Source organism: Botrytis fragariae (assembly GCF_013461495.1).
Source record: "Botrytis fragariae strain BVB16 chromosome Unknown tig00000001, whole genome shotgun sequence".
NCBI classification, from domain to species: domain Eukaryota; kingdom Fungi; phylum Ascomycota; class Leotiomycetes; order Helotiales; family Sclerotiniaceae; genus Botrytis; species Botrytis fragariae.
In genome coordinates this window covers 2963827-3241025 of record NW_023500987.1, presented here as the reverse complement: position 1 = coordinate 3241025, position 277199 = coordinate 2963827, and the positions used below count along the sequence as shown (strand labels likewise).

At 37.5% G+C, this 277199-nt stretch overlaps 65 protein-coding genes across 65 annotated transcripts; 38 read left to right on the top strand and 27 right to left on the bottom strand.

The window, feature by feature from the left end:
- Positions 1 to 72238: 72238 nt before the first annotated feature.
- On the bottom strand, positions 72239 to 72848 carry Bfra_000982 (putative fungal specific transcription protein; the record flags this gene model as incomplete). The annotated part of the gene is made up of 4 exons (XM_037331423.1): positions 72239 to 72259; positions 72329 to 72555; positions 72608 to 72685; positions 72734 to 72848. The coding sequence occupies 4 exons, from the start codon at positions 72846 to 72848 to the stop codon at positions 72239 to 72241; spliced, it is 441 nt and encodes a 146-aa protein (XP_037197756.1).
- A 5533-nt stretch (positions 72849 to 78381) lies between these two features.
- Positions 78382 to 80777, top strand: Bfra_000981 (putative rho gtpase activator protein; the record flags this gene model as incomplete). Its single annotated transcript, XM_037331422.1, has 7 exons — positions 78382 to 78528; positions 78593 to 78646; positions 78702 to 79311; positions 79365 to 79564; positions 79621 to 80245; positions 80300 to 80443; positions 80500 to 80777. 7 exons carry the CDS (start codon positions 78382 to 78384, stop codon positions 80775 to 80777), a joined length of 2058 nt encoding a protein of 685 aa, XP_037197755.1.
- Positions 80778 to 81300: 523 nt separating this feature from the next.
- On the bottom strand, positions 81301 to 85997 carry Bfra_000980 (putative transcription mediator subunit med12 protein; the record flags this gene model as incomplete). Its single annotated transcript, XM_037331421.1, has 4 exons — positions 81301 to 84465; positions 84520 to 84724; positions 84775 to 85372; positions 85436 to 85997. 4 exons carry the CDS (start codon positions 85995 to 85997, stop codon positions 81301 to 81303), a joined length of 4530 nt encoding a protein of 1509 aa, XP_037197754.1.
- Positions 85998 to 86731: 734 nt separating this feature from the next.
- Bfra_000979 (uncharacterized protein) lies at positions 86732 to 87346 on the top strand (the record flags this gene model as incomplete). Its single annotated transcript, XM_037331420.1, has 5 exons — positions 86732 to 86768; positions 86860 to 86971; positions 87052 to 87149; positions 87212 to 87228; positions 87287 to 87346. The coding sequence occupies 5 exons, from the start codon at positions 86732 to 86734 to the stop codon at positions 87344 to 87346; spliced, it is 324 nt and encodes a 107-aa protein (XP_037197753.1).
- A 1030-nt stretch (positions 87347 to 88376) lies between these two features.
- Positions 88377 to 89817, top strand: Bfra_000978 (putative translation initiation factor protein). The gene is made up of 6 exons (XM_037331419.1): positions 88377 to 88549; positions 88711 to 88881; positions 89018 to 89089; positions 89179 to 89271; positions 89332 to 89462; positions 89519 to 89817. Exons 1-6 carry the CDS (start codon positions 88522 to 88524, stop codon positions 89531 to 89533), a joined length of 510 nt encoding a protein of 169 aa, XP_037197752.1. The 5' UTR covers positions 88377 to 88521; the 3' UTR covers positions 89534 to 89817.
- Positions 89818 to 90224: 407 nt separating this feature from the next.
- On the bottom strand, positions 90225 to 90831 carry Bfra_000976 (uncharacterized protein; the record flags this gene model as incomplete). Its single annotated transcript, XM_037331418.1, has 4 exons — positions 90225 to 90343; positions 90396 to 90418; positions 90507 to 90562; positions 90682 to 90831. The coding sequence occupies 4 exons, from the start codon at positions 90829 to 90831 to the stop codon at positions 90225 to 90227; spliced, it is 348 nt and encodes a 115-aa protein (XP_037197751.1).
- Positions 90832 to 91569: 738 nt separating this feature from the next.
- On the top strand, positions 91570 to 92444 carry Bfra_000975 (uncharacterized protein; the record flags this gene model as incomplete). The annotated part of the gene is made up of 2 exons (XM_037331417.1): positions 91570 to 91762; positions 91822 to 92444. The coding sequence occupies 2 exons, from the start codon at positions 91570 to 91572 to the stop codon at positions 92442 to 92444; spliced, it is 816 nt and encodes a 271-aa protein (XP_037197750.1).
- A 1295-nt stretch (positions 92445 to 93739) lies between these two features.
- Positions 93740 to 96488, bottom strand: Bfra_000974 (putative rna recognition domain-containing protein; the record flags this gene model as incomplete). The annotated part of the gene is made up of 9 exons (XM_037331416.1): positions 93740 to 94333; positions 94388 to 94461; positions 94517 to 94766; positions 94822 to 95009; positions 95057 to 95147; positions 95199 to 95328; positions 95407 to 95793; positions 95847 to 95958; positions 96287 to 96488. The coding sequence occupies 9 exons, from the start codon at positions 96486 to 96488 to the stop codon at positions 93740 to 93742; spliced, it is 2028 nt and encodes a 675-aa protein (XP_037197749.1).
- A 2023-nt stretch (positions 96489 to 98511) lies between these two features.
- On the bottom strand, positions 98512 to 99496 carry Bfra_000973 (putative phosphoribosylaminoimidazole-succinocarboxamide synthase protein; the record flags this gene model as incomplete). The annotated part of the gene is made up of 2 exons (XM_037331415.1): positions 98512 to 99297; positions 99347 to 99496. 2 exons carry the CDS (start codon positions 99494 to 99496, stop codon positions 98512 to 98514), a joined length of 936 nt encoding a protein of 311 aa, XP_037197748.1.
- Positions 99497 to 99967: 471 nt separating this feature from the next.
- Bfra_000972 (putative complex i intermediate-associated protein 30 protein) lies at positions 99968 to 100842 on the top strand (the record flags this gene model as incomplete). The annotated part of the gene is given in 3 exon segments (XM_037331414.1): positions 99968 to 100043; positions 100107 to 100243; positions 100258 to 100842. 3 exon segments carry the CDS (start codon positions 99968 to 99970, stop codon positions 100840 to 100842), a joined length of 798 nt encoding a protein of 265 aa, XP_037197747.1.
- A 485-nt stretch (positions 100843 to 101327) lies between these two features.
- Bfra_000971 (putative anaphase-promoting complex protein) lies at positions 101328 to 103747 on the top strand (the record flags this gene model as incomplete). The annotated part of the gene is made up of 3 exons (XM_037331413.1): positions 101328 to 102060; positions 102107 to 102200; positions 102250 to 103747. The coding sequence occupies 3 exons, from the start codon at positions 101328 to 101330 to the stop codon at positions 103745 to 103747; spliced, it is 2325 nt and encodes a 774-aa protein (XP_037197746.1).
- Positions 103748 to 103888: 141 nt separating this feature from the next.
- Positions 103889 to 104681, bottom strand: Bfra_000970 (putative cytochrome c oxidase subunit via protein; the record flags this gene model as incomplete). The annotated part of the gene is made up of 4 exons (XM_037331412.1): positions 103889 to 104008; positions 104163 to 104322; positions 104416 to 104440; positions 104507 to 104681. The coding sequence occupies 4 exons, from the start codon at positions 104679 to 104681 to the stop codon at positions 103889 to 103891; spliced, it is 480 nt and encodes a 159-aa protein (XP_037197745.1).
- Positions 104682 to 105154: 473 nt separating this feature from the next.
- On the top strand, positions 105155 to 107347 carry Bfra_000969 (putative dna lyase apn2 protein; the record flags this gene model as incomplete). The annotated part of the gene is made up of 5 exons (XM_037331411.1): positions 105155 to 105206; positions 105258 to 105270; positions 105355 to 105400; positions 105456 to 105588; positions 105639 to 107347. The coding sequence occupies 5 exons, from the start codon at positions 105155 to 105157 to the stop codon at positions 107345 to 107347; spliced, it is 1953 nt and encodes a 650-aa protein (XP_037197744.1).
- Positions 107348 to 108911: 1564 nt separating this feature from the next.
- Positions 108912 to 111829, top strand: Bfra_000968 (putative mating type protein mat1-1-1 protein; the record flags this gene model as incomplete). Its single annotated transcript, XM_037331410.1, has 7 exons — positions 108912 to 109191; positions 109241 to 109788; positions 109853 to 109879; positions 109939 to 110130; positions 110590 to 110830; positions 110881 to 111679; positions 111733 to 111829. 7 exons carry the CDS (start codon positions 108912 to 108914, stop codon positions 111827 to 111829), a joined length of 2184 nt encoding a protein of 727 aa, XP_037197743.1.
- A 1369-nt stretch (positions 111830 to 113198) lies between these two features.
- On the bottom strand, positions 113199 to 116865 carry Bfra_000967 (putative cytoskeleton assembly control protein sla2 protein; the record flags this gene model as incomplete). Its single annotated transcript, XM_037331409.1, has 5 exons — positions 113199 to 113459; positions 113508 to 115933; positions 115984 to 116465; positions 116593 to 116733; positions 116825 to 116865. 5 exons carry the CDS (start codon positions 116863 to 116865, stop codon positions 113373 to 113375), a joined length of 3177 nt encoding a protein of 1058 aa, XP_037197742.1. The 3' UTR covers positions 113199 to 113372.
- A 612-nt stretch (positions 116866 to 117477) lies between these two features.
- On the bottom strand, positions 117478 to 120514 carry Bfra_000966 (putative uncharacterized ph domain-containing protein; the record flags this gene model as incomplete). The annotated part of the gene is made up of 3 exons (XM_037331408.1): positions 117478 to 118092; positions 118217 to 119978; positions 120042 to 120514. 3 exons carry the CDS (start codon positions 120512 to 120514, stop codon positions 117478 to 117480), a joined length of 2850 nt encoding a protein of 949 aa, XP_037197741.1.
- Positions 120515 to 121484: 970 nt separating this feature from the next.
- Bfra_000965 (putative dna polymerase delta catalytic subunit protein) lies at positions 121485 to 126653 on the bottom strand (the record flags this gene model as incomplete). Its single annotated transcript, XM_037331407.1, has 3 exons — positions 121485 to 123931; positions 123955 to 126366; positions 126419 to 126653. 3 exons carry the CDS (start codon positions 126651 to 126653, stop codon positions 121485 to 121487), a joined length of 5094 nt encoding a protein of 1697 aa, XP_037197740.1.
- Positions 126654 to 127127: 474 nt separating this feature from the next.
- Bfra_000964 (putative pre-mrna-splicing factor slu7 protein) lies at positions 127128 to 128531 on the top strand (the record flags this gene model as incomplete). The annotated part of the gene is made up of 1 exon (XM_037331406.1): positions 127128 to 128531. The coding sequence occupies one exon, from the start codon at positions 127128 to 127130 to the stop codon at positions 128529 to 128531; it is 1404 nt and encodes a 467-aa protein (XP_037197739.1).
- A 157-nt stretch (positions 128532 to 128688) lies between these two features.
- Positions 128689 to 129871, bottom strand: Bfra_000963 (putative 40s ribosomal protein s9 protein). The gene is made up of 5 exons (XM_037331405.1): positions 129822 to 129871; positions 129630 to 129668; positions 129554 to 129571; positions 129399 to 129497; positions 128689 to 129342 (listed from the first exon to the last, which is right to left on the bottom strand). Exons 1-5 carry the CDS (start codon positions 129827 to 129829, stop codon positions 128931 to 128933), a joined length of 576 nt encoding a protein of 191 aa, XP_037197738.1. The 5' UTR covers positions 129830 to 129871; the 3' UTR covers positions 128689 to 128930.
- A 206-nt stretch (positions 129872 to 130077) lies between these two features.
- Positions 130078 to 130997, top strand: Bfra_000962 (putative 60s ribosomal protein l21 protein). Its single transcript, XM_037331404.1, has 4 exons — positions 130078 to 130127; positions 130248 to 130315; positions 130377 to 130424; positions 130537 to 130997. Exons 1-4 carry the CDS (start codon positions 130092 to 130094, stop codon positions 130865 to 130867), a joined length of 483 nt encoding a protein of 160 aa, XP_037197737.1. The 5' UTR covers positions 130078 to 130091; the 3' UTR covers positions 130868 to 130997.
- A 2879-nt stretch (positions 130998 to 133876) lies between these two features.
- Bfra_000961 (putative gdp gtp exchange factor sec2p protein) lies at positions 133877 to 136066 on the top strand (the record flags this gene model as incomplete). Its single annotated transcript, XM_037331403.1, has 2 exons — positions 133877 to 134380; positions 134429 to 136066. 2 exons carry the CDS (start codon positions 133877 to 133879, stop codon positions 136064 to 136066), a joined length of 2142 nt encoding a protein of 713 aa, XP_037197736.1.
- An 893-nt stretch (positions 136067 to 136959) lies between these two features.
- On the top strand, positions 136960 to 138670 carry Bfra_000960 (putative pre-mrna splicing protein; the record flags this gene model as incomplete). Its single annotated transcript, XM_037331402.1, has 4 exons — positions 136960 to 137047; positions 137094 to 137147; positions 137202 to 138305; positions 138360 to 138670. 4 exons carry the CDS (start codon positions 136960 to 136962, stop codon positions 138668 to 138670), a joined length of 1557 nt encoding a protein of 518 aa, XP_037197735.1.
- A 4949-nt stretch (positions 138671 to 143619) lies between these two features.
- On the top strand, positions 143620 to 147940 carry Bfra_000959 (putative set domain-containing protein; the record flags this gene model as incomplete). Its single annotated transcript, XM_037331401.1, has 6 exons — positions 143620 to 144763; positions 144816 to 145216; positions 145275 to 146025; positions 146675 to 146846; positions 146919 to 147669; positions 147722 to 147940. The coding sequence occupies 6 exons, from the start codon at positions 143620 to 143622 to the stop codon at positions 147938 to 147940; spliced, it is 3438 nt and encodes a 1145-aa protein (XP_037197734.1).
- Positions 147941 to 148583: 643 nt separating this feature from the next.
- Positions 148584 to 149363, bottom strand: Bfra_000958 (putative sorting nexin-3 protein; the record flags this gene model as incomplete). Its single annotated transcript, XM_037331400.1, has 3 exons — positions 148584 to 148638; positions 148750 to 149071; positions 149199 to 149363. The coding sequence occupies 3 exons, from the start codon at positions 149361 to 149363 to the stop codon at positions 148610 to 148612; spliced, it is 516 nt and encodes a 171-aa protein (XP_037197733.1). The 3' UTR covers positions 148584 to 148609.
- Positions 149364 to 150153: 790 nt separating this feature from the next.
- Positions 150154 to 151594, top strand: Bfra_000957 (putative tetraspanin tsp3 protein; the record flags this gene model as incomplete). Its single annotated transcript, XM_037331399.1, has 5 exons — positions 150154 to 150365; positions 150420 to 150448; positions 150501 to 150923; positions 150989 to 151073; positions 151331 to 151594. The coding sequence occupies exons 1-5, from the start codon at positions 150324 to 150326 to the stop codon at positions 151592 to 151594; spliced, it is 843 nt and encodes a 280-aa protein (XP_037197732.1). The 5' UTR covers positions 150154 to 150323.
- Positions 151595 to 153444: 1850 nt separating this feature from the next.
- On the top strand, positions 153445 to 156830 carry Bfra_000956 (putative fungal zn binuclear cluster domain containing protein; the record flags this gene model as incomplete). Its single annotated transcript, XM_037331398.1, has 7 exons — positions 153445 to 154225; positions 154351 to 155078; positions 155139 to 155262; positions 155315 to 155739; positions 155893 to 156227; positions 156286 to 156542; positions 156685 to 156830. The coding sequence occupies 7 exons, from the start codon at positions 153445 to 153447 to the stop codon at positions 156828 to 156830; spliced, it is 2796 nt and encodes a 931-aa protein (XP_037197731.1).
- Positions 156831 to 159290: 2460 nt separating this feature from the next.
- On the top strand, positions 159291 to 159925 carry Bfra_000955 (uncharacterized protein; the record flags this gene model as incomplete). Its single annotated transcript, XM_037331397.1, has 2 exons — positions 159291 to 159343; positions 159706 to 159925. The coding sequence occupies 2 exons, from the start codon at positions 159291 to 159293 to the stop codon at positions 159923 to 159925; spliced, it is 273 nt and encodes a 90-aa protein (XP_037197730.1).
- A 4795-nt stretch (positions 159926 to 164720) lies between these two features.
- Positions 164721 to 166783, bottom strand: Bfra_000954 (putative palmitoyltransferase erf2 protein; the record flags this gene model as incomplete). The annotated part of the gene is made up of 2 exons (XM_037331396.1): positions 164721 to 165512; positions 165578 to 166783. The coding sequence occupies 2 exons, from the start codon at positions 166781 to 166783 to the stop codon at positions 164721 to 164723; spliced, it is 1998 nt and encodes a 665-aa protein (XP_037197729.1).
- Positions 166784 to 167744: 961 nt separating this feature from the next.
- Bfra_000953 (uncharacterized protein) lies at positions 167745 to 168576 on the top strand. Its single transcript, XM_037331395.1, has 4 exons — positions 167745 to 167876; positions 167976 to 168027; positions 168083 to 168288; positions 168424 to 168576. The coding sequence occupies exons 1-4, from the start codon at positions 167766 to 167768 to the stop codon at positions 168466 to 168468; spliced, it is 414 nt and encodes a 137-aa protein (XP_037197728.1). The 5' UTR covers positions 167745 to 167765; the 3' UTR covers positions 168469 to 168576.
- A 694-nt stretch (positions 168577 to 169270) lies between these two features.
- On the top strand, positions 169271 to 172368 carry Bfra_000952 (putative dolichyl-phosphate-mannose-protein mannosyltransferase protein; the record flags this gene model as incomplete). Its single annotated transcript, XM_037331394.1, has 5 exons — positions 169271 to 169506; positions 169570 to 169859; positions 169913 to 170196; positions 170245 to 171711; positions 171784 to 172368. The coding sequence occupies 5 exons, from the start codon at positions 169271 to 169273 to the stop codon at positions 172366 to 172368; spliced, it is 2862 nt and encodes a 953-aa protein (XP_037197727.1).
- A 1892-nt stretch (positions 172369 to 174260) lies between these two features.
- On the top strand, positions 174261 to 176179 carry Bfra_000951 (putative lysophospholipase 1 protein; the record flags this gene model as incomplete). The annotated part of the gene is made up of 4 exons (XM_037331393.1): positions 174261 to 174449; positions 174588 to 174635; positions 174686 to 174730; positions 174842 to 176179. The coding sequence occupies 4 exons, from the start codon at positions 174261 to 174263 to the stop codon at positions 176177 to 176179; spliced, it is 1620 nt and encodes a 539-aa protein (XP_037197726.1).
- A 610-nt stretch (positions 176180 to 176789) lies between these two features.
- On the top strand, positions 176790 to 178530 carry Bfra_000950 (putative dienelactone hydrolase family protein; the record flags this gene model as incomplete). Its single annotated transcript, XM_037331392.1, is given in 7 exon segments — positions 176790 to 176898; positions 176955 to 177123; positions 177181 to 177325; positions 177395 to 177714; positions 177863 to 177905; positions 177925 to 178275; positions 178438 to 178530. 7 exon segments carry the CDS (start codon positions 176790 to 176792, stop codon positions 178528 to 178530), a joined length of 1230 nt encoding a protein of 409 aa, XP_037197725.1.
- A 1317-nt stretch (positions 178531 to 179847) lies between these two features.
- Positions 179848 to 180853, top strand: Bfra_000949 (putative gnat family acetyltransferase protein; the record flags this gene model as incomplete). The annotated part of the gene is made up of 3 exons (XM_037331391.1): positions 179848 to 179924; positions 179986 to 180480; positions 180556 to 180853. The coding sequence occupies 3 exons, from the start codon at positions 179848 to 179850 to the stop codon at positions 180851 to 180853; spliced, it is 870 nt and encodes a 289-aa protein (XP_037197724.1).
- A 341-nt stretch (positions 180854 to 181194) lies between these two features.
- Positions 181195 to 181847, bottom strand: Bfra_000948 (putative plac8 family protein; the record flags this gene model as incomplete). Its single annotated transcript, XM_037331390.1, has 3 exons — positions 181195 to 181452; positions 181505 to 181605; positions 181670 to 181847. The coding sequence occupies 3 exons, from the start codon at positions 181845 to 181847 to the stop codon at positions 181195 to 181197; spliced, it is 537 nt and encodes a 178-aa protein (XP_037197723.1).
- Positions 181848 to 183272: 1425 nt separating this feature from the next.
- Positions 183273 to 184641, top strand: Bfra_000947 (putative fad dependent oxidoreductase protein; the record flags this gene model as incomplete). The annotated part of the gene is made up of 3 exons (XM_037331389.1): positions 183273 to 183315; positions 183362 to 183490; positions 183584 to 184641. 3 exons carry the CDS (start codon positions 183273 to 183275, stop codon positions 184639 to 184641), a joined length of 1230 nt encoding a protein of 409 aa, XP_037197722.1.
- A 1064-nt stretch (positions 184642 to 185705) lies between these two features.
- On the top strand, positions 185706 to 187400 carry Bfra_000946 (putative mfs monocarboxylate protein; the record flags this gene model as incomplete). Its single annotated transcript, XM_037331388.1, has 3 exons — positions 185706 to 186639; positions 186752 to 186857; positions 186947 to 187400. 3 exons carry the CDS (start codon positions 185706 to 185708, stop codon positions 187398 to 187400), a joined length of 1494 nt encoding a protein of 497 aa, XP_037197721.1.
- Positions 187401 to 188075: 675 nt separating this feature from the next.
- Positions 188076 to 189825, bottom strand: Bfra_000945 (uncharacterized protein; the record flags this gene model as incomplete). Its single annotated transcript, XM_037331387.1, has 2 exons — positions 188076 to 189546; positions 189602 to 189825. 2 exons carry the CDS (start codon positions 189823 to 189825, stop codon positions 188076 to 188078), a joined length of 1695 nt encoding a protein of 564 aa, XP_037197720.1.
- Positions 189826 to 190657: 832 nt separating this feature from the next.
- Positions 190658 to 192250, top strand: Bfra_000944 (putative abhydrolase domain-containing protein; the record flags this gene model as incomplete). Its single annotated transcript, XM_037331386.1, has 7 exons — positions 190658 to 190767; positions 190823 to 190902; positions 190954 to 191151; positions 191199 to 191206; positions 191260 to 191965; positions 192024 to 192067; positions 192209 to 192250. The coding sequence occupies 7 exons, from the start codon at positions 190658 to 190660 to the stop codon at positions 192248 to 192250; spliced, it is 1188 nt and encodes a 395-aa protein (XP_037197719.1).
- Positions 192251 to 192754: 504 nt separating this feature from the next.
- Positions 192755 to 194546, top strand: Bfra_000943 (putative glycylpeptide n-tetradecanoyltransferase protein; the record flags this gene model as incomplete). Its single annotated transcript, XM_037331385.1, has 3 exons — positions 192755 to 193461; positions 193509 to 194091; positions 194145 to 194546. 3 exons carry the CDS (start codon positions 192755 to 192757, stop codon positions 194544 to 194546), a joined length of 1692 nt encoding a protein of 563 aa, XP_037197718.1.
- Positions 194547 to 196745: 2199 nt separating this feature from the next.
- Bfra_000942 (uncharacterized protein) lies at positions 196746 to 197429 on the bottom strand (the record flags this gene model as incomplete). The annotated part of the gene is made up of 1 exon (XM_037331384.1): positions 196746 to 197429. One exon carries the CDS (start codon positions 197427 to 197429, stop codon positions 196746 to 196748), a length of 684 nt encoding a protein of 227 aa, XP_037197717.1.
- A 70-nt stretch (positions 197430 to 197499) lies between these two features.
- Bfra_000941 (uncharacterized protein) lies at positions 197500 to 198030 on the top strand (the record flags this gene model as incomplete). The annotated part of the gene is made up of 2 exons (XM_037331383.1): positions 197500 to 197827; positions 197981 to 198030. The coding sequence occupies 2 exons, from the start codon at positions 197500 to 197502 to the stop codon at positions 198028 to 198030; spliced, it is 378 nt and encodes a 125-aa protein (XP_037197716.1).
- Positions 198031 to 199690: 1660 nt separating this feature from the next.
- On the top strand, positions 199691 to 201187 carry Bfra_000940 (putative zinc-binding dehydrogenase protein; the record flags this gene model as incomplete). Its single annotated transcript, XM_037331382.1, has 4 exons — positions 199691 to 200040; positions 200101 to 200209; positions 200256 to 200595; positions 200643 to 201187. 4 exons carry the CDS (start codon positions 199691 to 199693, stop codon positions 201185 to 201187), a joined length of 1344 nt encoding a protein of 447 aa, XP_037197715.1.
- A 705-nt stretch (positions 201188 to 201892) lies between these two features.
- On the top strand, positions 201893 to 203346 carry Bfra_000939 (putative methanesulfonate monooxygenase protein; the record flags this gene model as incomplete). The annotated part of the gene is made up of 3 exons (XM_037331381.1): positions 201893 to 202182; positions 202231 to 202330; positions 202384 to 203346. 3 exons carry the CDS (start codon positions 201893 to 201895, stop codon positions 203344 to 203346), a joined length of 1353 nt encoding a protein of 450 aa, XP_037197714.1.
- Positions 203347 to 205571: 2225 nt separating this feature from the next.
- Bfra_000938 (putative extracellular cellulase allergen asp f7- protein) lies at positions 205572 to 206660 on the top strand (the record flags this gene model as incomplete). The annotated part of the gene is made up of 2 exons (XM_037331380.1): positions 205572 to 205835; positions 205908 to 206660. 2 exons carry the CDS (start codon positions 205572 to 205574, stop codon positions 206658 to 206660), a joined length of 1017 nt encoding a protein of 338 aa, XP_037197713.1.
- A 4321-nt stretch (positions 206661 to 210981) lies between these two features.
- Bfra_000937 (uncharacterized protein) lies at positions 210982 to 211535 on the top strand (the record flags this gene model as incomplete). Its single annotated transcript, XM_037331379.1, has 2 exons — positions 210982 to 211169; positions 211229 to 211535. The coding sequence occupies 2 exons, from the start codon at positions 210982 to 210984 to the stop codon at positions 211533 to 211535; spliced, it is 495 nt and encodes a 164-aa protein (XP_037197712.1).
- Positions 211536 to 216890: 5355 nt separating this feature from the next.
- On the top strand, positions 216891 to 218645 carry Bfra_000936 (putative tannase subunit protein; the record flags this gene model as incomplete). The annotated part of the gene is made up of 1 exon (XM_037331378.1): positions 216891 to 218645. The coding sequence occupies one exon, from the start codon at positions 216891 to 216893 to the stop codon at positions 218643 to 218645; it is 1755 nt and encodes a 584-aa protein (XP_037197711.1).
- A 1735-nt stretch (positions 218646 to 220380) lies between these two features.
- Positions 220381 to 220777, bottom strand: Bfra_000935 (uncharacterized protein; the record flags this gene model as incomplete). Its single annotated transcript, XM_037331377.1, has 3 exons — positions 220381 to 220607; positions 220640 to 220679; positions 220706 to 220777. The coding sequence occupies 3 exons, from the start codon at positions 220775 to 220777 to the stop codon at positions 220381 to 220383; spliced, it is 339 nt and encodes a 112-aa protein (XP_037197710.1).
- A 938-nt stretch (positions 220778 to 221715) lies between these two features.
- Positions 221716 to 222643, top strand: Bfra_000934 (uncharacterized protein; the record flags this gene model as incomplete). Its single annotated transcript, XM_037331376.1, has 3 exons — positions 221716 to 221860; positions 221926 to 222501; positions 222537 to 222643. The coding sequence occupies 3 exons, from the start codon at positions 221716 to 221718 to the stop codon at positions 222641 to 222643; spliced, it is 828 nt and encodes a 275-aa protein (XP_037197709.1).
- A 2690-nt stretch (positions 222644 to 225333) lies between these two features.
- On the bottom strand, positions 225334 to 226253 carry Bfra_000933 (putative 2-deoxy-d-gluconate 3-dehydrogenase protein; the record flags this gene model as incomplete). Its single annotated transcript, XM_037331375.1, has 3 exons — positions 225334 to 225780; positions 225842 to 226054; positions 226119 to 226253. The coding sequence occupies 3 exons, from the start codon at positions 226251 to 226253 to the stop codon at positions 225334 to 225336; spliced, it is 795 nt and encodes a 264-aa protein (XP_037197708.1).
- A 271-nt stretch (positions 226254 to 226524) lies between these two features.
- Bfra_000932 (putative sorbitol dehydrogenase protein) lies at positions 226525 to 227955 on the top strand (the record flags this gene model as incomplete). Its single annotated transcript, XM_037331374.1, has 4 exons — positions 226525 to 226713; positions 226782 to 227152; positions 227200 to 227596; positions 227650 to 227955. The coding sequence occupies 4 exons, from the start codon at positions 226525 to 226527 to the stop codon at positions 227953 to 227955; spliced, it is 1263 nt and encodes a 420-aa protein (XP_037197707.1).
- Positions 227956 to 230234: 2279 nt separating this feature from the next.
- On the top strand, positions 230235 to 231373 carry Bfra_000931 (putative myo-inositol oxygenase protein; the record flags this gene model as incomplete). Its single annotated transcript, XM_037331373.1, has 3 exons — positions 230235 to 230476; positions 230538 to 231198; positions 231248 to 231373. The coding sequence occupies 3 exons, from the start codon at positions 230235 to 230237 to the stop codon at positions 231371 to 231373; spliced, it is 1029 nt and encodes a 342-aa protein (XP_037197706.1).
- Positions 231374 to 232023: 650 nt separating this feature from the next.
- On the bottom strand, positions 232024 to 233000 carry Bfra_000930 (putative short-chain oxidoreductase protein; the record flags this gene model as incomplete). The annotated part of the gene is made up of 3 exons (XM_037331372.1): positions 232024 to 232412; positions 232468 to 232649; positions 232717 to 233000. The coding sequence occupies 3 exons, from the start codon at positions 232998 to 233000 to the stop codon at positions 232024 to 232026; spliced, it is 855 nt and encodes a 284-aa protein (XP_037197705.1).
- Positions 233001 to 233841: 841 nt separating this feature from the next.
- Positions 233842 to 236680, bottom strand: Bfra_000929 (putative chitin synthase 1 protein; the record flags this gene model as incomplete). The annotated part of the gene is made up of 3 exons (XM_037331371.1): positions 233842 to 233979; positions 234037 to 236541; positions 236600 to 236680. The coding sequence occupies 3 exons, from the start codon at positions 236678 to 236680 to the stop codon at positions 233842 to 233844; spliced, it is 2724 nt and encodes a 907-aa protein (XP_037197704.1).
- Positions 236681 to 237358: 678 nt separating this feature from the next.
- On the bottom strand, positions 237359 to 238652 carry Bfra_000928 (putative nuclear pore protein; the record flags this gene model as incomplete). Its single annotated transcript, XM_037331370.1, has 3 exons — positions 237359 to 237405; positions 237585 to 238034; positions 238100 to 238652. 3 exons carry the CDS (start codon positions 238650 to 238652, stop codon positions 237359 to 237361), a joined length of 1050 nt encoding a protein of 349 aa, XP_037197703.1.
- A 1758-nt stretch (positions 238653 to 240410) lies between these two features.
- On the bottom strand, positions 240411 to 242220 carry Bfra_000927 (putative c6 zinc finger domain protein; the record flags this gene model as incomplete). The annotated part of the gene is made up of 3 exons (XM_037331369.1): positions 240411 to 241886; positions 241937 to 242044; positions 242143 to 242220. 3 exons carry the CDS (start codon positions 242218 to 242220, stop codon positions 240411 to 240413), a joined length of 1662 nt encoding a protein of 553 aa, XP_037197702.1.
- A 1379-nt stretch (positions 242221 to 243599) lies between these two features.
- Positions 243600 to 246018, top strand: Bfra_000925 (putative ankyrin repeat protein; the record flags this gene model as incomplete). Its single annotated transcript, XM_037331368.1, has 2 exons — positions 243600 to 243904; positions 243960 to 246018. The coding sequence occupies 2 exons, from the start codon at positions 243600 to 243602 to the stop codon at positions 246016 to 246018; spliced, it is 2364 nt and encodes a 787-aa protein (XP_037197701.1).
- A 1002-nt stretch (positions 246019 to 247020) lies between these two features.
- Bfra_000924 (putative methyltransferase-like protein) lies at positions 247021 to 247803 on the bottom strand (the record flags this gene model as incomplete). Its single annotated transcript, XM_037331367.1, has 1 exon — positions 247021 to 247803. The coding sequence occupies one exon, from the start codon at positions 247801 to 247803 to the stop codon at positions 247021 to 247023; it is 783 nt and encodes a 260-aa protein (XP_037197700.1).
- Positions 247804 to 249671: 1868 nt separating this feature from the next.
- Positions 249672 to 251657, bottom strand: Bfra_000923 (putative tyrosine-protein phosphatase cdc14 protein; the record flags this gene model as incomplete). The annotated part of the gene is made up of 2 exons (XM_037331366.1): positions 249672 to 251140; positions 251198 to 251657. The coding sequence occupies 2 exons, from the start codon at positions 251655 to 251657 to the stop codon at positions 249672 to 249674; spliced, it is 1929 nt and encodes a 642-aa protein (XP_037197699.1).
- Positions 251658 to 253092: 1435 nt separating this feature from the next.
- Positions 253093 to 253491, top strand: Bfra_000922 (putative transcription factor pcc1 protein; the record flags this gene model as incomplete). Its single annotated transcript, XM_037331365.1, has 2 exons — positions 253093 to 253124; positions 253191 to 253491. The coding sequence occupies 2 exons, from the start codon at positions 253093 to 253095 to the stop codon at positions 253489 to 253491; spliced, it is 333 nt and encodes a 110-aa protein (XP_037197698.1).
- An 884-nt stretch (positions 253492 to 254375) lies between these two features.
- Positions 254376 to 256460, bottom strand: Bfra_000921 (putative phosphorus acquisition-controlling protein; the record flags this gene model as incomplete). Its single annotated transcript, XM_037331364.1, has 2 exons — positions 254376 to 255827; positions 255918 to 256460. 2 exons carry the CDS (start codon positions 256458 to 256460, stop codon positions 254376 to 254378), a joined length of 1995 nt encoding a protein of 664 aa, XP_037197697.1.
- Positions 256461 to 259661: 3201 nt separating this feature from the next.
- Positions 259662 to 261509, bottom strand: Bfra_000920 (putative 14-3-3 family protein). Its single transcript, XM_037331363.1, has 6 exons — positions 261406 to 261509; positions 260850 to 260927; positions 260488 to 260794; positions 260184 to 260425; positions 260063 to 260133; positions 259662 to 259993 (listed from the first exon to the last, which is right to left on the bottom strand). The coding sequence occupies exons 2-6, from the start codon at positions 260908 to 260910 to the stop codon at positions 259877 to 259879; spliced, it is 798 nt and encodes a 265-aa protein (XP_037197696.1). The 5' UTR covers positions 260911 to 260927; positions 261406 to 261509; the 3' UTR covers positions 259662 to 259876.
- A 1949-nt stretch (positions 261510 to 263458) lies between these two features.
- Bfra_000918 (putative mitochondrial atpase protein) lies at positions 263459 to 264140 on the top strand. Its single transcript, XM_037331362.1, has 3 exons — positions 263459 to 263618; positions 263740 to 263871; positions 263973 to 264140. The coding sequence occupies exons 1-3, from the start codon at positions 263485 to 263487 to the stop codon at positions 264010 to 264012; spliced, it is 306 nt and encodes a 101-aa protein (XP_037197695.1). The 5' UTR covers positions 263459 to 263484; the 3' UTR covers positions 264013 to 264140.
- Positions 264141 to 264833: 693 nt separating this feature from the next.
- Positions 264834 to 266909, bottom strand: Bfra_000917 (putative nucleoporin nsp1 protein; the record flags this gene model as incomplete). Its single annotated transcript, XM_037331361.1, has 2 exons — positions 264834 to 265025; positions 265089 to 266909. 2 exons carry the CDS (start codon positions 266907 to 266909, stop codon positions 264834 to 264836), a joined length of 2013 nt encoding a protein of 670 aa, XP_037197694.1.
- Positions 266910 to 267420: 511 nt separating this feature from the next.
- On the top strand, positions 267421 to 269303 carry Bfra_000916 (uncharacterized protein; the record flags this gene model as incomplete). Its single annotated transcript, XM_037331360.1, has 4 exons — positions 267421 to 267499; positions 267631 to 268221; positions 268274 to 268542; positions 268611 to 269303. The coding sequence occupies 4 exons, from the start codon at positions 267421 to 267423 to the stop codon at positions 269301 to 269303; spliced, it is 1632 nt and encodes a 543-aa protein (XP_037197693.1).
- A 3022-nt stretch (positions 269304 to 272325) lies between these two features.
- Positions 272326 to 274127, bottom strand: Bfra_000915ca (putative mrna binding post-transcriptional regulator protein; the record flags this gene model as incomplete). The annotated part of the gene is made up of 5 exons (XM_037331359.1): positions 272326 to 272355; positions 272408 to 273179; positions 273241 to 273393; positions 273464 to 273568; positions 273904 to 274127. 5 exons carry the CDS (start codon positions 274125 to 274127, stop codon positions 272326 to 272328), a joined length of 1284 nt encoding a protein of 427 aa, XP_037197692.1.
- Between the last annotated feature and the right edge of the window lie 3072 nt (positions 274128 to 277199).

The window sequence follows — 277199 nt, the reverse complement described above, 5'->3', positions numbered from 1 at the left end:
GAATTAACCTATATTATTGGATGGACTTTATAAGGTGTATACACATAATATGTAAGGGGATTAAATAGTATTATTATTCTTGCTTACCCCCTTTATACGAAGGGAGTAGATAGCTATATATATTTAGATATGATTTTATTCCACTTACACTTGAAAGGTAGAGGTAGAGTAAACACATAGTTTGTTATATGGTTTACTTATATATTCCAATATAGGCTTTACTTTTTCTTTTTTGTATAAAGTACATTTGTACAAATCCTATTATCAATTTGAAATTTGTAATAGGCAATTACTATATCAATTAGTTCAAATTTTGTATCTATAGATTTATCAAACGAGTGTAGAGAATCTGATTTAAATCAATTAAAACATTGTATTAAAACCTATCAAAATCTATCAAATCTATTAAGGTTTTATATTATAAATAATCTTTAGTTATTTCGAATAATATGTTAGATTTTAGATCAATACTGATACCTTTAAAACTATAGAAAAGTCGAATTTTACTAATCAATTGAAATGTATGTCTTATTGCTGTCAAGAAAGCAATCGCTTGTATCGAAATTTATTTCACATTTGCTGTAAGATTAGTATTATATATAATATACTAACTTTTGTACGAATAAAACTCTCCAATTATACGATATAGCAAATGTAGTAGTATAGTATAATCAGAATCCTATTCTTTTGATTAATGAAAAGAAGCTAGTTTTTTATTATCCTAATACTCTTTAATTTGTTTTTTTAGTTATACTAAGAAATCCCGTTTCTTTTGTTTATAATCAGATTATATTTGTTTAAGTTAGATTAATATAGGCTTTATATATAAATAGCTTATTAATACAAAATCGGGGGATTCTTGTTGAAAAGTTTTATAAAGAATATTATTGTTATGGATTATTATCTTTTCTGGATTGTTGTTATGTATAAAATCATTTTAATAATAGTTATAAGAATTACAAATGGAAAGATTACGAAATTCAATATGTATAATCTGATTATCTATATACTAATCCTGTTGGTGGTAAATATAATCCTTTGCTTTTTCCTTATTTTTCTTTTGATTAAAATCCTATTTCTCTTTCTTTAATAAAAAAGCCTCTTTTACTTAATTCTAATTTTATAAATAAACCTTTTGTTATTAATTGATTTGTATATATCTTTTGCTTTATATAATATCTAGAATATTTTTGTCTTTTATAGAATAAGAAATAGAAATAGAAGTATTTATTAAAAACTTCTTCAAAATAATATAAAATAATAAGAAAATAAAAAAACGAAATATTATTAATACTATATTCCAATTATTACTTTAGTTTATATATAGATCTAATTAATCTTTATATAAATCTTTTGTTTTACTTATCTCTTTATATATATAACAAGTATATTAATATCAATAAACTTTTCTAATATTTTATTTAGATTTGTCTTTATTATTATATCCATAATATTATTAAGTCTATTAATCCATCTTATTTTTGTTAACTCTCTTCGTTCATATAATTGACGAAATACTATAATATCGATTATTAGCCTTTTCTTTTTTGTAATATTTAATTTAATAAGGTATTTGTATAAAGAATATAAATCTGTATATATAATAACTGGAATATTGGGGATATTAAGTTGTAAGGTAATGATTTATAAAATAGATTGTATTGCAAAACCAATATCTACTTCTATTATTATTTTATATATTTCAGATGTTAATATACTATATATAACTCTTTTGCTTTTTGTATTACTATAATAAATAATATTGCCTTTTAACTCAAAGATATTTTTGTTTAATATATCCTTATTAACAAATACAATAATAAATCCTATTTGACTACTTAAATTCTTATTATTAATAAAAAATTCATTAACAAAAATAAATAGTTTTATATAATCTTTTTCAAAAGAGATAAAGCGAAGTCCTCGATTTAGATTTAACACTTATCAATCTAATCTTTTATTAAATAATTTGATGTTTTTGTCTAATAAATCCTAATGCTATATAGCAATTAATAAATTGTATAATACTTTTGATTAACAAATTATAACAATATATATTTTTCGAACTTTCTATTTACAATATTGTTTTGAATTATTGACTTTTCCGATTTTCTTTCTTTAACCTTTTTATATAAACATAAAGCCTTTATTTGTATATTATATAATACATCCATTAAAAATTAGTAAGGTATCGTTTATAAAATACTTTTTTAATTTAACTTTAATATCTGTATATATCAATTTTTTATTTTCTAAATCTAGGAATTACTAATTTATAAGAATAAGAATATCATTCATTTACATTCTTATAATTCCAAATTATACATTTTTTGAATTCGAGATTAACAAATAGGGGTTATATAATAATATAATTATATTTAGTTTCTCTTAATAATATTTCTAATATATTACCTACTAATGTATTCCTATTTCTATAATACTATATAATAGTTTCTTGATTATTATAATCATACCTTTTATATACTTTTTTTGAAGCTCTTTTAATAAGTTTATTAGTATAATTCGATTTAAGAATATTTTTGATTATATATATACTTATATAATATTTCGTATTATAAACTTAATACTTATTAATTTTAATATTAAAACTAGAACTATAATAATCCTTTAGCTTAATCTTTGAATTATAAATACTTATATCAAAATTGTTTCTTTTCCAAAATTATTGTATACTTAAATAATTAAGCGTAACTTTTCGTACAAGGAATTTGTTATACATCCTTTGATTTCATTTATAAAATATAAATTGAAAAGTTTTCTAATATATATAAAAAATTATATTTAATAAATTCAAAGATATCTCTTACAATCAAACTATCAATTTCTTATATTTATAAAGCTTCAAATAATTAATCTTTTATTTTAATAATACTTTTTATACAAAAATCAATTATAAGATCTAATACCTTTTACTCTTTTTTTATAATAAAAACTTCTAATAAATTTCGATTATCTTATATTATAATAATAAATTAATTATACTTATTATTTATCTCTTAAATATTTTAAAAAAATAATATTCTTAGGATTTCGATTTGAAATAATATATAAAATATAAATATAATTATTTTCTCTTTTTCTATACTAACTTATATATATTTTTTCTTAGATTTCTTATTCTTCTATTATTAATTTAATAAAAATAAAAAATTTATTAAGAATAAATTTAATAATAATATTTTTATTAAAAATAGTTTTTTATATATATCCTTATAAAATAGTTTTATTATTATTATACAAAATTCTATAAAGTTATAGAAAAAATCAACTATACAATTTTAATTTGTAATTGTAATTAATCTATAGGATTCTATTTAATCTTTTTTTTCTTTTTATATTTATATTAACAAATTTAGAAATAAATTTAGAGTTTTATATATATTTGAATTATTTCTAATAATAAATAAATTTTATATTATATATTTTATATAAATCTTTTGAATTTCTTTTATTATATATTAATATATCTTTATTTGTTTCAAAATTAATTAGGATAATAAGTTATATAAGGTTATATAAGAATATACTCTATATATAAAAAGAATTAGGATGAGACTATTTGATTTTATAATATTGTTTATTGTTTTAATTACTATTTACAGAATTACTTTTTTTTTAAGATTTTTATTTTTTAATTCTTCTTTGAATATCTTATATATATATTATATAAATATATAAAATCTTTCAATTTTACTAATTATATTATAAATCTTTATAGAAACTTCATAAATATTAATTTGTAATATTTTTATATTTTATTAAAATTCAATTGATATAAAGTTTATACTAATATTATATAATATATAATCTAGTAAACTAAGATATATATTAATTTAATATTTTCGAATTATATTCCAAATTATTTTTATATTTATATTATATACAAATATTATAATATTATATATAATAATTTTATTAATAATATAAAGAATTAGTTTTTTTTTAATATAAAATATATTTAGAATAATTGAATAATTAAATTTAATATTGTTTTTGATTATAAATTTGAATTATTTAAAGGATTTTATATAAAATTAGTAATATTTATATACTTTATTAAATTTCTTAATTATTTAAAAATCAATATTTATATATCCTATATAATTGAGTATATTAATAAATTTTTGTATAAAGAAATATCTAAATTTTTAATATATTTATTGAAATTCAATTTTTATTAAATGATTATATATAACAGTCTCTTCTATTTGATTAAGTAGTATAAAAGGGTATCTTTATTTATATACAATAGAAATTATTTTATTACCTTGTTTTAATATATTTACTAAATTATTAAGAATAATCTATAAATAATTTATATTCTATAAATATATAAGAAATGAAGTATTTGTTGATATAATAAAAAAGGTAATATTTCTAAATAGTATTTAAATAATAATATTACTTTATAATTATATTAAGCCTTTTTTGAATTTGATATTATATTTAGTCTCTTTTATATATATAATGTCTTTTTTTTTTTTTAATATTTAAACTTGAAATTCTCCTATTATTAATATTCCTAATACTTTTGTATCTAAAATGATTCCTTGAAATATATTTATTAAATATTGATCTTGAAATTGAAATACTTTGTTTATATTATTAATCTTTTTGTATGGTTGATTAAATTGATTGCTTTATAGGTATATATATATTAAGGATTATTTTTCGAAAAGTTTTGTTATGTATATACTATTAATATATCTTATTTTAGTGAAGTATGTTTCGAATTGAGTTAATTAGTTATTTAAAGATTCAATTTATAGATATTTAGAATTTTCATTTTCGTTTAATATTTCATTCTTTTTATATTCAAGATTTAGTTTATTCTTATATTTTAGAAGATATTATTCAAATATTTCTTTATTCATTTCTTATTCTATTATATATTAATTAAATTTCGACTTTTATTTCTTATTTATATAATTTATTAATTAATATTTTAATTGCTTATATATAAAGTATTTTTGTATTAATATATATAATATTATTTAGGAGTATTAGAATCTTCTTATTAAATTTATTAATAAATAGCTATAAGAGGGAATAAATTTTCTTTTTGATTGATTTCAATATTATCTTTAAATCTAATATAAGCTTTGGTTTTTATATATATAATTTATCTAATATATTTCCATACCGAGCAGGTTATTAATTATTGAGTCTATTATATAAGTATTTATTATTTATATTTGTTTAACTTGATTAATAATATTTCGAAGATTAGTATAAAGGTTTTTGTATAATACAATGAGATATAATAATATAATATTATACTCAGGGATATTGCGATAAATATTTATTGTTTAATCTCTTAATATCAATTCTGATTAATATAAATCTATTAGTTTATATTATAATATATAAAGAGTATCAAAAAGCTTTTTTAATTGTTCTGAAAATATTTTATTGGAATATTTTTGTATAATCTATAAAAATGTTATATTATATTATTTAATAAGATATTTTTAATATCTTTCTTCTATTTCGAAATATATTTTTATAAATATAATTATCTCCTCAAATTTTAGATTTTTATTATTGATTTTATTGAAATAAAATAATAATATAAAGTTTTGAAATATTATTAAAAAAGCTAATTTGTATTCGTTTTAATTAATTTCGATTTTTTTATAAAATTTATAAAATATTTAAAGCTTTTTTTTTAAAAAGTTATACTTTTTATTATTATATTTGAATTTATTATTATTATACATTTTTATTAAATCTAAAAAAAGATTTTATTTATATTTTATATTAAATATATTTTGTTTTATTAAACGATTTAATAATATAAAATTAAAAGAAGATTAACTTTGAATTTTTTATTATTATTTATTTTATTTAATTATATTAAAAAAATTTGATATATATAATATTTGAATTTGAATCGATTTCTTTAATATAATAATTTTATATATATTTATATATTCTTTATTAAATTTTTGAATTTCTTTTTCAATATCTTTTATATATTCAAGAAATATTTTCTTTAGAATAATTTTAGAAAGGATTTTTATATAATTTAGATTTTCTTTAATTTATTAAATTTAAAATTTATAAATAATAAATTGAATTCGAATAAATTTAAGAATTTCGTGATGTACAATTTTAAATATAACCTTAATTCATTTTTTATATTATTTCTGAAATTTGTTTTATAATCTTTATTCTTTATATCATTTGAATTATGAATTAATGAGCTATATAATTATATTAATATTTACTTGAAATTCAATAAATTCTATATTTGGATTTAATTGTTTTTTCTAAAATATAGAATTCATTTTATATGAAAATGATTTAGATATTAGAAAAACTATATTAAATAATAATATTTGATATTATATTATATTAAGCATATTTATTATATAATATATATAAAAATATAATAAATATAAATAAAATCAATATAAATTAAATTATTCTAAAGAAAATATAATTATAATTAGGGATCTTTTTTTAATATATAATTCGAAAAAATAATATAAAAAATATAGTATTCTAATTTTTTTATATAAATTGTATATAAACTAAATCTAATATAATTTTATTTATTTTCTCAAAAAAATATCTCTTCTTATTAAATTCAACCTTATTGTTCTATAATTAAGTCTAATTAATTATTAATTAATATTAAATAAACTTTATAAGATATATATATATAATATATAAAGAGATTAAATAGTATTATTATTTTTACTTACCCTCTTTATATAAAGAGGGTAGATAATTATATATATCTAGATATAGTTTTATCCCACTTATATTTGAAAAATGGAGATAGGGTAAACATATAGTTTATTATATGGTTTACTTATATATTCCAATATAAACTTTATTTTTTCTTTTTTGTATAAAGTATATTTATACAAATTCTATTATCAATTTGGAATTTGTGATAGGTAGTCATTATATTGATTAATTCAAATCTTATACTTATAGATTTATCAAATGAGTATAGAGAATCTGATTTAAATTAATTAAAATGCTATATTAAAATCTATCAAAATCTATCAAATCTATTAAGGTTTTATATTATAAATGATCTTCAGCTATTTCGAATAATATACTAGATTTCGAATTAATACTAATATCTTTGAAACTATAAAAAAGTCGAATTTTATTAATTGATTGAAATATATGTTTTATTACTATTAAGAAAGTAATTACTTATATTGAAATTTATTTTACATTTACTATAAGATTAGTATTGTATATAATATACTAACCTTTATATAAATAGGACTCTTCAATTATACGATATAGTAAATACAGTAGTATAATATAATCAGAATCTTGTTTTTCTGATTAATAGGAGGAAACTAACTTCTTATTATCCTAATACTCTTTAATTCGCTTTTTTAGTTATACCAAAAAATTCTGTTTTTTTCATTTGTAATTGGATTACATTTGTTTAAGTTAAATCAATATAGGCTTTATATATAAATAGCCTATTAATACAAAATCAGGGGTTTTTATTAAAAGGTTTTGTAGAGAATATTATTATTACGGATTATTGTCTTTTTCAGATTGTTATTATATACAAAATCATTTTGATAATAATTATAGGAATTGCAAATAAAGAGATTACGAAATTCGGTGTATATAATCCAATTATCCGTATACTGATCCTGTTAGTAGCAAATATAATCCTTTGCTTTCTTCTCGTTTTTCTTTTGATCAAAGTTTTACTTCTTTTTCTTTAACGAAAAAGCCTTTTTTATTTGATTCTGATTTTATAAATAAATCTTTTGTTATTAATTGATTTGTATATATCTTTTGCTTTGTACAATATTTAGAATATTTTTGTTTTTTGTAGAATAGAAAATGAAAATAAAAGTATTTATTGAAAACTTCTTTAAAATAATATAAAATAATAAGAAAATAAAAAAACGAAATATTATTAATATTATATCCCAATTATTATTTTAATTTGTATATAGATTTAATTGATTTTTATATAAATCTTTTATTTCATTTATTCCTTTATATATATAACAAGTGTATTAATATTAATAAACTTTTCTAATACTTTATTTGGATTTGCTTTTGTTATTGTATCCGTAATATTATTAAATCTATTAATTTATTTTATTTCTGTTAATTCTTTTTATTTGTATAATTGACGAAGTGCTATAATATCAATTATTAGTTTTTTCTTTTTATAGTATTTAATTTAATAAGGCATTTATATAAAGAATATAAATCTATATATATAATAATTAGAATATCAGGGATATTAAGTTATAAAATAATAATTTATAAAATAGATTGTATTATAAAACTAATATCTACTTTTATTATTATTTTATATATTTTAGATACTAATATATTATATATAATTCTTTTGCTTTTTATATTATTATAATAAATAATATTATTTTTTAGCTTAAAGGTATTTTTATTTAATATATCCTTATTAATAAATACAATAACAAATCCTATTTAACTACTTAAATTCTTATTATTAATAAAAGATTTATTAACAAAAATAAATAATTTTATATAATCTTTTTTAAAAGGAATAAAGCGAAATTCTTGATTTAGATTTAATATCTATTAATCTAATCTTTTATTAAATAATTTGATATTTTTGTTTAATGAATTCTAATGCTATATAATAATTAATAGATTGTATAATATTTTTAGTTAACAAATTGTAGTAATATATACTTTTCGAACTTTTTGTTTATAATATTACTTTAAATTATTGATTTTTCCGATTTTCTTTTTTTAATCTTTTTGTATAAATATAAGGCCTTTATTTGTATATTATATAATATATTTATTAAAGATTAATAAGATATTATCTATAAAATACTCTTCTAATTTAGTTTTAATATTTATATATATCAATTCTTTATTTTCTAAATCCAGAAATTATTGATTTATAAGAATAAAAGTATTGTTTGTTTATATTCCTATAATTCCAAATCATATATTCTTTGAATTCGAGATTAGCAAGTAAGGATTATATAATAATATAATTATATTCAGTTTCTTTTAATAATATTTTTAGTACATTGTCTATTAATATATTTCTACTTTTATAATACTATATAATAATTTTTTGATTATTATAATTATACCTTTTATATACTTTTCTTAAAGCTTTTTTAATAAGTTTATTAATACAATTCGATTTAGGAATATTTTTAATTATATATATATTTATATAATATTTTGTATTATAAGTTTAATATTTATTGATTCTAATATTAAAATTAGAGCTATAATAATTCTTTAGCTTAATCTTTGAATTATAAATATTTATATTAAAATTATTTCTTTTTCGGAATTATTATATATTTGAATAACTAGGTGTAACTTTTCATATAAGGAATTTATTATATATCCTTTGACTTTATTTATAAAATATAAATTGAAAAGTTTTTTAGTATATATAAAAGAATTATATTTAATGAATTCGAAGATATCTCTTACAATTAAATTATTAATTTCTTATATTTATAAAGCTTCAAATAATTAATCTTTTATTTTAATAATATTTTTTATATAAAAATCAATTATAAAATCTAATACCTTTTGCTTTTTTTTTGTAATAAAAACTTCTAATAGATTTCAATTATTTTATATTACAATAATAAATTGATTATATTTATTACTTATCTTTTGAATATTCTAAAAAAATAATATTCTTAGGATTTTAATTTAAAATAATATATAAAATATAAATATAATTATTTTCTCTTTTTTTATATTAATTTATATATATCTTTTCTTAGATTCCTTATTCTTTTATTATTGATTTAATAGAAATAAAGAATTTATTAAAAGTGAATTTAATAATAATATTTTTATTAAAAATAGTTTTTTGTATATATTCTTATAAAATAGTTTTATTATTATTATACAAAATTCTATAGAGTTATAAGGAAGATCAACTATATAATTTTGATTTATAATTGTAATTAATTTATAGAATTTTATTTAACCTTTTTTTTCTTTTTATATTTATATTAACAAATTTAAAAATAAATTTAGAGTTTTATATATATTTAAACTATTTCTAATAATAAATAAGTTTTATATTACATATTTTATATAAATCTCTTAAATCTTTTTTATTATATATTAATATACTTTTATTTGTTTCAAAATTGATTAGGATAATGGGTTGTATAAGGTTATACAAGGATATACTCTATATATAAGAAGGGTTGGAATGAGACTATTTGATCCTATAATATTGTTTATTGTTTTAATTATTATTTACAGAATTATTTCTTTTTTAAGGTTTTCGTTTTTTAATTCTTTTTTGAATATCTTGTATATGTGTTGTATAAATGTATAAAATCTTTCGATTTTATTAATTATATTATAAATCTTTATAGAAACTTTATAAATATCAATTTATAATGTTTTTATATTTTATTGAAATTCAATTAATATAAAGTTTGTATTAATATTATATAATATATAATCTAATGGATTAAGATATATATTAATCTAATATTTTCGAATTATATTCCAAATTGTTTTTATACTTATATTATATACAAATGCTGTAGTATTGTATATAATAATTTTATTAATAATATAGAGAATTAGTTTTTTTTTAATATAAAATATATTTAGAATAATTAAATAATTGAATTCAATATTGTTTTTGATTATAAATTTGAATTATTTAGAGGATTTTATATAAAATTGGTAATGTTTATATATTTTATTGAGTTTTTCAATTATTTGAAAATCGATATTTATATATTCTATATAATTAAGTATATTAATAAGTTTTTATATAAAGAGGTATTTGAATCTTTAATATATTTATTGAAATTCAATTTTTATCAAATAATTATATATAACAATCTTTTCTATTTAATTAAATAGTATAAAAGAGTATCCTTATTTGTATATAATAAGAATTGTTTTATTATCTTATTTTAATATATTTATTAGATTATCAAAAATAATTTATAAATAATCCATATCCTATAAATATATGAGAAATAAAATATTTATTGATATAATAAAAAAGGTAATATTTCTAAATAATATTTAAATAATAATATCATCTTATAATTATATTAAACCTTTTCTGAATTTAATATTATATTTAATCCTTTTTATATATATAATACCTTTCTCTCTTTCTAATATTTAAACTTGAAATTCTTTTATTATTAATATTTCTAATATTTTTATATTTAGAATAATTCCTTGAAATATATTTACTAAATATTAATCTTGAAATTGAAATACTTCACTTATATTATTAATCTTTTTATATAATTGATTAAATTAATCGTTTTATAAATATATATACATTAAGGATTACCTTCCAAAAAGCTCTACTATATACATATTATTAATATATCCTATTTCAATAAAATATATTTCAAATTAAATTAATTAATTATTTGAAAATTTAGTTTATAAATATTCAGAATTTTTATTTTCATCTAATATTTCATTCTTTTCATATTCAAAATCTAATTCACCCTTATATCTCAAAAAATATTATTCAAATATTTCTTCATCTATTTCTTGTTCTATTATATATTAACTGAATTTCGACTTTTATTTCTCATTTATATAATTTATTAACTAATATTCTAATTATTTATATATAAAGTATTTTTGTATTAATATATATAATATTGTTTGAGAGTATTGGGGTCTCCTTATTGAATTTACTAATAAATAACTATAAAAGAAAGTGAATCTTCTCTTTAATCGATTTCGATATTGTCCTTGAATCTGATATAAGCCTTAGCCTCTATATATACAATCTATCTAATATATTTTCATATCAGGTAGATTATTAGTCATCAAGTCTACTATATAAATATTCATTATTTATATTCGCTCAACTTAACTAATAATATTTCAAAGATTAGTACAAAGGTCTTTATATAATACAACAAAATATAATAGTATAATATTACACTTGGAAACATTGTAATAAATATTTATTATTTAATCTCTTAATATTAATTCTAATTAATATAAATCTATTAATCTATATTATAGTATATAAAGAATATTAAAAAGCTTTTTTAATTATTCCAAAAATATTTTATTAAAATATTTTCATATGATCTATGAAAATATTGTATTATATTATTCAATAAAATATTTCTAATATTTTTTTTTTATTTCAAAATATATTTTTATAAATATAATTATCTTCTCAAATTTCAGATTTTTATTATTAATTTTATTAAAATAAAATAATAATACAAAGTTTTAAAACATTATTAAAAAAACTAATTTATATTTGTTTTAATTAATTTCGATTTTTTTATAAAATTTATAAAATATTTAAAGCTTTTTCTTTAAAAAGTTATATTTTTTATTACTATATTTGAATTTATTATTATTATATATTTTTATCAAATTTGGGAGAAGATTTTGTTTATATCCTATATTAAATATATTTTGTTTTATTAAATAATTTAATAATATAAAATCAAAAGGAGGTTAGCTTTAAATTCTTTATTATTATTTATTTTATTTAATTGTATTAAAAAAATCTGATATATATAATACTTAGATTTAAATTAATTTTTTTAATATAATAATTTTATATATATTTATATATTCTTTACTAAATTCTTAAGCTTCTTTTTTAATATCTTTTATATATTTAAAGAATATTTCTTTTGAAATAATTTTAAAAAAGATTTTTGTATAACTCAAACTTTTTTTAATTTATTAAATTTGAAATCTATAAATAATAAATTAAATTCGAATAAATTTAAAAACTTTGTAATATATAATTTTAAATATAGTTTTAATTCATTCTTTATATTATTCCTAAAATTTGTTCTATAATCTTTATCCTTTATATTATTTGAATTATAAATTAATAAGCTATATAATTATATCAATATTTACTTGAGATTTAATAAGTTCTATATTTGAATTCAATTATTTCCTTCAGAATATAGAATCTATTTTATATAAAAGTAATTTAAATATTGAAAAAACTATATTGAATAATAATATTCAATATTGTATTATATTGAGTATATTTATTGTATAGTATATACGAGGGTATAATGGATACAAATAAAATCAATATAAATTAAATTATTCTAAAGAAAATATAATTATAATTAGAAATCTTTTTTTAATATATAATTCAAAAAGATAATATAGGAAATATAGTATTCTAATTCTTTTATACAAATTATATATAAACTAAATCTAATATAATTTTATTCGTTTTTTCAGAAAAATATCTTTTCTTATTAGATTCAACCTTGTTATTCTATAATTAAATCTAATCAATTATTAATCAATATTGAATAGACTTTATAAGATATATACACATAATATGTAAAAGGATTAAATAATATTATTATTCTTGCTTACCCTCTTCGTACAAAGGGGGTAGATAGCTATATATATCTAGATATGGTTTTATCCCACTTACGCTTGAAAGGTGGAGGTGGGGTAAACACGTGGTTTGTCACGTGGTTTGCTCACGTGTTCCGACATATATAGAGGTTGATTACGTAACTATCTAATGCCATTCACTAGACAGGGGTCTAGGCATGACATTATTTAAAAGATTAGAATTTTATTAGATTTAGAATTATAAGCTTTAATGAAAATAATAGATGTGTATTTTAGATAATATATATAGCTTATATAATAAATCAAAACAATTAGTTATTCAATAATATAACTTATAGTGAACCAGGTTATATAGAGAACCAGGTCACAAAATTCAATTCTTTTTATATAATCTTGTTCTATGAACTATATATTTATTCAATTTCAATTTTAAATCACTTGAATTATTCTTTAACTTTTCTTTTTTAATCTCCTTTTTTAATTCTTTAATTGAATATTTATGTAATTATTCTTATAGCTTTTTCTTCTTAAATTTTTTCTTTATTTCATATATTATTTTTAATATTTTCTTATTATTAAAAACAAATTGATTTTATAATTTAATTCTTTTATTTTTAATTTTTTCTTTTCGAGTTTTAATTACTTTTTGAATATTAACAAGTTATTTCCGAAATAAGATTATTTCAGTATTTTGAGATTCTATAAGTCTAATTATTCTTTTAGTATATTAATAAGTTAATAATATAAAAGAATTATTATTTATTAAAGCTTTATTAAAAATTTGATTTGCTTGTCTTAACTTTATTCTATTTAGAAAAGAGCTTTTAAATATAGATAAATCTAAATCTTGATTAGAGATTTTTATTTATAAAATAGAAGATTATTAGGAAAAATTAAATAATAATAAATCAAATACTTTTTATAGAATGAAAGGTATTAAATCAAATACTTTTTATAGAATAAAAGGTATTAAATTAATTCCTTTCTAATCAACTTTAATATTAAAAGAATTTAATACTTTTTTTCTAATATTTTGAAAGAGTTCTATTTATTTAGCTTTTTGGATTTACTTTATATTAATTTAAGAATATCAATCGATCTTTAAAGTATAATATTGTTTTATTAGTTTATATATTATAATATCAAATAATTAAAGCAAATAAAAGCAATAAAAAGATAATATAAATAAATCAATATTCTTTTTTATATAGAAAATAATAAAACTATCTATAATATAATTTAAATAGCTATTCATAATCAAAAGTCGAGATTAATCATTTAATATTTTTTTGAATTCTAATTTAAAAACCCTTTTTAGTTATTCTAATTTATAATTATTTAAAGTCTATTTATTTATATTTATAGAAAATTATTAGTTTTGAAATATATTCTTTAGAATCTATATAGAATTTATATTCTGAGCCTTGAAAATAACTATAAATAATAAAGTATTTCCAGTTATATTAATATATTCAAATATAATTATTTATTCTTATTTACTAATTATAACTTTTTAATTTGATTTCTAAATAAAATCAATTATAATATATATACTTTGAATACTTTCAATTCCAAATTCGATTTTATTTATATTATATATATTATTTAATTTATATTTTTATTCAATGAGATATATATGAAATACATTAAATCAAGCCTGAATATTCTTTAGTATTACCTTTTTTAGTTTGATTAAACTCTAATTGATATGAATAGTATATTTTAAGTTCTGAATATCGTTTTTGGAATCTATAGATCCATTTGTAGTCTATAAATAGAATTTCTATTGAAATAGGATTTTGAAATAATATAATCTAAATATATCGAAAACAAATTTCATTAGCCATTTCTTTTATTAATATAAATATAATAGGAAATCCAGTAATAATAAATTGTGAAATCTATTATACAAAAGTATTTTCTTCTATATTTAAAAGAATTTAAGTTATTTTATAAAATTGAATATATAATTTCCTTCTAATAACCCTAATTATAAGAATTGACTTAGAAACTTCAAAATATTCTATAGCCTTTCTAATTGATTTAAATTCCTTTAATTGAAATATAATAATAGCATTTTATATTTTCTCTTCAATTTGAAAAGATATAAAAAGTGATTTAATATATATAGTAAAATTTGTTAAGATTTGAAGTTAGTAATAGACTAAATGTAATCTAGTTCCCTATATAATCCGGTTTACCATAAGTTACATTATAAGAATAATTTAATTATTTAAAGAATATTAATTTTAATATATTTATAATGTAATAATATAATTTATAATATATTTAATATCACGCTAAAAGTAATACCACTTATAGCCTTAAGCTAATTAGGTTAATATAGTTTTATTTCTTTTATAATATACTCCTAATATTAGTAACTAATTAGTTATAAACAGTAATCTCTTTATACTAGTCTCATTAAATTATATATACTAATCTCTTTTTATATCTCTCTGAATCTAGTTATAAGTTTACTAATAAATATATCTAATAAATCTTATAAATATAAAAGGCCTTATGAATAATTAATTACTTACTCCTAATAATAAGAAAAAGATTTATTTAAAGTAAATCTAATAAGATATTCTTTTTAAAGTAGATCTTAAAAATCTTATAGAGCATAGTACTAAAGTAAAGAATAATACTATTATATTATAAACATATATTAATATTACGAAGGATAACTACGGCGCTTAATTGCCTTCAATAGATAATAATAAGAATAAAATATAATATACTAGATTGACATGAAATACAATCATAAGAATGATATTTATTTAATATATTTAGATTAGATATTAAAACTATTATATTAAATAATATTAAATAATAAATACTAAATTTTAAAGCTTCTAGTAATCAAATAGAGTAAACTTTTGATGAACAATAATGATTTGATTCTATAACTATAAGAAGCAGGGAATTCCGTAACAATCAAGCTTATAATCACTACGCTAAAAGTAATATTACTTATAGCCTTAAGCTAATTGAATTCATATAGGCCTATTTATTTCATAATACTTAAAAATCATATACTATAATCATAATATATTTAATCTATTTGTTAAAAGGAATAGAAGTTACCGGTACTAATCACGTGCTGTGATTAGTAATACGGTTACCTAAACAGGCTAGATTAGACGAACCATAGACAGGCATATTGGTCCCCTCCGAGGGGAGCAAGAGGGGACCAAGATGTCTACACGCGTAGTAACATAGTCAATATAGAGGCCTCTTCCACTCAATCTTTTAATACTATTTACTATTAGGTTATATAATAAAAGATTAAATAAAAACTATAGAATTACTTTTTATCTTTAATAATAAGTCGAGTTCTTCTAAAAGCTTAAACTCTAAAGTTTTATTCTAAACTATTTTAATTCTATTTAGAATTACTTATTAAATTTTCATATTTATAAAGATAATTAAATTTTATTTTCTAAAAAGTAAGAGGTTCGAGGGCTTATGGGAATGTTATATAATCTTCTATAATATTATAAAATAATTGTTTTACGAATAAGAATATTTAAACATATTTTATATAACGTAACGTATGGGGAACTTAGATATATAAGGAATTCGAATACTTTTTCAATTATTCTATATATAATCTTATTCTATAAACTATATAATCCTTGAATTCCAATTTCAAATTATTTAAACTATTCTTTAGCTTTTTTTCTTTAATCTCTTTTTTTAATTTTTTGATTAAATATTTATATAATTGTTTTTATAACTTTTTTTTTGTTTTTTTTTTGAGTTATATATCATTTTTAATATTTTCTTAATATTAGGAACAAATTGATTTTATAATTTAATTCTTTTATTTTTAAATTTTTTTTTTCAAATTTCAATTATTTTCTGAATATTAAAGAATTATTTCTAAAATGAAACTATTTTAATATTTTGAGATTCTATAAATCTAGTTATTTTTTGATATATTAATAAATTAATAATATAAAAGAATCACTATTTACTAAAATTATATTAAAGATTTAATTATTTACCTTAATTTTGTTTTATTTAAAGAAAAACTTCTGAATATAAATAAATCTAGGTTTTAATTAAGAATTCTTATTTATAAAATAAAAAATTATTGTAAGAAATTAAATAATAATAAATTAAGTATTTTTTGTAGAATAAAAAATATTAAATTAGTTTTTCTTTAGTTAATTTTAATATTAAAAGAATTCAATATTTTTTTTAATATTTTGAAAGAATTTTATTTAGTTCTTTAGATTTGTTTTATATTAATTTAAGAATATTAATTGATTTTTAAAGTATAATATTATTTTATTAGTTTATATATTATAATATTAAATGATTAAAATAAATAAAAATAATAATAAAATAATATAAATAAATTGATATTTTTCTTTATATAAAAAATAATAAAGCTATTTATAATATAATTTGAATAATTATTTATAATCAAAGTTAAAATTGATTATTTAATATCTTCTTAGATTTTAATTTGAAAATCTTTTTTGGTTATTTTAATTTATAGTTATTTAAAGTTTATTTATTTATATTAATAAAGAACTATTAGTTTTAAGATATATTCTTTAAAATCTATATAGAATTTATATTTTGAATCTTCAAAATAATTATAGATAATAAAGTATTTCCAATTATATTGATATATTCAAATATATTTATTTATTTTTATTTATTAATTATAATTTTTCAATTCGATTTCTAAATAGAATCAATTATTATATAAATATTTTAAGTATTTCCAACTTCAAATTCAGTTTTATTTATATTATATATATTATTTAATTTATATTTTCACTTAATAAAACATATACAAAATATATTAAATTAAGCCTAAATATTCTCCAGAATTATTTTTTTAGTTTAATTAGATTCTAATTAATATAAATAATATATTTTAAATTCTGGATATTGTTTTTAAAATTTATAGATTTATTTGTAATCTATAAATAAATTTTTATTAAAATAGGATTTCGAGATAACATAATCCGAATATATTGAAGACGAATTTCATTAGCTATTTTCTTTATTAATATAAGTATAGTAGGGAATCTAATAATAATAAATTATAAAATTTATTATATAAAATATTTTCTTTTGTATTTAAAAGAATTTGAATTATTCTATAGATTTAGGAATATATTTTCTTTTTAATTAGTTTATTAATTGGAATTAACTTAAGGATTTCAAAATACTCTATAGCCTTTCTAATTGATTTAAATTCTTTTAATTAAAATGAAATTATAGTCTTTTGAAGTTTCTTTTCAATTTGAGCAAATATAAAAAGTAATTAAATATATATAATAAAAGTTATTATAGTTTTAAATTGGTAATAGGCTAAAAGTGTTCGAGTTCCTTATATATTTGAGTTCCCTATATGTTACATTATTAAGTTTATTATAAATATATAAAAGACAACTTTTTATGTATTAATACTTGAAACTTTAAATCTAATAATTCTTTTTTGAAAAATAATACTTCAAATGGACTTGAAAAATTAAGTCAGATCAATTTGTATTATATTATATGAGCAAAATGCCGTCATAATCATAGTGTTTTTAGAATATTCGATTACAAAACCCATTCCGGTTAAATATAAATGATATATAAACGCTAGAGCAAAGCTGTTCTAATTAAGTAGGATGGAAATATCTATAAGATTATTTTAATTGAACATATAATTTTAAACTATTAAATGAAATAATCAAAGAAGAGATTATTAAATTAACTCAATTAAAGGTTCTCATGATCGATAATTAGTTTTATAGCAAGCTCTATAATAATAATAAAACCTAGTAATTGAACTGAAAGAATTAATAAAGAAAATATATTTGAATATACATTTATAAACAGATATATAATAGCTAAAGCATATTTGTCTTTTAAAAAATTAATACTAGTCGTCAAGGAAAAAAAAAATCAGACTTCGAATACACAGAGGTTCTTTTTCCTTATTAATAATTATAATAATTTTTAAAATCCTACGAATTCGTAGACTTCGAATTCTTTTTCCTTGATAGCTAGTAATAATATAATATATAAATCTAAATATAAGAATAAGTATGAATTCTAATTCTGATTTTAATATAATATAATATAATATATATAGGGGCCAGCCCCCGATTCTCGCTACGCTCGAGTTTTAACTAATAAAGAATAATAATTATTATTATTTTCATTCTTGTTAGTTTCATTAGATTTATTATAGAATAATAGAATAATAGAATGGTAATTTCTTTAAATATTATTTGGTTTCTTATTTAATTTCTTATTCTTTTTTTAAATCCTTATATATATATTCTAATTTAAATTCTAATTTAGATTCAGATTCTAATATTGAAAAACGTCCAAGGCAAATATACCTCAGGCATTCCTATCTTTGCTTACAAATACACCTCTAGATACATTTCCTTTTAATTTAATTAATTGATTCTATAATTATTATAGAGTTTATTTTACAACTAATTGTAGTATTTGAAAACTTATAATCACTTTAATCTAATCACTTCTTTTCCGATTATTTTATTAATTTATTTAAGATTGTATATTAAGTAGAAATAGTTTTATAAGATATTTATAAGATTTTTCTTTTTATTTAACTAAAACAATTCTGTTTTAGTATTTGCTTATTCTACTCGCCATACTTATCTTTCAAGGTGCCTCAAAACCTACATCTATATTTGTACTATACAACTCCTAGAATATTAAATGTTTGAGAGGTTTTTATAATAAAATTCTTTGTGTATCAAAATTAGAAACTATTAATGGATTTCGAGTTCTCGGGGGAAAATGGTTTATCTATCGATTCCACACAAATGATTGATTCTTGGATGATCAAAGGATTTGAATCTGAATTTAAATATAAATCTAGATTTGAACCTGATTTAAAGTTTATATATGATTATAAGTAAAATATATAAGACGAGATGAGTTATATACTTAAAATATATGCTCTTTTTACGACTTGTTGCTAATCCGAAAGTAGACGCTGAATAATCTATTAAATCTATTAAATCTTTAAGTCTATTGGAAATTCTACTTTCAAAAGATTTATTCATTAAAAGTTCTATCTATCTCGAAGCAACTTTACAAAATGCTTAATTTGAACTTCTTCGAAATAAATTTATTGAGATAAATCTACCGCTGAGTATCACAAATCCTCTGAATCTCTATTAATTCTGAGAACTTATAGATCTACAAACACAAAAACTTATAATACTCTGCAATAATAACATTATTTCTTTCGTTGCATTTTTGAGGATTCAAATCAATTGAAGACGTTTGAGTTTTTTTTTTCTTTCTCATTTTTCAAAAAAGCTTCAAGACTTCAATCTGAATTTTCGATCAATCATCTCTCTCAATGAAAAACAACTCATTAAGATAAAAATTATATCATTGAAAAGACTTCGATATATGAAATGATTTCATTATTTTCAATAATCGACTTTCTAATCTCGACTTCTTGATTAAATTCAATTTCAATACACTTTTATAGATCTGATATTACTATATGGACTTAACGTATTCTCTAAATTAATCAGTTTATATCTATAAGTTGAAAAGCATAGTCTAAGGTGAGATAGTTGTGTAGCTCAAGGTTCTATGGATAGAAAAGCCTTCTATACATATAAAGGCATAATTATATACTATATATATGCTAAAAACGGAACCTGAATAGTTTTCTTTAGGCCTGTCTAATCTATATTTTTCTTATTTGAACCAATAATTAAACCAAATCCTCTAATATATATAAATGTTTCAATAGATCTAATGATCCAATAGAACAAGAGTAGTCAGAGATTATATCATTTGAATAGATTTATTATTCCTCATAACAAATAATTGAAAAAAATCAATTTTATATTGAGATGAAAGTTTAAATTATAGATATGAATTTTCATAGTATTCCGATAAAGAAGCATTGTGAAGATTAGTATAATAGTTGTTCTTTTTTTTTTACTTTAGATTAAGGGATACTTTTGATGCACTAACTTTTCAATCTTTTTAGACTTTTTTCAATATAATAAATTGGGGTTTCTAGGTATTTTTTGTGGTTAGTATTTTGTTATCTTGATTACAATCCCAATTGAACTAGACTGTTTAGTCTCATTTATTATACTACAATACTGAAATATATCAACGTAATTCAGGGCTATGTGTTAAGACACTTATATAATATAATAGTTTATCAAACATTTTGAATATTATTAAAATCTATTTCGATTATTATATCCTATTAAAATATCGCTTTTGATATATACATAGCATATACATAGTATATAATTGTATTCATTTATATTTATCTATATTTATCTTATCTATATTATCTATATTTATATAAAAGGCTTTCTTTATGAGTATACAGAATTTTGAATGATATAATTATTTTCCTTTATAATTGATAAATTAAAATTCTAGAATTTCATTCAAAAAATATTAATTGAAATAATTACCTTTTAATTTTGTAGAAGAAATCGCATTGATACTTTACATTAAAGATAATGGATTATAGTCAATTATTAATATATTACAAAATAAAAACTAAAGCACTTTAGAATATAATCATGAATAATAAAAGATTACAAAATGAAGATTCTTTATTATCAACTGTTTCTTTATATTTTGACCAAATTTAATTATTTAAATTATCAATTAAATTTGAATTATTATTGAACTTTTTACTAAACCCTCTTTGATTGACTAAAATATACTATAAGCTATTCTAAAAACTTGTAGGGTAAAAAGCGTATCTTAATATTCTTCATTGAATATTTCTGTGATATTTGATTGATCATTTTTTATATATAACGTGATTCATATGCATACAGGCCATGTCACCATATGAGCCACTTTCGCCTTAATTTCTATTCACTCAATTTAATATATAATATATCAATTATTTAATATGGAATTTATAAATAAAAAAGTATAACTTTTTTTGATTATTGAGATTATATGAAAAAACAAAAAACTAAGTATTTAAAAGATTATTAAAGTATATAATATACTATATACTACAATTTAATATAAAATAAATAAATCTATCCCTTATATTAAATATCAATATATATCTTATAATCTTTTAGAATTAAAAAAGGATATTATTATTTAATATATAATCAATCTAGATTTAAAAGGTTTTATATCTAAATATAAAGCAATAAAAGATATAACTAATTATATTCTTAATTCCAAAAAGGGAAAAAAAGTTGAAAAGCAATGGGCATATTGATTTATGAAATATAACAAAAAGCTAAGAATATATTTTAATTATATTTATAATTTTCAAAAAGCTTTTTATAAGGATTCTAAGTGTATTATAAATTGATTCTAATTTATTTCGAATATATAAACTAAATTTGATATTCTTGATTATAATTTATGGAATTTCGATAAAATAAGCTTTATAATAAGGATTATAAATGCTGGTATAATTATTACTAATTTAAAGAAATCCAATAGAAATAAGACTATATAATTAAGCAATTGAAAGTGGGCAATAGCGATTATATATAGAAATACTATTGGGAATACTATATTTTTGTTTGTAGTGGTCTAAGGATAGATATATTTTTTTAATTGGTATATAAAAACTAATCTTTTTGTAAATTGAGCTATTAAATCTATAAGTAATAAATAAACGAATAATGAGATAGAATTAGAATGATTGAAATACTTCAATAAATATATAAAAAATCGAATTAAGGGTAAATAAAGAATACTAGTATTAAATAGGTATGAAAGCTATGAATTAATATTATTTGAAAACTATTATAAGGAGAATAATATTAAATATATATATTTATTAGTATATTTAAGTTATTTAATTCAATCTTTTGATATAGATTGTTTTAATATTTTAAAACAAGAATATAATACTCAAATTGAGGGTTTTATAAGGGTTTATATTAATTATATTTCAAAGATTAAATTCTTTATAGTTTTCAAAGTTGTATATAAGAGATCAATTATAAATCAAAATATAAAATCCAGATTTCGAGGAATAGAATTAGTTTTATTTAATTCTGAAGCTATATCTCTAAATTAAATATTTATTTTTATATACTTATTCCTTCTTTTTTTAATATAGATTTATAAATCTCTTAAATCTCTTATAACCCTATAAAAGCTTTTTTTTAATTAATATTAATTAAATCTCGAATAACTTGTTATTAATTAAGTTCTTTTATATTTATATTCGAAATTGTATCAGTTCTAGTTAAAGGTATAGAGAAATTAGCATATAAGAATATACTTTTAAGTATAAAAAACTATATACTTTGAAAAGTAAACGAAATATTAAATAAATATCGATATGCAAAAAAGATTTAATTATATTAAAAAGGAATGTTTATTGAATAAAAAGCTTTTAATATATTATTTTAATAAAAGGTTGATATTCAGATTCAATATGATAAATATTAAAAGAAAGGAAATTCTGATGAAAAAGTATTTTCTAGTTAATGCTATAATAAGTATGGATTAATAAAGTATAATATAAGAATTTATTAAAATAATATAATGGATTCTATATTATTAGATTTTTAAAAGCTTTAATTAATTGAATTAATAGTTATTGAATAATATGAATTTGAATATGGGAATTGAGATGAAAGTGGCCCACATGGTGACATGGCCCGCATGTATATGAATTATGTTATTCGATTTATAATTATGAGTTTCTGTAAGTTATAGAAGAGCTTTTCAGAGAAATTGATAAGGTAGTTTATAGTAATTGATCTTTTCGAAGAGTTCGTCTCGAAGTATCATTTAATCTCCAATTCATATTTTATTCAACTTAGAGAATATTTTATATCTTAATGATCAGGTTTTTTACCAAATAGAACTACAGATTGGATTTTATTAGTTCAATATTCATAAGATTTAGTAAAACAAATCTATACAACGTTTATACCAAAATGTTTCAACTGAATTCAATATCTTTCAATGTATTTGATAATTCTATTTATATATTACAATCTTGATTTTATATCTGAAAAATCTGTTATTTTAAATAGTAGTATTATATATTCTATGGTAAAAACCCCGAATATCATTATTCTATATATTGATATCTCAACTAGTATATAACAGAACTGAATATTATTATTTCGTTATACTATTGCTAAATTTATAGACTAATAAATTTCTAATTTAATATACAATCTTTCAGGAATTGATAAAATAGAAAGAAAAGAGATATAATTATTAATTAAAATTCAAGAAATTCTATAAATTAATTCTTTTTTGATTATCTTGAAAAGCGAAATTAAAATTCAATTTATTAGTATTTCGATAATAAAAGGATTAGCATTAAAGCTTGATTATTATAACAAAATCAATTGGAAAACTATTAAATTGAATTTTAATTTTAATTTTCAGAATAATTCAAAATAAATTATTATATTGAATTCCTTAAGCTTTAGTCAATAATTATATATTTTTTTCTTTTATTTTATTAGTTTCTAAAAGGTTTTATATTAGATTGAAAAATTGATAAGCATTACAAAATACTAGTTGAGATCATTTTAATCATAAATCTAATATTTGAGATATCAATATATGAAATGATGACATTCGGGGTTTTTACCATATATTCTAACATTAGAGATGGCATAATTTGAACAAAGAGTAGATCAACGAACTAACATCAATAGATATTCAGCTATGCTCGAATCGTTTATAGAAATTGATTTAATTGTTTTAGAAGAGATAATCATTTTTTTATAGTAGGTATATTAAGGATCTATGATCAATCCCATTCTGAGAGCGGAAAAGAATTCAAAAGATTATATTTATTGAATTGAACGTCGAAAAAAAGAATTTAGATTCTTCAGAAGCAATATGAAAGATTATTAGATCATTTATGAAAGATTCAAAGTTTTCGAAAACAAGATACAATATTACAAAATAAAATAAAATGAATCTTTTAAATTAAGTCTATTTATTAGTACAATAAGAATTCTTGTTTCTATTACTTCAGAACCATTATGGGAAGATTGATAATTATGAGAATGAAGTAAAGGAATACCTTTCACTTAAATGTAAGGAGCTATAAAGTATTTACGAACCCCGATTTTCATTTCAATCATACCTATCTATAAGAGCATATCATATTTTCAAAAGAAAGAATGCGAATGATATAGATCATGAACTCATATCCAAGTGTAAATTATAAAAATCCAAAAAAAAAGCTGGGAAAACTTTATCGAGAGAATAATGATAATGAAAATCAATATATAAAGGGAAATACTTTTGAATATACATTACATTAATATATAATATCGAGAATGATACTTCAATATTCCTCCCTAGATGTATTTATAGGTTTCTTCAAGTCAATAAAATCTACACTCTTTCTATTTGGTCATATAAGTGAAACAAGTTCCTCTGATAGATATATAACTAAACTTAAAAAGTCTGAAAATATATAAATGGAACTCTCGTTGAAAACAAAGAACAATTAGAGAATCGGTCATGCAAACACATTCGATGTTGTTTATAATGTTTAAAGGTATCTGAATTATTAAATTTATTGGAACAGATTGTTTTAAATTAAGCAAACATTTATGATAACAAGAATGATTATTCATAGTATTAAATACTTCTGGAATAAACAAAAATAAAGATGAATACAAGAATGGTTTCCTTTTAAAGTTTTGAGTCTAGAATTACTTTTAGTATTACAATTTCAGATTTAGTGGGTTCATCTAAATATTTTTCCAATATAATGAATGACATTCTCCAAATATTCTTTTATACACAGTATCTTGTTGTATTGATCATAATCTTCATTAAATCAAAACGGTATGTTTCATCTATTATACAATAACATTAAAAGTTACTAACATGATTCAAAATTTCACATTGATATAAAAACAAACCAATAAATTCGTATTGCAAATGCCTACTGTCTTTATAATTTATAATCCTTATTCGGTTCTTATTATATAAATCTTTGAAATAATAATTTTGAAATGATATATTATTATAATTCCTGAATTAACCTTTGGTCAGAATCACTCAAAAATAAAATAAAATAAAATCTTTTGGAGTACTTCAGCATTAAAATCTAATTTTACTATACTATGTATGTTTTCGATTAGCTTTTTATTTGTCTTATTTTAGTATATAAAAATCTATGACATAAGATGAATTTTAAATTGAACCTTTCAACATTATCTCTAAAATTTAGAAAATCGACCCAAAAACCTAACATACTTATACATTTATAATATGTAAGATAGCATTTGAATTGTTTTGCAAACCTCTTCAACAAAATTGATTCTTTGTATTTAAAATAGTATACATCAATTGAAACTTTTAACAACTTTGAAAATAAATTATTTTATCGCTCTTTTATTCACTTACTGAGATTATATACTATTCTAGAGCTTTCTCTATAAAATCCATTTATTCTTATATACTCAAATCTAATACTCTGGTTTCAAGAGTTTCATATGTTTCAATAAGTTTTAGGAATAAAATATTTTTTAATTAGATACTTGAAGAAAACTAAATAGAATACAGAATTGAAATTGAAAGTATAATGACACTGTCATAGAGCAACAATCTACATATCATTATTTCAACTAGTGTAGGTACTATTTGGAGTTTACTGTCTGCTCATTCAGATTGCTTAGTTTTCTCAGATATTGTTATTTTGATTCTGAAAATCCGTTTTCTCTCCATTATCTTGGTATGCTCTTGCAATTTTTACCAATTTTTTCAGTAATTTAAAATAATTTAAAATGTTTTTGGTAAGGATTTCGAATCTTGTATCATCATTATTTATTTTACTATTCAAAATTCTGAGAATATATTTTCCGTTTAAAAATTTACAGATCTGTTAATAATTCAATCCTTGATTTATAATGAATCGAATATAATATTTATGAAAACTACATTTTTCTTAATAGGAAACTCTTACATGCTTACAAATTTGAATTCAAAATGAAAAATACATTTTCTTATGGATATGTTCAATCATGGTTGTAGTAAGCCTTCTAGATTTACTGTCAACTTCTATATGAAGTAAGAGAACTATTCAACTTTCTTTATTATTTAAATCTGAGTTTTCAGTCAAAGCTTAAATAATAGAACGAATATTATAGATAATCATCTCACTAATTTCTTTAAAGTATTACTCCCAGCATTGAATGTACGACTATCAATCAATTGATAAGTTTGAAAATCTTTTATGTAATCTATGTCAGAATATTTTATTAGTAAGTTCGAGTTTCCTTTCAATCATAGGACACAATATTTTGTATTTCAAAAATACCATAGAATTATCAAGGAGGTAAATGAGAAAAAGGAATGATATCGCCATAATATCTTTTATATTATATAACACTCTGCTGGACTACAACATTTAAATCATATTTTAAATTGAATATAATATATGTATGTTTTTTATATAATGAAAGTATAATTGAAGTATTATTGATGAGTTTCTATAACTATACTCTATCAATCCTAAGGCTATATATACCCTACAAACTCTATACTAGAAACTTAAAATGATTAGTAACCTTTAAATTAAATTTCTTCAAAAAATGTTATATTTTTTTTAAGAATAATGAGAAGTTTCAATAGTTGTTAAATAAGCTTATTCTTGGATTGACTTTTATATACTATTACTACCTATAATATCAAAATTTTAAATAAAATACGATAGATTTTAAATCGTTATATGAATACCAGGAGCCTACAAGCCCTTGGACCTCTTACTCTTCAAGACAATATATTGTTAACACTGTTATTATTATTATTGTGAAGATTTCAAAAGAGGCTTCATTGAGAACTTGCAGGCGAAGTTGATACAAATACTTGAACCAATTTCAAATAAAACAATATTGATAATATTTGTTTTTCAATACAACTCATATTTCTTTTAATATCAATAATACTTTTTCTTTCTTTTTTTAATCACATTATGATGAATCGCCAAGTGGATCATAGTTATATTATGTATCGATTTAACAATTTTGTCATTACACCACAAAAGCTTTAATATTAAGACAATTTTCTTAAACCTAGTTTTATTACATTAAATATAATCTTTTTCAAATTGATTATACATACTCTTATATTGTTTATATTTTATTGGTAAATTGAATCTGATTAGACTTTAACATTTTGTATAAAATTTGACTTTAAAACTAATGTTATAAGCACAATAGTGTTTAAAAGCTTTCAATTTATTTTATATAATTACAATGTTTTATGTTTTCAGTAAATTTGAATTAGATTCAATAGAGTAATTAAATTGATTTAATTAAAAAGGATTACTTTTGTATTATAGTATTACAATATCAAGAATGTTGGAAAGAACTTTCTATTAGTCAAAGAATCATTATTACAGCTTATTTTACATAAATCGATTCTTTTGTATGTTATAGTACTATGATTCTTATAGATAGTTAGATCATCCAGGAGATAAACACCTGAAATAATATTAATAATCGATTTTTAAGGATATCAAATTATCAATGAGAAGAGTATAGAGTTTTTTTTTTTACTTTTTTTTTTTTTAAATATAGTAAAGACCATTGTATTATGATTATAGAAAAGCTTTAATAAAAGTTTTTTATTATACAATGGATCAAATATGAAATTTGAATTTTTCTGCTAAAAGAAATTCTCCAAGGTCTCTCTGATTGAATATGATACTAGTATCGTATGGGGGCTCTGGAATCATTCAAGTATTATTCAAGGGTACTGAAACCTTCAATATTCATATTATTAGAACTACAGAAGTACTATCTTAATAGTGTTAGTACCTTGGTTACACCGTAGTGTACCCCTGCTTTCTCATTGAGATCATTTCTTAAACTAATATAAAGTTTATCTGTAACTATTATTTCAAATTAGAATCTATCGATATAGATATTAATGATATATATAATTCTTCTTCATCTCACATATTTCTTATAAATACATCCATTAATAAACGATTCATATAACTCAGAATGATTTTCTTTAGCTTTAATATTATTTATGTACGTCTAGAAATAAGATTGTACACTTTAAAACTTTTCATGTTAAAATATTTCATATATATCATTTTTTCTCATATTATTTCAGAGAAAAAAAATCATTTTAATTAGAGAGATTTTAGATAATTGAATAGTTTACCGAAGAAGTTTGAAATTTTCTAGTAAAACTATTATTTTTGAATAGATTTTAAAATTGTTTATTGCTGAATGTATGATCTTTTTTTTTTCATTAAAAGATTTGAATTTTGTCTTTTTAAAGTAAAATTGAATTTATCAGGAGCATTTTTGTCAGATCGATCTTTTTGTTTTAGAGAAGACTTTATTTTGTTGAAAATGTGTTTTTTTTAATTACTGAAAGGCCTGAATCATTATAAAAATCCTCCAAAAATATTATTTTCTTTAATTTTATCCGAATGAATGATTCTATATAAATAAAAATACCTATCCAACTTAGATAGATATAGATTCAGCATCAATAAAATGGAAATTAAAATGATTTCTTGATTTGAAGAACACATAAATCAAAGAGTTGGTTGAAGAAAAGTTTTCTTGGGTTTTTCTCTATTCCTTGATGTGTATACGAAAAGCGGAATTTCAAAATATGAAAGGTTCTACTTGATGTGTATTTACAGATCGGCCGTGATTAATATATCACAATCAATTGTCTGGAAGATCAAATATCAATCTGAATGTCAAAGCTTTTGAATCTATTCACTGTTAAACATGCCTTTAATAGGTTTAATCAAATCAAATGCAATTAACATTCTCAATAATATCATTACTACGAAAAGGTATTTGAATTTAATTTCAAAATGACATTCTGCAACAGCCTACAGGAGTATCAACCTCCCAGTAAGAATAAAATCAAACTTTTAGACAGTTCTGTAAAATATCATAAAGTGAATTATGTTTTAATCTTGTTCCAAACCTTATGATATCTTTTATATTCATTATATTCATTATATTATAGATAGGTAGAACAAGCTTCTTACTGGTCTTCAATAAGAAATGACAATGATCTTATTGACAATCTTCATAATTATTTCTGAGAAACCCGAGGTTTGACATCCATAAATATCTATTATTAATTTTGCAAGCCTAAGATTGAAATTGTTTATATTTCTGTATTCATTTAAAGTAGAACTTCTGACGTTATTAAGATATCTTGCATCTTCTGAGGTTTTGATCTATGTATTTACTCGAGTGGAGAAATTTGGTCTCAATATTGAATGAATATATTAAAGTCAACAAATTGGATGAATTTAATGAATCCAATAATTCAGATGATTCTAATAAACTAAACCAACTGCATGTCTGATAATAGATCTATTGAGAAATATATTCACCTCTTTTCATAATTTCACTTGAGTCGATTGATGGATCTACTATATCTTTAACAAGTCCATAGGCTCAAGGGATATGTACCTCAAATATCAAACTTTTTTTATATCCATTTTGATGAATTTTTTACAATTCGTATGTATGCAGTCTTTATGAGACTAGAGAAGCACTATTCATATTTAGAGGAATCAAATGTTCTGAACTAGTATATGACAGACCCGAAATAAATATCATTATCAATTATATGATTATTTGAATACTATTTAGATCTAGAGCTCATATAGTTCTTGATCTGATTATTGATCAAATTAAACAATATTACCAGTTGTATGCGATATTGAACTTAAATACGAATTCTAGTATACATAATTCAGTTGTGCAAAATAATAAACTTCGAAAAGTCTATAAAGTAACATTCCTAACTAGATGCTATCTATCTGAATTGTCAAATGGTATTCATATGTGTAGGACTTATATATCAAAACGAATAGAGTAGGTATATATATTGCAAGGTGATTGTCTATTTTGAATAGAATGATTGAAAACCGGTGGAAAATAATGTTATGGAGTCAGCATTGATTTTCTTTTGAAACAAAAATATCATATGTTGCAATGATCTGAGTAGCTCAAATACTGATTATGGGATATCTATGATTTATATATTTGAATTAATGAACAATAAGATTGAATTCAAACATCAGAAATCGTAGATTTATCCTGAAAGTCAATTTTGAACAGATTAAATATCGAAAATATAAAATCCGTTGTTATAAGATAAAATAATAATCTCATTAAGACAAAAATAGAATTTTTCAGGATAAAAGATAGCTGGTACTTTCAACCGAATTGAATATTTTCAATATTTCAAACTTTTATAATGAAATGAATAGGGTGTTTTTCAAATTCACATGATATAAAATATTTATCCTAAGATAAAACATTGTGAGACTGTACATTTTCAAATCTATAATTTAATATCAAAAGAAATTGAATAATATCGGGAGGCGAAATAAAAAAAATACCAGTTTATTCATTTCAAAGATAAACATATTTATAAGAATCTCTTATTACTAAAGAATGAGCTTATTTTTGTTTAAATGTCTTGATCAGATGATTAGGAATGGGTTACAAAAGAATGATAATCATAGTACTGTATTAACTGGACTAGAAAGAAATATTTGGTGAATAGTCATATGAATTTAAAAGAACATATTCTAGATGAATAAAAGATTTGCTTCTAATTTATGAAAAATTATTAATTGGAATGAATATACAAATACAAGAAATGCTTTATTTTTACTTTTATCCTTATTAGTTTTCTGATCTCTCTTGAAATCATGAAAATGTTGAATTGAAATTAAAGCTATATAATTGTATTCTTATCAGTATTATCCCCAAATTTATTCAAATCGAGAGATTGATTTAAATTCATATTATCTGTTGGATATGTGATGATTTCATCGTTCAAATCAAATCATTCTGGAATATTCTCTTCTTTCTTTTGATCAATATAATATACTGTTATGTATGGAGCTTCATATTGTGGAGTCATTTGAGGAGGTTAAAAATCAGCGAGGATGTATTTATTCTTAATGATAGCATTTCTTAAATTTTTGAGAAAGTTGTTTTATTTAAAAAAAAAGGATTAGTCCAATTAATACGCGTTATACGCTTAATCGGAATGAAATATTAGATTTCGAAATTTGAGAAATATTTTATATTAATCTCAGAATCTTTGTTGTCATTAAAATAAAGAGAAAAGTTCAGTCAATGAATCACTTATTGATTATAGAATATAGAGAGGGTAGAAAAATGAAAATATGCTATTTGTTTGAAGACCTTATGATTATATTCTCATATTTTTTTTAAAAAAGTCTATGGCATGTATTTGCTGTTTAATGAACAAATAGAGTTTAATGTTTTATAATAAAGTAAGCGTTAGTCTGTGATTTCTTAAGATTGTTATTAAAATCCTTCCCCTAATAGTTTTTGATTAGATTACTCACAACTTCATTAATTGAAGTACTAAGAATCTATATCCATTCAATATATAGTACTAGTAAACTCCTATCAGCCTGCCAGATTTTGCTCGAATTTTACTAATAATCACCATAAATTCAATCCTTATTGTTAAATTAATCATTCAATGTTTTAATTCAAAATTCAAGGAATTTCTTGGGGTATATATATGTTTTAATGATAGAATGTTTTTTGATAACATCCTAATTCAATTATCCAATATCTAATATGTTAATTATTTATTATAATAATGTAAGCTTTTATTCTATTCTCTATCTTAACTTCTAATTTTATGAATGAAATATTATTTAATATATCCCAAACTGTTTATAATATATTTTCTGATTTTTATCTGATGTATTCCAATTTGGTTTTATTCTATATAATATTAGAAAATGTTTTGAAAGCTTATACTTTTATGTACTATTAAATAGACTTTATAAAATTGAGATTAGAACTATAAAGAGATTAGAAATCAACTAAAGGAATACTTTTAGTTCTCAAATGATCCAATGTCTTAATAATCTAATATATAGAAATATTATTCTATACAAATTCTTTTTTCATCAACCCCGTTTTAAATAGAAATTAATTCTCCATCAATAATCTTAAAATAAAAATTGGTACTATATCCGAACTTTTTACTCTTAAAATTCCTATTCATAATATAAAGCTTAATTCTTTAAAGTTACAAAAGTATCTTCAAGTCATAATCTTTATATCCTTATTTATGGAATAGGTTTGGATTATTTCCAGTTTTTATTTCTATTTAAAAGATTGAAAAAACTATTCCTGATTTTTCCTGTTTCTGTACTCTATAGAGAACTTGTCCAATCAAAAGACTAGTTCTCATTCTTTTATGGTTTAAATATCAGGCTAGCCATATCATAATATATTCTTCTATAAATTTAAATCTCTTTTTAACTCTCTAATTGGTTACACTATACTTGGAGAAAATATTTTTTAAAATAGTTCTCTCGTAATTAAAAGTATATATTCTAATGATCTCTTTATAAATCGATTTCGGAAAGAGTTATATATATTCTAATATAATATATTAATTTTGATTTATATGTAATTTTCTTCAAGGGTTTTCAACTATAATCTTTTCGTTGATATATGTTAAATCTTTTAAAATAATATATCAAATAGTTTCATAGAGGATTGCAAGATTGATTATAATATTAATAGATTTAGTTTTTTTAAATGCTTTTTCTATAATTTTATCATAATTATATAAATTAAGATTTATTCCAGGAATACCATTATAGCTAATCGATTTCAATAGAATATATTGTAACAATATAATTGATAAATTAAAATAAGAATATTAAAGGAGAACACATATTTTTTTATAAAAAAGCGTGTTTTGGCTAATAGCAGTTGGCATGCCCTGTACTTATCAAACATCATAAAAAAAAGTATAATTTAAATAAAACAAATATTACTTTTCTGTTAAATATTAAATCAAGACAACAATTATGTTTGAAACTTTTTATTATTTTTATTTTTGCAAATTATCAAAAAATTGAGAGCTAAAATAGTAGATTGAAGTTTAATTGAAAATTCGATTATGGAATTTCGTATTCGCTTTTCAATTCTTTTAGAAGCCTTCTAATATTATGATAATTCTTTGATTAAAAGACAATATAAATATAATCATAACATTTCTTATATTACATTGTTCATAAATTCGAATCAGACTCTTTCATGTTTTGAAATATAATAAAAGACTTGAGGTTAAATATATTATTGACAGAAATCATAATTTGAATAATAACCTAACACTTTTCTTATTCTCTTTTACGAATTCTTAAAGACCAAGGTACTATATCATTGTTTATATAATTATAAATACAATCTAAATATCTAGATTTGAAAGTAAAAGATATACAATTTATATTTGTGATATTTGAAAGCAAAAAATGATTGGCAACCATAAAAAACATTAATCTCACAGTTCAAATTGAGAAAAGAGTTAGAAATAAAATAAAAAGAGTAATGATTCCATGAATCCAAGGATTTTAAGTGGAATGATTTTTAGGGGTTTTAATAGTAAAATTGAAATAAAAAGTTATATTTCAACAATTGAAGAAATACTATTCATGAATTATTTTCTTTAGCTCTTTCAAAAATTTTGTACTTATTTAGTTTTATGACATAATAAAATGGAATAAACTAATAATTTCAAAACTCAAGTGGAAGAGCTGAATGAGATCCCTACAATTGCTTTGTATTATACTATATCAATCTGAAATGAAGTATTTAAATTATATTGATAATTTAATACTATATATTTGTGGCTCCAATAAAATAGAAGCAATGCTTATTAATTTTTATAGTCAAATTCTATAAGTCTAATGTAAATTTTGTGCTGTGAGCTTTTACGGCCTTTTGTAGCTGAAAATAACGATAAACTCGCTAATGGCTTTTATAGTTATTTTTGATGGTATTCAGAATCGTTATTAACATTTGCACCGTATAGTTTTTGAAATATCGAATACAAAAAACCTTTTTATAACTTCAATAAATGTCATTTATAGATATTCTTTTAATTAGAGAATAAGTATATTATAAATATATTATAAAATAATATTAATAATAGTATTACTATTGGATATAGAATTGAATTTGATTATAATAACAAATAGTTTTATACTATCATGATATATCTATTTTGAAATTAATATAAATTATAAAACTTGGTTTAAAAATATCATGAATATAACTAAAATAAATAATATAGTTAATTATCTTTAAATAAAGAGATAAAAAAAAATTTATATGGAGAATGAAAAGGGAAAAAGTCTGGAGTTAATAGTAGCAGAAATTGTTTTATAAAATAATTATATTAGTAAGAATGTAATCTTGATTATCAAAAACCATATGAAAGTTAGAAATGTAAAAGCACTAAATATGAATTAAATAAAAATTCGATTGATTATAAAATCTTTAATTGTTTATTAATAAATATAAATATCTAAAAATTACAAACTTTCAAATACGCAAGTAATTTTGTAATGTCTTATGACAATAAATAAAAGTTATCCTCATTTAGATAGGTATATATATCGACTCACATTGATTATAAGCTTACAACTTATTAGAAGAAGAATAGTAATAAGACTATACATAAGAATTTAAATTCCACATCAAAGAATGCATTTTAAAAGTTTTACATCAGATTTCAGATCTCTCTTCCCTGCATGAGGGATATTCATAATAAAATCTGATTTAGAACCTATGTATTAATAAATGTATTTATATTACATTCAAAACACTAATCTCTTTATACAGAAATTCTAAAGTGGTGTGATAATGAGCAAGTATGTTACACAATCTACTCATCAAAAGAATCCTATCATGATAATAAAGAATGAATTTTCGTCTAGATGTTTAGGATACAGATCGCAAAATATCGTTGCCTCTTTATTATAATGTTTATAGAACTTTGATTTAGAGAATATTTTTCTTAAGATAAAGAAAACCCCATTTTCCTTCCAAGACAATTATAAATAACTGATATTCTTTCAAGAGAAAACCCAAATCAATCTAACTACTATATTATATCCTAATCTTGCTATTTTAAATTAGTTAAATGTCGAATGAATAATATTCAAAAGAAAAATACATTGATTTTTTCAAATCTCGGCAGTCTAATTATGTTTTAATAATATTGCAATTTTTCAATCGATCCGAATTATACAACAAGGAATTTGTAGATTGAAGTCATATAGATTTTTAACCAGTTGATAAAAAGATCACTGGTCTGCAAATAAAGTTTTAGGATACGTTTTTTACTAGAAAACCAAGGATGGTTGAAGGAGTTTTCAAAATATTTTTTATTTTTTTATTTCTTAGGTTTTATCACCCAAGAAAGGGACTACTTGATTATCAACTGTGTCTCATTGAAGTTTACTTATGAACGAATATTCTTATTTGTTCGTTTATTCTAGGCTCAGATGGCTCCATAGTATATGCTCAAATAAAAGCAATAGTCATACTAAATGCAAATAAATTTGAGAAGAAGAAAAATAAATATAAGCCAAATTGAAATCATAAGATTTATTTAAAGTGCTATGTTTCAGTGATTAAGAGCTTCAAATTAAACAGAATATCAAATATTAATCTCATGAATAATAAATGAATTTATAGTGATATTTCATTTAACAATATTGAATACGTTTTTCAAGATTATAAAAAAAAGAGTAAAGAACTTCTTCATATCATTATTCACTAAACAAGACTATTTTAACAAGGATTGATTTTTAATAGAATTATAAATATAATGTAAAAGAAATCTATAGGAACGTAGATAGATGAGCTTAAGTCATTAGCCAGCCTACTCTAGTACACTAGGCGAGAGGGCTAGTCTCAAGACATATAAGGATCGCTTTTTCCTATATGTAGCTAGATCTTGAGACACAATATAATATTAAAAAATGGGACCTGCTGGCCCTAGATGGTATGTGATTTACATTCCAATCAATTTTTTTTGTTCGCTTCCCATTTATGAGCGTTGGCCAAAAACACTTTGCTTATTGTTTTCTATAAAATTCAAAATACTTGAACTAAATTCATCTTTCTCTTAAGAGAAAGTCTGATATCGAGTAACCATCTTGTAATATAATATAACTTCATTTGAAATTGTCATTCAGTGCAAAATTCAATGGTATAAATATTGTTCAACTTTCCGAGATTCCTTCAAAACAAAAAAATTATGTAAATATATCATTAGATCTTATTAAATGACTTCTAATAAAATTCTTATATTCCACAATATTATTAGAAATTGATTCTAATTCATAATGTTCCAAACAAATAATCGTCTTTTAAGATTTAAATATTTCCTATTTAAAAACATCAATATATTTGATTCAATTATAATTGACAATACATCTCCTTAATATTCTTACTGTATACAAGAGCGATAATATATCACATACACGAAAAAATCGATGCGGCATTAAACTTTTACATAATAACTCACGATTCTGACGTGTGATATCGACTTTTTACAAATTTGCTTATCTCTGAATTGATAATACAGTCGTATAATACAAATAAACTTCATTAATTTGTTTAATTTTAATTTTAATAAAGATTTCTCCCTTTCTCTAGATAATCTATTATAAAAGCTGATTTATCCTTGGAAATTATTAAGCATACAATATTCTTGAAATTGAAACATTAGATTTAGATGCATAGACATAGATAATTTCATTAATGAAATGTTAAAATATTATATAATTTCCATAAAGAAGTAGGATCATACGAAAATAATATATCCTAAATACACATCATTGATGTAATATAAAAAACGATTATTAATTATAAATACTATTCTAGACGTGAAGAATCAGTTTCACAAAAACACTTATTTAATAATTAAGATTCTATCTTATAAATAATAATTAGGTATACAAATCATTAAATTATTTTAAACAGTTTTTGATATTATGTAGACCACCTAAAAATACAAAGATTTATATGTGGTAAAGCGTATTTTATTTTTATTTTATGAAATTTGCTTCTTGTATGTAAAACAGGGAAATCAGATTAAAATATGCTGTAAATATCATAATAAGATTAGATAATGATGTCATAACACTCAAGAAGTGTTGATTTTATAGTATGATTAAATAATCAAAAATTGTCATGATATATGACTTCAAGATTATCATCTTGAAGATTCATATGATAAAAATATTATTAAAAGATATAGTAAGAGTTCTGGAACCTACTTACTGTACATAAATCGTTTTCCTCACCAAAACTCTCAATTCTTCAGCTTTTAAAACTCCTGTCTAATCATTAAAGTATTATGTTAGATTATAAAAATAAATAAAATTAAACCATATTTATTTGATTACTTATATGTAGTAATGCTTTTAGAACAGAAGCTCCTAAGTCCAAAAAACTATCAGTTTTTTATATACATAGAAAAAGACGATTTTTGTGAAGATTTTGTTACAAAACCATATACTGTAGGGTAAGTAGATTGCAGAATTCTTACAAGATAAGATGACTGTATTATTTAAAATTATATAAGTAGGAGAATTATTCTTTACAAGCATAAGTGAGTATAACTATATTATACATATACAAACTTTATACAAATTGAAATTCAGGTTTGAACTTTCCCTTTCGAATCTCCTCATAAAAAAATTATATTAAAAGAATCTATGTTCTTTCTCTTTATTTATTCAAATGATTGAAGCATGTTTTTTAGTTTCAATAAATCTAACAATTTGTAAAATTAACCCTCGTGAAAGAGGATAATTTAAAAAGAAGTTATTCAGATAAATTTAATATTTTTTCTAATACTTTTGTAATTTCTAGGCTATTAAAAATTTTGAAGAGACAGACTGTACACTGAAATAAATATCTACAAAAATAAACATAAATTTCATGATATTTTAATCAATAATTTGTAGATACATATTATAGAGATTAATGTAAAAACTACTTTCATTTTAGATTCCAAATTTATAAGTGTTTTTAATATAATGAATTAGACTTTTTTAAATATTCATTAAACATTAAAATTCTACTACTTTGATCACAATCTAAACTAAATTAAATTATTGTATATCCTTTATTACATTACAGTATTAAAGGATATTGCTATTATTTAGAATGATTTTTTAATATAAATATTAATCTATACAGTTTTATTAGAACTCTTTTATGTTGTTAAGATTGATTTTATCTACTGTTTTTTCAATATGTAAATCCTCAAAATAAGAATTTATAATGAATGATTCATTAGATCATGATTACTTAATGATGTAAGATAATTCATCTCGACATATCATAATAAATGATAATACTTGTGATTCATCGATTTTTACTTGTTACTATATTACATAAAAAAAAAAGATTCAAAACAAACTTTTTATTGTATAAATATTTGTATCTTCGTATTGTTTACATAATCTTAAAAATTGAGAATATTCTATAGATTTATATAACCATTAGTTATACTAGAAATAAATTTACATTAATGTAAATCAGTTCTTGTAATGAATGGATAATATGTATTTGTAAATTTTTTCCTTTTCTATTTCTATTAAAAATACATCATGATCTATAACTTTACTAACAAAACTGTCTGTTCTTCATACTAAAAGATATAATGTTTGAAATTTTAAAATTACGCACAACATTTTAATGAATCCTAAATCTATAATAGATTTTAATGATAAAGTTCTTAAAAAATATATAACATAATGTATTGGGAACTCGGATACTTATAGCCTATTACTAACTTGAAATTATAATAACTTTTATTATATATATTTAATTATTTTTTATATTTATTTAAATTAAAGAAAAGCTTTGAAAAGCTATAATTTTATTTTAATTGAAAGAATTTAAATTAATTAAAAAGATTACAAAGTATTTTAAAAGATTTAAATTTATTTTAGCTAATAGATTAACTAAAAAGAAAATATATTTCTAAATCTACAAAATAACTTAAATTCTTTCAAATATAGAAGAAAATACTTTTATATAATGGATTTTATAATTTATTATTATTGGATTCCTTATTATATCTATATTAGTAAAGGAAATAACCAATAGAATTCGTTTTCAATATATTTGGATTATATTATTTTGAAATCCTATTTTGATAAAAATTCCATTTATAGACTATAAATGGATTTATAGATTCCAGAAATAATATTTAGAATTTAAAATATGCTATTTATGTTAATTAGAGTCTAATGAGATTAAAAAAGCAATTCCGAATAATATTCAAGCTTAGTTTGATATATTTTGTATATATCTTATTAAGTGAAAGTATAAATCAGATAATATATATAATATGAATAAAACTGGATTTGAAATTAAAAATACTCAAAGTATTTGTATAATAATTGATTTTATTTAGAAATCGAATTGGAAAGTTATAATTAATAAATAAAAATGAATAACTATATTTGAATATATTAATATAATTAGAAATATATTATTATCTATAATTATTTTCAAGGCTTAGAATACAAATTCTATATGGATTCTAAAGGATATACTTCAAAGCTAATAGTCCTTTATTAGTATAAATAAATAGATTTTAAATAATTATAAATTAAAATGATTAAACAGGGTTTTTGAATTAAAATTCAAAAAAGTATTAAATAATTAATCTTGATTTTTGATTATAAATAATTATTTAAACTGTATTATAAATAGTTTTATTGCTTTTTGTATAGATAATAATATTAATTTATTTATATTATCTTTTTATTGTTTTTATTTACTTTAATTATTTGATATTATAATATATAAATTAATAAATCAATATTATACTTTAAAGGTTAATTTATATTACTAATTTATTGATATATTAAGAGAATAATTAGGCTTATAGAATTTCAAAATGTTAAAATAATTTTACTTTAGAAATAATTCTTTAATATTTAGAAGATAATTAAAATTCAAAAGAAAAGAATTAAAAATAAAAGAATCAAATTATAAGATTAATTTATTTTTAATATTAAGGAAATACTAAAAATAGTATATAAGGTAAAGGAAAAATCAAAGAAGAAAAAGCTATAAGAATAATTATATAAATACTCAATTAAAGAATTAGAAGAAAAGATTAAAAAAGAAAAGTTAGAGAATAATTTAAGTGATTCTGAATTGAAATTGAAGGATTGTATGGTTTGTAGAACAAGGTTGTGTATAAAATAATTGAAAAAGTGTTCGAGTTCTCTAAATGTCCGAGTTCCCCATACGTTATGTTATATATATATTATGGGAAATATAATATAGAAAATATAGAATTCAAATGAAAATTCATAAATAGAGTTTGTTTATGTAATACAACTCTTGATACCAATTAAGAAATTGAATTTTTTTATAGAAACTAACATTATATTATCGTTATCCTTAGTATTGTTCTATTAAAATATTTAAATATATTTATTGATGAGATTTTTATGAATTTATTATTATTCTAGTTCTTGATTTACATTTAAACAGATACAACCTTTTTTAAAACTGTTTTATTTACCTAAATAAATCATTAAATATCAATTTATTTGAATTCAAAATCAAATGTTCTATTTTTGTCAATATATTAACTTCTTAAACATCAATATTGAATGAAAGTTGAAATAAACAAGTTTTATCTTATTATTGTTCTTGACGAAAAATCATTAAAACAACTGAACAACATTTGTCATCAGTTATTTTTAAACTTTTAATTTAGATTCATATAGCAAATAGATATCAGGAATGATTATTTTATTTCCTAATCTATAATTTAAAAAATTGAAATTATAAATAAAATTATTAATTAGACAATAAATATCGAGATCTTCTACGCGATTTGTATTGAAATACTCTTTCGACAATTCTAGGATTTTGTTTGAATCATAAAATGTCATTTTAAGCTTCAAAATAATTTGAAATTATCTCATTCACTTTTAAAATTATAAACACTACGTTCAATTGAATTTTTAATGTAATTTATGCTAAAAAGCTGTATCAGAAATTAGAAACATTGTAAAAGTAAACATTTTATATAAATTAATTAATTGAAAAATTAATGGGTTGATAGTTTATATTAATACATTATTTGAGAAATTATCTTTTACTTAAAATCATTTAATTACTTTTCTCATATACACCCTTAAATTTAAATCTTAAATATTAGCTTGGCTATTTCTCAGCCTATAGAATCTTTTTGTTGTTGTGAGTATGGAAAAATACATTATTTATATAAAAATCCAATAAACCTCACTCTACAAATCTAAGCTTGAATTATTTCTTTCTTAAAAAACAATTTTCATCACATAGACATGTCACATATCAAATATAATGTAAAATACTTCTTAGTTTATAACTTTCTCTCCCATTTTTCTGATAGCTTATTAATCAAGATTTAAATTTCTTTTCAATATTTCATATAGAACAGAAACTTTCATTTCTATTTACTCATTCCAACTTGAGATTTCAAATAATAAGAAGTGTAAACATGATTTTATATATTATAGATTTCATGATCAAATTTAATATTTTATTATAACCAACATAGTTTCGTTGACAAAAGTTTAATACGATTGAATTTTTTTAGAAGAAGTAACTAATTTATTAATATTTCTTCTCATCTACGAGTAGAACTACTTTATCACCAGTAGTCTCCTTTCATCTAAACTAATCTATTGAAGCTCTTCCATTTATAAATATCTTGAAATTTCAATGATACATATTTAATATTACTAAAAGAAGGCATTATGTTGATAACAGATAGATTCAGATGAAGAAAAAAACTATAAGATTAAACGAAATGATATGATTTAATTGTGGTATCATTTTCCTATTAATATAGGTTTTAATTAATTCAATAATTAAATATGTAGTTAATAAATTGAAAAGAAACTTATAAATCTATTTAACTCTAGAATATTGACGTATTTTTTCAAGATAATGACAAAAAACTAAATATAAAAAACTTTATATAATGTTCCAAATGATGTTATTGAAAAAGAACACTGTTTCTTTAGTAGAATCATAAATATTCTTTCAAAAAACTTTTTTATTTTTAAACTGCATAAAACAAAACAATCATATTATGTTGTATCATTTCAGTGATTTAACTTATTTGGAATACAGCAATGTCAATGTTTTTTTGATAATGAATCTGGGATTCCTTATTTATTTATTAGAATGATCTACAATTATCAGAAATTATCTTTTTAAGTAACAATTTCATAATCTGAATACTGTTAAAATGTCGTGTATTCTTCATATATAGAAATTTATAAATACATTAATTTTTAAAATATAATCTAAAATTTTATGTGTAAAATTGATAAAGATTTCTAGAACATAATTTTAAATTTTGTTATTTATGTTTAAAAGCGTCAAATTTTCTGATGATTTGTGACAATACAAAGCTTAGATTTAACTTTAATAAAGAATTTCAAATCCCTCGAAAAATCCATCCATTTATTTTAAGGTATTTTATTCTACTTTTTAAGTTTTCCATTTATTTAGATATATTTGATGTAACCAATCTCTGTTGAATATTATTGTTCTATATTATTTAAATAGAGATTGTAAAATGGGAATTTAAACTTAACACTATATTTAGTGACTAGTGTTATCAATATTGATAATTATCCAGATCAATAATTGGGAACCGTAATTAAGGAAAAGTAGTAAATTTCATTTCTTAAAACTGTCAAAATAATTTTGTTATCAATAATAGTATTACAATTTCTGATGCCACATTCGATCTCTCTTTTATTATAAATGTCAAATAAGAATATTAAACAATACTATTCCCTTTCATTTATCATTTGTTAAATGATGTATTTTGACAGTTTTATATTTATACAACAAAGAACGAATCCTATTGACATATTATACATTCAATCAATTATTTAAACATTATATGAATCTAGCATAATGAGTATTATAGAGATACAAAAAAAGATTCATTTAGTTTATTTTATTTTTCTCATGTATTCGATTTATAAACTACTAATATTTCTGATTGTACATTTTGTTTTTTTATATATTCAATCTTCGATCATTACCATTTCGAAGTATTGTAGCAGAGAACTACTTTTATTAAATTATCAAAATTTATTTTGATACATAAACATTACATTCCATTCATTGAAAAGATTTATTATACTTAATTTGAAAAGATTTTTCTTTATATATGAATAACACTATTACATATCAAATATTAGTAAAGTTTACTCTTTACTTATCAATACATCAGCTATATTAGAATTTTATCTTTATTATCATTTCTTTCATCAAAAACCGTGTCAGAATAAACGAAACAATGGATTTCATAATACATCCCAAATGAAAGTTAATTCTTATAGATATTTCAATCTTTTTCGAATTTCAATAATGATAATACTTTCATTCTGTTTTTTAAACTCTTTAAAAGAATTCAAAGCTTTTTTATTCGGTCTAGATTCATTGAGCACAACCTTTTTTATTTTTTATTTTTCAAACGGAATTGTTCTTTTAAATTTGATTAAGAATCAACTATGAATATGAAATACTTTCTGATGGAATCAAATCTTGTTATCATTGATATCTTTTATAATAAACTGCTTCGATTATTGAGAACAAGACTATACCTTAACGTAATTTATCACCGAGTGGGCTATATCACCAAGTGGGCCACTTTCACCCCAATTCACACTCTTTATATTCAATATGCGTTTTATCAATTATTTATCATGCAATCAACAAACAAAAAAGCATATTTACTTTTAGCTATTAAAGTTTTTCAAAAAGATAAAAAACTAAGTATTCGAAAGGCTACTCAACTATATAATATACCCTATAGAACAATTAGTTATAGAATAAATAGTTTAACTTTATATTCAGAAATATAAGCGAATTGCTATAAGATTATAGAATTGAAAGAAAAAGTGATTGTTGAATATATATTTGATATAAATCGAAAAGGTTTTCCATTTAAAATCAAGAATATGAAAAATATAGTAAATCATATTCTTAAGTTATAAAGAACAAAAAAGGTTAGAAAGCTTTAGGATTATTGATTTATAAAGCGTTATATAGAATTAAAGATATATTTTAATTATATTTATAACTTTCAAAAAGCTTTTTATAAAGATTCTGAGTTTTTAAAAAAGTAGTTTTGAATAATAACAGAAATATAAGCAAAATATAGTATTTTTAATTATGATTTTTATAATTTTGATAAAACAGGCTTTATAATAGGAATTATAAATATTGCAATAATTGTAACTAATATAGAACAATATAATAGAAATAAAGTAGTATAACTAAGTAATCGAAAATAAATTATAGTAATTATATATAATAATAAAAAGGAGAAAGCTATACTTTCATTTCTGATAGTTTAAGAATAAGTTTATTTTTCTAATTAATATATCAAAATCGATCTTTTTATAGATTGGGCTATTAAATCTACTTCTAATAAGTGAACAAATAATAAGACAGGGCTAAAATAATTAAAGTATTTCGATAAATATATTATTCATCAAAGAAAGAGCAAATATCGAATACTAGTACTGAATAAATACAAAAGCTATAAATCAATACCTTTTCAATTATATTACAAAGCAAATAATATAGTATATATAAAGCTATTAATATATTCTAATCATTTAACTTAATTATCTGATATTAAATATTTTAATATCCTAAAATGCTTATATGATAATCAAATTGATAGATTTATTAAGATATATATTAATTATATCTTTAAGATCGAATTCTTTATAATTTTCAAAGCTGTATATTAATAATCAATTATTTCTCAGAATATAAAAGCTGGGTTTCAAGGAGTTAGATTAATATTATTTAATCCTGAAGCTATACTTTCGAAAATAGATATTTGAATTTATATATCTATTCCCCTCTTTTTTGATCCAGATCTTTGGATTTCTTAAATCTCTTATAATCCAATTAAAGCCCTTTCTCAATCAATTTTAATAAAATCTCAAATAGATTGATATCAATTAAATTCTTTTATATTTATATTCAAGATTGTATTAACTTTAGCTAAAAATATAAAAAGATTAGTTTATGAGAATATACTTTTGAGTATAGAATATCGTTTATTTCGAAAAGCAAATAAAGTATTAAGCAAATATCGATATACAAAAAAGATTCAATTATATTAAGGAAAAGTATTTATTGAATAAGAAATAATAAATATATTATTTTAATAAAAGATTAATATTCAAATTCAATATAATAAATATCAAAATAGGGGAAATTCTAATAGGGAAGTATCTTTTATTAGATGCTATAGTAAGTATAGAAAATCAGATTATAATTCAAGAACTTATCAAAACAATATAATAGATCCTAGATTATTAGATTCCTAATAGTTTCAATTAATTGATTCAATTGTTGTTGGATAATATGTGTTTGAATGTGTGAATTAGGGTGAAAGTGGCTCACTCGGTGATATGGCCCACTCGGTGATAAATTACGTTATTAAATCTCTATTTGAAAATGACATATTAATATCATGCGTTTTTTCAATATCAAATTCTTATCAATAAACTATAAAAAGCACTCGTTATTATCTACGCTTATTCTTTTATTATATTCATTTAATATAATTAAAGAAGCTACATTTCATTTGAGCATCTTAATGTAAAGTTTATACAGACAATTTCCTTAAGTAGACAAGTAAAAACTTGAAATGATATTCCCATAGTATCTTTATATTATACGGTAATAACCTCACTTGGCAATGTTCCATATATTAATATCTCAGATATTAGATTGATATAGAAAACAATCTCAATTGGTAATTGTAATTTTAAGCAGACTTTTAATCTAGCATATAACTTTTAATGAACTTTTAAAATAAAATCTAAAAGTATAGAAATTCTTATTAGGATTCAAAAAATTATTTTCAAAAGCTCTCGAAAAGTTTTGATAAAAATTAAAGTAGATAATGATTTTATTAAAAACTTGATTTGTTAATTATAATAATCAAGTTCCAGCACTAATAATTCTTTTATCATTAAAATATTATTATATTCAATATCAATTTCAAAGTTAGTGAAAAAAAAACTTCAAGATCTATATTATTCAATTTCTCAAACCTCGATCCATAACCCTTTCTCTTTTCCTTTTATTTTACAAAATACTCTCAGGATAAAGGATTGATTATTTCACAGATTTATTCATGGTATAATGAAACAATTCTAATGAAATAATATTAATTCGCTTTGTTATATGCTAGTGGGAATATTGATATAAAAATATTGCTATATGTGGTTATTATTGTATATTATATAATACTCAATTAGGATATAGAATTTCAACGATGCTACAATTGAATATAAAAGAAATGGAATCAAAATATTATTCATTAGTGTTCATAGCAATATCTTATAGTAGGCCCTATAATCAGATTCTATAATTTCTATAATTATGAAGCATTTCATAAGTATGATATAAATTTTGTTTTTGATAAAAATCGATTAAATTATGTTTAATGTTATTGTACTACCAAGTAGACTAATTATAATAACCAAAAAATACCATTTTTATAGAATTGTGAAAATCTAATGTCAGAAAGCAAAAACTCCATTTCTTTAATAGTCTTTATATAATCTATAAGAATATTATGATATTGAATAAAGAATGCTTTACTAATTCTTTTCTCAAAATTATTATTTATTAGTATGAAAGATTCGAAATATCACATAAGAACAAATTTAAATGTAGTCTGATATATAATATAATACTTTTTCTTTATTATCAATCAAATTTCAAGTCAAAAACATAATTAAAATAGATTTTGAAATTGAATAACATATTTCACTGAAGAAGTACTTTATGCACATTTTGAGGTATAGAATATATAGAAAGCAGAAGAATTATAAATAAATACATTTAGTTTTAATAAAAAAGATCCATTTCGATTTTCAACATTCTATAAGTCTAACAGCCTAAGATATCTTAAGAAAAGCAAGTAGAAAATTTAAATTTTTACCCAGGTATTCTTGTATTATCCCTATATTTATAATACTTAGTTAAAATATAGTATCTAAGTTGTATTTCCGATTAAATATAATATATATATATATATCTTTCTTATAATGAAGGTATAACCTGATTCATATACAAGTGGATTGATTATATCTCCAAATGAATCACTCCAAAATCACACTAAATTTGAGGTTTAATTAAGAATTACATTTAAAAAATAAGTCAATATTGATTTAATAGGAAGGAACTATTGATTATAACGCAATAATAAATATATAAAATTTCAATTTTTATACAAATATTCTTATTACATTTCAAAAAAAAAAAAAATCAAATTGTCACGATTTTTGTTATAAAAAAATATTTCGATAATGAGTTCTTCAGTAATTTGAATAATTTAAAACTAAATAAACTTTCATAGTCTTTATATATTAAAGTATTTTATATCAGATTTTCAAAAAACCCTGTGAATAAATAAATAAGACAACATGGTTTATCAATACGTGCATTATATCAGCTAATGTACTACTTCTTTTTTCATACAAAATTCGCCTATATATAATCATAGATTTCCTTTATCTATTTATAAAATTTAATGAAGTTTTTTTTAACAATATTTAATAAAAAAAAAATCAAGTTAGCATTCAAAAATTTTGTTTATTGTTAGAGTCATTATTAGAATAAGTGTTATATAACGAAAATTATAATTCTTTAGACTTTTTTTAAAATATGATAGAAATATTTATATGAAACTTAGATTTCCTATTATCAAATTTAATTATTATTAAAACTTCTTTTATTTTCCAAGACTATTAATTTGTTAATAAAATACAAGTATTAGGAAATTATTGATTTTAGTGTGATTTTGAAGTAGTGTATTAGCTGATATAGTGCACGTACTGATAAACCACGTTATACGATTATACAAAAACGAATTTTGTATATCAAAGGACGTATCTTCCCGATGATATAATCCACTCGTATATGAATCATATTAGTTGAAGTATTATTTACTAATCTTTATAACTACACTCTACACACGTACTGATAAACCACGTTAATTATATTAAATCAGTTGTGTGATTATAAGACTACAATTAATTTTTGAAAATCTAATAAAGTTTCAGTATGAGGTGAGTAGTAGTATTTTAAGTGAATCTAGACTTTGAAAATGCTATTATTTAAAATAGATTAAGCTTTTGTTTAAAATTTATGATGAAGCTTGTTTTCATATTAAACGTTTTTGTAATATTATTATGTTACGGAAGACAATACGCCTCTGTAAATCATCAGTTAGTCTAAGGCTATTTGTGACGTTACTTTTAGCGTAATATATATATATAAGCCTGGTGGTGTTTACAACACAACAATATCATTTTTCACTTTAATATTATACTCCTATGGCTTTTTTAGTACCCACTATAGAAAATATTCTATTAGAGCCATTTTTAAAAGAACTTTTTTTTAATCATTGGGGACCAGTAATCGGCTGTAAAGCCTCGTGTATCTGCACAGCCTATCAAATATATTTACAGAGAACCTGAATCTAATCGGATTTGATTGGAAAGCCAAAACCTAACGATAAGATATATAAAAGAGATTTGCGTGCATGAAACTCAATGAGACTTGTATAAAGAGATTATTACTCACAATTAGCTACTCAGTAATCTCGAGTGCGTGTCACGGAATAAAACAAGCCTATATAAACCCAATTAGTCTAAGGCTATTTAATGCTTCACTTTTAGCGTGACATAATACTTATTATGTGAAGGTTTAAATAAAATTATAATAATTTTTATGGTAATAACCTCATATAGTATCATTTCATATATTAATATTCTAAATATCAAGAATACTAATTAGAGTTTAATATATACTAGTTTAGATCATTTTGATTTTATAAATATTACTATTCTAATTCTAATATATTTTTTATTTTTTATTTTTTCGATTTTTTGAATTTTTTTATAATATTTAAAGTTTTTTAGTTTTTTTAGTCTTTTCAGTTTTTTTAATTCTTTCAATTCTTTCAATCTTTTCAAAAAATTTAGCTTTTCAATTTTCCAATTTTTCAACTTTTGAACTCTTTTTAACTTTTTCATTTTTTTTTTTAAAAAATACTCAAAAGAGATTCAACTTTTTTAAGTTTATAATCTTTTTAGTTTTTTGATTTTTTAAAATGATATAAAAGAATTAGAAAATTTTATTCAGAAAATATTAAAAAAAAAAGAAAAACTAAAATAGCATTATTTTCAAAAAAAGTAGAGACTAAAATATTAAAAATGTTATTTAGAATTATTTTAATTATATTCCTAATATTTAAGGTATTTATATATAAAATAATACTATATGAGGTTATCACCGTAATTTTTATAAATATGAAATTATTATATAAATAGAGTCTTATAGGCATATAATTTATAAGATTCGAAGGGTTTTATTTACATATATTAACTACTATAATCTTATTATAAGTCGATTTCCAGGGGTATAGAATCATTTTTTTTAGAAATTTCAATAATTTTACTCTTTTCTTCGATATTATAAAGTTCAAAGTCTTATAATTATATTGTAGCTTTAAAATAATTGTTATATTGTGAAAATAATAGAATAATATTTTAAATATATAATAAAAATACTATTTATGGAAATAAATGAAATGATTATAATTAATCTTTTATAAATTGATATTAATAGTTCTATTATTGTTATATTTGGTAATTTTATGTTTAAAGAATTTATTAGAATACTTATTATAATCAGTATAAGGCCTAAAATTATTATAAATTTCTCTAGTTCTTGATAAGTTCTTTAGGGACATAGTTAAAGCAGAACTGTTAGAGAAAAAAACTTAAATATGTGAATTTGTATTTATTATATTTAATCTCTATTGATTAATGTGATTAATATACGAATGAATCATATTATTAAATAAATTACTTTTAATTTAATTTATATATTCGGATTTTTATTATTTAAAAATTATTAAATCAATTAATTGAAATTGTTAAAGATTAAATAATATTGAGTTTATTTTATTATTTTGATAAATTCTTATATTATGTCCTATTGATTCATATTTATGATGATATTAACTAAAAGTTCTTTTTCTATTAAAGTTTAATTTGTTTTGATGTTTATTATATTATATTTGAAGATTGATCTTTTTCTGAGATAATTTATTCATTATATTTTATTTGATAAATACTCGTCTTTATTATAATTTCTTTTATATATAATTTTAGAAACTATAAGGAATTTGATCTTTGAAATATAATTAATATAAGTCTTTATAAAACTCTCAATTTGAATGTTATACTTTTATTTGAAAATACTAAAATAGTTTATATTCAAAAGGTAAATTAAACAACTTGAATATATTAATAAATATATATACTTTGTATTGTTTTTCTGAAAATAAATCTATAATGATATAGATGTATAATTTTTATATTTATTTAATATTAATATCCTTTATTAATCTTTCATTTGATTTTTTATATTTTTACTAAAATATTTCAATTATTCATTTATTACTTGTTAAATTGATCTTTATATATTAATTTAAAAAATATATTCATTTCTATATTATTAGAAATAAATATATAATTTCTTTTATACTAGTTTAACATATAATAATTATTACTTATTTTTTAATTTTTAATTATATAATCTTATTTCTATTATATTTCTCAAAGCTAATAATGATTATATTAATATTTATAATTCCTATTATAAAGCCTATTTTATTAAATTTTTATAATTTATAATCAATAATATCAAATTTGTTTCTATATTTAAAATAAATTGATATCAATCTAGAATAAATTTAGTATTCTTATAAAATGTTTTTTGAAAATTATAAATATATTCAAAAAAGGAAATTTAATTCTTTATTATATTTTATAAATTAATACATTTATTACTTTCTAATTCTCTTTTCATTTATAAAACCAAGAACATTATTAATTATATCCTTTATCTTTTTATATTTAAATATAAAATCTTTCAAATTCATATTAATTATATATTAAATAATAATATCCTTTTTTAATTTCAAAAGATTGTTATTATTAAATAAAGGTTTCATACAGAAAATAGACTAATTCATTTTATAATATAATATCATATAACTTAATAAATCATGGAATACTAAGTTTTTCGTTTTTATAAATAAATTCAATAACCAAGAGTATTTGAATCTCATTATTATTCAATTACATATTAATTGATTGATAGAATATATATTGAATTAAGAAGTGAATATTTAAGGCGAAAGTGATTTATTCGTTGATATATAATCCATTTGTATATGAATTATACTATTATATTGATATTTCATAAATAAATGATTTTATATATAAATTTCCATTAAGAAATAGAGGATTTCCGAATTTATTCTTAAAATAATTTTCAAGAAATGTTTTATTATGATTAACAAAATGTGGAAGCTTCAATATGTCTGTAGTTTTCAATAAATGTTGATTTGAGAAGGATATAGGTAATATAGAGCTTAAAATATAGGTTTTAACTATTAATATATAATTTGGTTGAAAAGCTAGTTAATTATAAGTAGAATAACTTTTATATAAGTAATATTGAAAGGATTAATCTTTGCTTTTGTTTAAGCAAGATTATAAAAAATCTAATTTAAGTTTATGTTTATATGTTAGAAACTTTTTTAAAATAGTTCTCAAGTTGTATAATTTTAATTGACTTTCAACCTTTTAAATAAAGCAAAATTCATAAAACTTTTAATCACCTTCTTCTTTAATATTACTTGAATTTCTGAATATCTGATATGAATTGTGTTCAATTATTATATTGATAGGATTAATATATTTATTGATTTATATAATTTCTGATACTTTTCTACATTTTTTCAATTATCATAATACCATGATACTGGATACAGGGTTTTCTTTTTGAAATTATTTTATTTTATTTTATCAATAATTTATATGACAATTTTGAATTTACGTATAAAATTAATAGAATATTCTTATTTAAAATAACTAAAATTGTCATTGTAATTATTATTCTAATTTAAAATCCTTGAATCAATTTATGAAGTTTGAAGGTAAACAAATACTTTCAATATATATTTTTGTATTTAATGAATAATTTAAAATCATATTAATATTATTATATTTGTTGATCATTGTGATTGCATGATTTATTTTGAAAGAATTATTTTTATTATTGATAAAAGAAATAGTAGCAAGAACCCCAATATTAAATACATTATAATAATATAAAAGACAATTTAATCATTTGAAGAGATTAACTTCTTCTTATTCAATATATTTATTTAATATTATAATATCATTTTTGTTACATTTGACAATTCATAATATTTCAAAGAGATTTAATAAAGTTTTCTGCTAATATATAATAATAATAAATATGTTTCGAGTATCTTATACAATATATAAATTATATATGAAAATATTTTTATAGATTTTTCTACTTATGTTTTAGATATTAACAGATTTTATTAAAACAAACAATAAAAACCCCGAATGTCATTATTCCATATATTGATATCTCAAATATTAGATTTATAACTAAAGTAATCTCAACTAGTATTTTGTGATGCTTATCAATCTAATATAAAACCTTTTAGAAATAAATAAAAAAGTAAAGAGATACAATTATTGATTAAAGCTTAAGAAATCTAACAAAATAACTTATCTTAGATTATCTCGAAAAATGAAATTAAATTTTAATTTAATAATTTTCCAATTAGTTTTGTTATTATGATCAAACTTTAGTACTAACGACCCTTTTATTACTAAAATGTTATTATATTACATTTTAGTTTTAATTTTGAAAATAACTCTAAAAATGTTGTATCATTGGATTTCTTTAATTCCAATTAATGATTATATCTCTCCTTTTTTTCTTAACTTCTAAAAGATTATATATTAAACTCGAAACTTTTTGGTCTATAAATTTAGTAATAATATAAGAAAATAATGATATTTCGTTTTATCACATACTAGTTAAGGTATCAATATATGAAATAATAATATTCGGGGTTTTTATTGTAAAACAAATTAAAGATAAATATATTATTTGTTATTATGGAATAAATAATACTATTTTTGAATATAAAAACTCATTCATAAAATTTTAACAGATCATTTTGCGTTAACTTTATGTATTCCTTATTTATAAAATTGATATTCTAAAGTTACATCGATGGAATTGATTAGAATTCCTTGTTAGTATTATCTCAGGCTTTAATTCAAAATCATAACTATCTTCAAAATTGAAGATATTATAATCAATTAATTGATAAATCTAAAGATTTCTTATATGGACTTTTCCTGAGCTTTTTGTAGTTCAAAAGAAAACAGTTTTGCTAATATTCTTGGAATCAGTTTTAAAATTATATAGGTTACAGAACTCTAAATTACAAAACTAAAGAGTCTCAACTGTTTTAATTCTATTCAAATAATGTATTGAAATTATTTAAGTATTTTTTTTTTGGAAGAGTGATGTGTGTGTTAGCATCAATATATCAACTCCAATTTAAGCTTTTAGTACTAATAACACCAATAAATTGAACAGATTTAATAAATCTAGTAAATATGATAAATCTAATGAATTTAATAAATCTAATAAATTTAACAAATCTAATAAATATAATACATACAATAAATTGAATAGATCAAATAGTAGGAATTATGATCAACTTGATGAAAATGTACTCAATAATAATACAACAATTAATGCATTTTGTTTATCCCTGACTTTTCAATTTCATGATGATATCAAAAATATTCTGAAACCTAAAAATTTCATGAATCCAACAAAAGTAAGATTGATAATTCAAATAAGATAAAGTATCGTTAGTCATCCAAGTAAATCTCTCAATGAATCTTTCAACATACATTCTAATATACTTCTTATTGTATGTCTTTATTTATTTCTCAATATACCTCTTAACACATTTCTAAATATAACACCTGATATATTTCCTATTATATCAGTGAATAAACTTTATCATCGATTTTTTGATAGATTTTTCAACATATCACTTAATTCATTACTTAATACATTCTTCAATATATCTTTTAATAAGCTTCTTAACAAAGTTTCTGAGATTTTTTAAAAGTTAAAAATTAAAAAACTTAATAAATCTATAAACTAATAAATCTATAATAACAAGTGTAATAAGTTTTTGCAAAATTTCAGGAGTATTTTTCGATTTTTCAAAAGTTTTGAACCTTCGATTTAGTCTTTCAATATCTATTCGAGAAATAATTCACAAATAAATTCTATTATCAAAGGACTTTTTTGTTATATAAGAACTTGATATCTTCCCAAAAAAAAATGCTGATTAATTGTTTTCAACTCTTCAATTTCATCGAAATTCTCGAAAGAATATATACGAATATGTTGATTTTATATGTGAAGCTTACATACTCTTTCTAAATTATCGCGGGGGAAGAAAGGAAATGGAATTTATATTAAATTGACTGTAAATATTCCTTTGAACCTAATTTAGGAGAAAAGCTTTATTTACTAAATATCAATTTTAGATATTGAGTTAAATTAAATAATTGAACTTTTTCATTTATTGTTCATTGATATGAGTTATCAAAAATCAAAATGGTGATTAAGTCTTAATTAGAGCTTCAAATTGGAGATATAAATGAAAACAACTATAGTATTGATTATATTATTGTATATTGTAGTTTAATGGTAACATTCTTAATTGTATAATATAGATATAGAAATAAATTCAATGTGTAGTAGTTTAAGATATATCTCCAAATAACAAAGACTTACAGTTATTCATATAATATTTCAAGTTTCAGAGTTTTCAAATTAATCTGATTAAAAAGAAATAGATATATAAAAGGTGAGCTTTTTGCCTTGAAAACCTATTTCACTTTCTTTATTTTTAATTAATCTTCATTTAATATAATTTATCACTAAGAAAACTATATTGCCAAATGGATTATTCGAGAATGCACCAAAATTAGCTGTTTTTAGATATTCCTATTATAATAATCAATTATTATTTTTGAAAAGTGAAAGAATAAAAAATAATAATAATATTTTTGATTTTTTTAAAAAATTATTTTTATATACAAGGAAAAATTGAAAATATCACAGTTTTAATCACAGAAAACTGTTCTTATCACAGCTCTTACATCAATTCAAATTTTCGAAAAAATATTAGATTTTTGAGATATTTCACTGACAAATAAAGAGAGTGAGTATCTGGTGTTATATAAACGAATTTAATATGTAGATTGAGTAATCCATTTGGTGAAATGATTCACTCAATAACAAATCATATTGAATATAATTTTATCATAATCTTCAAATCTGTTAGAAGTGATTGGCTGATTGTGTACCCATTTATTGTAATTTATGATAAATAAAATCAATGAGAGATATCTAGTACTCTAAATCCGGTACTTCAATAATAATTTACCTTTTACAATAATTATATAAATTTAAATTTTCAATAACTTTTGAAGAGTACAAACTATATATTAACTACAGAATAAGCTTAGCTTCCAATTATGAATTATGAAATTTATAGTACTCAGAAGTTTTATAATATATTTAATCTTTGAAAAAATTACAATAATCATTTAATCAAAATGTTAAATTTAAGAAATAAGATTATAGAATATTGTGAAGTTTCTAAGTCTATTTCAATTGATGAATCTTCTGAAAATAAATTATGATTCTACAATTTTTTATTACCAGGTTTCTTATTATATTTATATTAATAAAAAAACAATATCAACCCCGAATAGTGATGTGTTATGAATTTAAACCTTAAGTCACATATAACAAAATAAAAGAACAATTATTTGTTATATTATTATTATAATTTGAAACTAGGAAGCTCTATATTTAGAATATGATTTCAAAGAAGTAAATAATATGAAAGGAAAAGAGATCTTATAATAAATTCAATAGTAATAACCTCATATAGCAATATTCCATATATTGATATTTCAAATATCAAAAGTACTAATTGAGATCTAATATATACTATTTCAGATTGTTTTGATTTTCAAAATATTATTATTCTAATCTCAATTTGAAAAATATTAATCTGATTCAAATTCATAGAGATATTAATATTTTAGTTTTAATTTAGAAATAATATTATCTAAATATAAAGCAGAATTTGGATTTTGATTAAGAATATAAATAAGAATAGAAAGAAAAATAAGAAAAGAAATATTAAAAAGAATAAGAAAAATAAAAAAGATAAGGAAAAAAAATATAAAAAGAAAAAGAGAAAAAAGAGATTTATAGATCTAAAAAATCAAAAAGGAGATTTTAAATTTAAAGTTTAAAATCATTGAATATATTTAATATATTACAATTAGAATATAATTTTTAAGATTAGAATAATATATAATTTCTAAGATTAGAATATTAAATCAAATTGAAATCAAAATATTATACATTTTTGAGATTAGAATATTATACATTTCTAAAACCAGAATATCAATTTTTAATTTAATTCAAATCAAAACTAGAATAGCATTATTATAAAAAAAAGTCAAGACTGAAATATCAAGAATACTACTTAGGATTATTTTAATCAAATTTCTGACATTTAAGGTATTAATACATAGAATATTATTATATGGGGTTATTACTATAAATTCAATCTCAGAAAATGAATTAATATTATTTATATTGAAGTATTTTAAAAATTTAAATTATAAGAGAATAAATATTAAGATCTTACTATTATATTAAACTTAATAAATATAACTTTTAATTCAATTTATATTGATTTCCATTTTCTAAATACCAAAATAAAAATTACATTATTTTGATTTCTTGAATTCTCATTAATGAAAAAAGCTCTTTTCTTTTTATTTTATTAATTTCTTAAAGATTTTATATTAGATTGAAATTTTTTTAGAATTATAAAATATTAGTTAAAATCACTTTAATTTTAAATCTAATATTTGAGATATTAATACATAGTATATTACTATTCAGAGTTATTATATAAACGTTGATCATATAGTAAATAGCTTTAATTCATTAGCTACTGTATTACAAGCCCTAAGCGAAAGCGAAAGAGACTAGCTCTTTCAATAGATCTATATAAGACTTACTACTTCCTGTATATAGCTAGCTTTTTAGATAGAATACAATATAGACATTTAGGACCTACGATTATGTAAGCACTACGTCTTCTGTAACCTTCTCAAACCAACAGTTATCGTTATAAAATCCATTATGATTTTATTAAAACATTTATATGAAAAATATTATTATTATTGAAAACTTACCTTAGTCGGCCGAACAGGGGTATATTACAATTCAATTATAATGCCTAGTCTAGCTTTCCCGTAAACCCACTTCTTATCCTTTCACTCTTTTAATTAGCTGATATGCACAAGGATATCCCAGAGAGTCTAATCAATTATTCCCTAAATTATATTATAGTTACTACTAAAATATTATATATACGTCAATTTTATAATTATTGTAATTGTAAGTAATCTAACATATAATTAAGAATTAATAGATTTAGCTTTTTTGCAGCTTTAAATAATAATAGAATTGATTTGATAGCTCTATTATTACTAATATCAATTTTCGATATCTCTTAATCTTTATTTTAATTTTTTATAAATATTATAGAAGTAAAAGTCGGCTCTTATAAGCGGCCGACTAGTTCCTAGTCGGGGAAAGCAAGTGTCCCTAGCCAAAACCTCAATATTTCAATATTATATACTTTTTATATTGATTCATTATTAGAAACATAATTCAATTAGAATATTATTTTTAATTAAGATTACTAAAACTAAAAGATACATTTCATGAATAATATTCATTAATAAAAACGTAAATTGTTATTATGATTATTATCAAAATCTTCAATAATTAAATTAAATCCTTTATTTGTATACTATACACATAGATTTATTAGAATATTCTAAATAATATCAAATAACTTTATTATATCAAAGTTTTTCTTTTAGAATTATAGAAAATATAATAAAGATAACGTGATTCATTACCGAATGAATCACTCAGTTTATATACAAAATTTGTCTGTGCGTAACCGTGCACTTTCTTTATTTATCGATATAATTTAATTTCTTTTTCTAAATATTATAACTATCTATATAAATAATGAAAACTTCTAATCAATTATTAGAAATTAGATTTGATATAACAGTTATTATAAAAATAGTGTTTTATAACGGACACCGTAACAATTTCAATTATTTTTAAAATATAATCAAAATATTAATAATTTTTGATTATATAAATTTTTCTTATTTTTAAATATTGTTCTTTTTTTCATAAAATATTGATTAATTATTAAAATATGAATATTAAAAAAAGGTTAAAATTGATGTGATTTTGAAGTGATTCATTCGGTGATATGATCCACTTGATGATGAATGACGTTATATTAAAAAGTAATATTCCATAATTTATAATATAATTTTCGATTATGGTAATTGGGATATTCAAATATAATATGGTTTTAATGAGGTTGAGTAGGGATATTTGCTTTCCCTGACCAGGAATTAGTCGGCCGCTAACGAGAGCCGACTAATATATATTATATATAAAATATATGATGAATAGGTTTCATTCTTACTGTGATAAATATCACGTGACATGGTTATGACTCATCACAACCTTAGTTCAAGACTGGCTTGAACTAAGGCGATTGTTAATCATATAAGAGATAAAGAGATCTCTTAAGGACCTCTTTTCTCTTTAGCTTTCTTATTCTAGTTATTTGACCTCTATGATATACTCTAGTATGTGATCGTGACACTTACTCGATTTGAAATAAATAAAGATTTAATTTCGATTATTAAAACTAATTTTAATATTAGAAATAAATTTATAATACAAGTATTCAAGTTAGTCTTAAAAATCGTGAATTGAATAACAATAAATAAATCATTCCAATAGAGAAAAGAAGTAAGATATAGATAATCAATAGGGTTTTATTGATATTAATTTTTATAATAAAATCTATTATAGAAATTGTTATTTGATACAATTGAATATTGAAAAATAATCCAGTTACAAATGTCATTTACTATATTTACGAAACAACCAATCAGACCCTCCTGATAAAGAATTTTTTTGTTGTATAACTAAATATCTTAAGGATTAATGTACAAACTAGACAACTATAGTTCTAGTACCTCTAAATGATATTAGTATCATACTTAATTCGAAATTCGAAAAAAAGCTATTAATAAATCTTTTATATTTGATTTTCAATTTCATATAGCATGATTCATCTACGAGTGGATTATATTACCAAATGAATTACTTTCACTTCAATTGACATATTCCAATTTATATTATTTAAGTATTATTAAATTAATTAATTTAGAGTTTATTGCATTATTTTAATAGATTCTTTTATTATGCCCTATTAATCTATATTTATTATAATATCAACTAAAAGTTCTTTTTCTATTAAAATTATCTTTATTTTAATATTTATTATATTATATTTAAATATCAATCTTTTTTCTAGAATAATATATTTATTATCTACTATTCAATAAACGTTTCTTTATATTATAATTGAGTTTTTTGTATATTGATATTAGTTTAATATTTTATATTTGTTTTTCAAAATAAATAGTTTTTAAAATTTAGAAATATAGTCTTAGTTAAAACCAATATAATATTAAATATTAATATGAGGAAACTTGATTAATGATAAGTTATTCAAAATTAAATCAATATTAATTAAGAAAAAGTTTTCATAAAATTATAAAATATTTGAGAGATCTAGAGATTTAAATCAAAAAAAGAAGTAAATATATAAACCCGAATATTCAATTCAAAAAATATTACTTCAAAATTAAATAGAACTAATTGAATTTTTCTGAATCTAGATTCTTTATTCTGATTTATGATTAATTTATATATATATAGTTTTAAAGGTTACGAAGAATTTAATCTTTAAAATATAATTAATATAAATCGTTATATAACCCTCAATTTGAATATTGTACTTTTATTTTAAAATACTAGAATAGTTTATAATAAAAAGATAAGTTAAATAATCTTAATTTACTAATAGATATATATATTTCATATTTCTTTTTTAATAAATCTATAATAATATAGATTCATAACTTTTATATTTATTCAATATTAGTATTCTTTATTAACCTTAAATTTTTTATATATTTATTGAAATGTTTTAATTATTTTCAATCTGTTTTATTATTTGTTTATATGTTACTTACAGATTCAATAACTTAATCTACAAAAAAATTAATCTTTATATATTAATTTGAAAAATATAATTATTCTTATATTATTAGAAATAAAAATATAATTCCTTTTATACTAGTTCTATATATAATTATTGTCACTTCTTTTTAATTATTTAATTATATAATTTTATTTTTATTAAATCTCTCAAAGCTGATAATAATTATATTAATATTTTTAATTCTTATTACAAAGTTTATTCCATTGGAATTCTATAAATTATAATCAAGACTATCAAATTTGTTTTTTACATTCGAAATAAATTGGAATCAATCTATAATAAATCTAGGATCCTTAAAAAACGTTTTTTGAAAATTATAAATATATTCAAAATATATTCTTAGCTTTTTATTATATTTCATAAATCAACATCTCTATTTTTCTTAATTCTCTTTCCTCTTTTGAAATCAAGAACATAATTAAATATATTTTCTATTTTCTTGTATTTAGATATAAATCTTACGAATCTATATTAATTATATATTAAATAATAATATTTTCTTTCTATTTTAAAAGATTATTATTATTAAATAAAGATTTAATATATTTAATAGTAATATCATCACCTAGACTACCTACTAACTCAAGGAGCCTTCTTTTAACAGGATTTTATTAGCCAATTAGATCGTTAGAATCATTGGAATTTCATCAGATATTCACATTCAATTTCCAAAATGAAACAAAATCAACATTACTTTGATCTTGAAAATTTCATTACAACAAGATATGTTGATTCTGAATCTTAAATATTTTTGGATTTTGATAAACTCAGGTTTTAAAGTCATGATTCTACTTCACAAATAGAGTGACTGAAAAGACATAAAAAAGATTAACCCAGCCAACTAGGCTTTATCATTCTAGGTATATTGTATGGACTATATAGGCACCATAAAATGGTAGTCTAGAGAATAAGAAGCTTTCTTGTATATTTTTTTATTCCCATTATACAATATTTTTGTACTATAGGATTCATCTGAAAAATTACTAATCACTTTTTTCTTCAAGTTCATTGGATTTTCTTGAAAATTATTCATGTACTTATAGTTTAAAACCTATAAAGTATAATTATGGGAATTAATAAGCAATACTTCAATATATTAGGAACAACATACATAATATCCAATCAAAAATATAATTCAAATATTCTAGTTTGATTGAGTGTAATAAATTATAGCAACACTATATTAGTATTGTTTTATCTTTCTATTTGTTTTCTGAAAATTATATTTTCTTTTAAATACCAAATCAAAAGTCTTATTTTCTGTAATTCTTGGATATTTCACATCAATTTGAAAATCCAAATAATCTATCATAATCAGAAGGTATATGTATATCTCAGCACAAAGCTTTGATTGCCTCCATAAATTTATCATTTTTTTTCGAAATATTTCATCATACCTCTTAAATTTTCTATTCTATATAACTACACATTTTATAATACGCTTCTATTGAATATTTTAATTTTTATAAAAGGAAATCATTTCAATAATGATTTCTTAGCCTTTTCTTCATTAAAAAAAACGATTGACAGAGGAAATTATTTGAAATATGAAGTTTTCGAAGTATTTTTAATTAGTTTAAAGATTCCGGAAATGCAATAAGAGAAATGGGAAATATTAGATTCATACGTAGATTTAACAAAGATTGAGGAGATTTGGTAAGAGACTTTGCAGGATTATTAGAATCAGCAGAATTATCAAAATTGCTAAGATTACCAATGTTGTAAGATTTGTTAGATCTATTAGATTTTAAGGCTGAATAGCGCCTCCGGCGACCTTGTTAGAGCCGGAAGCAAGAAGCTAGCGAAGTGTATACACTATTTCATCAATACCAGTCTTATTGTTATTGGGTTTACTATAGTCAAACTCATTTCGATCAGATTTATTGACTATTGAAAGTTCATTGAAAATTTAGATTGAATTTATCACTCCATTTAAGCTAATACATGAACTACTTGTTAAAAATTTTTAGATCTCTAAACAATTTCGCAATTCCTATTCAATGATGGAAATCTTCCCAAGAATGTAATATTTTGAAATTTATATGATACCAGTGCAGGTATACGTTCTGAATGGTATTAAAAATAATAATGAAGAATGCTAACAAACTTATTTTTTTTTTAGTCACCAAGAGTCGAGGAAAAGTTTGTTATCAATACTATAAAAACCCGAATTAAAGATTAATCTAGTCTACTCTACTATTTATGGTGATCTGGTTTATAGATTGTGATTGTTTCTGATTCTATCCCCTGAGATGCCAACTCATATCGCCATCGCTCAACAGGAATCTTATCAACCAATCAAAACATTAGAATATTGAAAATTCTTATAATTTTGATAGGTTTTTTAATACAATCATCAAAAACTTATTATTTTGATTAAAAGAAATGTGGTACATTTTTCAAATTCTTATATAATTTTTTGTATATCTTTATCTTCTTGATAAAAATTTCGTTTTTGATTCAAGAATATTTTTGTTATAAGTCATATTAAAATTGCTCACAATTATTCCTTATTTCAGAATATATAATACAAAAAATGTACAAAAAATTTAAATATTCAATTTTTTTTAAAACAAAATACAGAAATATATTTGATATATATATTTTTCATATTGTTATAGATGTCAATCTTCAAATTTAGTAAAAAAACCTTTATTTACAATATTATTCATAAACTTATCCATGTTCTTGCTCAATGTATGGATTAAATTAGCATCATGAGCTGGCATTTAAGAGGATTTGATTTTCTTCAGTATTCTTAATATTTAATTAGTATCATTTCAAAGATAAATATTTGTTTTAATACCTATCCTATCATAAGTTTGCTGTAGTTTATTCTTTCATAATGTCTGTGATATTCAATTAAAAAGAGTTTCCCTCCACAAATTTAGATTACTGTATTATTTCCAATTCCAGTATATAAATTCCATTGTATTTCCATTATTGATATTATAGCTTTTTCTTCCATCAATCTTTTTTCAAGTTCATAGATTCTTATAAATACACTATAAATAAAATAATATTAATATATATATATATATATATTGAAATTTCTTATATTTATAAGCTTATATTGTTGACAAAGATATTAAAAAAATCAAAACTTTCCTTTCAAAAATTAATTAAAAGATTTGAAAGCTTTATTATTGTAGATTTATGAACTTATGAATTTGAATTTACAGGATTTACAAAGAGATTTTACTCATAGATACATCAAAAAACCTATCAAGAGATTAATTAGAAGATTCAACGAAGAACTTATCAGATTTGTTATTGTTCAAATTTTTGTTATTTCGATGATTAATATTGGATTTATGAAACTGATTGGATTTTTCGAGTTTAGTAGTATCTTTAGTATTTCTATTTGAATCAAAAGTACAAGGTAATTGAAATATATAAACTATCATATTATTATCAAATTGGCTATTGTTATTAATGATAAGGATTGATTTTATTACATTCAAGTGAGTATATGAGTAACAACTTCAAAAAGCTAAATATCTCTTAATTTTATAATCATTAAAATATGAATTATGAGGCTATTAACTATAAGAAGCATAAGTAAACACATGGTTATTTTTATTCATAAAGGGCCAAAAAGAAATCTTGTATTATAGTATCATAACATTAAAAAATCTATTTAAAAGAATCATTTGAATCATTTTATTGAAATCGATTTGAATAAATTGAAGCTAGTAATTATTCAAGTCAACCAAAAGCTTTTCAATACCACATCTTCTATATGATCAGTTTTATAATTTATGCTTATGTAAAAAGTTAAAGTCTAATTAGACCTAAAGTATTTATTTAAATAGAAATGATAAAAGCATTATCAGTGTTTATACAGGTAATCAATTTGAACAGATATTTATCTATTCTAGTAGGCTTTTATTCAAAGAATGATTTTGGTAGTAAAGAAAGTATTTTCAATATAATGACATTACTTTCCATCTAATACATGATATAAAAGCAACCCAGTCAATTTAATAATACAATGCAATCTCTTTATAAAGTAGAAGAAAAAAAGGAATCTAAAACGAATGAATTCACATAAAACAGTATAGGAATTAAATTACAGAAATCAAATGATACAAGAAATTTCTAAAAATAATGACAAGACAAATTGACTTTGCCTGTAAGCTTTCAATAAAATAAAAATTTATAGTTATACTTGTAATTGAATTTTACTTCCTTTCAAAGGAAGAGATCCCGGGGCTCTCAGGCCCCTGTTTCATTAATATAACAATTTCTTTTTCTCCTTGATTTTAAAATTTTATTCAAAAATATGTCGACATTTTATTAGATTATTTTACTATTTCTTTTTTTTAAAAGGTAATTCAGAATAATTCTATTAAATTGAAAGTTAATAAAATTAATTATTTCAATTCTTTTATTTGTGTAACAACGTTACCTTTCTAAAAATAAATATAGAATTAATTTTGAATATTTTAATTACAGGAATATCATGCATTTTTGTTTCAAAAGCTTCAATAATCATATTGATTATCTTATATTGAATGTCCTTATTTTATACATAGCTTTAAGCTTATTTCTAATTAGAAATATAATTTTATTATAATTTTATTATAAAATGAGAGAACATTTGTTATATCCTGTTTTAAATAAATTGTTATATATAATATATTTTGATGATACAATATGATTTACTTTAACTTGATTCTTACATATATTTATTTTAGTAACATAATAATTATAAAATGGAAATTGAATATATTTAATAAAGAAATAAAGAAATAATATTATTAAGCATCTATATTATATTAAAGAAAAACTAATCTTTTCTTTATATATTTAAAAAGGTTAAACATCAATATCAAAAAGTATAAAGAAACAAACCACTTAATAAATAAAATAATTTATATAATTCATATGATTCACTCGTTGATTGTATGATAAAATTATTAATATAAATTAAGTATTCTTAGCTCGTATAAAGACTTTATTGAAAATAAAAGCTTTATTTATTATTATTATTTTATTAATTTAATTCACAAAAATGTTGAGAATTTCTGTTATTATAAAGTTATTCAAATACCGGGCTTTTTGAGGATGTAGTTTTCGATATTTATAAAATCTTTTTTTGATTACATTTACCAAAAAGCAAATTATAGATATTATCCATAGAATTAAAAATTAGATTTGTTACTAGAAAAACCGCATTTAGAATATCAGTTAAAAGAAGATTTCCAACAATCTCTATAAACTTATATTCAAAAATAAAAATAGAAAATTTACTCAATAAAATAACAGTTTTGCAATTGATGAATAATTCATAATTATAATCCGAAATAACTAATAGTTTAGTTTGTATCAAAATGAAACTTTTACTTACTTTAAAATTATGAAAAATCTTTTTCAAAAATATAGTTCTAGATTTGCTTGAGATCACATCATCTTTAGTTTTATTTATATCATCAGATTTAATCAATTTTATGAAAATATTGAGATCAATGATGAATTCAATATAAGTAAAGAATTCAGTTTAGATATTATGTAGTATAAAGATAATAATAATTATAAAATTTATTATTATATTTATTAACACCTATGTAAATCCTTCATTAAAAAAAGTTATATAGAATATTATAAGAAGATTGAATGAGATTACAAAACCCATAATAATCATACATTTATTCTTAGTATTATATTTGAAAATAATAAATCATTTATCAATAATCTTCAATATGCTCAGATTATTGTTTTAATTATTTTAATTACTCTTTAATTTCTTTACAAATCCTACATTAAAAGAATTCAATGAGATAATAGAAAATTTAATAATAATATATTTGTTTTTGATATTATGTATAGACTATTGACTTATCTATAACTTTCAACATATTCGAATTATTATTATGTTATATTCATTATAATGATCAGTTTCGAGATATGAGATTATATAAACATTTATATAGTTTTTATACTTTTTTAATAAAATTCAAGAGTTATTTTCATAAAAAGAAAATCGAAAGTGTAAAGATATCTTGATTTTGGGATACTGTGTTGATCGGAGTAACTGTACTGAGAATAATTAAAAGAGTATTGTATGTATTTTATAACATGATTGATTCGAATCTTTTATAGATTCGATACTAATATTTTATAGAGCTTAATGAATAAATAAGTTTTATTATAACTTTCGATTAAGAGTTCTACACTTTTTACATAATATTCTTTTTTACTAAATTTGTTTTAAAATATTATTAATCTCTCTATATTAGAAATCCATCAGATAATTTTGAAACTTTTTCGTAAGTCTATAATTATAGGGCGTATAAAATTGCATTCCATATGTTTTTGAATATAGTTCTATGGATTAATAAATAATGTTTTTTATAAATATTTCTATTGTATTAAAAGTGTGTATATTATACTCAACTAGCAGTATAACTTGAATATTGTATTCTGATTAGAACACTATATAATATAGAGAGGGATACTATAGAGATATTGTTCCCCTCTCTTATTTATTCCTTCAAGGATTATCAGAAGTATTTATAATATACACTTTATTAGAAATATAACTCAAATACTCTATTATAATAGATTGTTATATAATGTAGAAGTACTGGAGAGTTATTATTCATCTCTCTTATATTTTCAAGAAACAATTTCTTCTTACTTATACAGAGTTTTCATTTTATAATCTTTTGCTACTAATAATTATATTCTAAAATAGTTCAATATTTCTATTTGAAGATACTTGAATAGACTTATCGTTGTTAGATTTCAAACACTGTTTATAACTACAAGCTGATTGGTTTAGAAAGCCTGTAAGGTCTATACAGGAACATCAAAATGTAGAGTTCAATTAAATCGATAAACTAATCAGCGAATCAAGAGAAGGCGATTTGTCAAAATATTATACGAAGAGAAAAAATTGGCTTGCAAAGTAAAAGCTTTCTAATAACAGATTTTCCATGTTAATAGGCTATTATTTGCGATAGAAGTTAGTTGATTGAAAAATTGAATTGGGTTGAATTGAAGTTTTGAAGTTTTAGGTAAGGATTAGGAGACTAAGATGAAAAATTCTAATTAAATTAGAAATGTGGGAGACAGCGATGAGAAACTTCGAAATTTTAGTTGTATGTTTAGTTTAGATAAGTCAATAAATTTAGAAAGAAATTTAGAGAGAGAATTAAAAAGAGGATTCAAAAGAATATTGTTAGAGAGTAGATCTATGATGATCATTGTATTTATTATATTTATCATAATTATAATTTCTAGGGCTTAACGGTACCCTTGGCACCCCTATACGAGCTAGAAGCCAGAGGCAAGCAAATTTTAATAGATCTAATAGATCTATTAATAACACCTTCAAGACTTTTTTTTTCAAGCAAGAAGCAAAGAGACAAGCAATATTCATAGACTATTATACTATTCCCAAATTCATTACTTTAAAAATTATCATTCCAGGATACATTATTTTTCCATTTATTATTATTTAAATGTTACTCTCAAGAGATTCTCGGAAGCTGAGATCAAATTTACTCCATGGGAAAGCTTTAGATTTCTAAACAGTTTCCACAAATTTCTACAAGTAATAGAAATCTTTCTGAAACTTAGCATTCCATAAGCTATTGAAGATAAATGTAAATTCGGATTTCAAATGATGTTAAAAATAATTATAAAGAATATTATTAAGCCTGTTTTTCTTTTTAGTTATAGATAGTTAACGTTCAGCTCATTATTAAGAATCCAATCTCGATTGAAAATAATTAAATTTAATTACAAGTTTGAAATTGTAGAATTATACCTTCATGGTATGAACCTTTCAGTAATCCAAGAAATCGAAAAGTATTATCCTCACATATAGAAACAGATATATTTATTTGCTTTATTACTGTTAGTTTGCAATCTCTTATATATGAATAATAATCTTCATTTGAATTAAAAGATTAAAATACTTTTTAATGTATTCAAATTGATACAACAAATGATATTTTATATTGAAATCGATCAATCAAGAGTCTATATCTATTATATAAGATTCTTATATAAAACCATAGTAGTATAATAACCTTTTTCTTAAAGAAATGTAACACGGAATGGAATGACTTTGAAAAACAAGTATTGCTATAAAAGATCTCTGAATTACTGATCAAATAAGAGTTTACTATATTATGTCCAATAATGAATGATATCTTGAATATCAACATTTATGTAGTTCAAAGTATGTCGTATTATAACAAAAACTATAATAAAACTTTCAACTGCTCGAAAGAAGGTTGGAATTATATCTTAGTTCTCATTATTTTCATATGAACAAGTACTTGTAGTTGAGGAAAGAGAAACAAATATTCCCGAATTTCTAGAGCTTGTAATCTCTCAATTATCTTTTTCTAACACTTGATTCTAATAGTATAATATATGTTAATAATCTTATATAACAATAATCTATGTATTAACATTGTCTACTGACATGAATACTATCTGTGGTTTAATTTACACTAGTTTAAAAATCTATTCTTATAAATATCAGAGGCCTACAAGTCCCCCAGCCACTTGCTTTTGAAGAAAGTGTTATATAATGATATTCAGTTTTACTAAAGAAATTTAAAAAGAGGTTTTATAAAAAGCTTATAGGCTAAATTAGTATATTCTTTTTATGTATTTTTGTAATCTAGTCTATTTTCTATTTTGAATTATTTGAATTTTAATCTTTTTAAAGATAATATTTTATCAAATAATCAAATATACTTCTATATTTTATATCAATTCAATAATTCTAATAGAATTGAAGAAGTAAATATAGTAAATCTGTACTTTATGTATTATATAATCATATATACAATAAGCTTTTTTTATATTCATAGGTTTAAAAAATCTTTTCTAATTGGTTATAAGTAATATATAGAACTTCTTGTTGATTACAGCTTAGTTTTCCTGATTAAATAAGAGAGGAAGTTTATATATATATATAAGAAAAATGTTACAAAACTGTTTCAATTTGATATATAGTTTTAAATAAATCAACGAAGTAAATAAAGTAGATCAATTGAAGTCTTTCAAATAATGTAATCATTTTTAAAGTAAGTTTTATTATATTAATAAGTTTAATTAATTGAATTAAGAGAATTAATTGAGAAGTTTATTTGAAAATTTATTTGTAAATAGAATTATAGTAATCTAAGGTATATTTGTTTGAAATGTTTTTCAATATTCGAAATGAAATATAAATCTGGATTAGAATTTGAATCAAAATCAAAATCAAAATCTGGATTAGAATTAATATACATAGATTTATTAATAAGATAAAAATAAAAGTATAAAAGAAAAACTATTCTTCTATTAAATCTATTAAATCTATTATAGTAATTAAAAAGAATAAAAAAACTTATGGTTTCACAGTCTGAAAAAATCTTTTCCCCAACGGCTAGTACTATATTTTTACGTGCTTTAATATTCAAAATAATTTCATTAAAGCTCCCTATTATAATCGATATTTTCTTATTTATATCAATTATATAAGCTTTAAAGTATCGATATTATTTTCATTAGAATTCATTCTAACTTTTTTATAACCCTCAGCTTTAAAACTCATATTACAATCTTTATAAGTAGTAAGAATATTTAGCAGGTAAATCTTCAATTATCATTCTAGTTCCGATATTAATGACACTAACCTAATTTCAAAATAAAAATTTACAAAAAGCTATTAGGTTTGAATTCTCGAATTTCAGAGTTTTTTCTTATACAAATTTCTAAATCAATGATATTTCTGTCTAGAATCTGTAAAATAATAATATTCTCATTCGAGTTTTTTTATAGTTTTTTTTCCCTTCTTCGAACTTTTCGATTTTTAGGTGGACTTCCTGTAAGAAATCAACATTTTTTGATCTCAGATTCTGAAAAGCTTTCGTTTTTTCAAAAAGGATTAAAATAATGTTATTTGATAAAAAATTCGAAATTAAGATATCAAAAATAATAGTCTAGATTGAAATATAGACTATTCCTTAATCCGCCGATCTTTGCCACGCCCGAGGTTTTACTATGACATCATTGAAATATTTCTCATATTTCTTATATTATTATTGTTAACTACTCACAATCGTTTTAAAATCAAAATTACAATTGAACTATACTTTCTCAAGAACCAAGCTTTCCGATGAGTTATATTCATCTTATTTCTAGTAAAAATTCATGTAAAGAAATTTAGTTAGGTTTTTATATCAAGATCACTTCACTTAATTCCAGTTCCTTTCGAAACATTCAAGAGATCTCACTTCTAGTTGTGTTTCGATTTCCATTATAAGTAAAGACAACAGCTGCCTGTAAGAGATGAACCTTCAATTAAGATTTATACACTAGTTCCCATCACAGCTCTAAGATATTTTCAAGAAATATAACAATCTAGCTGGTGGTCACAGTAGCAACGTTCAAGAAATGAGTAGAAGGTACAGCGAAGAAATAAAGCCCAAAGCATATGAGAGTTCGTTTGCTTGGCCTCGGTTTACCTTTTCGCTATTACGGCTCATCGGTCATGGTTCTTACAGAAGGTTTCCTGTTGTTGGCAGGGCGAGATAAGTGAACGAGACTCAAATGAACTTCACGGGGGTTATTCACCAAGTAGATCCACAGATTTAGCGTTCGTCCTTCCACGCACTGTACGGGGCGGCGAAGATAATGATTATATAACAAAAGTTCTTCCCTCCGTTGAAAGTAGATCTTAATGAGCTGGTAACTTTCACGGTCTTCCAGATTCCTTGATTTCTTTCCGAGAGTCTCAAGAATCTCGGGCGGGGCTCTATGTGAAAACTTGTCAGTCATTGATCGATTTCAGCCTGTAGACGCCGTCATGATTTGAGACACTTACGACTATGATTTGGACATATTTGAACTTCAAGTCACCGGGTTCAGTCTTTACTATCTCGTATCGTGCTGCCCACTCTTGCATATTCACTGTATCATCAGATAATCTATATCCAACGGTCCCATAACACATCAGGTTCATATCATCTGATCCAAAGGTGAAAATCCTCACGACTGGATGCTCACGATGCGGAACACTAGCAAAAAGCTTCTTGCGAAAAGATATGATTGCTACATAACTAAGTTAATCAATGAACAAAATGACTTTGGACAAAGAACATACCGTCGCGCCCCACATTTTGTTCTTCTGCAAATTCATACATGCCATCGTTCGAAAATAGCTCTGCGAATGCTTGTTCATCTTGAAATCTGGTTAGTAAATGATCAACATGTATAAAGAATAACATACTTGCTTCATGATCATTGTGCGAAGATGCTGCATTAGAGAGCTGGAAATACTTTTCTAGGAATGCTTTAACTTCCGAGGAGACATTGTCTGGGAAAGCGCCTGGGAGAATGGCCATTCTTGAAGCTTTGTTACTTTTCAATATTGAGGAGAATAAAATCGAAAGCCGGTTGGGACGACAAGACAGAGAACTGAGAGTTGCCTAGGCAGTATTTATGTAGACCCTTACATGCTCACATTTCGTCAACACCGAGTTTCCGTTGCAACATCTATGCCATATTCTGGCTGAGGAACCCATGCACCATGTTGATAGGTTCCAAAATCTTGTACAAAAGGAGAAGGAGAAGGAGTATCTTGGCATTGGTAACGGTATTGTCGAAGGAATAGCTGAATACTGCATGCATATAATCGTGTGCAACTGTCAGAATTCAGACTATATTTCGGACTGTCTTCCTCCGGACATCTGTATTGGGACAAGAGATCGACAGTGTCTTTTCGATCGACTAGGATAATGTTTATCTATTCGATGAATATCGAGTATTGATCTGTGTTAATCAATGTCAAAATGATAAAAACAATTGTTCCTAATCAGTGATATAGATAATCCTTCATGACTCATGGATAAGCCCATCCAGAGCCTCTTAAAAGGATTAGAATTTATGTTTGAAATCAAATTTCGAACTTTTTGTATATTGGTGAGAATTGTGTGTCTACTTGCAATGCTGAGATGAGTATTTTTTGTAGCAATCGTATCGTGTATATAGAATGCTACAGACCTGTTTGGTATTGAATTCTACTGCTCGAGCTCATATAACCCGTCGAAGCTATGACGAATTTGTTGTCCTTGCCGAGCAGTGAAGGGAGGTCATGCTCCTCAGCAGGTATATGTTAGATGTGATCACCGCTATCTGCCCCCTATCAAATTCAGAAATACCTCCAAAAGTTGAGTTGTTTACTGGATTTCTTGAACCACTCATCTGTATGTATCATTGGGACACCCAATGCGAAATTATCATCATCTAGAAACCCCCCTCCTCCGATCTTTGAGTACACGCAAGCCTTACCCCAACTGACTATTGCCTGTCGTTTGAAATGCGGGTGCTAATCCCAATTTCTTACATACAACCAGCGAGCATACAAGTAGTTTGAAATTACATAATCCACAAAAGTTTGTGATACTCATTGTCTAGTTCATTGCTCGGTGGCTAAGTATAGGAACTTGACCTAAAGCCGAAAAGGGACTTTTGCACTTCTAAGTATCTAGTCAGTTTGGCGAAATCCGCTCACGCCAAATAAGACAACATATTGTCACTAACATAACTAATCCTTTGCTTTTGAGGGATACTCCCATCTATCAAGGAGTGATTTTAATTGTGTGGTATGCCAGTGATATCTCACAGTCAAAGCTACAAATAACAAAATACCCAGAGCGTAGCAGGTCAATAGTCTGATCATCAACAATATATGCCATCGCTCGGCGAGTTTAACCTTGCAGAAATCGGTCGATATTCTTCTGCTATCCTTTCACGACACCAAATTTGTTCTATAGAATGCATCATTTGAAATTATACCAATTGCAATGTATTTAATATATACTTCCTAAACTTTATATTTCATTAAACCCACGAGCTCATCATTAGCATCATCTCACGACATGAAAGAAATCGACCATATTCCGACTATAGCCTTGTGATGTAGTCCAGAGATGCAGCACATCTTCCGCATACGATTGATACTAATTCCATTTTATCTCTCACGAATCCTCGAGAATGACCCACATTGATAAATTGGGACATTTCATCATTCCCTCAAATACCCGATTTCTTCAGATTCACTAGGAGATCCGTCTAAACAACAAATCATCTGTTCTCAATGGTCCAGGTTGCATGAGGATCGGCGAGGGAGAACTATAGCACGCGAACAAGTAAGTCACCTAGAATTCGTATATTGAACTACATCCATTGTGGCCCCATAAAACTCAAAGAAATGATTTATTTCGCAACTCGAATCGCCGAAGTAAGCCTGGCAAAAGTTTTTAGATCATAAGTAGTGAAAAGTTCCTCCCAACGTAGACTCTGCTACCAGCGCCAAACCAATTCAGTCACGAGTATTAGAAATGGCGCTTTGTAATTTGTAGAGGAGATTGAGCTAAACGTAAGTAGAGCCTCATCAATCTTGCCGTGTTGCTCCTCAGTACAATCAATTCATATTTCAGGCCTCCACGCATTGAAATCGTCGCCAAATGTTCCAGTATCTGTATGAATAACCCGGGCGTTGACACCTACTATCGTAACGGCCTGCACGTACTTCCCGCATATTGCAGCCCCCTCTTTTGGAACGAATCGTTCAAGGTGCAAGCCGACCAGGGCATGATTTCTTTGTGCCTCAATGATGCAAGCATCGGGGCAGTGTAAGCTTTGAGTCCCTTTCCACGTTGGAGGCTTTGAGGGGAGACCTGCTCTATGAGCCGCTGCAATTTCTGATTTCAAGGTTTGCACAATGACAGGATTTTTGAGCAAGTATTAAAATGAGAACGAAGAATTGTGACCGTGGTGTCACTGCTTGTAGTGAAGTTTCTAGAAATCCATGCCAAAAGTGCAAATGGAGGGGTCTCTGGGTTTTGAGTTTGAGTTGCGAGAAATCTTGACAAGAGATCTCGACTTTTAACCGCACTCGCGCCTTGTCCTTCTCCGGTCTTTATTTCTTGAATTCGAACCATGGAAAACTTTGCGATTGTGGACACCGAATTTGGGCGGAGTTTGGATAGGAGAGGACTGATACGAAGGAAGGTATCTATCCACGGCATCTGCCCAACAAGAGAAACTCTCTCAAGGTGTGACAAGATGTCTTTCCGATGCCTGAATCGACAGATCTTCGAATGAAATCCAATTACTCATTGAATAAATATTACAAATGGGCCGCTTGAGATTGCGGTGGGGAATTTTCTCCTTGGCAGGTATCAACCCTAGGATAACCTTCCCGTCATTATAAGGTAAAATGACGCTGTAAAAGTAGGACTATAATATGTTCAGAAGGATGATATCCCAATGGTGATATTATTGCAAATGATCACTCTGGAGAAGGTGTCATAAAAGTTGTATATAAGAGATATCTCTGCCGAACCGCCAATAGACACAATATCTGGACGGAATTGTACCAACCATCTGTACTTTTATGTAAGGCGATATTTTTCTCGTGTCCATTCTTAGTCTAAACCCAGTGCATGCGGGGGGCGCTGGAGAAGGAAGCAGGAAAGGGACCAGGACTTTGATACAGTCTGATATTAACCCTTAAAAAGTATGTAGCAACCAAAGAAAAATAAACTCAATAATACTTTTGTTGAACCAAAAACTGGTATATTGTTCATATTGATTGACAGTTTAGAACATATACTTCAACGTATTATTTGGAAGGTAGCCCTGTGCATAGAAGTCCACGATCAGCCACAAGACTCTTGTAGGAAGAGAAAAAAAAAAGGGTAAGGTTTATGAGAAACATACCTAGTCACTGGAGAGTGACTTGTCAGCTTTAGTAACTTCTGCAATTAGGACATTATTATTACCCTGCATCCTACTGAGGCCAGCAATGAGAAAAATGGATATCCGTTGAATCGATACTTGTGAAGGGTTTCATTGCTTTACATGATATTTCATCTACTATCGATGGAAGTGATTCTTCCTTGAATCTATGAGGGGGATTTCTAGTAAGAGGAGCACCTCGGAGAGAATCGTCAGCGGTGGGTATCGTATCGCTGACATGCATGCATATCTAGTAATGACATTAGTACTGCTTATAGCCATTTCGGAGATTGGATATTGGAGATAATTCAAAAGTCGTAAATCTAGAATCTTACATATATGAACAATAAGTGAACAACTGAGATGATCAAGAATTGTCTGCCACGTGTATTCCTTCATGGTATTTGAATATCTGTCCAAGTAGCTAAATGGCACCGCTTACGGAACTCAATGAGTGTCTCCAGACCAGTAGCAACTCTCAACCACCTCTAGATGATGGTTGCTCAGATTCCTGGTATCAACCTTGTGATATTCACGTAGCTCGCGAAGAGCGATCCTCGATGCAACAGCAGAACTACGTCTGTCATGCCTTGGTCCGTGAGAGACATTGCAAAAATTGTGCCTACACTGAAAAATAGCCAGAATCAACAAATTCCCGAGTTGAAGTGTGCACCCATTCCAATACAATTCTAACTTTGAACTGCAATTCTGTGAACTCTATTTTCCGTTATCCGTAGAATTTTGATTGAAGTGCCAGTACATGAGCTGTCTTTGAAACAATGCAGTGGGCCGTATTATTGAACTCGCGAGAAGATTCAGATCTGTTCTCGTCGCCGAAGAGGCAAGATTCTGTCTGTGTCCTCAAGCGACCACGATATCCAGACGGCCCATACTCCCGCAGTCCCACGTTATAGTTGACAACGGAGGTGTCCCTCAAACCAGCTTCAGTGATCTCTGAGTGCAAATTGAAATTTGTTGTTCAAGATAGAAAAAAACTACTCTGCTTGGTGAAGCGAACGGCCAATTCCCCAGAATATGAAATTGAAACATCTGCTGAGATTTATGAAGCACGACTTATTCAAACTACATCCTGCGCTTCCTGTGAAATGTGCTGTTGTGCGTTTATGGACTATAAGAAGTCAGAGTCGGACGTTTGGTATAATTCGCATTCCAGCCTTTCCAGAGAGCAGATCGTAACCCTCATTGATGAATGCGAGCTGACGGTCGTATTTATGTTGAGGTTCTTTAATGCTCAAGTACGCGATCTTGAAAGCAGATCCCAGCTTATCCTTTCGACAGCGCCAAGAGTCCTCTTTGACGTTTATCTTGGCGGGGTTATGCTCTTCTCCTTAGTTCTAAGAGTAGCAGAGTAGCTAGGGCGGAAGGGCAGCTAGTAGGTTGTCGAGGTAGTTGAGCAATCTATTACTGCTAGCGGCAGTTAGGTACCGGTAGTCAATATAAGAATACCTGTACTAAGGAGGTAGTCAATACACTAATAGGCGTACTAATTTCCAAAGATGCACTCCATGAGGTAATAAGGATTATAGACTACTCGAGTGATGAGCATGTAAATGTATGTATAAACAAACATCTACATATATATATATATATAAATAAGCATTTAATATATAAACAAATATTTACCTACTCGAGTTACCTCGATAAAACAACCAGAAATCTCGAACAATAGAAGCCAGAGCTAGAGTGCCTCGACCTTTACCTACCTACCTGGGTATCTCGATCAGAAGAGCGTCAAATTCCTATGATATCAACGAGTATTGAGAACATATTTACAAAAATATGAACAATAAGTTTGTTCTATCAAAAGTAAATTAATTCAATGAATATTCATCTCCCCAATCAGGATTGATTATCTGTACCATTATTGTTATCGTGGTTGCACGGGGAATCCAGTCGCATTTGGCCCCGGTTACTCATAACAACAACCACATGGGTATGGGTATTTCGTAGATTCCCGAGTATTGCCTTTGCATACCCAAGGAACTTTAAATCCCTCCAACAACAGGATTAACAACAGAGTTGTTACAGTTACAAGTGGAAATACCGTATGGTACCCAGATATAACAGCCACACATAGCCATTTGATTGCGACTCGCATTTTTCATCTACAAAATGTCGTTTGGAGGGGACATCGGACTCGATACAACATCGTCGTCCAATGCTGCTGGCAATGGCGGCAACCAGGGCGAGACAATCGGAAGACCTGCCACCCCTCAAGACGCAACCGTAAAAGCAGTTCACGATGTTACAAGCTCAGAGGTGAGTTAATTGTCTAAGGTTCTTCCCTTCGTTAAAGGAAAGCTAAACGTGTCCATGGCGTCAGATTGGAATATCAACTTTGTTAACTCGACTGAAACAAAGTATCGCTTCCGCAAAGGTAATTCCCCAACTTTCAATGCCTGTGTGAATATAAAGCTGACGCTGCGGAACAGGAATTCGCAATTTTTCTCAAGAAGAGGTCCATTATGGAAGAGGAACATTCGAACGGTTTAAAAAAGCTGTGTAAGGCAACTGGAGATAATATTCGCAGACCAGAGCATCGACACGGATCGTTTCTACAGTCATACGAAGAGGTCCTGATTATACACGAGCGAATGGCCGAGAATGGGGCTCAATTTGGCGTGTCTCTACATCAGATGCATGATGATCTTATTGAAATGGCTTCGAATATAGAGAAGGGCAGAAAGCATTGGAAGAATACTGGGTTGGCAGCAGAACAACGTGCTGCCGATACCGAATCTGCCATGAAGAAGTCGAAGGCGAAGTACGACTTTCTGGCAGACGAGTACGACAGAGCCCGCACTGGAGACAGGCAAGCGGGAAAGAAATTTGGCCTCAAAGGCCCCAAATCGGCAGCGCAACATGAAGAAGACCTTCTCCGTAAAGTCCAGGCTGCCGATGCAGATTATGCATCCAAGGTACAGGCTGCGCAAAGCCAACGAACTGAGCTCTGGTCGAAATCAAGACCTGAGGCTGTGAAAGCTCTAGAAGATCTCATTCAGGAATGCGACTCTGCATTGACATTGCAGATGCAGAAATTTGGTAAGGCATGAGGGCTCAGCTACACTACACATAAGACTAATTATATTGAACAGCATCCTTTAACGAAAAGCTACTCTTAAGCAATGGCCTGAACATAAGCCCCATCAAAGCAAAAGAGCAAGGGACGTCAAATCGTAGTCTCCGCGAAGTTGTTCATGCAATCGATAATGTTAAAGACCTGAGCAACTACATCAGTAGCTTCGCTGGTAACATGCAATCCCGGATAACGGAAATCAAATATGAGCGTAATCCGGTTAGCTATGAAGATTCCTAATTACATTGATTTAGGTCCAGCTAATTTTAATACAGGTTTTGCAACCCGCACCGAATATCGCTCAGCGACAATCAGATCCCAACGCTCTTCAAGCTCGACAAGGGCCCGTAATACCACCACAGCCATCTCACCAGGTTCATATGAGCCAGCCTTTCAATCAAAGCAGTCCCCCAGCTCACCAGCGCGAAAGAAGCTTTAGTCATGGCCCATCTCTTTCGCAACACATTGTTGCACCTACTATATCGCCCACTAACCCAGTATCTACCTCTCCCGACTTCACTACCTGGTCACCTCGTGCAGATGGACCCCCCCAGATATCAACCTTGCCATTCCAGCCACAACCTCAAAATGAGACAACAATACAACAGACACCGCAAAATCCTACAACACATGCACCAGTGTCCCACGGCCCACCCTCGGCACCATTATTCGGACCAGGATCGGCTCCAACTCCAGGTAACAACACTCACCTAGCACCTTTGAGACCAGTGTTTGGTCTCAGCCTCGAGGAGCTCTCTGAGAGAGATGGCTCTGCTGTTCCAATGATTGTCTACCAGTGTATCCAAGCAGTTGACCTCTTTGGACTCGAGGTTGAAGGAATATACCGGTTGTCTGGTACCGCGTCTCATATAATGAAGATCAAGGCAATGTTCGATAACGGCAAGTTGGGCTATTCGATTGGTTGTTTGAGGCATTCTTGCTAATAATTCGCAGACGCATCCAAGGTGGACTTCCGTAACCCGGAAAGCTTCTTTCACGATGTGAATAGTGTGGCTGGTCTTCTAAAGCAGTTTTTTCGCGAACTCCCAGACCCTTTATTGACCATCGAGCAATACCCTGCATTTATCGAGGCTGCAAGTAAGTTATCTTTTAAATCTACTCATTTAACTGTTTCCCTACTAATATAGGCACAGAGCATGATGATGAAATAGTCCGTCGCGACTCTCTACATGCCATCATCAATGGCCTTCCTGATCCTAATTACGCTACTCTTCGAGCCTTAACTTTACATTTAAATAGAGTACAGGAGAGTTCGGCATCTAACAGGATGACTGCAAGCAACTTGGCCATAGTCTTTGGCCCTACACTCATGGGTGCTAATTCAGGACCGAACATGCAAGACGCTGGGTGGCAGGTTCGTGTCGTTGACACCATTTTGAAAAATACTTATCAGATATTTGACGACGACTGAGGCGAAGAAGACGATGGTTGATTGATTTAAGGAGTCTTTAACGAGATCCCATAGCCTCACATATTATGAACCTACCTTTGGAACAGAAACAAGATTAGAGAACCCTTAGTATCAAGTCTCTATGTGTCGACAAGACATTCTACAAAGTACATGCCACTGTATTTCAAATGCTATCATTGTATGGCACGGGCCCATCAACGAGTATTTACGGTCTATCAAGCGAGTTTACGTCAGGGGGTGGTCTACATCACGATCATTTTCGTAGCGTCATGTGCTCAGCTCTGATGCGAATATCGGTAAAATGATTGAATCAAAAGGGTATCAAGTTCTCTATGCTCGCTGATTTTGGATTATGAAAAGATAATGCAGAGCGTGATCTTTCAGGTCACTGAAGACATGTCTTGACAGCAGTGTAGGGCAATCCTAATTGAATACATTATTGATATAAAATAAGCTCCTCATGTGTCTACCATGTGCTATAATCGAGGGTGATTTGTTATAAAATTATAAACAGAGCCGACCCTCAGTTGACTCCTTTCCTACTCGCAAACAGTGTCAAACTGAGACTTGTGTCATTCTCTCCCATGTTAGCACTTGGTTCTCCCAGCATCTCCCAGCGTTTCATTGTGAAAGGAAATGACTGGCGGCACGATTCCTTTGCGTGATCTGTGTTTGTATTATTGCTATTTCTTGCAGCAGCTGTAGCTTTTGAGCCGGATTGATAGATGTGCAACCAGTCAGATGGCGGCGCCATAATACTATAAATATAGCTAGTAATTGGGTTCGAGGCCGTGTCTCGGAAGTTTCGACTGCATTGCTGACGAATGTCGTCAGGGAGGACATCTACCATATTTAGAATAAGGTCGAAACACTGCTGTAGTGGGAGATGTTGGGTTTTTGTGTTAGCTTTGAAACGATATAAATCCAAAAAGATTGCTGTCAAAAATAGGATTGCTCTTCCCCGATGTTCATGTCCGACTTTCGATGGTTCTAATGCTACTGTTTGAGAGGTTGCGAAAGATAATAGCAATGGTAGCCACTTCGTAAGGTATGTAACCTTACAACCGTTTGGCTGTGCGCTGGCAAAACATTGTGAAGCGTTGTTCAGTAAAGTCACAATTTCTGGAAAGCAACTTTGCGAACTATGTGACGTGTTGACTTTCTCAGTATATATCTTGTCTATTGTCAAATCGAGTATGGCCATCAAGCTTTCTGCTTTCGACAATTGGTGTTCTTCTTCTAAGATATCATAATAGCCCGATGCTTTGGCAGCATGGAATAGCCGAAGCAATTGGGTTTCAGCACCACGTCGTAAATGATTCACAGCAGTCAAATCCAATGATGGTACAATGCAAGCCCATGTCGTGCTTCCCGCCATTATAGCAGACTCGACTGCACGATCAAGGTCGTCGAGCTGAGGAGAGACCATGTTTCGTGGAGTGGCTTGGGTAACCTTTCCCGAGCGAAAGGTGGAGGCTACCTTTAGTTGGCAAAATGGAAGATTAAGATAATTCGCAGATTTTAATGCATCGCCCACTGAAATATTGGAAGCCTCTATTTGATACCTAGGCACAAGAAGCTTGTTTATCGAGGTACCCAATACTCTTGAAGCTTCTTGGCTGGCAGTTCCTGACGACAAAGGGTGCACTATGATTTTGCCGACCATATCACCACCAACCAAGACTAGAGTCTGAAGTAAGTCATGCATAGCTGAGCTACCCAAGATATCCAAAGTATGAAACTGCATGTCGTGGACAGCTGCTGAGCACGCCTCGATCGCTGATCGGATAACAGTTAATGTTAGTTCAGGGTTGTCAATTGGCATACGACTTTGCACAATTCGGAAGCGATATGCTTCGTCTGGTGTCAAGATCTCCGGTAAGCTGAGTGGGGTCGCAATTAAGGCCAGTAGTTCCATAGATACGATCGTGTTCACATTTTGTGTTGAGTTGGGATCGTCCTTTTCACTCTTTAAGCTGGCATTAACCAGATCTTTCATGGAAAGGCAACCCAGTCCTATGATTGGGCCCCAGATTTTCACCATGCTGGGTCGATGTTCTGACTTCTGAATATAGGACAGCCAGCTAGCCATCAATATACCAAATGACTGAGGATTGAAATCTCTTAAAGTTGTCAACAATGATACACACTTTCGCTGCTGCTCTGGGGACTTATCCAATGAGATCGATAAATGACAAGTCACTCTTTGGAAAAGCCGGTCCATTGTTCCTCGATCGATGCTTGTACCATTAGCAAGAAGCTTCTCGATTTCATCTACGAACTCGGCTTCGTTGTTTTGTGATCCACCTGCCATATGATCTGATACCGGAGAACAAACGTCGGCGACACACTTTCTATCACTCAGAGCAAGTTGGCGAGCGAGTTGCGCGGTAAGTGGTTGATGCTCGGGCATTCTGAATGAAAGGTCTAACAAGGATCCTAGGATAACTCGTGGCATAATGTCGCGATCATCTGCAAACGAGCGTGCGCGATTAATAAGGAGATCAAACAGGTCCTTAATTGCTCCGATCCCAGCAAATACCTCGGCGTGCATATTAAGTGTGTCGGCGCATGACGAGATAGTTTGAGGATCAGCTGAGGTTGTGGCAATCTTTATCACTTCGGCGAGCATAGTGAAATCATCTACAAATTCCAGGAAGTCTCGCACCATGCCAAACGCAGCCGCCGTGAGTCCACAAGTATCATGAGCTGCAGGTGATGGATTTCCCCATTGGTTTAGTGGTTTGCTTGACGGTAGCATCTGTAGTTCAACTTCGCGAAGAAGCCAAGACCCAATGTGGGATTTGCTCGTGCGATTCAGCGATTGGATATCATCTAAGCCCTTGAAGCCCTGGTTTACTTGAGGAAATCGCCGTTCTGAAGCTATTGGCATCATTCGGAAGGCGTCGCTTATATTAGAAATGCTAGCCGCGACCTTGCGGTCCTCAGTGTCTATTGGGTACTCGGCACGATGGAGTAAAGACCTGCGCAACCCAACCATTTCTTCGCTCAAATTTTGGATTGGAAGTTCTGCAAGGAGTCTCGTTCCACAAGGACCGCCTGGTGCCAGGTCGGAATGATCGTGTATCCCACCACGGCTGATCAGCCACTGAAGATATGTCGGGATACAAAAGTCGTTCGATCTCGCTAGCTCGGAAACAAGGTGATAAAACGAAGACTTATTACGCCCAATCTCGCAAGCACTGGAGTCAAGGAAGGATAGAGTGGCCGCAGTCGTGTCGGCGCCCAGTCTTCTCCAGGCTCGTATAATGCGAGCACCGATGAATACTTTTGCATGTCCGGGTCTGTAACATGATGTCGACCAATCCAAAATTGCATGAACAAGAGCTGTCTTGTCATCATCAAGTTGCCAGCAGATATCTATGATCTCGGGTGTGAACAGGGTGAAAAGTGACTTGTCTAGTATATGGAAAAGGCGCTGTTGAGGAGGATGCTGGGCTTCAGGAGCTAGAGTAGTGAGTCGCATATTGCGGCGATTGATCTCATCCCAAATAGACATAGGAAGCTCGTCTGAGTAGCTGAGGTAAGCCTGAAGGACTTCCCTGTGCTTGGACCAAATCTCAGGAGAGACAAAGTTGTCCGGATTTGAAGTCATCAATTTAGTTATAAGTATGCGCAAACGACCAATCAAAGGTCCCAATATATCAGCATCTGGATGTTTGATTGTCTTGGGAGAAATACTGTCAGCTATGTGAGGGAGAAATGAATGATGATGCCATACCTCCGAAAATCGATTCAACAAAACAGCTGTGAATCGTCGCCCAAACCTCCGACACTTCAAAATATCCTCCCAATACATCTGGGCAATCAATAGCCACATTGGTAATTTTGCTTGAGAAGTCGTCTCTAGGGAAGATAATATCCAATCTATGTAATGCTCGCGATCCAGAAGGCATTCGGCATGAAAGTGAGCTGCCAAACGAATCCTGTCATGCTCGTAAGTGAATGCGCAAGGACAGAAGAGAGCTATACTTACGCATAATAGATCTTGCGACGAAAGTCCTTTTCTCCGCACGACCCAATAATATTTTCCAATACTTGCTCAACAGAAACTGTGAAATCTCGCACCCATTTCGCTTCTCCTCCCATAGCGAAGGCACCACCTGCACCTTTTCTCTTGAAAGACCGCAGTTCATTTGCACCAACACATTTGGCTAACCAGACAGCCCGTTCGATGGGAATGTTTTTATTGAGAGCGTGTTCCAAGAGCACTTTACCCCTAATTCCATGAGGAATCGATCGACTAAGGCGACGGAGTGATATGGTCGGGTTAGCTAGATCTTTGAGCCATATCTCTCTCTTTGTATCTGTGACCGTTACACGCGGCGGAGGCTTGAAGGTTGAGTCAGCTGTGATATTTCCATGGGCCCTTCGCTGCGCTAGCACGCTTGCAAATAACGAGGATAATGTTTGCAGGCCACTTTTGTGTTTTAAAGATGGGTATATGGAGGCCTTTGCGGAACCTGTCTCGTTCTGTGACATTTGCGACTTGTCGAAGAAGCCTTGGCGGATGACCGGTTCGGAAAATTGATCTTCTGCATGATTACCATTCCACGGAAAGAAATCTGCATGACCTATTGAGAGGTTAAAAGAGACACCATGGCATTGGGATATTGCCTAATCATGGCTGGACTTACCATTGGGTGAATAAGAAGGTGCGGCCAAAGGAACCTCTAAAACAAAAGGCTTTGGGCGAGCATCTCTCTTTCCAGTCGGCCCAATCGACGGGCTTGGCCTGTCAAGCGAAGGGGGGGGATGTTGCCCGGGCCTAACAGGGAAAGCAAACGGTTTCGCAGGGGTCTGGCTGTGGTTTTGATCGGATGGTAAAATGGATTTTGAAGCTCTCATGCGAAGTACATCGGAATGGAGTTGCGGCCGACCGCGCGGAGGCAAAAACTGTTTATTTGATATTGAATTCGAAGGAACCAAGCTTGATGCATCCGCCTGAACAGAACTCCTCGATTCATTTGAGATTTCCTGCTTCAAGCGCGACCCTCCTGCTCTCGAGGCTTGCCCATAACGGGCCGATGTAGAATCCGGCACATCAAGCGTCAAGTCTATGAGCGCTTCATTGTGTCTTCGAGTTGGGGAAGTAGACGATAAGCTCCTCTGGGGAGAGGGCCTCGAGGTAATATTTGTATTCAATGACCTTTGCGACTGTCGTTGGGCCTGTGACCCAACGAGGGGTTTTGTGGTCATGATTGCGCCATTCCGTGGCCGACAACTGCGACTTTAATGTAATCAGAATCCAATAACAAACAGACTGCGCAAGTGATGTATGAGATGTGCAAAAGGTACAGAGAGATTGTACAGTTATATCTGAGTTCTCGGGACCCAAAAGTGATTGAATTGGATTGGAAATTGCCGCAGGAGATTTGATGATTAGATGATGTGATAGGGTATTGGTACGTCGCACAGGCGCAGTTTCTCTCTTGGTAGAAGCTAAGGCTATTATCGTGTCAAAGCAACGATGGATGTAAAAGTATCTTTTCGTGTTATAATGTATTGTGTGTGATTATGTCGTACACTCCGGAATAGCAAATGTATTGTATGAATGAAGATATACAGTTGAGAAAGGGTGGTCGGAAATAATGTGTTTAGATGAGGCGAGGTGGGTGTGAGCGGAATTTAGAGAGAGACAGACAGATAGATACAGAGACCCAAAAAGTCAAAAAGTGATCGTGTACGGCCCGTGTTCGTAGTTCGGTACCCCAGGTTGGTCGCGCCAATTCGACCCAGGACAGGTAAGATCTTACCCATGTGCATACCTAGCTTCTAGCTTCATATGAAATGACAAACTTAGAGCACAGTCTCTCATACTATCTCGAACTCAAAATCTGCTAGACTTCATCAATTACATTGTGCAAGTAAGCATCCGGATATATTACGCATTGTTAATCATATCAACCATACGATTATCCCGTTCAACAAAGATGGCGGCCAGAAAGGACATGCGAAGAGGTGATCTCAGTATGTATTGATTTATTGCCAGTTCTTGCTATGTATCTGATGTTTCTACATGTTATCTTACATTAAAGTACTGACAGTCTCTCACCTCAAGTTATTCCCTACCAAGTTCCAGCTGCAAAAGAATCTCCCAGCGATTTCGGTGGCACGTTAGGTAGCACTCTGCCAATGGCAGCAATGTTCACTCGCAACAAGCTCATCGGATGGTACGTCAATCCAATGAATGAGATTCAATCCATCTCTATGTCGAAGATGATGTAGGGAGGTATATGCTAATTTATAAAAGGGCTTCTGTTCTTTTCGCTATTCAAAATTGGTTAGGCGAATCTCCAGAGACGAGAAAGACCTCCTCCCAACCGGCATACTTCTCAGTGGGAATGTCACGTAAGACACTTTACTCTCTCACTTTCACATTGTCAACCCATACTAATCTACTTGTGCTGCAGTGATGGCGCTTGTTATTGTAAGTTCATTCACAAACTCATCATGGAGGTAACAATTGGCTAATCTACGCTCCCCAGACTTATCTTCCAATGTTTCTCCCTCCACCTCCCGCTGCTCCAGTAGCCCAATCGGCATAGTGGTCGCAGATTACGAATGAATTACAGAAGCAACTTATGTATGGACGAAAACCGGTTACATGGATAGAAGCGTTCATGGGGTGGAGCTCTTTTCGAGAACTTGTGGCATATAGTGCGCATTCGCAGAACGGAGACAAGAAAGGGAACGGTGATGTCTATAATGAATGGGGACCAGGCGAGGATAGATGAGCATGAATAGGCTTGAGAGGAAGCCTGACATTGTTTGTAGTCAATGGTGACTTCTTCAGGTATTAATTAACATATTGGTATTGGAGCAAAAGTTGAAGCATTGGTGGGTGGTAAATAATCAAAGTGTACCATTTGCTTGTACATATAATCGACATGGGCTAATTCCAATCTAATTTCTTTCCGCAAGTGTAGGAGTAGTTGTAGGAGAGTAATTGCATAAAGCTGCTGTGAAGTTGAATCGTGATGTATATTGTATATTGTATAGGAGGGAGTAGAGGAAACTGTAAGATCTTACAATGTTCAACGGATACGTAGGTAGGTGGTAGTTCAATAGAGACAATACGGTGTCAATTTTGGAATTCGATGAGAGTTATCTGATGGGGAAATACGTAAGAATGTCCAGATGCAATACCTCGCACTATAGAGCTGACATGGTGATACGGCATCAGGTATTCAACCACTGCAGGTGCTTATCTCTCTCTATCTACTGTATCTACTGTCTTTACGATAGCTCGAGGATGTACTCCATCCAACTTGAGAAGACAATACCGAGTACGGCAATGCTGACTAATCACTGGACCCCTGATAAAACTCAAAAGCGGCAGTGGTCACTTACCAATTATTTACCATTTTGGAAAGAGTCATTGGAGAAAAAGTGTCATTTGGATGACTCTTTTTCACACTAAGCTTGCCACTTTAACCGTATTTGTACAACACTTACCCAATTTGATCATTGAGCTTCGCCCCGCCTCTCTTGCCACAAATCACACAACTCCCCCCCGTTTAATTTAAACAACAAAACCGACCGCCTTTCCTACATTACAACACTACATAACCCTTCCAAAACTACCAATATCTAAATCACCCCACCTCGAACTCGAACTCGAAATCAAATCCGTTTACATCCCTTCACAAAGTCTATATCCTTTCCATCAACTTTATCAAATAGTATCTCAGTCCCACAGATACCAGGCACACTCGAGTTTATGTCCATCGAAAATCTCAAGACGATCGGTATGCGCCCTTCCTTTCCCCCCCCCTTTAACTCTCAGCTTTGGGAAGTAGACATCACGAGAAGACTCCCGCGCATATATCTTCATCCACATACCTACAACTGATGATTCCCAAAATCATCTTTGATCGCGCTTAGTGCTTTCACTAACCATCTCTCACAGACTCCTTCGCTGAAGCCGATGCCGCCGGAGATCCAGGACCAGACCAAGGCTCAGGGGAGACAAAGTCGTCGTTGAACGCGAACGGTTCCTCCCCTATCGCAACATCTAAGCCAGCAAAGTCCGCAAAGGCTGCTCCTGGTGGAACTCAAATTGAGAACTTGAAAGTCTTTGGTGAGGAAATCAATCTATATTATCGTGGCACATTCTCATTGTCGAGTGTCGATGGAATCAATCACACCTCAGCTTGGCTTGTTTGCTCGTTACATGACTTCTTTTAGCATAAGTTCTAACAATAGCGCGAATTTAGATCCTTTCGCCGAAGCCGACGAAGAACCCGGAGACCAAAAGGCCGCAGAATATATCCATATTCGTATCCAACGTATGTCAAGTTCATTTCACACCCCTTGAAACCAGGTCAAAAATATCAAGGGAGACTTACATATCAATCACTGACAATAATAATTACAGAGCGTAATGGACGTAAGACTTTGACCACCGTTCAAGGACTTCCAAAGAAATTTGACCAGAAGAAGATTCTTAAGGTTATCAAAAAGAAGTTCGGTAAGTCTCATCACACAAGATGAATGGCGAGGTATCAGGTACTAATGTCGCATGTAACAGCTTGCAATGGCACCATTGTCAACGATGTCATCATGGGTGACGTGATCCAGCTTCAAGGAGACCAGCGCAAAGATGTGCAAGATTTCCTCACTGGTAAAGATGGCTTAGAGCTTGATGCCAAGACCATCAAGGTAAGATAACAACGCATACGGCTTGTCATAACCCTTCTAATAAAATTCTACTTTAGGTCCACGGTTTCTAAAATCGTCAGTCACACGTTACGAGCCATCGCAGCTTTGTAAGCTCCCACCATCATATGTGGTTGCCTGCATGTTCAATCCATACCATCGCTGCGAAAGACTCTACAAACATGTCGGCGAGATATTCCCAATCATCCCCCGCATTCAACACAGAAAGCGCTGGGCGGTAATAAGGGACGGCTTTGCACACGAATGTTCCAACTTTGCTATTTTTATTATAGCGAGGTCTTCATTCTCTTTCTTTTCACGCTATTCAGATCAGAATGCTCAGCGCACCTGACTGTAAATTTTATCCGATATGCCTAACTGGCATAGTAAAGATATCAATTCATAAAGGCATCTGGGCCCATTATATTCTCCGTTCTTCATTTGAGTTGCTTGCTTGTGAATAGTGACTATTATGTCTATTGAATGTCTTATACTACACTATCAAGTTCAACCCTATCTTGACATACCCCAGATCTCTTCCATATGCAGAATCAAGGGTAGTGGCGGAAGGTCCGTCCTTGAAAGGTACAACTGAGATAATAAACTGACCATGCTTATGAAACTTGCAATTGAAAAGACGGAAATTGATAAGGAAGTCTCCTTCCGTATCGCAAGTCGTGGATGAGTCAGGTGGTAGAGGAATGTTAGTGTCTGTATCATGGTCAGAAAACGCGGAAGAGTATCAAGTGACGGCACGTACACTAGCTATACAAATCCAAGCAGGAAGAAGTAAGCGTGGGTCTCCTGAACCCCTGATAGATATAGGATCCACGATGTGGTGTATGCATTTATCAAGTTGATGGTGAGCAGGCGGACGATCGTTGCTGGGTGACAGTTAGTCGAGGCTTCCCATCATGTTCATGAAGATACCCATACCTTGAGGAGTGTAGTTAAGTAACCTGATATGTTACGTATTTAGTTATTTGATGTATTCTAGCTTCAGGTCGTGACTTTACGGAATGAGCTGTGTTGGGGGATTTTACATACCATCTAGACATTAAGCAGTCCGTAAAGAAGAAGGCAAGATAAGCGGATGAGAAACACTTTCGAGCGAATTAGCATTTGTTTTACTTCGGCATACGATATCTTTTGTCACAAAATGGGAGATGTTCGAGTTGTCTTGAGAAATTTGTCCATACCCACTGATATCAAAAGTTAGCACTGAAAGGACAACGGCACCGGATCTTTCTTTCCGTAAGATAGGAGATTTGCTCACCAGAACAGCCAAAAAGACTTCAACAACCCTAAATCTTTTTTCGATAGTCCACTTTGCTTCTACAGCATTCATTTCATCCCACAGCAACTCTCGCATAAAAGTCAACGCACATCGTAACCCCCACCAGATCGCCGGAGCGATACTAAGCAGTCGACAAAAGAGGAGCGGGAAATGCCAAACTCTAGCTACGCCAAGAAGTACGGCAACACGAGGATGTAGGACGGAAGTTTTGCCTTCTGGGTCGGCGGGGTGCAGGTTCGGTTTGTAGGGAGGAGTAGATATGGTGGTGGGTGGGATTTCAGAGGGGGCGCAGGAAAAGGGGCTTGGTGCGAACGACGCCGGGTGGAAGCCAGAAGGAGGAGTGTTTACGGCATATGCTGCCGCTTTGCAATAGCTGGGAATGCAAGATGTACTTGGGTGAGGGGCTTCCTACTGGAATATTATGTCAGTGGATGAGACAAGGTGTGCGCAGTTAGTTTGGGCAAAACAAATCAAAATTTCGTACTCCAAAGACGATTGGGACAAATAGTAGCAATTAGCAGAATAGCCTAAATTCGTTTCCAAATCAATGGTAGTTGGAGGTATATCCAGGTAGATTCTTCCAAGAAAGTATTCCGAGCAAGCAAGGCCATCCAATTTCATGTCTTGTTCAGCCTTGTCGATCTGTCTTCCCAAGACGCACAGCCACATTCAGCCACCAAGGCTATGGGAATATTCTCTTGCTATCAAAAAAGTTACAGCGTTTTGACGGAATGAGGGGTGCAATCTTTACGAGAAACCTCCCACGCCGCTTTCTGCTTTTTGTTTCTCCCCCTTCGAATTGAGACGGCTTCGATGGCTCAAGTTCTCCGCAGACATGTCTTCCCTACCCCTCGGAGTCCATTCTCCCTCTCCAACCCTCGATATTTCTCCGTCATAACCCCCCGACAAGCATCTCCCGCCAATCCTGCACAGCACCCCGATCGTAGAATGCGCATGCAAGCTATGGGTGGAACGCGAATGGCAACCGACGTTGGCCTTCTACCTAGTACGTCCGTCTCAATTGACTCCTGCACCTCGTGAACTCCCGAGCTAATGAAGTTCCAGATACTTTCATAGCAGCTAGCAGCCCCTCTCTGTTCAAACACCCCAAAGGACTTTTGAAATTCCAATGGAAGAGATTCAAGACCCGATTTTGGGATACCGTCGCCACCGTTGCATTTAAGTGGATGTCTCCCAAAACCGGGCGTGTACGAAGAAAGGTGCAACTGAAGCGCGGTTCGATAGTCCCCGCAGCCGAAGCTCTGTACAGGGAGATGTACCAAAATTTTGCTGCTGGTGACATTGGACGCTTGCGCAGAATGTGTGCCGATGGACTTTTTGAGAGTTTTGCGCAGCGCATAGCTTCGAGGCCTCGGGGGCAAAAGATTACATGGAACCTTGTGAAGATGAACCGAAGACCTAAGATCATGTCGACCAAGGCTGTCATGATACCCGGAGGCGATGGCAATGTGATACGACAAGCGGTGGTCCGAATTTCTAGTAGACAAAAGATGACATTAAGGGATAATAGAGGAAAAGAGCTGCCGGGGAGCAGTGAGAAGGATATCGTAGAGTATCTGGTTGTGCAGAAGATTTATAGAAATTGGCAAGATCCAGAATGGCAGGTCTGGGGTACAACGAGGGGGACTACGTTGAAGGATCTAGATGAGTGGGAGAAGATGGCCTAGGAGTGATGGATGGCGATTTGGAGCTGTACAATATGTATCTGTCTCAGTGTAAAATATTGGTGGGGGTTAGCTACTTGTATTGTACATAAATCCCCCCTGTCAGAGTTCTCACAAGCGACTGGAATACTTAAAGCCTCACTCGGGGTGAGTGAGTATGACATATCATGGCTCGCCACAGAGGTCTGTTTGAGGGACGTGAAAGTTACTTGGAGCTAAGCGTATTGCTTTTGGAAAAGAAGCTGTCACGAGGAACTCGAGTACAATCAAGACAGCAGTTCTCTCTGGAAATAAGGCGCAGACAGCCGTGAATGCGAGACGGATGCGAAATTACTTTGGTAATGGCAGAGATTGATCCAGTGGTTCCTATCTCCCAGAATATACGCTTCATCATTTCTCCGCCTCTCTCTCCGCTAGTGACACGCTTCTTTTCTATTTCGCAGCCCAAGATTGCCACATCTCTAGTCTAATACTACAACATGCTAAAAGTGACTGTTCTGTTCGGCACTTGGGTTTGCTGATAGTTCGTCAAACGCTTATGGCCTCGAAAATTGTATAGCTTTCTGTATGATCCTGCCTACATTTGCCCTAATTGCCTTTCGATACGGGGCACAGATGAGGAGTACATAGTCTAGCCGTCTGTCCAGAGATCAACTCGCGCAGACTGTGCTGGAAGTTACACAACAACAAGATGTAATTATACTGCCATCATCTATATTCAAACTCAAGACTTGGTGATGCAATATTAGACAAGCGCTTTAAGCGCGATGCCATGGAATGTAAATTATTGTTCATTTCAATGTATTTATCACTGATCACTATTGCATGCATATCGTCACTACAATATCGAGCTACGTTCACAATGGTAATACTTTTATTTCACTCTACCTAAGCTAAGATGTAGCTGATTGATGGTACATGGTTTGTTCAAATAGAAAAGACTCTATCCTATGTCTATCTTGTCCAAAGGAGCAAGAGAATCAATAGGGAGATGGTCACCATATAAATGGCAGACCAGGAGCCACAATGCTCTTTCATGATTGACTAGTAGACAAGAATCCTGCACAACAGTAGATGAAGCCAAATCCCTGCAAAGGTGAAGAAATACCGTAAAACTCCGTGAAATTAGTAGTCGTAAACATCAAGACACAACCTGGTTGCCACCAGAGATAATGCCATAAAACCGAGAAAGTTAGAAGAAATATGCTGCCCAGATATCATGAAGAAGAACGAGTACCACCGTGGCAGTAATTGCGAATGAGAGTTCTGAAAGAGGGGTTTTGTTAATAGTGGGAAGATTACTCAACAACCGTGGCATGTCCACTTGGAGTGGGAGTTGCTGAACGATCATCGTGAGCCTTGTTTCCAACATTAACAGGTGGATACGGGTAGTATGCTTGTTGAGACGAAGCCAACTGATCAGCTGGTGGGCTTTGCATACCCCAGTATGGAGCTGGTGGATACTGTTGATATGGAGCATAACTGCAGTATGGAGACGGAGCAGCAGGGCTGCCGGTCAAGTCAGTTGCCACTGCTGGGTTTCGCATGCCATATCCAGGACTGGCAGGATAGCCTGGGTAGTATGCTGGTGCTGGCGAGTACGATGTAGCACTACTGTAGTAATGGCCTTGGCCATCAGTGAAGACAGTTGAGGGAGCAGCATAACCATAGTACGGACTATAAGCAGTGTAACCATAAGGTGAAGCATAAGCCATTGGAGACATCTGAGCAGATGGGGAGACTTGTTGCTCTACATGTCGATCAACACGAGGAGACTGGAATGATCGGGTGGAAGACAAAGGCTGCGATCTGGAGGATCTGCCTCTGCTACCACCATTCTCAGAGTCCTTTTGAGCAACTCGTAGAGACTTTCCACCGAAAGTAAATCCGTTCTATGGCAATGTTAGTTGAGAGTCAAAAAAAGGCAAAAGACATGTCTTGCTTACCTTTGCATTAACAGCATTGACAACTGCAATTGGTGACTTGAACTCGACAAAGGCGAAAGCAAACTTCTCTTCTGCTAAAAACGCGGTAGGTCAGTTTGTGGATTTTCAGCAAAGAAGGGGGCAACTCACGTTCAAACTTAGATGCGTTCTCTCGTAGATTGATGTCTTGAATATCACCATAGTGCTCGAAGAGGCCTCGAATTTGTTGCTCCGAAGTACCCAATGGAAGGTTGCCAACGAAAATTGAGCGACGATCAACATCATATCTTGCTAAGTATGCCTTGGTAGCATCAACTTCTGCGGCAGGTGGTGACTGCTGAGCAGGTGCTGCAAGGCCTGCAATGGGTTGAAGCTTGTAAAGATCATGGTTGCGGAAAGCCTAGGACCAAGTTAGCATGAACACCAAGAGTGTGAAGCATAAAACTTGGACTTACAGATTGAGCATCTTGACCTTCATCGTACATTTCGAACTGAACGATGACGCCTTCGTTAAGGTTGAGTGCAGTACGCTCGACGTGAGAAGCGGTGTAACAAAGTTCAATCTTGCCAAAGCGCTGAAGAAGGTCTCTGGCTTCACTCGGAGTGACGACTGGGCCATACTTGCGTTCAATGAAAAAGAGACCTGAGAAGCGTCAGTACAAACAAAGTTGTAGAGAACGACCAACTTACGATGTGCCTTGGCCTTTTCGCAGCGACATGGACGGCCTTTAATCAAACGACCTCTGCCTTCCTTGATGGCTCTCTCAGCATGTTCTTGCTTCTAGTAAAAGTCAGATACAAATAGAAGAAGCACAGCATGATAACGACTTACAGTGTATTGGCAAAATGCGAAAGGCATATGCTTGCCATCACGGCGAATCTTGACGTAGACAGGACCATATTCGCGGAAAACTTGAGTGACAGCCATCTGAAGAGAGTCTTCGTTCTCGGATTGAAGAAGACTGCGAAAGGTTAGTATCAGTCACCTAGGAGAAGTGCGAAGACAAAAGAAAACACCAAAGAGAACGTAGAAAACTTACTTTGCAACGAAAACACAACAAGAAGGAGGGTAGACAGCCTGTGCATCCTCAGCCTTGACAACAGTGTATCCGCTGAGTCTATTGCCTGCAGCATCAGTCTCCTCAGAGACATGCTCTTGGACGTGAAATGAGAGCTTGCGCTTGGTTTCACCGTAGTTGGTGTCAACAGTACCAGCGTGGTTTGACTTGGGCTTTGATGAAGACAACTCGGAACTGTTGCTTGAGCTTCTTGAACGCCAAGGACCATGAATATCTCTCTGAGAATGTCTTGGAGCCTTGGGAGTATGCTGATCATGGTTGCGGTACTTTGAGCCATTCTTGCTTGGTGATTGAAATGGATCATCAGCATTACTCTGAGCGCCATTACGAACAAATGGTGGCGAGTAACTGGAAGTGTTAGTAGATGAAGGATTAGAAGGCATGTGAGTTTGGGGACTTACAGATTGGCGTTTCTGGAACTACTGGTAGAATGGTGACCAGAAGATCCAACATTGTCTCCAACATCACTATGATCATCAATGCTAAGATGAGCAACGTTGGTAAGAAGTGCTCCTTTGAGAAGATGTTAGCAAGAGTATATAAATGATTAAACCAAGAAGAGATGATTTTGACGACGATGAAGAATGATGGCAGGATGGCAGATATAAATGAAAACAGAGTATACAAATATAGCGTATACATGATTCATATAATTCGGCAACCTTTTTGAGCAAAGACATATTGGATGTACACATGATGGTGCGAATTGTGGTATAAAAACATGAAGGGGAGGATGGTGTCTTGCAAAAGTGAAAAAATGCATGGTGCGACATGGAAGGAACATATTTGGTGGAGGGGAAGAGAGCAGGAAAGGAGGCGAGAGGAGAGCAGAGATACATACCTTCATTGTCGGGAGTCAGAGGAATACCAGAATCACTGGCAGCAGAACTACCATATGTGCTAGCAGGCGATGGCTCAATCTGAGTAGAAAGTGCAGAATGCGAACCAGAAGTATCGTAACTTGAACCGGAGGTGGATGAGGCTGAGTGCATACCAAAGGTATGACCACCACCACCAGTCGAGGAGGGAGTAGCAGGCGACATGATTAAATGGAGCTTGAATACCGAGGAGAAGAAAGTGTAGGAATTATGAATTGAATAGTACAAGTATGACAAGCGTTGTGCAGATGTAGCTTAACAATTGTGCTCTGTTACGGTCAACAGGACGGGTAGTAAGTGTACAGGAATCGGCGAAAGAGGAAGGAGAAAAGAGTAAAGGACGAAAGAAGATTGTCGGGAAGAAGAAAAGATGGAGAGATTGTATGGAAAGAGTCGAGATGAAGGAGGAAACAAGAGAAAAGGGGGGAAACAATGGTATACGTGAGAAAGTGTGTTGTTTTTGGGAAGAGGAAAGTATCAACAGATTCACAATTGAAGCTTTATTTATATTGGATTTCCAGAAAGAGCGATGGTGTACAATTAAGCGGATATAAGTACCTGGATAGATCCCTCATGGATATAACGGCCCGAGTTCGTATGGAGGGAAAGAGTGAGGAGGGCGAAAAGAGCGAAACGGGAATGACACGGAAATATAAACCCCGGGGAATCCTTGAAAGGGGAAGGAGCGATCAGCCGGCAATAAATATGAGTGAGGAGTGAGGAGTGAGGAGTGAGGAGTGCGTGAGTGCTTACCTACTCAGTCTTTGCCTACCTACTTACTACTTACTACCTACTACCTACTACCTACTACCTACTACCTACTACCTACTACCTACTACCTACTACCTACTACCTACTACCTACTACCTACTACCTACTACCTACTACCTACTACCTACTACCTACTACCTACTACCTACATTCATATATCTAAGCAGGCACATAAAGAAAGACACAAACACACAAGCACATAAACGCATAGACAGACACCCAGACACCCAGACGCCTAGACTTGATACAAAGTAGTATGTAACAATAGAGAATACTGCTACCCACGAGAAAGCAGCTCGAAGCTCTACGAGGGAGGACAGTCCAATGGCCTCCAACTCAAACTGATCATGAATTAAAGCGAGAGTTTGATGATTGTTGAAGTTGAACTCGTAATAACTTTGATTGATGGCTACCGAGTAGTACCTAGTAGGCAGGGAACATCGAATACCATTCATTAATGGCAATTCAAAACTGCTCATGGGGAAGGAATTCCTAGGCGTGCTTTCCTCTCAGAGACTGGTGGATGAATGAATGAATGAATGAATGAATGAATCAATACCTGTTGACATCTGGACATGTCATTGATCCCCCATGGTGATATGGGTAAAACAGTCGGAAGCTCAATTCCTTACCTACCTAGGTAGATTGAACAATAATTCAACCAATGTATTTTGATATGGAATTCATAAATATCGACTTGCAGGTAGTAAATTCATATATACCATGGAATCTTGAGGCTCTTCATCTTCATGGGGAAGTGGTTCCGTTCCGTCTGAATGCGGGGCTCAATTCCGCGGGAAAAGGGATCAAGATCGAAATCGAGATTGGCATCGATAGCATTGAACTCCTCATTGATTCATTGATCCCCGCCAACAACTCTACGGTTTCGGTTGGATACTAGGTACCTAGTAGTACCTGGCATGTATGAAGCCATTGAATCTCTGACTACAAATTTTATGATCATGCCATGTCAATTATGACCACTCCCTCCAAAAAGCAATTCAACTCAATTGCATCAAAATACTTTGCGTCTCTAGATACCGTGGGAATTGCATTTAATGTAATGAAGGCAAAAAAATAACGCGAGTTTTGACCTTTTCTTCTTCTCAGTAAAAGAATGATGCCTTGAACATTCTTGATTGGTATCTACCTAGCATTATATTGAAGTTGTCATCTACAAAGTACCTAGCACTTACTTGGTAGATATTGATTTCTTCATGTACATGTGCCTTTGGAATACTTGACTACAGTAGACTTCCTACAGTTGTCATTTCCTCTTTCAAGAAATCACAACAAAGTATAGGTAATTCGAGACTTGTATTCCGATCAGCATGGTATTGTTAAAAGAGTCATGGTATCTAAAAGCATCTCCGGGGGGTATACCTCATTGCTGTCTATGTATTCATATGTGGTACGTTCATTTAGACTCGTCTTCCTTGAGAGCATCTGCCCATTTTCTGCCGGTCAATTTCTCAAATGCTTCGCGGTACTTCTCAGCTGTTTGCGACTTGATATCATCTGGCATTGCAACTCCCTGTTTGCCCTTGAGGCCCTCTGCCGTCAACCAATTCCTCAAAAATTGTTTATCATAGCTCTCTTGTTCCTTTCCAACTTCGTATTTGGATGCAGGCCAGAATCTACTCGAGTCGGGTGTCAAAACCTCGTCTACAAGAACGACTTCGTCGGTTTCCTCGTCCAATCCAAACTCAAATTTGGTATCCGCAATAATAATGCCTCGCTCTGCAGCATAATCCCGAGCAGTAGTGTATAGCTTAATTGCCAAATCTTCGATGCGCTGCGCATACTTCTCACCTACAATCTTGGCTGCCTCTGAAGGATGGATGTTCTCATCATTTTGGCCAGCTTCGGCTTTGGTAGAAGGTGTATAAATAGCTCCTTGAGGGAAAGCTTGGGAATTTTGCAAGCCTGCGGGTATTTGGATGCCGTGGACAGTAGATGACTTTTGATATTCTTTCCAGGCGGAACCAGTGATGTAACCGCGTACGATGGCCTCGATAGGAAAGATCTTCAGCTTACGTACTTGCATAGATCGGTTTCGGAGAAGTGAGTGTTGGGATGAGGAGATGGAGGAGGGAAGGGAGAGAGTCAGGAAGTGAGTTTTGAGATTAGGGATTAGACCTGTGAGGACCTCAAACCAATGCGCGGAAAGGAGAGTGAGAAGTGTGCCTTTAGAGGGAATTCCCTACATATATCATTAGCTCTAGTCCTCGAGTACAAGACGGAAGGTATACATTTTCCATAATCACGTCATAAGCGGAAATGCGATCTGATGCAACGAACAGGAGGGTCTTCTCATCAATCTCATAGAGATTTCGAACTTTCCCTTCCGCGATCTTTGCGAGACCATCAAGGGTCAATGTGGTAAGAGCTGAATCTGTCATTGTTGGGTGATCTTGAGTAATATTGTGTATTGTCGGATATTGTTGGATTTGTTATGATGTAGTTGTGTTATGTAAAGTTTAAGTATTTCTAGTGTTCTGACTCGATTCATATTTATAAATTTTATTGAAATGCCCCTCCTACTCCGAGGTTACTCCGAGTGCAGCAGCAGGACAAACAGCCAGCACGTGCACTTGGAAGCAACAACCCAAAATAACCATGAGAGATAATCAAAGGCGGCCGATCATCGGGAGGGGAGCTTGGGAGCAAATATCAAAGCTTTATTATACTACCTTCGAGTAGGTAGTTGCCATATGTAGACCATATTCACAGCAATACAACTACTCAACTACTTACTTCAACTGCAAGCATCCAGTATATCACTACTACTGGGTACACATAGGGTTCTTCAAGCACAATTGTCCATCCTATTCTTCATTGATCATACACAAACAATATCAAAACCCTTCATCATGAGGGTCACTTCTCCTCTTTCCAAGGGCTTCTTTGGCCGAAGTGTAGATGAGTTTAAACGTTTATCAATAAGTGGTAAATCTTCCAGACAGCTCAACTCTCGAATATAGGCAAACTTACTCAACTTACTTTTTCTAGCACTCACCGCAGAAGGCACAAGAAGAGCTACATCTCCATTGCATCTCGCAAATTTCCACAATCCCGAATCCCTAAAGCGCTGTAAAGTCTTCTCTGATGCTGATATGGGAGGCTTTTCAAAGGTGCATTTCGACTGGGTACCCCCTCCGAGAACCCAAACCCTAGCTCTTCCGAAAACAAGAATGGACATGTTAAGTTCCATGGAAATATTTCGATAGACCTACCCCCGAACAGACCCCAAATCCAGCGCAGTGGCTATGCGGCTTGGAGAACTCTCGATCAGCCATCGACGATATTTGGGAAATCACTATGGAACATAGATGCGTATGGATTGCTTGCCCTACGCATAAAAAGTGACGGGAGGAAGTATTTTGTGAACATACAAACGGAATCAATTGTGCCTACGGATATACATCAACATAGACTCTATGCGCGAAGCCCCGGAGAGTGGGAAACAGTTATAATTAAGTGGAATGAGTTTGTACGGACGAACCATGGTGTTGTCGTAGAACCACAAGGTGAAATGTTGAGACAAAAGGTACGGACGGTAGGGATAGGATTAATTGATAGAGTTCCTGGTGATTTCCAGCTTTGTGTGGAAAGGATTTGGGCCACCAATGGATTGAGTGAAGCCGATCTCGAAGAGGATGGCAGAAAGGAAGAAGGTCAACTGAAGAGCAAACATGGCGAGAAAATCAGATGGGGTGAAGACAAACTCGACAAGACTCCTTCATGAAAAATTTCATAATAAATTTAAAGGATTCAATGGATTTCAGATTGATCTGGCTCATCATACCCACCGGAGCTGGAGTTTCTGCTGCATCTACGCAATGACGTCCCTACCAAATCTCTTTGCTTTGCGCGTGTACTACTAGGTCATGAATTGAATATACTCAATTATCCAATAATTAAAACTCTCAATGATCTTCCAAATTATTCACCCATGAACATGATTTTCACATAGTAACGAACCGTACAATAGTTGTGCTATTTGTAAATCATTTAGAGTATTTACTCCAGCCAGCCCACCCAGCAAGATCTTGCGACAACCGCGTTCGACGCGTCTTCCCTCCTTCCTCAAACCGTAACAATAAATATATCCCCAAATTCAGGTTTCCGTTCTCTTGATCTTTACTTAAAACAATTATTTACTTCAAGTGGGATGTAACTATCAAATATTGACCTTTCAATGTGCAAAGAAACCGTCGGATTATTTTGACCATGACACGCTATTTGACACCCTCCAAAATCGGTTTGCTCATACTCATAGAGCTATATACAGATGGCATTGTCTCAACATCTTCCACAGTATCTATACTTTCTTTCGTTCTTGCACAGTTGCTACCATCAAGCTCTGTGAAGCAAGCAGGAAGAGCCTCTACCCCACTATACCCAGTCCTCGATCTAGAAGCCTTCGAGTCTTTACTCAAGCAACACAGCGCAGCTTCCGGGCATCCAGGAAGGTCGTTGTGGGATCACTTTCTTGCAAAGCTTTGGAAAGTCGACAGTCTAGATGCTTTGCATGAATTTTTCGCGAGGCTGAACAATCTCTTGGCCAAATCCCGGGAGGAGATTAAGAAGGATGGTGAAATGGGGATTCCTCCACCTGCAGGGGATATGATATTATTGTCTCGTATATCGCCGTTTGGTAGCTTCTTACGAAAAGCTAAAATTGAGTTTGAACGATTAAAGTTCGGCGATGTGTTACAGTTATGGACGACTTTCATGAGATGGAGGCAGCCGTCAAAGGCATACTGGGCTAGGAGAGGGCGTGTGGTTGGGATCTGGGCTGGCGACAGAGTGCTCACAGAAGGAGAGGAAGATTGGGGGCTTGAGGAGACCGAAACCTTGGCTCACATAGCTTATGGTGGTCTGGAGGAGGAGAACGCCGCTGGGTCGGTCAGTACTGATGATGTGGAAAAGCTTCTCGAATTCCACGTGGAGCAGATGCAGAGTAAGTTTTTTGGATTCATTATCTGAGTATTTCTAATCATTTTCAGAACTGGGTACAAGAATGCCAATAGAAGTAAAATCTAAGCTTAAATCCCTCCTGGATGATAGTATAATCACGCCCAGTTTATCTCACTACCTGACGTTAGTACAACACAACCCCAATTTTTACTGTAAGCTGATGGTCTGTTAGCTTTCTAGATGCATGGAGATCTGGCGACTACCCTTCGTCCTTCGATAGTCTTCATCGCTATTTTGACTACACGATGCAAAATCGAGACCGATTGTTCTACCAATATGCTCTCATGAACCTTGCAGTTCTTCAAGCCGATTTCGAATGTTACGATGAGGCAGTAGCCGCAATGCTGGAGACTGTCTCTACCGCAAGAGAGAACAAGGACATGGCATGTCTGAATTTCGCCTTAAACTGGTTATATCATTTTGGGAAGGCACATCCAAACATCATTCAAAGCTCTGGCTCAACCAGTATGCTAGGTGTTGAGAAAGAGGGGCTTGCGTTCCTACGGATTAAGGCTAAAGAGACTGGTATGTGGACACTCTGGAGCTCCTCGCTTCTCAGTGAGGCAAAGTTGACACTGTCGAATGGCGAGAGTGTGGCGAGCGCTTTTGAGGGTATACTTAAGAGTTCTCATTTGGTAACGGAGAAAGGTATGAAGAGTATGATGGGACCACAAACAGCTATGCAGTCTTCCTTGTGGGGTCGCCTAGGACTGGTTTGTCTGTCCAAGCAGTATAGTGAGATATTTATCCGATGTCATGCCAAGTACGGCCTGTTTGATGATACATTGAGGTTTACCTGCCGGATAGCACATTATCTAATGGAGCGAGGTTCTTATGACCAAGCAGCAGAACGGCTAGAGAGTTTAGATTCCAACTCTTTGCGTTCATGGAAGGCCAATCAGTACTGGCTGAGGTATCGTGGAATTTTGCGTCTTAGGAATGACCTACATACCAACAATCTAGAGGGAGCTGATCACATTCTGTCCCAGCTACTTCAATGCGACGGTCTTGAAGCGGACTCTGATCTCTCCTTTGAGATCAGCACCCTTCACATTGACTACCTTGTCCGTCGAGCAGACTTTGCTGCCGCGTTGTCAAAATTGGAGCAACTAGCCTCTTCGCTAAAGGAACACGGAGATGATATCAATCTGCGAGTTAAGATACTGACAATGAAAGCTCTTTTACAAAGCAGGACAGGTCGCCCAGAAAAAGGATTTTCTGTTGCGGTTCGTGCAGCAAGTATAGCATGGCGAGCACGCTTGATGCCAGCGCTTTGGGCCGCAATGGGAGCTGTGGCCAATATTTTGGTCGCACTTTCTGAGTTTCAAGCCGCCTGTCAAATCGTCATCGCCATCATTCCTCGAGCATTGGAATGCGATAATTGTTCACTTAGCGCGCAGCTCTATTCTTGTCTTGCAGAGTCATTCATGGGATTGGCAGGACAGGCAGCAGCAGGTGATCCAAGAAGAACCGAGAATTTAACAAAATCCTTGGAATTTCTTGATAGAGCTTTCAAGGAATTCTGTGCTATTGGGGATATCAATGGGCAATGTGAGTCACGGGCTAAGAAGGCAATGGTTATGATGGCTATGGGAGACAAAACATTGGCAAATGATTATGCTTCATCGTTTTTGGACCTCGAGCAGCGGAGAACTGCGGTGCATATCTAACGTACATTTGAGTTCATACACCACCAAGTCAGGCGTGGATAGGTGAGGAGCTTGAGGTGGAAAATTCATGATGCAAATGGTAATGGGAAGTATTGTTACGATCAAAAAACAAGACTACATCTAATGAATGCCATTCTATGTTCAACCTCCCGTCTTCCCGAAGACCCCCTCCATTGTCCAGTGAAGTAACAGAGCAAGCACCAATTCCATACTGGTCATTAAATCTACTCCTTCTTGTGGTAGTTGACCTTCTCGTTCCAGCTGTCATGCATTATTAGTATTCATCTCGTACAATTTGATCATGCGGTCCACTAGAGCTCGCCTTCTCGGAACAGATTCAGTAAAAACTTACAAAAGTGTCTACGAATACAATTAGTATTAAATCTCGCAAAAATACGAGGGGGAGTCAACTTACCTTGTCTCCGTCACCCCAGTAGAAGTTCTTAGTTCTCATGTTTTGATATGGGTATTCAGTTCTCTCCTCCAAAGGCTCCATGTGATCCCAATGAGCCCAATGCTCATCCCACAAGATCTTAGCATTGACACTTGCGATGATCAAGCAAGGAATCGTAGCACTGCCCCAAAAATCAGCCTCAATTTCCTTCCTGCCATATCACTCCCAACCAGTCTCCCAACGCCCGCACATGTCCATATGGTGTATAGCTTACTAGATTGACAACTTTCTCCAGAGATCTGCGGTTTTCGTTAGTATTGCCGCCATTGAATTCCGCAAAATCTTGGAAGACAGTGTTTACGTACCACTGGTAGCGGCAGCATGGTCCTTAACAGCCTGACGCTCACGGTTGAAAGCGTTGTTCTCGGCGCCGGTGAAGGTACTCTCGCTGCTGGCAAAGCGTCTTTGGAATGGGGTTCGGATAGATTGAGGGCGGGCAACGCGCTGGGCGGCTGCTCGGGTTGCTCGTGCAGAGAACATGTTTATTGTTTGGTGGTTGCGATTGTGTCTAGGTTGTAGTGTAGTTATGCGCCGCGACGCTGTAGAATTATCGTATGTTGCTGCCAATTTGAGTATCTCCACCTTGGAAACGAGAACTTACCGTGAATGCCTAAGGCATATACTTGGTCATCGGGAATCGCCCGATTCGGTAGATAGCTTTGGGCTACTGTCACGTGGAGACGTGAACGTTGTGCAGGTGCAGGTGCGACTTATTGTTGGGCGAAGTCTTGAATCAGTGAGGATGAAGTAGTTTAAATAAATTGCTAAGTAGTCACTGTGTCTCTCTTTACTGTGCATCGTTCCCAGGGAATCGTCATATTTGTTTCAATTCTTGGGAGATGCATTTGCGAATCCCGTATCGAGATTCTCTATCTGGACCTTGGAGACTGCTTCTTCAGCTCCATCATATCGCCACGGAAACAAACGATTAATGCAAACGACAGATAGCAATTATGGACCAAGTCAATGATAGTAATCATGGGCTGAGAATTACAACTTGGAATGGTAAGCGCGTGTGATAGGATTCACGATTATGCATCACTAACAAACGCACAGTTAATGGTATCAGGTTGGTGATTTGCAGCGTCGAAAGATAGCTGATTTACAAAAACGCTTGACTATGTGTTGTAAACTGACGTTGAAAACTGAGCAGGAATCCTTTTGGTTATCAACCATGGCGCGAGAAGAGAACCTTTTCTGTGAGCAGGCCCAAATGATATCCATTGTGGAAATGCACTCTAATTTATGTGTAAGGCAATGTTCGATATCCTCGAAACTGATATCCTAGTAATGCAAGAAACCAAAATTCAGCGGAAAGATCTCAGAGATGATATGGTATTAGTGCCAGGCTGGGATGTCTACTTTAGTCTTCCAAAGTACAAGAAAGGTATGCTGATTTTTTTACTTTCTGGATTTGTACTCACATTATGACATAAGGATATTCCGGAGTTGCCATCTATACAAGAAATTCAGTGTGCGCTCCAATACGTGCCGAGGAGGGTATCACCGGAGTTTTAACTCCTCCAAATTCTGCAACCAGCTTCCGTGACCTCCCCAAGGATCAGCAGATCGGAGGATATCCCACAGGCGCTCAACTCCAGGACTACTTCCTCGATGCCGCAACTTTGGATTCGGAGGGAAGATGCGTTATCCTAGAATTCCCTGCATTTATTCTCATTGGTGTATATTGTCCCGCAAACCGCGACGAAGCTCGTGATGAGTTCCGCATTGGCTTCTTGAATGCTCTCGATACGCGAGTACGCAATCTTGTGGCTCTAGGAAAGAGTGTGTTTTTGACTGGGGACCTTAACGTTATTAGAGAGGAAATTGATACAGCCAATGCAGAAGAGAAATTGAAGAAAGAAGGGCTAACAGTGGAAGAATACATATCAACACCTGCTCGCCGACTGTTCAATCATCTGCTCATCGGAGGAAAGGTAATCGGAGACAGAGATGAAGGAAAAGAGCCACAAGTCATGTGGGATATATGCCGTGGCTTTCATCCCACACGGAAGGGAATGTTCACCTGCTGGGATCAAAAAATGAACGCCAGACCTGGAAACTTTGGCTCAAGGATTGATTACGTTCTATGTAGCGAGGATAGGAAAGATTGGTTCCAAGATTCAAACATCCAGGAGGGGCTCATGGGCTCGGACCACTGTCCCGTTTTCGCTACCTTGAAGCCTAGAGTGGAATTAGATGGTGTCGAGATTGATGTCCGCGATGTCATGAGTAAGGATATGTTTAAGAACGGAGTGAGAGTGCGGGACTGGTCGATGAAGGATCTACTGCCAACCTCTGCCAAACTAATTCCAGAATTTGATCGACGGCAGAGTATTCGTGATATGTTCACCAGAAAGCCTACCAGCTTGACGACTGCTGCTTTGCCCTCGAATTTGTCCAATGCTGGAAATGGACTAGAGTCAGCACAAACGGATGGGCCATTCAGCATATCGAATGATGGCAACCCACCCAGAGCATCTCCTACTAAAATAACTTCTCCGAAAAAGTCTTTCATATCATCATCCTCGTCTACACCAGTCAAGAGGTCCACCGATGCATTGCAACTAGTGTCACAACCATCAAAGCGCAGTAAGGTGGAAGCCAAAACAAACAAAGGACCTTCTAGTGGGAAGGGGAATAAGGGACAATTGGGAAAAGGCCAAAGTAGTTTGATGGGGTTCTTTAAATCTAAGACGCCGCAAGTAGTACAAACAGCACATAAAGCAGATTCTCCTTCCCTGTCTACGAGTGATTCTTCAACAGCAACACCTGCAGAATCGGTGGCTCAAGAGTGTCTTGCTGGCTGCAGTACAGAAAACGACTCGCCCCTCAAGGCCGAAGGAAACACAAATAACGACGAGGAAATCGAGAAGTCACATCAATCACGACAGGAAAAAGAAGTACACGACCCCATAGTAGCGAAAGAATCCTGGTCCAAGCTATTAACTAAACGCATTCCACCCAAATGCGAACACAAGGAGCCATGTATCAGCCATATAACGAAGAAGCAAGGCATCAACCGTGGTAGATCTTTCTACATGTGTCCTCGACCTCTGGGACCATCAGGTCAGCAAGAAAAGAACACAGAGTGGCGCTGTAGTACATTTATTTGGAGTAGTGAGTGGACTGGGAAGGAAACTTGAGACTGGAAACTTAAGACTAGAACCAGCACAGAAGGCAGGAAGTAAGAATGAACAAGTGGCGGGAAGAAAGATGTGTTTACCTTGCCTGTCATACCAATAGTATAATAACATAATTCCAGAATATCTATGTACACACACATGCCGCTCTACTATGGTATATAAGATTTATAATTAGTCACAAAAGGGAAACAAGAAGCAGACATTGTAAGATGACAGTGATACATATCAAAGAACACCCATTTCACATAAATCTTTGTATATTCTCGTATCAGTTTCAACTCACCATTATCTGCTTTCATAAATTTAATATCTTAGCCTTGTCTAAGAGTGAGGCCTTCAGCATATACCCGAGGTTCCCCAGATGAGTCTTCACTCCTTAAAAGAGAAAGATTCTCGCTTCTCAAATTCACTGAGTCCACAATTCACCATCATGCCAATTTACTTGATACTAATTCACTTTGAGAACAATTCGCTTGGATAAGCATTCACTTTGATATTCATGCTTCACAACTACCAGCCCCCTTAGTTGCGAGAGCTGGGATTAGAGCAAGCGAAGAATATTCACCCCCCCCAAATTCTCACACAATCGCACAAATTGAATACGGAAAAACAAAGTGAATTGTAATTATTAGAATGAAGATGAAGGAGAAAATGTTGAGATTTTCGTAATGATGAATGGTGTCATGGAAGGCACATAGAAAAAAAGCACGATTCATTGTCGCAGAGTAGGAAGTAATCAAAGGGTATCATGAAGTTTGAAAAGTCTTTTCTGTATATATAATATAGACCATGTAAACCGTATGCGAAATCTAAGTACAGCTTTTAGTTCCAACCATTCACCAAATCCGTATTCACAATCCATCCAATGAATTGGATTCCATTTCCTTCCATTCCACAGGCACAATCTCAGATGAACAAACCGATAAAGCAGTTTGTAGACTTGAGAAACTATATAAACATGAAAGAAAAAAAAGAAGAAGAATATATACATGTGATGAGTGCAGTAACGATAGGACATCAAAGTCCAAATTCCAACTCCTTTCCATAAGTCGTAAGTCGTGAAACACAGGTCACGTCATGAAGAGTTGACGAGTACGTGATGTTAGAGAAGAGAATATTTAGTATTGTTGTTGGGGGGAAAAGAAGGTGTAGAGATCCTGTTGCTGAACCGTTTGCCAAGCTTCTGTTGGTGCGAAGTTCATACCCATTGGTTCGTCACCATATAAAAGTCTGCAGTGCTCAGGCTGAAGCTGTTGATCTAGCACGTTGGTGTGATCCATGTGGATATTGAGCCCAAACGTGCCCATTGTACCCATACTAGTATCATCAGTAGAGTCGCGATTTAAGAGTGGATAGTTGATGGAGGATGCAGATTAATTACTCGGCGGTGGAGTTTCCTCGAACTTCTTCTCTTGGACAGTAGATGCTGTTGGACACGTGATAGATCTGGCCGCCTTGCGATCAATAAGGTAATTCGGCGAGAATCTTGTAACAACAATTTCGACTCATTGAAACACAGAAACGCAACATTTAGATACCTCACGATAACTACAGCAGCTCCAATATGAAAGCCAGAACTCGTCTACAAATTCGACAAGGAGCCTACAGGAGAAAACGGAGTTTACGGCGCAATAAACATCGATCTGCTCATGAAGCTCCTCTCAACGCTATCAGAACTTGGAAACGTGATAAGATCAACACGCAGGATCCATCAGCTTTTTCGGACGCAACATTTGTGGAGCTAGCTGCGACACTACGAAAATGCGAACTGCTGGCTGGTATGGAAATGGGTGGTAGTTCTGTATCTCTAACTTATAGTCGTTACAATCCAGGAGTTGAAGCAAGTATGTCAATATGAGAAACCAAATGTATGAAATTTTCTAATCGTGGCAGCTGCTAATGCTCCTGGAACGCCGTGCGACCCTGCATTTCTAGATGCCCTTGTCAAAGACTGTTGCGTTTTGATTTGGGAATTTCGCAGCCTTTACAGACATACAGACTTTAACTCAATGCACGATCCATTACCTACCAAGTATGCCGACATTTTCTATGATCTTAACACCGTATTTGGCCAATGTCGAAGACTGAAAAAGTCGCCCGAACTCTTCTCAACTTTGGCACAAGAGCGTCAATTCATCGCAAAGATGAGTCGTATAGCAGAAATTGTAGATCATCTGCGGGATGTTATCATCTTGAAAAATGACGGTAAACTCGCCCAGAACAAAATGCGAGAGAAGGAGAAAGAACTTGCCAAAGATCTACCATTCTTTTATCCAGGACGGGCAGATGGAAAAAACCCTTGGACTAGATGGCTAGAGAATTCTTCACCTGTGATGCCACCGGGCTGGGTTGGAATTCAGCAGAAAATTCCACACATTGGCGACAATATAATTCGAAGAATCACGACCATGTATGAACTTTACGAAAGGCAATTTAGAGTTGTGAGTATATCAAATATGTCCTGTGTTCATCAAGGAGATGGAAACGCTAATGAACATTTCACAGGAGAAACTGATTGACAGCAAAGTGAACGTAAGTCCAATAGTGAGATGCTCCTCGATGTCCAGGAGTGACACTAAAACTTCATCTAGGACACCTTGCATGATTTTCCTGCCCCTGGAGACGCGTTCGAGCACATGAACTACTCGAGATTCTCAACTCTGGCTGTGAACTACGTGCAGTATAAGACTGGAGACAGGCCGGAGACAGACAAAAATGGGATGTTGAGGATTGAAAAGCTAGCAGAAGCCGTTCAACGAAGTTTTAGATGGCAGGAAAACCCGGTAATTACCGGGAATGCAAATATACCCTACCATCGATTCATGATGGGCTATAAAATAGAAACACTAAGTGAGGAAGCTCCTCAGCTAGTTCGATGAAAATCAATGCTTCCAACATTTCTAAAACAAAACACTTCACTTCCGCATGTCTTGAACTATGCGAACACGTGATACATAATCGGCGTTCGTAATGTGAAAGGAATGAGAGATTCTTTGTTTCTTCACTTTTCACTAACACCAGCTTTTTTTTTGAGACAGATCTGTTAGCCGATTCCAGCCACACGGAGACCACATAAGTAGGATATCTCCTGTAGCAATATCCTAGGAATCTTTCTACAACTTTACAACAAATTTTTATCAATTCTCGAACAAAGTTTCGATGACCCTTTAATTATATTTCTTTGCACATACTGTCCTTCAATTGAGGGCCACCACACACACATCATGACGGCTCCCTTCAAGACCACGATGAAGCTCACCCACAAGCGACAGCAAAGAAAGTTAACGACTACTCAATACCGCGTTTCAAAACCAGCGACTAAATGCAGAAGAGCCAACGATGCCATGCAGTCACTGACATATCATTCAGCTCCGTTCATTTCTGAGACTGAGGGTGGCATACAACATGTTGCAATGAATGAGAGACAAACCGCATGGGTTGAGGCTCCTCGGCGCTCGGTCAATTCATATATATTGTTTCGTAGTAAGTCTCCCGACCAATAACTGATTTACAAAAGTCTAATATCTGCTTAGCTTTCTACATGATTTTGACAGTGCTTGGGAATATTCCGCAGAAGTACAAGTCTGCTATCCTTAGTGTCTTGTGGAGTCGCGATCCTTTTCACGCCAAATGGTCCATCATTGCTCGCGCTTATACTCTTATGAGAGATGCTGGTGTGAAAAGATCCGTATCCGAGTTCCTTGCTCTCGTGTGTCCCCACATTGGTATCCTAACTGTCGATGATTACCTTTCCGACCTCAACTGGACATTCGAAACCAATGAAGAAGGGACTGTCTGTCTTCGCCAAAATTCTCCACCAGAGATCGGCTCATTTCCAGCACACATTGCCAGAACTCTCTTAACAGATTTGGATATTATCACTTTTTGTGGTGCTCAAGGCTACTTGCCAGTTGCGACTGCTGCCAGCATTGTTCAAGGTTGGAACCGTGTGCATCCAATGGCCAACATGGCTATTCAAGGCACCCTCCCTGTTACACAGCACATTGCTTCCACTCAGAATGCATATGGTGCCTGGGAAATGCCTTCAGGTGTCATAGTTGCTCCACCTCCGAAGCCAGCTTTCGATCAGCCTCTTGCTTACAATCCACATGCTCTAATACCAGGTGCAACAGCGTCATTAACTGGTGCAATACCACCACCTCCTCCTTGGTCTACTGGTATGATGGCTGGATACTGGGGTCACGACAGTGGTACTATCGACCTCAGTGCACTGGACACTCAGTTCGACCAATTTAATCCTACCTCTCTCGCTGATGCAGGCGGTCTCTACATGCCTGACGATGCTCCTTCACCACCACGTGAGTTAATTCGGTCAGGCACTTTAACTTACCATACTGACTGTTTTAGTCTTTGCAGACTTCTAGTTCTCTTTATATATCCGTTCGAACTTTCGTGGTGCCGACGTTAATTATCTCGGCTCCACGATCAACACACTCCAGCATGGAGCTACCCAAACATTAAGGAGTTGGATGGATGTTTATACTCGCCGGCACAGCATGTCTTTAGATGAAATACTCGGTGCATTCCCCCCGGGTTCTTCCAATATCAGAAGTTGGAGCTGTCATTACGCTTCAAGCCTCTTCGTTTTCATTCCGAGTATATAGTTTTTATTCTCAGTATATAGTTTTCAGTCTCAGTACATCGTTTTCATTTCAATTTGTTTATAAGTTGGAAATGGTATATACTCCAAAATGACCTGCTAAGCATCAAGCTCGCTGGTCTTGTATATTTCTAAAAGGGTTAAAGGTTTCGGTTGGTCCATTAACATCGCATCAAATTTGGGGTTTCTTTCTCTATAGGCTTGTTTGAACTTTACAAAGAGTTATCTTTTGTTAGAACTTTGAAAGAACTTGGAGAAGGAATAGAATACCTCTTCTGATTAAACACATTCTCTCCTTCTCTATGAAACATATGCAATGAGATATATGATGAGTCTTAATAGTTGGTGATGTCAGGCTGGTGTATTCTCCCTCCCTTTTATTTCTTACCACATCCGAGAATTACATGTCGTAAGAATAAGCATGTGGAGACACAAGCACCAATTACTAATCAGCGTACCACTAATGCGAGTACGTAACCTTGTGCTTACCTTTTGTAGACATTACATTAGTCTCTCTCAAGTTGTGGGGAGTTAACTTGGTAACGACAAGGATAAAATACGAGTACGTGATTTGAGATGAGGTTTGAGATGAACTGAATTGCAATCGCTTGAGTTTTTTGTTAATGATAGGGGTATATATTGGGAACCGAGATGGTCAGAGATGATCAACCACTTCATGTCACGATAGTATTGATTAGTTACTAACGTCTGATGTCGTCCAGATTGACTTCTCAATGCTTGGTAATCTTATAGTGTCGTGGGAATTCTCATCTTAACATGTAGAAGGTCTGTGTGTCAATTCTCATCTAATCTAAGATATTCTAAACTTCACTTGTTATAGACTTAAGTCTGCAATGCCAAACTTTGAACCCGAGCTCGAACACTCCTCTGCTATTATCCCGAAGCCCTGGCGCTGAGTCAGGGGTATTTCAAGCTGAATTGGTGGAGATGGTGTCTAACAAGCAACACACATTATAAGCCAATCAGATCCTTGCAAACTACCTGCTGGTATGATGATATCGTCTTGGAAATTAAAAATATATGCATTTTATTATAATTGCTGAACTTACCATTTCAATATTCTCATTTCAAGATTTCCTGATTATGCACTAGATAATTGATAGTTGATTAAGTCTCTTCAGATTCTGATACCTCTAGAAAAGATAATTAGGTGAAAAGGGTGATGTACAAAACTTAGAGGATTCATTTTGCTTCTGTATCAAGAGTGTTTTCACGAATGTCTTTCTTCCCTACAAGTGCCATATTCCATGAATGGACTGCTACGAAATCTGGATATCACACGCTTATTAAAAGAATAACCGTGCAGCACTTTTGCTTCCTCCCGCCAAAGCGTATATGCTCAGCCGGCCTACAGGGAGCCATCGTCGACCACTGCCATAAGATCTAGTCTTCCAAATAAGATATCTTTCGCATCTCACCCAATCTCTTCCTCGCTGCCGACAAATTGTTTTCGAGTTGTAAGATTTCAACCTGTGAGCAAAAACGTTAGTAATAATCCAAAGAAACTTTTTTTTTTACAAGGGAACTTGCCTGCTGCTCCATTTCTCTGACTTTGAACTCATGCGCCCCAAGCTTGGCGTAATCTTCCCCTTCAATATCTTGATCTCGATCTTTGATCATGCTCTGCACTTGTCTGACAAGAGTCCTGCAGGCTGCGCCAACAGCTTTACTAGCTTGCTCCAAGCTCTCTTGGCTTTTGCTCATAAAACCGGCTTTGACTCTGCTAGCAGCTACCAGCTGAGCTGTGGAGGCTGCAACATCATTGGAAGCAACGATAAGTTGTTCCGGACTGTTGCGCCCAGAAAGAACTCCATCTGCAGTCTCAATCAATGTATTGGTTGATGTTGCCACTGCTTTGGCGGCAGAGATGAGACCCTCAGTCCATCGGTTGTTTTTCTTGTAGAAAGCTGTCTTGGATGACGAGCCACGACCAGCCTGAACGATTTCTTGTTGAGTAACAGTAGCCGCTTTGATCAATCTGGCAATAGCATTTGTAACGGCAATAGCAGCATCGAGTATTGAATCGTGTATCTCAAGTTTGTATGTTGAGTATTGATCCTTGGGTTTGGACTTGAGCTTTGCTAAACGTGCAGCGGCAGCAGCGATTGCATCAGCGGCCTTGGTAAGCTCGTTGTCAACCAAATCTCCCAAGTCGCCTTTATTGTTTGTAAGTTTACCGCTATTAGGCGCAAATGTGTCTGCAAGTTTGTTCAAGCGTTGCAGATGGATCTGTACCTCATTGTTGCTATTGATGACAACCTCAGTTCGCTGCATTGGATCCATGCCATCAAGTCGGAAACTTTGCAGGGCACGGAAAAATGTAACGGTAGACTGCGCTGATTGGCGCGCACCATTGGTAAGCTGGTCGGCTTTCTTGTCGTCTGTCGCAAGCCTTGTGAGACCCTTGGTGTTGCTAAGTACGTCGGAAATGGAGCTGGCAAAGACGTTGATGGTTCGAATGATTTCAGCATGAGTACTGTTTGGACCATCCGCTATGAAATTGTTGAATGCTGTGGCGAATTCAGTAGCACTTGCTGAAGCTTTTTCGATTTGCGAAAGGACATAGGATGGGGTTGCATTCTGATTACCAGCTTGCATAGTGGAATCAAGCTCGTAAAGAGCGTCATCGACACGTTGAACTCCACTCTGAAGGACTGAATCGATGATGTCGTTGATTTTGTCAATATTTGAGAGGAGCATAGCGTCAATCTCTCCGTCTAAAGCCTGATCAGTGTCGCCTTTCGACATCTCGAGCTCATTGAGTCTGATCAGCGCATCGTCCAAACTTTGCTTGTAAACCTCCAATTCGTCCTCCTTATCCTTGAGCAGTCTTTCGGCGTCTGAGCCACCTTCACTGTATTTGGCATGGACATCCTGTAATGCTCGAGTCTTGTTGCGAAGAGCCTCCTCGAGATCTGCCATTTCACGATTGTACTTGGAAAGCATCGTGGACAATTCGTTGCCCTTGCTTCGCTCCAAATTATCCGCACGATCGAGAGCCATACGAAGCTCACGCTTAAGCTTTTCGACTTCCTCCCGATTACCACCGGTTAGACGGTCTTTCTCATGTAAAGCTCTATCTCTTTCTCTGATCATATCAGCAAGCTCAAGATTCTTGGTCTTGATCTCTCGCTCCAACTTTTCCCGCTTGTCGATTGCTTCCTGAGCTGAAGCTGCCTTTAGCTGAACACTCTTAAATCTTTGAAGTAGATCGAGATGTTCGTGTCGCAATTGTGAGTATAGCTTCGCAAGTGCTTCATATTTAGTCCTCCATGTGTTAACTTGCTCTTGTAGTGCTTTGACTTGATCCTCTTTACTTCCAATCTGTTGCCCGTAGCTGTTCTGCAGCTGTAAAAGCTCATTCTCTAGTGCCTTTAGCTTCTGATCATATTGTTGTAGCAGAAGTTGATTGCTTGCGTACTGTGCTCGAGCCTCGAAGTTTTCCCGTTCGAGTTCCGCCATACGACCATAAGTTTGTTGTTGAGATTGTTGCAGCATCAGTTGTTCTTGATCTCGTCTTTGTTGCTCAGCCAGTTGACGCTGCTGTTCCTCATAGATTAGTCTCGCCTGTTCTTGTGCTTGCTGTTGTGCTAAGATTTGTTGTCTCTGCTGCTCTGCTAGCACTCTCTGTTGTTCCTCATACTCCCTGTTTTGTCGATCCTGTTCACTCTTCCAGAACTCGCCGATTTCATCTGGCTCCTCTGTCTTAGGGGGTTTCGGGGGTGTAATCTGCCTCTCAATCTCTTGCTTCGGTCGCTGAGGTAATTTGGGAGCCGAATCGTCTTCGGAAAGGAGATTGGGTGGATCTTGCGGTAGCTTTGGCACAGTAATCAAGCTCGTGAGGTATCGGAGGTTAGAGCATTCGTAATAGAACTTTACAAGGCGGTGATGTTGGGAATCGTACTTTTCTCTCAGGGGCGCAAGAGCATCTTCATCACCGGTTGCTGCAGGTCACGTCAGAATACGGCAGTTAGATGTGAGCTTCCTAACATACTTGTGTGCATAGCCCGTAACATGCTCGTGATGAACTTATAGATTCCATAACTCTCCTGGACTAATGGAACCAAGGCCGATATTCTGCATTCGTTGTGGCCTCCATTTCGAAAATGCGCAAATATTAGTTTCTGGAACCTTTCGATCTTATCCTGCAAAGTCATGAGATCTGAAATGGTTTCGTAACCTTCATTTGGGTCATTGATCCCCTTTAAGCTGATGTACTCCTCATATTCAAATGTTCCATTAAAATCAGGATGCTGTTGGTGGAAGTTCAATTTGGACATCAAAAAGTTGACATATTCTTTTATCAGAGGTCCATAACCCCGCATACCTTCGCCAGACATGCCTCTGTTCAAACTGTCGAGCCAACTTCGATTCGCCATAGCTTCACGCAAAGTCGATGGATGACCCTCTTGCAAAACCTTGTGAACGGTGATCAACGCCTTGAATGTTTGGACCTCATCTGCAAGAATGGGCTGTCTGTGAAAACGGCTTGAAGTTAGTCATTTCCATCTTTTTCTAGTTCTTTATATCATTGGAGTCCCGTGAAGTTCTAATGTCCGGCATGATGTCTTTGGAATACATGTACAAAAGGGTTTAGACTGACACTTTCATACCAGCCCAGAAGGCACCCGAGCTGTTGTGGTCCCATGTATAAACAATACAACTGCGAACATGTTTGCGTTTCGGCGCGGTTTCCTCGATGCTTGTAGCTTTCCGAATGTTAATCGCAAGTTCTGCCTCGGATCTGATCGAATGCAACAATGTCAGTACAGTTCATAGTTTGCCAATAATAGGGGATAGAAAGCTTGAGAAGCCCGAAATTCCCGCGAACTTACTTGGTATGATCCACGTTTCTGGCAGATGTCGCATACGACATGGTTGGGAGCGTCTAGAGCGCAAAATGTTCAAGAGTAGAGAGGGTAAATATGAGGAGAATTATCTAGGTTGAAGTGTCGGAAACACCAAAAGATTAATGAGATGAAGGTGCTGTACCGAGATATTGATAATGTATACTGGTACTGGCCGGTAGCTTGCCTGTACGGGGGTAAGTTTTAGTGGAGATGCGTAATGGGGCGGTCAATTTCATGCCATGGAGCTGTCTGTGGCTGTGCAGTGTTGCATACGAATGAATGATGCACGCCCAGGAAACACCCTAATCTTCTTGCAAAGTCAATGATTTCATATTAATGCAATCTCATCTCATGACAATAAAGGGTATTATTACTAGAATTGAGGCGTCGTAATGTAATATTTTATTTATGCTTGTATTTATGAGATTACTTTGTTATTTGTATTTCATCATTCATTGCATATGTCCGTCCTGTTCCTACCTACCATTGCTATGAACCATACAACGCCCTGCCAAATGTAGGATAACCAAGTCCTCATTTCCTATATGAACCCAACAAATTTGTATTTATACTGCGCCACTTACGCATCAGACTTATTCGAAAGATCAAGCTGAAAGCCAGACACCCAATATCATAACTCAAAGACCTGCGTCTTCATCAACAAAAGTGCTTTTAGTCCGAGCTTCTCGCTCCTGTGCTGCCATCCACGACGGTAACTTATGGCCATCTTCCTCAGGGCTAGTTGAGGCGACTCGACGTGGGTATCGCCTCTTTGGAAGTTGCGGTGGCTCACGAGCAACGGAATTAGTGGGCGAAGGAACATCTGTCTTAGGTTGTTGATGTTCTTCCAGCGTCTCGTCCACATCATCTACCCATGGCTGCATATATTGAGGTGAATCTTCGGTTAGCGGCGTTGTTGGTTCTGATGGTGCCGACACAACTAGGAGACCATCATCTCCAGTATCAACATTTTCCCGAGAATTACGCCTGGGTAAAGGAGGTGGTGGAGCTGTGTGATGCTGCCGTCTGGTAGGTGATTCTGTTTGGTGCCTTTGTTGCAAAACAGGCGGAGGCATTGGCTTCCGCTTAGGCACGGGTATAGGGGCTGTTTTTGTCTTTTTGTCTGGTAAAGGTAAGGGAACTCCAGGAGGAGGTAGCGGTTGTCCACGGCCCATGACGCGCGGCTGGGTTGGTTCCGTTGACTCTGATGAGCTGCCTCCCCTATGCTCATTACGTCGTTGGAGAGCGTTCCACTATAAAGCCAATGTTAGTCTGCATTCAAAGAACATAAGCATACTCAGGATGGACGATTAGTAGTGTCATAAAGTAGATGCACTAGCTAAGCATCGGTCAAAGGGGAATTCATGATAAACTTACACCCCAGGTTTTGGCTGTTGCCGCTGCGTTGGTAACGGCGGCAAGAGACAAACGTTTGGTTTCCGACGTTGACGATTTTGCTGAAGATGTGGTATTCTCACGCTTCGGAGGAGCCAAACCTGTAGGAGTCGAAAATTCTGACTTTATTGATGCAGTACTCAAACTCGCAGGACTGGAGGGGTAAGAATTTATGCTGGATTTATCAGTGAGCAATGATGGCTCCAAAGAAGCTTGTGGTATTGAATTGCTCATAGAAGCTTTCTCCGAATGTGAGGAGCCTCTCGAAGATGATGAGGATTGGCTGCTACTCAGTTTAACAGTTTTTGGTCGACTGGGAGACTCAGTAAGAATTTGTGTAGGGAGTTCTGTCTTTGCGGACAATTTAGCCATAGAGATTGCCGCGTGATCTCCATTGGGAGGGCTCGAAGGCTTGAATGCGTCCGCGTTAGTTATGTCAGTAGTGACCACTGGAGAAGAGGCGTTAGCGAAGGATGCCGAACGAAGGGCTCGTGGTTTGTCGCCCGTCGAAGGTCGCACATCAACCCCTGTGGAAGAGCTACCAGACAATGGGCTGACGAGATTCGAAGTAGATTTTATGCCTTTGCGTGAATGCATCGTAGTCGAAAGGTTGGTATCAAGCACAGGAGCGCTATAGCTCTTTTCTATCTGTGGCGCGGGTGGTGCAGAGTCGTCGTTCTCGGCTTCTAGAATCTCTACCTCTTCTACGTCTCCATCCTCAGCGGCAAGAGTTTCAGCATCATGAGAACGTTCGGCGCGTCGGTCATCTGCCCAGATGCCACCTCTCCATAGCTTATCTACAGTACTGGCAAATGGCGAATCATCCCAATTGGGGAAGACTAAACTTTCAGCGATAACTTCCTTTATCCTATTCTCGATCTGGCGAAGAATCAATGTGTATGTAATCTGCCGCGAGCTCACAATGGGCTCTATTGTCATATCTATCTTTGGCATGGTCTCAAATGTAATCCATAGTCTATTTGAGGGAGGCGGCTTAATTCGGAGAAGAATGTGCCCCTCAATCTTCTTCAAGACAACGGCTAGCAGTAAATCCACTTCTCGAGCTTTAAAGCGGGCGCCAAGCTCAAGGCGAGCTATGGCGGCGACTTCGAGACGAAAGTTACCTGTATAGCGAACATCAGCCTCTACGATAAGCTGCCCATCTACGGTTAAATCCTTCAAACGTGGGTTCGTGATCACTGGTGCTGCCTCTCCCATGTCCACGTTGCGAAGAGTAATTTGCCTTAAAAAGTTGGGAGTTTTGACTCTTGATATCTTCTTGGTGATCTTTGCGCGAACGAAATCCTCAACTTCTGGTGTCTTGTAAAGCGCAAGAAATATCCGGCCAACTAAAGCATTAATCCATCTTGTCTGAAGGTGTTCTTCGGACGAATGCAGCCTCTGGACAAGAGTGATGATATCTTTCACGTCATACTGCAACGGAACCGGTGGTTTTGGGGTCGAGTCCGACTCTTGATTTCGCAGAAGTGCGAAATAGAAATCTTCCTTATCAGAACAATTCTCGGAAAACAAATAGAAGGGTTGAGATGGCTTCCCATCGGCAGTCATCTCTCCAACGCCCTGCTTCCTTGACAAGCAAATGGCATTTCTTTTAATGAACAGTTCTCCTTCTGGTGTAATATCATTCAATCCTGAGTATATGCTAACATCGTGATGTGCCAAAGACACTACGTAGCGAACTTCGAGCTGCTCATCATCATCAAACAGCATTAAATGTCCATGCCTAGCATAATCGTCAGTATACCCTGAATATAACGGAGGAATCGATCTTTTCCGCGGGAATTACCTCAAGACCACGTAAAACACATTGCCGCCCTTTTTCTGTGGTTTCCCCACCGTCTTATTGTCTAATGGGCCATTGTTTGTCTTCCTCTCAAACAAGCTTCTGTACATGCTCTGATAAACGCTGGGACTGGGCGCAGAGACTGTAGTTGATCCAGTGGGGGTCGTTCGTTCTGGAGGCTTTCCATTCACTCCGCCTGGTGAGTATTCCCTGCAAATTGCGAAATATCCAGCAGCTACATCCGCTTCATGGTTGTTGTGAAGTTGAAACTTCTCACCCAGGGATTTCTGTGCGGATTTGATAGCATCGACATCATCACCAGGTCGAGATATTGGATCGTAATCTTTTCGTGAATCGGTGTCGTCGCGAACTGGAAAGGTAAAGTGTGTGTGAAGTAATATGGCTATTACGACGAGGGGAAGAAATGTGAGACCACCTAAGCAATAGATGAAAAGAAACCATATTAAACCTCCCATTATGATATCGCCTTCATGTATAGAGACGAAAAGGTTATAATTAACGGACCATCTCCATGAAATCAAATAGTAAATTCTGGTGAGGTGTGGGAGAAAACAGCATTTGGGAAGTTGTTGATGTTTAACAATTCAATGAAAGCAAGGCATCTAAAACATGTGGCGACGTCAGACCTGTAAACGCCGGGCAATCCTTGGGATACCTTTCCAGAGAATTGTGGACGGTGAATTTGATTGTAAAAAGAAATAATTGGAAAGTTGTGATTTTCCTAGTGTTAATAAAGGCTGTTTCTCTCGTTCATGTAATGTCTCACGTCCGGCATGCAAATTGAAGAATAACTTATTGAGTAGGTTTGAGAGTACTAAATTGGTAGTAAGCTAACAATCATAATTGAAGGAGGGGAATATTGTAGAGCTTGGATAAAAACCTTGATTGAATCCACTACCAGTGCTCACCGGGGATTGTATTTCCATACACCTCACCAGAACGCTAACTATGACTATTGTCTGATAGTCGTAGGATCTAAAAGTGCCTACACGATATGACACTCACTGATGATAGTGAGTTATCTGTGGTGACATTTATATTTGATCGTACGTTATCTAGATACCTGTGGTAGTACCGGTATGTATGGAGTCATTCTTATCCAACAAGATATCACTGTTATACAGGTCGATTAAACTTCCATGATTGCAGTTCACTTACATTCGGTTTTTATACTGTAAAATTTTCATTCTAGATCTTGTCCCATCGTACACTAACTCTTTCTATGTATATCCAAGAGCAAGAAAGGAGATGAGTAAAAGTGGGTCGGTCAACCTTACAAGTTACAGCACCGATATCCATCATTCATAGAATTTCTTTACTTTGGTAGCTTTAAAATATTGTATTTCTAAGATTATGCCTCTGGAATGATATCACAAGATCCTTGAAAGTCTTAAAATTGCAGAAACAAACAAAGAAAACTGCTAACTACCACTCAAGATTTGTAAAATCCACCTCCGTTTCAATAGTTGCTGATAGAGCCTGCATAGCTGGCACCATGAAGGCCCTTTCCGTTTTTAATCTCGCCCTCTGTCTCGTCCTTGTGTAAAATACAGGGCAATCCTTACTATCGCATTTCACTTCCTCTAGTGGAGACAAACCAGAACAGCCCTGGCAAATGCTCTGTATGTCTAGAAACTTCTTTTCCTCAATGTTGAGTCTAGTCTGTAGAGAAAGCATCGACTCAGGAGAATTGGACTGACACTCAGGGCAGAGGAATCCTTCGGTCTCAAGTTTGTCTTTGCAAACAAGACATGATGATGATTTCATGTATGACTCGAGTGTTTTCTTATTTATTGCCAGCTCTCTAAGTTGTCCTTGATCCAAATTAACCTCGAGCCGGCGAACGCGCTGAACTTTGGGCGTCTCATCATACCAACTTCTGACATTGGCACCCATAAGGTTGAAGATTCGTTCTAACGGTGGAATCAAGTTTTTAGAGATGTAGTATTCCGCATCTAGCTCGCTGTGATCGCTGTTGAGAAGTTCTTCAGGCGCGACACAGCGATCGATTAACCGAGCTCCTGGAGCGCCCGTGATAACCACATATGGAACTCGCTCACCATACTGCGGCTCTGTTCGTGCATCTTCCAACATTTTTTTGGTGCTAATAAGAGCTCCTGCAGGTGGTGGTCCTTTGTTACTATACGTTCCAAGCTTGACTTCTTTCGCAAAGCAAAAGTCTTGAATAGATACAGAGCCTTTCATGATTCTGTCGCATTGTTCTTGAAAATAGGATTTCACTTGACTAAGATCAGCTGTGCGAAAGAGTATCTTGAGAGCTTTTTCTTCGATTTTTTGCTCAGCTGGAGTGCCATCACGTCGCACGGTCTCAATGCCTTTCGCATCGAACTCAGGGTCGATTTGTGACTTGCTCTCGTACTTAAAGCCCACATATCGCTTCTTAGCTAGAAGCACGCAGGGATGATAAACCTTCTCGAATTTGAGCTTGACGGGACGTGGATTCATGTTGGTGACCGTTTTCGCAATCTCATTCCCAATATCGAACGCTTCATCTTTGCTGCGACCTTTCAGGTAGACAAATAAGCTGTCGGTGTCTCCATAGACCACCTCTGCGCCCCATCGTTTGACTGAGTGAATAAGTGCAATGGCTTTTTCAAGTGTTTCTCGCCCGGTTTGAACAATACTGTCAGCAATCTCTGAGCACGGCATGCGACCAGAAAATGATGCAGATGTATATCCGTATGTGACGTTGGCAATAAGTTTCAGAGCAAGCTGCCTGTTATTCAATAATCGTTGTAGAGCTTTATCCTCCTTGTCAATCTTCATCCCACTCTTCACCATGACACGAGTTTCAAGGATTTCCCCCAACATTTTAGCTAGGAGACTCTTCCGAATGTTTGGTTTTGCATACATTATTCCATTGGGAGCAACGTTGATATGGTCTTTTAGTAGCTCCAACAACCTGTCTTCCCTTGTATATTCAGTGAAACCCATTTTATTGGTACCTCGCCAGTTTACGACTCGCCCCAGGTACGTCGAATAACAATAGTTATAAGCAATCATAACACTCGGATACAAACTTTGAAAATCAAGAACCAGTAATGGACTACTGTAAAAAGCACTTTGAGGCTCCATGACAAGGGGGAGACACTCCAAAGCATTTTGGCCACCCACTTGTTTTCGGCTAGGGGATATTAAGATGAAATTCTCTGGTTTTGCAATTCGAAACATCAGAGATTCTACCTTAAATTGTGAACCACGGGAGAAAACCGAGAAGAAATCAACACCCAAAAGTCGTGCTTGTTCGCTTGTACGCGAGATCAATTCGTTCTGCTCAAGTATTTCTAGATCGAGTTCTACATGGGACATATAGTACGCGAGTACTTTAGACAAATCCCGGGCCTTCCCGTTGGTATACCAGTTTCTTAAATCGGCCCATGAATAGTGCGGAATCCGCCGGTGAAGTAGATGGAAAACCACATTTTCCAACGTATATTGCAGAAGGCTTAGCTCGGCTCTCATGGCTCTCCAGATATTGATCATATGTCGGCCTGTAACACGAATTGTGGATGTATTATCGAATCCCCATTTGTCGTTATCCTTGCCAAAACGGCCATGGGATTGATTTTTCATACGTGAGAACTCATCACAAAGGTCATAGTCGTATTTAGTTCTTGCCCGTTCAATAAGATACCCCCAAGATCCACCGTGGACCTCGAAGCCAGTCAGGATGTCTGGATCGTACTCCCGCACAATCTCGACCATACGGACGAGCAGATCGAGTTCAGAAGTCTCTACATGCACCTCGAAGGGAACTTGGTTGGATATCCTCTCGGCAATGTTTTCTTCATCAACGGACAAGACCGCGATCCCCGACTTTGATGGGCTAGATTCAGTGCCGTTATTGTCCGCTTGAAAGCAGAAGAAAATACACTGAATCTCATCCTCTTCGGGATTGGGCACAAACCCCCTCGCGTGTTAACATGAACCTCTAGACTCATGACACTCATGTATTGAGCCTCACGTTGAATTTTAATAGTCTTTCCGTTTTGTGTATATTTGAAGCCATACGAGTTCCTTTGGGTTGGGCCATCGATTTGTGAAAGCTTCGCCCCCTTTCGGTGCTTGCTAATCGTGTTGGAAGGTGCGCCCCTCTTCAGCTTTTTAGATTTATCATTCATCTTAGACTCCTCATTGCGAGCCCAAATGTGTACTTTAGCATAGCTAGGCGGTGTTTCTGTAAAAGTCCAAGCCCGAAGACTGCACTCGCGGCGCCGATGATGATAGACTTCTTCGTCTTTAATTCTATCGGGGAGAACAACAGGTCCAAGCCCAAAAGTTGCGTCTGAGGTTGCAGACGGATCAAAATCGGGAAGGAATGGCACACTCGTGCTTCCAAGTTTGAATTCTCTACCCGCCCATTCCCTAGGGCGCTCGGGAACATCTTCTTCCCTGCTGTAAAAGGCATCTTGATGGAGAATTAAGGGTAGATTGAAACTTGACATCGTTGTAGAAACAAAATAGGCTGATAGGGGAGATTGATGATGTGCCAGCAGTAATAAATCGTTACTGGATCCAAAGCTGTCTTTGATTCCTTTGAGGAGTCTATCCTGAACAGAGGAACCTAGCTTTTGAATCGGGCTTGATATCGTTGTGGAGTTTGACATGCTTACAGTCTTAACCAAGTTGTTGGTAGTCGATGCTGGATTGGGAAGAAAAGAAACGTGCCTCTTCGCTTTAGGAGTATCTATATCCCCAAAGCGCTGACTGAGCTTCAGCATTGTGCTCGAATCGTGCGAATCTTTCGTCACAGGGAAATTGAGCGAGTCTTGAGAGGAAAGCTTAGCACCAGGCGGCCTAAGTTCCAAGCTGGTTCGTTGCTCAATGTGTTCATTCCTTGGTCCTAGAAGTGACGTAGGAGATAATTGTAGTGAGGGCTGAGCCATTGTACTGGTCTTCCGCCGTTTCGCGTCCGGATATTCTTGTTCTAATTGTGACCTCTTCCATTCGGGGTTAATGTCTTGGCCCCTGTGGTTGTGAACGCTATCATGATCAGAATCAATCTGACTAGCCAAGTGACTGATTTGTGCAGATTTTGAGGCCAAAGCATCTGCTACGACAGAGGCTGTTTGAGAGTGTACAAAATTGTGATGAACTTTGCCTTCTTTAAGCTGAACTGCTTGCAATTCATCTGATGAAGCAGCATTGGAATAAGCTTCGTCACCAAACATCGTATCTGTTTCAGATTTCGGTAGGGCTTCATCAATATAATCCCCTTTCCGTTTCTGGGAAAGCTCAATCTCTCTCATGATATCCTCATCAGAATCGTAATCGTCTTCATCTTCTTCTTGGCCGTTTGCAAGTTCAACAATAAGGGTTTCGTCTACCTCTCTTTCTCCGCGGTGACCATGCAAATTGTGATGGCCCTGTTCCTCATAGACTGATTGGAAAGCGAGGCGAAGATTATCCGGGTACAAGTCTTCCACCGACTCAAGGCTAGTTTTCACGGAAGTTTCGAAGGGCTTTGGTTTGACGAAAGTGTTGAAAGTTGGTTTTGAAGGATCGCCTCTATTCCGTTCTTCTTGGATGAGCCTTTTGACCATTTCCCTGTGCTCGCCTTCGTGCATCCACCCACCATTCGGGGAATGTCGAGGGTCAGCTGACATAGAAAACATTACCTCAGCTGGGAATGGGCTACTACCAGCCGTTGCATTTGGAATTTTAGACTTTCGACGACGGGTTTCATCTTTCCAAAGACCTGCCATACTTTGTACTAACTTCTCGTCGGGGGCAAAAGGACCAAGGTTTTGAGCGAAGTCATGGTGGAGCAGGCGTGGCTTGACATCCCTTCTATTGAGAATATTTTGGACACAGATATCAACTTCCAATGAACAATGACTAACCCTAGGGAGATACACATCATTCGTAATGAGATGATCAGGTATTGAGCGGTCATGCCAAAGGTGCATTGATGAGGAGATTTCATTATATAGAGGCACTGGACCTCGAAATGTAGCCTTACTAGAATCGACATATCCACACCCATACAGATTGTAGTCCGCCATCCACTGAAGAAGAAATTGAAGATGGGCTTCATATGGTTGAAATACTCGCTTCATAACAGTACCCTGACGCAAAATATCCGCGAGACGCGTCATTACCATGGGATTCAACATGTAAATCTTGAGATAGAAGCGGTATCCAACATGGAAGCCATAGAATGGAACCGCCTTTACCAAGGTAATACGTGCGACAAATTTGGCATTTCCATCATATGCATTGCGACGATAGCTTACAGCCAGGGCATAGTCAATTGAAAGATGAAGTCTGTGGATATAACTTCCAACTACAAATTTATCAGTCATCAAAACAACAATCGAAACTTAGCAAAGACAAACCTTCATCGGGATCGAGGGAGCCTTCATACTCAATATACAAATAAGGAAATGCTCCATGGATATGTGCGCAGACCTTCTGACCTGTCTCCGTCGAGCCAAAAATTCTAATGACAGGTACTTTTGGCCCTTTGTGAATATCGGAAGGTTTGATGTTTCGTTTTAATTGAGGATCAAATTGAGAAGGTGTAGCTTGATAATGATCAATGCAATCGAGACGTACTCGAAAGAGGTCCATGGCAATTGGACGTGTTAGGATGGAGGCACCCAGCGAGAGTCGATGTTGTCAGTTTTCATGACTTCACATTTCTCACCATACCTTCAAATACAAAAGGGAAAAACCGTAGGAAGTGCCGTTCCTGTTTTATCTTCATTCTCTTTCCCACACCACATCTGAGTGGCGCAAACACGAACGCGAACAGTAAGCTACGCCAAGTCACGGGATTAGAGACTTGGATCTAGAAGTGCTGACAGAGCATACCTTATCGCCGCTACCCAATGGAGTTTATCAATCGATCCACATCCTGTCTTTCCTAAATCCACCTCTCTTTCCTACATCCATTTACCTATTCTCTTTAGCCAAATTATTATTTGATACTTGACCGCCTTGATATACAATTTCGACCATATCATCGACTTTTATACGTAGTGTTACTGAAACACCAAGAACTGATGCAATCGTTTTTTGTTTTGATATAGCAAAACCTTTAAAATGCCTCCCGCAGGTACACAACCTCGAAAGCCTGAACAATCTGCAGCAAATAAGGACCAGAACGAGTATATTCCAGCTTTTATTGCAAAGAAGCCATTTTATATCGGCGACGATGATAATAATGATTACCTCGAGCATCAGCGTCTTCAAAAAGCCCAATTAGATCAGTCAAAATGGTATGATCGTGGAAAGAAACTGGGTCCTGCAGCCACCAAGTTTCGAAAAGGCGCATGCGAAAATTGCGGAGCAATGACACACAAGGCGAAGGATTGTTTGAACAGACCCAGAGCGAAAGGTGCCAAATGGACTGGAAAGGATATACAGGCAGATGAAGTTATACAGGACGTTGATTTGGGATGGGATGCGAAGAGAGATCGATGGAATGGATACGATGCGAAAGAGTACAAAAGCGTCACAGATGAATATGCGCAGCTAGAAGAACTGAAGAAGCAACTACAGAGTGGTCATAGCAAAGATGGAGAAGAAGCTGATGAGGATGGCGATGATGATGGCGCAAAATACGCTGAGGAATCAGATATGGGAAGACATCAAAGTACATCGACGAGGCAGCTGAGAATACGCGAGGACACGGCAAAATATCTATTGAATTTGGACCTGGACTCGGCGAAGTACGACCCAAAGACTAGATCTATGGTGGACAGTGGAGCGACTGCTGATACGGCTGCGGCGCTGGTTGCGGAAGAAGGATTTTTGAAAGCTTCTGGGGATGCCGCCGAATTCGAAAAGGCACAGAAGTATGCCTGGGAGTCTCAGGAAAAGGCTGGTGACACAAAACAACATTTACAAGCCAACCCTACTTCTGGCGAGTACTATAGAAGAAAGGAGAAGGAAGAGGCCGAGACCAAACGACAGGCGCATAAAAAAATGCTTTTGGAGAAATATGGTGGAGACAGCAATCCTATGGCTGCAAAGCTTAGGGATGCAGCTGTCATGGAGTCTGAAAAATATGTGGAATATGATGAGACGGGTGGAATCAAAGGAGCACCGAAGGCCTCTGCGAAGTCTAAATATCCTGAAGACATTTTCCCCAACAATCACACATCTGTATGGGGAAGTTGGTGGTCTAACTTCAAATGGGGCTATTCTTGTTGTCATTCGCTGGTCAAGAACAGTTACTGTGTTGGAGAAGCAGGTAAAAGTGCCTTTCAAGATGCAGAGCGTGCTCGAATAGGAGGTATCTTGATGGATGAGGACGCAGAAGAGGCCGAAACAGCAAAGAACGAGGTGGAAAAACCTTCCGTTATCACACAACAGACGAAGAAACGCACTGCGGAAGAGATGCACTCCGGTGTTTCTGAGGAGGATATGGATGCATGGAAGAAGAAGCGTATAGCAGCCGACGATCCCATGAATGCTTTCATAGGGAAAGACGAATTAGTGTGACCTGCAGATTCAATAAATAATTAGACATTTTTTTCGAACATTGAACTCATCACTGAATATTTAATCTCAAGCCGCTTTTAATTTCCCAAAACAGTTCAGAGGGATAATCCCAGAAATCGAAAGACAAGTTTTGGTACTTCGATAAGCTGTGTGTAATGTTGTTGAACGCATACCGATATTGATTCTTCGATCAAGTCACAGATTATTCTTTTAATGACATATTCTGGGAACAACAAAGTCATTAAAAAAGTGATCATTAATAATTCATCATGGAATACGGCTTTTATTTTGTAGCTCGACGCTGAGATGTCTGCTTTACATGCGTAACCGGCCCTAACCCCTGCTAAAGTGTAACCCTCATGATGTAGATAGGAAATATTTTGGTATCAAAATGTTCCTCTATTCCTCATCCTCTTCCTCGGCATCATCGTCCTTCTTCTCGGAAGCCTTGGCCTTCTTTCTGCGGACACGACCTGGGCGTCCACCTCCGAATGGCGAGCTCAATGCGAAGTCGATGTGCTTTTGGGAGTCGAGACGGACAACGAAGGATGGAACGTTGACAATTTGCTTACCAACACGGATGTGTCTTTGACGGATGAGGACACGAGCGTGATGGATGGACTTGGCAAGACCGAGCTTGTAGACACAGGTTTGAAGACGACGCTCCATGAAATCCTCGATCTTCAAGGCCAAAACGTAATCGAGCTTCATGCGGGACTCGTCGAGGACACCGACACGGACAAGACGACGAATGAGGGCGTTACCTTCGAAAAGTCTCTTTGGGTCCTTCTCGTCAAGGGTGAGCAATTGACTAAATCGAATACGTTAGCACATTGAAACCCTCTTGAGTTGAAACACTTTACATACCGGGCAGCACGACGAATCTTGGAGAGAGTCAACTGGACACGCCAGACCTCACGCTTGTTGCGGAGACCATACTCTCCGACAATCTTCAATTCGGAGTCCCTAGGGAATAATCAGTGACTTGAACAGAGCAAGCTCTAGAACAGTGGTCCACTTACAAACGAGCACTCTCGAAGCTATAAAGTTGTCAGCATAAATTACAAAGCGCAAACAGGTAATTGATGAGGTACTTACGGACGACGTGGGACCTTGTAGGTCTTGGAGTATGAACGTCTGTTCAAAAATATTAGCAAACGAACTCAAATTGGCCTTGTTGCGATCGAGGTGATATTCCCAAAGCAATTCGATTCAAAGCCAAAAAAACTCCAGATAATTTCGAGATCAATCGAAGTAAATCTGAAGCTTCAGAATATGGACAATACGTACGGGGCCATTTTTGCTGATACGTCGAGTCGATTGTCGTCGTGAGGTTGTTGATCGCTGGCTGTAAATTTTGTTCCTGTAATTTTTCGATGTTCCGGAATTTCAATTAGGGCATTTGACCCGAGCTACCACCAAAGTGGGAAGGCGCAAAATTAAGCGAAGATTTTTGAAAGTTGGAGTTGCCGATACCAGCGTCAATTTGCAATAGAAAGATTATCGACAATTTCTGAATAACTTCGACCTCCCTCCGAATACCCATCCTACATCGACAAAATGGGTCACCCAGCAGGTCTCCGCGCCGGTACTCGGGTGAGTTCATTATTTTCCATTTAATTGCACCATTTGAAGAGGATTGCTACGGCCACAGCTGTGAACTCGATGCGACGACGGCAATTTTGAAATCGAGAGCAGTAACTAACACATTTCCAGTATGCATTCAGCAGAAACTTCAAGGATCATGGTATGATCAAGTTGTCGACCTACTTGAGACAATACAAGTATGTAGAAGTCCATTTCTACGCAATTTCGAAAAATCGCAAAATGCTAATTAATTTTCAGGGTCGGTGACATTGTTGATATCAAGGCAAACGGTGCCGTTCAAAAGGGGTCAGTCAAAAACATCAATCATATATAAATTTCCCAGGCAGAATCGACATGGAGATTTGCGAGAAGACGGTGGAATTTGGGAGGACGAATTCGTGTACTGACTTCTGTTCAGTATGCCCCACAAGGTTTACCACGGAAAGACTGGTGTCGTCTACAACGTCACCAAGAGCGCCGTTGGTGTTATCATCTACAAGAAGGTTAAGCACAGATACATCGAGAAGCGTGTCAACCTCAGAATCGAGCACGTCTCCCTCTCCCGCTCAAGAGAGGAGTTCGTCCGCAGAGTCAAGAAGAACGCCGAGTTGAAGAAGCAATCGAAGGCCGACGGTACCCACGTTCACTTGAAGAGACAGCCAGCCATGCCAAGAGAGGCCAGAACCATTTCGATGAAGGATAACGTACCAGAGACAATTGTACCAATCGCATACGAGACGACTATCTAAGCTCTGGGCTGGGGTTTGTTTGGGTTTCTTTGCGGGATATGATACAATGAGGGTCAGAGGCTTCTAGCGTTGCATGATAAAAATTAAATATGTGCAATACCTTCAAGAATCTGATAGGTTTCCAACAGCATCCGATGACACGCATGGCCATGTGTTTGCAGCAAATTTCAGTGAACAACGATTTCATTTATTTCTTCTTCTTCCCCATCTCTCTATCCCTTCGGAGCCGTATTTGTCACGCTTAGGTAGAAGATTTTCCACTTCTCCGAAGCCCTCACAAGTGTTCCAAGAACAACCCCAGTCGAGTTTGGCGTTTGATCATCCAGAGTCTCCTATGTTCTGGATGCAGCCTCATTTGAATACATTACAATCCCCCTACCACATTTTTTTTTCCTTCTATGATGCATGCTACCAAGCAGATCTACGATGATTTCCTACACTTGTCTCACAGTGTTGAGTCTAGATCGGTGCTGTTTACATGATGTTTCTTACCCTGGTGTGGGTGTTGAGAGAATGAAAATTATACAACCAACTTCCATGTTCCTTGGACGTCAAATGAATGTGATTTAAGTGAGAAAAGTAATGCCGAAAGCATAGCGGCAGTAGAAATCAACTAACAATATAATTCCTTGGATTTGCGTATGATCTATCAAACCTGTACTCCACACATTGGTGGTGTATGATCTACATCTGGCACCTGTCATGACAATGCACCAGAAAAGATCGGTACTGGCCGAGGAGGCGAGAGATCCAGCCGCGTACAACTTAACCCTCTTGGTGCACGAATTTGCGGGGGGGGTGCAGCATAGCCACGGTCAGAATCTGAAGGGAGGCGCGTATTTGTATGTACTATCACATAATAGATAGGGAAGAGTTACTAGGTAGCTACTCGAGGTTTGGATGGGCTCTAGCAAAGATAGTGGTAATGAGGATCGAGCCGTAAGATTACGTCCTCGAGAATCTCGACTTGCCCATTTCAGTCTTGACTCTTGAATGGAAGGATATCAGAAAGTAAGATGGTGGTGCTATGACTTACGGAGTCGTCTGAGGAAAAGCCGGCAAAAGAAGAAATGCGAGACAAAACTATTCGGGACTTGTGAGTTCAGACCTTCCTCATAAAGCTAATCCCTGAGATGGTAGATACCGGATACTAGGGACCTCGTACCTTCCGAGCGTTCCCTTGTTCATCTGATGAGTGATGAGAGTGATGAGAGTGATGAGAGTGATGAGAGTGATGAGAGTGATGAGAGTGATGAGAGTGATGAGAGTGATGAGAGTGATGAGTGATGAGCTGACACAAGTCAACATATCGAATGGAAATGTGATTCATGAAAGTTAAATCAAAGTCTTGGGAGTGTCAAGGATGTGGTTTATTGATTGGTTGATTGATTGATTGATTGATTGATTGATTGATTGATTATAATTGTTGAGATACTAGGTAGTGAGAGATATTGATATTGACAGGTATCTATTGATATCACCAAATTAACTGTGTTTATTCTATTGATTCATTAGATAGGCTCGAATAGGATAGTAGTATTGTGCCTACTGTACCATCATCTACCTAGTATCAACTTTCCCCCTCTTCCATCACTCAATAACCCCTAATAAGAAGTGCGGAGTACGATGTAAGATGTACGATGTACGATGTACACCAACCACTTGCATGCATGAAGTAAGTCTGAATAAGTCAAATATGCATACAATCCGTTGGAGAACCTAGACAGATAGATAGAATGATAGATAGATGGATGGATGGATGGATGGATACCAAGACAGACCCTTTTAAATCGAATGTGAGGAGATGGATGGTGCTTCTCTTCGTAACCCCCTAACAATACTAGGTAATTAAATGACAGTTCAAACCTCTGCATCTACATCTGCATCTACATATATACTACAACTCGCATAATCGTATACTTGGATCATTACATGGCATTATTATATTTTACAAGATGCTACAAATGGTCTTTTTTTTTTCTTCTAGGGAGTAATTCATTCTCTGTTCCTCTGTTCCTCTGTTCCTCTCTTCTTCTTTTCCCTTTTCCTTGCTTTTCCCTTTTATTTTTTGACTTTTCCCTTTTCTTGTATCCCCCATCCGAGTGGGATTTTGATTGGGTAGTATCATCCAGCGTTTAGACGTATGACGCCGCGTCGTTTTCCGTTTTCCTTTCCTGGCAAATCTTAGAGATTTATTATTATCTGGAGTATCGGAAATTCATACCCCGATCAAACGTACCTCGATAACACTGTACGAGTTACGAGCACTAGCTACACTTTCTCCCAACTTTTGATTTTCTCTCAACTCTCTCTCCCTCTCCCTCTCCCTCTCCCTCTTCCTCCTCTCTCCCTCTCCTAACCCTTCAAAGGAGCAATCATAATTTATTCAAACTAAGTACTTACTTTTTTCCTTTTCTTTTTTCTCTCTCTCTTATTCTTCCGACTGTTCTTCTTTCTTTTTCTCCTTACATCCATTTCTTCCAATTTTTATTCCTCTTGTACTTTATCAAACTTCAATCCCTTCCTTGCTGTGTCTTTCCCACCTTTCACCGATTCAATACGTAAACGCATCAGTAAAGATTCCGAGATCTCAAAGTACCTTCCTGGTTTAGGTCGTTAGGCACATTTACTGCCGCTAATCTACTACGTAATAATCGTCAACTCGCATTTCTTTGGTGGCTTTCTAATCGGGAACGAGGCTCTAAGCCTCTTCAAAGAATCAAATGTCCGAGTAAGTTTGTTATGTTATATTATATTATACTCGACTCGACTTTATCATAATGATGTGATCAATCTCATTCCTTCATGTGGTCAGAAGAAAAAAATAATTAAATCATGTTCAACAACAACAACAACAACAACTAACAATGCAACCAATCATACAGCTTCATCCACATTGCTGGATGGACTCAATATAATCATCGTCGGTCCTTACAACATATCCGCTCTCTCTCGGGTTCTTCTACAAAGACGATAACGAAATCAATATCGACCACTACCCTGCCTACGATGGCTACAGTATCAAACGCCCCTGGAATACCTACGCCAAGGGCTTTCGCTCCCTATATGGATCATGAGGAGAATTTAAGTACTCTTCCGGACCCTCGGAGTAGAGTCTCGTCACCTACAATCGACAGCCCCGTCTCAAACCAAGAACAGTATCAAGAGCTGAGCAATGCACATTTGAGCGAGGAGGTTACAACCCTGAGCAAAAAGCTGATAAACGCCATAAATCAACAGACGACTCTCGACGATAGTTTAAGCGCCACTCGACATGAACTTGAGGCTTCAAGAGAACGAAACAAGCAGCTTGAACGAGAAAACCGAGAGCACAAAGCGCTAGTATCGAATGGAGTACTGATACGGAGCTCAATAGCGGAAGCCGAGAAGGCCAAACTCAATGCGACCTTGACAGAAGAGAGGAATAAAAGAAGGGAAGTTGAGAAAGAAAAGAAGAGTATCGAGCTAGAATTGGAGAATCTTACCACGGCTTTATTCGAGGAGGCGAACAAGGTTGGTCTGAGTACAGTCTTTCAATGTAATAAAAGCTGACATTGACAGATGGTTATCACGGCTCGAGAGCAAGCACAGAAGGAATATGATATCGTAAACAAAAAGAACGATCAACTGAAAGCACAACTTCAGGAGGCAGAGAATTTACTAAAGTCGCAACAAGAACAGTTGGCAGAATTGAAGCAAGTTATGGAACACATGACCGAGGAACAGGATGATCAAACAAACCAAACAAATGGTACCGCACCGTCAACTCCAGCTTTACATCAAACCGATCGCAAAGACGAGAATATGCACAACTCGGACTCAATACAATCTTCGTCAATCCCGGAACCCGTCTCGCCTTCATATCCTACGAGTTTCTTGCACCTGATCCAACCAGTCCTTCGAACTGATCTTGGAGCTTACGATGATTTTATCTCTCTACTACGTATGTCAAGGAATGTTGTTGGGAGTCGCGTTTCCAGTGGATCTTATGGAGGAATCGGTTTAGGGTTAGGACTAGGAGCATACACTGGGTCAACACATGCGCCAAACAACGGGTCAACATCTTCTATCTCCACATTGGGCACATTTGGATCTTCCCCCGCAACGCCGACTACACCAGCCTCCAATGTGAGCTCAAGCTCAAGAGATGGCCCCAACTCTTTGACCCCATTAAAAGAAACGAAATTTTATAAACGAGCTCTCGCCGAGGACATCGAGCCCACGCTGCGTCTCGATAATGCCCCAGGACTTTCTTGGCTCGCTCGAAGGACAGTCCTAAATGCAGTATGTGAAGGGTCGCTTGTTGTTGAACCAATGCCTTCCTCTATAAAGCCATATGCATTCCCCTGCTCTCTTTGTGGCGAAGCCCGAAAGGGTCCAGAACATATCAGAAGCCATAGATTCCGAACGAGCGAGAGCGATAATGCGCAAAGGTACCCCCTATGCCTATATTGTCTAGGACGCGTCCGTTCGACTTGCGGATTTATGAGCTTTTTACGTGTCCTTAAAGAAGGTCACTGGAGAGGTGAAGATGAGGAGTCTGATAAAGCTGCCTGGGAAGAGAGTGTTAGGTTAAGAGAACGGATGTTCTGGTGTCGTGTTGGCGGCGGGGTCATTCCATGCGTACAGTCTTGGAATCAAGAGTCATCTAGGAGTCCTCGCTTAAGTGATGATGAAAGAAGACGCAAGATCAGTGGAGAATCGGATAGGTCTATCGAAATCATACCTAGGGACATTACGCCAACTAGTGAACTCTCACCCGTCAACGTAACCGGTTTTGGGAGAAGGTCAGGTGATGGAGAAATCCTCCCTAGTCCCCTTCGGGAGGAAGTAGAGAGGACTGATGTTCCAATCATCGATTCTGAGTTGGAGAATCGGGAAGCAGAGAAAGAAACAGCACTGGCGACGGTACCTAAACAACAATCGGAATTGGAACTTGCAGAGAATTCTAGTGTTGTAATTCCCGAAACTGAAGTGGAAGACGAAGATCAAGAAACGGAACAGATCAGCAATGCAGAAGATTTTCACGATGCAAATGAAGTGGAACATATTGAACCAGAACAAAAAGGGGACACGGAAGAAGTTCACAATGTAACTGAGGAAACGCCACAATCCGAGTCCTCAGCACAAAACGAGGAGTCTATCGAAAGCAGTGACGACACTGAAAAGCTTTCAATCTCCATACCTGGAGCTTTTTAATAGCCCGATTCGAGCTGGCATTCAGTATCATGTTATGATTAATAATTGTTGGGTTTGAATCTTTTGGGGGAGTTTGACAAAAGGAGGGATGGAATTCTACATGGTTCTAATGGCTCATTGCCGGTTGAAATGCAACGGCGTTATTTTGCATGGGTTAATCGGCGGTACATACTATACCTTGCTTGTTGTACATAATAATGGATTACGAGGGGGACAGTAGCAATAGCTGGGTTGTTGGCGTGTATGATGCCACAATTGCTATGGGTGCTATGGAATAAGATAAGATTAATGCTATGAAATAATAGAAGACATATGATATGCTTCTTGTGTATATATATTGGGCTAATTCTGTTTTGATTGTGATTATCGGTGATCAACTGTGATCAACTGTGGATTGAAGTGAGTAAGTAGCATGGAATAGGTCCGCTGGCTATTTGCAACAAACCCACCTCAGAGATAGTAGACTGTAGATGAATGGTGAAGGGAAAAGCACTGGGTATAGAGGTCGAAGAAATGCCTTCTCATTTAGTTGTCAGTTCACAGATTAAAATTCGATAATCTACATTTTCGAGATCCTCCAGAATATGCACGCATTCTAATCCACTTTGGAGGAATCAGGAAGTACTGTTCATAATCCCAAGTCTTCCATCTCATCTGAGGGGGTCAGCCAATCGTGGGGTAAGAATATGTGGCACCAGGATAAACCTCGGATATCGGTCAAACGAAGTTCCGCCTCGAGCTTTTGCTCAGGGCTGTTGCAGGGCTAGATTTCTGGTGTAAGGCTGCTGCTGGTCGCATTTCTTGTAGATGCAGAAGTCAACCACCAATTGAAATAACAACAACAACAACAGAAAGAAAGGCCAATTCAACTACAACTAGTCACAGTACTCAACATGGCCCCTTCAGTTGCAGATGCTGTTGCAGCTCTTGATGAAATAAAACCACCCCAAGGCGTTGTATTACCACCAAAAGAAATCAAAGGTACGCGATCAAATCAACGAGAGAGTATCATCTAACATCATAATAGCTATTCTCGAGAAGACAGCAGGCTATGTTGCGCGAAATGGAATCAATTTCGAAGGTGAGGCATTCTTGAGCTCAATACATTGTACCAGCATCAAGCTAATAATCTTAGATCGTATCAGAGAAAAAGAAAGAACCAACCCCAAATTCTCCTTCCTTAGCACCAATGATGCATACAATGCATACTACTTATGGCGACTCAGCGAGATTAAAGAAGGCAGGGGAACCGCAGTTGCGGCAGGAAGGGCTGGAGAGGCGCCGGCGGAAGCAGAGAAACCTAAAGGACCGCCTGAACCACCAGAGTTTCATTTCTCGGCGCGCATGCCCAATATCAGTGCACAGGATCTCGAGGTAGTCCGGTTAACCGCATTGTTCGTTGCGAAGAATGGTAGGCAGTTTATGACGACACTATCTCAGAGGGAAACGGGGAATTATCAGTTCGACTTCTTGAGACCCAATCACAGTTTACACAACTTCTTCCAGCGATTGATTGATCAATATACTATGTTGTTGCGAGCTAGTGGTATGGATGGAGAAGGCGGGAAGATGCAGCAGGAGAGAATCAAAGAGTTGCAGGCCAACGTAGACGATAAATTTCACGTCTTGGGTAGAGCCAAGCAAAGGGCAGAGTGGTTCAAATTCCAAGACGAACAAAAGCAGAAGAAGGAGGAGGCGGTTGAGAAGGAGAAGCTTACATATGCACAAATCGATTGGCACGACTTTGTTGTGGTAGAGACTGTTATCTTCACAGAGGCTGATGATCAGACGAACTTGCCTCCACCAACGTCACTGAACGAACTTCAATTTGCCTCTCTGGACCAAAAGGCGCAAATGTCAATCAAATCGACACATATGCGCATTGAAGAAGCTATGCCTGGAGACGATGGAATATTTGATGGATCATATGCCCAACCACAATATAACATGGCTCCACCACCAGTGCCGCAACCATCATATCAGCCACAATACCAAGACCCACGCCAGAAGAATAACGAAGATGAGGACGAAGAAGAACAGAGGATACGAGAGCGAACCGAGGCTAGAGCTCGTGCTCAACAAGCACAGGCTGAAGCTAAGGGTGGCGCTGCCCCTATGAGAATCAAGGAGAACTACGTTCCTAGAGCTGCCGCAAGAGCTGCTAACAAGCAACAAATGGCCCTTTGCCCCAATTGCAATCAACAAATTCCTTATGATGAGCTCGATGCTCACATGAGAAGTAAGATAACACTCTAAATATTTTGATGAACTCAACCAACTAACACTTTTATAGTTGAATTGCTTGATCCTAGGTGGAAGGAACAGAAAGCGAAGGCAGAGAGCCGCTATGCAACAACTAATCTTTCCACGCAAGATGTGGCTAACAATCTCAAACGCTTAGCGAGTCAAAGAAGTGATATTTTTGATGGGGCTACAGGGCAACACATAACAGAAGAAGAAGCCGCTCGAAGAAAGAAGGCGGCGAATGGTTATGATGGTACTCCGGTGGATAAGGCAGACAGAGCACGATATGAAATGATGCAGAATGTAAATGTGGAGGAGCAAATTCGGGCGATTCACCAGAAATTTGGGGATAAAAAATAGGTTAATGGTTTGAACTGAGCATGAGGAGGAACTCCACGCAAGGATGAAGTCGATTGACTCGTGGAGATAGATCCTTTTCTCAAATTGTATGCATATGTCTCAACGGAAGGATTTCAAAACATAGGAGCATGGTGTTCTGGCTTCAGGATGGGGTATGTTTTATGTAAATTATGAATTAATATTTATCCAACTACTGAATGGTCAGCAGCTGCATTTCATCTTTATCTTTTGTCATTAGGGCTTCACACTTTACAGCCACATTAGTTTGGTGAGAGCCATTTTAACGGTGGTATTTCCACGGCCACAGGTCAAGTAAAGCAAAGTACATGAAATGCCTCTTGAGCAAATGTCTCTTGATTTTCTTGTGATATCGTGCGAGTTATACCTCCTCACGTGTGTGACATGATGCTAATTGATTGTGCGTTCAACCTTTGCTTTGGGGAATGATATAGGTGAGAGTCAGACTGAGGAGATGATGCATCTGAGAGGTGGCGCGCTCGTGCAAATACGTGTGTGTAGCTGCTATCTGTTTGTTTGCATGGAGATGTGGTATTATTTGATGCTGTGTGATGTTGTGTGATGTGAGATATGTAGAGAGAGAGAGAGAGGGACATACTTTGATAGATTGGCTTTGCTTATTTGTGTGGGTTTGGAGGGGTGGATTGGGGTTCTGTGGGATTGTGGGATTGTGAAAGGAGATGGATTGGATTGGATTGGATTAGCTCAGCTTAGCTTAGCTTAGCTTGGATTGGAATGGAGACGGGATATATGTTGGCTCTTGGTCTGGGTGAGTGAGTGAGTGAGTGAGTGAGTGTGGAATATTTGGAGAAATTGAAGAAATTGAAATCTGGCGTGTGTGTATGTATGTGTTTGCGGACTCCCAAGATGTCAATGTGCTGTGCTGCTGATATGGGTATCGTGGATGCGGCAGGTGCGGTAGTAGATGAGCACATATGTGTGTGGTGTATGTCAGGTGCGAGGTGGACCTGATAGTTGTCTGATCAGAGCGGATGATTGGCGAGGGTTGGGAGAGGGAATTTTAGAGACGGAGTTGTATTTGTGTAGTGGGTGGATTTGAGGCGCTGATGGTGGATCGGATCGAGAGTTGGAGAGTTTGGGAATTAGGAGGGGGCTTGGGGATGGGTTGGTGAGTTGGTGAGTGGTTTTACTGGTGGGTTGGAAGCTTATGTGTGGAGCAGGGGCTCGATATATATTTGTGTGGGGGTATGCTTGAGATGCTGGGGAGATGCTGAGGAAAGATTAGAGGGGTGCTGGGGGGTGAGATGGGTAGTAGACCGGCTTAGCAATAATGGTTCGTGGTTGCGTTGAGCTTCGTTTGTGATACTGGGTGTTGTGGTTAATGGCACCTTTAACGGAATGAGGTGGAGATCTGGGAATAGCTTCAATATCGTAGATACAGTAGAAACGCACTAATTTTGGTGGTGCTGATTTATGAGGGATATAATCGAAGCAAGTATTGAGTCAAGAATAATAGAGTATGACTTGTGTGATGCTTTGATGAATGAAATGGATTTTGCATGATGTACTGGAAGGCTGGGAGATGTGGAGGGAGTCCACTGTTAAGATTTGGAAGGATTAAGCTCCCCATTCATTTTATGTAGCATCTTTCCGGTAGAGAACGACAACGTGGTTTAGGTTGGTGATCCGACGATCTGATGAAATGGTGTTCAGTTGTGAGAATCAAAGTCGTTCTGGTCCGAGCAGATGCTATGCGGAGATTGAGTGAAATGATGAGAATGTATGAAGTTAAAACCCCCTGAGAGCAGAGGGTGGTAGTTACAGTGTATGTATCCATGGGATGATCAGAAAGCTATTGAAAAGAGAAAGACTTGATGGGAAAAGGTGGTGGTAGGATTGAGGCGGGTTTGGAGTGAATCGAATTATGAAAGTCAAGCTTCCGAATTAGAAGATCTTGAAGTGGACAACTCTGATACCAATTGCGTCGTCGGCTATTTTCATTGATAAGAATTCTTCTTTAGAGCAAAGGATATATGTGAATCGCAATTAGGAAGATAGTTTAGCATCAGGATTTCACGTCTTCGTCTGTGTCTTCACTACCGAATGTCGTATGTGAGCTGATCAGAATATACTATCATACTGCAATGTACAATTATTACAACACATCTCAACACTAGTAGGTTGACTACATGACTGTTACCCAAAATATTCTTAGTCGTGGAGGTTATATCATATAATAAAGTCCAGTGATATCTATACCGTATATGAACTCCGTCCACTGGATCTATAGTTACCTACCGAGTGACTACATGGCAGCTACGTGTCGAATTTCCTTACATGTCCCTTATGAGCTTAGTTTATGATGCTACTCCTTTTCTCTTGCATTAGGAGAATCTCTTCAACCCTCACCATGTTGATATATGGCCAAATATATACGCTTCTGCTAATTTTCGGAGGGCTGTGAAATGAGGCTTTCAGTACAATATATGGGTTGGGATAATCGAAAACTGCCTCCGCTTTTGCGCGCAGAGGAACCTAAAAGTATGGAAATAGTCCTAACAATTATACTAACAAGCTGCGAGAAGACAGGCGTGAATGTTCGAGATAGATGAAAATTCTCGCAAGTGATCTGGTCGACGTACACTGACAGCAGGAGCCTCAGACAATTTAGTATTCTGGCGTGGAAAATTGAAAACGGATGTGGAGAGGCTATGATTGAGTGCACGAAGCATCATAATCGAGACACTTTCTCTCAGAGATTAGAGCTTCACAATAAGGGCATTGGTGGTGGAGGTTGAAGGATATTCTCCTTTCTCGATGGTAGAGTATCCCAAAATGCGAATTGGCAAGTCCGTTTTAGAGACCGATTTAACAGGTCAAGCCATGTTGAATATTCTACTTGAACGTAGTTAAATTCTCTCATAGTCAGGCTCCAGCTCCGACTACGGAAACACTGCTCAGCATCTGTAGAGAAGGTAGAGCTTCATCTTAGTCCTGCTCTTTCCCTCACAAACGAGAAGGACATTCGATAAATCAAGACCAACCCGTCAAGATGTATCAGTCCAGAAGGAAGAACAAGAGTAGCTTTACTCAGAGAGCACATATCGATACAATTAAGATGCCCTACTGACCCAGCCTACTACGGCCCAAAGACGTTTCCTTCTCATTGCTTCACCGAGTGGCACTCTGGAGGACGTCGATACGCGCTCCGATAGGACCGTCAAATCAGCAGACATAAACTTCTTATTCTACATTAAATCCTGCTCGTACAGTCATGCCATATTGGTTTCCATTGTCCTTCACGCCAGGCAGGAAGTTTAGCCCTAGAGTAGACGTTTGCATTCCGATTCAGACACTTCAAATCTTTCAATGACTCAGACTGCAGTTCAGATTTGAAAGGTAAAAAGAGCATCTAAATGCAAATACACTCTTTCAAAGATCTGAATCGAGTATTGAAGATGGATAAATGGCCCCGGGACTCCCGAACACCCTTGCTGTCGACTTGCAGCTGGATTATCGAAAGCCTTGAAATGTTCATATTGACATCTGGCAAAACAACATGTCAAGCAATCTCAAGAACACAGATTCAAAACCCCAAGCAAGTACTTGAAATTTCTATGGCTTAATCTCATGGAAGATTTGACAAAGCATCCTGAGACGATTTAAGATATAGTAAGAGGTGCAAGAATGAGTTTGCGATCCCGAGGTCGGGCCACTTTCCAGAGGGTTGGAAGTGCTACCAAGATCTCCTGAATGATTTACAACGTCATAAACTCGCTATACCCATGCAATGGCATTTCTGGATGAAGACAATCATCCATACAGCCCATGGAAACATACAGGTGGCCAAGTTGAGCAGGTAGTGGTAATGCAATGTATCTGGGGTTATATGGGTAGTACTTTGCACAGTAATTTTGTGATACAAATTTTCTTTTGGACCGATGTGATAAAAGAAAGATCATATTACATATATACAAAGCCTCAAGAAGTATCAATGGAATGGTCAACTTTAAAATTCTCAAAATTAGTCGGTGTTCCTGAAATTGTTAAGTGTTGACTACCTTCACAAACCACAATCGGGAAGCCCTCGCTAATCCGACCAGATACTCAACCTAGACACTTAGTAGTCCTCCGACCTTTACTCAATAAAACTACGATGGCCAACGGAATGTGAAGAATAGATCCCCATATTTCTAGATCTAATTGATGTAGGTGAAGATTCATTAAGATGTTGTGAAAGGCTAGTGATTTAGCATCAGAGTGGTTGTCCCTGACTCTGACTTCAATGGAAACCAATGAAACAGAAGACATTAACAATACGACGCTACACGGGAAAATGGTTTAATACGTGTTGAAGTGTATGTCAAGGTGATATCACACGGACTTGTCTACCATATCATTCACAGTAAAGAAAGCATTCAGCTAAAAAGGTCTTGACCGAAGCATTGGAAGTAGTTGAAAGGAAAGGAAGACTTCTAGACAGTTAGAATATAAGTTAGGTAATGATGATAAAGTAAGTACTCTAGTATAATAGTATCTTCTTCCCTTGCATTAGGTGATTAGTTTATGTTATATTGTTTTTGGAATGTTGCCCCTTGTACATATATAATTGGCACTTCCGAGTGGTCTTCATTTAGGCCCAGCCACAAAATACCTCTTGTCCCCTCTCTTCTCTCTCTCCTTCTTCCACTTCTTCAATACAACCTTTTGACCACCACCACAACACCACAAATCGTACTCTCACTTCGTGATATTCAACAACGTCGCGATTGTACCCTCATAATTCTTTGATGTCTCCAATATTTAGTCAATAATTTTATCACCAAGAACCTTGTATTTCTTACTCATCAGTTTTCGCTGTTGAGTAGAGAGAGCAAGCCACAGCCTGGTGGATCCTACTCGTCAACTTTCGCGTCTTCTCCATAACATACATTAATGCTACAACAATAACGCGACACAATTTGATCAATATGTTTTCCAATTTACTAGATAGAATGGGCGCATCGTCTCGCTCTTCTAGTAAGCACGAAATAACGCGTGCCCCTTCATCGGAATCAATCGAGACTTCAATCACTGTCGACGACACCTCGAACTTAAATTCCTCTACATCTACACCCCCAACAAGCATTGGAGACAATGTTAGTGTCACTTCTGCCACCGGCAAGCCCGAGCCCATTGCCGACGAGGCATCAATTGCACCCGAACATACAGATAGACGAAGTCAGCGAGCACGCGCAAAGGTCGGAACCTACAATGCTAAGATTCTTGCCGGCACAGCCGTACACACCCCCAAGAAATTTTTAAAGGAGAAGAGCGCTCCAGACAATGAAGCACGGCGACAAACTATATCAGGAGGCGAATTGGCTGATGTATTGGGTCCGGTAAATGCGTCTGCAAGCACTGTAGGAAAGAATGCACAAAAGTTGGTTAGTGAGGGAATTGATGCTCTGGACTTGTCTTGGTCAGTCAAGAAATTGCCCAAGTCAGCCAGCAAAATCAATCAAAAAAGCCCTAAAAGTACTGCTGCTAAGAAGGAGGATCTTTCTCGAAGAAAGTCTCTACGATCAACACCTGGCGAGAAGGCGGATGGGCCCACGAAGAAGATTAGCTTACTAGGAAAGAGAGATCGAAAGGAAATGGAAGGAGGTCTTCAGAAGGCAAAGCGGGAGCTCAGAAACCTCGCAGACACGAAGGAATTTGCAAAAATCGAAACAGAGCCTGTCGTATTGGAAGTCTGGAGTAACGGAAAGCTTGTGAAAAAGGAGTCGGCAAGGAAGAAGAAGAAGGCAGAGGAGGCCCAATCTCAAGTCTCCGAGCCGGAGCCTACCAAGACCCCAGCAAAGAAAGTAGCGCAAGGTAGGAAAGAGAAAGCTTGGTTGACGAAGGGACTCTACGCGGGACAGGATCCGGCCAATCTTGACTGGTTCAAATCTTCTGGAAATACAAAGTCGGCTTTTAAGTGGACTGGAAAGCCAAACAAAGCCCTGCCATTACCCTTGTGGAATGGCCAAAGATTACTACACGTTGGAAGAGATTTTAAACTGCCTTTTGACATATGTGCTCCACTCCCACCAGGACAACCTAAACCTACCGAGTGGTACAAGACTTCTCATAGTAAGCTTTATGAATTCAATCGCGATTATGTATTTGCTAATTTTTCTAATAGATCGATTCATTGGAGAAGCCGGTTCAATGTGGAAGAAGTCGAGCTTGTTTGATAGTTTTTTCTCCAAGTGTATCTGTAAACCCGATGCTGGTTGTGATGAAGATTGTCAGAATAGAATCATGCTTTACGAGTGCGATGATACCAATTGTGGCGCAGGACGAGACAGTTGCACCAATCGTGCATTCGCTGAGCTTTTCAATCGTCGCAAAGGCAACTCATTCCGAAAAGGTGGCAATAAGTATGAGATTGGCGTTGAAGTTATCAAAACAGCTGATCGTGGCTACGGAGTTCGAAGTAATCGCTGCTTCAACGCAAACCAAATTATCGTTGAGTATACAGGGGAGATCATCACTGAAGACGAATGTGACAGACGTATGAATGAGGACTATAAAGATAATGATGTAATTGCTTCCTTCAACTTTTCAGTACAAAATCGGTTGGCTAACTATCGTTCAATAGTGTTATTATCTAATGTCATTTGATCAGAACATGATCATTGATGCGACCAGGGGTAGCATTGCTAGATTTGTTAACCATTCCTGCAGACCAAACTGCAGAATGGTGAAGTGGATTGTGGAGGGCAAGCCGCGAATGGCTCTGTTCGCTGGCGATAATCCCATTATGACTGGTGATGAGCTCACCTATGACTACAATTTCGACCCATTTTCGGCCAAAAACGTTCAAGCTTGTCGCTGTGGCAGTGACAATTGTCGTGGCGTATTGGGACCTCGACCAAAGGACCAAAAAGTCATCAAGCCCACTACAATTAAAGATGTTGTCAAGGCTGGTCTTAAGGCCGGCAAGCGAAAGCTTCAACAGATGATTGGTGATGACGAAGACGACGAAGACGCCCAGGTTCAAAAGAAGCGAAAGACGAAGACGGCCACAGGAGTCAAATCATCCATATCTGCAGCTACCACAAATGTTGCAAAAACAGTCAAGAAAACAGTCTCTTCACAACTTTCGAACGCTCGTCATGTAGTTGGCTCTAGCAAGAAAACAATCAATGTTAGTCAAGCCACAGCCGGCTCACTCAAAACTTATGGAAAGAAGCAGATGAAGCTCTCTTCAAGCACCACAAATTTAACTATCGTTTCGCCAGAGAAAAGTCCCAAGGGCAAAGAAACGAGGAGAGAAAGTATGACGAAAAGTATATCACGAAGTAGGCGTTCTACTAGACGATCCAGCGTGTTTGATGATGCCAATGAGAGTACGATTCGAGTTGTCACTAACTTTGAAGGAGAAGAAGAAGAAGAAGATTAAATGAGGGAACTGTAACCACGATAAACACAAATTTTGGCTGCATTGTTAGGGGGTGTTGCTGCGCGCGGGGGGAAGGGGGGTTGCTAGGATCGGAATGGGCACATGGACTTTTATCTTATTTGGGCTGCTGGCATGGCTAAATCTTCAACGACAGGCGTATGGCTTCTTTTTGTATGAATATCTTCTAATAGTTCCTCAACATCAACTTTCGGGATTTTTTGCTTCAATTTTGATTCTCCTATCTTTGAACCGTGAATGAAAAAACGTCTAATCGAGTGAGAATGCACAATTAGCAATTAGATTGCATGCAGCCGAGCCGAAGCCAGCCCGCCTATCTAATCGAGATTTTAATGCCGATTTCTATCCACCGCCTTTAGAGAAATATTTCCAAAGACATCATAGAATTATCAACTCAGCCATAGGGACTTCAAATCATTTATTTTAATTAAGCAAACTTTGGTCAATTTCTTTTAGTCTGCTACCATCGTATTTTCTGTTTAATATGATACCATTTACATAATATAACCAACCCCCAAAAATTATAAAGCCCGCCACAGGTCAGAGAGAAGAGAGAACTGGGAAAGTTCTCTCCACAGACACATTCATGAACACCACAGAGGATCGCAGCAAACGCGCACTGCACGAGCTGCATTTGACACAATCTAGAGAAAATGGAGATCTAGGACCTTCGCAATCAGGATATGTATCAAAAGTAGCAACAAAACCTGTCCCAGTTGCTAAGTCATGGGCGCATTTCGTTGCTGGAGGGTAAGATTTGCCCCTCCATCATTTTAACAATCGATGCTTCAAGATCCAACACTGACATATTTTTGACTATAGTGTGGGGGGAATGACAGCCGCAGCTCTCACAGCACCTCTTGATGTCCTGAAAACACGCTTGCAATCCGATTTCTACCAAGCACAACTGGCGCAGAGTCGTCTGGCCAAGGGGATTTCTCCACATGCACATCTCTCGCCACTACGTAGCGGACTTTTACATTTCCGTGAAACTTTTCAGATCCTCGGGTCAGTACATAGACTCGAAGGATATCGTGCGCTCTTCAAAGGATTGGGGCCAAATCTTGTAGGCGTGGTTCCCGCGAGGTCGATAAACTTTTTCGTCGTGGGCAACGGGAAGCGAATATTGGCGGGGTATAATGGTGGGGTGGAATCGGCTTGGGTAGTTTGTCTTGCGGCTGCCGCTGCTGGAATTACGACGAGTACGGTTACAAATCCTATCTGGTTAATCAAAACCCGATTGCAACTGGATAAGAATGTGGCCGAGAGAGCAGGGGATGTCGGGAAGAGACAGTACAAGAACAGTTGGGATTGTATCAAGCAGGTTGTAAAGGGAGAGGGAATACGGGGATTATATAAGGGAATGAGTGCGAGTTATTTGGGTGTTACGGAAAGTACGTTGCAGTGGGTTTTGTATGAACAGATGAAGAAAAGTTTGGAGAAGAGGGAGGAGAGAATAACCTTGAGTGGGAAACCCAGGAATTTCTTGGATCACTCAATACAATGGACTGGAAGCCTCGGAGCAGCAGGGTTTGCAAAACTTGTGGCAGCACTTGCGACTTATCCTCATGAGGTGAGCTCGAGTCTATACTTCTTGCTAAATGATATGCTAACAATATATGTAGGTTCTACGAACACGCCTAAGACAAGCACCTTTAGATCATGGACGCCCCAAATATACAGGACTCGTTCAATGCTTTAACCTCGTTTGGAAAGAGGAGGGAATGGCTGCTTTATACGGAGGCTTAACGCCGCATCTATTACGAACAGTGCCGAGTGCTGCTATCATGTTTGGCATGTATGAGGGAATATTGAAACTACTGGAAAAGCCGGCTTCACCTTGAGAAAGGTATGGATGAACTGGGTAGATGTACAACACATGAATAGGATTTTACGATGGCGTTTGTATCAAAAAAGCGGCACATGACGACTATCAGGACTTATGGTATCCCACTTCAGGCAGGATCGGTTACATGCAATGTACATTATGAAATCTATGGCGCTTTGTGGAAACGGGTGTGGGTTGATAGATCATTGGCATATTGTATCTATATATACATTGGCCATAGCAGGGTGGACATTCCGCTCCAAAGACTCAAATAGACGAGAGCAAGTTTGCAGAGGCAATACACACAGGGCTATGATATCAGATATTTTCTAATGTGCTTGATTCTGATATAGCTGATATAACAGAACTTGCAGTTAAATTGTGCAAGCAGCCATTTCCCCAGAGTGGTCAAAGTGCAGCCACCCACCAGCTAAACGCCCTTGGTATATGTGAGAAAATCGAAATAAAACTACGGCTAACACCCTCCCCCCCCACCCCATTTTGAGTATGAAAATTACCATGCTCCCATATTTGTAAGCTATCTTATCATATTTCGGATTTCCTGCATTGGAGCTTAGGACATTGTCTGTACCATTGATATCGTCTTTCCCATGGTATACGGACGTCGTTTCTTGAGTTTTCGTGGAACATTCTGAGTCTTCACTTCCAAATTCTCCCAACGACTTCACCAAGCATTGCGATCCCAGTTTGGATCTGCCGCTCAAAGATTAACATAGCTCCTTCATTATCAAGTGCTCCCATTTCCGAATCCGAAGCTCCGGAGATAGAATAGCAAATTGTGTCAAGAGAACGAGAGCCACTCACCCTGTACAAATCCAGCCAAAACCTTACTACCCGTCTGCAAGAGCGGATGTCCGACGACAATCTGCAAGAATCGCTCCAAGCCCTCTCTGCGATGCTCAATCACATCGTCGCTAAATCTGTTGGTGAAGACCTTTCCGGGCAGAGGGGGGATGGTCACGCGCGCACTTTCGCGCTCCAGGAGGTCGCGGAAGTATTCGAAATCGCTGTAGCGGCGGCGGACGGTTGAATTGCGCAGCTTGAAGGCGGGAATGTTGGTGCTGCAGTTGATTTCGTAGTCGGTGTACATGCTGCGGCCGATGCCGTGGGTTTGGGGGTCGCGGACCTAGAGAGGATGGGTGAGTTGGTTGTTTTTTTGTTTGCGAGGTGGGAGGCTGGAGGAGGAGAGAGGGGTGGGGGTTGGGATGCTGGTATCGTGTTGTGTAGCATGGAATGGGAATGGGATAGCATACTTCGATTTCAAGAAAGTTTTCAGGAGGTCCGTAGATTTCTTCGAAGCTTTGTTGGCGGGAATCGGGCATCGCCTGCATGGCAGATGGTATGCTAGATCTTCCTGGAGATGTAGGACTTTTCGGAGAGGTTTGGCCTGCGACGGGTGATTGTATTGGTTGCGCCATTGTTGGAGGGTATCGAGATGCGATAGGGTAATGTAAAGGGTTTGATTATTTGATTATGCAAAGAAACAGATGGAGAATATGATGATTGTTTTGATCTTTCCTTGATGTGACGTGATATATTTTTGGTGGGTGAATTTGACTTGTTGACTCTTTATTATTACCTAGGTTGTTATGTTATGTTATGTAGGTGGGCTGGTAGGTAAGGTTATGCACTTTTCGCACATGCATTTATCTGAAGTATTTGGGTATACGCGCGGAAGTTTACAATCGGAATGGTAATAGCACAAAGTAATGGTTGATTATTGGAAGGGACCCATTAGAATTGAGAAAGGCGTCTTCTTTTTTTTGGTTAGGATTCTAGTGGTTGTGGTAGTTGTGGTGGTGGTAGTGGGGGGGGGGCAAATTATTGGCTTTGGAGCTTTGGAACTTTTTGGATTCTTGGATTTCCCCTCTTTTACAATGAGAGGAGAGATGAAGGAGGCAGGAAGGAGAGAGGAGGAGGGGAGAGAGAGGGAAAGGGGGGAGAGAGGACAATCAATCAATCATACGTTGGTATGATACGATATAATTTATTCATTTATACCAACCGAATGCATACAACTCTGGTAACCCCTCCTTATCACCAATCAACAAGTAATCTTCCAGCCACACATGTTTGTTTTGTTCTCTTTGGCTCTCGATTTCGATATTGATTTCCATTCCCATTTGGATTTTCTTTTCTTGTAGAATATATCTATTTATTCATCTATCAATCAAGCCTCGTTTTCAAACATAGAACTGTCTAGCATTCCCTCATCTCTCAAATCTTTGATTCGAACATCAATCTTATCTTGTTGCTTTTCTAGCCTTGCCAGCTGTGCCATCACATTTCATTGTGCGAGCGCACTCTCCATCAGCTTTTGTGATTTTCCCGGGTGAATTTCTGTGTTTGCTTCTCCTCGATAGTCAATAATATCCGCCATGGACGTGGCTAAGAAGTTGATACCATGGGCAAGGCCACTTGTGAGCACCATCACGACTAATTTGAACGTTCAAAACAGGACTGATTCAATCTAGCTTCTGGTTATTCTGACTGCTGTAGCTGGGTAGAAAGCTCCCAAGTGCAATCGTTGATGGTCTTAGACTGATACTCGCTAGCTATGCATACTCACAAATTCGCACCCTCTCCCTTCCTATCTCCCAAGCTCTCGCACTATTTACGGTCGTCCTGCCGCTCGTCACTGGAATATCTACACAAGGTGCCGTTGGATTGATCCAGCGAGCGAATAAGAAGGAACAAAATCAACTCACGCTGCCACTAATTGCTGTTATTGGTTTCCAGTTGGTCTACGAAACTATTGTCGCTACCCTCGCCCTGACATATATGATACCACCAAAATCATTACACTGTGGGCTGGAAGATGCATGGCATAGTCTGTTCAGTGCAAAAGATGATAGAAAGATAAGCGCAATTCAAGATGCGTTGAATTGTTGCGGTCTTCATTCGATGGCTGATATGGCCTCGCCGATCAAGAACCAAAAGGGTCCTGGGAGTTGTCAGGCTTTGACAGATCGCTCGCAGTAAGCTCATCGCTCCACTATCATACAATGACATATTCAAGATATCAATCTAACTACTCCCACAGAAGCTGTTTTGGCCCCTGGAGACAAGCGGAGCAGATAAATGCTGGCCTACTTCTACTTGTAGCCGTCGTTATTTTCACCATTAAGGTACGTTCCCTTTCTATGGTATCAAAATATCCACCCCTTGGATGTATGCCATGTACGACAGTCTCATCTCTTAGTCGTGCTTTTATGTCACGATGGGCGAGGAAGTTCTACATGGTTCACCAGTGTTCTCAAAACTATTAGCATGCATAAAAAGTTATTTATGCACAGGTTAGATGTGACTATTTCGCTGGCAACGAAAGGCATTTCAGATTACGGCAACCAAAAGGTATCATTCATTTTCTGACATCAAAATACAGGTGATTTCTATCATAAATTTGCTTACCACCTCCTTCTGGAGACGCTCGTACTGGTCTCGACCCATTCACAGCATAACGAGTGGTGATGCCGAAGCGCCAGAAGAAGATAATAGGGCAGAGACAAGACGGCTAATCGAGGAAGGCGATGATGAAGAAGAATCTTACCGAGATGAGCCCACTCAAAGACGCCTCTCGGGATTGAATGGTTCGGGCCATGGCCAAGGACCAAGAGTCGAGCCTTCTCGCTTGTCACAAAACTATTAGGCAATCTCGATATTTCAAGCATACAATAAGCTTAAGAATGAGATGCATGAGGCTCAACAAGAATCCTAGTATCCCGGTCGATAATCTGGGGCATTTATCTCCACTTGGGGCAGTTTCTGATTTGTGAAGGATGATTGGGACGGATCTGGGGAAAGCGTGAAGGGTGATGAAGGGCGGAAACGAGAAATAGCTGATGATGACATTGGGAGACATCTGATTTTGGTTGTGACGTGATATGATCAAATGGCGCTATTTACATTTATCCTTTCATTTTATCCTACAATACAAGAGCATCTCGATATAAACTCTCGAGACACTTCACTTGGGGCGTAATCAAAATCGGTACTTTTATCCTGACGATTCTGATACGAATCCTTGCACCTACATGATGCTAATCCCAAACACGTGATTACGGGCAAATCATTAGGCTGAGTGAGGAAGGTATGAGGGTATCTAGATACAACGAGCACTCCATAGAAGAAGTATCGAAAGGTCGCTGATAGGGCCTTTGGAAAGATAGACCAACAAAGTCGAAATGATAAATTTATTTTTGGTATAAATACCCATTTTCATATATTTATATGTCGAGAGAAGCCCACGAAAGCGCTGCAGGCGATAGGGAAATTTGGAAGAACCAACGAGAGAAGCGAAAAATTCAACCGCTTCAGTAGAAGTGCATATTTTAACTGCATACTCGGCGTTACATTGCAGCAAGAAGCGTGATAAAATCTACTCGGTGAGCTAGATTTGGCAATCGAGAGAGCTTTTCCCATTTATTTTCACCAATGAAGAGATGGAAATCATAATAAATCATAAATATTATAGGTTTACAACTTTACAACACATCTTTTCTTCTTTTCCCACCCCTCAATTTTTGGGGCTCTGCATCGCTTCCATCTCATTTGCTTGTTTGAAATACCTAGATGCGAGATAGACAAACAAACACAGCACGATATTCAAGTTCAGCCCATCATATATCGGTTATCTCTTGGGAGGACCAATATCTCGCTCCAGAGTCCAGAATACTGTCGACCTTTTATGAGCAACTTACCTAATCTACCCAACTTACTCAAAACTACCTAACATCGTTGTACACAAATCAAGATTGCAGCAGCCAACATTGTCCATCCCACCCGGTTCTTGAAGAACGTTTTGTGTATGTATGTATGTGTGAGTGGGTGGGTGGGTAGGTGGTTGTTTATATTACATATGTACAACCAAGTGTTTCCCGTGTCCCCACGAGTCCCGGTCATGGTCATGGTTATGGTCTTGGTCATCTCCGCATAATGCAGATAGTGCAGTGCAGACAGAACAGACCATATACACCCCAGGTCAATCATCCATCCATCAATCAGCAATCATTCATTCATTCATCATCCATTCCACCACCAGTCCACTACATCCCGTATCTATAGTGCCCTTTTCTACCCCGAAAAAAGCCAAAGCTTCTGATAAAAAGGATTTTTTCCTTCCCTTTTCTGCATTTTGCACCGCTTTTCTCATATTTCATCCAGTATCAAAGAATAGGTTATCGTTTGTGGAATTAGATAGCCTCGACAAAAGATCTTCGATCGGATCCTTCCTTCCATCCCTCCCCTCATTCTTGTAATCTCTATTCATCTATCCATCTTTCCATACATACATATACATACACACCTACATACATACTGGCACGGTCCACGAATCCAAGGATGACTCTGGCTCGAACAGCTTCACCGCAATGCTTCTGATATTAACATTTCATTTACATTTCGAAAAAGGTCCTGGATAAGCACGCACGTACCGCACAGAATTTGAATAAACAAACAAGAGGAAAAGAATATCGACAAAATACCTACTACACATAGGTCATGATTGAAAAGCCCACTTCTCACAGGGCTCGGGCCGAGTGGCCGAATCCGATCTCACCACAAAGGGTTCGAAAGAGGCCGCAACAGCAATCGTCGCATACTCAGCGCCGTTATTACAGTCCCAGTGCCTCACCGCCTGGATCATCACACTCACAATCACATTCACCATCGTCGTCGCTCTCGTCGAGATCCAGGAGCTCGTCCTTGCGACATAATCCAAGTTACCATATTCGTCTAGATACCCGCCTAGACAGGTTAGACAGGTTCTCGCCCGCGCCCAATTTTGACTATTTTGAGTATCAGGCCGCGATCAATACCTCTCCTTCGTCGTCATCAATCATTGGCCATGTCGCTGGTGTTACGACTGCCGGAGACGGAGCTCTGAATTTAACGGCGCCTCACACCTCACTTCCGGATACATCATGGCTGGCCAATTTCTCTACAGGGCCTATGAATACCATCCCACTTAGCCCCGATGATGCTGTGAGCCCTGGATACTCGACATATATCGGAACCAATGGCGGTGCTTCACTATCGCTCCAGACCGGAGCCATGCCTGGACTTTCCATACCATGGGATATCGTGAATTCTACTACGCACCTAAATGGACCTTCGGATTTTGAAGATATTTGTATGTCAGAGGCTAACGTGGGAAGCTATGGGAGTCATGGAAGTATGGAGCTGGCTTCTGCTTCTGCCGTCTCGGCCACATCCGACACATATGTTTTCCCGTTTGGATCCCCGGGAGGGGCGAGTCCATTACTTGATCTTGAGATTCCTTGTATGTAATGATTTTGCTTGCCGATCCTGTCTCTCTCACATGTCCCCTTTCTGGTATATCGTGTCCGAACGTTTTTGTCTTGTCTCAATCCGAGGTCAACTGCTTTGCTGACGAGGCTACAACAGATTATGTAAACCAAAACATGATGGTCGATCCAGCAATCCAACGCGCCGGAAATATGAATACCTCATTACCTGCTACTTCCACATTCTCCTTCGATAATGCATCTACTTCCCTAGGTTGGGGATTTAACATGTTCCCAACAGAACCTATAGCTCCTTCAGTAGCCCCACTACTCGAAGCTCCAAACCTACTTCCGAGAGGCAGATACATACGTTCACAAGATCCCTGGAATTCGCACGATGCAAATGGCAATGTCTTCAACGAGGGGCCTAACACCAACTGCGTCACATATGAGCCCGAGCCAGCTCCGTTAAATTCCTACGAACACGAGCGATCTTCTATATCCTATGAGACATCATCACCTGTGGATAACGACAGATTAATTGTAACTGGACATGGCCAACCAAGCCACGATATATATGGGCCAGAGGCACCAAGACCTAATTGGTTTGACGAAAGTGATACATCAACCTCTTATTCCAACACTTTGTATACTCCTTCCCATGGCTCACCAGTATCGCACCACTCTCCACACCCACCCGGTTCGCAGCCACCACTTTCCCCAGACGACCCGAACCATCATTCGCATGTTTTTAGCGCGTTTCCTGAGCCGCAAAAGAATAAGGTTACGAGGGGCCGTGTAAGGCCGCTAACAGAAAAAGAGAAGCGGGAGGCGAGAGATGTAAGGCAAGCAGGCGCTTGCTGGGCTTGTCATCTCTCCAAGATTAAGGTGCGCACGAGGGTACAACCATCACACAACGAGATATTTTGCTAATTGCTTTTTGTCTAGTGCTCACCTTGTTCACCTGGCTTTCCTTGCGAACAGTGTACCAGACTTTCTGGAAAGAGAAGATTTTGCCTCTTACCATGTTTCAATGATCCAGTCGAAATGCTAGATAAGTTCTTAGTACCTGGTATGCTCTCTACGGTAGCTTTGGTGGTGATCTGATTCTGACAAATTTACAGAAAGTCACATAAGATTGTACACAACCGAGAACACCAAGAAATTCATCTCGAGAAACGCAGAGGCATGGGGAACAGACGAGATGATAGTGCGGTTGAGCTGGGGTTACCGTGTCCCGCTGAAAGTCACCGTAGTCTCTCTGTCAGTACGAGGTTCGACTTCCATTTTTCGATATCAGCATCAGACGTATCTCAACGCATCGGGTCGACCGACATTTACGAAAAAGAAGAGTCCACCACTTGGTATTCCGCCCACGTTGATGGAGGAGACACAGGAAGAATATGCTCGATATATTAAGAGAATTGTTCAGGATGATCTAGATGAATATGCAAGGATAGCGTATGAACCTGAGGAATCAGATATTGCGAAACGTTTGCTCAAGACAGTATGCCAGTTTTATATGGCTGGTGTGGAAGCCAATGATGAGGTAAGGCATTTCTCTTTCAGACGGCGGTTTTCTTGCTGCAAATTTGTCCACTCTTGGGTGTACTCTCTTGATCTTGCACTACTGGAGCTAATTTCCGTCAAAATTGATACACCCAACGTTTACTGTAATGGTCCTGATAGCTGACAACCACAGTATGAACTGCTCCGTGAGGCCTTAGAAATACACATTGCTTGCGCCATACTTGAACGAAGCTTGATCCTCGACGGCGAGTCTACAAATTTGGTAGAGGGGCGCCTGAGAGAAGATTTCCCACCAGAATCTTCTCCAAGATGTGCTTCCCGCCAGATCAAAGTGGCGTTTTTCATATCGCAACAGGAAAGAATCAAAGAAGTCCTTCGGGAATGGGGTCAAATGATGTGGACCAGCAATCGCGCGACTACAAATGAACGCAAATGGGCCATTGGATTCAGCGTCTTGCTCGTCTTGACTCTCGTCATGGACAAGACGTTAGGTCTCTCATATTGCAAGTGCGTACTTCCCCTTAATCCAGTAGTCTTAGGATACAATGCTGATTCGTAACTGCAGTGCCGAATCCAGAATCAAACACGGTGGCAAAGAAGCAATCATCGAGCGTCATGAATTCCAGGAAAGAGTAAAGGTAACTCAGACGAACTTGTTCGAGAGATGCAAAGAAATTCTCCATTCCAAGTTCAAGACACGGAAAGGGGGCAAGGAGAGCTTCAATCCAATCCGTGACGGTGATGGTGCATGGCGTGGCAAAGTTATCGATGAAAGGATTGCCGGCTTTGTACACGACGTGAAAAGTGTGGTTCGGGATCATGGTATGTTTCTCCGTCTTTCTGGCCTCTCCTCTCTTCACCGTTTCTTTCTGTGTCCGCTCGCCACCGACCGAGTTCAATCATTGGAAATTATTGTACGAAAGTGGTGATCGACCCTGAGACTAATGTTGCTTCAATCGGACAGAACCTCAAGTTCGGTCATGTAGAGTTAAGGTCTCGAAGATTCTGCGAGATGACCCATTGTCGTTGTCTCTGAAAGTCAACGAATCATCTTACACGGATGCGGCCCGGTTAGCCTGTGTATTTTTGGACGATTTTCTGGAACATTGAAAACCCTGAGCAATGGTTCTACCGGTGGAGGCTAGGGATTATTTCCCGGATCGTCGGCAAATCGATTTTGGCAGATACTGTGGGCTGGGGGTTGGGATCGGATGGCCCGATTCGGAATGGAATTGGAAGAAGTAGGATGAACTGGTCAGGTTAGGGATTCTTGAAAGGATTGCGGAGAAGACCAGGGAGTTGACTCGCGATGGATCAGGAGCGACGTATTATTTTTGTACATTTGACATGATGATCATGATTTTGATGATGATGAATGACAACGAGTAACGATTGGATTGGGTTGGATTGGGGCACAAAAGAAAAAGGAGTGGGAAAAGACAAGTGGGAGGACATAATTTCTGGGATCCGATCAATGAGAACAGATTAATGACTCGAAACATAAAATCTTGATGAAGTTGCATAAAAGTGATGTAAGTGGGTGATGAGGGAGTATATAACGAGAAAAGCTTCTAGAACAGACCATACACCGAATCTAGACTTTCAGCTGAAGACAGTATAGAGTCACGATTCATGAATGATGGAGGGAATTTGCACGGCCAAGGATAGATACTCGAATTGTACCATATTGGAAACAATCGACAAGTGATCAACTTCCTGCCTCATCATTGTCATTATTGCCATTGACGTTATTGACGAATGACTTGTTCGATGACATAGTGAATCTGGCGAGCTCTAACCCATACAGAGTGTAAAGGAAGGATACCCAACCTCGAGGATAAAAGCGCAAAAGAAAAGAAAAGAATCCCTGGAGGACATCTCGGGGTGTATTATTATACCCTGTCGATCGAAACCCAGCCGACAAGCATGCAGAAAACCAGGGAGAAATATCGTAGACATGCTTTCGCATTTGGCTAGAGTGCGAGACCCACATTGCCTAAAAGGGGGAGATTGGTGATCTTTATGGGTCGGCAGTGGGCGAGCTAGCCTGCTAAAGGTGTAGATGATGGACAGAGCAGCGTGATCGATCATGCACTTCATGGTGTGGATAGATGAGAAAAGGTACGTAGGTGGAGTGAGCAGGGGAAGCACAGATCCATACCAAGGATTGAAGAGAGATTCGATTGATTCGAATCGTTCGAGAAGGGAAAGAGAAGCAAGAAGAAGGAGCATTTGGAAACAAAAGAAGATCAAGGGGGTAAAAATGAAAGAAAGAAAAAAAGAAGTTAAGAATAGTATATCGCAGAGTCAGTAGAGCACGAAGACCCATCGCAATCCCCGTTCACATGGCCCCATGTTTGTGAATTGAATGAGGGAATTCGGATCCACCGCCGTACCGGAAGTCGGAATTCGGTGAGCGTGAGATGGATCGATCCCAATAAAGATATACGCAAGAGGTTTTAGAAGCACAAAGAAGAAGCATCAAGGCGTGCGTAATTGCCACGATTGAGTTTGCTTTTTGGATCGGGCCGGGGTTTGTAGGGGAAGGGGGAGGAGAAGGAACGAAGAAGGAAAAAGAAAAACAGGTGAGAGAGTAGGAGAAACAAGAAACAGAGGGTGAGAGAGAGGGAGAGAGAAAAGAGAAACATGGCAGGAGAGATGTGCAACACTAAAGTTTGAGTGCCGTACAAACACCCACCGTATCTTTCTTTAGCAAGTACCCAGTACATTGGATACAACGGTCGCGGAATGGGAGAGGACGGGAGCCGGGTTTGGTTCTAACTTGTAAGGCTTGCTTACTTTGGGCTTTGGCCGCGGATTGTGGTGCCGGACAGGGGAGATCCTGAGAGTAAATTGCATATTTCCCTTTTATAGTAAAGTGTACCAGAATTCAATTTTTAGACTGTTGGCTGAATATCTCTCCTATCTGGAAATAGAGAATCTTATGTCATCCGACTCTTGGTGATGTGTAGGAGTATATTATCAGTTGTGTGTGTGTTGCAAAATGTAAGATGTAAGATGTAAGATGTGACATGGAAGTCAGATGGATTTGTCCATTTGGCCGTTAATCACGCCGGGGAACTCTGGATGAAAGCCATTTTGATGCAGGAACCAAAAGTAATCGCATTGTAGAAAGGGGAAATGTACGAATGAGGGTGTGTGACGTCGATGCCATTTTCATAGGAGAGTAAAAACGTGGTAAACCTTGTCATGTAGGGATTTACTTCATCACGACGGTAGCACTGCACTGCATATTGTGATGTTGGTAGATGGTAAAAATGGTAGGCTGTGTTTTGCGATTACAATTGTTTTGGTGTCGACCTGCATCAAACATGCTGTGTCATTGTTCGGTGAGCAACCTTTCTGAATTTTCAGGAACTGCTGAACTCCGGATGGGATGGGATGGGCCTCAATAATTGCATGTATCATCACGGCGGTGATAGTGTTGAGGAAAAGAAATGAATATCAAATCTTGGTTCAGTTGCATGCGAAGTGCAGATTCATGAGTTAGCATACGAGGGAGGGCATGGCATACTTCTCACCGAGATGATCGCCAGTATGATCACCAATATGAATGCGTATCACAATAATCCCCCAAATACGATGCAGCTGGGAGAGAGGTCGTAATCTTCATGAATCATGATACCTTCCTTTTTTTCTTCTGTGCCTTTTTTTTCGATGCATTCCAAGGCGGCCTGCGAAAGATACTTGCTGACATGGAGGCTACACAGAAAAGTAGTTCTGCGGATATGCACAGCAGATGGTGGTTGAACTGACAGACAGGTCGTGATACTTGGGAGATCTCATTGATAGCCCGCCCCCACGGAGCACCATAGGACCATAAGGCGGGAAGGAGATCGGGTTGCTTTGTCTAACATTAGGCTATGCTCTGCTCTGCTCTGCTCTGCTATGCGATGCGATGTGATGCTACTCGTATGCAATGTTGTGTGGTACACGTTAGGTTACAGTAGCAATGGAATGACAGTAAGAATTGCCCGATCTTCCTCGGTGTCGGTGTCGGAGGATACGAGGAAGTATGGTATGAGTACTGCCGCAAAAGCAAAGAAACCCCCGGCCGACAAGAAAAGTGTCCATGGATTTTCCACAGAGGGCCAGATCGGATGGCTTCATGTTCATCAATGCGGACCAGCGGTACTATAGACGCACTGTGGACCCTCAGAATTGGAATCGTACAGAGAAGATAAAGTAATCAACCCTTGACAAGGAACCTGGAACGCGACAAGGAAACGAATGGATGAAGGGATGAAGGGTCTAGAAAGCCAAAATGCGAAACATTCATCGATCAACCCAAATTTTGTTAGAGACGATTGAAGATTATTGGACAATGAAGATCCAACATGGATCCAAACATGATTTGATTGATTGATTTGATTGATATTCTCGTTTGCTCACCCTCCGTCAAAACAGACACCAAATATGAAATGTCCCAGTCACAATCATAACCACAACCACAACCACATTCCCAGTCCCAGTCCCAGTCCATCAGTTCCAGTCCATCAGTTCCAGTCCATCAGTTCCAGTCCATCAGTTCCAGTCCCCCCCCCAGTCCCAATCCCCCAGTCACGGGCTGACGCATCTGGATTAGATGCTTTTTCTTTTACCATCTACAGAGTAGGTACCGTAGTTTTGAGAGATTAGTTTGATAGATTTCTAATCCACTGTACTACCCCGTAGATTTTCATGTTTCTAGAACAAATTTCTAAAGAATCTATTTAAATGATTCCTAATTTGGATACTGTGGGATTTCCCCAATAAACTGGGTGAGACTTGGTTTCGTTTTCTGATTCCGGTATCCTCTTTTCTACTTTGGGATATTGTCTTGGAGACCGTGGGGTTCTTTCAATGGCTCTTTGGTCAGTGTGTGCTCAAGATTAGCTATAGTTAGTTACAACTTACGAGTAAGTCCTCTCTTCTATCTGGGTCCTATTCCATCTAATCCATGAATTCTGTCCCATCCAGATCAAACAAATGACTCTACCATGCATTTCGGCCCTTGCACACTAGATTCGTTGCACTTCCTTTTCCGTAAACGTTGTACCTTATGCCTGATATCATCATCCCAAGGCTGCAGGTATACGGTACTTTCATTGCGAAGCTAATAGTACGGTACTTCGGACCCCTTCCATAGTGTGCATACTCCCTACTCCCTAGAACCCTGGCTCAGAATGAAGAGTCAGAGCAGGCGCCTTTTTGTGGCTATAATTCGAACTGATGGTTACCAACAAACATGGGGCGAACCGTGGCAAATGGAGCTGAGTGAGAATAATGATAGGTTAAGAGACGCCCTCTACCCTTGTCAAAGTCACTCTCCCCTTGGATAGGCGTCAGGCAGTTAGTCGCTAAGATGTCAAAAAAGTACCCAGGTTCATAATCTGGGACCTCTTTGAGTAGTTACAGTTAGTCAGGTTGCAAGGTTCCAGATATTCCTAGAGATTCACATTTTGGGAACCTTTTTCATACGTTTCTCAACGCCGAGCCTGTAAGGTTTCTCCCAGCTTTGACTACCTCAGTCATACTTATGACGATGCTGAGTTATTGTACTATCTGGGCCTGGAAATGGGAAAGGCAGCCTGGATGGCCTCCTTGTAATCTTCTCCCTATCTGAACATAGACACCGATCTACCATGGGGCTCTCAGCCACTATCCAAGCATGGCCCTATGCAGGTGTTTTGCATCTCGTTGCTATGTATAATAATATAATTGTGATATCTTCAGAAAAGACTTATATACATTAAGCTCCAGATACTTAAACCCCCAGACCCTCTCCCCAATTCGTTTTTGTTTCAGCATTTCCAACTGCATCAAATATCAGATATAAACATCCTCCATCCCAACACACTTTCAAAGTTATCACTTTACATTTCAAACTCATCTCATATTCAATATCATCGAACAACATACATAAAACACTCTCCAACACTCAACTACCAAGCATCAACACCAACCAACACCAACAACCAACTACCTCCACCAAAAATGTCTACCGAATCCTTCCAGATCACCAGTATGTGGAATTCCTTGTTCATGAGATCCTTCTTCGGCAGTTATGGCTTACAGGATTCTCCATTCTATCTATACATGTGATGGTTGCTAATCGTTGCTTCACAGACTCCATCATGGCATTCAGAAGCCACCCAAGAGACAACGATGATGATGACCACTAAATACCTCATTATCTCTCTTGCCCGGTGTATCTACCATGGACTGAATGTTAGTATATCCTCATTTTACTTTCTCTTCTCCCCCCAATCAATCTGGTACTTTGGACAATTTCCCAATGCAGACAATTGAGTACGAAAGTTTCGGATCGTCAAGACGAGGCTGGAACTTTGAGCAAGTGCAAAAAGGTCTCAGACTCAAAGCCCCTGGTCTTTTATTAGATTCTTAGTGGCCCTGAGTAGATGAAAGCTGCAAGATGTTGCAAGGTCGGAATATGCAGCCGAGGCGGTACACTGCGTCACAGTACTTCTTAGCACTTCTTGTCGGAGTACTCTTCTACTGTGTTCAGATAAGCGACCCTTATCACATTCATCAGCCACTTCACTACAAGCAAGTCACAGATGCCCTTTTTTGCAATTGATTGTATGATTGATTGCATTGTCATCTGTTGCCCCGAAATGCCCTCTTTGCCCCAAAATGCTCTTCCCACTTCATTCTTCTAGAAAAAGAATAAGTAAACAGGGCGAAATGGGGCATACGGGGCATACGGAACATCAGGAACACAAGGGGACAAGTGTCAAAGAAGCAGAAACTCAAAAGCAACAAATATTAATTTTGAAGATCTGGAAAAACAAATTAAACTAATTAAAATCTTATCAATAGATAATCCCGAACTTCACCATGTAGTCAACAATCTCAAAGCCCCCCCCTCAAATTTCGATCACGAGTACAACATCAAATTAAAGATCGTATTAGATATACACCAGGCATTATTACCTCACCGACCTCCCCGACCTCACCCCCACACCGAAACGAAACGCAACGATATCAGATTCGCAAAACCAAAAAAATCCCTACTTCCAATAGCCATAGCCCATTTTCAGCCTTGCTCTCGCGACCGAAGTCTTCAATTCTCTCATTTTCACCATCGATATCCCTCCCGTCAGGTTCCCCCTCAGCCCCTCCAGATGGATTGTCTATCTGCACCGCAGACGAACTCAGCACGTACCGAGTACCAAAAATCCACAGCACAATAAACTCCCTGGAGTGGCTCAGCACATCAACATCACATCATCCAAACGTTCAGCCCGGACCATGAGACTTAGGCTGCCCTCTCTCCATGCAACTCTCACCAGTCTTCTCACATCCTCGCTTTCCCCCGATGGAGAATAGAAAGGAGAGTGTCATCATTACTCACGATGCATCGCCGTTTAATTCTCCACCATGCCCAAGATCATGTACGACGGCACATGAAGAATTTCGCGGATGCATTTAGAGATGACTCTTTCCTCGAAATAGACGAGCTGGATCCCTGGGGCTGACATTCTCTCTTGGACCCCGTACTTTTCGTCCTCCAACACTATGGTCAGGACACGATGAATGTATCAACGTTATTTTCCTTTGGGCGTTTTTGATTGGGAACACTGGGACTTATTTATTGTAATCATCTTTTCTGGAGTCATTCGGCAGCGAGCGAGCGAGTCGTTTTTTAAAAATAATTTCCTTACACCATCCCCTTTTCCTTTGTTTGTTTGGGTACATCAGGAGCTTGGAAAGACGGATAAACGGTTATAGAATTGGTGGGATATGGACATGGATATGGATAGCGACTCTTACAACGTTAGCTCTCGCGAGCGCCCTCAAAACTGATTTTGGGTGGAGTATTTTCTCACTCTTTTATCTCACGACGATTCCTTTTCGCTATGTCTTATTAGTTTCCTCCCAAACGAAGAGTCGCAAGATCAGATGGGAGGATTTATGTATTTATAATAGACATTCCTATCTTGTTATTGTAATGCCTTGAGGCATTACTGTACATCAATCAAAATCATGTTAATTACATACACCGAATGATCGAATTGTGTTTGAACTCTGGCGAGTGATTTTTTACCTCTGCGCGGTGCTAAGAGCATGGAGCGCCAGCCCCTTCATGGTCTCGCCAAATTTCGTGGGGATGGAAAGGCCTAATTTCTCCTCGCATGACAACCGGAATCTCTTCGAATGTGATGCATTAGACCGAATGACTTTCTTACACACAATCTAATCACATGGTTTAGCACGATTGACTTAAGCACCGTTCACTTAGCGCCCTTCATGCCATCACCACGCACTCCATTACCATGTGAATTCTACCTCCACCTCCAATGTACCAAAGGAAGCTCAAGCTTCTTTCTCAAAAACATCAGACCGCAAACTACCCAGGCTCACCTATACCTATCTAGGCACTTATCAAAGACAACAGGACATCTCATCCTTATGATCACAAGTCGAAGGTCGGACAGCCTATGCTGATAGTACCTGGGTATGTAGAGCTTATTTACTGACTGTTTCACCTCACTGTGCCGTTGCACTTTTTTTTTATAAGAATAAAAATACCAAGTAGAAAAGAACTATATCTCGTGGCGTCTTATCAGGAAAAGATGATATCGAAAAAGGTAAATCTTCATGTCATGGAGTAAATTAAGTATATTTATCTAATATGATAATCAAGGCCGTCTCGAGATATTTGCTATTTCTCTTTTTGTCCATCTCTTATCTCATCTCCTTCCTATAAGAAAGTAAAATGTACTACAACCTCCAACTTTCATCAAATACTCTCCTCTCATCCCTATCGTCGGCCACCACCAGCAGTGACTGCGATTCGATGATTCATGTGTATTATCCTCTCTTCTGCTCACCTCGTATATTCTTCAAAAATAATACAATATTAAGTACAAGTATGATCCCACCATGGTAACATAAAAATGCAAGGAAAATAGGTATCTAGCGTCAGTGCAAAAGTCAAAAAGTGTTCCCTTCCAAAACACCCAGCAAAACTCCTCAAGTCGTCCGTCTCAAAGATGTAGGTCCTTGAAACCCTTCCCCTTCCGTATTATGAACATTTTGCATTTCCATATTGTTTCCTCCATCCTGAAATTCTTTATTAATAGGCGCCGTTCGTTTTCCCCTTCGCTCGCCAAATCTTTGATCGCCTTCTTCGTATTTCCGTTTGAAGTTTAAGTAAGTTGGAGGTCGGGGTCGACAAAGTACAGCAATCCAGTTACTGACAAAACTTCCCTGGGTAAATGGTCGATGGCGATCTTTCTTAATGAATTTGTGTGAATTGAGATATTCTCTTGTTGTCTCACCTCGACCCATGAGGAAGAAATGATATACCATCAGTGCGGCTGGGTATGGTGTAGCGAGGAGGCCATAAATGAACATTGCAAAGGGGACTCTCCAATGACTTAGCGAGGCACCGAATGAAATATCTTGTTGATGCCCGTAAACAATAATCTGGGCAATACTCGCACCCAGGAGATATGTCCCCAGAAGTGTACCCGAAGTTACAAATACGAAAAAGTAACGGTAGTTTCGACGTCCGACACAATTGTTTAACCAGACACAATGATGATCCTGTGTCTCAATACAATTATCACAGACTCGGCAATGGTGTCCTCTAGGTGGTCGCCAAATGTTACAAGTCTTGCAGTATTTCGTAGGCACTTCCATTGCATTTGTGTTAGATTGGGCCGATTTGATCATAGTCCAATCATTTTGGGCTGGCGCCAGTCGAAGAGGATCTTCATCCTCCTCTGCTGGAGGCATTGGGTGTAAATTTCGAGGTAAAATCTACGAATATTAGCTTTGATCAGATAAATCTTGCAGGCGTTGAAAGCGTGCTTGCAAGTACTCACTCCGGGATCAGATACAGAAGCATGTATGAAAGAGGACATGCAAATGTAGAAAATGTAGGCGTACAAAATAGGTACCGCAGGAGAAACATGGTGCCATAAAAACGGGGCTGAGAACACAAAAAACAGGATTGATGGAACTACAACAAACAATCCCGTGGCAATGTTGATGGGTCTGTGCCGAGTATTTTGCAGCCTACCTCCCCAGCAAAATACTGTGTTACCAGTGAAATATTGATGGTTTTTACCAAGATTCGGAGTCTGCATGTTCTTGTTTTGCGCGTCCACTGGAGTGAATCCTGGTGAAGAAGCAGCAGACGAGAGCTTTTCGCGACCTTGATTGCTACGACTCGGACTGGGGCTTCCAACAGGCCCATCGTTTCTTGTAGGCATCAAAAAGTTGGAATGAAATGACCGTGGAGATTTGGGAGTCGAAGTGCCGTTTTTGTAACCTTTATCAATGTTCAGATTCAGCCCTTTCGTATTCGCTGGACCTTTCTGCAAGGGGCGGACACTATCTGCGAAGCTTCCAGCTGCATGGCCATGCGTAGGACTTGTGTTTGCGGTACCTCTATCCACTGTTCCTAGCTCTGTCACTTCGGTACCTCGAGATGGTGGCGGAGGTAAATCTGCATCTTCGGTAATGATTTGCTGAGGTATAGTAATATTCGAATGTACGCTCTGCCTCACACTACCTCCATCCAAAGACCCATCTTCACCAAACCCTTGCTGTATAAGTGTAACTGGTCGAGATCCTCCACGTTGCGCTTGGAGCCTTTGAGAACTCATGGGGCGGAAGAAAGCATGGGCACTTAAAGATGGTACGTGAGTCTTGCTTGTAGAGCTTGGAGGTCGTCCTGATGTGCTCCCTCGTTGCGCCATTATTCCTGGAATATAGCCTCTTCGAGCTGGGGCAGCTTGTCCAAATGTTCCTCTGGAAGAAACAGCCGTGACTCCTGTGCCTGGCCTTGAGGTTCCATCTCCAGTCTGTATGCTATGACGCTGGCTTAGTCGTTGGCTATGCGAAACTGGGCCGGAAAAGGTATCTGTGTTATCTCCATCTTCGGAAGCTATATCGGTCATTCGCGATGACAAAACGCTCGCTCCATCTCCTATTTCTGAAGGCGCAAGATGTGGGTTGGGAAAGGTGTGATTGTCGTTATCTGTGGAATGAAGGAATTTGGACGAAGAATTGTCCCGGGAAGTCATTTCGTATATCAAAATCGATCCTCCAAAAGAATTCTTCTATCTCTCATGTCAACACGAATAATGGTAGTCGGTCGCACAATAATAGAAGTGAAGGTCGTGGGCCGTGTGCCAGTTCGAACGTTGGCGAGAAGCGCTTCAAGAATTAATTTTATTAAATATCTACTCTGCCTGTGTGTGATGGTATTGAGGATTATAAAAAGGTGGATTCCGAGATAAAAGTACTGGGTAGGGAACAAAAAGGTAAAAGAGGTTAATTTTAAGGAGAGTGAGAATTGGATCTTAAGTTTAGATCTTAATAGTAGGGTTCAAGCATTACATACTGCAGTGTAAAGGACTAAAGTGAGGCGTGAAGAAGAAAATAATTAAAGTTACAATTTACAAGGAGTGTAGAGTGCGGGAGTAGAATGCTCTCGAGTTGGTGTAAGTGTACGTAGACAGGCTCGAGACAGGTCAACACCTAAATAACGCACGGGAGCAGAAGAAGAGGAAGAAGGTTTGTAATACCGGCCGCCGTTATGTTGTTTTGGGAAAGAGAGGGGTCCAAGCGTTGGGCGAGAGGGAGAGTGAAGTCTGCTTTTGCTTTGAAGCTTGAGCAGTGGGAAATGGCTGATATCAATTGGGAAATGAAGATTCATGGACAATTGGAAAAAGGGTGAGGGGGATGTGATTTATAAGATTGAATGTTTACCTACCTAGGAACCTATGAAGCCATCCTAGTAGCCAGCTCATTAGAACATTCTCTCTATCATTTCTCGGCAAGGAAATAGAAACATTCACTCCCAACAAGCTTCAATTGTAGAAAACTTGTTGCATTGGGGACCTCCACCAATCAAACATTGCATATTCTCGACCATCAGCACGTGACATTGGTGACATAATCCGTGAACATCTTCCGCCAAAACATCTTGGAAATCGCATCGTACCATTTCTAGGATAGATTATTGCTCACCCGCGATACAACATCAAACCCACTACTTTCAAAATGTCCGCACAAGCAGCAGCAAGAGTCGGCGCACAAGCAGCCAAGTCTGCGGCCAAATCTGCAGATGGCCATGTTCTTAACAAGGGCGCAAAGAGAGATCCCGAACTCTACGTGAGTGAAACTACAAAACGCGTCTGGCTTTACTGTAGTCCTATTTGTTCTCCGCTGTAGATGTACCCCGAAGATTTGACTGATCCACATTTTGCGCAGGTTCTCTTCGGTGTCATGGCCGGTGCCTTTGGTTTGGCCGGCTACTACTTCGGTGAGATCATTTTCTTCGACCGGTACTGAGCATTTCAATTGACTTATGTTATTAGGTGGTAAACCCACTTCAGCTACCTCAGAAGCTAAAGTAAACATCGCTCCTGGTACCATGCCATGGCAGACTGAGAGCTCCAAAGGCGATGCTGCCAGACAGGACTTCAAATACCAATATCACCCAGCCGGTGACCCAAGAAACCCACCAAAGGACGCACCTAGCGCATTGCACAGCGTCATTGTTCCCAATGTCAACTTGCCAAAGGTAGGTTCCTTTCCCCCCATGTATCCAGCTCACAGAACACCAAGGGTTGCATACTCCTGTTCATATACGTGTGCCATGGCCGGAGTCTCCTAGGTCCTTGTATGCTCTATATCTATACTAACATACTGTCTCCAGGAGCTACACGAGAAATACAACAAGTGGGGTAAGGACGGATATTAGATCAGAGGAACAAACACAGATTGTGGTGGGGGTGATTGCAAGACTAGACAGAGTTGTACATAAGCGGAAGAGGTTATTTGATGCATTGAACTCTCATTGTTAGACTTGGGGACAACTTTCTGAATTGCGCAATCGCTTAAATGGAACTTTCGTGAAATGTCAAAATCTTTTCTGAGCAATTCGTTCGTAGACAACTAACACACAATCCTATGTCCCATGCCTATCGATGATCAGTAAAATTCATGGTTGCGAAGATTGTTACATCAAGCATTCACATCACTAGGGATACACCTGGGTGTAATATATAAAGTTCAGCCTTACGAAGAAGTTCCACCAAATGTTTTACAATAGCTTTGGCACCAAGTGTAAGGATTTTCCAAAGTACTTCTTGGTAGATATGTATGTACTGAAGCTAGTTGTTGTTTTTTTGAAAAAGCGCATTCATCTTATGGGAACTCACATGTTCGAAATTAGACAAATTGTAAGATTGGAAAGGCTGAGGCTGAAAATTTGATTGATTGATTGGTGAAGTTTATTAATAGAAAAGGCTACACTCGCGTCACTCTAAACCATACCTGGCCCTTTCCAAAAAGTTCCCCCTTACGACTTACTTCCCAATATTAACAGGCGACTTGTCCTTCAACCTCGATGCCGTACTTTTAGTCCTCTACCATTCATTTTTCTTTACACTCTTTCCGGCAATACAATCAATTCGAGCTTGCTGGTTTAATTCTTTGGGAATTTGGGCTTCTAGAAGCTCCTTGGATTTATAGAGCTTCTCGATTTTCATCTGAAGTGCACCATGGCACGTACTGGAAAATCCGTGCACGCAGATGTCGCAAAGGGCTCGAGGAGCCCTTCAAGGCAACCTGTTACCAAGAAATCAACAGATTATACCTCTGAAGGGGTTAAAGATCAAGATGTCTTCCTCCTCCCTGGCTCCGACTTTCAGGTCATGATCGTCCTGACATTATTGGGTGCTGTCGTCAGACTTTTCCGCATCTACCAACCAAGCAGTGTGGTGTTTGATGAAGTCCAGTAAGTTGTCATGGTGCAATTGGTTTTTGACCCTAGAATAAGCACTTACATTTATTATTATAGCTTTGGTGGTTTCGCCTCGAAATACATAAAGGGTAGATTCTTTATGGACGTACATCCTCCTTTGGCTAAACTATTGATTACACTTGCGGGATACTTGGCTGGATTTGATGGAGAATTTGACTTCAAAGATATCGGAAAGGATTATGTCGAGCCAGGTGTACCATATGTTGCTATGCGATTATTGCCAGCTATCTGCGGAATCCTCTTGGTTCCTACCATGTTCTTAACTCTCAAGGCCGCAGGTTGCAGAACCATGACATCTGCTATGGGAGCTGGATTCATTATATTTGGTGAGTCAAGTTCTGGAGCATCATGCTTTCAAGAGCTAGGCTAACATTTTCAGAAAATGGATTACTTACCCAAGCACGTCTAATTCTCCTCGACTCTCCTCTCATGATCATGACAGCCACGACAGCGCTTGCATTCACATCTTTCACAAATCAACATGAACAAGGACCTACGAAAGCGTTTGGACTGAGCTGGTGGTTTTGGTTGGTTATGACGGGTTTTGGTTTGGGAGCCACCGCCAGTGTCAAATGGGTTGGACTTTTCACAATTGCTTGGGTCGGTAGTCTTACTGTATTGCAACTGTGGGTTTTGCTTGGAGATGCAAAAACTGTCACACCGGTAAGAGCCCTTCATTCTAACGAATTTGTCAAATATTGACAAGTACAGCGCATTTTCGCCAAGCACTTTGTAGCACGAATCTTTTGTCTCATTATCATTCCCCTCACATTTTATATGGCCATGTTTGGTATCCACTTCTTATGTCTGGTTAATCCAGGAGACGGGGATGGATTCATGAGTTCCGAGTTTCAAGCAACTCTTAACTCGAAGTCCATGCAAGATGTTCCCGTAGATGTTGCTTTTGGAAGTCGAGTTAGCATCAGGCATCACAACACCCAAGGAGGATATCTACACTCGCACAATCTTATGTATCCAACTGGTAGCAAGCAACAGCAGATCACATTGTACCCCCACAAAGACGAGAACAATATCTGGCTCTTGGAGAACCAGACTCAACCACTTGATATCAACGGACAGCCAATCAACGGATCATTGGCTTGGGATGCTTTACCTGAACCAAAGCTTATTCAAGACGGTGATGTCCTCAAGCTATACCATCAACCTACACATCGTCGCCTCCATTCTCATGATGTTCGACCGCCAGTTACCGAGGCAGATTGGCAAAACGAGGTGTCCGCTTATGGCTACGAAGGATTCGAAGGCGATGCTAACGACTTCTTCCGTGTCGAGATCATCAAGAAAATGTCCGACGGGGAATTGGCCAAGACTCGCTTACGAACAATTCAGACCAAGTTTAGACTTGTTCATATTATGACTGGCTGTGTTTTGTTCTCACACAAAGTCAAGCTTCCTGAGTGGGCGTCAGAGCAGCAAGAAGTCACATGTGCTAAGGGAGGAACTCTTCCCAACAGTATTTGGTATGTTGAGCAAAATGAACATCCTCAACTTGGAGCAGACGCGGAGAAAGTCAACTACAGAAATCCGGGTTTCTTTGGCAAATTCTGGGAGCTCAACAAAGTCATGTGGCACACAAATGCTGGGTTGGTTGAATCCCATGCTTGGGACTCTCGTCCTGATTCTTGGCCTATTCTCAGACGTGGTATTAATTTCTGGGGCAAAGACAATCGTCAAATTTACCTCATTGGTAACCCTGTAATTTGGTGGAGCTCGACATTGGCTGTTGTTTTGTTCGTAGCCTTTAAAGGACTTGCCGTTCTCCGTTGGCAAAGAGGGTTCAGAGATTACGATAACCCAGTTTTCAAGCGATTCGACTACGAAATTGGAACATCTGTTCTTGGATGGGCTTTCCATTATTTCCCATTCTACCTGATGCAGCGTCAACTTTTCCTTCACCACTACTTCCCTGCACTTTATTTCGCCATCATCGCGTTGTGTCAGACTTTTGACTTTATCACTGCCCGTGTTCCTGGTATCGGTTTGCGTGAACGTCCTTTCATTGGAAGGATTGGCGCGGTCATCTTCCTAACCCTTAGCATTGTTGTTTTTGCTCTCTACTCTCCATTGGCATACGGCAATCCATGGACACAATCAGCCTGCAAACAAGTCAAACTTTTCGAAAAGTGGGACTGGGACTGCAATACTTTCTTGAATGATGTAAGTTTTATTTTATTTTAGTCACGACTATTTCTAGTTTGTCACATTGAGAACATGCGCTAATCCTCTTAGTACTCTGATTATGCAACTCAATCAATCAATGCGAATGCCGACGTCCACAAGACAGACTCGCCATTGATCCCAACCAATGCTGCTGAAATCCCAGCACAGGCTGGGGCTGGCGAGCAGAAACCCCTTGTAGAACAAGAGAACGTCTCAGGAGCACCAGAAGGGAAACCAGAAGGCTTGGTCTCTCCACCGCCAGCTGCCCCTGTCGCTAGTCATAGCATTGTTTCCCGCGAGGAGAAGGTTGAATATAGAGATCAAGATGGCAATATCCTTGATCCCGAGGCGGTAAAGTCTCTCGAAGGAAAAGTCAGCTTCAAGACCAGATATGAAACCAGAACTCGCATGGTGGATGCTCAAGGCAATGAGATCAACCCACCTGAGGATGACGCGGTTGGAGTCGCACCACCTCATCCAGACGTTGAAGGTTCTGACCCTCAAACTGTCGGCAAAGCAGAGCCAGATGCCCAGGAAAAGCCAATGGCACAACGTGACGTGCAAGCTGATGAGAGCAAGGAGCAAAGCATTGAGAAATCTGATGGCGGAGCTGCTAAACCTGCTAGTGAAGGGAACGAGGCGACTGCAGTTTAGGGTTTTCATTTCTTTTGTTATGTCTAGAAACTACAGGAGACAGCACGGAAAATATTCGGCCCAATGGCCCTTGTAACATAGAACACATGTGACAGCAATTCTATTAATCTAAAATGAGAAAATTGTGCACTACCTTCCAAAAATTATTTGAAATCGTGACATCGTGATATCGTGATCTCGTTCATAAACAAGGTTCGACCTGATTGAAATAGGCTACTAGTACCAAATAATCTATGCATGCTGATATGTCAGGCCCATTTCTGCAAGAGGCAGATTGAAGGCACATTTCTCTGCATTGCGACTTTGCAAGCTGGCCAGTTTTCGGATTTAACATCCTTAAAAAGAAGAAAAGCTACATCAAACCGGGGGCCAATCCCACTTTCATGAATGGGGGGGGACTACAGTCTACAGTATATACTAATTGTCCTCTTTAGCTTACCATTGTTTCCACCAATTGACAGAGGGATTGTTGAAGGAGATGGTTGCACAGCAAGCGACGAGTATTGTAACCAGTGAATTTCTATTTCTTTCAATAGTTTCACGAGTACACAGACACTTCTATGAGGGAACACCGATGCCAAGTTATGGCTGGCTGTAATGCTGTATTTATGTTGATCTTTGGTATTTCTTCGGAGACTTTCAAGACCCAGCTGAACAAATACCGGCATCCCCGTACCCCGACTCAATCTTGTGGCCTCCCCTGTACGCACCTAATCACGTAGTAATATCGCTCGCAACTTTATTTATTTTTTCGGTCAAAGTACTTCGTATACGGAGTAGTACTCAGGCACCTGGGCACCTAGTAGGTAGTTGCACGCACGTGTTGCAGATTACGATATGCACGATTACAACATAAATGCCGAGGGACTTTCTAGAATTTTATTTGACTCTTGAAGGCTTCTCTAGTCATACTCAAGCTACCTAGTCCTACTTCACATGTAAACTCAAAATGATCGGACTGCACTACATCCGTTACGTTTGAATCATTCAAGCGATGGAGCTAGCCGTGGAGTAATCGATCCGCACGGAACTGTACTGTCGCGTTACTCGCGTAGAATTAGAATCCGTCTGATCGGTTGCGGTTGTCCCTTGACTTCCAGGTTGTTACAGTGCCGACAGCAAGCAGCCAGCCTACTTTGGTTTTCTTTTACTTCAAGTTTCTTCAGCCATCGGAAATGTGTCCCAAAATGTGTAGGGAAGTATGTCGAGCTTCCTAATTCGGATTTTGAATTCGTACCCAGGTCACCTTACGCGTAAAAGTCCTCCGGACTCACGAGCCTTTCGCTTTTGCTAGAGCACTTTCACACACGTGTGATCCCTTACTGGCCACAAAGTCCACGTTCGCACAACGTCGTGATTGCCCCTGGTCAATTTCGAATTGACCATTCATATAGTCCAAATGTCACTGCGTCAAAAATGTGTGATGGTAACCTCGATTTATTGGGGCGTTTGCTATTCAATCCACCAGCCTGCCGCCGATCCTATCTACACCGAGACTCATGGACCTGAAAGGTATTCTAGTGACCGTTTGGAAGACCCAAATTTGGATTTTTGTACACCCACTCATGAACAGACCAGATGTTGCACTAAACCCCCCCTTCCCCCAACTTTATTAAACTGGGCCATATATAGAGTATGTCTATCTATCATCAAAAGCTAGGTCGATCATTCAGGTACAAATAAGCACGCCTCCCTTCTGAATATCCGCCAATCTTCATGCAGTCGATCGGTTGCTGATTGCCATTCACATCATATCCTATCTGGGTTCGGTGATTCAAGGAGGCTTTTCTTTTCTCTTCGTTCTTTATTACACTCCGAGTTCCCCTTTCTGGGTTCCAATATCTCATTCTACTTTTTCAAAACAACATTCGATTTGGGATCCCAAAGCAACAATGGTTTGGTCAATATCCTCGTTGCTTGGGTTTTTGACGGGGAGTAGCGTAGTTAGCGCTTCCTACGCGCCCACATCTGTGACATGCCCTTCAGGGGTATCACTTGTTAGACCTGCAGATGGTCTTTCAGACAATGAGGAATCCTATAGAGTATCGAGAAAAGCTATTGCGGATGTCGCTTTGAAAACGGTACGGAATATCATTGTCTTTTTGATTCACCTAAGCCTAGCCCCGGTTCCACTTGCTATGTTTTAGGCGAGAGGAAATTACGAGTCCCTATTTCTTTCTCTTGGCTTGGAATTAAACTTTGACTGATTATGTGTATAGTGGCTGGAAAAAACGAACTCAGGATTTGGTACCGCTGATTTGCCAACGGTATGTATATCTGTCTCAGACTCATTTCTGCGGTAACTAACATTATTCAGATTGCACTTACCCACAGTGGTGGGGGCTACCGATCTCTCTTGTCGGTCAGTAATTTCTATTAAAAGACATTCTTTACAACTGCAGCGTTCCATGCGTCGTCGAAATATCTCCCAGACCATCTTTCCCAAGCAGTCCAATACTAACTATTCCAAAAGAGCGCCGGTGTAGTTCAAGGTCTTGATGCACGGGACAGTGATGTTTCTACTAGCGGTCTCTACCAAGCTATCACATATCAAGCAGGTCTTTCAGGTGGATCATGGTTTCTTTCATCTCTTGCCGGAAACAACTATCCAACAGTCTCGTGGTTGCGAGATAATCTCTGGGAAACGGCGTTCCAAGAATCACTCTTCGACCCTGATGGATTACTATTCGTAGTAGCGTACGCCAAAATTGTCGGAGAACTTCTTGAAAAAGATGCAGCAGGCTTCCACACTACTCTCACTGATCCATGGGGAAGACTTTTGAGCTATCAATTGCTCGCAAATGATGGTGAATCAACCACTTTCTCATCGGTCGCCACACTTTCCAATTTTACCTCACATGCAGTCCCATTTCCAATCATTACCAGTAGGGGAGTGAAGACATGGCTAGGCCAATGCGAGCCCGGTCCTAATGCTACAATGTATGAGTTCTCTCCATATGAATTTGGTTCCTGGGATGCCGACGTGTCTGCTTTCACGCCAACTGAATATCTTGGCACTACTCTGAAAAATGGTGTGCCAACTGGGACATGTACCACGAATTACGATAACTTGGGCTATATCCTAGGAACCTCAAGTAGTCTGTTCAACGAGGCGTGTCTCAGCGTTCCAGCACCTGTCAATGGTTCTTCAAACGCATTTGAAGGTATCTCTGCATTTCTTGACGGCGTGCATGAGGTAACCACCGAAGATTTATATGCTATCTATAAAAATCCCTTCTACGGATACGACTCATCCACGGGCGTGGTTAACTCTGCAAACAATGTTCCGGCCCAGGACACATTAAGTTTGGTCGATGGTGGAGAAGCCTTGCAAAACAACCCCATCTTCCCGTTCCTGCAGCCAGACAGAAACATATCTGCCATTATTGTGAATGATAACAGTGCAGACGATGTAACCAACTGGCCCAACGGATCCGAAATTCTTACCACGTACGTACAATCTCTGTCAGCCGGTCTCACGCGCATGCCAGTCATTCCTTCCGTCGAGACTTTTGTCGCCGAGGGCTACAATAAGCGAGCCACATTTTTTGGCTGTGGCGATACAAGCAAAATAACAATCGTCTACCTCCCAAATGCACCATACACATTCGCTAGCAATGTCTCGACTTCCCAATTGATTTATCCAGCAGCCACTTCCGCGGGAGTCATTGCAAATGGTGTGGAAGTTGCAACTCAGGGCAATGATGCCGAATGGCCTACTTGCTTAGGTTGTGCGTTTATGGAGAAGACTGGCCAAGCCCTTCCAAGCGATTGTACAGCTTGTTTCACAAAGTATTGTTATTACAGTTGAGATTGTTGATACCCTTATTGAAATTTTGATGTTGAGAAAGCTGGACTTTGTATATAGCATGTTGTTGGAGTAGCGTGGGAAAAGGGGAGAATGATTTATATTCCATATCTCTGTATTTGAAGCTATGTAGCTCGGTATCAAGAGAGATATAGATCTTTGTAATATCTATCATGAATTAGATACTCATTTTGTCCATCTTCCGATCGCTCAATTGAGTATCATCTTGCTGTCTTCCGTCCCGATCTTTTTTCCCCTGGGGTTTCGCCATTGTACCTCCTCGACAGCAACGTGAACTGTGACTATGATTCGTCTGGAAAAAGGAACTAGGCAGTGATCTACCGAAACTAATCAATGGAATACCGACAGAGGGTACAAATGTTAAAGTTCTCAACGCAGGTGGCTTCGTCGTTCCCCCCACCTTTGTCCCTCACACTTCAGTCTTACTCACCACGTCGATACCTTCATGTCAGCATAAACTCCACCTCGACAATGTTGTACGTACGAGCTATCCTGTGATTCCAATCGCGAGTAACTTGTAAATTTAAGGCGATAGACGGCAATTTCCATTAAATACATCTTTGTTTCTTCCATTCCCGTTCATTAAATAACCATGCAATCAATCAACGGCCACAGCGCCGCATGCTGCAATATCCCACCGGTCGTTTCAAAAGGATACACTCCTAAAGGTACCTATGAAGCCATTGGTGGTCTTAAAACTTGTGAGTGTCGCTTCGATTCAACAGGAATACACTACAGCTATTGATGAACCCCAAAGATGTTTCTGGGCCGCCATCTGCGAAGAAAGCCATACTGATCATCTACGATATTTTCGGATACTATCCACAAACCATTCAAGGAGCAGATGTTCTAGCTCAAGGATCGGGGGAGGAGTGTCAAGTTTTCATGCCGGATTTCTTTGAAGGACAACCGGCGAAGATTGAATGGTGAGTGGGCTTTGGTGTTTGCCATTGTAGAAATAGGAATGTTGATGGGATTTTGAGGTATCCACCTGTGACTGACGAGCAAATGAAATCACTCATGGATTGGTTCGCTCCGAGGAAACCAAATATTGCGATTGAGAGAATTCCGAGTATTCTGAAGGATATTGAAGAGAAATATGGAGAGAAGAGCTGGGGTGCCGTGGGAGTATGTTTCTTCTTTCGCTATCATCTCAGAATTTCCTTGATACAATCAAGAACTAACTCAACTATATAGTACTGCTGGGGTGGAAAAGTCATCGCCATAACATCCGGTCCAGATAGTCCATGGAAAGTATCAGCTCAGCTGCATCCCGGTATGATGGATGTAGAAGACGCGGGGAAGATTACGATTCCCCACGTGGTATTAGCATCGGAGGAAGAAAGGAAAGATATGGATGCTTATGAGAAAGAGTTGAAGGTGGAGAAATATGTTGAGACGTTTGAGGATCAGGTACATGGATTTTTGAGCGCGAGAGCGGATGTGGAGGATGAGGTGAAGAGGAGGGAATATGAGAGGGCTTATGGGGTTTTGGTGGAGTGGTTTGGAAAGTTTTTGTGATTGTCGTCGGATGTATATTAGTCTAATGGACAGGCCGGGACGAGGAGCCTGAAAGCGGGCCTAAATAGCTTGAAGTTTAGGTTGAGGAATAGTTTATAGAAAAATGCTTCTTAGTTCTGGTAAATCAAAATAGAGAAGAACAAGCTCACCGGGAGTAACTTCAAGAGAAAAACGACCGTGCACTAGCGTCATTCTAAAATCCTCAGTCCCTCCATTGCGATGTCAGTCCACTCCACTCCAAGAACGCAATAACGAGCAATTTGGTCAGCGGATACCTCTCAACATATCAAATCCACCTCAGAATCAACAAGATGATACCCTCGACCATGTTTCTTCGCACAGCGCGCATGGTTTTCCCGGCTTTTGCACGAGTTCAAAGTACACAATTGGCTGGCGCAAGATGTTTTGCTTCGATGCAGATGGCGAAGAGACCAACATTGGCTTTGATGGAGAAGGTGAAGGAGAGTGCGAGTTTGGGCGCGAGTGGAAAGGGGGCAGAACAAGTTAGAGGCATGAAGGTTAGGAGTTCGGTGAAGAAGTTGTGTGAGGGGTGCAAGGTATGTTTTGTGTTTATTTCTGGGGGACGAGACTTTGGAGTTGTGCGGGGATTGGGAGAGGTGGAATTCAACAAGACAGCGAAGAAATTGCTTGGAGATTTTTCCTAGGTTTTGCGACTCTGAGGGACCAGATACATGGATGCTAACATGGTAACATTACAGAGTGTCAGAAGAAAGGGTGGAAAGTCAGGGAAAGGACATGTTTATATTATTTGTTCGTTGAATCCTAAGCACAAGCAGAGGCAAGGAAAATAGATGATTGAAATCATACGGGATGCGAAATACCAAGTTGAAGAGCAGAGAATGAGAAACTTCGAACGGCTACGTTGCCGAATTGCGGGTTGCGCACCATCATGAAGATTTTGTGCTTTTGACAAAAGAGTTCGAGGTGTGAGATGTACGATACATGTATCGCTCTGTATGAAGAGTACGCACTAGATACTGGGTATGGCGTTGAGGGAAATAGTAGATATGTTGGCAGAGAAAAGAATCACCTCCGCACATACACGATCAGAAAAGAATATAAACAGATAAAATCCCCAAGCCAGGCAAATGGATATACAGGACCTTTTGAGAATTTATATGCTTTTTTTCGCCCAGAATAGAAGTTTGCCTGCGCCATCTACAAACCTCAATGATTATTTTCCAATACCCCGTACTCCATAGCTACTCCATACCAATGCATGTATATATACAACCTTTTCCCCACCATAAATCACTTTCCCACAATTCAGATGATACATCATATCCCAGTAATATATCTTTCCATTCCCTCCCACTGCGTTTTACCTGTACCAATCAAGTACTTGATCTGGCTCTACATCCCCATGCATTTGTTAGCTCTCATTGCCACTCCACATTGACTCCTACCCTCCGATTTTCCCAATCTCAAGACTCAACACCTCCCCCAACGAAACAAAAAGAAACCAAACCCACCAGATCCGTCACTCCCCTATTCCTCTCAAAATCATCCCTCACAAACCTCCTCGTCTCTTCCCTAGACCCCGCATCAGGAATCCGTCGACAATCCCGGAGAATCCGTCTATAGAGTGAAATAGCCTTGGATCTCTGGAGAAACTATCTTTTTATTAAACTCCACTCCTTTTCTTATATCTGTATAGAAATAGGACATACATGATCCAGTGACACGGTAGGACCGAGTTTACTCGATGGCCGTCGGGGTTTGGCGGATGAATGGGAACGAATTGTGCGTGTGATGTTGCTGAGACGAATATAGGTTCGTAATGGGGGAGTGCGCATTTTGTGTTGATATACTAGGGTTCGAGTATATGGTGAGAATTTGAGGGAATGTAGGGGTTGAGATGTAAATTTGTGGAAAGAATGGAAAGAAAGGATGATCATTAGATGAAGATGGATAGATAGATGGTGGGGCGGGGCGGACTTTCGCGTCGCGGGGCAGATTGTCTAGAACTTCTAGACGCGCTTGCTGGAGAGTGAAATAAGAAACGAGTTTATCGCCTAGAGGAATTATGTTGCAATGGAGTTTTGATTCTTGATCTTAGACATAATATCAAAATTGTCAATTTTTGCGGATATTCAAAAAGAGCAAAAATGTCTACTTCGGATTCCATCGCCATCGCGTGCGCGAAATCTCTCGAGGACTTTGAACGTGACTACATGCCCCCTCGGTATATTTTCTCCTCTCTTTATCATTTTACCGTCAAGTGTTGGATTTCTGACATCTGGTAGATCTTCATATGCGCTCTATAGTACGTCACCTAAATCTGAAGATGAAGCGGTGAAATCTTATAAACTAGGTTTGTATAAACCTAGTACGCTACGTCGGGAAGATTTAACGGCTTGTTTGGAGTTGGTTGAGATGACATCGGGGAAGCATTATCGGGAGAGTAAAGGGGGGTGGAATGGGAGGAGGAAGAGGAGGGAAATGGAGTTGTGGGATTTGAGGTATTTGGTTGTGAGGGAGGTGGATCTCGGGATTTGTGAGGGAGAGGGAGAGGGAGAGTGGCAGGACGATGAGGATGAGAATGGGGGTGAGAATGGAGAGGGAGAGGAAAATCTTGGAGATTCAGAGGAAGTGAAAGAGGAGATAATAGTGGAAGAACGTGGAGAGGGAGGAGAAGGAGAGGGAGGAATCAAGGGATTTATGAGTTTCATGCCTACGTTTGAGGATGGCATCAAAGTGGTTTATCTTTATGAGATACATCTAATGGATGAATTACGCGGGTTCGTCTCGCTCCTTCCAATGCTTATATGTTCTCTACAATATCTCCATCCAATAAGATACTAATACCCTCACAGCACAGGCCTAGGCACCCATCTCATGTCCCTCCTTACTAACATTGCGCGCGCCATTCCTGGCGTCGAAAAAACAATGTTAACATGTTACACGGCTAATGAAGTGGCGTTGAAGTTTTATAGGAAGCTTGGCTATGAGAAGGATGAGTATAGTCCGGAGCCGAAGAGGTTGAAAGGGGGGAAGGTGCTGGAGAGTGATTATGTTATTTTGAGTAAGAGAGTTGAGAGGACGGGGGGTGAGGTAGAAGGTAAAGAGGAGGAGGAAGAGGTTGGAAAGGGTAAGAGGAAGAGGGGAGTTTGAGCGAAGGGGTGAAAAAGGTTGTGGAGGAGGAGAGGGGTGTGGATTGATGTTATGGCGTTTAGGATTGTAGTCTGGGATGGGAATTGATACCATGAAGAGCGTGCTAGTGATTGCGGAATATTAGATGTACGCTCAACATTGAGAGAATTAGTAACAGATTCAGATGGGCATCATCGTATTCCTCCTTATGTGTTTTCAATTCAAGTATATCATTCATTTTTTGGACTGAAATTGAAATTGAAATTATTATAAGGTGTTAGACTATGAGCGTTTTCAATGCATTATTTCATTTGAGCGATTTGGTATCCCAACTTTGCCGTCCTGCTAGAGCTCCTCTATCATCAATCTGTTTGTGCCATCACCATTGGTTCCGTCCTCTGATACCCCTGTAGAAAAACATCACTACCCTGATTCCTCATGATAACCTCCTTCTCCTGTTGCATCAGAACACAACAATGGCAACACCAACTCAAAGCTATATCCTTAATCTCTCCCTCTCCTGCTTTTCCAATCCCATATTCCGTTCGAATTTGGCGTCGTTGAAGAACGGTCAATATGGCTCCTAGACCGCACCATTGAGCACCCGCCCATATAAAACACTATCAGAAGTCAGCTTGTATGAAACTAACCATTTGCCATATAACGACATACGTCATTATTAAATCGTGAATAACCCATGAGATTGGGATCTTTGTTGATACGATGTTGAGTCTTGCCGTAAACAAAACACGGGCAAAAGAACGCTTTGAGACCTGAGGGTTCGAGAGTATTAGCTTGGTTGGAACAGTCAGAAGTGCGGGATTGGAGGTTAAGTACAAAGTGAGCTTGGGGAGAAGCAATTCCAGATACTATTTGACCATTCTGACTGCTCAACGACGTCAGGGCTAGAATAGCTCGATTGTGGCGGTTTTTGCTCCTGGGATTGTTGGTCTTGTGGAATAGCAAGTGGTTGTTGTTCCATCGTCGGCTCCAGTTGTATAATTTTCTCTGCCATTGTGTTTGAAGGTATATGTGCTTTAGAACAAAGTGCTCGGAATACCACTGGGAATTATTGCGAGGAAATATTTAACAGGAAATAAAGAAAATCAAATAAAGAAATCTATTCAAAAGTGTTTGCGTCGACGATGGTAGGAAATGCAGGTGACCTAAGTGCTGAAAACGAAATGAAATATATAATGCGATTTAGATCGACCACATGTGAACACACCAAAATCTCAACGTTTTCTTGGCAAGATTAGAATGTCTTAGAAAGTTGAGAATGTGGCGCCGTCTTTTTCGTTTGAGACTAAATATTTCCTGCGAAAACGTGAGACCTGGCCGTTCAGATACCGTCGCTTTTGGGTAGCACCTCAAAGACGAGATGTTCATGCGCAATAGGACTGCGCCGAACGAATCAAGATCACTAAGATTGTCACAGCACCAAACTTGACATCATCGACTGCCTTTCTTTCCTTATGAACTCCTAGCAACCTCGAACTTTCGAATTGTTGGATTGGAGATCTATGGAAATTGTCCTTCCTCTAGGGGTAGCCCAGGGTACTGTCAAATAGCAGTCTCTTGTCAGTCTGCATGTGGTGCTACAGTAACTTTAACTTCAATATGCTTCTGTCTCGATATTGGCATAACTAAAGCCGTAGTGAGGAGGTGTAAAGAGCAAAACAGCGAGGGTAGGCTCCATATGGACAACGTAAACCACACCAGAATGGTTTTGTCAGATATGTATTTGAATATCTCAACTGACTTGGAACATCAAACGTATTCGAATCTCTAATCTAACTTAGAACATGAAAAGGATTCAATTGTTGGATTCCAATTGGAACATTGAACGCATTTGATTATCAAAATTGGATTAAAACATTGAATATAAGGTTTTGCTTAATTAGTGTGCAATTTACTTCGTTCATCGCGCATGAGTAGGGAGGTAGGCTCGTAGGGCACCCCCCTACACCAACCTAAAGTCACGACAATTCTGCCATTGATTTGACCGCCTTGGAGGTTTTCTTGACAGAACCCTTCAATTGTAAGACGTCGACGCAGCTTCTGTTGAAAAAGGAAGGTATTACTCATTGGTACCACCCAAGACATGGAAACTCGATGCGGGCAATAGCGGAGAGTTCCAAATTTGATTCATGGTCGAATCATACGTTGAACCTTATTCTGCAGGTACAGGGAATGCCTTCAAGTGACCTGCTTTGTTTGGGTTGGAGTGATACGACAAGTATTGATTGTATGGAGATTGATCAATTCGGGGGTCTTGGTATCATTCATTCAAACTTGTTAGCTAATATCTAAGATATTTTATGCTATACAAGATCCCCTCATCAATTTCTGACTTACAGAAACACGTTTCCTCATAACTTCTTCGTTGTCTTGGCAAGAACTTGGGATCCTCTCACGATCATTCTTTCAGATTATCAAGATGGGTGACATTGGACAAGATGCCAAAAATATTGTTATCATAGGTACTTTCAGCTGGTCTTTCTGAGGTCTCTTCCTAATGTGAATTAGGTGGTGGTATCATTGGTGTATCTACAGCTTACTGGCTAACTCAACACCGGCTGTATGATCCATCGATTCATATCATTACAATTCTAGAAGCTACAGAAATAGCCGGGGGATCTTCTGGGAAAGCTGGAGGTTAGTGATACAGGATTTGAACACCATGCACGAAAGTGCAATGGTCCCCGGGAACTTGGATCATATGCTGAACTATGTTCTAAATCCAACCAGGCTTATTAGCATCATGGGCAACACCCTCTTGTCTCGCTCCTCTTAGTTTCGAGTTACACACCGAACTCGCTGAAAAGTATAAGGGGACTTCATATTGGGGTTATCGCCGTGTTCACTGCGCTGATGTGGCCTTTGATACACGAAACAACACTTCAGCGAATGAGATTATTGATCGCTTTGGAACATTGAAATGGATTAATAGGTCTGGCATCAAAGAATTCTCCGAGATTGGTAAACCAGACAACACTGCTCAAGTTCATCCAAAATTCTTCACCAACTATCTTTTGACCCTCGCACAGGCTAAAGGTGTGAAGGTCATCATAGCACCTGCTACATCGATTAATTATTCTTCGAACAACAAAGCAGTCCATTCCGTCGAGTATAGTGAACAAGGAATCAAGAGGCAAATTCATGCAACTGATACAATCATCGCAGCCGGTCCCTGGTCATCTAAATTGCTTCCTCGTATTCCAGTATATGGCGTTAGGAGCCATAGTATCTTGATGAAACCTTCGAAATCACTAAGTCCTTACGTTTTGTTCCCGATTTTCGACCCGCCAATCTCGAAAGAATCCCCAGAGTATAAGGAGAATGACCCCATGCAATGGAAGGACAAGGAAACCATCATAGATAACATAGAAATTTACCCTCGTCCCGGCCCACCATTTGACCCCGAAGAGATTGTTTATATTTGTGGCCCCAGCGATTATCCACCACTACCAGAAAGTACAAACAAAGTCCTAGTGGACCCAAATATGATTGCGGGCATACGAAACGCTGCATCGACAATTTCCCCAGAAATTGAAAATGGTGAATTCATGCTAGGCCAAGCATGCTTCAGGCCCCAGATTCAAAAACATGAAGAGGGAGAAGCGGTAGGCCCAATCGTGGGAGGTGTTCCAGGTGTAACAGGACTATGGATAGCGACGGGACACGATGAGTGGGGAGTGCAAAATTCTCAAGGAACTGGAAAGATTCTTGCTGGAATGGTGATGAGAGATGAGCTCGAAGGTGTGGATGTAAAGGCTCTAGATCCTCGAAATTTCTTTGGAGAGTAAACGTGGGGCATTGCTTAAATTTAGGTCTAAGTACGTGGTTGAAGGATTTCGTTTGATATTTGAGTGTTTCCATAACGCGGCTTTGTTCTGGTGATGTGTACTCACTTGGACCATTGGGTGGTATTTTATATTGAGGTGATGTCCACTACAAGTTTCAAGAATATCACGGTTAACATTCAAACAAAGGTCGAATATAAGAAACTACACTGTACAACCAATCGTTTGAGTCCTCACAAGTGTGGACAACGCCCTACTTTCTGTTAACTGCCAAAAGAAAAGAAGTGGCAAAGAGCGGTCTAGAAGCACGAGTATTGACTTTGTTCAAACTTTATTGCATACTATCTTGATGCAGGCTTCATCCAACCATCAATCGCAACCTCGATCTCGGCCCTGCCGAGTTTCGAACCGAATTGCCGTGGTTTTGAATTGTCAAATATTCTACACTTGGGCAGCGTAAACTCGGTACCAAAAATAGTTACCCAATTCACCCCGTGAAATCGAATTTCTTTCCGAATTATCCTCATCAACAAATAACCCGCAATTTTACGGCGCGTTGTTCCGTTCAATGCCGTACATGCAAACGGCCGCCTTCTCCATATTTCTTTCGTTCCTGGTAGGCGCCCAGATGGCATACCAGCAAGGCTAGGCGCATGCGTTGGTTCCTGGACCGCATTTCTTACATGTACGTACTATGCACACATGTCGTGCTTGCATAAAGCACTTTTGCCTCGGAGATATTGACCTGTTTGATGCTGCTCCTTTGCTACTTTTGCCTCATTATGTGCATGCAAGAGAGCAGGTATGCAAAAAGTAAGTAAAGCAAGCGCAGAAGATGAAGTGTACATGTATGCGATGTTGTACTGCATGCTATGAATACAGATGGCGGTTGTCGCGGCTTGTTGGATTGTATATACTCGTATATTATGCGTTAAGCTTGTGTCTGTTATTTCTGCTTTGATGATTGAAATGTTGAAATCCTAGCGCGTGAAACTTTGTTCACAGAATTATCTTTAAGAGTCGTTTGGATTCTGGGACGTTTTATCAAAAGCTCGGAAAGATATTCAATGCGGAAAGCTGGGGCAATGGCAGTATCGGAATCCTCCAGATCTTTTCCATTTATCACTGCCAAAGCTATTGATCCACCCAGCAAGTCTCCAGAACCTCCATCGTCAATCACGAATGACCAAGAAAAAGGGATTACTCTTGTATCGCCAACTCTCTCGTGTAGAGCCCACTCTCCCTCCTTCAACCCCATCTTAACAATCATCTCCTCTTTCACCATCACTCTCTCAACCTGGGGTTTCTATAACAGCACCGGCATCATCCTTTCACACCTATCTGTACACCTCCTCCCCAATACTCCACTTCCGATTCTCTCCCTCATTCCCGCTCTCAATATTTTCTTCACATTGCTTCTGTTCTTCCCTCTTGGACCCATTTACGATACCTACGGCCCTCTTCCTCTCCTAATTCCAGGCTCTCTCATATACATTCTCTCCCTCCTCCTCCTCTCCATCTGCTCTTCTCTGTTTCATTTTCTCCTGGTATATGGAGTTCTAAGTGCCGTGGGTATGGCGCTCCTCTGTACGGTAGCGAACGCGATGTTAAACACCTTTGAAGGAACAGGCTACAGAGGACTAGCGACAGGCATTGCGTTAGTGGGGAATCCTACCGGTGGAATCATCTTTACGTTTGTATTTCAAGCTGTGCTGGAAAGCTTAGAATGGGGCGATGCTATGAGAATCGTGGCTGGGAGTGTGGGTGTGCTGGTTGCAGTGGGATTTTTGGCTTTCTTGCCTTGTGGGGGGCTGCGGAAGAGGGGAACTCGGAATGGGTACGGACACCGGGGGCAGGATGGAGATTGTAATGTCAGTACGGCTTCGACCAATACGAGAAATGACGCTCCGTGGTGGAAGTTCTGGCACGAGAAAAAGGTTGAGGGAAATTGGAGTTTATTACGCGACAGAAGATTTCTCTGGTGTATGGCTGGTATCGCACGTAAGTGCATCGCGCACCTTCCTTTACATCTGCCCTAATTAATGTCTCTCCCCCATACGAAGAATAACGCATATTGACAAAAATCAATACGATTAACAATACCTCTATCCAGTCTTCGAATTCGTACTCGTAGGCGCCATAGGTCTCCTCCCCACATACGCATTGCAACAGGGATTTTCAACCTCTGTTTCTTTCAACGTTGTCGCGATTGTAAACGCGTTAGTCTCCCTTCTTCACTTCCCCTGATCACCTCCACATTCCATCCCCGCAAAAATGAAAAATACCCCCAACTAACTCCCAAACCCAGCGGCTCCATCCTCGGACGTCTCCTCTCCGGCCCTCTCTCCGATCACCTCGGCCCCTACAATACCGTCCTCCTCTGTCTAATCTTCATTTCACTCCTCGCAAACTTCGCTTTCTTCCTACCTACTTCTCTCCTCTCCACCAGCTCCTCCTCCACATCGCTCATCCTCTTCTACCTCTACGCATCTCTCTCTGGCCTCGGTTCCGGCGCCGTCATGAGCGCAGCTCCCCTTTGTATAGCTGCGCTGTGTCCTTCGCATGTGTATGCGAGATGGTGGGGCGCTAGTCAGGTTGGAGTTGCTATTGCGTATGTTTTCCCCTTCCCCTTCCTTTCGCAACTTGCTATCGCTTCGATATCCCTCCCATCTAAGTTCACGAGATCAGAGGCAGATGTTAACACACTCAATATAGATGTTTCCTCAGCGTTCCTCTCGCTTCCATCATACTCTCCCGAGTAGCTCCTTCCCTGTTCATTTCCTTTTTCGGGGTTGTTCTTTGTTTATCCGGTTTAGCTTTTGCGCTTGCAAGATGGGAGGTATTGGAGCGTGGGTGGGTGTGGAGGATCAGGGTATGATTGGTGTGAAAAAAGCAAAGGAGGGAAACAAATGAGGGAAGCGAGGATATAATGATATATCTCAAACATGATTTTTTGACACATCGGGGCAAGCGAAGGAGAGCGAAGAGAATCCTACATCGAACCCCATGGTGACAGAAAGGCCCCACAGCCCGCATAGTTGTATTATCTCCCCTAATTCAGTCGCCTAACTTGGTCACCTGCCCATCATCTTTCAACTTAGAATATATTTACACCCGCTATTCATAATGGTTTCCTCAACCTTCAAATATCATACCTCAGTGCATTAAATCAATATAAGTTAGATCGTGAATGAAAAGAAATCTTTGACCCAAGGTATAAGTAAATGGGCTTCCCTATGCCTTGATACGCCATCCCATCCAGCCCCCTGTTTACCTCCCATCATGTTGTAAAAATGTATTTTGAGTATCTCCAGCTTTCCCCACCGTTTTCCAGTGTCCTAATCCATCCATGTTTCCGTTTCATTCCATATTGCGCCCTCCAATTATAGTAATACAAACAAATGAAAATCTCTTGCCTATTCTATAGACACATTCAATTAGAGAGTTCGACCAACTGATTTAATGAAAGATTGATATTTTTCCTCTTCCGTGAGAATTTTTCTTGGTAGCTTTGCTACTGGTGGGGGTGGTGGTCCATTTGTAGTTTGCCAGAGTGGTAAATTAGCGTTGTTGGCGTCCGATTCTGGCTGGTCTGAAGAATTTGCAGGTGTACCGTCCTTTTCGGGTTCAGTATCCTTAGGTAGACGCATGGCCAGTAGAACATATTCGGCTCTTGTCGTGTTATCCATGATATCCTCCATATATCTACGGACTTCGTCCGGGGAAGCAACGACCTTTTGTAACGAGTCGAGTTGTTTGCCTTGGTGAGTATAGAGTCGAATAGTAACTGGCTGGTAATAATCGAGCTCCGGGTCGTACGAGGTGGAATCGCTGCTACTACCTTTACGAACAATGAGGAATGAGGCTATAACTTGGCCACCGGGAAGATAGTCAAGGATACTGTATTTCGGAAAAAGGTACCGATCACCGTTACCTCCATTAAACTCGAACACAACACCAGAAATATCTGGCTTAGGTGGAGCTACTGGACCTTTCGATCGAAGGGCCTGAGGTTGCTGAGGTTGCTGAGGTGGCGCGCTAATGGGAGCAGATGTCGGTGGTGGAGCAGGTTTAGCGACCGGTGCATTTGGTGGTCCACCAAGTTGAGTTGTAGACGGTGGTGGTGGTTGCGAGTTGGCGTTCATGGGTGGTTGGGCGGCGGTTTGAGCAGCAGACTTTTGGCGTGCCTTTGATATCGCATTCAATTCATCAATGTGATTTTGAAACTGTCTCAGTTCAGAAGATGTTGCTTCACCATTTGCCACGATTCTCATTAAGCCCTTCAACTGCTGATCGGTCGCAGCTCTCTCTGCTAACATTTGAATAACAGGATCTGTACTCTTGTTTGGCTGGGCTGGCTGGGCTGGCTGGGCTGGTTGAGCTGTGCTAATCGGTTGAGATAAATTGGTATTCGGGTTGTTTGGACCCTGTGCAGGGGTTTGTCCATTCATTGGAGCGCTAATCATCGGTGGTGCTTGCGCAGGAGGAAGAGGATTCAGAACCATTGGAGCGGTCGGCGCAGGATGATTTGGAGCCATAGTTTGTACTGTTGGTTGTGTTGTCTGGATTGGTTTTTGTTGTGCCGGACTTGGTGCTTGTGTAGGAGCAAGTGGTGGCATAACTCCATTCGGAGGGCCATACTGAATAATTGGGCGATACATTTGCTGTTGTTGAGTAGATTGGAAGGCAGACTTTGGTTCCTTAATAGCATACATAGTAGCATCGAATACATGAGGTTCGATGGTGATTTGGCATGTTCCAAGCTTCGTCATAGTATCCTTTCCTGGATTGTTCAGAGGTTCTGCAGGAACACCCTTCTTCTTCGTCGGTTTCGTCCAATATTTCTCAAATATACCTTCGCTGACCCATTTCTGTCGTGATCTTTGTAGTGATTCCGCAAGAACTCCGCTGTAAAAATGTTGGTACCAGCTTCAATAAACTGGGCATCAAGTAGGAAACTTACCTTTCGGAAATTGTTTGAAAATCTTTAGAAGAAAGATCGTCGGATTGAGGCTCGTCGACAGTGGGCAAAGGCATACCGGCAACAATGCTCTTTGGAAGAGTTTCTTCAATGGGTGGTTGTGGAGTTGCTGAAATTGATCGATCTGGAGGAGTAGCAGTCCGTTTTTTGTTCGCAGGCTCTCCTCCACGAGAAGACCTCGCAGGTAATTTTCTCTTTCTTTCCATGATTTTTTGCTTATTTTAAAGGAATCTTGGAGCGTTCAGCTTTGTGTTACAATAATCGATTTATTTAAATACGCGTCTTACTAATTTTTGGTGGTGGAAGAAGGAATTAAATAAGGTTGAATCGAAGTTGTAAGTAAAGTAGTGAAGTGAAGTGTGAAGTGAAATAAAGTGAAGCGCGGCGAGAGTGATGAATGAATTTGGTGTGTGGTTCGTTCATATCATAAGCAGCGCCCTGGAACATCAAACTTTGGAATTTCTCCTCTTTCAGTCAAACAACCGAGTGATCCTACAACCTACGCTTTGCTGCCAGTACAACTTCCGTTAGACTACGACGACTTTTGGAATTCCTATTACTTAAAGATCATAGTGGAAAGTTAATGAAGAGAAATTTCACAGAGAGAAAGGATCATTGAAGCTTCACAGGAAGATCTTGTAAGTTCTTTTTCTATCGATTCTATCGATTCTATCGATGCTATCATACGTGCTCCGGACACACCTACAAACATATATCTACCTAGGTATCTGTAGTACCAAAGCTACATGATTCATAGATGCCAGTATCCATTGATCAATTCCTTGTTTTTCATCAGATTTTATAGTTCACTCGATAGCTATCTATCTATTGTTAATCTTATTCTATTACTGATGTATCCGCGCGCGGCTGAGGGGCAACATATCTATCTCTCATGGCCAACATATTGATATATACTCAGTATTCTCTCCTAAGATTCTGACGGCAAATGATTTGATAACTTCCCTTCATGTAACCAGTCTGACCTTCTTTACTCTTTTCCTTTAGCTTTTCCTGTCTCAAGCCTTTGTCGTTCACAGCATGGCTCCTCTGGCGCCTATCTTCAAGAAAGCATACCTTACTCTTTTTCTTGGAATTTCGTTTTATGCTTTAGCATTGCTTGCCTTGACAAATCCATGGCTGCAGAGACAGTAAGTCACACATCCCAATTCAATAACGCATATGTCCTTTTGCTCATACTTCAAGTGTTATGTACGTGCACAAGTTACATCTGCCACAGGCCTGGGCAACAGACATAGATAAGCCAGAAAAGTTTGGCTTCGCTAGTCAGTAGTATTGGCCACATACATATCCTCCATTGCTGAATTTTAGCATAGAGAATCAGGTATCGCCATTCAATTTCAGTACTGTGGATGGGGAGACTATCTACGCTTGGCATATAATGCCCCTAGGCCTTTATGCTAAGCATGAATCGGAGATATTGAAGCAACCTTCGGGGTTCGTGAATGATATAAGTCGTACGAAGGGATTCGAACTTTTGAGAGATGATCCAAACGCTCGACTTATTATCAATTGTAAGTCTTGTTCAGATCATCTATCTTCTATGCGCTAACGATGAAAGTTCACGGGGTATAAATGGTTTCTTCCCTAACATGTGAGCCTGTCAGCTGATTGTAAGACAGACATTTGGAAACGTGGCTCAGGGAGAACGAACAGCTTCGTATCGGGCGATGCCTGATGGAAGTACCTCAGATATTCACATTTTAGCCATTGATTATCGAGGATTTGGCCGCTCAACTGGTTCCCCTACCGAGGGAGGACTCATCTTAGATGGGATCTCGGCAGTCGACTGGGCTATGAACATTGCCAAAATTCCATCATCTCGAATTGTGATTCTAGGACAGAGTTTGGGAACAGCAGTTGCTTGCGGCGTTATAGAACATTTTGCCATGCATAAAATCGAATTTGCAGGCGTTGTACTTGTCGCTGGATTTACAGATGTTTCGAACTTACTGACCAGCTACTCTATCGCCGGTTGGATACCAGTGCTGTCACCGTTGCGTCCATACCCTGAGCTGCAGAAACTCTTCATCAGCTATGTGAACGACAAATGGCCCTCCACCTCACGCCTTACGAATTTTGTGAAAATTAGTAAGCGGGTGCGATTATTTATTATCCATGCTTTAGATGATTACGAGATTCCGTGGTATCATTCACAAGGGTTGTTTGCAGCAGCAGCAAATGGTACCATGGATAGTGGGATAGACATGGACTTGTTGGAGAAGATGAAAGCGCGGAATACCGTTGATATGGGTGATGGTGCTTTCATTTCGACTTGGAAGACTGGAAGTGATAAGATCATTCGACAAGAAATAGTCGCACACGGAGGTAAGTAATCATAGACCACCAGGGAAGTATTTTTGTGTTCTTGCTGATTGGATTCTAGCTCATAGTACGGTCCTCACCTACGCGCCTTTATCCCTAGCAATTGTAAGCTTAATTCTCAACCCCCCCCATCCCGCCCTTTTGAGAGTCTGACTCTGTTTGGGAAGCTTCATTCACTCTCCTCATTTGATCCATAGCCCTTTTACATATTGGAAGGAGGCCATTACTGACTTCCCGATGTTATAGTTTAAAGCATTCGGTCTCGACAACGGAGAGGTAATACCATGATTAGCAAGCTATTAGTGATGAAGATATGGGCAATGTATCATTTGAGTGCCATGTGTACATAGATCTGCTGTATATATAGGTATAACATGTAACATAGAAGGTGTCAAGGGGACAAACAAATGATTTTTATTTGAGAGATGACACTATAATAAATTGCTTTTATCTTCACTTTGCTCAATAGTTTATTTCCTCACTTATTGAGTAAATAATACAGTAATGGTAATGGTGTATATAGTGCATATCTGCGTAGTGTAGATGAACAGGTAGGTATGTGTGAATTGAGTAGATGTAATAAAATATAATATTGCTTTACCGCTTCCCCTTTGGGACTTAGCGGGTCAATTGAATTGCCCATCTTGGATTGGTCGGGCTTTTTGTGTTAAATCAAATTTTAGCGTCATAACCCCGCCCCGCCCAACAAGCTTCCCACTTCCAAATTTGAGAACACCTTACATTCCTATCCAGTATTACATCCCTATTTTTTTTTTATACATTAACCAAAAAATGGCAGATTCTGCACCTCTCGAGCCCAAGGGCAAAGAAATTGCATCTGAAAACACCCCTGAAGAAACTTCCTCAACCCAAGCACAGGTCGAATCCGAAAATGAAGAAGACAATGACGAAACAACAACCGGCGCAACTGGCACGCCAGCTACTGGTAAAAAGAAGAAGTCAAAGCGAAAGAAGGTAAAGGCCGCACTAGGAGTGGGATCTTCCTCAGATGGACCAAGCGAAAAACCTACCAGAGAAGACCTCTCAAAAGCTGTCGCGGGTCTGAGTAAATCTCAAATTCAAGACATTCTCGCATTAAATCCTGCACTTGCACAACAACTTGGTGCTGTAGATGGCGATCTTTCTTCGAAGCAAGCTACAGAAGCTGTGCGAAAGCTTAGCTTGGAAGATATCATGACTGGATTGGCCTCGAGTGGAAAAAACGTTAAGGAAATGGGCGCATACAAGTTTTGGCAAACACAACCTGTTCCTAAGTTTGGAGAAAGCTCGGAAATTATTGAAGAGGGCCCATTCAAGATTATTGATGTGGAACAAGTCCCCAAAGAACCAGGTCCATTGGTAGCTGGATTTCATTGGGTCACAATGGATATGACAAGTGACGAGGCTTTGCAAGAAGTTTTTGATTTATTATACGGCCACTATGTTGAAGATGATGAAGCTATGTTTCGATTCAACTACTCAAAGTCATTCCTCAGATGGTAAGAAATGGATGTAATTTTTGGAACGACTTTCGCTAACAATTTAGGGCACTTATGTCACCAGGTTGGAGTAAGGAATGGCACGTTGGTGTTCGAGCTACCGTATCTGGAAAGTTAGTAGCCTTTATATCAGCCATTCCAGTCGCACTTCGAGTACGAAACAAGACCCTTAAAGCCTCCGAGGTCAACTTCCTTTGTATCCACAAGAAACTTCGAGCGAAGAGATTGGCGCCCGTTCTCATCAAAGAGATCACACGTAGATGTAACCTAGAAGGAACATGGCAGGCAATATACACTGCTGGTGTGGTGTTACCTAAACCAGTCAGTACATGCAGATATTACCATCGATCGTTGGATTGGAAGAAGTTACACGAGGTCAAATTCAGTCCACTGCCACCGGGAAGTACGCCAGATCGACAAGTTCGTAAATTTGCTCTACCATCCAACACATCCACTAAAGGATTGAGACCTATGGAAGCCAAAGACATTGATGGTGTATTGGAACTTTGCAAAGAGTATCTTGCGAAATTTGATATGGCGCCAGTTTTCACTAGGGAGGAGATAGAACATTGGCTTTTTAACAAGATTGAGACCCCTGCTGAACAAGTTATTTGGTGTTATGTCGTTGAGGTAATTTTCTACCATTTGGTTCTCATTGTACTACAAACTAACATATCCTTTAGGATCCTACGACGAAGAAACTCACTGATTTCTTTTCTTTCTATTGTCTCGAATCATCCGTCATTGGCAACCCTAAGCACACTAACGTTCGCGCCGCTTATCTATTCTATTATGCCTCAGCCCTTGCTCTTGATCCAGCAGCCTCTAGAGCTGATCTCGGCAAACGTCTTAATGAGCTCATTCATGACGCTCTTATCATTGCTAAGAAATACAAATTCGATGTCTTTAACGCGTTGACGCTTATGGATAATACTTTGTTCTTAGAACAGCAGAAATTCGGAGCCGGCGATGGTCAGTTACATTATTATTTGTACAATTATAAGGCGAACAATATCGCAGGTGGCGTGGATAAGTTGAATAGAATTCATGATGCGGGCAGTGGAGTGGGCGTTGTTATGCTGTAACTCAGCTAGAGATGATTTGGAAGGTTTGAAAGAAAATTCGGCCGGGAGAAGAAATGGCGTGCCTGAGTAGACAACTCGATATGGTATAAAAAACCATTCTGATCGACCTTCATTGGAAAACTCGAAGTTTTCATCAACGATTTCGGTTAGGAGAGATAGACGACGGAAATGCATACACTCCGCTAAATAGGTAGATTGGCCCGCTGACAGTATGCATAATAATATACAACGAGTCCTAAATACGCCTACCTTCACTATATAGTAGTTACCAATCCTGAGTTCCTAACACATATGTCTCATCGTTTCACCGTTTCTGGGGGGAACACTCGAATTCAAATCCGTAGTCGGATAGAACGTGTGTTAAACATCTCAACTTCTAGCTGCGTAATATCATTGTAGCGCAGTCCCTTCATACGATAATTACAAGAATTGTGAAGTAACTGGCCCACCGATTTTAATTGCCTCTAGCTACCAGAGACAATCTTCACAGGTTTGGGTTTATGGTACTTCTAAATAGGGGTTGTACCCTGAAGTTCAATCACCACACTCTTCAGCAATTCATAGAGGCAGTCAAGCCTCTTCTGATTATGTATACCATCCCATTTCGCTTCCCCGAACCGATATTATTTTCATAACTCTCATTTCAGCACCTATTTGCATCTGAAATATTCATCATTGGTTTTGTTACCATTATTAGTATCGTCTCCATATACTTTTTTGTCATTATTCCCCACACCTTCAAATCGATGACCAATTTTGCGCTTCATTGTTAGAAGATGGGATAGGATAAATCCATACTTATTGTGGAAGAGACCCCTATTGCGAAGTACAATTTGGAGCAAAGTAGCAACTTCAAGATGCTCATGTCGACAAATTGGTCGCTGAGCATGTTGAACTTCATCGCTATCAGCTCTGATCGGAGCTAGATGTTTGGAATGGGCGGTCGTATCTCGAACTATGTTAACGATTAAAGCGATATGGAACAAAGCAGGATAAGTAGTTGTGATAAAATACAAATGCACATTCGGGATGATCTGAAGCTAAGAGCTAGTCATTGATACCGTTGCTTAATACCTATGTTGCACGTCCAAACAAACGATATGGCACTCGCTTGGAGCTATTAAAATACATCAATATTATTATCATGCAATTCGATTTGGATCCGAGAACTTGGTAGCAAATCAAAATGGCAAAGCCAAATCCTTGGCTTTAACAATGAGCGAAGCCCTTGACAGGTTGAACTGGCATCTGATATACTGGAGGTGCAGTAAATGATCTAAGGATGCCTTGGTGAATATTTCTTTCTATAAATTCGGATCTCTTTGACACCCTTCTCCCTCATCCTCCAGTATCAACTTTGGTTCCCTGCATATAGCTGTCGTAGACGCTGCATCTCTTCCGCGATCTGGAATTTACTAATAGCTGGTACATGTTGATAATAATAGATTCTATCCTGTCCATCTAGCCAAAGTTAAAGCTGTGTGTCCTGTCCTCCTCTCGACATAGCAAGGAACCTTACGTTATGTGTACATTGACATATCTGCTCGGGGAGCAACGAAAGATATACTATTCGACAGCCTATATCTCTCTCGAAGAAAAGCATCACCGTGATGACGAATTTCCCGGTACACCACACCGAAACATCAGTGTGGGGTTCAACCGCGAATGCTCTTGACCACCGACGATGTCTGCGAAAGCTTAGCGAAAAACGCAGAATTCCAGTGGTGTTTCGTTCTTTTGGTGGTGGGACTGTGCTTTATCCAGGCTGTCACTTTTTTAGTACTGAGATTATGGCTTCTACGGCTTTAGGATTGCTTCGCTTTGATTTGAAGTTGGTAGTTATAGACAGTATATGAACGGAGGCTCGGGAAATTATTCTAATGACATCATCTATGCCGATGCCGAAGAATAAAGCGTTGGTCAGAATTATGCCTAGAGGTGATCGAAAGTGGCAGGTGAATTTTTCAGGGCCTGAAAAGGGTGTAGATATGGTTGTTGATGACTTTGCTCAAGTTCACAAAGGAATGGTTGTTTTGGGAGAGGTAGATACGTCCCACGGATCCGTTTTAATTAAAAGGTATGTACAATCATCCACGATGGCCTTGTTGCTATCAAATAAATACAGGAATCAAACTCCTACCAACCCTACACCTTTTGCTCTCCATATCCCCCATTCCTACAACGGCATGGCCATTACACTTAAGACATGGAAGGAACATTGATCTCAGCAATCTTCCAGATCAAACCTCCCTGCTCACTCGTAAGACCAGTGTATGTGGTTCCCTGACTAACTCCCAAAGTAGCTCCGAAGTCTGGGTCCGCGGATGCAAGCGTAATAGTCGTATTGAGATATTGTTGCTTGGCAACTGTACCCGTGCAGTCATCATTGCATTCTGTGCCGGTTCCCCATCCCGTCATAAGTCCCGAGGGATAAGAGAAATAACTTAGTTCTGCGCCGGTTTGTCCGTTCGTAACAACTTGTGTCCAGTTGCCAGAGGTGGCGTTGTATCCGTAATCGATCAAAACCTGATCGGTTCCAGAAACTGCAGCCCCTACACCATCGAGTTGTCCGAACCAGCCGAATAGAGAAGCGCGGACACACCACTGGCCCGTGGTGGCACCACACCAGTCGTTGGAAGGCCAGGATTCGAGAGTGGTTTGAATGAGATCGCCAGTACCGTTAGACATACCTGGCCAGAGGAAGAGTTCGCCATTTTGAGTGGAAGGTGCGGTTCCCGGAACGAGAGTAGTGGTGGAATGGAGAATGTGAGAGGTGGTAGGACCAAGAGAAAGTGCACCTCCCCAACTGTCGCGGCGAAGTAAAGCTGGTGCAGCTTGGACGGCAGCTGCAAGAGCGGTAGCGAGGATGGTTGAGGTATACATGTTTGATGAAGAATTAATGAGTGACTATCTAAGTGAGTAAAAAGGTTTTGCTGGTAGTTAAGGGCACGAAATGAAAGACTGTGGCGATTTTGGAATGAAGAGTTGGGAAAGTAGTGAAGTTGACAATACTTATATATCGGCAACATCTAATTGCAATATCGTATTTACACTTCAAGAGGTCGTCGGACATAAACACCTTTGTGCCACTAGAAGCCCTAGATACATTGTTCTTGGCTCGATCGGATCCACAAGACCCCGTGTTTCTGTTTCATGTACCGACGGAGAATCGTTTAGCGAGTATACAATTTATTGTGGTGACATTCTCAGTAAGGTTGCGGAGCAAACCCTTGTGGATAATAAGGTTTCCTACTGTCAACTACTATTTTTCTGGCCAATAAGTTACTTCATGTGAACGTATTGGCGAAGGAAATACTCTTTGGTCAACTAGAGCCGTCTTTTTGCAACCTTAGGGGCTCCCAACCCATGAAAATAGAAGCAACAATGAAGCTTGAGCCAAAGTGCCGAGTATTCTCCACTTTATTTACCACTAGTGTGTCTGGCATTGAAAGGCTCAATTTCCCTATTGTCCATTCTCCAATAATGTTTCTCATACCTAGGTAAACGTACGCCGACAATCCAAAACTTGAGAACACTTCCAGAACAACTGGTTAAAATACATCATCGCCAATTACTCACTTGAGTGATAATGTTCAATTCAATGTGTCAGCTTTGCAATGTGCCTCGGCAGTTATTGACTTCTCCGCAATGGTGTAAATGCTGGAACAAAATCGAAAAAGGGGGTTGCCTGTCATTGTAGACGTATCATTTAAGAATAAATTATGCTTAAAAGATATGCCAGTGCTTCGAGCTTCGAGGAAAGATGTCACAGAATTTATCTGTTTACCTTATCCTGCATGTTGATTGGGCCTCATAAAAGGACAAAACTCCCTACCTATAATATGCCGACGAATAACTCGTTGTTTCAAGGATAGGGTTGAAGAAATATCCTCAACAATGCCGTGTAACTTTCCACCAGAAAACAAGCTGGAATTTACAGAAAAAAGATACCACCAGTGATTGAATGCACAATCGATTGGCCCATTGCACGCATCAAGTATCTGCGACGTTTGCAATCGATATGAACGAAAAAGATGTTTCTGCGTATGAATCGGCTGCAAAGCTCATACCGGAAAATAAAACAACGGGGAGATGAAGGGACGGTGAGTGAGCTTGGAAATGTCGCAAAAAAAAGCAATAACATGGGAATGAACACAGAAATGTGAAGAAGAAATGAAACGGCTATTCAGATGAGATATATCTCACATTTACTGCCTTTTTTCTATTGAGACAGAATCAGGTCAAATGTTCTTCAACATGGTTATCCACTGTATGCACCGATGCTACACCCAGTATACCAGCTTTCATGGAGAGCACGATCTGCGTAGTGCGTATGATCAAATTGTATATCAATATATTGATATCCAAGGGCACTCAACATTAATGATAACATTACGAGGTGTGCTGTCCAGTTCTGGAAATCGATAAAGAGCTTGCAGCACTTCCGGATTCGCGGATTATTCGTTCGACAGTTTTCGAGGTCTAAATGATAATCGAATTGGCAGAGTAAACTTCGTTTTACTTTGAGGAAAAGAGTACGAGGTACATATAGGGAGTTGACGAGTTGTGTTCTTTTATCGGTTACGAAAGTAGGCTTTTCGGTTATACCGGTATGGTCCTCCTGAGGATCGACTTTTCGTGTCGCACGGTTTTTGGAAGTTGTTTTTTCATCTGTAGTGAAGACCTGTTCTAGCCAAATCGATAAATGAGTAAACAATCTTTGACATAGTGGTCAGAGTAAATCGCAGGAATATAAGTTTGATAAGATAAGATGCCAATCCGCCGTGTTTGAACATCACGGGGAGACCCACAATTAGAGGTCTTTAGTGCGTCACGCCATAACCTCCGCATATTCATACACATTATGATAAGGGAGATCATGTACATAGCAATAACGAAGATTGGCTATGGTCTTTGGAGTGAACGAATCTCAAGCCTCGGTTTCGATAGCGATTGGCAAAAAAACGAACTTAAATATTGCGTGACAATATATCCATTATTCCGAATTCACAAGGAACTAGAACGAAATTAGAAGATGATTCAAGTGAGACTGAAACCGTCCGACATACTCAACTTTGTCAAACTTTGAGCGATTGGATCAAGCAGGAAACAATTCAACAAACTTCTATTCTTCGAAAAAGAAAATGACTTCAACACAAACATATGCACCGGCATCTGTTAATCAGGCAATAACACCCCCAAAGACTCCGGAATCTTATGGGTATCAGAAGGTCTTTCACAATTGGCCTGAACCAGAGAGTGAACCCGAGGGTATCTATTTGCACCACGAGACAGAAGTTCCCCGCCAGGAATCCGATTCAATTCATAGCTCGAATCTAAACAATGTGTCGCATCAAGAAGTCTTACTCTTGCATGGCGCAAAGCAAAGATATACCCATGCAACAGAGCGACCAATACCTTCCTTAAAGGATGATAGAGAAATGCTTGTTGCAGTGGAAGTTATTGGTTTGAATCCAATCGACTGGAAAGCCCCGTAAGTATTATTTTGTGTATTGATAGCAAATGATATCATTTAATTGACCATTCATCATAGTGACTTTGGCTTTGGACTGCCTTCTCTCCCCTGTATAAGTGGCCGAGACTTTGCTGGAAAGGTGGTAGAACAACCCCAAGCAAACTCCAGATTCAAACCTGGAGATACTGTAAGAATCTATAAATGCTGAGTAGAGTAACTGCTAACAATTCTAGGTTATGGGAATATCCACTGATTATCGAGATTCTCGAAAAGCTGCGTATCAACAATATGCAGTGGTTTCGGACTTCAATGCTTGCAGACTTCCAAGTACCGTAAGCCCAATCGATGCCGCACCGCTTGGCGTTGCCTTTGTTGCCGCAGCCCTTGGGTTAGGTATATGTTTAGGAGTAAATTTTGCCAATGTTGAGGGTGAAATTCAAGGGCCAGATCTTTTCCAGGCAATCCGCTCCATATCTAGGGATTCTATTCCACATGATGTGAGAGCCGAATGCTTTGATAGTATCCGAGAAGATGAGAGACCTGAACCTGGGGACTGGATAGCGATTTGGGGAGGTGAGGCAATCTCTGTAAAACTTTTGATAAATGCTAACGGCTGCAAGGTTCATCTGCTACTGGGTGTTGCGCAGTCCAACTTGCAAAACTGGCAGGACTTAAAGTTATTGCAGTAATAGACGTTGCCCGAAGCGGTGAACGTATGTTGAAACATGGTGCAGATCTCTTGGTGGATCGTTTTGACACTGAAAGGGCGATATCCATCGTCAAAGGTATCACAAAAGGAAAACTCCGCTTTGGACTTGATACGAGAGGGAAAGAAAGTACAGCCCTTCTCGCACAAACCATGCGTTCAGAAGATGGACTAGAAGGGAAAAGAGCACATCTTGTTGGCTTGACCGGGTTGCCAAAGGAACCAACTCCAGGAGTGCTATATCATTCCGTTCCCATCAAGACATTTCATGAGGCACCGAATATCGGTGAAGGATTGATGATTTGGTTGGAAAGACTATTCGAGCAAAATAGAATAGCGACTCCTGAAATTGAGGTCGCACGTGGTGGGTTACAGGGCATAAATGCAGCACTTGATAGACTGAGGGATGGTTCAGTAAACGGTCCAAGAATAGTTGTACCATTAGAACTGAGAGGCTGAGAAGCTAAGAAGATAAATTTATATACAATTGATGGGATATTGAAATGAATATGGATATGACGCGCCGACGAATCAAAAAGTTTGTTGGACGCGGGACGTGTAGTGGTACTTTTGAAAAATAGATTCAAGATTAGATTAGATTAGATAAGAGTTACGATGCTAATCCGTTCAGAGGTTAGCGTGTTGATCATAACTTCCTCTCCTGAGTGAGTCTCTTGTCTTCTTTTCATCGTGACAAAATTTATCAAAGTTCCATAATATACAATTTGATATTGGTATTACTACCTGATCTCTGAATTCACTCATGCTTGGTTCGGATCACCGATGTTAGATTATCATAATCGTTATTATGATGGTCTTGTCGATCAATCACTAGTCTTGGGTTGCAGCAAAGCTCTTGCACAAGGAGGGGTGCATATTGCACCATCCGTCGCCCAGGATATCAATACTTACTTTCCTCCCACGAGAATTCACGTCCTACGCAACCAAAGTTGGGTTAAATTACCTCCGGAGTTTTTTGTGTAGCTCTAATATGATGCGAACAAGTGCTCATATTGGCGTTAGTGAGTATCAGTGTAGCTACTTGAGAGCGTAGCTACCTAGTATTTCTTTATATTTTCATCTTAATGCTTTTGTTCTTCTTCTTTTTGTCTTTCTTCTCTAGTCAAGAGTAATTCACATATTCCACTACCTCTACATATAAGCATGTCTACTACCATCACAATCAGCAGCAATAGTCCAATTGTCATTCGCCATGATGGTCCACCCAATGGCCATGCCAATGGACTAACCAACGGACTAACCAATGGATATGTTAATGGCGACAGCCATAACAGAATCATTGAATATGCCAATAGTGTCACTGCGAATGGACACAATACACATTTCACTGCTGAGCCAGGACTTAACGATGCACCAGACCGTGTTAAGTTCGCTTATTGGGTCCCTAACGTTTCTGGTGGTTTAGTTATATCGAAGATTCCCCAGAGAACAAGGTATTCTTTATACTCAGCTGACAATTTTCGGTCACTAACATTTGATAGTTGGGACTACGAATCGAATGTGAGATATGCGCAGACTGCCGAAGAAGTGGGATTTGAATATGCTCTCACGCAAATCCGATTCATGGCAGGATACGGAGCTGTGAGTTTCTTGAACACATCATTGGCACACAAACTGATATTGGTTGTTTGTAGGATAACCAGCATGAATCCGTTTCCTTCTCACAAGCACTTCTCCATAATACTAAGAAACTGAATGTCATCGCGGCCTTATTACCTGGACCTTGGAATCCAGCCGTAGCCGCTAAGCAAATCGCTAGCATCGATCATTATACAAATGGAAGGATATCTGTCAATATTGTTTCTGGATGGTTTAAGCAAGAGTTCACAAGCATTGGACAATGGTGGCTGGAGCATGCTGAGCGATACAGACGTAGTAGAGAATTCATCGAATGTTTGAAAGGGATTTGGACTTCCCCGAAATTCTCATACAAGGGCGATTTCTACCAATTCCATGATTATCCATTATCACCAAAACCACTCAATTTACCGGGTCGACCACATCCTCTTATCTTCCAAGGTGGAAATTCAATTGATGCTCGGGAAAATGGAGCTTCTGTATCCGATTATTATTTCATGAATGGCAATACCCTTGAAGGATTCCAAGAGCAAATTGCCGATGTTAAAGAGCGAGCGCGGAAGCTCGGCCGTGAAGAAAAAATACATTTTGCTGTCAATGGCTTTGCTATCGTCAAAGAAACGGAAGAAGAGGCCATACAACTACTCTCTGAAATTCAAGGCAAGGCCGATAGAGAAGCTGTGAATGCCTTTTCGGATGCAACAAAACAAGCTGGCTCATCAACAGGGAATAAGAAGGGCATGTGGGCAGATAGCAAATTTGAGGATTTGGTGCAATACAACGATGGATTCAAAACAAAATTGATTGGAACAGCTGAACAAGTGGCTGATAGAATTTTGTTATTGAAGAGCTTGGGAATTGATATTGTTCTCATTGCATTTTTGCATTATGAGGACGATATTCAAAACTTTGGTGAAAAGGTCTTGCCATTGGTTCGAAAGCTAGAGAGGGAAGGAAGGGGCAAAGATGCAGAGGATGAAATTTTGAGGACTGGAGACGTTTACCGTGCAAAACGGTGAAGATTAAGGTGCGATGTACACTCAGAACCTGTAAGGCCTCTTTTGCATGATATTCCTTTGAGGCATTAGTTAATTTCGAGGAGTAGAGCCAGGACAGAGTTATGAAGGCTCTAGAGAACCTAAAGGAACCTCGACCTCAGGAATGTACGTATAGGGAGTTTGAGTTTGGCACACAGTCACCAATTGGTTTTTCTCCAAGTACTTGATCGAATCTGTGTTCTTGGGGGATATTATGATCAGGCCCTCGGGCTTTGCAGAAATCTTTTTCCTCGTTGCACACCATTTTTGAGGTGTTATTAGTTGTTGAAAAGGTATTGAAGAGACGTTGTTGATTTTTTGATTGTGTATATCTAGTTTGAATTAAAACCGCACGTCATAATGAAATCATTAACGTTGGTGGAGAAGTAGTAATTTTGAAGTTCGATTTATTTTGAATGAAGTTCAATCTGATCTTGAATTGCGATCGAGGTATCAATATGAGAATGAAGAACTTGTTCGGCTAACTAACCGTAACCAACAACTTCATCTCCGAGCATCCGAAATTTCCGATCTCCGAAATATCCACCGGGCAGACCTCCACCCACAGTAAACAGCTCTTTTCATTCATAATTTGCCTGGATATAACAGTATGCGCGTCGACGTCCTATACCAAAGCTACGAAGTCTACCTATCAAGTGCCGGTACCTCAGCAACCTTTTAATTTTCCACGACACAATAACATCAATAATGATAATTCCACGTGCCACATTCCTTGGTTGAAACGAGAGATCTAGAAGCATCCAGGGTGGCACGGGTATTTATTTATATGGCTGTGCTGTGCTGTCTGGTCTGTCACTGCAAAGTCTTCAAACCCCCATACGTGCATCTTCCCTGCCAAGCATCAGATGAACTTTATATTTATTCCACCTTTTTCTAATGATTGTGATGAGTTATTTATTTGTATGTTGGATCTTCCGTGAGAATGTCTATTTCCATTTGATATTTAGAGTTGTCAATACTCTTTATACTTTCTCATCACCATCGTATTCACAATCACACAACGAGGTGGGGAGGTCGAGAGAGTCCCTTGAGGGTGACCACATCTCTAAGTGGTCATCGAGTGCGTACAAAGTCTAAACAATGGATACTGTAGACGGACAAGATGGAGATGGACAAGATGGAGGTACGGTTAAAATACGCACCGAGATTTAATCGTGGAGTATCAAGCTATCGAAAGTTTAAAATGATGGAAGAACTCCGCCTTTAGATAAGAAACGAAAAACAAAAAGTACCTTTCCTTTCCTTTGCTTTCCTTCAGCTGCGGTATTACTTCTTTGCGTACGGGAAGATGTTGGAAAAAGCTTTTTGGGAACGATGGAAAGATCGAGACTCGTTTGGACGTGAGGCTACCTAGGTTTGGACGATGTAGGTATGCTTAACTGGGTAATGTGAGGAAGGATTTCCAAGGTTAGGTATATTAAGGGGCAACGGCTTAGCTCGTAGGGACAGAGGTAGGTAGGTAGCTATCCGGCGGTTGTGGCTGAAAAGAAACGGGAATCGACCTGGTCAGTCAGGACCTAGGTATGTATGTATGTATGTATGTATGAAGTCTACATCGATACGGAGTTGAAATCATATTCAACGATTAATTACTAGGTAATTAATATATCGAGATTGACTTCTATAGTACACCAATCTCCAGAAAGACAGTCCCAAATCAATTCATCAATTCATCAAGACAAAAGACAAAAGACCAAAAATTCCAACCAACGCCACTCACTTACTCAATAATCTCGCGTTTCTAAAATTGCAAGAAGAAGGAATACTTAATTACTTACTTAGGTACCTTGGTAGGTATCATAGTGTGTCAGCGCTTATCATGAAATCATCTGAGAAACAATCCTGCCCCGCAAAATCATCGTTCCCACCCCTGAGAGCATCATTTCAATTATATTAATTAATTTTTAAAATATGCATCAACTTTCATTCTTTTAAAAAGTATCAGCTTTCCTTTGCCTCGACTGCTCTTCTCTTCCTTTTCCCTTACTCTTCATCACATTTTGATTCGAGATCGCTTGAATTCGTTATTCATTATTAGAAGCTTTGGTCTTCAATACTCTCCTTCTTGTCCATATATACATTCTTTTGAAAAGATATCTATCATTCACATCCAGCCTTTACGGTCTCAATTAACTGTACATTTTCAATCAATCGATTTCGTCCCCTAAAAACAAACCTCAATCAAGATGGTTTTCTCAATCAAGAACTTGGCTACTGCCTCTACCTTCCTCTCCATTGCTCAAGGAGCCGTGCTTGGAAAACGTGCTCTCTCGGGTCAAGCTACTACCTATGGTGGTAATACTCAAGGAGGAGCATGTTCATTCTCTACCTATACCCTTCCATCCAATATCTTTGGTACTGCGCTCTCTGATTCCAACTGGGCTACTGCTTCGGAGTGTGGTCGTTGTGTTTCGGTTACCGGTCCTTCAGGTAACTCTATTACTGCTATGGTATGTATCTTACATCCCTGAACTCCTATCCATCATCTCCAAAATACCAAGCCCAAAATTAACACCACTCAGATCACAGACGAGTGTCCCGGCTGCGGAACCAACCACTTGGATCTCTACCCCACCGCTTTCACCTCCCTCGCTCCCCTCTCCGAAGGAATCATCGACATAACCTGGGACTATGTCGACTGTCCCATCACCACCCCTCTCCAACTCCACCTCAAAGAAGGTGTCTCGGCCTACTGGTTCAGCATGCAAGTCGTCAACGCCGCTGAAGGAGTTTCCAAGCTCGACGTTTCCACTGACGGCGGATCCACCTGGCAATCAACTACCCGCACCACCTACAACTTCTTCGAACACTCCGCTGGCTTCGGCTCTACCGTCAACGTCCGTGTTACCGGTTTGAGTGGAAAGACCGTCACCGTTAACAACATCGCCGTCACTGCCGGAAGCGTCGTTACCGCAAGCGGAAACTTGGGATCGGGATCGGTATCGGTATCGAAGTCTGTTGTTTCAGATGCCGCTGCTGCCAATGAGGCGGTTGCAGATGCTTCAACTACAAGCGCTACCTCCGCCGCAGTTGTTACACCTGTTTCTTCATCTGTGGCCGAAGTTTCTACTACTGCTGCTGTCGTCGCACCAGTTTCTTCCCCTGCCTCTTCCATCGCGGAAGTATCCACCAGCGCCGCTGTCATTGTCTCATCTGCAACCGCAACACCATCCACCACCAAGAAAGCCACTTCTACCGCATTGGCTCACACAACCAAAGCTAGCGCAACCCAGAGTGTTGTGTGGGTTGACTCTGATGAGTGCGAAACTGACTAGGGTGGGTATTGCTACGTCAGGGCGTCATTCATGGTTTGGAGACCGATAGCAAGAGTGAAGACTTCATGAGGTGATGAACATGCATGGATTGGAGATATGACTACGTTTGTCTGTGTTTATGGAGGAATGGGAAATGGGAAATGTATTTTCGTTGTATATATTAACTTGGAGAAAATATTCTTGAAGAATGAATTGAGTTTTGAGGAATCCTTACTCGGAAATGCTGTGTACATCTTTGTGTGTATGTATCAGGAATGTAATCTCATAACATAGTTTTACTCCTTCGATTTTGTATCGACATGTATGCATGTATGTAAGGCAAACCCGACTGCACAGAGCAGAGTATTGTACTTTCGGATTAGAGAAACTCGTTGTCACGATACTTCTTCCATCATGAAGGTGTTGAGAAGTGGATTTCGATTGATTATTTTTGAGAGAGTGAGAGAGAGAGGTCTCTAGTTCGGATCGCTTACGGGGATTCCATGAATAACCAAATCCTAGTTACTCTCCACAACTAAAGCGATCGAAACTTATTTCTCTTTGGGGTTGTCATTAATCCTTGAGCATCAATTACCTAGGTCTAGAATCAATCTAGTGGATGAGTATCTTTGGGTCTCCCAGAGAGACCCTCAAACCTTAAGATTGGGTCTAGGTACCTATCGAATCACATCGAATCACATCGAATCACATGTCCCCTCCCTCCCATCCTCATGCTCACACATCTGAGATTGCAGGTGTTCATAGAAGTGATTCCGATAGGAATCTTCAATTCAATCAGAACGGGGTGCATCCAAGCTTTAGCTGAATGCTTGTGATGTGCATGAGCGGGGAGTGTGGGAGATGAGATGCTACGCCTTGATGGAATATACACGTTTCTACATGTATGTGTATGCGGGATGGACATTGTTCATTCGCTAGCTTTGTTTGTCCTGCTTTCGGGAGCTCTCATTCGATGTGCTGTGGTCTCTGTATTTTCACTACTTCGAGCTCGCGGATGAATAACCCATTGCGTAGATTTCATTGGGGTGATGTGATGGTGGTTGAGAAGTGGATTTGTTTACTTGCGTAGGCTTTTATGAGTGTATAAGCTTGGGTGTAAGGAGTTATGTGAGCTTGTAGTGTTTTGTATTGACTGGTTTCTTTAAGGATAGGTATTGTAAGGCGAAGAGATGTTAGATGGAGATAGAGATAGCTAAGTCACTTGTATATATGATATGTGGCTATCTGTATATACAGAACTTGATGCTTATTGTACTTAGAGGTAATAATCATAGGTTTCCTCGAATGCTAAAGATAGATTGAATGAATGACGCAGAAATAATAAACTAAGTATTTTGTAACGTAACTTATGGTAAACCGGGTCATATAGAGAACCAGGTCACATTTAGCCCATCACTAACTTCAAACCCCAACAAATTTTGCTATGCATATCGAATCATTTTTTATACTTTTTCAAATTAAAAAGAAAATATAGAATATTATTATTATATTTCAATTAAAGGAATTTAAATCAATTAAAAAGACTGTAGAATATTTTGAAGTTCTTAAATCAATTTTTATAACTAAAGTTATTAAAAGGAAATTATATACTCAATTCTATAAAATAACTTAAATTCTTTTAAATATAAAAGAAAATATTTTTATATAATAGATTTTATAATTTATTATTACTGGATTCCTTATTACACTTATATTAATAAAGGAAATAATTAATAAAATTCGTTTTTGATATATTCAGATTATATTATTTTAAAATCCTATTTCAATAGAAATTTTATTTATAGATTACAAATGGATTTATAGATTTCAAAAACAATATTTAGAATTTAAAATATATTATTTATATTAATTAGAATTTAATTAAATTAAAAAGATAATATTAAAAAATATTTAGACTTAGTTTAATACATTTTATATATATTTTATTAAACAAAAATATAAATTAAATAATATATATAATATAAACAAAATCGGATTTAGAATTAGAAATACTCAAAATATATATATTATAATTAATTCTATTTAGAAATCGAATTGAAAAGTTATAATTAGTAAATAAAAATAAATAATTATATTTGAATATATTAATATAATTGGAAATACTTTATTATTTATAATCATTTTCAAGATTCAAAATATAAATTCTGTATGGATTTCAAAGGATATATCTTAAAACTGGTAGTTTTCTATAAGTATAAATGAATGAATCTCAAATAATTATAAATTAAAATAGCTAAAAAGAGTTTTTGAATTAGAATCCAAAAAAGTATTAAGTAATTAATCTCGACTTTTGATTATAAATAATTATTCAAATTATATTATAAATAGTTTTATTATTTTCTATATAAAAAAGAATATTGATTTACTTATATTACCTTTTTATTATTTCTATTTACTTTAATTATTTGATATTATAATATATAAATTAATAAAATAATATTATACTTTAAAGATTAATCAATATTCTCAAATTAGTATAAAACGAATTTAAAAAGCTGAATAAATAGAACTCTTTTAAAATATTAGAAAAAAAATATTAAATTCTTTTAATATTAAAATTAATTAAAGAGAAATTAGTTTAATATTTTTTGCTTTACAAAAAGTATTTAATTTATTATTATTTAATTTTTTTTAATAACTTTCTATTTTATAAATAAGAATCTCTAATTAAGATCTAGATTTATCTATATTTAGAAGTTTTTCTTTAAATAGAATAAAGCTAAGATAAGTAAATCAGATTTTTAATAAAGTTTTAATAAATAATAATTCTTTTGTATTATTAATTTATTAATATATTAAAAAAATAACTAAACTTATAGAATCTCAAAATACTAAAATAACCTTATTTTGAAAACAGTTTACTAATACTTAAAAGGTAATTAAAACTTGAAAAAAAAGAATTAAAGGTAAAAGAGTTAAATTATAAAATCAATTTGTTTTTAATAATAAGAAAGTATTGAAAATGGTATATAAGATTAAAAAAAAATCTAAGGAGAAAAAGCTATAAGAATAATTATATAAATATTTAATTAAAGAATTAAAAAAGGAAATTAAAGAAGAAAAACTAGAAAATAATTCAAATAATTTAGAATTGGAATTAGATAAATATATAGCTTATAGAACAAGATTATATAGAGAGAATTGAATTTTGTGACCCAATTCCTTATATAACCTGGTTCACCATAAGTTACGTTATAAAAATCGATATTTAGCTTTTAGACGAATATATACTGAGTTTCAGATTCATTTATAGGTTAGCTAATAAACAACTATAAACTTTTAAAGGCATATAAATATATACACTATAACAAAGTTTATTTAATACCTATATAGAAAGATAACAATTATTTTTATAATAATATAATTATATATTTAGTGTTACGATCACCTGAGGTCATAATATCTGATGATCGAAATTTCAACTTATTTCGAATATACAGATTAATAAGTGAATCTTTTTCATCTATTTCTTACCTCATTATTTTAATATCTTACTTGAGCTACAGGTTTATAATCTCATAGTTTTACCGTCTCACAGGTTCAGATCTTACCTTTTTTCAGTCTGAATGTTCTGCGGTCTCACAGGTTTACAATCTCCCTCTTTCTTATATTCTGATAGTTCTACGGTCACACTTCTATTGTCTTTGATTGGATTTTATCTAAGGATAATCGACTAATCATCGAGGGATGTTCCCAGAGGTTTTTACTTACCATCATCAAATAATGATAGAGAACCCCAACGAAGTTGTTAGAATCTTGATTCTTTACCTTCGTATTGGAAATGTGAGGAAGTACAAAAGAGGGGCTAGATGTATTACATTACATGAGAGAAAGAGCATGTGTATGGGACAATCATTAACTAGTAAATTCCGGGGAAGGAGATAGAGTTGTAGTGTGGGGCATAGTGTGGAGTGGATCATGGCGGGATTCCAGCTCTAGGTCTGGATGTTATACATATAAATATTTATGATATATTTTACAACTAATACTTCTAGTTATTCTTTTTGAGATATAATGTTAATTCAAGAAAAACTGTTTAGTGTAGCATATATTCATTATCAAGTCTCTATTCATTTGATCCTTTGAGTAGTTAATATATTCTTTAGAAAGCGAAGATTGGTTATCTGGAGTACTTATTGTAGAATAAAGATTTCTTAATAAAATTGAGATCCTGAAAGACCAATCTTGATTTCTGAACATTAGTTATTTAGTAATATTTCTTTATATTAATTATATAAAATATTATCGAGGTTCAACAAATAAATTATTTGTAAATCTGCTAGATTTGGTTTCGCTCTATTCATGATCTTGATCCAAAAGAATGTCTGAATCTACTTCTACACCAGCCCTCGATCCCACCAAGATTAGAAGTAGCCCAAAATGTTTATCGATGCCATACAACCAATTCGGTGTCGTGGTAGATGTGTTGCAGGCACGACAGGAGGTGATCGAAGAAGCCCTGGAAATTATGACAGGGAAACAGAACAGAGATCTTGCGCTTTTACAGCAGTAAGTTAGCTTTATAACATGTAGAGTATGGATAAAATATTAATACTGACACGGTATAGATTACTTGATGGACAAGCAGCCGATGTCATGACGGCTAAACCTTCAACAACTCGAACTGCATCTTCTAGGTTCCGAAAATCTGGAGTAGATTTATCCATGTCGGAGGATCATAACGATCGATTGTTATTCCATTCAATAGAATGGATCAATACGGGGGCTGGGCTCTTCCTTAAAACAAAGAGGAAAAACTATAAAGAGTGGAGCGGGAAGTGGAAGGAGTACTTGATGGGAACGGTTGGAGGAGTTGAGGCAGTTGAAGGAGCTGACGATGGCGAAAAGAGTTTGAAGAAGCTTCTAGAAAGTTGAGGCGAAGAAAAGGTCGCTCAAGCATACATGGGCATGTCAAGAATGTATCATCAACTTAAGGATGGGGGAGTGAAAGCAAAGATGAGTCTGAAAAATCGGGCAAGGTTAGAAATATGACAGTCACGAATGATGAGAATGAGTGTATGATATCTATTGGAAACAGATTAAGAGCTGGACACACAAGCTGAGAGCTAAGTATATAATGAAGTTGCTGGTTACTCGCTACTATCTTCTTGTGTTATCTTTTTAAGGTGGTAGATAGAAATTGACAATTTTTAGGTATAGGAGGAAGCCTAAGTTTGGTTGTGATAAGTATTCCAAAACATCAAACTCCAAATTCTGAGGTATAAGGAGCTTCAGAATTATCTACAGAATCGAAAGAAATCGAAGCTTCAAATTCTACAAAACTCTATGAAAAGATTTAGATTGTTCACTGGATTTACAAGATGCTTAGTGATTATAATGGAATGGTTAGCAAACGACTTTTTCTTAAAAATCCCAAAAGTTTTAAATAAACATTATTCAAAGCATTCAGGAAAAGAATATTTACTGGGAAGGCTTTCTCATTTAAAATGGCGATGAAGGTCTTTGCTATGAAATTAATAACAAAATTGAAATAATAAAAGAGTCAAGCGGTTTCACACATTGAGATTGGCGAAAGTAATAAATGCTGAATTGGACAATCTTCATACTCTTTTAATTCTATAGAACTTGTCAAATGTTGATGTGATTTTCTCACAAGCTCGCTGGTTATATCTCAAGTTGAAAGAGATTTTGAGAGGGGTAAGTGTTTTAGATCCAGTAGATAAAGTACATGGTGAATCAAACGAAGATGGCACTTAAAGTGATATCTCAGTGGTTACGAGTGAACGTTCCGATAATGAAAGCGAAACAGCCGATGACGAGAGTGAGGGTGCCGACAAATTCTTATATATAGGGAAGTACTGGGAAGATATGGACTCTAATAGAGAGAAAATACATACTGAATAGCGCAAGAAGAAGGGATTGTTGACTAGCCGTTGGGTTGTTATCAAAGGCCTAGCAAAGCACATACTCTCAAACAAAGATTCAGCTATTCCAGACATCATACATAAACCAGGAAACTATCACCAAGCAAAGACAAATAGCACAAGAAACTAAACGAGATTTAAGCTTTAAAAATCCTCACTTACCGTCTTTACTAATATCCAAAATAAAAAATATATAACCTAAGAAGTATAAAACTTTAATTCTAATAATAAAATAGAAAGTAATAAAAAATATCTTAACTATTATTAATAAAATCTCTAAGGGTAAGGGTTATGGAAAAAACGCTGTAATCTATCGACATTATACAGCTTGTTATACATATTTGTATCGAGGCTAGGTATATCGTGAATTCTGGCCATGGAATTTAGGTAGTACATACATTCGATTAGTTAGTACAAGTAGTCCAAAATCTGGAGCAGACAGGTAGATGTAGTTCTTTTCATCTATTCTCCTCATCATTGTAATTCCAGCAAGTCTATCGGGTTGTTTACTCAGGTTTAGTTTCACCTTTCCACTTACAACGACAGCAAGTAGACAGCCTGTCAGAGTTCGATTTGAAAAATAAGATTACAACAGCTCGTTGTACACAAATAAATGTCTTGAGATAACTTATGGATTCAATTCTCTTCGTGAGCTCTTCGTTACCTACCTACTGAGTGATTGAATTACACGCCATGATAGATCCCTAACCATTTGGATATTCATTCTGAACTGGGAGATTAGAATAATGTAATTGTTTAATCTGGTTTGAAAGACTGAAATGGTATGGTGGTTCAATCTGAACTGGGAGATTAGAAGAATGTGATTGTTTGGGTTGAATTAAAAGATTGAAATAGTATGATTATTCAATCTAAACTAGAACATTAAAAGTATTTGATTGCTGAGTTGGAGTTGAAGTATTGAAAGGTTCCAAAAGGTTCATATAAGGTTTGTATGATATGCAGCACATCACGTGTCAGTCTCGGTGTCGAATTTTACCCCACATTTCCGTATCTGTACCTACTCAGTACACCAACACCAATTTCCCCTCATGCCAATGCCTCTCACCTGATTAACCCTAGCCCACCAACATTGTCATGTGTATATATAACTAAAATACTCCATCCTAAACATCAAAAACAGCCTCTCAGCAGGTGGTGTGGTGTAATGGTAGCACGTGACGTTGTGGCTCATCCCTTACAGGATATATCACGAATGATCCGTTTCAATCTGGGTTCGATTCCCAGCACCGCCAAAGACGTCGTCTTGGATTGAAAACGATGATGGTTTGATTCCATCTCTCTTTTTGCAGTTTTTTTTGAAGAATTTTTGAGGTTGGACGGTGATGGTGGGGATTTCTTTGGTGGTGGATATTAGGCGAGGTGGGGATGGTACGTGCGCAGGTTTTTTGTGGTGGGGAGGCTGTCCAGACCCGATGACTTCAACTCGGGATTGAGCTGTTGGTTACCTAGGTATGTATGTAGATGAATTTTGTGTGAATAATGCTGTTGGAATATGAACATAGAAAGTGGTTTTGCTATATTGATCAATGTCGTCTTTCTTCAATGAGGTGGGTTATATCAAATAGGGATAATATGGTTCATTTTTAATGTCGGAACACGAGTATGTGGATTATGGTTATATGATTGTATTCCACTCCACTCTTGTGTATATATGTTGTACACATAGTGGGAGAATGAGATGGGAGGACTTTGCAGTTTAGTGTTCTTCTTTTGCACAGATACTAGGAAGTGTTAAAAAGTCATTGATGAGGGAGAAGGTTGAGAGGGAAGAGTGAGTCTTGTAGATGTTGAAAGCAACAACTGGACTGTACTGCACCTTGCTTGACACGGCGACCATCAAATCCCGGGCGAAGTGCAATACCATGATCTCTCTTATCTTTATCTATACACCATCAACACCTGAATCGGATATTATCCGAGGCTTCGAGGTCCCTCTACGAGAGCTTATAGCTATTTAGGGGTTCTTGCTGATTCTCGCTTGAACTTTCACTATTTCAAGCTTTCTCATCGTTCCAGTGGAAGTACTAATAGAATTAGTAATTCTTCTGAGTATTTTCTACTATATCTCTTCTCGAGACCCTTGAATTTTCGCGCGAAACTTCAGAGATGTATAGGGTCCTTGAAGAATTAGTACGCGGTCTTCCTGTGCCAACTTACATATTTCATTCAATCAAAACCTGTTTCAAAGACTCAAAATGTGTAGCTAGTTTTGCCTTTATATTGCTACAAGTCGTAAATGGTAGCTAGTAAAGAGTTTTGCTCCTTATATGTGAAATATGCGTGATGAACCTTCTCCTACCTTCTCCTAAGTCACCCGAATATCCCTCGAAGATCAGAGTTCGTATATAACGACACTGTACAAAGTTGAAAGACGGCCGAGAATTATTGCTGAATAAATAGAGTCTACAGAGCAATATCTTCACTCGATAGAAGTAAATTCTGAGAATTGCTTAAATTCTTATCTACCGCAAGTCGTCAATACTTTCCGACTTGGCAGTAGCAACTCAAGTAAGTAATTCCAATATATTTGCATAGGAAATATTCAAATTAATACGTGCGACCGACCCTTTAAATTTGCTGGTAGCTCGAGAGCATACCATATTGGAAGGACGTATTTTTGGAGAAATAGATAGAAAAATAATCAACTTGTTACGAAATACACAAATATGCTACGGACATTATAAACCTCCGAGATTATGCTTCGTGATTGAGCGAGCGGCTGGGGCCTGTGGCGTCCACTAACATGCCACAAATCCGGCGATATACCGGTACCTCAACAATAGATGAACAGGAACATATTTGTAAGTGCCGCGTTGTATCTGCATGGTTGCGCAAATATCCGTCCTGCTAGAGAAGCAACTGATCAATCCCTATCCATAATTAAGCGTTGATGCCAATCTAAATGCGATTATTGACGCCATTGTTTTTGACGAGCTGGTCGGATTTTAAACACCACTAATAACGGTTTGGGTCGGGGGTTTCGGGGAGGTAGTGATTGACCACCAATCGAAAACACTAGTCCGCGATACATCGCGTACACAAATTTATAATAGCCCGTGAGAAATGACAATGGCTCGCTGGATACAGTTTCAACCCGGAGAGTTAAATGTGGATGGGTTATGTGTGATAAACTGACATAGATAAATGTGCAGATTGAGACAACTGTAGTTCGAAGAACTCAAACCTCAGAGAACTTTTATGTGCTAGTTATGTACGCGTGACCTGTGCACACGTGACCTAGCGACAACGAGTAGGGTGTGATTGGCACCGATTCGTGCACATTCAACATGAAGAGCTTAATAAACAAAAGCTTTGAAACCAGATCGCTGTCTAACTTTTAGTAGAAATTTGTTCGTGAATCAATCATCAATCGAACAAATCATTTGACAAATTATATAAAACTCGAATAAACTTGATAGTTTTGCTTGCTCAAGTTTATACATCTGACTTAGTATAAAGACAAGTTCGAGAATAGCCTTCGTTCGACTTAACTATTACAGTTCTAGTTGATACTAGAAATGTTAGTCTCCAAGAGTTTTAATACAAGGAGTCGCACACCTGAAGTAATTCTTTTCTTCAAGGGAGGAAGCTTCTGGGGTATTACGCTATGGAAATAAAAATACTATTCAACATGTACCTAAGGTTTCACATCGAGAATAAAGATCTTTATAGGTTCTTTGAACTAAGCTTGCTTTAAATCACGGAGATCACCCACATTGCAGCCTTAACCTAAGATAGAGGTACCCAGGCCAGAAAGGGGTTCTAAGGTTGATTAGACTTTTCTGAGGGTGCCGTTAGACTTTCCGATTGAGAATGTCATATGCAAGAAGTGGACTATAGATTAATACCCACTCAGGCCGTAGTCTAGCGCCTAAGAGTATCCTTGAAGATTGCGAATAGCATGTATACAGTAGACTTGTCTCCCAGATGTATCTATTGCTGACGAAAAGCTTCGTCATAGGGGCCAATATTATAGTTTAGATTTTTTCAGGCTCATCAATATTGATGCCATTTGCCCTTCATCTATTATGTTTTCATGTGTATCCTAAATGAAGCATACGTACAACAATGCGTTGCTTCACTTTACGGTGAAAAGAAGAGACTTCACTAGACAGAATGCCCCTGCTAAGATCATGTTCGTTGACCTCTATTACACCTTTAATCAAGTATAAAGACTTTCGTTTGAACTAAAGGAATAGCTTCAGCAAGAGATCTAGCTTTCCTCTCAGTACATCTACGTTATTTTCTCGATAGCTAGAAGCTCAACACAGTCTTTACTTTTATCCATTTGGATATTCTAAATTGGATTTTTCTTTCTTTAAAAATGCGCAAGTCACTTTTCGCAATCGCAGCCGCTGCTGCCACAGCTTCTGCAGATTCTCTGACCGACATCTGTACAACAGCCGTCGCTAAAGCGGCTTTACCCGCGGACGGTACATTATTCGGGAGTTCTGTCATCCCATCATCGGTTACAGCAAACGTCGTCTACAACACTTCTGTCAGCGGACAAACTTTCTTCCCCGATGCTACTGTCAATTTCTGCAACGTCACCTTCTCCTATACCCACAATGGTCGTGGGGACAATGTGGTTCTAACACTTTGGTTGCCAGCCCCAGAGAACTTCGAGAACAGATGGCTCTCATCTGGAGGAATGGCTTACAGCATCAATTCGGGTACTAGTAACCTTGTCGGAGGTGTTATGTATGGCGCCGCGTCTGGTCTCACTGATGGTGGATTTGATACTGTTTTCGACTCCGTATTCCTTCTCGAAAATGGTACAATCAATTGGGAGCCCACTTACATGTTTGGTTATCAGGCCCTTGGCGAGCTGACTACGCTTGGAAAAGAATTTACTAAGCAGTTTTACGATATGGGTGATAATAAGCTCTACGCTTATTATCAAGGTTGTTCCGACGGTGGTCGTGAGGGATGGAGTCAAGCTCAACGCTGGGGTGATATTTACGACGGTATTATTGCCGGTGCACCAGCTTTCCGATATGGCCAACAGCAAGTCAATCATCTCTTCTCAAATGTTGTCGAGCAAACACTTGATTATTACCCATCGCCATGCGAGTTTGAACTAATTGTTAATGAAACCATCTCTAACTGCGATGCCCTTGATGGCAAGGTTGATGGCGTGGTGGCTCGAACAGACCTTTGCAAGCTTCATTACAACATCAACCAAACTATCGGCTTGCCTTACAGTTGTGCTGCCAGCTCTGGTGGCGGCATTGGTCTTGGTTATGGTAAGCGCAAGAGGCAGATGACCGGAGGAACTACCACCCCAGCTGCAAACGGTACTGTGTCAGCCGAGGCAGTAGCAGTTGCGCAAACCATTCTCGACGGATTACACGATTCTCAAGGTCGACGTGCCTATCTCTCGTATCAGCCATCTGCCGATTTCGAAGATGCAGCAACTACCTACAATTCCGATACCGATTCCTACGAACTCAGCATTGCTGGAACTGGTGGCGAATGGGTCGCTAGGTTCCTTGAATTACAGGATCTTGATAACCTTTCTTCTTTGGATAATGTCACCTATGATACCTTGGTGCAATGGATGGTTCAAGGTTGGACCAGATATGAGGACTCACTTCAGACCAACAACCCGGATCTCACTGATATCTACAATTACGGAGGCAAAATCCTTCATTTCCATGGTGAATCTGATCCTAGTGTGCCCGCCGCTTCTTCAGTTCACTACTATGAGTCTGTCCGCAGCATCATGTATCCTGGTCTATCCTTCAACGAGAGCACTGAAGCTTTGAAAGAATGGTACCGCTTATACATGGTTCCCGGTGCAGCTCACTGCGCCATCAACAGCGAACAAGAAAATGGTCCTTTCCCTCAAACCAACTTGCAGGTCCTGATTGAATGGGTGGAAAATGACACGGTTCCTGTCACTCTCAATGCCACCCACTTGGCTGGTGACTACAAAGGTGACAACGCTCAAATCTGTGCTTGGCCTCTTCGTCCTCTCTGGATCAACAATGGTACTACCCAGGATTGTGTCTTTGACCAAGCTTCTTACGACACTTGGACCTACACTTTCGACGCTTTTAAGCGACCATTGTACTAAGTCTTTGTTGGGCCTTCCTTGCTTCCACATCGATGCTTTTCCAATATATTGACAATATGAAAAACATATGTGACACTACCACTTTCCAATTACTCTAATTAATTACTCAGTCAATTCTCTACGCTGGAATTGATCATCCCCTGTGTGTGCCGTAAAATATGTATCCTTTTTTTGAAAATCGTAGGAATCCAATAGAAGTGTGCCTAGGTAACCACAATCTAATGCTAGGGAAGATATCCTTCATGCCCTCACTATCTCAGTGATATAAATAACTTTACAGTAGGTGAGTATCTGAACGAACTGAAAAGAGGGCTTATTAACTTAGCAATAGCATTGCTATTATAAGTCTATATTCGAGTATTAAAGCAATCAAAAGAAACGTTTTACTTATTTTAAAGATCAATCTTTAGTAAAAACATAGCGAGGAGATCATTTCCAAGAACTAGATCTCTTTATGTATATAAAAAATTCTTATATTTATTGTTGTCTTAACCAGATGATGATGATAGCTTTTTTCATCTATCTTTAGCCTCTGAATTTAATAGAGATCAATATAATTGAAGTGTTTATATGCTTACTATGGTAGATTTAGCGAGAACGTTAGACTCGTATTGGACTCTATTCAAAAATTAGTCTTTTCTGTGTATAGTTCTAGCTCTCTAGATAGAATTTGAGTTTGATAATGAGTACCTATATAATAATTACTACGTCATACACACTCCAGTTTAATATATACAACAAAGTGTTGAATCATATCTTCAAACACATAAACTCAACCTCTCATCAATCATGACACATTACATTACACTACACCGCATACCCCCAAAAAAACTAATAAAGCATCTCACACTTCCAACTCATAGCATCATTGGGGTCTCCCTCCCCATCAAACTTCGCGTGCTTGGGATGCGGACAAATCGGTCTCTATCTCGTAACCACATCCGCGGTTGTGGAGCTCGCAAATGCAGTCCCGATGATACTGTCCGGCGCAATATCATTTTCAACCCAATTGATTCATCAATGCGAGTAAGATGTCGTGCAGGGAATTTTTGTACCCGGGAACAGAGTATTGACCGTTGTTCTTCATACTTATGCCGGCGATGTAGTAGGGCGCGTTGACATAGTCTGCGGTGTCGGTACAGTGTCTAGAGGAAACCTAGTTAGCTAAGGTAACGCCCCATTGTTCTAATATTGGACAGGAGCCGGCAACAGGAAATACCCTAGCTCATGTCATTACTAATATTTGGATTGTGGAATTGAGACTTGAGTAGGTACATGCATATACATGATCTCTTTATGTTGAACGATGACGAACCAGTCTGTCCTAAATATCTGCATGCCCTTTATGAAATGTTGGTAGAATATTCTCGATAGCTCAACTTTCAATGATGAGGCGAGAGATGATTTAGCGCAGTCTCAATTGTGCCATTGTGGAAACAATCGCTATCATCACGCGCAGAAGTTGATTCGGCTACATGACGACATGCATCTTGATATCTCTTCAGAAGCCCGCGGCCACTAACTAGCCAGGCTGCGAATTAATTCAAGACTCACTCTATATCGCCCAGAGACTAAATGGCAACTTTAGATGAAATGCTTAGCCCACTATATCTGAGTACTTCATCTGGCCTATCTATAACATTTGGGGAAACCTATAATCAATAATTTTGAGTAAGACGAGTATACAGATCTAGATCTGGAGGTAACCAAACATCATATATGCAAGCGACTTGGGCTATCCTATCTCCATCTCATACCTCCTCGTTCGCGGATCTGTAGTAAGAGCTTCAGTACTGAGGTGCCTCAATGAACTTCTGATTGTACAACGAGACTTTGTATTTAGACATTCGAAGTGGTAGCAACTATTATTCTGAGGTCTAGTCAGAGGCGTTTTTGATGATTTGAGATTTCCCTTTTGTGCTCCAAGGGCAATTTTGGCATAGAAAATCTCCGTACTTTGTCCTTCAAGTAAAAATTGCCCCATGAATACTCACCCACAATCATAATATGTAGTGGATCCGGCTGAATGTAGTACTTTTTAAATAGATAGATATCCATACCCCACTTGTTAACCTCTCTTCTCCTAGCTCGTTGTTTTGCAGAGCGTTTTGGGTAACTTTCAAGCGAGGCATTGTGTATAACTGTTTTCTCGTTCCCTATGTTTGGTTGTAGTTTGTATAATGGTATTGTCCTACCGAGGCCAGAAATGACTACCAGATAGTGATTGTCATTTTGACAAGCAGTGTTGTGTTTGTTTGTTGATTTGTCGTGTGTGGTGCATGTGTTGGAAGTAGAAAACTACTGCTGCTGCCATCCAAGCAGTAAACTTGAGATTTATCGAATAAATTTGAGGTGTTTGTTTGTCAACCTTCTGCTCTCTGGTCCCCTTTGCTGTCTGTATTGATAAGTTAGTACAACTTCTGAGCAATCCTGACTGTCTTGTATTGGTTCTTTGACTGCGTGATCAATCTGTGAATATAATTCATTCTTTATTTACTTACCGTATTTGAGTAGACGTCTTGGTCTTATCCACTGAAAAGATTTTTTGTTCCTCAGTTCAAGAGAATTTTGTGGTTTTCACTACTTTTCCTCTCCTCCACTTCGAAGAGGTTGTTGTGTTGACAAGTGAGAATAATGCATTGCATTAATGTTAAGACTTGCTCAAAATAGGATACTAACAAACCAAATGGCTTGTTCCGAGTTAGTTGTATAAAGGTAGTCGTCTCAACATACACGAGGACTATAGTCAGCCCATGTTTTTATGTCAACATTAAATTCACGCGTCAAATTGATTTTTGTTGTCGGGTACAGCAACCTCGAGCTCCGCGACAACCACCACAAAGGACACCAAAAAGAAGGTTAACGCGTAGCGAAAAAGCTTTTTATTACCGCATATTGTCTCATACACTCTTTCTAAATATTGAAACTTCTCTTTGATCCCACCAGCTATCATCCAACGGGCACTTCCGCGCTCACAAACTAAATTCGCGTCGTCGTCTCATTCAAATTTCTATCAGCTCCGTAGCGCAATACTATCACTGTCCACTATCATCGTATTCCTCCTCGCACAATGTCTGCCCATGTCCCAGTGGGTAACATAGACTATAACCTCTGGTTTAAAGACCAGCAATACAGCCCGGGAGCCTATCCTACCATTGATACCCTGCCTTTTCTTTGCCGTCAAGATGCAGCAATCTACAACGCGAAGATACGGTGTAAGTAAACCTCTGATCATCATCTCCAGTCTCTCAAGGCAAAATGCTAATTAGTCATTTTACAGTTCAACAAGAGACAATGAGAGTTCACGAGACCATTGCACCAACAACAGCAACAGCCTACGATATCACAGATCTCAGTCGCCACGTCTTCGGCTATTGGGAAATGATGCTTGGTATAGCAAAAGCGGATCCTGTTTGGGCGGCCAGTTACGGACGCATTAATACGCCGCGCTCCTTTAATAGTAGTTGGAGTCACGCGAAGCAGCACATCAGGGAGCTTATCATTAAGAACCAGCGTGCTGCAGACTCTGCAGCTACGCAGGCTGCCGCCGACGCTGTTGATGGTGTTGAGGAGGTTGATGATGAAGGGGAAGAGGGAAGCGACGAAGAAAGTATTGGCAGCGTTATCGTTGTCGAGTACAACAATGATGGGGAGGAGGGTAACGACGGAGGAATCGATGAAGATAATGAAGGGGAAGATAGCGATGAAGAAATGGATGGCAGTGTTATCGTTGTGGAGTACAACGATGATGAAGAAGAGGGCTATGACGGCGAAATGGATGAAGAAGATGAAGAAGATGAAGATAGCGATGGGGAAATAGTGGGATTTTGGTGGGATAATACAGGGGCTTCTAGTGGTTTGACATTCAGTCTCGATTCCTCTTGTTTATAGTCGTTTTGAAATTCTTCCAAAAAGCAAATATATACCATTCGAAACTCGGAATTGACTGCTTCTTTAATCATGTTATCGGTTGTCAACTTGAATTGCCAGATTTATAGAGCATTCTTTCGGAGAGCAAAAAATAGTTGCGCGCGCCTCGACAATGGTTGTTAATTCAAAGGAAAAAGATTAGACGATAGTCTACCATTATAGGTATTGGGTAGAGATATTGTACAGCTGTACAACCTTCAGATGAGAGGATTGCGCTTTTCTTTCCATATCGGAGTTATAAATTGATAGTTCTTTGTCCTGAACGTGCCATTTTCTCAACTTTGGGCTTCTAAATGTTAGAGACAGATGATAACTTATAATGTAGGGAGCTCGCTAAAGAGGCTAAGGACTACCGAGAACCTCAAGATGATACGAAATATATCGAATTCAGCATCAGAATACTTTATCAATGAATCTCAACTTCACTGTTGGTGATTGTGATAACTCGATACGTCACACCTCAACCATTTTTCTAAATGACAGGGTTTGAAATAATCAGGGGAGATTCTTTCTTTCAAATCGTAGAAGGGATAATGAACTCGTATCTCTTTGAATTGAAACAGTAGCAGTTGATGGACCGCTTGATATTGCTATGAGGATGAGTTTTACATTTTCATATCTTGAGTAGATTTTAATATACCATTGATTTCTGGATGGTGTTTACCAGATTGACGTTTGATTTGAAACATTACAATGGGCTGATCCTTCATAAAGCTCAACGCTCTTCCACCTCGACGTCAGGTTAGAATTTCCTATCTCCGTATGGTTGAAACGACTTGCTTCATGTGAGTCAGATGTAAGAAAGGACCGGACTTGGACAATCGTTTCGTGGTAGTCTCTTCTATAATTGACTGCAGTGAAAGTGGCGCTGCTTCATGCATAAAAAATCAATCTTACGTTAAAGGTATGTCTTCACTCTACAACGATGTCTATTTGGGAAATAAGATTTAGGTTCCTTTCGACCTTAAATCGAACTACGACTTCGAACTCTGACAATCATCATTGGACTTTCTTGATTCTCCGTCTATTTTCAAGGCAGGTCACTGACATCCTTGTATCATGGTTTCCTGCAGTCCGTACTGCAGTCTGACAATGAGAGGCTTCCAATTTCTGGGTTCAGGCCAAATTTTCAAATCCTTTGAGTTATTGAGTTCCACCTGAATATTCAAAATTCATGCTAAAGTTATATGAAAATATAAAATGACAGTTCATTTTTCTTATTAATCCCTTCCACCTCGCAAAACCCCTACTATGTATGGAGATGAGCCAAAAGTGAACCCAATAACTGATGACGATGAAGTGAACGCTGCTAGCCACGAAAGCGGTATGTCGTTAAAAATCAGATACATGCGAAGAAGCCCATTCAAAACATCCAATCAGAGCATCAATTATCCATCACAAGCAAAAGGAATCCTGCTGAGTGGTCACAAAAAAATAACAAGAAGAGGGGTTGTGGATACTGCCCCTCTGCGGGTCTTGCACTTGACAAATACCAATACAATAAGCACAACCTATTTTCCTGCATGAACTCCACATCTCATGAGTGGACATTTAAATAATAGATATATATAAACTTAACCCCCATCCCTACAACAACAACAACCATCAGGGGCTGTAACTCAGTGGTAGAGTGCCTCGTTTGCATTTTCAGATATCCTCACAGATACATCTGATAAGTTTCGATGAAGTCCAGGGTTCGACTCCCTGCCGCTCCAATGACATTTTGCATTTCTTTTCATCTTTTTAGCCTGAAAATTGAGGAAGTTGTTGATATTTTTGTTGGGTGAAATTTTGATCCTGTTTTGGAGTGAATGGAGCGAATAGTTTAAGAGGGCGTGGCTTTATGACTGGGAAGGAAAGATTTCTTTTCTGGGTTTGAGTCTGCTCTATCCAATCCATTTGCAGGTTGTACTGAAAGAGAAAACGGATGAAAGATGATGGCGTTGGGGAATCTTGTGGGTGTTCATCGATTGGTGCACGATGTGGATTCAGAAGCTCTCTAGACCCCGGAATGACATCCCCACGAAACGGTTCGGAGTATCATTACACCGTAATATTTCTAACCACTAATGCTTGATTTGTCTGATTTCTTTGGTGGCGTTCCATTTCATGGATTTTCTTGCAAAAGATTTTTCATGGTTGCGCGTGGGGTTGGCGGGGCATGTCTCGGAGATGAGATCACAAAGATGGAACGGAAAGACAGAATAGCACTCAATTGAATGTTCATGGACGGGAGTGCATACCGGCACTGAGGAAGTAGTCACTGGGAGGAATAGCATAAACGGGGGTAGGTGGGCCTGCTAGATATATCTTGAAAATTTGATTGACGTTGAGATACTCTTCCGGGCGCTACGATAATTATGAACAGGCCGATTGTCAAAAGGGTATACACACGGCAAAGGCCCCACAAGAAACAATCTAAAGAGAAGGAATGATATCGATGCAGATAGTTCGTGGTGTGTCATGATCAATTTACATGAGTGGGATATACAATAGTATACTGAAATCTTGAACAAGAACATTCAATAAATCATAGGTTAACGATTCCATACTATGCTATAAACTGAGCAGGAGACCCATGAGCCAATTGATCTCGTCAGAGTAAAAAATTCCCATAAAATGGTTTTTATCAACCAGTCTGAGGATGACGACCGGGAGAACCTGAATATTTAGAACCATGAACATTGAGGGAAACGGCGTAAAGTCAAAGAGCATCGAATTAGAATTAGAAATATATTATTTTGAACCCGACAAGTTTTCATCTGCCCATCCAGCCACCATCAACCGTAAGAATATCTCCAGAAATATATGCACTTCCCTTGCTTGCCAAGAAAACGACGCTCGCCTTAAAATCATCTGGGGAACCCCATCGACCCGCCGGTATTCTTTCGCTAATACTCCTCAATCGTTCTGGGTTGGCCAACAAGGCAGTATTCATCTCCGTCTCGATATACCCCGGAGCAATCGCATTGACATTAATTCCTTTCGATGCCCATTCGTTTGATAAAGCTTTGGTAAGCTGTCCCACCGCACCTTTCGATGCGGCATATGCTGGGACAGTAAGACCACCTTGGAAGGTAAGAAGACTAGCAAAATTGATGATGCTACCTCTTCGGCCAGTAATGGCAGATGGTTCGAGCTTCAACATGTGTGCACCAACATCGCGACAGAGGGTAAAGACAGTATTGAGGTTGACTTGAATGACCTAAATACGATGACTATTAGCACAATCCACCTTGATACATTATGGAGACTAAGATGCGTACCTCATTCCAATCATTATCCGGAAACTCGTGGCTCGGATGGCGCCTTTGAATTCCAGCACAGTTTACCAAGATATGTATCGAGTGTCCATCTTTCAGGATAGTAGATGTGATGCCGGCGACTTCTTCCTGCGATGCAAGGTCCGCGGTGTATATGGGAGCTTTCCTGCCCAGAGCCTCAACGGCTCTCTGAGTCTCGAGATTCTCACGACTACGCTGTAGCAAATCTTTCGTCAGTACGTACGATACAGTTTGGATCCGGTGTAATGAGGGTAATCACCTGGATCAAGATCAAATCTGCTCCTGCTTCAGCAAGTGCTATGCAAACAGCTTGTCCAATACCTCGAGTACCACCAGTAACGAGTGCGGTTTGACCCTCCAAAGAGAACAACGCTGATAAAGCTGTGGCTGCCATTGTATTATGTTGTACCCGAAGGTGTTATTCCGTGAAGCCTCACATGGTCTGACAATTGGGGATTAATACTTAGTACTTAAGTTCGTATATCAATTGGACAATTAAGTAATTTGCTCTTGTGCTCCCACTCTCCACTCCGATTTGCGGCCTGAGATGTTAAAACGTGGGGGTAGCTCCCCGATTTTCTCCACAGTGGGGTTGATAACACCGTCATAACCTGTTTGTTGATTTGTCGGCATAAAAGAAGTCATTTTAGTACAAAGACTAGCCAATGTACTTAATTACTGTAAAATGTCATTCAAGGACACATTTTGACCTTGGAATGAAATCAGGATCATCATTATACAATATCTTCTACAAGAAAGCACTCAACATCATGGCATCTACTAATAACATCGAAAGTGGTGAGCGGAGTGAAGTGAAAGCTTCCGTGCTTCATGGCGCCAAAGATTTGAAAGTTGTAAGTTAGGTGTTCTCAAGTAATTTCTCTGTAAAAAGGTAAGACTACGATGGCTGACATTCGAAAAGGAAACTCGTACTCTAGGTGTACCTGAGCCAACAGAGGTACAAGTCGCGGTGCAGGCTACTGGTCTCTGCGGATCTGATTTACATTACTATAATCATTATCGAAATGGAGATATTATTGTCCGGGAGCCTATGACTCTTGGGCATGAATCTGCTGGGATTGTTACTGCTGTTGGCTCCGAAGTCAGTAATCTGAAAGTTGGAGACCGCGTTGCCTTAGAAGTTGGACTTCCTTGCAAGACTTGTGATTTATGTGTAAATGGAAGATACAATATCTGCAAAGAAATGAAGTTTAGAAGCTCAGCGAAAGCATTCCCACATTTCCAAGGAACTCTGCAAGAACGCATTAATCATCCTGCAGCATATTGTCATTTGTAGGTATTGACTCTGTATTTTTTCTGCCACGTGCTCACTGGGGTAGATTACCTGCAAATGTATCTCTTGAGCTCGGTGCCGTGCTCGAACCTCTCAGTGTCGCAATCCACGGCGCAAGACGAGCAGCTTTACCGAAGGGCAAGACGGTACTCATCTTCGGTGCCGGAGCAGTGGGCCTCTTATGTGCAGCAATGTGCAGAGTTACTGGCGCCAAGAATATTGTTATAGCAGATATACAGCCCGACCGATTAGATTTTGCAGTCCAGAACAATTTTGCAGATGCCAAACTTCTGGTTCCAATGACCAGACCTCAGACAATTGAGGATAAGTTGGCTTTTGCGAAAGAGGTCGCCGAATTGGTTAAGAAAGCATCTGGAGAAGGGGAGGTTGATGCAGTATTCGAATGTACGGGTGTTGAATCATGCCTCCAGGCTTCGATATATGTGAGTCAAAAGATGTTTTACGGGATGGGAAGATTGATGCTAACGCTTGTCAGGCAACTAAACCAGGAGGAAAGATTATGCTGATTGGAATGGGAACACCCATACAAACGTTACCAATCTCTGCAGCTGCTCTACGCGAGGTTGATCTCGTAGGTGTTTTCAGATATGCAAACACTTATGCAGATGCCATTAAACTTGTTGCGAGCAAAGATCCTTTGCTCCCTGATCTCTCCAAGTTAATCACGCAGAGGTACAAGGGATTCGAGAGTATTCCGGAAGCATTTGCAATGGCTGGTAAAGTCAAGGATGAGAATGGTAGCTTGGTTTTGAAAGTTCTCGTTGACACCACTGAGTCATAAAAGAATGTATTCTATCTGGAGCCATTCCTCATTCATGGTCAGATAATACTCCTTGCTTAATGCACCTTTCCAAAGATCGATAATAGCGAGGATTTAGAGTAAGTCCTGATGTGCTGGTGGAGTTCAGTTTTCTGGTATAGAGTTAGAAGGATTTAATTAATCATTTCTGGTGAGCTATGTAGAGAGTTAGAGGATCATTTTGGTCGACGACGGCTTTTTAGATTACATCTGGGACTTGATTTTATGGAATTGATTTATTTGATAGATTAGTTTTGATGTTAAATTCCTAATCAAATAATCTATAAAAGTTTCGTGGCTCAAGGGTGGACAAGTCTATGATTGCGTTTGAGTTTGTCTAGCGGTAGGTCGCCAGAGAACGTTCCCCTCTGGAAAATCTCGACCCAGCTCATTAAAGCATGGGGGTTTCCTTCCAATTGATAATGCAAAAAGACTTCTGCTTCACTGTAGCAAAGCAGACCTGCTTTTGCACAAGACCTTTGAGAATGGAATTGGTTATATGACGGGCTAATATCACAGCATCGAGGAATACAAAAAGAGAGAATGACATACCCTACATGGTCTGAAAGCACAGGTCGACTTCACAAATTGTAAAACAAAAATAAAGATATGGCTTAGCCACATGCATGTAGATAGAAAGATGACCAGAATGTATCTTGGGACTATATATCTGTGCTTTTATTATCACTAGTACATCATGTGCACTCTCCGAGTGAGACACATGGGCGGAGAGTGCAGCATATACGGCAATGGGCCGATTTAGGGTCAGCGAGGTTTGAGTATTGCTCCTCCTATGCTAATTTTTCATTCCCAGTTGACAATTCGTGGTCTGATACGAACATGATTCAATGAATATCCCGAGAGTGTCAGCTTGTTGAAACAGTATATAATCGATCAGTGGTTTGTCAATCCCGCGCTGAGATGGTGGGCATGTGGAACCGGCTCGGGCCTACCGATTATCTGGAGAAGGGAAGAGGGGAGCTTCGGTACTGAATTCCGAGGTATGATGTAGCAAATGGAAAATGGTAGAAAGGGGAAGACTGGTTGGAAATGGCCATTCATCATAGTGATGCTTGGAAAAAGTAAGCAAGAAACTGCCATTGAGCCATGAAGTAATAGAACCATTCACCAACAACGCTTTGCATCATATTTCAAGCAAGTCTTTGCATCTCTACCGGTATTTATATTTTCATGGGAATAAGTACTCTGTAGCGGTAAACCTTCTTGATCGACGTCAATAGTACAAAGGATTGTCGTCACAAGCCAAGCCCGGAAGGATATCTCATCGGCAATACCTTCTCATGTCTCTTGATCATTCTGCCAAGCTCGGCTTTCGATTCGGGGTCGATTCACTAGGTATGAGACGCATATTGGTGGTTGGGTAATTGATATTCTAGACTTCTGGACTATCATATTGTAACACGTCAGAATGATGCGTAATGAATCCGGTTAGATAGGCTTTGATAAGAATTATCAAGAGCCTACCCACAATTCTTATATTGTAAATAGAGGATTTTCCTGGCATCGTGAGAACATGTGATAACAACGTTGATTTGGGGCAAAACTCTAAAGTAGAACAAAGTTGCCAAGAACGACGGATGAGGATAGAGGCATCATTGCCGACGCCCGGTCCCAGAAACGAACAGACGGTAACTGCCAATTCGGTAGTCCGGAGAAGAAAGAAGAACGAAGAGATAAGACAGAAGTAAGAATTCTCGAAATTACCACTTTATCAACCGATCTAGTAATTTTTCTATTTCCGTTGCACAATACTACCCACATATATCTCCGCATGGACCGCTGATCATTTAACCTTGGAAGATCTAGGGGACCGGCAAAAAGTCCGAAAAATTACTCTCTCTGCACCCAATTAAGCAATTTTCCTTAATGTTGACAACTGATCATCAACAAGATCTATAAACCTGTAACCCCGGTTTCCACATTTCCCCGTCAATCCCCCTCACCCCCCTCAAACCCCCACGCATTACCTAGGTAGTTTCTTTGCCATGACCCGAAGAAATGTTTGTTCCCCTTTCTGATGGAACCCAATACATAGTTAAAGTCTTGGCAATGATGATCCAGGTACCTAGGTATGATATCGTAATAGCTCTTGTTTGAAAGGTCGGGAAAAGTATAAGTACCTAAGTACCTACAGTTCATTTTAAAATCTTTTCTATTGCTTGGAATCTCAAAAACCATTCCAGAAGACCTCATAATTTTTAATCATCTACCTCCCTTTATTTCCTTCACCATTATTGAACATGGCTTCAGTACTTTCAGTCAGGCAACAGGAGGTTAAGTCTTCAATCGCACCAGCCGAGGAGCAACATACTATCCCATTTCAAAATGGAGTAGATATACAAGCACTGGAGATGACCTCCGACAAAATCGACGAGCTCAACGTTATCAAAGCCGATATGAAAAAGCCTGGCGCTGAGAAAGACAAGACGCTATTTCGAAGATATGATGAGTCGAAAGACCATGTTAAACACTTTTACACAGAGTATGAATCTGACATTTTCCTTCTCAGTATATGTAGATCGTATATGCTAACCCTGTAATAGACAACATCTCAAACAAACTGTGGAATACAACATCACGATTCGTCAAGAATTTGCCAACAGAGTTCGGTGGGAAATGGGCGTGTTGGAGGGTGCACTGCTTCTCGATAAATTTGTTGATCAGTCAGATCCTGATACTCAGGTCGGTCAACTAGAGCATCTTTTTCAGACGTCCGAGGCGGCAAGACTGGCCGGACGGCCCGATTGGATGGTTGTTACTGGGTTTGTTCATGACCTGGGCAAACTATGGTGCCTCATGGGGGGTCAAGGACAGTGGGATACTGTCGGAGATACCTTCATAGTAGGCGCTGAGTACTCGAAGCGCATCGAACTCTATGAGAGTCTCAAAGACAACCCGGACTTCAATGATCCTCGCTACAACACCAAATACGGCATTTATTCTCCAGGGTGTGGATTAGACAACGTCATGATGTCATGGGGTCATGATGAAGTTCTTTACCAGATTCTCAAAGACCAATCTACACTCCCACCTGAGGCTTTGGCAATGATCCGGTATCATTCGTTCTACCCATGGCATCGTGAGAATGAATACTCACATTTTGAGAACGATCATGATCGAGCGATGAAGCCATGGGTACAGGATTTCAACCAGTATGATCTTTACAGCAAGAGTGATAGCCCTCCTGATGTTGAAAAGCTTATTGTAAGACTCACTTCAATTGCGCATCAATATCTAAGCTAATTTTTGATAGCCAATTTACAAGAAAATGTTGGATAAGTATTTTCCTGCTAAGGTCAACTTTGGAAAACTACGAAATCGACCAACGAGCAGCGGCAGCAGCAGCGGCAGCAACAGTAGTATGAGCGAAAGTGCTTGAGGTATGACCACCTGCGTACAACGTCGATAATCAAGCTAACTTTTTGCAGCTATATGACTTCGACATGATTAAGTAATGACCTTCACGCTTCACGAAATGATGAAAACATTCGAAGCAAATAGCGGGCGGATATCATGGGTAAATTTTTGGATTGGGCAGGTGGTTTTTTGTACTGCATAGACTTAAACGGCGATTTAAAAGGAATTCAGAAATTACTTATGTATCATGCCCGGCTACATGAATTTGCACTGTGACTTGATTCGAAATGTGAGGTCTAAATCTTTGTTGCCTTCATAGTGTGATGACGAGAGAGGTATTATGTTAACACGATCATGTGGTCTATGGTCTTTTATCCAACCTAGGATATCTAATCACATGATATCGACAGAGCCATGGTAAGTTCCACCTTCATGACAACAAACGACAAGAAAGTTCACGGAACCAAGTGACCTGTTAATGTTAATGTACGCACTCTGGGCGCGGGCACCATCAGAGGTATTGTAAAGGTAGATATTTTACACGGCAAAAGCACAGAATGAAAACATGAGAGAGGAGTAGCAACTTCTTGACATGTTACGGTACTCATCTTTGTCTTGGCCCTTCATGATTGTCAAATTTTAATATTCATACCATGGAAGAAATGCACTTTACTACTTGCCATCAAGGTTTGTGCTGACAATGAGTTCTTCCCAATCCTCCAAGATCTTTAACGTGGACAAACATTTATCTTTAAGCTGCTGGAGGCAGTCTGGGCCTAGAGGAAGTCTTGGTGGGGTTTCTTTTCCAGCCGCCAAGCCTTCTCGTCTGACAATATCGACGATGCGCTCTGCAGCCTTCTTGGGATCACCGGGTTGATTGCCATCAACAGCTTTCACCATGCCTTTCAAAGCAGTTTGCGTGGGTTCGTACTCTGGGATCGAAAATGGTTCCCACTTGACATTGGCTTCAGAGTATACTTTTGTACGGTAGTAGCCTGGCTCAATGACCACGGTCCGAATACCAAACTGAGATGTCTCCTTTTGAAGACACTCCACGATACCTAATAGTGTCATGTTAGCGAAGCCGATCGAGAGCGAAATTACGAAACTCCTTACCTTCCAGTCCAAATTTTCCCACACAATATGGGCCTGCACCAACCTCACCTTGCCAGCCACCAACGGAACCCATGAATATAATGGTTCCAGCTTTTCGTTGCCGAAAGTGGGGAAGAATTGAACGAGTCAAATTGATAGGCCCCAATAGGTTGGTGTTGCAGCTTGCGACGAGTCTTTCATGACTAGAAGGAAAATCATCAGTTAACAGTTTCATGTGAACCTTGGGGAAACTAACGTAACGTCCTCGACTAATCCAGCCTCAATGTAGCCTCAATGTAGCCAGCGTTGTTGATCAGGACATCGATGACATCGTAAATTTTGAGAGCTTCTTGGACTTTTGCATCGAGTTTGGCTTGTGAATCAGTCACATCAAGCGACATGGTAGCGGCACCGGCATCCTTCAGATGCTTGATACGATCTGTAGATCCTCGGGTGGTAGCTATAGCTCGATCGCCTCGGGCTAAAACACTAAGAATAAGCTCCTCTCCGAAGCCGGATGAGCAGCCCGTGATAAGCCAAGTGAGTTGGGTCATGATTACGCTATGGAGTTGGGTATCTGGGAGATTTGGAGACTGGTGTATAGTTCCTTTAAAACGAAGGATGACTGAAACGGATGTTTAGAAAGTTTGAGGTGCTGACAAGCTTTGGTCTCCAGGGAGTCACGCGTATTCTGCGCCGCAATGCGTACGGTCTGCGCCGCAGTGAATCATCAATCCAACATTTGGTTTTTAATTATGGGCCTCAATCGCGCGAGTTAATTGATTACCTGTCAAGGCAATTTCGTCTTAACTAGGGATGTATACATTCTCTTTTTCCTTTATGGGACGAGCAGTTTTCACTGAAACTAGGACGTTAGTTTATTTTTGTTTAATCGCAACAGTTGCCTTGTACGCGTTTGTACGTTGATCTGCAGCTAATCGAATTTCCCAAGGGAAATATGATTTATAAGGTTTCTTTGAGTTCATGAAGTGAGGATTATCTAGTTCCTTCTCCATCTCCTAGTACAGAGCTTTTCATTATAGTTTCTGCTGCGAAGATTAATATAAAGATTGATATAAATTCAAATTTGGTTTACTTTTGAGCTTCAAAAATAATTTGGGAATAGTTTCAAAATTAGCGAAGATAAATTAAAACAAATGATATCTTCTACGGATTATTTGCGATTTACTTATATAGATTTTCCAATTACCTACCCCACTGATAGACAGCCTGCGGATTATCTGTCGAGGCTATTCCCCGCCCCGCGGGTACCCGTTGCGCAGCCTGCGCAAAGTATTTTCAAATGTTGTTTGTCTCTAGAACCTAAAAGGGATGAATGGCTGCTGGCTTGGGCTAGTTCAAGCTAGCTTCAAATGCCATGTCGAATATATGCGACTACCTCTTCGCAAAGCAGTACATAATGTTTGTCCGTCCCAGAAACCAAAGAAACCCTACGAATCTGACAATCGACAAAAAAGCGGTGGCATATAGAAGAAATCGGAAGTATCCTGGTGTCCGGGTCGTAGAGGCTTCCTGCAAGAAAGAATTAGGACTTTGTTATAGACGTCATCAGAAGGTCTCGTTACTTACACCGACGCCAAGAAATGCGAAATCATCAGAGGTAACAATCCAAACCAGCAGCATATTCGACAAGATCCAGGAGACGACCAAACGGGTCCTAAACGACTTGTACGTATCGTCGACTTCCTTCGTTTCTACGGTAACTTCCACTGCAACAGGAGACAGAGTTCTTAGCACAGTCTCTTGAAACTTCTGGTCGATATCTGTTTGTTGCATCTCCTCTTCCTCGACCATCTCGTGACCGGACTTCAAGTCTTTGATCACGTTAGCCGAGGGGAGCTTTTCACTTGAATCTGAGCCCTTCGTGCCCCAAGAAACGTCGTGCCAGTTGTTGAAGGCATAAACCATCAAAATATTAATATATGTCGAAGCGAGGACGATATACTGCGGGAAGGAGTGAAACATATGCCAGGGGTCTAAGTAGAGGAATGAGGCAAGATAGTTCAAGCCGTAAATGGTGATCAGGGCTAGTAGAATCACGCCGGCCACTCCCGTTCCTCCAAACATGCTCTCAAAGAATGCCACGCCCGAAGAGGTGTCAATCTGGTCTCCAATGGGTGTCCGTAATGCCCGGTAAACCAGATAGAATGACAGAATGATGACGTAAAGCTGAATAAATCCAAATACTACAAACGATACAAGATAGGTCACTTGCGATCCCTTTGGCCGATTTCCAAGGGCCAGAATGAATTGTATGATCACAAACGCAAGGTAAATATATTGAATAATGTGGTTGAATAGGGGGGACGCGGTATCGCCAAACGGCCAGCCGTGATAGTCTGATGCAACTACGGGTGTACCGACAAGATCCATGATAACAGTGGTAGTGAGCCAATAGGATGATAAGGAGAACCAGCTAAACACAACATTAGCAATGTTGTATAGCAGCTGGAAGTGAAACATTATCATCCGGATCAGACTATGCCCAGATTTGTACATGCGACCGAAATGAATAAGAGAGTATAACGAGGCAGCGAATGATCCATTCAGCCAGCGGCGGCGTTGGCTGAGAAACTCAGCAGGACCTTCTGGTACGTCTGTCTCACCCTTGGCAGCTTTGACATAAGACAGGTGCCAATTCTGTCCTTCTTTCACCACTAACTCGAAACAAAGGATACGGTCTTCTGCAAGAAACATGTTCTTTTTAAATATATTCATGTTGTTGATACTTTTCTTGCCAGATAATAATGTATGGTCGCCATGAAAATATTGCTCTAAGGGACGGCCCATGATCGCTCGAAAGCGATATGCTGAAAATGCACCGGGGAGAACAGTGACGTAGCCGAAAGAGCTCTCCAGAGGTTTATCAAGAACATTCGAAATCTTGTATTCGAAATTCTGTACTGCCACAAGCGGATTTAGTAACTTGGAGTTTCGATTCCCAAGCATAGCGTGGATCTCACCGCATGCGCCACCAAGGTTCTTGTCATTATAGAATGCCTCCCATAAGGCTAATAGAGAGCGAGGTCCAGGTTTCGTTCCTGCATCGATCAAAATAGAGACTTCCGGATTGAGAATCCGTCCAAAAGCATTGAATAACCAACGATGCGAGTTGATCTTTTTGGTATTCTTTTGTTTGAGACAGAAGATGAGCTGCACTGGGGGCAAGTTATCAGAATCATCCGCGTTCGAACTGGGACGAGCAAGCTGTAGGTCGGGAGTGATGGATAACTGTGTCGTGAACTCGAAGACATGGGCTGTTGTTTCCTTTCCATTCACATCCTGCTTTCGCACGCCGTCTTGATACACTCCAACCGTTGTAAGAAGATCGAGTACACCTCGATCCGCCTTTTCGAAACCATCGAACACTAGGCACACTACAATTTTCTCCCATGCTGCTGAACCCTGCGTCCAAAACCGGGACTTCTTCAGATTCACAATATCACGAATATTCTCCATCACGCCATGCAAGGTTCTAGCGAATAGTATCTTGTCCTCGTTATAGTAGGTGATCGCAATCAAAAGCTCAGTGTGTCGGTTGTACATGTGCTGGCGCAGTGTATAACCGTTCATCAAGGTAAATTCGTTAGGATCACAAGTCACCGCGGTGTACCGCATCTCCGAGAACTCGCTGGTGCCATTCTCCACATCTCTGTACTGGGGCTGCAATGCGTTCTTGATTGCGCTTGGTACGGGATAGTTTGCGCTCAAGACTGATCCCTGGCCGCCTTGAATCAGTTTAATCTTTCGAGTGGCGCGGCGCCGAATAGCTCCATGGGCACCCATAGCGGACGACATTTCTTGCGCATCAACGGAGTCGTTGGGGGTTGTGTAGGAGTTCTGGTCGTCGTTTGGAAGATCGTGTTGATCCCCGAAAAAATCCTCGCCGTTCGCTGGGCTAGTTGCTGGACGTTGATACCGCATCTGGCCAGTGCCAGTCACATAAGGTATTGTTGAATGGTAGCCACTAGGATCTGACAGCAAACTTTCACCAACATCATGAGCATCATTTGATTGATGTACATCACTTATGTGATCAGTATTAGTTAACTGTGTAGCAGGATCAGTAACAGACTGTTCAAAAGTTTGTTAGCAAATGTACTTTGGTCAACTCTTTGAGTCGCGGGCGTACATTGTTTGGATGTTGAATAAGATCATTCATAGGATAGTCTTCAGCCGAATTGTTCCAGCTCCTTGGTGTATCCATACTCATTTGGTCTCTTAAATGAGAGAATGAAGGATAGAAAAGGAAAGAATGAAGAAAAGACAGTCAAGATAATGCGGAAGATAGTTGAGAAGAGATTTCCGGTTCTGAATGCACAAAAACAGTATCGTCATGTGAATGTATGTCTTTGAAGAATGCCTAGCCAGATGCTGCCACGAATGTCCTGTGCAAGTCTCGACAGCTAAATAGTCAAGTTGACCCCTTTAGGATGCGTTTGTGTTGGTATCACCTCGGTGGTGATTATGACGTCTTCATAATATGTTTGGTGCGTTGATTGATACTGTGTGTGTTTATTCGAGGTTCAGAGCTACGATAGGTATATGCAATACGCTCGTGCACTAGCGCACTCACGTATGCACATTCACTCGTATCGCAACAGCTTGTGTTTAAGACAATTCATGAAGGCATCGAGGCTTAGATCGCTTCGGCATATTAAAGGCTTCTTAAGAAGACCCATTCATGAGCATTTTTAAAGCTTTCTAGTAGATGCGGCAGTTACAAGATACGTAAGCAATGGGTCCTAGTTAGAGCCTACCTCAATATTATTACTACGTCGCATAGTGGTGCTATGTGGACTAAGTGGAGCTGCCGCAAGTTTAGCTGGACTAAGAAAAGTGTGTGGAGTCAGGGGAAATGTATAGCCTCTATTTTGACAGATACGAAAAGTTAAGTGGTTTGGGAAAAGCGCAAGTTATGTTTTAAAGCCTTGGTAACTGGCTAGTAAGAGAAGTAGATCAGGCCAATTAATGTAACGGCGTAGCCTAGGGTTTTCAGGTAGATTCAAGCGAGCAAAAAGAAAAAAGGTGAAAATCTCTTTGTGATAATATGCTCTTGATTGGATTTGATTTCTATAACTAACTTGTGCAGGGGATTTATGCTGCAGACTTATCACTCAGGAGTGGCTTGAAACAACCAATCTTCATGTCAAGTATGTGTTCTTGTTTTTTTATGTACTCTATATGCCTTCGAGTCAATGGGAGGGTAAGACAAGTAAGGGCTGTTTTCATGTGCGAATTGATCATTCCTGACGGATTGCAGATACTATGATCTTCTTTCTTATCAAATTGCCCCAAATCGTGGATTATGAGGCCTGACAAGCGTGTATAAATTGCTGCAATACTCTCATAGATATCAGGTGCCTCTGGTAGCGGCCAGAGTTTTGATTTACAGAGACACCATGTAAGCGATCCGAGGATTATCGATTCGCACCTATGCGGTCCCATCCAAACAGCGTGACAACACCATCGTGGCTTCTCATCCTCAACTAGTAGGTGGCCAATCAAGTCCCTGAATGGCTGTAGCAACGAGCACAGGACATTTTCTCTAACAGAGTTAATATGTTCTTATCAATGCATTAGTACTTTAGTTCTTCACACTGGCATTAATGGGGAGTTCTTTAAGACGTACCTAGCACACCAGGAGGTGTTTGCGTGCTGCTACAGGATAATGCATCCGCAAAGTCTGCAGCGTCGAACTCCAACAAGATGTAACGCGATACGATCCGGAATAACGGTATGCTACCAAGTTCCCACGCAACCCACAAGACCCTCAGCATGGGCGTGTTAACATCTTCAACCAGACTGGCGACATGATTGATCCAGATTGTTGCCCATGGTCGGAGTACTTTGGTTGCATCATAATAGTGCACTACGACCGTTAAGTAATAGATCTCATCAAGAGAAAGGTCCTGTAGAGTCTCATCGTAATTGCCATGTATTATCGAAAGGAAAAGGCCCATGGTTATGGGATTGTCTTCTGGTAGTCGTACGATCCATTCACCGACAGCTGCCCTTGTGCTGGGCTCTCGTTCCGCAAAACCGCCATATAGCATACGCTCGAATACTGGGGAAGCACGGGCTAGTGTTCTCGGACAGACAATGTAGTCGTCTGTTGCGCCGTCTGGACCGACTCGAAGAGTGAGATCGCCCCAAGGGTCGAGCCTGATAGTGCTTAAACTCATGCTTGAACCAAAAAAGCAGGAATTCGACAGAATGGCAAAACGAGAGATTCTGAGAATGCCCGATTTATTTCTTAATTATATAATACTCCCTTACTCTCTCTTATATTCGTATTGCCTAATGACATATGAGTTTTTGGTGGGTTTCCGTATACAAGCTATTCTAGCTATTCCATCGTGTTTTGTGATCGAGCTTTAAAGATATATTTTGGGCATATGCCAAGAGACAATGCATTGTGGCTTGCGGAACAGACTAGAGGTTGCATCGGCGCCATAAACTGCACTAATAGGTAGCACCAAGACATCATAGGTAATGGGGAGCCCTTGACGAGAAAAAGGCCAACCGTTATTGCCTCGACTTAGTGAGCAAGGTGCTTGCCTTAAAACGAGTTGTTTTCCCAATATTTTAAAGCAATCTTCATGCGCCAAGTGCTCCTTGATGCCGAGCTTTACGACATAGTGACTAAAGAAAGGAGTTCCCAGTTGTGGTACTTGAGCCAGCTTCATAATTCTACCATATTTCTAAGAGTCTAGGTGCCCTTGTGCGTTGTCGCATATACACAAATGATGATCTGCGACTTTGCAGTACGTCAAGCTATCTTTTTTTAGCCTCTCTCTTCCATTTGGCTTCGAAATTTTCCAGCCTAGAAGCAACAGATCAAATCAAATCAAATCAAAACCAGTAAACAGCCATTCCTAGTACTCATCTGATCTATGCATGCCCAGTGTCAATGACTAATTGAATGTACCTTGCATTGCCCACTAAGGCGAGAAAATGTCTCCTGGCGAGAAGCGTTAACAATCAATGTCCAAGCCTCTGCGCGACATAAGCCATGTGGAATTTTACAGTAACCGTTTTGGAAAATCTACGACGGCACCAATTAGAAGCAGAAGGTTTGACTTGAGGTGGAGTTTGAGTAGTTTTAGCCTATGCCAAGCCCGATGCCGATGCCGAAATCACGGAACTCCACTTATGGGGCTGACTGAGCCACGTGCGTGCTTAACCGTTTTGAGAAAGTTACGGACGCACCAATCACAAAGCAAGTTTAAAAATCTACCCATCCATAGATCTTTCCTACTCACAAATCAAGATGTTCTGTGAAGTAAATCCACCATGACTTTCATCTCGTAGAAAAGTGATGATGAGTCAGAGCTTACTACTGCTTTCGAAACCCCTTCAATAGCAAAGAATAGGACAAAGTTCGAAAGCACTGCAGCCAACGTACAGGTGAGAGAGCTGCTTCAATTGTGTCTCTTTTGGTGGTATCACTGGTGATGTATAGGCTCATAGATCACAGGATCGCAGCAGGAAGGAACGAGGTTCGCAAATCACGCGATGGATAGTGCAGATAGTTCAAGCTTCGTGCTCAGCTTAATTATCACCTACATCTTACTTGATCTAGTAAAAACTTCATCTCCGAGTGATACGATCTTGGCCTACAATATGTCAATCAACAAACTTGAGGCATCGGTTGTCCAGATGGTACCGAATCGTTGCAGTAGAAGGTTTTCAGGTTCGGCCATCAAAGATTTATTCCAAATCATCTCAAGCAATTTTTTTGTCTGTACATATGTAACTACTCACATATAGTTAAAAGAAATAATTTGATACTGTGGGATACTCAATGAAGAAGCCAGTGGAATCAGTTCCATTAATTGTCGTGATTGGCATGTCAATGGCACTGCCATGAACTTATGTCAACTTCTAGTCTTTTATTTTTTTATTATTATATATTTGTATCCTTGTTGTATAAGTTACCTTTATGGTTCGATATTTCTAGCTAGTAAAGCGATCGAGTTGTTCGGCGAGATACATGGGATATCCATCTCCGAAAGAATCTTGGCCATGTGAAGAATGCCCTTACTATTATGTCTGATATCCAATCCAAGATCCGCATGCGCCATGATAGAGGCCTCAAAGATCTCAGCTATATCCTTGCTATCCCAAAACCCTTCCCTCCTATCAAGCAGCTTCAGAGCGCTGATAATTCGCTGCAGCAATCCCAAATCATCCGTCAAATATCCAGCAATCGTTATATAGGGTACAATGTCGGCGCCAAACGTAATGAGAGGCCGTGAAGAAGGATCCCTCAATTTGATGATCGACTCGACTTCAGGTAGGAACTCATCCAAGACGCCGATTGCAGGAAAGTCTTGGCCGCTAAATGTCCACGGCTCTTTGTCTAGCATAGCAGTCCATGTCTTTTGCAGAAGACGTATCTTGGATGCGTCGGATAGATCCTTAGACGATCTTGGATAAGAAGCGCGTTCGAGGATATACCGGTCGAAACGGGCGCTCCATTGCCAAAATTGTTGGTATACTTGTTGATAAGCAACTTTTTCATCCCAGTTAAACAGATTCAAGAAGTACTCGGGCTGCTGATTAGGTCGCATATCTCCATGAGATGGCCTGCTTTTAATATTACTGTAAGCTTGTTGATAAAACATATCATGAGCAATCTCAAATGAATGAAGCTCGCCTCTAGCAGCGTCCAATGTCATGATAGGCGTAAGTGACTGTAGCTCGACTTGGCCTAGGTCCGGAGTTGCACGTGAGATGGTTATGAGCGGAACCACTTCACTGTCTGTGAGAAGATGAGTCTCCAGACTAAGGCGGGAGAATAACACAGCGATATGGTCTATAGTACGCTTGTTTTGGCCTGTAGATGTTATTGCTTGGTGCAACGCCACTGGAAGACGACCTTTTCGGGATGCCAAAGAGCGATGCTTCGTATCGGGAACCAACAAAGACATAAGCAAGCCAACTCCCGATTCCAAGTGCTTAAGTGATTCAGCATATCGTCCTCGAATGTTCTCAAGGCATATGAATAAGATACAACAAGCTAGAGCGGCCTCAGCATCTTCTGGTGTCGCCTTGGACATAAGAGGTTGCAAATGCCGGATTGCCATATTATAGTGCAGTATAACAGATCGTTCGTGCTTGGTTGCAGCTGCAGCGCTGCAACTTGCTGTCTTTTGTGTTAGGAAGTCAATATGAGCAGCTGCTAATGCTATCAAGGCATAGCGTGTTGCTGCAATTTGTGATAATGACCGGGGCAGGAAGTCGACCCAAAAACTTATGCTTGTCGTTGAATCGGACAAATCCTGGATCGTATATTGAACAGCATGATTGAAATATAGATCTTGGGTGTTTGTATCTGTAAGCAGTGACTGTTTGGGCTGGACAAGTTGTATTGTGTTATACTCTGGATGTCCTTCATGATGGGTCACACTCGTCTGTCGCAGGAGGTCATAGCCGTCGCATTTCACCCGGTCTCGACAGCAACGGTGGCACGTCGGCTTCGCTTCGTCGCATTTGAGATGGCGTATTCTTGATGGATAGACAATGTCAGAGTTCCTGAGAGTTTGTCCAAATCCTTCGGATTACTCACTTGCTGTTACATGAGATGTTAGTCACTGATTCGGCAAATAATTTGATTGGAATCAATCCGGAAGAGAACGGAACCGACCACGTTTTACATCCAGAACGTACTCTTGAAGCCCGAGCTCTCTTGCGCTTCATCGGTTGACTATGAATTGGATCATCGCGGCTGTTAACTGACGCCGCCATAACATAAAGTTTAGGCACATAGCATGGTGTTCCAGTGGTCAAGCAAGTCGTCGAAATTGGTATACGAGAGGATTTTGATTCCTAAATAACTATTTCAACATTGCCCACAGACTGTCATTGCGCTCTGCTCAACCCTTAGACAAGACCTTCAGGGCTTACTTAGTGGCCGGGTACTGTAAATGCCCCGCACTAATAACTTGAAGTATCTCTCAGATGGAGCTTTCCAAAAGGGATTAAGCTTGAAGGTGGAGCGTAATCGTCGACGCTTATTTTTGGCTTCCTTCAGTGTTAGAGCCACAGTATTATCAGTCTTTATTTCCCCCATTATTAAGCCAAAATCAAGTCATAAGTTAACACCGTTTTTTTCTAATCAATCCTGTTCTGGGCCACTTTTTTATACAAAAAGTCACTTTTTTATACAAAAAGTCACTTTTTTGTCTTATCCATATCTCTAGAAAAATAGAATATCATCTTATAAAATTAAAAAAACGAATTTTTGTACTGATGTTAACAATATAATAAGATTTCGGATTATTAGGATTTTTCTGAATTGATATTTAAAGCTTCGATAAACCTTTAGGAGGCCTATACCTCGAAATCAAGGCCAAAACGGCTATCTATATTATGTAATCACCGAAGAGTCTGAGTATTGGATAACCGAGCTCAGCTCGCGGCTCTTTAAACCCCCTGCTCGCAAGTTCGCAATTCGCCTGAACACAACTCAGTGGCTGAATGAGCCTTAGCCAAGGCCAATGCCACTACAAGTTCACAATGCAAGCCCCCAGAAACAGATAAGCATCAGAACAGGATTGACATGCATGTCTATCACGCAGTGGTGCATTCGCAATATTTGGATATGCTCATCACCCCTCATCATCTTTCTCATTGTACTGCTGTTATCTCAGCATTCGTTCTCTATACTTCATTGGCATTTTGCTATCGCGAACGGTGTCAATTTCATTGTATGTAATTTAAAATTTCGAGTACATCCTATGTACTTTGTAATCACTGCCCAAGTTCGGGGAGGTTTGGATGGAATCCAAGTCCAGCCTTGTCACTCATAAGGCTTGGTGGCAATACTCCTCTCCTTCTGCGACTCAATGTTCATGGTAGGACTTTCAATCCAGCGTAAATTCTCTGGATAAGCCATTAGTTTATACGGGCAACTGGGAAATCTTTGGTGATACTTTCCATTCATGTATATTCCATGAGCTACTTGCGACTAGCTAGACCACTCTCTTTCAGAAGAAATTTGGCTAGCTTCTTTTCGAACATTGCGAACACGACTGGTACCGCAAATTTTGAGTTTCTTATGACAGTCTTGCGACCTTTTGATTTCTTTGTACTTCGGAGGGGTTCAAGGGACCCATTGAGTCAGCATGTCTACCCCCAATGCCGAACCGTCCGATATCTCACCAGAGGAGTGCGAGCGCTGTTTTGCCTTTTTACAAACCATTCACGGACAAGAGTTTCTGCAGGCATGTTACGAGGAACGCGAAGAGCGAAAACGAATCAGCAAACCAAACACTATTCACGGAAAACTCTTGAAACTCTCTGAGGTTCGGAAGCATCACGAATGGGAAGCACACAAACGCGATATCTTCTTCTACTACATGCGAAATTTTAGCTCTGCCGGTATATTACGAGAGATCACTGCCACAGGCTACCGGTTCTCAAGTCAATCGTAAGTACAATAATTGAGGTCTCACACGATGGTTGATTAATATATACTATAACAGACCTCGAACTTGTGATAATAGATTAGAGGCATGGGGCTATCCTCTTAATCCACAATCTAGACAGATATTTTTGAGTCGATTACGAGAGGAAGCAGCAGTTTGGGAGAGAAAAATTCAACTTGATCTTCAGAATGATTCCTCGGTAGTATCTGACCTACTGAATTTAGAAACAGTTGCTGTTCCCAGTCATATCCACCTCAATGTATTCAACACACCATTTGGATTTGGAGATTCTCCAACTCTTGGCACGACTAAAGGAAAGACAATAACCGATGTCATAGAACCACTTGATCACAAAGCGTCGAAATTCATTATGGCACAAGGCTCTACAATTCTGGACCATACTTTCCAATTGGATAGTGTTTCGCCGAGAAATTTTGACGAATTTACCAATGGGCAAATTCCAGTGGACACTAGCTTGCCTTCTTCGGCAAGTTCATTCATCTCACAGGAAGTCATTGGCTGGGCCGAAACCCAAAACAATAACGATATATCCCCCGAATATATCAACCCCAGCGTGTTAACTGCACCAATCTCGTCTGTCAAATCTGATACCGATTCTGGCTATTACTCGATGGAAGTGGTAGAGAAACTCTTAGGGTATCAAGACATAGATGATAATATACAAGAGGAACAAGAGCCCTCTGTTGATGGAGACTTTGACATGGTTGACCCTAGACCTAATAGTCCGGATCAAGCTTATTACCAACTCTTCGATGCTAACTCCATGATTCCATCGAATGAAATGAACTATCTTCTACGACAGAAGCTTGATTCTCCACGCCGATCATCTATACTACACACGATTCCTTGCAGGAATGATCACATGGATATTGCACTCGGCAAGAGAACTGTATGCGAATGTGGGGTTACTCAAGTCCATGCTGTTTGCCTCTGCATGATCGATTTACCTGACCATCAAATTCTCACAATACTAGGACATGTCTTCAACAAAGACGAGATTGATGGGGCAGGAAATACTTCACTCCACTACGTTGCAGCAGCTGGGCGAAAGGATGTCCTTGAATACATGATTGCGTCAGGCATTGACCCTAGACAATTAAACACTATTGGCCAGAGCTTCTTACATGTTTTGGACGCCAGCCGTTTTAGTGATGATTTGATTAACTTCCTTGAGATGTTCAAGGATAGCGGTTTACTGGAGCAACGTGATCATAATGGTCGAACAGTGCTGCATGGTCTTCTTCGAAATCCAATACTGCCTCATGTGTATCATGACCTAGTAGATTTCTACGGACCCGAAAGAGTTATACAATTCTCGCTTCGGGACAATCAAGGTCTGACAGCAGCACAGCATATACGAAACGTTGCTCAAGCTCAAAATCCTTATGCATCATATGGCCACGTCGGCTATGCTCAAGCTATAGTAGTCTACGAAAATATCGCCAATCGATTCATTACACAGACTGAAATCCCTGGTAACTCTATTGAGGAGACACAAAACCGTATTGCGGTTCTTAGAAATTCCAACCCCAACGTGGCGGATTCTGTTCCGAACACCGAAGATAGTACGGGTAGTAATGCTCTCCATTGCTTGGTCCTACCACCTAGAACTTGTACACTGGAAGATACCGAAAGAACCCTCGATAAGCTAAAGCAATACATATTTTTCGGAGCCGACATCAATCATTATGATCAGGCCGGTAGAACACCACTTCTCGCAGCCATCATCGAATCTACATCTCCCACAAATGAATCCGCCACCAAAGCAATTGTCGAATTACTTTGCCAGAGGGGTGCTAATGTCTATCAGAAGGATCGAGATGGTCACACTGCATTATACCACGCGATACGCAAAGGTTATTGTGACTGTGTTGCCATTCTACTTCAGCACGGAGCCCATGTGAATTGCAGAGCACCAAATGGACGCAGTTATCGAACGGCTGCACAGGATTATTTACAGGAACATCTATCGGCAAATGACCAGGAAGGGTTTGATAAATTACAAAAACGACTGGCTGTTGTATCGGCCTTGGTCGCTTATAGGGCTGTATTGGAGCCAACGCTGCTCCAGGCCTGGGGTGTTGATGCGACGTGAGAGTAATCGAGGGAAGAGATACATTGTTATCGTGATTCCATTGACTGTGAGACTATGATATGGTGACAGGTTAATCAAGCGAATCGGTGGATTTTGGGTTGAGAAGCCTTTCAATCGTCTCCTTCCATACGGCTATCTTGTTCTCATCTCAAATTGTCCACAGTCTCTCAAACATTAACTGACGCACACTCGATTATCCACGTCCAACATCGCCAAATGAAACCCATGAAGCAAACAAAATTTAGGTGGAGCTGCTAGAATTCCAAGTTTGGATTCACATCCTCTAAATTTCGCGATAACAATTCTCACTCAATGACACACTTTTTAACAAGTCATAACACCTTCAAAATCCATGAGACATACCATAGAGCTTGAATATATAAGCCAATAAAGGAGTCAGAGAAAATAAAGAGTTCTCCGTGCCACTAGGCTCGCCGAAGAAAAGATAATGGAGATGGATTGAGGAATTGGTATATAAGAGGTAACGAAGCGAAAGATGGAGTAATTCATTGTCTGAAGATATCTTCAGCAAACTCGTCTGGTAATATGATATATTATATATATCATAGATAGTGAGCCAGCTGGATTAATGGTTTGGTCAGGAAAGAAACACTTATGCGTTGGTTTATTTATCGACTGCCCCTTAGAAGATAGCTCTACTGGTTGCGGTTTCACCTATTGGAATTTCATACTATTCAACGTGGGTGACCACTAATTTAATGTATATTCAAGTACAAATCTAAAGTTCTTTGGGGTGTAGTGGATCGCATAAGACGAATTCAATTGACGGTTTTAAAATAATAGAATAAGAGGAATTGTATTTATCAACTCATACTATAAAACAAAAGTTCCTCGTGTCATTGAGCTAAAATTTTCTCAGCAAATCCATAAGTGGCACTCGCTTCCTTACTCCAATTTCTCTACTTCACCCAGCCGTTATCCAGACCTCTAATCCTCCCAGTCCTCCCATAATAAACCACCCAATCTTGAAACCTAGTTCTCTTATTCTCCAGATCTCGAAGCAACAAAGCATTTAAAATGCGGCATTTCCAAAAATTCCTCAAAATCCAACCCCTCCACCAAAGGATCAACAAACTCCAACCACTTCAGGCCCTCCATCCCCGCTTCCCTAGCACAATCTTCATACAACTCCCTCTCCCATATATACGCCTCAAAGACCAGTGGATTCTCCTTCTCCCCATCCTTCCCATGAACCGAGATCTGAACCTTTGCGCCCCCATCCACCCTACACAAGATATTCCTCGTAACGCCATGTCTCGACTCTCCCACATTCTTCGAACGCAAACTCTCGAAATTCGGCACAATCCCCACACACCTCCCACCAGGCACAAGAGACGCAAAAATATTGCGCCACATAGCCAAGAGTTCCCGTTTCTCAGACGCATAGTTCAGAAACCAAACTGCGAGCACGAGATGAAATTTCTCTTCTAGATTCTCTAATGGCTTGCTGCAATCTGCGACGTGGAAATGATATTTTAGGTGCTCGTTATCTGTACCCAAGTCTCCTCCTCCGCATTGAACACGTGCGGATTCTATCATCGCTGGGGAGATATCGATACCCACTACACGTTCAGCGCCCCATTCCAAGAGCTTTTGAGTGTAGTACCCGGCTCCGCAAGCGAGGTCAAGAATGCGGAGACCGGTGATATTTCCAATGTGTGTCTGGATGGCTGCTAGCTCAAAAGAAGACCCTTGCTGGTTTTTGATAGCAGCGTAGCGAGAGCCGATGGCATCATATTGGGATGTAGATGGAGTGGATGACATATCTGAGGAACAGGAAGATTTCGTGCTTTGAGATTGGAACTTGTTGACTGGAGGATATGGAGAAAAACAAGAGAGAAGTAATCGTCAATATGCGGTGTAACAATGCTTGATGTCTCAGATGCGAAATCGATATAAAATCGTAGAATGAGACAGAGCAAGCCAGACGTCGAAGAAACAAACAAATACCAAAGAAGATGAACAAAAACCTGTCTGATAACAAGTTAATAAATTCATACCCAGAGAAGGATAAATTAAAAAAGAGAGGTTCAGAAGCTCTCTCCAAGCTCCAGCTCCTAGAAGGATTTGATCGCACTAGCTGTCCGACCTGCATACTCTCAAACGCAATCACGTGGAGTGGCTTCATTCCAAGGTATTTACAGTCGCGCAACATGAAACATGAAACAATGCATGAGGTGTTTGGATGACATTGATAACAACCCCCCCTCGCACATCTATCTTACTTCAATACAATATACAGCACAACACAACACACAGAATACAAAACGCACCACACAAAGAAACAGCAGCACCTCACCTCACATACAAATCCCAACACCCCAAAATTTAACTCCTAGCCACATCCACAACCCAAGATAATACACATCATCACAGCATATCCCCCTCTCCCCTCACACTCCCCCTCCCCCCCCCAAATCCTCCGCCCCCTCTTCAACATCCTAATAACCCAACACCCTCCAACACCCTCCAACTCCCAAGTCTCTTCACCAGAAGCTCCACTCCATTTCAAGTAATACCTACAGTACAACGCAATAACACCTATCCATCCACCCATCCACCCACCCATTCAATTTCCTCCCTTCTCTCTCATCTCAACACACTATCAATTATTAACCATCAACTATTAATTATCATCATTCCAAAATATCGAATCGAAAGAACCACCTCCGCAGTTCACTCACCTCTTACCCACTCATCAAACTTCCAGATAATACCCTCCAACAATCCATCACTTTAGTTGACATCTCCTCGTTTCTGACAGACAACTAACCTGGAATGCTAACCAAGAAGCCAGTACGTCTACTTGGACTTATTGGGCAGTAATAGGAATTTCTTGACCTGAAACCAATAACTAATATACCAAGACATACAATATTCACAACAAAAGTTCTCAACAATCTGTCATCGATACATATCAAGTCGAGTCAAGACAAGCCACGCCAGATCATTTACCATCAACATCTCACGGTTTGCAAATTTAACACTCACCCACTTAATCACTCAATCATAGTTGTGTTCTTCATAATGATTGAATTTAATTCTACCATGTGTAGTACTAACGTACGTATGTATGTTATATAGCAAGTAGCCCAGGCTACTTACATATAATCAGGCATAGACAGAACCATACCATTCTCAACTCTCATGATCTCGTAATAGCTTTGTAAAAAGAACAAACAACCAATCAAGACAGCTAATAGACAAATGCCACTCCATACCCCAAACCCAGACCCAACCCTAAAGCAAGAGATTTCTAGAAAAGCCACCCTTTCCCCACCGGCTCCCACGTTACCCCTCACCACGCGCCACTTTCAATATACCCATCCAACCCATAGTCACCCTCGCCATTAAAGTCCAAGATAGACGTGGGAAAAGGTGAACAAAATCCCGAATATAACTCCATCCAATAGACAAAAAAAGCAGTTGTAAATGCCAAAAAGAGACCAAACAAGCCTGACACTATGCTCAACATCTGCACTAGCAAATGACAAAGTTTAATTTGATAACGCCACACACCCTTTCCGCATTGGTTTCATATATGCTGCAACGACAACATAGACGCCAGAATTCTAAAATGCATGCCGAAGGTACTATACAGTACAGGAATTGATTTTGAAATCGTGAATCATTTACAAGCCGGAGACTTTGCGAGTGCTGACACTGCCAACTCTCCCACTAGTTTTGCGAACTGCCCCAGAAGTTTCTTTATTCCGGAGACTGTCACCACTACGCTTAGGGCTGCCGCGAACCTTTCCAAGTGAGCCACTGCCGGATTTGACGGTGGATGGTGTCTTAGGTCTAGCTCCGACACCAATGTTCTCAACGTCGTAGCTACTGTCATCGATGGATGTGTAGATTGTTGTGGTGGTCTGACTTATAGATCTCCCTGACCTCTCGCTTCGGGCTGGAGATCTAGATGATTTACGGGTACGCATGCGGAGTTGCCATTCCTCTTCAGATTCATTGGTATCAGTTGATGACCGATGAATTGAGATGACTTCCGTTTCACGATGTGCGCTATCGTCTTCGGAGTACGCCGAAGCATGACGCCCATATGGGTGGTGTCGATCAGCTCTGCCTGTCTTTCTCGGTTGACCTGGAGTTGGTGCCGGCAAGTAATCCTCCTGAGCTCCAATGCTATGACTTCTCTCGTTGTCTACTTCACCAAGTGGGGTTCTTTGGTTGCCATTTGGAGGAGTGACGACTTGACTCTTAGTTGTGAAATGTCCCTTTCTTGGGGTGACTGGAGCCATATTGGCGAGCTTCTCCTTCATTCTGATCTCAAATTGCTCTTCAATCCACCACTCTCGGAAAGTTCCTTGGTTAAGATGAAGCCAGTGCTGTTGAGGACCAACGACCATTCCGGGTCTCATGAAGCGCATATACGCAATGATCTCGTTGGCAGTGAATCCATATCGGTAGATTAAATATGCTCCAATCAAACATCCAGTTCGTCCAAGTCCAGCTTTGCAATGCACAGCAATACCTCTCTTCTGAACAGTAATCATCTCATGTGCTAAAGTAATGAACTTTCGGACAACACTAAGTGGTGGACACGTGCCATCATCAAAGATCATGTCCAAATGTTCAATACCCAGCGCCGTGAAAAATGATGGAGAGTATAATTCCGAGTTCAAACGAACCACTAAGCCAATGTTTCGTGATGTGAAATGCTTCAAAACATTTTTGAAAGGTGTGGGTAAGGTTGGGTGGGTATCCACGTCTTCCAAAGTTGTTGGCAAACTCGCATACAGTGGAGAAGAAGGAAGTATTGGTTGCACCGGGTGATGCTGTGGGGAAGCAAATGCAAGGAAATCGGGGGTCAACCAATTGAAATCACCCTGGTCCACGCGCTCATATCTTTCATACTCCTCGAGATCGAATTGCGGCAAAGCGCAGAACCCTTGTTCCTTTGCGCGCCAGACACCATACACAACGTCTTGAACTGTAATGCCATAATCTGCTTGACTGTATCCTGCATCGCGGAAAGGCATCAAAGGTGGGTCTGCTTGAGCGATTGGCGCAAGCGCGAGATGTGGTGCCCATGATTGGATCAAGACCATATACGTGGCTAGGAGACATGCAGCGTTGGCTCGACCTAAGTCACTCGATTAGTTTTTTTCAACCAGCAAACTTTTATGAAACAGTAGCTTACTACGCGCATCCGCTTTACTCCAGAACACGACAGGTTTGTTCTTATTTTCTGGGGCACCAAGGATGTCGTGGAATTGAACCGCGAACCTGTAGAGATGTCCAATGTGTAATGGTCCGAAGTCATGGTGAAAGGCATTGTAAAGGAGGGTGTCGTCAACGGAGAAATAATGAGGTGGTTCTCTCTTGTCGGAAACGACTGAAGGTCCATCTGCAGCTCTTGCTGACCGCTTTGTCGGGGATCGTCGAGAGCTCTGTTGCTCAGGGTACGGGAAGAGAGTATCGGGTGAGGGAGGTGTAGTGTAAGATGCCAAATACAATCGGTCTGTGTATGTTAGCCAGTGAAACGGCCTATCCTCTTCTCGAGGGTCTTTTGGACCCTTCTTTGCGCTGGCGCCAGTATATTTATCATTGGGTAGTAATGTTGCCCACTCGAGCATAGAATTATAGTCCATTGGATGCATGATATCAATAATATAATGATACTGGGCCGAAGATGTTCAATGGATCGAGTCGCGCAGTGAATGATGTTTTGATGATATTGTAAATAGAGTAACATACCTGGGATGTACTCGATGATTTGCCCGTACTTCAATTGAGAGGAAGGAGGCATCGTGGAATAAGGCACACAAAGGCACCAAGCTATTCTGGCAGTCGCGAAGCTCGAGTGTGTAAATATGGAGTAATGGAAGGTATATTGGTATCGTAGGCAAGTGCGATAGTTGTGGTGAATACTCGAGGTCAAGATGGTGAGATGGTACCTGGTACGATAGGCGCAAAGTTTATATTGTTATTGTTGACTTCCCAAATAACAACAAGTAAACACACTCCTGCGCAAGAGCTGATGTGTATAAGATTTTTAACGGCGACAGGACAAATAAAAGATATCTTTCCTTTTCATAAAAAAAGACGAATGCAATCAGAAATCTCAATGACAATGCAAAGGGAAAAGTTTAAGTAGAAGAAGGATTTCCAAAATTATTGTTAGGAATTCTCATGGATTTGTATGTATGGTGAATGTTAATGATCAATAACAATTTACTAGTCTGTTTATAGTAATTATTCTGACCCGGCAACGAGAATTGACCAGCAACATGAAGCAGGGTTGGAGGTCAAGATTCCAAACAACTTGTACATAAGTATTTGTTTATTATATGGCTGGCGAATATGGATTGCTTGCCAGGTATATCGTCGATTTCTTTTCTTTATGAGGTTTGTTATTGTATTCTATCTGATCTAGCACCGCGTTCTACTACCTACCTACCTACCTCTCTAGATATCTCTCTCACATAGACAGCATCAACAGTTGAAGAATCTATTTGTCTCAAGCCCTTCTCAGCAAAATCAGATAGGCGTTTTTGCTTTCCCCTTCATTTTCTTCTTCATTACTTATCAAGGAAACTTCACTCTCTGCAAACCAACCTCCCCTCCAAACTTTTAGACACCCCTGCGATTCCTCATCCCTCTTTTTCCTATCCCGTCCCCATCACCGCCAAAACACATCATCCAAAAATAACCGGGTCTATTCTCAAAAATCAAAACAAATTCCTCCGCATATTTTGATTTCCTTGAAATTACCCAACAGTATATCTCAGTATCTCCAATTGAACATTTCGAACACCTCAAATCCTAAGAATGATGGATAGATTTGATATTGATATTGATTTTCAAGTGTTCTACAGAGAATAGCTCAATAATCATGTTACTCGGTTACTGCTTGAAATTGATAAACTAATCCTTGCGCTTAAATCTCCATTCCCCTCCAAATTAATAACCAATGCTATGCGCAGCACTTTTTGACCCCCCCATTCATACACAGTCGACAATATACAATCCACCAATTTCACCTCAAATCTCAAATCTCAAATCTCAAACATAAAACATCAAACATTAACAACAATGGCCACCGAACTAGAATTTCCCTGTACACTGTAAGACACTTCCCCCATCCAATCTCCCCCCTCAAACCCCATAACCCTAACCCCTCCCCCAAACAGTACCCTCGATATCCCCCTCCCCACCCCACGCCTCGCATCCGCCGCCCTCTCAGCCCTCTCCGTCGACGCCGAGCTCTCTCCCCTCGTCCGTCGCACCTTCTCCCTCGTCTCCCCCTCTCCAGACTCCTCCTCCGCACCCAAATCCATTCTCCGCACCTCCTACCGCGCAACCACAAACCGCATGTTGCGCGTGGCCGTCAACGGTTTCATGGAGAGTGTATCTGTCGTCTTGGGCGTTATGGAGGAATTAGACGTTGATGTTCTTGAGAGTGGGGAGTCCAAGGCACAAGTTGATTCTTGATGGGTCATGAGATAAATCGCATACACAGATACCTCAGAACCCTTCTCTTCATGACTTGGTAGTTCCCAGATGATTTTTCAGGAAGACAAGATGCAGAGTGACAAAGGGGGAAGGAAATTGAAGAATGGAGAGAAGAAGAGGGGAAAAAGTCGATATATCATTTGGTGGCTTGAAAATCGCATGTCAAGCGCCTAATACACACGCACCCGATATTCATACATCGATCTGTTCCACGACAGGACGGATTCGATGCAGCTATTTACGACGATGTGTTTTTGTCAAGGGTGTACACTCAAAACCATTGGGGATAGTGCATCATGTGGATCATAAGTTAATACATACGTCTATACATACATGCTCGAGAGATATCGAAGCAGGTGCTGCTACCACTCTCATGCCATATATAGCAAAATAAAGTTTCAACAAAGCAGCAAAATACTATGACTGTGTTCAAGAAAATACCTTTGTTCTATAAAAATTAAATACATATCTACAATTACCCATCACTCACTCCACCACCCATTATCACAACCGCACAGCCGAGAATACAATACAGGTAACTGTCATCTAGCGTCTGATTGTGTTGATGTGTATCAAATGCATCATATATATAAAAACGCTAAGTGATAGACCCATATCACGTAGCTTTCCCACCGATTTCCCTCAATATTGTTGTCTCGCAATTAAACTTTTATGTACCTCCCAGACCCAGTCATTCCCAGAAGAAATCTCGACACCTAGAATGCCCTGGAACGTATTCAGCCGTGAAATCAGAAGCTTCGTATCCAGGTATCAATAACTCCGTTCAAAAATCCATGAACCCGTAATTTTGCCTCCCAGAATAAAAGAAATGCCACTGAGAAAGAAGCACTCCAAACCCATTATTATAAAATTTCTTTCTCTACAAGTTTCTGTTCCGCTTCCTCTGCTCTTTTATTGGCTTCGGCCAGAACTTTTTCCAAGTGACTGATGTATTCAATGGCGACTTCGACTGTAGCGGCTTTACTATTTGCACTCTGTCCACCCTTGGAACTTGCGGACTCGTTCTCCCCACCATCACCACTTCCACTCTTGTCTCCCGTAGCATCTTTGGGTTTTCCTCGGGGGTAATATTCGGATGGTATCATATCATGTAATGTTGTAAGTGCTAAATTGATCCGGTTTCGTCTTCCTTGTTCGGCGAGTTTATGAGAAGTGCGTTTCGATGTTAAATTAGTGGATAGTTCCGAAGGATACGAAACGCCAGGAAGATGAGTTCCTTCAAGTATGTTTTGGTAGTTTGACTTCGACGCAAGTAGCAGGGAAGCAGTGGCGTCGTCGTGCATGGATGAACCACCAGGGAGTAATGGTTTAATGCTAGGGGATATCCTAGGAAGAAGAGCCGGTGAAGCAAGAACGGAATTGCTTGCCCTCTTCTTAGCACCTCGTGCTAGCATTTGTGGCGTCTTGCGTGTGGCACTATTTATGGCATCTATCTGAGGACTCTGGCTGGACGATGATGCTGCTTCGGGAAGTGCAACTACTGGCGACGACAGAGGTTTGAATCCAGGAGTTTTGGATCCTGTTGAGCTCAAAGTTGGTGTCATTTGTCCATCGGATTGTGTATCGATACGAGACAATGTAGGTTTTATAGTAGTATTGGCAGCTTCTGGCAATGCGAACCCGTCCAAAACAGGATCATCGAGTTCCATTTCCTGGCTCAGTCCCGACTCAATAGCAGTAGGCGATTTTGTGATTCTCATCAGCGAAGCTGGCGTAGCTGGTGATCCAAGGGGAATCCACTTATTCTTGGCATTGTCCTTTTGTGCTACGACATAGGGTGATCTCCCAGCCGAGCTCGGTAACGGTGGAGGCGCCATATCCGATAGGTGCTCAGGAGATATAGAGCCATTTTCAGAATGGTCGGTGCTTGCTGCTGAGTTCGTTGATCCAGTTCCTTTAGAATGAGACATTTGCGAACTCAATGGCTCAATAATTTCTCCTAGCGCCTGAGCACTCATACTTAAGCTTTTCCTACCTCGACTTGGCTTGACAATTGGCGATTGCCGAACTACACGAGTGTTCACCCGAGGCTTTGGTGCAACAGACTTTCGGGTAGGCTTCCGAGCCGGAATTATAGAGCTCACTGGCGCAGAATGTGAATCACCATTCATGTCAATTGGGGAATCATTTGACCCCGAATGACGATGGTCGAACATGACTTGATGGTCATTTTGGGCGTGTAAAGCTGGGGAGCTCAAGGGACTAAAATAAGCTCCGGGGACAGTGTAATCGGGGATATTAAATTGAGTTTCTAGGGGAGTAACAGCTGGTGACACGAGCGGAGTAAATGCCATCTAACCAGTTTTATTAGTATTTCATTCTTGTACTGATTGAGTTGTGAAACCGTTAAATAAGAACGCGAAAGTATAATCGTTTTGACTAACCTCTTGCTCTCTCAGACGATAGGGCTCATATACAGATGGCGGGTGCTCTGCTGGAGTATAGAAATGTTGATTGACACCATGCATTTCCATACTATTAGGTGTGGGTGGAATCATTCTACTCTGGGCATAAAAGTTCCGCTGTTGTTCCTGCGATTGCCGTAGCTGATGCTCACGCTTCTGCTGTTGCAGATATTGGATTTGCGCATCCAGGTCTGTCAAACTCTCTGTAGAAGTATGTGGTTGTACGATAGGAGTTCCGAGTATGGCCGGATGGGTCGAAGTCGTAGTCATCGAGGGCATATGTTCTTGCATCGTTCCATCATGCCCCATATGATGATTGCCACTCATCCCCGTATTCATTGAACTCATCCCATCTTGATGTAACATCTGTTGACTTTGCGATTGTTGCTGATTGAAATTGAAATCGAACTGGAGGGTATCGGCCATGTTGTGCATGTTCAGGTCAAGGAATTGTTGAAAGTCATCTTGTGAAGGAACGGACAAAGTAGGATCCTGAGCATCCCAAACCCCAGAAGTGTCCATGATTGCGATTGTGATCAATCAATCAATCCCGCCAACTTTGTGCACGAATGCGTTGTGGTTGCACAATAAATGGTCGCAAACTGAGGGGTCCTGGTGAGAACGGTATATGCGCCGTGCGCGGACTATTGAAATTTGATCAGACGAGAGTGCGAGTTGTGTTGATCACCTATATCACTCCATCTGGGGAAATCTGTCGTAGTAATCAAGGTCGGAAAGTTCACAAGCAGGACTTGAGCTTCCGTTTCGACAGTGAGCAAGTTGGGGAACGGGGAATTGGTTGATGGCTAAAGGCTTTCTAGGCGCAATCGCTTTTCAGTGTAAATCTTCTCTCGAGTAATCAAAGAAATACAGGCGACAACAATGTGTATATTGTCTCACAATTCCGTGTTGGCCAAAAGAATATCGATCTCGACCTTGTAGAATGTACCGCCAAGTTCATTCGGTCGTCGTTGAAACCCCGTACTAATTAAGATGGATCGTTTCTTCCCACTTGGGGGGGCTCTTCTCGTTTTTTTTGGAAGTTCAACTAGCACCCACTTCTTATCGCACCAATACTTGGGGGAGCACAGGGAGTGACTTTGTTATTTATGTAATGAGACCGTGCGAACCGTCTTCCATTGGGCAGGTGGTTAAGTAAACGGATGCTTTAGATGTAGAAAAAACAAATATCAACATCAGAATATCAAAAAGTTATTTCTACTTCTTTCCAAACTTAATGATGGGCGAGCAGGGCAGGTCGTAGTCGTTTTGGATTTCTCTAATTGTTATAGGCGATACTACGGATCATTGTGGTGGAGGTGGGATATTACCGATTCGTGCTCGCAATACAATATAAAATCTGTTGCGTAGACATGTACATTGACTTTGGAAGGAATGTCACAAAACAACTCTCTCCATAGATTATCGTCTTCAACACCACGAGTATTGCAAATGGAGGCAAGCGCGGAAAGCAATCATCGGTTGACAATACACTCAACATCAGCTGAACCACTCACATCTTACTTTCCTCTTGAGACAAGGTGACTATGAATACAGAATAATAGCGTTGTGTGTGTGTGTGTGTGTGTGACCTTCTCAATCCTACCCCCCCACGCTCCACGTTTATGCTTGCTTGTGAAAAGTATAGAAGAGGGATTTCCCTTGGATCTCGACACGAAATAAACATTTCCGTCAACAATTCTTTATTCTTCTAGATGAGCAGTTAGATGCTGTATTGCAATCACAACAGGAACATATATCTATATCATTATGCCATGTGAAGTGTAACCCCCGATGGCTCGTTTCTTCTTGGCTGTGAAGACTCTGTACTATTCAAGACCATACATGGCCGAGAAGTCTGTGTAGATGTAAGTAATTAACCAATCAACCCTTCAACCCATCAACCCTCAACCCTTCAACAACCTTCACCAAACCATAAAGCATGTTTCGAGAGAATTTAAACAACCACCAATATCTATAAAGCTCTTCCAATCTTCAAGTCCCCTTCACCAAGAGACAAGTGGTTATGAATCTATTAAATCTATGCATTTCAATCCTCTAAGCGAGCCCCCCCCAATGCAGTGAACCATGTTCCACCTCCAATCATCAGACTCTCCTCGAAGTATTACTACGCCATCATATACCCTCCTTCCCACTCCACTGACTCTCATCATCCCACCACTCCCCAAGAAAGTTCGTACAGGATCCATGCACCAAGCCAACCGGAAGGGATTCTCTGCACCACGGTCATCCAAGGTATTGATGCATGCAAGTAAGATTCCACCCGTGCTTCAGGGTCTTGGAAAGGGCTAAAGAGTCGGATTGGCTGCACAGGGCAGGATGGTCGAATAAACTTCGTCGAGATAGTTATAAGCAGCCAACGAGACATCATGTTTTACATTCATCCGGCAAATGTCTGTTTGTTTTATTTCGGCTACGAGGAAACACATTCAGGATGCCTATCAAATTCCTGTTCCGGGTGTAAGATCCCCTCCTACAGCTTAGGGCATCGTTCATTTGGCCAACCAGACGCTCTTCAACGCATGCTAGGTCTGTGAAATCGAAGCTCCCATGATCAATATCAGCCCTACCTTGATCTCACAATACGACCCAATGGAAACCTCTAAGGACATGTGAATCTTCCATAATGGCCAGCGACACCTGGCGTTAGATAGAACATCATCTCAATATGTTGCTTTCTCTCAAACCACTCTTCGTATGTTTTGATCTCGTCATATGCATCCACAACCACATCGCATCCATAATTGTTCTAGAATCCCATCTCCTTCTCCCCAATTCACCTTCAAACCACCCACCATCCTCCCATTCCAAGTATTTCAATCCCTCCCTCCTCATCCCATCTCCCCATAATCCCACCATACCAACTCCCAAGCACCCAGTACCCAGTAACCAGTACTCAACCTCTCACTCAACCTTCCACTCTATCCACCAACCCCACCAAATTCCTTTCTTCACTCTTCCCACCTTCCCACCTTCCCACCTTCCCACCTTCCCACCTTCCCACCTTCCCACCTTCCCACCTTCCCACCTTCCCACCTCCCCCTTCCACCCCCTAACCCCCACGACCACAAACCAAGCATTCCCCTCCCCCTCCCAAAGAAACCAACTATACAATCCTTCATCGCATCACACTACCAAACCAACAAACAGCAGATTTATCTTTCCCTTTTCCAAATCCCGCACACCGCCCATCAGTGTACATCCGTCTACACCCCGTAGAACACGGCCTTCCATTCGATTCCAACTTCAACTCCAACTCCGATCCCAACATCATTTTACTATTACACGCCACCAGCCTATCAGTCGAGCAAGCTCAGAAAATGTCACTCACCAATCGAGACACCTGAGAACCACATAGTCACTTCAAAGTCATGTATAAATCTCCAGCCCTTTCCACCTGGTAAACGGGGAATTTCCAAATTTGATCAAGAGAACCCACCAAATCACTTTCACCGGTAGATCTCCTATACTTTACTTTGTTGTGCATGCTAACTCACATGCAATTCATCTCACATTGCACTATCATATCATCGACTTTTTGTACTGGTTTTATGGATTTGCTACTTTTTTTTAGTCTAATCGATTTGATAAAAAAGTGCCAGGCCGCAACCTATCAACAACCGGGAAATGACATGTGGAAGTGGTCTTCAACAAAAAAATGGAAAAAGGAAAAGAGATGTTGGGCGATCGAGAGACATTCGCAAAATAGCGAAAGGATGTGTGGAAGGGAAAGTACAGTATGGTTTGATGCATTAAAGAGTCTAAAGGCAAGCAAGTTGCGAGTGAGACCCCCCAAAAGCTCTTTATGAAGCTCGTCCTCTGCTCATCTCGCCTGCCGAAACATGCAAAACCCAATCGTAACCTCCATCGCTCGTACGCCCATTCGACCAAACATCAACGCCATATCCGATGATCCTCTATTCAGCAGCTGGCTTCTCCTCAGCTGGTGCAGCGGCCTCGGCTTCCTTGGCCTCAGCAGGTGCAGCAGCGGACTCTGTAGTAGCTGGCTCGGCCTCTGATGAAGTCCAGAGGGTCTAAATAGGTTCATTTTGTTAGTAATAGAACTTGAAATCGTACCGCGTCGTGAGAATTGTTTTACGTACCAAGTTATCTCTCAAGAGTTGCATGATCAATGTGGAGTCCTTGTAGCTCTCCTCACTAAGGGTATCGAGTTCTAAATACGGTTAGATCACTTGTGTATGTTTTTGATACAATGAGACTTACCAGCAATGGCATCATCGAAGGCTTGCTTGGCAAGATGGCAAGCTTGATCTGGGGAGTTCAAGATCTCGTAGTAGAAAACGGAGAAGTTGAGGGCAAGACCAAGACGGATTGGGTGTGTTGGTGCAAGGTCAGTTTGAGCAACTTCGGTTGCATTCTTGTAAGCCTCAAGAGACTTGTCGGCAGACTCCTTTCGCTTGTCACCAATGGCGAACTCAGCGAGATAACGGTGGTAATCACCCTTCCTGTAATATCGTTAGCAAGAGATTTTGAATGAAATTTATTGCTCAAAAGACAAATTACATACATCTTGTGGTAGAAGACTTTAGATTCACCGCTCTTGGCAGAAGGAATCAAGTGTTTGTCCAAAACCTCGAGGATATCTTCGCAGATCTTGGCAAGTTCGGCTTCAATCTTTTGACGGTACTCCTTGATGAGAGTAACCTGGGATGAATTGCCTTTTGACTCCTCCTTTTGTTCAATGGAAGTGACGATTCTCCATGATGCACGACGGGCACCAATAACGTTTTTGTATGCAACAGACAAAAGATTACGCTCCTCGACGGAGAGTTCTTGGTCTTCAGAGGCGACGGACTTCATGTTCTCGACCATCTCTATTCCTACTGTTAGTATTCATACGCTTCGATCAAAGACCGTAAATCTGCATACCTTCATATCGCTCAGCCTGCTCGGCGAGCTTGGCGAGATAGACGGAATCTTCGTAACCCATGACTGCGATTTGTAGATCTGTTGAGATAGATTTGTTAGTTATCGTTTGCTCAAAACTAAAGGTTGTGTTTCTTGTTGTTGAAATGGTCGAAATCCAATAGACAATTGCGACTGTGCTAGTGTTTGACGTGACTGGGCTGTCACCGATATTTGGCCCGACCACTTCTGCATGCGCCAAATCTCCATCTGCGAGTGAGAACACGCCAATCGATGCAGTTTACTATGTATGATGAATTCGAGGGTTGATTTGCTGAAGGCAAAAGCAACAAGTACCCCTCAGTCTTTCGGAGGGGCAATGGTGAAAGGCGAAGAGTCGTTGAATGATTGGTGGTTTGCAAATGAATGGAAAAGTCCACCCTTCGAGTCGAGTAGACAAGGACCATATGATGTAGCACATAGTGATTGTTTGTTGATGGCGTTGGAAGATGGAGATATTGGGCAGAGGGAGAAAACAGATGACGGATCCAAAGGCTTTGAGGGGAAATGAAGATCTTACCTGAGTATCTTTTTATGATATTATTTTAAGTCTTTAGGAAAGAGATCTCACAAACTGAAATGGGAAGAAAAACGTAGGATGTTATGCGACGTGGGAAATGTGTTTGTGTGTTGGTTTTGGTTCTTGGGATGGTTTTCTCGATTAGAGAAAGTGGTAGGTACCGTAGGCCGTGAGGAAGTTGCTGGAAGGACGCACTAGTGCCACTTTTAGAAGATGGGAAGCGATCTGCGAGGTAAAGGGAATGAATGAATGAATGTGAACGGATAACGTCGAGATCGTAAAAGGGGCTCAGTGTTTTATGTATTATTCTGTAAAATTACTTGGATGGTATAAATTCAATTTATTAATTCCTTCATGAGGGGGAGAGGGGAAAGAGTTAATTGGAACAAACTAAATCAGAAATCAACTTCTTAAGTGAATTCATCTACTGTATGTACGGGCAAAATGGTTGAGATTCTTTTCTTTTGACTGTTGTTCATGCGTTATATTATGTGGGTTTCGGGGTATCTAGACGCTTGAGTTGAGTTGAATCAGACAACTCTTTTTCCAATATAAGAACACTGAGCATTGAACAATCTTCATACAAATGACATCTCAAGGTCCCCCTTTTTATTGTCTTTATAGTCGTCTTCCTTACGCAAGATCTAAGAGGCAGAGAGGGAGAGCGAGACACGAGACACGAGACACGAGACACGAATACCAATACTACCATATGTGTGAGAAGTCTTGACATGTATATACTTCCACATCTCCACTGTTAGCCAACGAGGCAACCCAACCCAGCCCAAGTATAAGAGTCAGAGATGTTCGGCTCGAGATGCTTTCCATGCAGTTCAACAGGGCTGATGAATACTCTGTAGATGCCTGGTTCATCTTGCTGGACTGGACCAATCTTGGTTAATGGTAGATTCAGTTCGTTAAAAGTGGTTATCCGTCGCATGAATGTAACATGATTTGACCTTGACCCAGATTTGCATTGTCACGAATTTTAAATTTGTCCGAAGATGGAAGGCTTTTTGGTCATTTGCTCGAGGTGTTGGGCGTTTCTGTTTCTGTTTCCATCCCCTAACCCTTTCCTTTCCCTTTCCTTCCTTTCCAAGTAATGTGAACTGACTTTTGGCGATTGTGGCAGTGCTAAGAAATGAGGTCTAAAAGCATAGACGTTCGGTTCTGCCTTGGTTTCTGGCATCTGGAATGGCATTTATTATTAGTATTACCGCTGCGTTGTGCTTGGTGTTAGACCGTCCACAAGCACAAGCACAAGAGCACAACCTTATTATAGCTGTTTCAATATCGGTACATCGTCAATGGAGTTCTACATAGTCAAGTAGGCTTGAGTAGATGTTGTATTCGACACCGAGTATGTTCTGTTCTTCAATCGATACCCACAACCCGGTTGATTTCTGTCAGAGTCCGATATACCTAGATCCTACTTCCAAACAGGTATGAGAGTTACGAATTTCAGGAATGCTGCCCAGGTAGGTAGTGGGGCAGAGTAGTATTATTTATAGAGTACGGAGTGGTTCATAACACAAGTCCACTGTGGTTAGATAGGTAGGTAATATCACAGTAGTAAATCAACAATCGAGCAAAGCAGTATCCAAGTCCTTCAAGTTGAAACTTTGCCGTCTCTAACAAGAGTACAGTGTAGTCCATCACATGAAATTGATATACGGAGTAGCTGGAGGTTTTTGATTACCTAGCAGCAAGAAGACATATTCATGCCACTTTAGTCGTGCTCTGTTCATTTTTCGGTGAATGAGCACTCGTTCTGCGCACATTCATCCCCACATACCTTTAAAGCAGCCATGATTCCCCATTCAAAACAGCTGATCATGACGATGACCTGATCTTGACCTGATCCTTCCCCTCACAACCTCGATTTCAAGGCACAATTACGTCTTTCACATCCAAGAGTTTCTATCCAAGCTTCCAGCCCGCAAGCTACTTCAGCATCATCCAGCAAATCATTTCATAAAGAATCATACCACCAATTGAACAACCCCTCAAATACATCCGTCATCTTTCTACCTTCGAAATACCACCACGAGAAAAAAAACCTCAAATATAATCATCATCATGTATCGTCTTGCAATCAACTCTGCCATGCGACCAGCAGTCCGCACATCCATCCCAGCTGCTAGAGCATTTACTGTATCAGCACGCACAATGGGCGAGGGAGACACCGGCGCTGCCAGATTTGGCGGCCAACAGTAAGTTTTCCATCCCTTCCGATGCTACCACTTGACTATCCTCGCGATATTGAGTTCCGCAAAGGAAAGGGTAAGCTCCCATCCGCATTTGCAGCTACAGAACTAACAAACTCTTCTCCAGAGATGCCTTTACCAAACGCGAAAAGGCCAATGAGGATTACACCATCCGTCAGCGCGAGAACGAGAAACTTTTGGAGTTGAGGAAGAAAATTACCGAACAACGTGATCACTTGAAGAAACTCGAGGACCACATGTAAGAATGCCCTTCTCACCTCATACCACCCTCTACCCCCTCTCTGTCCCCAATTCTGCATCCATACTCAATCCACTCATACTAATCTCTTCTCCCTCCAGTTCCGAAATCGAGAAGCAATCTGGTGGCGAACAGAAGTAAGTATACACATACTTTTAGAAAAAACTTCGAGCTTTCGTCCATATATCCATAGTCAGAATTTGAGAAGTACTGTTTTCCGTCGATGGACTCCTCTCTTCTCTAAATGCAATCAAGTCTTTTAATTCCCATCCCCTCTGTTTCTCTTACCTTTTTCTCTCTTTGCAGAATTAAAGAAAGAAGAAAATACTAAATGCTTTGGTTCATTACCAGCTAAATCAACTTGAAAATTTGCAAAAATAAAAAAACTTCATGTGTGGATGGGCGCGGGGGAAGGGGGGAAGGGGATCGTTTAAGTCGAGCAAGACTGAACAAAATGAGATATGATATCAGGATTGTGATGAAATTATGGTCGTTTATAGTTGGTGAAATTATTGATTGTATGATACGATCATTGCCTCTCAACGTGGTTGCAGAATTCCTACGTGTGTCAAGCCAAGTTAATCCCATTTTATGGAACAAAATTGGTTATGAGCTTGATCAGTTTCTATTCTTTCTTGCTTCATGCTATCTATTATACACAAAAATGCTCATTAGAACACTCCTGCTCCGGTTCTTACATCCACGTACTCGCCGCCTTGAGATATGTGAATCCTTTTGTATCTCTCTTCTCTCCTCAATCATTTATTGAAGGCTTGCGGTATTCGGTCTTCCATGTTCATTATCCACATATGCTCCCCTCAAAATAGACCATCCATGCATGAATTTGCAAATGTATTTCCTGCCAAATCAAAACGCCCAAACATCCATTCAGCACGCCAGTACAAACTTGTCGGCCTCTATTTTACCTGCTTTGTCAAGCTTTATTCTTCAACCTCGGCCCTTCATCTTCTGCCCATAAAAGATCTATAGAAGTGATCTGCGGCATCACCATCCGCTCCACCAAGACCATTTGCACTCATACTTTGTCCCAATTTGTGCGCCGCCTCCACTTTCTCTTGTAGTGTTTTCGCATTCTGATCAATCCATTGTAATTGCATGAGATGTGAATTAAGGACTCGGACGATATGGGAAAGCTGTAGGCACATTTGATTAGTGGAATCCTTTATAAACCTGATGTATAGATTAAAGTAACTTACTGGATCATCAGACTTGGTGCTCTTGTTCAAAGTAGCAGATGCCTCATTCATAGCTTCAATCATAGTAGAAAGATCTTTGCCCATTTCATCAAGTTTGTCCGCCAATTTCTCCGCCATCTTATAGGTTCTCTCACGCTCCTGATCTGGTCCTTGTAGTGTTTCAACAGCTGTATTTTTGAACATTTCATCAACCTCCTGTTCGTAACGATCGAGCCACTGTTCAAGTTCGGCTTGCTGGCCCTCCACCGTTGCTAGTTGTCGTTCGACTTCTGCGCTTGATCGTTCAGCCTCAAAGGTAGTATTGTATAGTTTTTGAATCTTATCTCCATTCTCGACCAAAAGACGATCCCACTGAGCTACCTTGGTTGCTTGTTCTTGGAATTCCTTCTGGTATTTCGCTAAATCAGATGCCCATCGGGTGATGATTTCATCCATAGTTTTGTTCTTAAGACGAGATAATTCCGGTCTTGGGCCAGCCGTAGAAGCTCCTAGAGATGCTGCGTTTCCTGCCGCCCCAGAGCCAGCATTTGCTCCGGCTCGTTGATCTAGATTTGCAGAGCCCGCATTTGCGGTCGATGAGGCAGGAGCAGGAGTGCTGGTGTTGGTTGGGCCAGAAGTACCGGGAGTTGATGATTTAGCTGCGCCAAACAAACTTGATGTTGTAGCAGCCGGTGCAGGAGTGGAAGTAGTTGCAGCACTAGTAGGAGCAGCGTTTCCAAAAAGCGATGGTGTTTGCGCTGGGGCAGATGCAGATGGCGCGGGTGTAGATGTAGCTGGATTGGGTTTTCCAAACAGACTGCTGGTAGCAGAAGCTGCGGGAGCGGGAGTGGTAGAAGCTTGTGTTCCAGGGGTGCTAGCTGCTGGAGTAGCAGAAGGGAAGCTGAAAGATGGGGCTGGCTTAGCAGCTTCTGTAGTCGCCGCAGGTGTCGAACTGGCAGGGGGAGCTGCTGAAGCAGTAGGCTTATTTCCACCAAACATGTTGCCGCTAGGCGCAGCAGGCTTTGTAGCACCACCACCGCCGAACAAGTTGCTAGTAGGAGCTGCAGCTGCAGGAGTGCCGCTGGAAAAAAGACCACCAGTAGGGGCTGGTGCAGCGGGTGTCTGTGTGGGTTGTGATGCGGCTGCTGGTTTTGGTGTTCCGAACAGACCTCCAGCTGATTGTGATTGAGCACCTCCGCCAAACAAGTTACCTGTGCTCGCAGCCGGTGCATTATTTGTAGGTGGTGGTCCTGCTGGGGTTGTGGATGCAAAACTGAAAGGCTTGCTTGGTGCTGGTGTTGTTGATCCTAGACTTGGGGTACTCGAAGCTGCTCCTCCAAACATACCACCTCCTGCTGCTGGCTTGTTCATTCCTGAAAACATACCCCCCGTAGGAGTTGCGGGTTTATTCTCCGTTGTTGGCGTTGAAGCACCATCTGGCTTGGGCCCTCCAAAACTAAAACCTCCACTTCCACCTGCAGCTGCACCTCCTCCACCAAAAATTCCACCTCCTGCTGAAGTTGTAGGTGTGGTGCTAGCAGCAGGCTTTCCAAAACTGAAAGAAGACGTGGCATTGGGGGCATTTCCTGTGCTTTGGCCAAAGATACCTCCAGCGGCTGGCTTTGCAGCTCCTGTGTTTGATGCTCCTGCTCCTCCAAAGACCGGTGCTTGTGCTCCAGCTGGTTTTGGTGCGCCGAATAGAGATGATGGTGCGGCCCCAGATGTAGCTGGCGCACCTCCAAATAGTCCAGCTCCAGAGCTATTAGGAGGGTTGCTAGCACTTCCCCCACCAAACAATCCCCCGCCGGAACTTCCAGTGTTGCCGAATGTAAATCCAGACATCTTGTAGATATTATTGTTGAGCTTTAAAAATAGGGATGCGAATCGAAACCGAGGAAGGAAGATTTTCCGATGTTGTTGATTGTTTATACCAGATCAGAAGCTGATTATTTGTAAGGGAATCGAGATGATCAGCAATATAATATTCTTCAATGTTAAATTGAATTGAGGTACAGCTTCTGCAATAACCGAATTGATTTAATCAGCCTTGCGCATTTCAAAGCGCGTGAAATTGAAGTCTTTTATCTTTCTTAGCCTTTCCCAGCGCGACTTTTTGGTACTGTATCGCGCCTCAATCAAAAATTAAGCGAGTGAACAACAGAATGATCGGAGCTCTTGCTATCATTGACCGAGAAGGGAGCAGTTGTCATTGTTCCCCCTTTGGATTAGACTTTCTCTTGTTCACTACTCAGTCTACATTGCCAACACGTTAATCGTACCTCCAGACCATTTTGTCTATTGACTTAGATTTTCTATCGAGGTTATCGCTGATATCTCGCTGGTATCATCAATCATGGCTGAGGAAGACCACGGAAGTCTAGAACCTCCTACAAGGACTAGCATTGAGGACCCAGGCGCACACGAACTTGCAGGTAAGGCCGACGAAACTAAGTTTCAACACTCTCTATTGTTTTTGCGACGATGAGGATAGAATGGTCTTAATGCAGAACATACCCTCGGAAGTTTACATAAATTGATTTGTTCTAACATTCTTGTTACTTAGAAACTGTTGAATCTTCGGATTCCGAAGACCATTTTTCAGATGCACACTCTGGTCTAGAACCATCCACTGCAGCCTCACCCACTGTCCCCACTACTCGAATTGAGAAAGTCGACGATGAACCAAGTTATGGAGAAGTTCCGGGCACACCAGCATATAATATGAGAGCAGAGGATGCTGAGCCTGATCAGGTTGCAATGGCTCCAGAATTTGATAGTATCGCACGAGCTCGACGACCTTCAACTCCGGGTGACTTACCCATTCCCATCACTGTCGTTGAGAAGATAGACCCCGATACTCCTAGCCATGGAGAAGTCCCGGGTACCCCAGCGTATGAAAAGCGTAAAGCTGACGCAGTCCCGGACTTGGTCTTGGACTCAACTCCTGGTCGCAGTCGCTCCAATACTCTTAACACGACTGGTATAACGAGATCAAGAGCTGGTAGTACACCAGGGGACTTACCAATTCCCAAGACTGTAGTTGAGAGGATAGACTCTGAACCAAGTCATGGCGAAATTCCCGGTACCGCCGCATATGAATTACGAAAGGAAGACGCTCAACCGGACGACATAGTTGAGGTAGCTGATGTACCTGGTATGTATTAACAATGGTTTCCAAACACCTTCAGAGTTATTGACTGAGTTAGAATCTAGCTCCCCGTCCTTAAGTCTACGACGTCAAAGCTCTTCGGCGGCAGCGAGCCAAGCCGTAGAAGAAGAATATAATGAAGAAGAAGACGGAGATGATGGTCATGGTGGAGATGGTGGAGACGATGCAGACGATGGCGGTTTTGGGGATGATTTCGATGATTTTGAGGAAGGAGAGGAAGATGCAGAGTTTGGTGATTTTGATGATGGATTTCAAGAGCCTGAAGTAACTCAATCTTCTCTACCAATTCCTGTAGTTCCTTCTTTTGTAAGTAGTCGTCTACTTTCCGTATGCAACAATAGTACACTCAGTCCTAACATAAGTATTTTGTTCAGCCCACCTTTGACCTGACAGATCTCAATGCCCCCGAGGATATTCGCTCTGCAACAGAACCCTACCTCGACCATATATTCCCCTCCGACACAATTGACATATCAGTCCTCCCACCTCTTGAAAATCCGAATCCCATATTCCTCACACCACGATCCGCATCACTCTGGTCACAACTCGTAGCTCCACCACCCCTTCAGCCACCAAATTGGATTCGATCCCGTATTCGTCGTCTTTTCCTCGTCAGTCTAGGTATTCCCGTATCTCTGGATGAAATCCTTCCAGCTTCCACACAAAAGAAACTCATCCTCCCCTCCCTATCCTTGCATCCATCATCCTCTGGCTCTCTCGACAGTTCCATAGATCGTATCAAATCCTCTTCTTCTACTTCCCTTGACTCACAAGGCAATGTCAAGCCTGCTCGCTCTGACAGTCGACGCCGAAAGGGTCCTCCACCTGCCCCTCAATTAGATTTAGTATCCGCACGTCAAACATGTGAGATTACTGAAGAAGCTCTACAAGGCTTAACAATGGATGAGTTGAAAGGACACGTGAAAAAGCTAGAGGAAATGGAAGTTTTAGCGAAAGAAGTATTAGACTATTGGACGATGAGGACTGATGAAAAGCTAGGCGATAGGGAGGCCTTTGAGGGGGTTATTGAGAATCTGGTCAAGCATGCTAGGAAGGTTAGGAAGTGATGATCTTTTAATTCTTTTTAGACAGTGCTACACAATACATTGAGTGATCAATATTATTTGTATCGAGTCTTTTATTCTATGGACGAATCAAAATTTTCATGCTAGGTAACTGAGCAAATGAGCCATAACATGAACACTTTCTATTCTCTGAGATCTTGCTGGTGATATCATAATCTTATCCTCCGCCTTGATCAAATCGATTCTGGTATTCTAGCTCCTTCTTTCAAACTGTGTCCTTGATAAACTGTAACATGTTACACATCCCACTGATGCCCCTGAAGCTTTACCTGCTCTTCCAGTATCTCCTATCTGCTGACCAGATTTGCACTCCCGAAACAGCTGCGTACTCTCCAAATACCGCATCTCTTTCTCTTCCTCTTTCATCTCACGTCCTGATTACCATTGACTTCCATTGCTAACGCATCTAAGCTTATACTTCGTGCCTGATCCTTCCTCTCTATTGATCGATATAGATAGACAACTGAATTTGCACATTCCCATTTGCGTAAACACACACATCACCTTTCTCCCTCAAAAACCCACATCCTCATCCCCTCATTCCCCCCTCCAACCCCCCACATCCCTTCCTCTAACAACGCCATCCCATCATATTACATCTCCCCACCCCCCAAGAACACATTCCTCTCACCATCTCACTCCGCAAAGAGCCAAAGAACCAACGAACCAAAGAAATGCCACGACTTCTACTTCCCACTTTATATATATATATATATATATATTACACACTACACACTACACACTACACACTACACACTACACACTACACACTACACACTACATATTACACACTTTCCCCATGCACACTACATATCTCCACATTTCCACATTTCCACATCTTCATACCCGCATATCATAATATCATTTCCCCTCTATTCCCCTCCTCTCTCTGTCTCCCTTCCCTCCCACTGCGCCTCTCCCTCCCCCTCCCCTCCAACGATATAACACAACACAACACAAACTTTTCAAGATTCTTCCAGCTGCCACCATCACAAATTATCAAGAACGAGAGATATATGAGTTTTGGTTTCAATTCAAGGGAGCTACCTAGGTATGCATAAAAGTAGGATTGGGAATGAGAATGGGAATTGAAACTTGGAATTTCCAGATATCAAAAAGTAGAAGGGATGAGTGTTGGCATGAGGAAAATGACCCATGTCCATCCGCTTTACCTCGCAGCTACCATTTCTCCTTTTAAACAAGCTTAACTCTACATGTGATGGCGCGGAGTCCCAAGCAAAGTCATATTGCATACACATTCACAAATCACCATGATTAAAACCAAGCAGATCTTGACAAAAGACAACGAATGAATCTCTTAATTCTTGACTAACAGACGACACGCGTTCCACATCTCAAACCAGCCCGTAAATTCCTTCAACCAATGCCTAAAAGCTTTCTCGCTGATGAACCACTGCAACTATATTTATACGATGCTACGCTGCACCATGCCATTCCCGAGAAGATTTCAAATCAAGAGAGGTAAAATAAATATCAAGCCCTCCGACGAAGACCACGCAACAACATGATCCATCAATCCATCCATCAACTTTTCCCGAAAGCCCGAAATGCCACTAACATACTAGTGTAAATTCCATCAAAGAAGAAGAGTAAAGACGTAAAAGATCCTCCGTCGCGGCTATGTACTGGAAAGAAAGAGATTCGAAAATAGAGAAAGACCACGTAGTAAATTAGATGAATATCACGCCGCACACCTAAAAGCAATGCCGTCCAGGCCCCCATCCATGCACGCAAGAGTGGTATCATGATCGATGTACTATAATGCACCAAGCCATGACGCCTTTCCATTTTCGCCAAGGTATGTATCGAGGTAATGTAATTTGTAAGTAAAGCTCGCTGGGAAATTGTCATCGAATTGTGAGACGTTTCAGAGTCGTGAATTGTCGAAAGTGGTAAACGAAAGGAAAAATTGGGTAAAATTCAAAAGAAACCATAACCATAAACCATAAAAGCCGAGTCATCCACCATTATTGTTGTCAATCCCATGAAATTGAGAGCAAGCGTCATTAAAGTATCCTAGATGCAGCAGGGTATCTTGCAGTAGTGTAAGAGAAACCAATGAAAGATCGAAGAACCCAAATCGTAGAAGTATGCCGAAGGGTATCCGCGAAAGACGACCAATTTGAGAAAGACTGCGCGCGACTATAGTTACTTAGGCATAAGGAGCTTGATTACTAAAGCCACCGTTAGCAATCGGACCACCGGATGGTTGTTGCTGATGTTGGTATCCAGCGTTATAGGCGGCGGCCGGTTGTTGGTGACTCTGTTGACCTGGTCTATTTTAAACACATTAGCAAAATGCCATGTTGGATATGGACGTCGAAAAAAAAAGCAGCATGGAAATAGTAAGAAATGAGTGTTTATCCGATACTTCAGATGATGAAATAAGCAGTGCCTCAAGCTAAGGATAAATGCTACAAGTCCAGTAATTTGAAGTTAATCTTTGTAGGGAGATTTTTTTATCATCGCACAGGCAACAGCACAAAACATAGGGATGATACATAACAAGTGTATGTGACCAAAAAGGAAACAAATGGTCTGCAAAATCAAATAATGGATGAAGAATACATTTGTAATCGAGTCCGCACAAGCCGCGATACTCCTATTTAAAAAAGAGAGTCTAAACTTTTGAGCTTTTGTGGATAAAGTCCAGAATAGGAAAAAGCTGCTTCAATGCACGAGTGCAAAGCTGCCCAAACAGATCTCGTCGACGATTAAAAATCCGCCAGTGGAAAAAGATAAGTGAGCAGACTAAGCAGCAGAGCAGTGAGATTACATGTGTAGAAGGAAAAAAAGAGAAAGCGAAGATCGTGGTCGCATGAAAAGTCTATGCTTATACATGGGCATCATTGGAAAACGCAGATTCCCACCCATCCGATACTTGAAGTAACGCTAAGACGAGAAAGAGTTATCCAGGCGTTGGACGCGAAGAAGTAAAGCCCCGAAAAATGGCAAGCCCAGTGCAGAAAGACGCCATGCTACACTAAACTCCATTCGCGAAAGAAGATGTATGCTTACTACAAATTGTCAGCTTGAAAGTGTATTGAAGGAGGCACAAATCTTACCTGTAAAGGTTGGAAACCATTGTAAGGGTTATGCTGTTGTGGCATACCCATCTGTTGGTAGTGAGGAGGTGGAGGAGCAGGTCGGTATGGGGTTCCGGCTGGTCCGGAGTTGTTTTGGGAACGTCCCCAAGACAAACGAACACGAGAGTTGCCAATTGGGTAGCCTTGCATCTGATTGATGGCCATCTCAGCAGCGTGTCGTTGAACAAATTGGACAAATCCGCAGCCCTTTCCGGGTGGAATCTTGACGTAGGTAATTTCCCCGAATCCTTGGAAGAAAGATCTGAGTTCGTCTTCGGTGACGTAGCCAGATAAACCACCGACGAACACGGTTGTGTTGTTTGGATCGGTAAATTGATTCATTGGTTGAGGAGTACCATAGTATCCAGCCATTGGTGGGCCACCACCCATTCCATACATGCCTGGGGCACCTCCCATGGCACCGGGCATACCACCAGCACCGCCGCCTTGCATCTGCATACCTGCTGGTCCAGCACCGCCAGACTTGTTCTTGGGTGTGGCAGTGCTAATGCGCATGGGTCTGTTGCCACAGTAAACACCCTGCATCTCAGTCAGAGCACGTTGTTGGTCGCCCTCTTCGGCGAAGCGAACAAAGCCATAGCCACGGGACATTCCAGAAATGGGATCTGTCATGATCTTGGCTGATTTGCAAGAGGGAAATCTGGCCTGGAACAATGACACAAGGACGTATTCATTTACCTCGGGGCCAAGATCGCCAACAAAGATAGAGAATTCTGGTCCACGGTCATCACTGTAAATAGTCAGCAAATCATTCAAGAAAGCGCAAAGCAGAGGAAAAGAGGTATATGAACCGGGATTCTGACCGACGATCGGCAAGACCACCACCTGAGGCCCAGTTGAGCTTGAATGGTCGAGTGGTGTTTGGAATCATGGATCCGTTCAAGGATAAAGCCTTCGCAGCAGCAGCTGGGGAAGTGAAGTCGATGAAACAATAACCGGCGTTTCTAAATTGATGGGAACACAGTTAGACAATACTTCTTGGTTGAAAGTGTGGTATCGATGAGAATGACTTACCCAGAGAATTTGTCACGAATCATCTTGACATTAACTTGCTCGCCCATTCCGAACCAGACGCTGCGGATGAAGTTCTCGTCGATCCATGGCTCAAGCTCACCCATCCTATTGTAATGTGTTAGTAGAGATCAAATCGTAGACCGACTGTGTGAAGAATTTGGTGTTGATCAAAAGCAGTACAACAATACAGCAATGATCATAACCATGATGTAGATCGGATCAAAAAGATGTGCAATCTTGCAAATGAATTGAACTTATAGATCGAGTACATTTACGGTCTGGCACCACGCAATGCGGCGTGCAAGACATAAATATGCTCGATCTATGATCAAGACATAGAAGCAACGAAGAAGGGAAAGAGGGAAGAGGAATGATAAAGCCAGTGATAAGATCACAAGAGATCAAATCGAGCCAAAATAGAAGAGAAACTTGAAACTTACCAGAGGGTTGTCTTTGCATCTCCTGTGACGCTGCCTGAAGAGCCTTCAACGCCGGCACCTTGCTGCGCAAATGGAGCTGGTGAGCCACCGTCGCCGGCAGGCATGCCACCTTGCTGCTGCTGTTGTTGCTGCATTGGTGGTGGTGGCATAGCACCGTTACCGTTATTCTGTTCGTAGCCACCTTGTTGGGCAGGATCGTAAGGTTGTTGTTGTTGGAAAGACATTGCGAAGATCGATCTGTTCACAAGAGAAGGTTTGGTTTAAGGGAGAACAAAGATATAAAGAAGGAAGCAAAGTATTGCCGCGTTGTGGTTGCGAAAAAGTGTGTTGTGGTGTAAGTTTAAAAGTAAGAATTCAAGAACGGGGACCGTTGAAATAGCTTCAAAGATCGGCGTAATCTAATTCACTTAAGGTTAGCTTATGGTCAACGGGCTAGAGTTACGCTAGTGTGCAGGTTACGGCAGACCCCAAAGATTAGTGTTAACCATATGATATCGTTCCTGGTTGTGATTCACGCTCTTTCAATATGAGATCAGTAGGATTGAGAGAATGTCTGAGAATGCTGGAGAGAAAACTTGGATTGGACGTAACTGTTATCTTCCTGAGTAACTTTGCTGCAGAGAAAAAGTTGATAAAAGGACATTTTTTCAAGAGAAACATCCGGAAACGTTCGGAATGGTGAACTACTCGGCCGGGCAACCAACAATTAACTTATCATACACTTGAATTTAGAAGTTGCCATTGGGGCTTTGCACAAAAGAAACCAATCATAAGATCCATCAATTTAAAAACTTTCAGTTTACTGTGTTGTGTTGATGGAGTCTGTCACAGTTCCACCATGACAATACCACCAAACAAGTAACACCACCCAACAAACTTCAGTGATGTCTTTTCATTATAATACTGGTAGTGAAGTCTCTGCACAACGAATTCACCTTGTCATATAACAAAGGTCCAGTGTTGACTCAACAATATCCCCACATCAATTGCTCAGCAAAGCAATGAATTGTCACAGCCAACCACAAGACGTCTTTTATTACTGATGAGATGAGAATGGCAACAAAAAAGGCCACCACCATGATTCATTGTATCCAGACAGCAGTCAACTGCCACAACCTTGGTGAGCTAGTGACTAATATGCCCATCTGCATATCTGCCAACTTGCTGTCACATGAAAACTACTTTCGTAACAGGCATATGTTCCATGAATCCACTGCCTAACTCAAGAGCAGACTGGTTGGGGCAGATTGGTGAATACGTTCTAGTCAATCTCTGGCAAGCTAAGTGGGCTCATGGGTTAAATGTGTGTTTTACTGACTTTTTATTTTCCAGCAACTGCAAGCCCCTCTACCGCAGCTTTAGAATATATATTGGATACATGAAGTCCGTAGACTGGAATGATGGAGGATTATCATAACGCAAAGGAAAAAGCAATAAATGAAACAAGGTGCAGGGGGGTCAACAGAAGTGCAAGTGCAGAGCTATGCCATCGCCTCAAGAGCACAAAACCATGCCCCGTTAGAAAGTGCCTAGAATACAGTGCTCCAACTTCAACCCACCGGGGCGTTGGGATCAAGACATACAAATGAAAACGGGATTAAGGAGAGCTTCTCAGACATGCCCGGCTTGCGCTGGAGCAGAAAAACAAAGAAAAGGATGAGTAAGGCACTGAGATGGAGCTTGCCAGTACTGCTGCAGCTTTGGCCCCCGGGTACATTATAAAAGCGCTCGCTAACCATTACGTTAAAGTTTAGCAAGGTGTTATGCCACTCAAGCAGAAGTCCATCGTGAACTTTCCAAGATGTTACGCTTCTCATAGTGAAGCACCCCTTGGGACAACCACTAGAACGAAACCAACCCTGCTCTTGAAAAGAAATTGGACCAGCGTCACTCTCGATATTAACAGTAGGAAAATCTGGGGCATGACTCCACCATATGGGGTGGGGGGGCAGGGGGAGGGGGCAGGGGCGGGTGTATGATCCGTGTTGTCTCTTGAGAATCTGATTTAGGGCTGAGGGTCATGTATAACCGCAAAACTACAAAGGGTTATGACAGCTGAAACTTGAGCTAGGTAAGAGCGTCTTGTGGCCCCTACAGAAGACGGTATAGGACACAGATGGCGAATTTGGGCGAGGCAACAAGCCTTGCTTGATGCAATACAAAATCCCACCCTATCCAAGAATTCTCAAAGTCTACCCTTGTGGACAGCTGCTGCGAGAACTGCTCACATTGCCACTATAGTCGGTAACCAACTCACACCACTCTTCCCAACATTATTGACTCCCTATCATTGTGGCGGTCCGAAGAAATAAGGTAACAATAGGAAACTCGATTCAGATCTCTCGGCCCGCATAATTTCGGTTTCGTTCAATCCGGGTTCATGGGGGTCTGCCGCTTTCATATTGGGAGGTATATAGCTTACCTTAGAAATCCTGAAGTATCAAACTAGTGAATTATACCCTAATCGCCCCTCGAAATAACCGATATGTGCGATTGAAAATGTAAGTGCTTGAAAGCGACGTCGTAATATAGTGAACTCGATTTTAAAAGTCTTGAAGACAACGTTTTGCGCCTGCGAAAAATCGAGGGTGGAAGATTTGAATTATTGCTGGAGAAATCTCGGGAATAAATTCAAACTAGGAGAAGAAACATGTCAGTCAATTGTTCCACAGTTGGAATTTATGATGAATGAGTGGGTTGATGAAGGGGTAATGGGATTTCTTAAGCGTGAAAGAGCTTCGTGGGAATAATTTTCGCAAATTTGGAACGACTTGGTAGTACCAAGGCTAGTTGCCAAGGGTGAACATTTGCGCCAGGCCCAACAGCAAAGCTACAGCCGGCAAAGGCAGCCGCCGTATATGATATGCGACAATGAGCTTGTCAATTGCAACAAAGAGCTGTAGGGACTGACACAACAAAGGTCGACGTGGTGGTGGGTGTAGTGAGGGGTCGGGTTGGAGGGGGGGTTTTGAAGCTGTATGCGCGACCAGTAAGGCGCAGGGACAGAAAAATGATCTACTTACATGTTTTGGATCGACTGAGGTAACAAGTGCTTTGAAAAACTCCTCAAATTCCGAAAGGAAAGCAGTAAATCAAAGAAGAATGATCGAGTATCGACGAGAAACAATTAGGTGCAATCTAGCAACGCAGTTATCGAATAAGTCGACAAAGGACGGAGGACGAAAGGGTGGAAGGATGGATGTGGATGGTGGATGAAGGGAGGGGAGGTATTGTATTCTTTTTTTTTTTCGGTTTGGTGGGTGAAAGAAGGAAAGAATTATTATGGGTGGTGGGTT

Excerpts from the sequence above, each read along its gene's own strand:
- Bfra_000978 (XM_037331419.1), top strand. The coding sequence starts at position 88,522 with ATGTCCATCGAAAATCTCAAGACGATCG. Across the intron at positions 88,882-89,017 it reads TGAGAACTTGAAAGTCTTTG|ATCCTTTCGCCGAAGCCGAC; the intron begins GTGAGGAAATCA and ends GCGCGAATTTAG. Across the intron at positions 89,272-89,331 it reads GGTTATCAAAAAGAAGTTCG|CTTGCAATGGCACCATTGTC; the intron begins GTAAGTCTCATC and ends CGCATGTAACAG.
- Bfra_000963 (XM_037331405.1), bottom strand. Across the intron at positions 129,343-129,398 it reads AAGATTCGTCGTGCTGCCCG|TCAATTGCTCACCCTTGACG; the intron begins GTATGTAAAGTG and ends TATTCGATTTAG.
- Bfra_000962 (XM_037331404.1), top strand. The coding sequence starts at position 130,092 with ATGGGTCACCCAGCAGGTCTCCGCGCCGGTACTCGG. Across the intron at positions 130,316-130,376 it reads ACCTACTTGAGACAATACAA|GGTCGGTGACATTGTTGATA; the intron begins GTATGTAGAAGT and ends ATTAATTTTCAG. Across the intron at positions 130,425-130,536 it reads AACGGTGCCGTTCAAAAGGG|TATGCCCCACAAGGTTTACC; the intron begins GTCAGTCAAAAA and ends ACTTCTGTTCAG.
- Bfra_000953 (XM_037331395.1), top strand. The coding sequence starts at position 167,766 with ATGTCCGCACAAGCAGCAGCAAGAGTCGGCGCACAAGCAGCCAAGTCT. Across the intron at positions 168,028-168,082 it reads TTTGGCCGGCTACTACTTCG|GTGGTAAACCCACTTCAGCT; the intron begins GTGAGATCATTT and ends TTATGTTATTAG. Across the intron at positions 168,289-168,423 it reads CCAATGTCAACTTGCCAAAG|GAGCTACACGAGAAATACAA; the intron begins GTAGGTTCCTTT and ends TACTGTCTCCAG.
- Bfra_000920 (XM_037331363.1), bottom strand. The coding sequence starts at position 260,910 with ATGGGTTACGAAGATTCCGTCTATCTCGCCAAGCTCGCCGAGCAGGCT. Across the intron at positions 260,795-260,849 it reads GCAGGCTGAGCGATATGAAG|AGATGGTCGAGAACATGAAG; the intron begins GTATGCAGATTT and ends CAGTAGGAATAG. Across the intron at positions 260,426-260,487 it reads AAAGTCTTCTACCACAAGAT|GAAGGGTGATTACCACCGTT; the intron begins GTATGTAATTTG and ends ACGATATTACAG.
- Bfra_000918 (XM_037331362.1), top strand. The coding sequence starts at position 263,485 with ATGTATCGTCTTGCAATCAACTCTGCCATGCGACCAGCAGTCCGCACA. Across the intron at positions 263,619-263,739 it reads GCCAGATTTGGCGGCCAACA|AGATGCCTTTACCAAACGCG; the intron begins GTAAGTTTTCCA and ends ACTCTTCTCCAG. Across the intron at positions 263,872-263,972 it reads AAGAAACTCGAGGACCACAT|TTCCGAAATCGAGAAGCAAT; the intron begins GTAAGAATGCCC and ends TTCTCCCTCCAG.